The following is a 249,582-nucleotide window of genomic DNA, read 5'->3' on the forward strand; positions in this document are numbered from 1 at the left end:
AACTTCCACCTGGACAAGAAAAACGACAGCAACACCACCACCCTTCTCGACAACCTGGCCAATCTCGACCTCAAACAACTAGTTGACACCCCCACCCATGTAGCCGGACATATGCTCGACCCAATCTTTACCTCCAGCAAACACATCTCCTTCGATCGCACCACAGCTCTCCACTGGATGGACCACAGTTGTGTTCACTTCAGCTACAAAACCACCTCGACCCACAACCCCCCACAACCTATCCCCCGAAGAAAATGGAACAAAATCACCACCGACCAGCTCCTCACCTCGCTCAACCAAAACCCACCCGCCCTCTCATCGGACCCAAACCAAGCTGCCATCAAATTTAAACAATGGATCACTCACAGCTCTGACGAATTAGCACCCTTGAAAAACCATCACACCAAACAAGACAACAAAAAGGCCCCCTGGTTCAACGACGACCTTAAGAAATCCAAAAAGTTATGCCGCACTCTCGAGAAAACATGGAGAAAAAACCCGACAACCGACAACATGTCCACCTTCAAGGCAGCCACCCGTAAACACCACCAGCTGATCCGAGCCACCAAGAAATCAGCACTCAAGAATCGACTCGACAACAACGCCCATAACAGCAAGGAACTAATTAACATCGTCAAAGAATTCACCAACCCCACCGCTGCCTCAAATGACATCACTCCCTCCCAAATCCTCTGCGATTCGTTATCCTCCTTCTTCTACAACAAAATTGCCGACACACATAACAGCTTCGAAAACAGTTCCAACAAACAATCCTCTCCACTCCCCTCAGAACCTAAACTGCCCTCTAGCAACCTCAGCGCATGGAACACAATCACCACTGAAGACACCATCCGCCTCATGAATTCCATCCACTCTGGCTCGCCAACCGACCCTTGTCCCCACCACATCTTCAACAAAGCAGACTCCATCATCGCACCCCATCTCCGTGATGTCATCAATTGCTCCTTCATCTCTGCTACCTTCCCCGAAAGCTGGAAACATGCCGAAGTCAGCGCCCTTCTGAAGAAACCCACAGCAGACCCCTCCGAACTTAAAAACTACCGCCCCATATCCCTCCTCCCATTCCCGGCCAAAGTCATTGAGAAAGTCGTCAATAGCCAACTTGCCGCCTTCCTCGAATCCAACAACTCCCTTGATCCCTCACAGTCCGGCTTTCGAGCCAAACACAGCACTGAAACCGCCCTCATCGCAGCAACAGACGACATCCGAACACTACTGGACAACGGAGAAACAGTGGCCCTCATTCTACTCGACCTCTCCGCCGCCTTCGACACTGTTTGTCACAGCACACTCATACAACGCCTCAGCAACGTCGGCATAAAAGGAAGAGCCTTGGACTGGATCATCTCGTTCCTAGCCGGGAGAACTCAGAGAGTCCGACTCCCCCCCTTCAAATCAGAAGCCACCGAAGTCATCTGCGGTGTACCACAAGGATCATCACTCAGTCCCACCCTCTTCAACGTTTACATGAGCCCACTCGCCTCCATCGTGCGTCAACACAACCTAAACATTATCTCCTACACTGACTACACCCAACTGATCCTTTCTCTCACCAAAGACCCCAACACCGCCAAAACCAATCTTCACGAAGGCATGAAAGAAGTAGCCGTATGGATGAAAGACAGCCGCCTTAAACTTAACTCAGACAAAACGGAAGTGCTCATCCTAGGATCATCCCCCACTGCCTGGGACGACTCATGGTGGCCTTCGGATCTGGGGCAAGCACCCATACCTACGGACTATGCACGTAACCTCGGCTTCATCCTAGACACTTCACTCTCGATGACTAATCAAGTAAATGCCGTCTCGTCCTCCTGCTTCAACGTACTTCGTATGCTCAAAAAAATCTTCCACTGGATCCTCGCCGAGACAAGAAAGACTGTCACCCATGCACTGGTTAGGAGTCGACTAGACTACGGAAACACCCTCTACGCCGGAATTACAGCCAAATTACAGAAAAAACTTCAACGCATCCAAAACGCATCAGCAAGACTCATTTTGGACATCCCTCGCCAAGATCACATCACCGGCCACCTGAAAGACCTCCACTGGCTTCCCGCCAACAAGAGAATAATGTTCCGTCTTCGCACCCACGCACACAAGGCCCTCAACAAACTAGGACCCGAATGCCACTCGACTATCCTTCTGCACACCCACTCGCCAACTAAGATCATCCAATCAAGGCCTCGCCGCAGTTCCACGTATCCAAAGATCCACCATGGGAGGTAGATCCTTCTCCTACTTAGCGGCCAAGACCTGGAACTCACTCCCCACTCACCTCTGCCTTACACAGAACCACATCTCCTTCAGAAAAGAACGATAAATAATGAACCCCCTCCCCAAGCGCCTTGAGACCCTCTGGGTGAGTAGTGTGTTATATAAATTCCTTGAACTTGAACTTGAACTTGAGTGGAGGAGAAAGGGCACATGACCACTGAAAACCTCTCAGCAAACCCACGGTGTGGGACTTGCTGAAGGTAACAGGAGGGGTATTTGGCCCCCAAGAACCCCCAGTAGACAAGAGGAATTCATGCCCCTACTAGTGGTGCACCAGGAGGCGCCTTTGCAGAGTGGTGAAGAAAGGGGAAATGGCCTGCTATCAGGTCTCAGCAATCCTGCTGTATGGGTTTTACTGGATGTAATAGGAGGGGTAGTCAGCCCCCAAGGAAGTCCTTGGGGGCCAACTACCCCTCTTGTTATCTCCAATAAGTCCCACACAGCGGGATTGTTCGGAGGTCTTCGGAGGCTCCGCCCCCTTACTCCACCACTCTGCATATGTGGCTTGTGGTACACTACTGGTTGGGGGATGAAGTCCACTTTACTTTATGAGGGACCTTGAGGCAAGGAGCACCCCTGGTACCTCCTACACAGTGGGATTCCTGAGAGCTGGTCGGAGGCCCAGTCACCTTTCCTCACCACTCTGAAAACAAGTCTACTGGTTAAACAAGCATTTACAATGCAATAGGTCTCACATTTGCAAGTTAGAGCTATTGGCACTGTAAATGTAATTGATTAATATTTATGTGTTTTGGAGTGGAGTGAATATATTTGATTTGTAATGGAATTATGTGTTATGTTGTGAAGTTGAATTATGTTGATAGAAATGTGGTGGCATTTATTGTATATGAATTATGTGGAGTCTGATTGTGTGTTAAGGAGAGTAATTATGTGGTATGGTATTTTGTGTTGTGTAGTGTTATGTATTGGAGTTTTATTAGGTGGTGTTATATTGAATTTTGTGGTGTGGAATGTATATCTGTGGTGTTTTATGTAATTGTGTTGTTGATTTGTGTTATGTGGTTTCTTGTTGAATTATGTTGTGTGTAACGGAAATATGTTTAGTTTATTTGTGTGGTGTGGAACTGTTCAATTGTGTATGTAAAAATAGATAATGTTTGTAAAGTTTATAAATGCACTAATGACCTCCCACACACAAATTGTAGCATACATTTTAAATGTTGTTTTTCTGTGCCCTGTGCCCTGTTTATTTAAACCTTTAAAATGTTTTCCAAATACCATAATATCATAAGTTTAGAAAAACTAACAGAGAAGGCCTACAAAGTGACCCTTAAACAGGATTTAGTGCATGATTTGTAATTGATATAGACACCCTAAGGCAAACGCATGTGCTTTAGAAAATAAAGTAAACTGAGAGTTAGAGCTGTTAGTGTTGTAATGTGTTTTACCTATATGGAATGGAGTGTAGTGGACGTACGTGGTGTGTAGTGGGAGAATGTTGATTGGTTTGAAATGGTTAGGTGTGGCATTGTGTGGCATGGTTTTGTGTAGTATGGAGTGGATTTGTGTTGTGGAATTATGTGGTGTGGTGTTCTGTAGAATTATGTGGTATTGATTGTATTGCAATTATGTGGAATAGGATTGTGTATCATGGAGTGTAAATATGTGGAAAGATATTTTGTGTTGTGTTGTGTATTGTTATGTAGTGGAGCTTATTTATGCGGTGTGCTGTTGAATTTTGTGGTATGATGTTTACATTTACACACCCACAGAGAGACTACACACTCAGAAGAATGGCATGACATGAGTCGGTCTTTCATTTTGGCTTAGGCCTGGCATTGTGAGCTCAGCTTCTCTAATCAAAATGGTAGAAAAAAGTGAGGTTTAAAACATGTTGCCAGATGTATTAACCTCGATCAGAGTCCATATAGGACTCTGCAAAGGTACACTGCAAGAAGACCATAGATAGTGAGCTGTGTGCTGGTGTGCGTATAGACGATTTTATTGTAACTGATCCTGTTATACTTTCAATTAAAAAATCAACCTTCACTGATCCTACAACTGTTTGTCACGTTTAGTTTTTTCAATTAAATGGCTCGCTTGTTACATACTCCTATACCCCTGGCTTTTGAAAGACACCATCTTGTACAATAAAGGGTTGCGTCAAGGGTGATACTGCCCAGAATGTCTGGTTTTCTAGTGCTCGTAATGACAAAGCCAGAATTGCTGAAAGGGATTCTGGTACGGCCGCTACTTATTGGAGACATTGAACTATACTCTGAATCTGCCTGACCTCGACCAAAATGGCGCCAGTATGGGAGCGACTTGCAACTCCTTATGACGTTCTAGTTACTTAGCCTTGACGTTATGGGGGATGTATGCGGTCTTTGTGCACATGGCGGGCGGGGAAGGGTACTGACTGGGAATACGGACAACACTAGTGATAACGCAAAAAAAAAACCAATATATATATATTTTTTTGCCCCGCGGGGCCCTTTTAAAGCCTCCACATCAAACCTAGGGGGTCAGGGAGGATCTACTATGCCCCCTTATGGTAATTTCCCCCTTCGTTTTGGCCTCCTCTTGTCTCTCGATCCTACCGAGAGACAAGATGGCGGCCGCTCCGGACTGTTTAGAATGTTGACAGACACCGAAGAGCAATCAGCTTCGCTTCGCAAAGTTCCGTTACGCGAAAAGTACGCGAACCGGAGCGCTACCCGGGACGCTGTTACAGATATATATATTTTTTTGAACGTTAATTTAGCAAAATCCACTGGAGCACATATATTGAGACCTAGAAAAGGCACATCGGGCTAACAGTCCCTACAATTTTGCCAAGTTTCGTGCAAATCCATTCAGCCGTTCGAGCTAAAAGTGAAGCCAACCGCCCTATGGAAATTAACATGGGAAAAATGCGTTTTGGGACCCCCCTTTTTTCTCGGCCCCCCCTTTACGAACACCCCCCAAATTTTCAGAAGCTGCTCAGAAACAAAATGTGCCATTTTCCTGAAAATTTCAGCCAATTCCGTCCACAAACGCCAAAGTTATTAGACATAGAATTTTCAAAAATCCCATAGAGAAAAAATCCTAACTATATATGTAAATGTATAGGCATTTATATAGCGCACTACTTACCCGGAGGGTCCCAAGGCACTTCGACCGCTGCGAAACCCTTCCTGGCTTCCCTGAGAGATGGTCCCTTAATGGGTATCTCCAGGGTGAGACCAGGCATCCTCGCCGGTCTGGTGGGGCCATTAGTGAAGATGAGGCAAGCTAATGCCCAGAGTTGCCGGGTGTGATCGCTGATCAGAGTGGGCACCGAGGCGAGAGAATTATCGAGTCCGCTGACCCTGGTCCAGAAACCTGCCGCACGGGGAATCGAACCCTGGTCCCGGGCCGTCCTCTGCTCTCGGGTCTGCCGCCTCTAACCAGTGAGCCACACTACTTCATATATACCTACTGGCGACCGCCAGTAGGTAATATATATATATATATATACACACACAAACACACACACACACACACAACCACAAACACACACACACACACACACACTCACACACATATATATATATTTACATATATCTCCCAGAGGCAGATGCCACTGGGTAATTATTCTGTTCTATATTGGAGTCTTTCCACAACAGATTTGGTACCCCCCTGATATAGAGTTTCCATAATCTAGTGATACTAGACCTTGCACAACCACTCTACTTGAGGTTTCTGGCAGCCATTGCAACAGTTTTCTCAGTACCCTAAATAGGAAGAAACAGTTTGATGCTAATTTATTGGCCTGAACCTCTACAGAAAGCTTCGTGCTAATCCAAAAGCCCATTCTCTTGACCTCTGATTAAGGTTGGTCTAAGTGCCGAGGTAATCCGGTCAGCTCAATTCAATCCAACGAGCAAGATGGTTTCCAACCACTGGCATTTCTGTTTTTTCTCCATTTCATTTTAGACTGATTGTAGACATCCAGTCTGCTACCATGATTTAAGCGATCTTTAAGTTGGTTGGACTTCACAATTTCTGCCAGCGTGAGAACATACATGTTAAACAGAATGGTGCTTTGTGATTAACCCTGAGGCACTCCACATTTTAGGAGGCGGGATTTGTTATGTTATGTTATGTTATGTTATGTTATTTATTTATTTCTATAGCGCACAGCTACTCAAAAAGAGTGTCCCGGCGCTTTAATGGAGAAAGAGACAATACTGCAACATAAAAACATAACACCAGATAAAAAGCTAACAGAAGAGTGGGCCAGAGATTCAGGGAAGACCGGCTACTGAGTGAACAGCCAAGTTTTAAGGCCTTTCCTAAAAGCCAGTAGACTGGTGGCTCCCCGCAGGGCCAGTGGTAAAGAATTCCACAGCTGAGATACCAGCAGTCCAAAAGAGCGGCCTCCGAGGCGCGCTTTCTTTACCCGGGGGACAACAGCAAGGTGCAGGGCTTCCGACCTCAGAGACCTGGTCGGATGGTAGAAGACCAGTCTCTTTTGGAGGTACTTGGCTCCCTCCTTGTGAAGAGCTTTGTAGGCCAAGGTCAGTGCCTTAAAGGCGATCCTCTTGCGGATAGGAAGCCAGTGTAAAGTTGCCAGCAAGCCTGAGGCCCTGGAGCGCCTACTAAGGCCAAAGATTGCCCTGGCAGCGGCGTTCTGTACCACTTGAAGCCGCTGCAACAAGTACTCTGGGAGGCCCAGGTAAAGAACGTTGGAATAATCCAACCTGGACCCAATCAGAGCCTGGACAGTCAGCGTCCTATGTTCCACGGATAACAGAGGAAGAAACCTCCGCAGCATCCTGAGGATGCCAAAGCAAATGCCCGACACCCCCAGGATCTGGGATTTCAAGGTGAGCCTATTATCCATCTTCACCCCCAGATTCTTAGCAACCTGAGAGGAGCAGGACGGAGGGAACATATCCCGTGGCCACCAGGTCTGCCAATCTGGTTCTGTGTCGCACCCAAAGAAGAGTACTTCGGACTTGTCGGAATTGCACTTAAGGCTGTTTAGATGGAACCAGTGAAAAACAGCCCCAAGGCAATCCCGAATACTCTCCCCATCAAAGTCGCCTCCTCTCTTACAAGAGAAGAGGAGCTGGGTGTCGTCCGCATAGGATACGATCTGGGCACCATGCGACTCCACCAACGCCGCCAATGGGGTCATAATGATGTTAAAGAGGGTCGGGCTCAGAATAGAGCCCTGAGGGACCCCAACTCCCAGAGGCGGCATCACGGGGAATCCGGCGGGGCCCAGATCGACTGCCGGCGGCCGGCTAGGAAAGAGGAAAACCAGTCGAACACCGTCCCCCGTAGGCCTATCTCGAAAAGTCTAGCGAGAAGACCATCATGGGGAACGGTGTTGAACGCCGCCGACAGATCTAGCATCACCAGCATGACTTTGCCCCCAGAGTCCAGAACCCCTTTAATGGTTTCCGAGACCTCCAGGAGCGCTGTCTCAGTACTGAGATGGGGACGAAAGCCCGATTGGGTGGCGTGCAGGATCTCATTAGATTCAAGAAAGTTGGAGAGCACGCCTTGGACGTGCTTTTCCAGAATCTTCGTGAGGGCCGGCAGCAGAGAGATGGGCCTATAATTAACCGGGGCCTTCGGATCTAGACCAGGTTTTTTGAGTAATGGAATCACCATCGCCTGCTTCCAGGCCTGCGGGACCACACCGAGCCTCAGCGAAAGATTTAAGAGCGGATTAGCCAACGGGTTGATCACCTCCGCAACTTTCGCCAGAAATTTAGCAGGGCATGGGTCAAGGGGAGAACCCGATTTTAAGTTGCCCATAAGAGCCAGGGAGTCCGGAGCAGAGATAGAAGGAAACACACTCAACGTCGCCCCTGGCCCGGCCTGTGGCAGTGTGGTGATATCGGGTTCAGTCTGGCCCGCAGACCCTGGTGCCAGGAATGACTCCTGGATGCGTTGGATCTTGCTCGTGAAGAAGTCAGCAAGGTCCGTGGCCCAGGTACCAGATGGGTTTTGGTCCGAGGTGTTAGACCAAGGTGAGGTGAATTCTCTCACAATGGAGAAAATCTCCTTGCAAGAGTTGGAGGCAGCATCAATTCTCCTGGCTAGATACGCTTTTTTTTCCAAACGGATGTCCCGGTGATAAGCCTTAACCACCGTTCTGTATGTCAACTTGGCAACAGTGTCATATTGTGCCCGCCAGGCTCTTTCGGCTACCTTGCACTGCTGCCGCGTAGCCGACAGTGCAGCGGTAAACCAAGGCGCAGAGACCCGTTTCGGTGTCGGGCGAGATGTTACTTCCGGGGCAAGATCGTTTAGCCTATCCAGTAACCAGTCTTGCATGGTCTGCAGATCACTGTCTAAGTCACCCGAGAGAAGGCAGGGATGGGCCTCAGCTGCCTGGGCCAGCATCTCCGGGGTTACGCGATGGAAAGCCCTGTGGACACGACCCTGTTGATGTGCCGGGAGAGGCACAGATTTGACTATGCCCTTGATCACAAATTTTGCAAGAAAGTGGTCAGACCATAAGACAGGAGTGATCTCTATACCCTCGAGAGGAACAGATGAGAAGACCTGGTCAAGGGTATGCCCCTTCTCATGCGTAGGCTCCTGAAAGTAGGGGATGAGCCCCAGCGGGGTCAGCGCCTCCGAAAGTTTGGCGGCCGCCGGGTCGGATGAATCATCCATCCGGAAGTTGAAATCGCCAGCCACGGACAACATAGTTTCTTCGCACACTTGAAATTTTCTATTTAAAAAAAAAGAAAAAGATGGAAAGCCATTTTAGCCCCATGCCAGAGATGCCAGCCTCTTCCAACCTGTGAATCAGGTCAGGATGAGGGACGGTATCAAAGGCTGCACTCAGATCTAGTAGAATTAAACCACTGAACCACCTTGATTTAGAATTGATCTAGGATTGCTCTTAGTTCTTCCTTAGCTGAAAGCAATGTGGTTTCTAGACTATTATAGTTAGGTGAGCTTTTCCACAGGAAAGGCGTTTTTTGGTTTCTAATAACTTTGGCATCATCTGACAAACGTTTCCCAAAAAAAAGTAAATTCACCTCTGCTCCCTTTTGGTAAGTTTCAGGTTGAACTCAAAACTTTCCATGCATAAAATCAGTCAAAAAGTAGCATTTTTATCAAGGATACCTGGAGGTGTGTCAAAAGGTGCCAAAGTTAATGGAAACAAAAAAAAGCCATTCCCAGTTTGATGCTAATTTCTTGGCCTGAACTTCTACAGGAAGCTTCCGCTCAATCCAAAGCTGTATTATGCACAGAGCACACCGGCCCTGTTTGCGCCACGGCACACCATTCAAAAGGTGCATCAGGTGCAAACAGAGAAAGTGTACCCTAATATGCTACCCTTAGGGCAGCTGTGAACATGCGCTACCCTGGGTGCAGTGCATTCAACTGCAATACGGAGCAGCTGTTTAAAAATTGCTCCGTGTTTCACAGTGCAGGCGGCAACTTGTCTGTGTATTCAAGACCGGAGCGAGCTCCCCTTCCAGGTGGATGCAGCGGATGCAGTGAGTGATGACGTTCCCTCAAGTGGATGTCTGGGATACATGGGACCTCCTTTCTCTCCTTCGGAGGGTTGCTATCATTTTTTGCAGCGCACTTTCAGTGCTCCTCCTGACAGCTTCTTCCTCTTCATTGCCACACTCCAAGCAAAGAGAACAAAGCCTCAACGGATAGTTCTTGCGCTGGAAAGTCTCCCTTCCTGCACAAAGACAATAGTACCTCCAACAAAGGCACCCTTGCACCATGGTGCATGGTTGCCTACACTGGTGCTAGGCTAGTGCTAGGCACTGAATTGAGAGAGCAGTAATGTGCCATGTGTTGATATATATGGTGCCTTCCGTCCTCTCCCTTTAGCACAGCGCAGAAAGGTGTATTGCTGTTTTGCGTGAAAAAATGATAAATATGGCCCTTCGTTGCGCTACGTGTGTCACAGGGACAGATAGTAGGGTCCGTAAGGCAATGAAATCGGGACAAGTATTTAAAGGGCTCAGTGCTTTGACCTTTGTTTACAAGCAATTAATATTTTAATTTGCCAGTCAGTGTCCACTGAGAAATTGCTGTAAGCCTGCAGATCTGCATTGAATCTTTGCGAGTTACTTGTGAGTAACATAGATCTAATTTCCTCAGGTTCCATTTGTTTTCATGTGCTAAGAAGGAATCAAACCATTCCATTAATTATTAGCATTATAAGCATGGACATTTCCTGCTCAGTGTTGTCATTGCATAAACTTTTCGTAATCTGTGTGGGCAGTTTGGCCATACACGGCTGGTTTGTCTTTCTACTAGCAAACTTTGCACTACATTATATTAATAGCTGCTTCTCCTTAATGTGCCTCTGAAAGACTGATAGGGCTGGGGAGCAGTCAGTCAGTGTTCAGTGGCACCATGTCAGGTACTGTACCTTCAACTGGGCCTGGTATATTGAGAAACTGCATTTCACATCTATAAAGCAAAAAAACACATCTTTACCGATGCTAGAAAGAAGGCATTGTGCTGCTGGCAAAAACGACCTTTCTGACGGACGTTGCATCACATGACCCAGCGTTACCATTTCACATGATGAAGATCAAAGAACCATAAAACGCATACAGGAGTGTTTATAAAGCGCAGCATGGTGCTAAGATGTCTCTGGGAGCTGTTATTGTTTGTTGTTACCGCAACTCAATTGTAAACATTCTGTCCATCTTGGAGGGATGAAAGGCTGAGCAGACCTGTCAGGATCTGAACCAAAACACGAGGTGATATCCCAGAGATCCGCGGTGGTTACATTAGGAAACGGAGACACCAAGGGGCGTATTTACAAGGAGTTAACACCACCAGAACTTCACTTTTTGCGACCTTCTGGTGTCGTTATGTCTTTCGCCTTATCTACAAGGTACACGTTAAGTGGTTTAATGCCACCTTGTAATTAATGCCTCTGTTCACGCGCTCTTGGAGTGAAAGGGGCGAGCGATGGGTGCTGCAGTGGGCGTTCCACCACAACACCCATTGCTGTTTGATGCTTCCCCATATTTACAAACTATGCGGCAGCGCCAAAAATAAGACCAGGAAATACCTGCCTCAAACAGGCGAAACGAGGAGAAATGTTGTATTTCTCCTTGTATACTGCTCTTTGAATTCTGCAGCATACATGGATAGAGCAAATTACAAGTTAAGACTGTTCATGTGCAGGAAGGCACCTCCTCATGCACCCAAACAATCACCTTGTAGCACAGGCACCCTGGCAAAATAACGCTAGGCAGCGCTGGTGCTAGGTACCTTATTTAGCACCAGCGCTAGGGGTAATGCAGGAGTGCGCCGAATATTTGTAAATAGGGCTTATCCCTGCATTTTGAAACTGATGGAGCGCGGCATGACCAATTTTGGCGCCACACCCCGCTCTGACAGTTTCTTGTACTTATCCCTAAACTATTGTTAAGGTAATAATTTTGAAAAATTAAAAAACCTACACCTAAATATACAACACTGCTTTTTTTACCAAACAGGGTCGCATTGAAACTTGTCGTACAGTAATTTAACTTTAGTAAGACACATTATAACTTTATTTAGACAATTGACTAGTCTAGTAGCAATTGATTTTCAGGCGATGATATAGATTTTGAAGTGAAAATAATAATTGATCCAGACTAGAATCAATGACTTACTGAAGGCAGAGGTGAATTGTGAGGGTAGAGGGATAGAGGTAACACCCCCGGTGAAAAATAAAATCTTAACTCTGTAGGAGCACCACCATTCACTGCCTTTGATGTAACTTCAAAGAGACTGGTTATAGTTCTTTCACAGTCTCATCATTTTAGATCTGAAGCATTTTCAGTATTATTTACAACGAAGCCATAGCTGTTGCTTTTTATCTTGTGCAACGAACAGCCATTGACAAACCAAAGAGTCCCGGCTTGTTGTAGGTGTAATGTTACTTGTTGTAGTAGATATCTGGATGCACTGATAGAAGCAGCAAAATACCAGTCAGGCGTCACACTATACTAAACACAGACTTTTAGCTTAGTGTTTTCAAGCCACGTCCTAAATTGCATCGGCCACGCCCTTTTGAGGGACCCCTCCCAGTTTTTTCATCCAACTTAAAGCCCTGAGGCCTCCCGAGTTTGAAGTCATTCCTGCCATCGCGGTTACTTCTTTTTCTGAGGTATTTGCACGTTTTCCAGCTCCCACGCACTCACCCCATGGAGAAATTAACCATCCTCGTTGACTGTCGTGCTATACTCACTGTGATGGTGTGGGGTGGCTAAAGCGTCTCGAAGTCCTCTCAGTTTGAGTATTCCAAGGCTATGTGTTGTGGAGCAGCCTCGTCTCTCTGCAGTCCTCTGCTCACTGCTTGGAGTTATAAAGCCAGCCGAGCTTTCAGACTCTTGAAGAGATTATATTAAAAAGAACAATTTCCATATATTTACTAAAGGTCAATCCTCACTTTCCATCTAATGCTTACCCTCAGATTCCCGCGAGACTTAGTGCATCGCGTCCAATCAGAGGCGGTCGCTGTGCAGGGTGTGGCTTCTCCTAGCCCATGGGTACTCACAAACTGTCTCTCGGGGGCCACATTTACAGTGTGGTTTGTGGCTGAGGGCTGCACCGTTGGGGCGAGGTCAAAAGGGGAGGGGGCGGGGCTGAAGCACAAAAGAAATGTGACCATGAAGTTGAACACAGGTCCCTGCAGCAGACGCCTTCGTCCACTGAGCCACCAGACCCGGCATACACACCTCTCTCTCTCTCTCCCTCTCTTTCTTTCTCTCTCTCTCTCCCTTCCCCTCTCTCTCTCCCTCTGTTTCACTCCATCTGTCTCCCTACGTCTGTCTCCCTCTGTCTGTCTCACTCATCTGTCTCCCTCCGTCTGTCTCCCTCTGTCTGTCTCCCTCTGTCTGTCTCCCTCTGTCTGTCACCCTCCGTCTGTCACCCTCTGTCTGTCTCCCTCTGTCTGTCTCCCTCCATCTGTCTACCTCCGTCTGTCTCCCTCTGTCTGTCTCCCTCCATCTGTCCCCCTCTACCCCCTCCCTCTGGTGCCCTCCCTCTGTCGCCCTCCTCTCTCTGTCTCCGTCCGTCTCCCTCTCTCTCTATGTCTCCCTCTCTCTGTCTCACTCCCTGTCTCCCTCTCCTTCCTCCCTCCCTCCCCCTCCCTCCCTATGTCTCCCTCCCTCTCTGCCTCCCTCTCTCTGTCTCTCTTTGTCTCCCTTCCTTTCCATCCCTCTGTCACCCTCTATCTCCCTCCCTCCCTCCCTCCCTCTGTCACCCTGTCTCCCTCCCTGTGTCTCCCCTGACAGTCTCTATGTCTCCCTCTCTGTCTTCCTCTCTTTGTCACCCTCTGTCTCCCTCCCTCTCCCTCCCTCCCCCTGTCTCTCTCCCTGTCTCCCTGTCTCTCTCCCTCGGTCTCCCGCCCTGTCTAACTCTCTCTCCCTCTCTCTCCTTCCCTCTCTCTCCCTCCCTCTCTGCCTCCCTCCCTCTCTGTCTCTCCCTCTCCCTCCCTCTGTCACCCTCTATATCCCTCCCTCCCTCTTTCTCCCTCCCTCCCTCTGTCTCCCTCCCTCCCCCTCACTCTGTCTCCCTCCCGCTGTCTCCCCCTGGCTGCCTCTCCCTGTCTCCCTCTCTTTCTCCCTCCCTCTGTCACCCTCAGTCATCCTCCCTTCTTCTGTCACCCTCTCTCCCTCCCTCCCTCTGTCACCCTCTGTCTCCCTCCCTCCCTCTCCCACCCTCTGTCTCCCTCTCTCCCTCCCTCTGTCTCCCTCCCTGTCTCCCTCTCTCTCTCCCTCTCTCTCCTTTCCTCTGTCTCCCTTCCTCTCTGCCTCCCTCCCTCTCTGTCCCCCTTCCTCTCCCTCCCTCTGTCACCCTCTATGTCCCTCCCTTTGTCACCCTTCCTCCCTCTGTCGCCCTCTGTCTCCCTCCCACCCTCTGTCACCCTCTGTCTCTCTCCCTCCCTCCCTCTGTCACCCTCTGTCTCCCTCCCTCCCTCTGTCACCCTCTGTCTCCCTCTCTCCCTCAGTCTCCCTCCCTCCCTCTGTCACCCTCTGTCTCGCTCCCTCCCTCTGTCACCCTCTGTATATCTCCCTCTCCCTCTCTCTGTCTCCCTCCCACTGTCTCGCCTGACTGCCTCTCTCTCGCTCCCTCTTAGTCTCTCTCCCTCTGTCACCCTCTGTCTTCTTCCCTCCCTCAGTCATCCTCTGTATCCCTCCCTCCCTCTGTAACCCTCTGTCTCCCTCCCTCTCCCTCTCCCTCCCTCTGTCTCTCCCTGATGGCCTCTCTCTGTCTCCCTCTGTCTCTCTCCCTCCCTCTCCCTCCCTCTCTCTCCTTCCCTCCCTCTCTGCCTCCCTCCCTCTCTGTCTCTCTCTGTCTCCCTTCCTCTCACTCCCTCTTTCACCCTCTATATCCCTCCCTCCCACCCTCTTTCTCCCTCCCTCCCTCTTTCTCCCTCCCTCCCTCTGTCACCCTCTGTCTCCCTCCCTCCCCCACCCTCTGTCTCCCTCCCTCTGTCGCCCCCTGACTGCCTCTCTCTGTCTCCCTCTCTTTCTCCCTCCCTATTTCACCCTCAGTCTTCCTCCCACCCTCTGTCACCCTCTCTCCCTCCCTCCCTCTGTAACCCTCTGTCTCCCTCCCTCCCTCTGCCACCCTCTGTCTCTCTCTCTCCCTCCCTCTGTCTCCCTCCCTGTCTCCCTCTCTCTCTCCCTCTCTCTTCTTCCCTCTGTCTCCCTCCTTCCCTCTCTGACTCCCTTCCTCTCCCTCCCCCTGTCACCCTCTTTGTCCCTCCCTCCCTCTGTCACCCTCCCTCCCTCTGTCACCCTCTGTCTCCCTCCCACCCTCTGTCACCCTCTGTCTCCCTCCCTCCCTCCTCTGTCACCCTCTGTCTCCCTCCCTCCCTCTGTCACCCTCTGTCTCCCTCTCTCCCTCAGTCTTCCTCCCTCCCCCTGTCACCCTCTGTCTCGCTCCCTCCCTCTGTCACCCTCTGTATATCTCCCTCTCCCTCTCTCTGTCTCCCTCCCACTGTCTCCCCTGACTGCCTCTCTCTCGCTCCCTCTTAGTCTCTCTCCCTCTGTCACCCTCTGTCTTCTTCCCTCCCTCAGTCATCCTCTGTATCCCTCCCTCCCTCTGTCACCCCCTGTCTCCCTTCCTCTCCCTCTCCCTCCCTCTGTCTCTCCCTGATGGCCTCTCTCTTCTTCCCTCTGTCTCCCTCCTTCCCTCTCTGTCTCCCTTCCTCTCCCTCCCCCTGTCACCCTCTATGTCCCTCCCTCCCTCTGTCACCCTCCCTCCCTCTGTCACCCTCTGTCTCCCTCCCACCCTCTGTCACCCTCTGTCTCCCTCCCTCCCTCCTCTGTCACCCTCTGTCTCCCTCCCTCCCTCTGTCACCCTCTGTCTCCCTCTCTCCCTCAGTCTTCCTCCCTCCCCCTGTCACCCTCTGTCTCGCTCCCTCCCTCTGTCACCCTCTGTATATCTCCCTCTCCCTCTCTCTGTCTCCCTCCCACTGTCTCCCCTGACTGCCTCTCTCTCGCTCCCTCTTAGTCTCTCTCCCTCTGTCACCCTCTGTCTTCTTCCCTCCCTCAGTCATCCTCTGTATCCCTCCCTCCCTCTGTCACCCTCTGTCTCCCTCCCTCTCCCTCTCCCTCCCTCTGTCTCTCCCTGATGGCCTCTCTCTGTCTCCCTCTGTCTCTCTCCCTCCCTCTCTCTCCTTCCCTCCCTCTCTGCCTCCCTCCCTCTCTGTCTCTCTCTGTCTCCCTTCCTCTCCCTCCCTCTTTCACCCTCTATATCCCTCCCTCCCACCCTCTTTCTCCCTCCCTCCCTCTGTCACCCTCTGTCTCCCTCGCTCCCCCTCCCTCTGTCTCCCTCCCTCTGTCGCCCCCTGACTGCCTCTCTCTGTCTCCCTCTCTTTCTCCCTCCCTATTTCACCCTCAGTCTTCCTCCCACCCTCTGTCACCCTCTCTCCCTCCCTCCCTCTGTAACCCTCTGTCTCCCTCCCTCCCTCTGCCACCCTCTGTCTCTCTCTCTCCCTCCCTCTGTCTCCCTCCCTGTCTCCCTCTCTCTCTCCCTCTCTCTTCTTCCCTCTGTCTCCCTCCTTCCCTCTCTGTCTCCCTTCCTCTCCCTCCCCCTGTCACCCTCTATGTCCCTCCCTCCCTCTGTCACCCTCCCTCCCTCTGTCACCCTCTGTCTCCCTCCCACCCTCTGTCATCCTCTGTCTCCCTCCCTCCTCTGTCACCCTCTGTCTCCCTCCCTCCCTCTGTCACCCTCTGTCTCCCTCTCTCCCTCAGTCTTCCTCCCTCCCCCTGTCACCCTCTGTCTCGCTCCCTCCCTCTGTCACCCTCTGTATATCTCCCTCTCCCTCTCTCTGTCTCCCTCCCACTGTCTCCCCTGACTGCCTCTCTCTCTCTCCCTCTTAGTCTCCCTCCCTCTGTCACCCTCTGTCTTCCTCCGTCCCTCAGTCACCCTCTGTATCCCTCCCTCCCTCTGTCACCCTCTGTCTCCCTCCCTCTCCCTCCCTCTGTCTCTCCCTGATGGCCTCTCTCTGTCTCCCTCTCTGTTTCCCTCCCTCTGTCAACCTCTGTCTCTCTCCCTCCCTCTCCCTCTCTCTCCTTCCCTCCCTCTCCCTCCCTCTGTCATCTCACCCCGTGTGTGTGTCAGCCCTCAGCCCGGGCTGACACAGCTTCCCCAGCTTGGGACCATTTAAAAGACCATTTACATGTTAATTAAGCTTTGTTTTTAGTTCACCTCTTAGCGTCCCTGCATCTCCACTCTGACAATCACTGGAGTCCCCGGACCCCCACAGAGCAGAGTCTCTCCGAGTCCAGGGGTTTGCTGACACAATTAATTTTTTTTTTTCCTCAGGTACGATGTCTGAAAGGTCCATGGGCCACTAAGGAATGCTTGCCGGGCCTAGTGGCCCGCGGGCCGTACTATGAGTACCGGTGTCCTAGCCTCTCTGCACAGTGAACGTGAAGTGAACAGTGTCTCTTTTGTCTTACTTTGATTTTCTTTCAGTGCACTTCCTTGTTAATTATTTTGATTCACGCTACCCCAAGATAGTATCCGGCCACGTCAAGGAATATAGCATTTTACTGTCGTGTAGCCCCTTGTTTTCAGATCATCTTATTCAGGGGCTTGTCCTTAAATGTGTGAGCTACATAACAGTAAAATGCTACTATCTTGGGGTAGCGTGAAGCAAAATAATTAACAAGGAAGTACACTTAAAGGAAAAACAAAGGAAGAAGAAAGAGACAAGAAGAGATGTGTAAGAAAAAACAAAAAAGGTCAGAAAGAGAAACAAATGAAAAAGGAGGGGCTGAAGTGAAGAAAGGAGATCGCAATCATATATTCAGGGGGACAAGATGGTGAAAATGTAAGAAGAGAGAGGAACAACATTTAGAAAGAACTGGAGTAGGTATAAGGGTGGGCAAAGAAAACATATGAGAAGAAAGAAAAGAAAAGAAATAGGAAGAGAGATTATAATGAATTAGCATTTCTAGTGCGCATAGCTACCCAGAAGCATCCCAGCGCCAGATAAGAGGCAAAGTCATTTAATTACTTTGTGACTGTCAATTGTAGATTATTAAATGGGGTGAGAGGAATGTTGAACTTCCATGAAGTCAGACGCCCAGGGTCTTGTAAAGCAAATACAGTTTCAATGAGAAATCCTGGGCTTACACCTTGTAGCAATGTCACAAAAGCAAAGGTACGGTATTTGATTAGCATTAAAATAGCATTACGTTCAAGAAGTCATTTAGTACAATTTCCAATAAAATTTAGGAAAAAGAAGCAAAAAGTAATGAATAGCTCAATAACAAAATGCCAACAACTGGACAATGGAAATGGGGATAAGGTACTTTGAAGGTAATGTTTAAAAGCCCATAGGATGCAATGGAGACATTGAAGGTATTGTATTTGCATTTATATATCTCTTACTAATGCTTTTTCAGCGAGTAGCATGCTACTCTGGAACCCATGAAGGATTATTAGACCATTGGAATGTTGGGAGCTCCATTGAAGACAATGAAGTGCTCTGGGCTTCTAATATAGCAATATAGCCCGCCGTAGTGGGTTATAACAGCTAATAAAGGCCTCCTGCAGCCCGAGCCGAAGGCGAGGGACTTTAACAAGGCAGCGGAACTTTAGTCGCCAGTATAGCCCTGCTACGAGGGGCTATAAGAACATTCTGCCACTAGAGGGCAGAATATTCCAACAAATTAAACAAAGGCTTCAGGGAGCGCGAAGGGATTGAAATCCCCTCAGGCTCCCTGAAGCCTTTGTTCACAGCCACAAAGAAGCATTAGAATGTTGGAGCTCCAGGCTTATACCAGCCATTATAAGCCCAGAGCTACTCCATTGTTTTTAATGGAGCTTCAAATGTGCTAATGGCTGGTAAAAGCTCTTAGCACCAACAATCCAAAATTTGTCATTCACAGGTGTTGCTGTGAACAAAGGCCTCATGGACCCCGCGTGGATTTAAATCCCCTCAGGCTCATTGAGACCTTTGGTTTATTTGTTAGAACATTCAATCAATCAATCAGTCAATCAATCATGAACATTTGTAGAGCGCGCTACTCACCCGTTAGGGTCTCAAGGCGCTGGGGGGGGGGGAGGGGCTGCTACTGCTCGAACAGCCAGGTTTTGAGTTGCTTCCTGAAGGAAAGGTGGTCTTTGGTGAGGCATAGGTGGGTGGGGAGGGTGTTCCAGGTCTTGGCGGCCAAGTAGGTGAAGGATCTTCCTCCAGTGGTGGTTCTGCGGATCCGTGGAACGATGGCGAGGGCAAGGCTAGCTGAGCAGACTGACGAGTTGGGGTGTTGAACGTGAGGCGGTTGTTGAGGTATTCGAGGCCCAAGTCAAGGAGAACCTTGTGTGCGTGGGTGAGGAGTCTGAACATGATCCTCTTGCTGACGGGGAGCCAGTGCAGGTCCCTCAGGTGGGCAGAGATGTGGCTGTGTCGGGGATGTCCAGGACGAGTCGTGCTGAGGCGTTCTGGATGCGCTGGAGTCTTTTCTGTAGTTTGGCTGTGGTCCCAGTGTAGAAGGTGTTCCCGTTGTCCAGGCGGCTGGTGACGAGGGCCTGGGTGACCGTTTTCCTGGTATCCGTTGGGATCCAGCAGAAGATGTTACGGAGCATGCGGAGGGTGTTGAAGCAGGAGGAAGTGACGGCGTTAACTTGCCTGGCCATCGTGAGGGAGGAGTCGAGGATGAAGCCCAGGTTGCGTGCCTGGTCCATGGGCTTGGGTGGGGGGCCCAGAGCAGGGGGCCACCAGGAGTCGTCCCAGGCGGAGGTGGATGGGCCGAGGATGAGGACTTCTGTCTTGTCTGAGTTCAGTTTCAGGCGGCTGAGCTTCAAACAGTCTGTGATGTCTTTCATTCCATCCTGGAAGCTGGCTGTGGTGATGGGTCGAGGGAGCCATTCGTCTCAAGGAAGGCTGTCAGCTGTTTGTTGACGGTTTTCTCGATGACTTTTGTGGGGAAGGGGAGGAGCGAGATGGGGCGGAAGGTCTTGAGGTCTGAGGCGTCTGCGGTGGGTTTCTTCAGGAGGGTGCTGATCTCTGCATGCTTCCAACTCTCCAGGAAGGTGGTGGATGCGAAGGAGTTGTTGATGATGTCCCGAAGTTTGGGTGCGAAGATGGAGTCGGCTTTGTTGAAGATGTGGTGTGGGCAGGGATCGGTTGGGGAGCCCTAGTGGATGGTGTTCATCGTGTGGGGGGTGTCTTCTGTGCTGACCGGGGTCCAGGCACACAGGGTGGTGGTGGAGGGTGACGGTTCGGTGGCAGGGTCCAAGTTCTGAGCGCCGAAGCTGTCGTGTATGTCGGCGATCTTGCGGTGAAAGAAGGCGGCGAGAGGGTTGCAGAGATCTTGAGAGGGCGTGATGTCATTGTTGCTGGCGTTGGGGTTGGAGAGCTCTTTCACGATGTTGAAGAGTTCCTTGCTGTTATGGGTGTTGTTGTCCAGTCGTTCTTTGAATAATGACCTATTGGTGGTGCAAATCAGCTGGTGGTGTTTACGAATGGCGTTCTTAAGGGCTGTCCTGTTCTCCATTGACTGGTTGTGGTGCCAGGCTTTCTCGAGGTCATGGCAGGATTTCTTGGAGTCTTTGAGTTCGTTGGTGAACCATGCGGCTTTCTTGCTGTTGGGGTTGCTGGGAGGGTTTTTCAGTGGAGCAAGGGCATCGGCGTAGTCGGTGATCCATTGTGTGAAGTTGCGGGCTCCTTCGCTGGGGTCGGTGGTGTTGGTGGGAGGGTTTTTGCCTCAGGGAAGTGGTGAGTCGGACGGTGGTGATCTTGCTCCAGCATCTTCGGGGGGTAAGGCGCGGGCGGTGGTGGTCGGTTGTTTTCCTGAAGTTGAAGTGTACGCACGCTGTGGTCTGTCCAATGGATCTCGGTGGTGTGGTTGAAGGAGATGTGGTTTCTGCAGGAGAAGACGGGGTCGAGCGCATGGCCGGCGTAGTGGGTGGGGGTGTTGACCAGTTGCTTGAAACCGAGATTGGCGAGGTTGTCTAGTAGGGTGGTGGTGTTGTTGTCCTTGTTGTTCTCCAGGTGGAAGTTGAGGTCTCCTTGGAGGATGTAGTCGGGGGAGGGGAGGGTGAGTGGGCTGATGAAGTCTGCGATGGCTTCGCTGAATTGTGTGCGCGGTCCCGGGGGTCTGTAGATGAGGGTCCCTCTGAGGGTGGTCATGGGGTCGGTGTGGATCTGGAAGTGAAGGTGCTCTGTGGCGGCGAGGGTGTCGTCGGTGTTGGTTGTGACGTGGATGGTGCTTCTATGGGGGATGGCGATGCCTCCTCCGGTCTGGTTGACGCAGTCCCTCCGGATGATCTTGTAGCCGTCCGGGATGGCTATGGCGATGTCGGGGGCTGAGGTGGCGTTCATCCAGGTTTCCGTGAGGAAGGTGACGTCTAGTGCGGTTTTGTCCAGGAGGTCCCAGAGTTCGATGGCGTGCCTGTGGACGGAGCGGGTGTTCAGCAGGATGCATTTGAGGTGGTTGTTGTTGGCAGCTGTTTTGGCTGGCACGGTGCAGGAGCGGGTGGAGGTGAAGTGGCAGGAGAAGGGTCAGTGGGTGCGTTTCGGGGTAGCTTGGTAGCAGGCTGGCTGTCGGCCGGTGTTGAGTGCGTGGAGGGCGGCGTCGTCATAGCTCAGACGGGTTGGCTGGCTCCGGCGAGGACCAGGGGTTCTGGCGCTGGGCGTGGTCCAGGCGTGGCTGGGCGCAGATGGGCTTGCCTTTGGCGTGCCTTTGGCACGCAATCGGCGCGCCTGCTGCGCGTGGCCGCTGCGCGTACGCGCGGCCCCCGCCATTTATGGCCAAGTGGGAGGGAGGAGCAGCTGGGAGGCGGGGGCGAATGCGGAGCGGCATATAAGGAGGAGGGGGCGGGCCGCAGGGGAGCAGCGGCAGGGAGCGGAGGGGGTGGAAAAAGAGCGGGAAAGAGCGAGGAGAGCGAGGGCGAGCCTGGGGGGCAGGGGCCCAGGGGAAGGCGGCATGGGGAGAGGCCAAGCAGGCCAAGGAGGAGGCAGCAGGACGAGTGGCCAAGCAGGCCCAGTAGGAGGCAGCAGGAAGAGAGGCAGATGCGGCAGCAGCGGCGGATCAGGGCACACGGGGGCCATGCAGTGAGTAAAGTGACCGGGAAGGCGGAATGTTCTAATAGCCTTATAGCTATCTGTAGCGGACTATACCGGACATTAAAGTCCTGTTGCCTTGTTAAAGCCCTCGATTAGGGTCTTTAATGCTGGAGTAGACCTTTAATGCACGGGTGTAGCCTGCTACAGTGAGCAATAAGGCTTTAGCCAGACCAGTAAAGAGTCAATGACACAGACTGCATGAGTAATGTAGTGGAGGGTACCAGGGAATGAGTAAGTAGAGTTGATTATTAGGGTAGGTGGAACAAGCAGGAAATGTGGTAGAGATATTATAACTAGTGGAAGTGAGGTGTCTAATGGTAGATAAAGAAGGCAGCAAGCATGATTTTTAATATTTTTTTAATCTATTAAAATTCCAGAGAGAATATATATATTGACTATGATTACTCTGACTAAAGATGCACACATCATTTAGAAGCCTTTGGTGAATCGAAAAGGTAAATTTCTGAACACAGCAGACATTTCATTTACAGTTGCTTGCATATTACAATAACAGATGTATTTCGAAGAGAATCTTGAGTGACTGTTACTTCTTTTTTTGATGTGGCCCATGGACATATCAGTAGTACCCTCCATTTCCGCATAGGCTATAACAAAAAAGAACAGAGAAAGATGGTTGAATAATGTAGAAAGACGAACATGGGACCATATTTTTCAAGGTGTGGTAAAAATAAGACCTGTTACCCTCAACTAACATGACTCAGTTTAAAATGTACCTCATTTAAATAACTAATATTATTAAGATTATTATATATTCTTACCTTTTTGCAAAATGATTTAAATGCATCGTGTCCCAAAGGTCAATATGAACAATAGACTACGTTCAGTAAATCATCTGAACCCTGTGAGATCCTTCTGTACGAACATCTGCAGAAGCAACAATTTAGAAGCTAGGGAACAGCAACCAAAAGGAAATGTATTGCTCAACCTTCAGTCTGTTGCTTCCAATAAAAAGCCAAAACCCTGCATTGTACAATATGGCTGATAGGGTATACAACGTTTAGCACGCATTTTTTACCACGCACTACCATTACAACGCAGGCATTACCACGCATACCATTACAACGCATTATCTGGGGGGCGCTCTAGGATAGGGAATACGTTTAATTTTCTATCCAACACCTTCCCTAGTGTCGACGGGGACTGGAGTTGAAATATAAAATTATACTTACCACTATCCAGCACCTCAAAGCGCTATGCGTTGTGACGGTATTCGTTGTAAATACCGCGTTGTAAAGGTATGCGTGGTAATAGTATGCGTGCTAACGTCATACATCCGGCTGATAGGGATGAAATAAGGAGATAACGTTTATGAGATGCCCCCTGTATCTTTTTGAAGTGAATAACATTTCTGGCAAACTGGCTTTAGTGAATAGAGAATCCTCATCTATTTGCATATTTAAACTGTGATTATGAACTAGTGAGAGTTATTATACTTTGAGAAATTGGCTTCATGATTGTGTAAAACTCTACCATGCTTATATATGAAAAGTGAGCAAATTAGTCATCTCTTCAACTGTTATCTATAGTCAGAATGGGGTCTCGCCCCTCCCTGCTTTGTCAGATATAAAAAAAGCTGCAAAGAAGTTGTGATACTCCACTCAAGTGATAGAGGCATCTTCTGAATTAATTTTCTTCTACGTTTAAATCTTGCTATTTGAACATCCCCAAAGTATATTATAAAGTGGAACAAACCTCTAATCCAAACGAGCACAGAATTAGAGAGAAAAGATGAAATATGCAGACATGTGTTACATGCATTGTAATTAACCTTAGCGCAGGGTGGTTCATTTACTTGCAATGTTGAAATACTCACCATAGGCAGATGATTAGGGGCCAAACTAATAATAAGTCCATATGGACTGTTAAATATATTGAGGCTACTCTCAAAGTTAGTTTAGATTTTTTATTTTAATATTTCTTTAATCCTGCAAGAAATTTCATAGGTGGCTCTGGAGGTGGAACCTTAAGAAATGAAATTATACAGGTGAGGCGTAACGAGGAGAAACATGGAGGTCTCTTTTGTAGCTGCTGACGGAGCTTACCTTGCCTCGCCAGACCAGTCCTTGGGGACTGCTACTGTGCCCTTGCTGCCACGCACCTCCCGCAACCAAGCCAGTGCAGACATGGGTGCCAGGGACTACAATTCCCAGCGTCCCACTGTCAGTCCTGTCAGAGGCCGGAAGAGGCTGGGCTGGGCCACCCCTCCAACATCGACATATGAACTTTACGTAAGCTTGTGTTACTGGACTTGGGTAGAAGGGGGTGCTTATGTCTGTTCAAGGGATTGTGTTTGATTACTAAATTGATCACTTCCATTCCTAATTGTTTAGAATCTATTCCTCCTGGGCATTAGTAAGGTCACGCATAAAGGGAGGGGGCGGGAGTGGTAGGGACCTTTGATGCCTTTCTTACTCGGGCTGAATCCGTGTTAATACACGAGATACAGCTAACCGAACGGAGTCTTTCATTGGACCCTTTATGTTTATCAGCAGGGCAAATCCCTGTACTAGAGCCAACTGCTACCCCAATCCCATGTCCCCAACCATCATCAGTGACAGTAGGTAGCCCACAGCTAGGCTCCCCTAATTTACCCCTTGTGGATAGCTTATCCTCTTAACCTTCAGTTACACCTACCAATATGCTTACTAGGCAGCAAAAATCAACACTTGCCCCACGAAGAAATGCTCAAGTAAAGAAAAGGAATAGCGTGCAGTGTCTCCAAAACCAGCCTTCAGGTCTCAAAGCAGGCTAAGAACAAGAGCATGGAATTAAGGAGGGAAGGGATCCTAGCTCCAGCCGCCGAGGCTGACAACATCAAGGCGGGTGCAGCTAGTGTAGATCCTACCACCCCTCCCCCCCGGGGTTCCAACAATTAAACTCCACTGAGGCTCAATCTTTCTTAAAAGGATGGAAGCTAAGTTGTTAGCCCTGATTTATCCCCTTCTGTCCAGATTAGCTGCAATACACCAGAGATTAACCAAAATAGAGCAGCATATAACTAAAGCTCCACCCCCTCACTCTGGGAGCAGCCAGCCCGAAGTTATAGGTGCCAGTCAGGCAGACACTACAACACGTCGCGGCTTGACCCCTCCCTTCCATACCGAGCCCCCCGAAACCCCCTGCATTACTTATACGACCGCATAACGGTCCATTGACATGAAAGGAAGGGCCAAAGGACTACAGGGTCAAGGTGGATATATGTTGACAAATGTTTTTCTCCATCTTCCACCCTATACTATAGTACCGGCCAACATCCCGAGACTTCAAGCCCGAGAAGAGGAATATTGGTCCTCACTTAAGAATAAGGCCCCTCACTTCTTGAATTCCAGGACTGGTCTTGGGAACCATCTTTTCTTAGAGTTCAAGATGGTTAGAAGGGTCGCTTGGGTTGGTCAATCTGAAAAAGGCCTGGTCGGGGACTGTGTAGTCTTGAGCTTCGGTTCTGACCATGGTCCGGTGTATCTTAGAACAGGCAGCCTCTTTTAAGGTATGTAAAGAGGCTATTAATGTCCTTCCACTGGGTCACTTCTACCAATTGAGCACAAACTTCAGAGGGGTAACACAGAGGATACCTGCGCATTCTCTAGGCCCCTATAATTGTGCAGTCCCGACCTCCAACAGATATGAGGCACTTAGTTTGCTGGAGGAAAACGATTGACTGGGTCCCAAATTTGACTCCCCTACTCCTGTGGATCCGGCCACCAGGGACACGGAAGACCATGTGTTTAAATTGCATATTTGGAGCCAAGGGGGTCCTCCTTCAGCAATAAACAATGTCTCAGAGGGTCTAAATACTCGGGAAGACAGATTTGGGGAAGATGATAGCTCTACTGAGACACACCCAAATTAAGTGAGCCTACTGGCGGGTGTAACTGATCCCTGTGTAGTGTCCTGTGACAATTGGTTACACCCATGCATTAAATCCAGCACTAGGTTTTAAAAATTTGCTGTGGTTTCCTCGAATATTGCTGGGCTAAAGAATAAATTACTATCACTAGACTGGCTATCCTTTATTGAAACCAATGAAGTTCTGGTATTTCAAGAAACATGGTCAGTGGAACCCGAGTTTAGACAATGCTTCTTACATTTTTTTTAATGCTGCTAGTGCTGGTCAAAGGGGGAGACCGATGGGGGGACTAACTATTTGGGTGAGACAGAATGATAGGTACAAAGTCCAGCAGCTGAATACCATTAGTAACAATATTTTATTAATCAAAAATAAAATTCCTGATGTTGAGGACCTCTTACTTTTAATGTCTATGCCAGAGGGATTCCTGGAGGGAAAGCCTCTGGCATTGTTTCCCTTCTTGATTCCAATCTCAATCAGTATAAAGGAGGGGGAAACATCCTAGTTGCTGGGGATTTCAAGTGTTCTTTTGAACCACTAACACCAACAATGTAGACCTTGGCCTTGAGCAGGACCTTCAATGGGATATTCCACAACTAACATTAACCTCCATTAAAAAATGGACAGAAGCTGCTTTTCAGCTAAAAGTATTATGTCTGGAGCATGGGTTACGGGCTGTAAATGGATGGGCAAAATCTGATAAGCAGGGCTCTCCTACTTACAGCAACAGGTTGCGAAGTAGTCATCTAGACTACATACTCAATAAGGAACATTGGTCCTTCCTCTCCTTCCCCCTCTGCAACTCTGGGCAATAGCTTGCTTAATCTCCACAACGGCACCAACAGCGCTAGGATGCCTGGCTTCACCTTGGGGGTGCCCAGGAGTGGGCACTTTACAGGGAACGGCCAGGAAGGGTTCAACAGCAGTATGTATACAGCGCCTTGAGAGCCCTTCAAGGGTGATTCGTGCGCTATATAAGCACTAAATTTACTTTTTTTTTACATGGTTGTTGTGGAAAGGATGGAATCTTTTCTTCATAATGAGTGGCTTGAGCTTGTTTAATTGCAGCTTTATATTTTCCAATGGCTATCCTATATTCCTGCTTCTTAGCTACAGAGAAATCTTTCCTCCATATCCTCTATAGACGTTTGCATTTTTGTTTTAGCGCCCGCAGCTCAGGAGAGGAGATTACTTTTTATTTAATATTCTTTATTTAATAATGTAAATTGTGCATTTAATGTTTTTTATGTCAATTTTATGGGCAGGTTGTGGGATTATAGGGGTAAAGGGTGATAAGTAATTTAATTTTAATTAACTAATAATTTGTTGTTAATTGTAATTTTATATTCATAAATTATTTGATAATTAATGATGTTAATTTTGAAATTAATTTTGTAGGTGTGGGTTGTGGGGCTTAGAGGGGTAAAGGGTAGGTGGAAGTAAATAAAGTTTAATTTTTTATTAATTAGAGGCCAATTCATAGGTGTAAGGCCTCCAGATGGTGGCCGAGGGAGCACTTATGTTGCACCCCTGTTGAGCCATGTACCCGGTGGCAAGCAACATGAGGTGCCTGCCAAAGAGTGCGGGGATGAAGTACACCTCAGTTCTTTCCAATGACAGCATGCATTCCGATCAGAATGCATGCCCCCATTGTAAAGAATAGGTGTGGTTGCATCCTAATTTCAGGTTTGGTACCTCCAACAGGAAGTTGGTCGGTTCAAGTTCCAGATCGATGTACGGATAGACGTAGGTCCGTCCGACATTGAAATCGGCCCCTAAGTCATCCTGGGCTCCTCACCCTCCGCCTGGGACGACTCCTGGTGGCCTCCCGCCCTGGGCACCGCACCCAAACCGACAGACCATGCACGAAACCTGGGCGTCATCCTGGACTCCTCCCTCTCCATGACCAGGCAGGTCAACAACGTCTCCTCGGCGTGCTTCAACATCCTACGCATGCTAAGGAAGATCTTCTGGTGGATCCCCACCGAGACCAGAAAGACCGTCACCCAGGCCCTCGTCACCAGCCAACTGGACTACGGCAACGCCCTCTACGCCGGTACCACCGCCAAGCTCCAGAAGAGACTCCAGCGGATCCAGAACGCCTCAGCCAGACTCATCCTCGACATCCCACGAACCAGTCACATCTCCGAACATCTGAGAGACCTTCACTGGCTCCCCGTCAACAAAAGAATCACCTTCCGCCTCCTCACCCACGCACACAAAGCCCTACACGACCAAGGCCCGAGCTACCTCAACAGCCGAGTCAACTTCTACGCTCCCAAACGCCACCTCCGATCAGCCAACCACGCCCTCGCCGCCGTCCCCCGCATCCGAAGAGCGACTACAGGAGGAAGGTCCTTCTCCTACCTGGCCGCCAAGACCTGGAACTCCCTCCCGACTGACCTGCGCCTGACCCAAGACCACCTCTCCTTCAGGAAGAAGCTGAAGACCTGGCTGTTCGAGCAGTAGCGCCCCCCCCCCAGCGCCTTGAGACCCTACGGGTATGTAGCGCGCTTTATAAGTGTCAATGATTGATTGATTGATTGATTGATTGATTGAAATACTTTTCATTATTTAATTGGCAATTAATAAATGTAATAGTGTCATTTAAAAAAAAAGATTTTAGCTGTGGGTTGTGGGTTTTGTAGGGTTATGGGGTGGAAGTAACTACATTTTAAGTAATCAATAATTATTTTTTTAAATTAATAATAAATATTGATTCGATAATTATGTTAATTAAAAGAATTATCTGTTAAATTGTATGAGTGTGTTGTGTGTGTTGTGGGGGTGTATTGTTTAATGTACATCAATTACTGAAAGCACATGAATTATAATTAATTCATAATTATTATTTAATTAATGATAATTAGTCTGTTGATACATATTTATATTAATAGTGTAAAAACGCTTTTTTAAAGTTACGTTTTAGGTGCAGGTTGTGAGTGATTGGGGGTTATAAGGTGGGAAGTAACTAAATGTATATAATAAATATTTGTGGAGTAACAAATAATTTCAAAATGAAAATAATTATTGGTATGAAAATTATTTATGTATTTTATTAATTATAATATTTGAAGGTATTTATGATATGTATTTAACATTGTAATATGTTTTTATTTTAAAAAATTGTATTAATAAATATATTTGTATTTTTAGCAACATATTTATATTTTTTTCATTTACTTTGTTTTTAAAATAATATTACTTGTTCAAGATATTTTGCTTGATAGTTGTTGGATTTTATACTTGTTTGCCTACTGTTGTACTGACTGGAATGGGAATAGTAAATGTTTCCCCTGACTGGCTGAAATGAGTATATTAATATTACCTATTCACAATCAAACACTTTCACTACTGTTGTAATTACTGGAGAGGGAGTGTTCAATAATAACATGGCAGCAGCAAGAAATGTAAGCAGACAAATGACAGCTTTGACAAGCACATGCCAAAATGTTGCCTGGTTCCTATTCCGAATAGCATATAGGAAATCCCCCTATATTGAAGATGTCTTGGCATCAAGACATCTAAATTGTTTACATTTCCGCCCTTTGCTGGCTGCTGCTTCACAGCCTCAAGTGCGCATGAGTCAACAAACGCACAGGCTGAGTGCACGCAAGTCCCCAGGAATCTTGTCAAGGACTGGGGCCGTGTCAGCTTTGAGCTCCTGAATAACTTGCCATATCAACTTGGCGAGGGTGAATGACACTGTGACATTAGTCAGCTCTTGTGGTAGCCCGGGAGAGTCATCTGCTTGGATATTTAAATCAGAAGACAACATAACTCGGTTGGCCACATCCAGGTCGACATATTTAGTATTGTCTGTACTATAGAGGGATTGAAAATGGGTAACCCAGTGCTTAGGTAAGGTTTTAGTTTCAGGTCTAATCATAGTGGTTTTCTGTCACGACTAAGCACATGCCAAAATGTTGCCTGGTTCTTATTCCGAATAGCATATAGGATATCCCCCTATATTGAAGATGTCTTGGCATCTTTAAGGGGCCCTTTATATCTACCCTTTCTGCCTGGATTTGGATTGAGGGCCACTTTTAATACTTTCGAACTGAAGGGTTTATGCTTCTCTACACTCTTTATTAAACCAATAATGCTTGTGGGATTATGTCTCAATGTTGTTTTGGTAAAGCAGGTGTTCCTCAGTATCTCAAGTCAATCATAATGGAATTTCAAAACATCAAGAATCTGGTCCCCTTTTGATCTAACCAGGTGGGGCCTCAGCACAAGAGCCAAAGTGTTATAGAAATACGAAAGTGGCAGAAGATGGGTTGATTTTGGTTGGGGTAGGACCCTGTTAGCCTAGGATAGCAACCTACCCACTTGTTGGGGACTCCAGAAATTCTCTGCAACACAGTCCCCCTTAAACATTTTTGTGTGGCCCCACCCGCCCATTCCCTCGAACAGTTAAGATAAAATTAACAGGTCAATCAGGGCGTACTGGAAAAATTAAGCTTGTTATTCAGACAATGAGCAATCTTATTTCTCATTTCAGTGGTTGTCTCACCAGTCCTCAAAGGTAACACAGGAACATTAGCAAAAACGACCACATAGGGACATGAAGCAGGCGGGAGATGTAATGTAGAGGGCCTGTCGCTAAAAGGTATTCCACCAGGCACCGACCCCCAATTGCTGTTCACTGCCAAAGTGTATCGTCCCTTCTCTTGCCATCCTTGGTGACCTAAAGTCGATCACTGGGACTAGGCCTTCTGATTGGGGAAGGGTGGTCACCCAGACCAGAGGTAGAAAGAGTGCTAATACTACTGGAAACTGCGTTAGTGGAATGGAGCGTAGCATTTTCAGACTTTCGCTGCTCTGAAGTGGCACCCACTCCTATCCCTTTGATGTAAAAATCTTTTGAGTCCACAAGGCGCCTCAAGTTTAGCCCAATAGAAGGCAGTTGGGAGATAACCAGTTCCAGTTTACCTTTCAAAATAGCCTAAAATGTAATCTTCAGTGAGGTACTTAAATCCCCCACATCATTCAAACCATGTTTGGATGGAATCCAAGCACTAAGTCATAGTCTGTCTGGCTTGGTTTCCCTGTAGCGTCAGCGGACCTCCTCCTATCTTTTATCGCTGGACTGGAGCTTGGAAATCCACCAGGTGCCCGTATTAGCAGGATTGTGTTTGAGGGGAGTTCGGAGGACAAGCAGGGCCTCACAGGGCTAGACTGGTCAGCTGACTCTGACAACTCGCTCCTGGTCAGTAGCTTAAGATTCTTTCTGCACAGTAGGGGACCATCCCCCGACAGAGAAAATATGAGCTCATACAGCTTTATCTTTTTTAGAGACTACCACTACCGCCCAGGCCAGAAAATCATTGATTGTAGAGACTTGGGTAAGCACCAGGGAAGGTAACAGTTTGGCTGGGGCAGCCTTTCTTATCCCCTTGAATCAAGCAATAACTTGTGGAGTAGCAAAATGTTCCCAAATGTTAGCTTAGTGAATCTAGAACAGCAAATTACCTGCCTTTCCCCGGAGCTCGGAAACAAACCAAGGGGTTGGCCTAGCCCGCCTCTTCAAGTCGATAACTGGCAGAAGATGAGCTTGCCATTGGTCTGGGTGAGGCCCACGCTGCAGGAAGTAATCTGGGCTTTTGAAGCAGTACTGACTCCTTTTCCTGCCACACACTAGTGCCTTCTGGTGCGCCGGAATCTGCGGCGGGTAGCCTCCTTAGTGCTGCATAGGCATTGCGTGCCCTGCGGTTAATCGTCAATGCTTATCAAGTGCTGCAGGTTACTCCCCCTCTCAAACACAAGCACCTTCTGGTGGGCTGGTATCTGGATCAGAGAGTCCCTTTAGTGCTGCATAGGTGCCCTCTAATTCAAAGACCTATATCTGACTCTTGGGAGCTCTTCTACAGCCTAAGGTACTGCAGTCGGCATTATTAAAACTCTAACTGCAGCCTTTCAAAAAAGAGAGGACATGTGAATGCCACATTTGGAGGAGGATCTTTGTGCACTTTCTGTTTATTTAGATTGCATGACTTTGGTGGGTGCAGAATATGAAAACAGTAATTATTAGGGCTAAGTGTGCAACATGAAAAAAATATTCCAAAGCCCATATGTCTAGCTTGTATTTTCAGTTACAAGCCAAACCTACTGACCTTGTCAAGTCTTGTCAGTGCTTGTTTTTAAGTAAGACATATTGCCATTGCCAATGGGTGTTTTTTTTAAAAATATTTTTAAGCACTAATCCTTATTGCATCACTTTATGTCTTGGATGTACTGCAAAGTGTATTTTTCCAAAAAGTTCATTGTTGTTGATATCTAATCAAAAAAATAAAATAGGACAAACAAAAAGGGTAAAACTGAGACCTATGGCAAGACAAAAACTTGGAGTTTGGTGGATGGAATACTCTGTCACAAATATGACAGATATCCTGTCTTCAGTAATAGAGGTGCATTATATCCTAAGGCACTGTAATACGGCTGATAGGACATCCACTATGATTGTAATGGAGTATCTAAGCCACACAACTCTAAATCAGGCATTATCATTTGAAGATGAAGTATAAGAACATCTGCGGCAGGCTCACTCAAACTGTTGGTGGTGTAGAAATGGCTTCCTCCTACACCATCAGTTGATGGATCTGCACTATTTACATCACCACAAACTGATGTAACAAGCTTATCAGCGGTGCTCCTAATGATTACAGAATCTAAACCTCTCTGGCAAAGGGTATACTCTAACCTATTTAAACCTCACATGATATCAAATAATAATCCCTAAAGGAAACATTAATCACAATAGATGATTTGTGTAATTTGAACTGTGCCATAAAAACACGATAAATAAAGAGATTACTATTGAAATGTAAAATGTTTCAATGTAATGAAAATCCTAATCATTATAAGATTGTGCATTTTTTTCCAGAAAATTTTAGAAATTAGGAAAGCCTTACCGATTGCCCAGATAATATTTGCAGACAAAAGGATATACATAAGGAGTCAGAGGGTAATCATTCCAGGTCACATGTCCTATTGGAAAGGAAAAATATATGTTATTGAAATTGCAACCAAAAGCATTAAAAGGTCTGCATGGATACTTGCATTCGTTTGCAGAATTATTCTGAACATGCTATATATTTTTGTGTAAACAAATGTACTATTTTTTTAATGGCTCACCAAAGACCCCTCCAACTTCTGCAACGCCGTAACCAATGTAGCCAGCTGGATAAGAGACACTGCCTTAAACTCCACTTCGTCAAGACAGAAGTACTGATATTCAGAAACAACACCTCCATCTGGGACTACAGCTGATGGCCAGCAGAACTCGGACCAACACACACCAACCAACCAGGCTCACAATCTAGGCATCATCCTTGATGGCAAATTGACCATGAAATGACGAGTCAACGCAGTCGCCTACTCATGCTTCCACATATTTCCCATGCTCTACAGAATCTTCAGATGGATCTCAGTCAACACACGAGAGAACATCACTCAAGCCCTTATCACCTTGAGTACTGCAATGCTCTCTATGCCGACATCTCCATCCAGCTCCTCACAAGACCCCAGACAATACAAAATGCCACAGACAGACTTAAACTGGACCTCTCCAAATGGATGCACATCACCCCCCACCTCAGAAGCCACCACTGGCTCCCCTTTCAGAAGAGATGCCAGTTCAAGATCCTCACAGGCACTTGCCTACAAGGTTTTAAATGATCCAGGACAGTCTTATATCAACTATCGACTGAACTTTTATATACCTGGAAGGCACCTGAAATCCCCCTCACTTGCCCGTGCATACACATCCCACATCGCCAGAGCTAAAGCAGAGACCTCTCCTTCTCCTACATTGCTGCCCAGACCTGGAACAACCTGCCCTCTGAACAGCAGAAAGAAACTCAAGACCTGGCTTTTTTACTGAGACATCAGACCCGCAGTGCCCAAATACACCAACAGTTCTGCGCTATACAAATGCTAATTGATTGATTGATGATTTCATGTAGTTAGTTGAGTGGACCGAAAAGCCAGCCTTTATTAGTGCCTTAAGACAAATGAAATGTGCGTGAGTGAAGAGCTATGCAGAGATCAGGGGCACTTTTGCCAAATTGTACTAAGAGAATTCGAGGAGAAGGTCATGCAGGGGGCGGCATCAAGACTGTTGCACTAGGCGCCACCAACACTAAAGCTCGCCCTAGGTGTGGCGATGAATTTAACCTAGTGTTAGTTGATGGAGCGAGCTGAAGAAACAACATTTTGTATACCCCTTGGGAAGACATTTCCTCATAACTGTAACCTTTATTAATTGTGTGGTTTGGTATACTAATCAATGTAGTATAGAATGCACACATAGATACACGTGGGAATATTAATCTGCTTGCATGGAAAACTATAACTGACTAATTTAGTAATGCTGTCATGGTGTTTACTATTGCAAATCTTTAATTTAATCAAAAGCTGCATAAATGTGTTTCTGTTTATGTATGTCGTGGCAAAAATATGGAGATAGGTGAGTATATCCTGGATATGTGTTGCTTATTTGCTAGGTAACAACTAACAGGGAAAAACTTAGTATGGGAGAGGTAAACAGAAGGGTTATATTTCAATAATTAACATTTATTTGTGTTTGTTTTCAATTACTGTGACAGTGAAAGATACTGCGCATGTGTGGCTAGAGCCGAGTCTGAATGTGAGCTGCCTGTGCCTGAGCGAGAGCGGCTCAAGGACAGCTTGCCCTGAAAGTCCAGATGACTGCCAACAAAATGGGAACATCTGAATTTCAAAACGTGGGAAAGGAATCTCATATAACAAGTTGAGGATGTGACTAGGCTGGACATTCTTTAAACAATTAACTCTTTAATTTCAGCTGATGCTACAGAAAATTAATATTAGAATGATAAGGTGATGCTCATCCACCCTCAAATTGTCCAATCAGGACTTGAGTTTGTACTGACAGTTACTTTTGTTGATAGATCAAGTTAGTGAAATAGGGTATAAAAAGCTGTGATTTTTCTTAAGAAAAAACTCTCTTTTCGATTTCCTCCTGAGATGCTGTCGGAATGCTGATTTTCCTGAGATGTAAGACTTTGAATACATTTTCTATTTTCTTTGAATGAGAAATTAGTTTTAGATGAGGTTGTTAGTTGGGGAGCTAGGAAAAAATGAACTTTGGGAACGATTTGTCTTTTGCTAATACTTATGTCCTGAAACCTAAATACTAATGACTATTTCTGAATCCTTGAAATAAATGAATATAACTGTTTGAGATAAAACCTTTACCCTTTTAAGGTTATTTTTTTAATAAAGAAATAAATAAAGTGAATAAACTGTTAGACGTGCTAAACTTTGCTTTCAATAAAAATTAGATAAATGGAGAATTAAGCATGGACCATAATGGTGGTGTGTCTGAATAAAATGTCTCATTAATAAAAACCATGGTAAAGTTCCTTTAAACTACAGGTGTATATTGTATAAATCTTTAGTTTTCATTTAGACACTCCGGTATGATCTCGCAGCTCTCCTTTGAATCACACCGATCCATGAAGTAGGATGAAAAGTGTTTGTGACCAACTGGCAGTGTTATGGGCCCCACTGATGAGTAATGTATGATTTGGTACTTCAGGAAAAGGTGATATGGTTTTAGAAAACATTTCGGGAGTAGCGCTGCATCAGATGAACAGGCCTTGCAGCAGTGAAAAACATGTCCTCCTTTATAAATTCAATGCACCTTGCCTTATGAGCCTTCAGCATCTACCTTAGGGGTGCCTTATAAGTATTAAAAAGAGAAGGTTTAGGCCTAGCAAAAGGTTTATTTTGCTAGGTTGATATGCCAGTTTCATAACTTCACAACAGGCTGCAGTATTAGGGTGCTTTGTTAATGGCTGGCACAATACGTACTGCGGTCCACTAGTAGTATTTAGTTTACAGGCCCTGGTACATGTAGTACCATATACAAGTAAATTAAATGTACCAATTAGGTATCTGCCAATTGGACTAAGTTTTAAGTGGCACTGGTTAGGAGTGTTAAAGTGTACGGAGTTCTGAAAACCCTAAAAAAGGGGCTCAGCAAAGGAAGGCAGTGAAGGCAAAACCTTTGGAGTGAGCCTTGAAAGACGGCCAGGTCCAAGATAGCTAAATAAATACTTGATGTGATTATTTGTAGGCTGGTGTAAATGTTCTGATTTGAAGTTGACCACTATACTGATTAGGTATTTTGATGTCATGCAAGCAATATTGCAAATTAAATCAGATCAGCATGCTATCATGAATCATTTGTTGTCTCTATTAATATTTCACTTAAAAAAACTTCTTGGATCATAAAACTTGATTTTTGAGAAGGCTATGGCAATAGATGAACTCAATTTACAGTTTTAAATTTCTTCATAAAAATCAGCCTGATGTCCCTTTATCTAACCCAAATTGTATTTAAACTTATAACACTAAATGGTTAGTTGATTTAATTATCTTTTAGAGCATTCAAATCTTAAATCCAGGCCTTGTCTACTTCTGAATTTGAAAATATAATAGGAACCTTCTTACCATCCTCTGTGTACCAGGAGCCGATGAAGTCTTCGTTGCCAAGATTGTCAGGTTGGCCTTTGCCAAATGGCAGCATTGTAATTTTAGATCCATCGGAATTCATATACTGTCCCTCCTTCATGGAACAAAAAAACTCACAGTGGTAAATCAAATTATTGTAGCTAAAGACGTATAATAGTGAACTGCACAAGTTAACACTAGCTTGTTTGTAAGGTATTCAAGTAAACTCAACAAGTTGAGTAAGTACCTTAGACAGTGAAGTTTCAAATATACATATAAGCCTGTTTATGCCATAAATAAGTTTAATATGTTTAATTGCATTGTGTTTCATGATAAGCCTAGTTCTTAAGTTCACTATCTGCGTTAACAAAGCCTCTGGGCAAAGACCAAGGGCCTCATTTATTAGAAGTGATGCATCGCTGCGTGAAAGCACATGACTTACCTGTTTCTTCACTGGGAGGTGGATTGTCAGGCTAAGTCCACCATGGCGTTAATGCTTAAATATCGCTGGATTTCCAGAGGTATTCACACATTTAGCTGCTATCGCTGGATATTTTATGGCATTAGAGATAAACGTTGCTAATAGCATGGTATCTCCGCGATAATATCTGGCGATAAAAAAAAAACACACTAAGCGTGTTTTGCGATAATTATCGCAAGTTGTTGCTAATATCACCCTACGTGCCAGAGAGATGGTGCTTGGTATGGAAAGGAGTCCTGCTGAGTTGAGCTCTGACAGAAATCTACCAGAATATTGAGATGTAAAAATGTGCATGCCAAACTGTCCACTCCAGAATATCGTAAAGGTCAGTAGAGGATAACTATACTTAACAATATATATATGTACCTTGACAACATATACTTACTTTACCTTCACAATAATCTGTTAGTCAACACTTTGGCATGTCTGTCCTCAGTATGCTGACATGCCAGCTTAGAACCTAGGTCGGGTTCCTGAAAACTACTCCTCGATTTTGGAGAGGTTCATGTTGAGGTTCATGATGAGGTTCATGATGAGGTTCATGATGCCTGAACCAGTTGCAGAGAAGAGCGGTTCTGCCCCACAGAATAAAGGCTGGGACAGTGGAAAGTTTGTGGCTGACTTATACCAATTTAACTTATGCAATTCCAGAGGCTCTCTGTTAGGAATTATGAATACAACTATGAAAACTTTGTCGAGTTTAATATAAAGGAAGGATAGTGTATGTTTGAATTATTATGTGAGAGACCAGCACTTCTACAAGCTTTTTTTATGTTAAAGCCGATTGGTCTGGCTGCGGGTTTTTCAAACTGAGAGAACAAGAAATAAAAAATCCTCACGAAGAGCACGGATTATGGAACACTCTTTTCCATGTAGGTTCCCTGTGGACAATAACCTGCTGATATTGGTGTGATTACAAAGATTTCTCCATGGTATTTCTGAGCCAAGGCCTTTTTGAGGGCCTGATTGCACATTGCTTGACCTGCTGGATTTGTCCACAACGTTACCCACAGTAATTTTTCGGCATAATGTAAAACCGAGTATCTCACTATACAGCTTTTTGGGCAGAAACTCCTGTTACCTGCCAAATAGGTATTAAGAAGGCACTCATATTAGGAACAACAGGGAAATGGGCTACTGTCCTGATTTCTGGGCTACTCACTAAACGGAATGTCATTAAGAGTCTGCTGCCTGGATAGCCAGAGCATTCAGCCACGCAATGTCACACGTCTCAGGTGGACTTGATTCCACATCACAGTCAGAGAACTACAGGTGAATCATTTGGAATCGCTAATCTCTGCACTCCCTGACATTTTCGCAGTACATAAGATTACATCAGAAAGACATGCATCTTTCTCACATAATGATTCTGCTGCATTCGGGAATGATGAAATAAGCAGACACAGAAGGCACAGAAAGAGGCAGGTTGCACAGAAACGCTACTGATATAGTATGTTTGCATACGTGTGTGTGTGTGTGTGTCTGTGTGGGTGAGGTAGTAGGCTTGCAGAGCTTGTTTTCTAAATATTTGTTTTGTGTGTACTTTATTTAGATAATCAAGTCCATTAAAGTGCCGACAAAATTATTTTAAAAGATGTACAGAATTGACACATTAAAATGGAGCGGAATTCCGACCGCAGGCAAGGGGTTAACTGCATTCAGCAGCATCTCCAGAATAAAAGGATCGGTGCTAGTGGACCCGAGACTTTACTTTGGTGCAATATTATATTAGGGGCTAGATGTACGAGTCGCAAAATTCAATGAACAATAGTGTCTCAGACACTGTTTGCGATTCCCAATGGGAATATTAATGAGACTGACGCAATTTGCCACCACATTGGGAATGGCGAGCACTTCTAGGGATGCTGTCCTGCTGGGCTCAGCAGGCGACCATGACTGGGACTGCATTTTCAATAAAGCAGTTTCTTTTGGAATGCAGCCTGTTTTCCTTAAAGTAAAACAGGATGCATTTAAAAAAGAAAAGTTAAACTTTTCAGTTTCATTTTTTGAGGGCAGGCAGTGGTCCCCGGGACCCCTGCCTTATCTTAAAAAATATTTGCACACCCATTCACAAAGGGAAGCGGTCCCCTGGGGACTCCTTTATGTTTGTGAATGGTTTCCCACCTACTTGTAGTAGGTGGTAAACTGCGAGTTTTTTGCGACCGCTAGTGCGGTCACAAAACACTAATACATGGCATTTGCACTCGTAAAAGGAAGGGACGCACTTGGCATGCCCCTTCCTAATAGCTATCCGCTAACCATATTTGGCGACTCGCTAATGGGTTAGCTACTTGCAAAATAGGGTTAGTGCATTGGCCAGACCTTTTTTGTGGTTGCAAATGGGCAGAATACCCCTTTGCGACTGCAATAAACAGTTTTACATCCGACCCAAAGTGCTGTGCTCTAAAAATGTAAAATGCTTATTCTAATACAGGCCTAACAATAAAGAGTATGTGTTTCGCCATTTATTAAGTAATTTGATGTTAAAAATATTCTGCGATCACAACAATCCTACGGGACTATGAAATTTCAAAACTATCACCGGGACCAAAGACCTCTACTGGCCGCTGTGTTCAGGTTATTCAATATATTTTGACCTTTAAAAATTCTACCAGCATGATTAAACTTTGAGAACTGATGATATAAACCAGCAAGAACAGGCCACAGAACAATGTCACTCTAAACCTTGCCTACTCTGGGAACAGAAATTAAGCGCATTGATTGGAGTGAACAGTTGCTGGACATTGTGGGGCATATTATCAAGAAAGGGCGTTACATTATCGCCGCTTTTATCTTCACGAAACTGCCGATAAAGCGACGATAATGGGCTTGATAATATGCTCTATAAATTCCAATCGAAGCCCATGTTAGATGTCAAGACATTTAACATGGTCTTCGATAGGAATTCAATAGAGCATATTATCAAGCCCATTATCGCCGCTTTATCGGCAGTTTCCTGCCGATAAAAGCGGCGATAAATTAACACTGTGTTTCTGCTGGCGGCGCCGCAGGACAAGTTGTCACTTTAAAATAATTATTCAGTGATATTTTGGAACAAGTCATGATGAAGATGACAACCTTCCACTAAAGGCCTGACCGCTTTGTTCACACATGGTCCTTGTTCTACAAGTAGCAACATCACTAAGGAGGACAGATAACTGGAGAAGTGATTAGTGCGGAAAAGTTCCTTCATGCTTTGTCCTCTCTACTCAAGTTTTTAAATGGTTGGCTATTACTTCCAGATGGGCTTCATACAGGAGAAATTCATCAACTGTCACAATCAATAGTAGCCCTTCATTGATCAGAGGATGTCAAATAAACCTTCTTCATTCATTGGTTAAATAAGGGCGGATGCAAAGAAGGTGTGACAGGTTCTCCTAGGTCGTGCCGCATAAACAATCAAGAGATGGTTGGAGTGGACAGGGTTGCAGAAAATCTAATGATTAAAACCATCCCATGTATAGCTGGCAAAACCTGGTTTTGGAAGAGGCAGAGAATGGTTGAGTGATGTACATTTGAATCCCACTTTGGTCATAGTGGTTGATTACCAGGTGAGAATTCTTTCTTCTCATGAAACTCTGATGATCCCTCATGAAGGAATCCATGTGAACATTCTCATTTAGAACTGCCCCAAACTGCTGGTGTGACAGGTGTAGATTCCACAGAGTGGCAGCGCCTTTCAGTTCCAGGGCTTTGGTGAGGCAATTGACCAAAGATTAAGGGTCTGAGGCCAATTTAAGGACATTACTTCCAGCCAGATTAAATTCTTTGGAGTTCCAGTTTTGGCTGCTCGTGTTCAGTGCATGTACTTCAGGAGGCTAGCTTTCTGGAAAAAGTGTTGATCATTCGGTTTTAATTCCATCCTGATTTGAGCTGGTTAGGTGTTGTGGAGCTGATTAACAAGGATATAAAGATAATGCTCTGTGCTTTGTTCAAGTAGGCACCTAATCCTCCTCGAAATGCTTCTGAGCCGCATGACAATGTAGAAATAAGTTTGACGTTAATTATCTTCATCATGGGTTCCAGAGTGGGCTGTTTTGTGGTTTTAAATATTATTTGGAAAGCAAATTGCAAAGATGCAGTTCATGGCCTCAGTGAGTTGAGATATTTAGGTGACCTCTTTTATCATTCAGCCAGCACCCAAGATATGTAAATCTGTTTGATTTGGCCAAGTGATGATTATTCAGAAACCAGGCACCTAGGGCCCGATTCACAGAATGAATTTAAGACTCAATCCTAAACTTACTACTATTTTGGTATTCACAGAATGCACTTACTACTTTTGGCATTCACAGAATGAACTTACTACTTTTGGTATTCACAGAAGTTAGGACTTTGTCCTAAGTCTGTCTTAAGTCCATCTTAAGTCTGTCTTAAGACAAAATCCTAACTTCTGTGAATACCAAAAGTAGTAAGTTCATTCTGTGAATGCCAAAATTAGTAAGTGCATTCTGTGAATAACAAAATAGTAGCAAGTTTAGGATTGAGTCTTAAGTTCATTCTGTGAATCGGGCCCCTACCTTTTTCCTTTTTCTGCCAAATATTATGATGTTTGTTTTTTAGAAGTTTGTCATCACATTTAAAGTACTGTTCTTGTGTAGTGTGTTGATCGATCTTTGTAGCCACATCGCCATTTCACGTAAAAGGACTACATGTTCTGCATAGAGGAGTGTAGTTATTGGCTTATTCGCTAGTTTTGGTGCATGACTGACAATGGAGTCCAGTGCTGGTACCAGGTCACACACATGCAGATTCAAGAGTGCGAAGGCTGGTATGCACCCTTGTTTGATGCTGGGTTCATTTTTTATTGTAATTGAGATTGAAGTAGTATTCCCTAGTTTTACTCTGGCCCACATATCAGAGTACAAAAATTGAGCGTCACTTAAAAGTGGTGCTGGTATTGGCCAGGCTCTGAATTTGGGCCAAAGCAACTGGCAGTTTCTGTGATCAAGGGCCATGCTTTAATCTATAAAATAGTATTAAAGAAGCTTGCCTTTCCTTATTTGTTTTACAACAAGCATCATGATGGCTACTAGGTTATCAGATGCGCCAAGTAAGCTCCAATGCCGGTTTGGTTGAAGGGTATCCGATTCCTAGAATTTGCCCACGCGTCATGATCTTTCAAGAGGAGCGAGGCAAAATATTTGGCATCGACATCCAGAAGGATAGGCCTTTTTTTAGGTTGAACTTAGCGGAGCGAGCATGCGCTGCTCTAAGAGATGAACTTTAGAAATTGGTCACCGCTTTTCCACACACTCGTGCATGTGGCGAGATCCACCTTGAGGGACCGAGCAGCGGCGAGTGCAGGGTCCATCTGTATGTAATCTGGGACACGTGTGTGTTTGTTTACATTAGCCTGCTCGCGGTCGCATTTTCGGCTTGACATCCTGGCGATTTCACTTTTGTTTGCGGCTGCGCGGCCCCGCGGCCACGCTTGCTTTATTAGTTGGTATCCACTGCTCCTCGCAACACAATTCACATGGGCATTCTATAGGACATGCAAACTGTCCCTAATGTAAGCCAGATAGCCGCTTCAAAAAAGCTACTTTTCATCATGCTACATTCTGTATCATTAGCCTTTGTTTCCCATCCACACGAGACGCAGCTTTTAGGGAGTGCAGAATTGCGCATAGAAGGACATTATGCCACTCGAATGCGGTGACATGCTTTCCTTTGCCACCTTCTACTACCGTCTCTAAACCTTTCCATGTGTCCGAGTGTACGCAGGTGGCATGTTGCTGGTGTACAGACTTTATGCTTTGGAATAAGCACACTGCACCCCAAATGAGGCCTCCTTTGACCACAGGCCATCAGGCATCCTTCAAAGGACTGTTGCTTCGTGTGTGCTCCTTTGCGTCATTCCTCTGAGATATCAATGTCCTTCCTTCCGGTTTCCTGGGTAACTCTGATAAAGCATACATTCCGAAGCAGAGCCTTTATCAGTGGGGCATAAAATAATGAGAAAATGATGGATTGTGAGGATAGTAAGCGGGCAGCATCTCATAATTGTGTCCTGCATTAGGTTTTCATTTGTCAGCGTTTTGGTTGATCTGAGCAGTTCATAGCAACATCGCAAACTGAACGTGTTATTTGTGCTCCTCCCATCTGTCATTTTGAAAGGACAGCATTCCTTCATCCCTCGTCATACATATTTAATTTTCCTCTATCATTCTTGTCAGACGTATCCCTGCTGTCTCGCGCGGGATCTCAGCTCCAGTTGAGTTTTCATCATGCCCCAGCCGCTTCCTGCTGGTTTATACACCCCTGTAGCACTTTTATTCCTGCCACGTCTCTCCACCCTCGCGAGAAATGACTGTGGCCTCTGGCTCCTGAAGTGCACTCAGTACATACTGTTATCATGCCGTTGGGTTTCTGTGCAGTCACAATGGCGGGCTTGTTTCATGGATGGTACCTGCTCCGTAAAGATGGCTTTGTTGGACCAGAAGCAAGTCCCAAAGATAGAAGCAGCCATAGGTGGAGTGGGCCTTCCCATGGCTGCTTTATATGGTCAGATCTGCTTGTACAGTCATAATAAAAGACATCGTGCTGACGGGATCAATGCGCAGCATTGTTATTAATGTGGTTCTTCACTCAATTGAGAATGAATAAACTCATGCAAATCTGACTTCTAACCTGGTGTTTTTCTCTTGCTCACCTGTTCAATGATTGCTAACAGTTCCTTAACAGTAGATGTGTATCCCTCCATACCAAAAGAATATGCCGCTCACATTCTGCTTAATAACAGTAGTATATTTCACCTGCCTCTCATCAAATATAGTGACAATCGTTGCAGTGCCCAATGACATAGTTGTAATCAGTAACAATAACTCAAACTTTAGGCAAGTTCTGCAACTCCTGGTTTTAGATCTACCATATATACCCTCCACACCGTGCTTAATTTGTCTTTGTTTTCACTTACAAGACTATGATATTCTTCATCTCCCGGTGACCCACAGGTTTATCCTCGTGGTTCTCTAAATTGCCTCTACATCTCATTTGACTATGAACTCTCAACCCTCCTACGCACTCGAGGTCCTTTGAAGCAAGTCCCCCAACATAGCTTACACACATGGGCAAAGCTAATAGCTCTGGTTAAACACTTAGATGATCCCAAAGGCGAGATCTATTGGCTATGCCAATGCTTGTTTATAGATGGGATGCAAAACGGGGATGGATTTGATAACCATACATGTTATAAAGAGATTTTCCTGTGATGTGGAACAAAACTCTGCATCCTATTTCTAGACTGACGCTGGAATACCGTTGGGGGCCAGGAGCTTCGTCCGCTCTGCTTTTATGGATCAGTTTACATAAGAAATGTCTGATCCTGTACGCAGGCGGTGGATGATGATCCAAAACTCTTTTGGGCTTTTGGTATGACAGGCCAGGAAAAGTTCATTCAGAAGCGAATATTAATAGTTTTCTTTTGCTTGCCAAATTGTTTTGTTGATGTGTGCGTGGGTATGCATGTGTGTGTGTGTGTGTGTGTGCCTGTGTGTGTATGTGGTGTGTATGTGGTGTGTGTGTGGTGAGTGTGTGTTGTGTATGTGTGTGGTGTGTGTGGGGTTGTGCGTGGTGTGTAAGGGGTTGTGTGTGTTTGTGGTGTGTGTGGGGTTGGGTGTGAAGTTGTGTGTGGTGTGAGTGTGGCGTGTGTGGGTGTGGTTGTGTGTGTGGGTGTGGTTGTGTGTGTGGGTGTGGTGTGTGTTTATGTGTGGGGTTGTGTGTGGGGGGTGGTGTGTGTGGCATTGTGTGTGTGTGGATGTGTGTGGGATTGGGTGGTTGTGTGTGTGGGGTTGTGTGGTTGTGTGTGTGGGGTTGTGTGTGTGTGGGGTTGTATGTGTGGAGTTGTGTGAGTGTGTGGTTGTGTGTGTGGGGGGGTTGTGTGTGTGGTGTTGTGTGTGGGTGTGTGTGGCTGTGTGGGGTTGTGTGTGTGTGTGGGGGGGGGTTGTGTGTGTTGGGGCAGTTGTGTGTGTGGGGTTGTGTGTGTGTAGTTGTGTGGCTGGTTGTGTGTATTGGGTTGTGTGTGTATGGGGGGTTGTGTGTTTGGGGGGGTTGTGTGTTTGGGGGGGTTGTGTGTGGGGGGTTGTGTGTAGGGGGATTGTGTCTGTGTTGTTTTGTGTGTTTATGTGGTTGGGTGTGAGGTTTCAGTGTGTGGGTGTGTGGGGTTGGGTGTGTGGGGTTGTGTGTGTGTGGGTGGTTGTGTGTGGTGTGTGTTGGGTTGTATGTGTGTGCTTTGTGTGTTTTATGTGGTTGTGTGTGGGGTTGGGTGTGTGTATGGGGTTGTGTGTGTGAGGGTTGTGTATGTGTGGGGTTGTGTGTGTGGGTGTGGGTGTTTGCGGTTGTGTGTGTGAGTGTGGGTTGATGTGTGTGTGGGGGGTGTGTGTGGGGTTGTGTGTGTGTGTGGCGTTGTGTGTGGAGTTGGTGGTTGTGTGTGTGGGGGGGTTGTGTGTGTGGGTGGTTGTGTGTGGTGTGTGTTGGCTTGTGTGTGTTTGTAGTGTGGGTGTTGGGTTGTGTGTGGTGTGTGGGTGTGTGTGTGTGGGTGTGGGTGTGTGTGTGTGTGTGCATGTGTGGGTGCGTGTATGTGTGTGTGTGCATATGCATGTGTGTGTGTGCATGTGTGTGTGCATGTGTGTGTGGGTGTGTGTGAAAATAAAACATAGATAGAGAGAGAGAGACTGAGAGACATGTCAATAATTTGTGTACATGTTTATGAGAGAGAAAGAAAGAGAATAAAAGTAAAACCATGAAAGGGGGATTGGGAAAACAATGCAGGGCAAGCAATTGAGAGAGTCATAGGGGCGGATTCATAGAACTAATCTGAGATAATATCCTAAACTTACTACTGAAAGTCTTAAAGTTGGGATTTTGTCTCAGTTAAGTAGTAGTAAAGTTAGGAGTCCTAACTTTACTATGCCTTCCGTGAATACCAAAAGTAGTAAGTTTAGGATTTTATCTCAGATAACTGGATGTACTTTAGTATCATATATCGCCAATAAATTAGTATACTGCTGAAAGTCGTTCATTTTTGATGGACCTGTGTTCAGTATACTATACATGAATTTCCTACAGTAAAATGTATGGTAAACTTTGTGTCCTTTCAGAGCATTATTTAACCTCTCTGGAAAAACTCACACTTTCAATCTAAAGTGATGACATACAATAAAGGTAAGGTACGGGAGAAGATGGTTGGCTCATGTTGCTTTATTTTGCTACAACCCATCCTCGGTCTTCACCCACCCCGTGTAGCCATCTTCACATCCCCTTTGCCACCACACATCCCCAGTGTTTCACATCACTCACTCGAGGTCTGGCGACTCCAAACGAATGGCTAAGCTTGGAGCTCCATCTAGGAGCCACAATTAGTTATGAAGGCTACTTTCTTTTGTTTCAAACCGGATTTTCTACAGGACCTTGGATCTACATGACCGGTTGCTTATTGTCAAGCTTGGAGCTCCATCTTGTGGACACAATTTGAATCTGAAAGGTATCTTGTAAATCTGACTTCTGATGCAGGAACGTTGATCTACATTACATGTGTGTCTATGATTTTCTTTTAGGTACGCTTCTCCAACATCCTATTTACGCCTTGAGTAACTATAGGCTATCTTGTAAGACTGACTTTTGCTGCAGGTACTTGAAACTACATTATATGAGTGTCTTTAGTTGTTATGCACTTTCTACAACATCGTACTTCCTTCTTGTGAAAGTGACTTACTGCCTGAGTTTAATTTACACTACCCACCTCACTAGGGCCCCTCACACTTTGTTACGCTGCTCACCTCGCCAGTCTCTGACTGTGGTAGCACTCCTGTGTCTTGTACCCTCAACTGGAAACCAACCACGATCATGCTGATTACAATGCTCCACCATAAACCTCTCGACACAGCACAGGTCAGATATGGGCCCAACTTCTGGACTAACGATTATCCTATAAATGTCTCAAAAAATGTGAAGAAGAATCTCAAACACAAACTTCTAATACAATACCCTGAAACTCTAATCGCGGATACCTACAACAATTTGGCCAATGGCTCCATGAAATCAAATTTTGGATTCTATTCTAAAAGGCCATCAAAATGGAGAAACAGCTCCGTCTCCTCCTGCAAGTAACCAAGATCATCAAGATACCTTACGGAACTGAACTTACGACACCCCCCTCCTCTTCTTTTAAAGGTGAAATGGATATATCCATTTTCAATACAGGTAACATCCTTATAAAAGCAACCAACCCTCACCTCTCCTTATTTGACCATCACTTTCCGTCACTTTTCAAACCGCTAGCTCCGCAGGGAGATCTGATTCAGTTGCCTTCTCTCCACGGCCTCCTTCTTCCGCAACCAACGGGACCATGCTAAAAACAGACCTGGGGACCTCTTTAACATTGTTAAACAACAAACTCCTATAGCGACCAACCCTCACCTCTCCTTATTTGACCATCACTTTCCGTCACTTTTCAAACTGCTAGCTCCGCAGGGAGATCTGATTCAGTTGCCTTCTCCCCACGGCCTCCTTCTTCCGCAACCAACTGGACCATGCTAAAAACAGACCTAGGGAGCTCTTTAACATTGTTAAACAACAAACTACATCAGCACCCCCTCCTGCTATAATCGACACAAAAGAACGTTGTGAAGAAATCGCTAGCTTTTTCGCTGACAAAGTCGCAAAAATTAAGCAAACCTTCTTGCAAGTCTCCTCTACTCACTCCATCTTTCCCACCTTCGCTATCTCACCTCCCCAAACAGCTGATCTAGCTCCAGAGCCTGTTTTGGACCAAACAACCACGATAATAGCCAACGCTACATGAATCTCGCCAAATTGATAAACAGCGCCAACTGGTCGGACTTCAAACCCTTGACTGAAAAGGAAGTCTTCAATATAATCATGAAGCTAAAGCCAACGACCCATGCCAATAATCCCCTCCCATCCATGATGGTGAAAAGTCTCAACCTCTTCATCGCTCCGTTCTGCACTCTCATCATTAACACATCTCTCACCATGGGTTGTGTGATAATTTTGCTCCAACTAGGACAAATCACACCTATCCCCAAAAATACCAGGGCTGATCTCTACGATCTCAACAACCTTAGACCTATCTCCAACTTCCGGTTCCTTGCACAGACTTTGGAAAAATGTGTCTTATAGCAACTTAATCATCATATACAAAAATTCTCCTTCCTTGACAAAGGCTGTAGTAATGAAACCGCCATGCTGAACCTATCGGATGACATCCACAGAGACTTAGATGAGAGTGACATCTGCCTACTTATTCTACTTGACCTATCAGCAGCATTCGATACGGTCAATCACTCAGCCCTACGTGGCGTTTCAGTTTGAATGACACTGTACTAAAATGGTTCTCTTACTTCCTTCTACACCGCTCGCAACAAATCAAAATCAACTCTTGCCTGTCTAAACCCACTCAGATCAATGTTTGCATGCCTCCAGGCTCAATTCTATCCCCATCCCTTTTAAATCTCTTTATGGAACCACCCAACTTTACTACAAAATAAAATCACGCAGTGACATTCAACATCTTAATGACACATTGAACAAATTACAATCCTGATTTCACACAAATCACTTAAAGCTGAACCCCATCAAGAAAGAAGGTATTCTTTTCTTCCCTTAAAGTAACCACCTTTCAATACACGAATAGCTCATCAACCTAAATGCTTTAAAGTGCTATCTTACTTTATCAAACCCTGCAAAATCCCTTGGCTTCGTCCTGGACAACAAAATGTCAATGAAAGAGGACATCAAGAATACAGCAAAAGGAGCACTGTACACACTCAAAAACCTCAAGAAACTTAAACCATTTATTCCTGCAGATGATTAAAAAAATGTGGTGCAATCTCTGGTCCTCTCCAAACTAGACTATGGTAATCCCACTCTCATTGGGATGCCTAAAACTCACCTTGCCCCCTGAGATCTGTTCTTAACATGGCAGCCCGACTCATCTCAGACGTTAAACGGTTTGAGCAAATCACTCCTGTATTCAAGAGCCTCAACTAGCTTCCTACACCTAACTACTTCAAAAACAAGCTGACGAAAGCAGGGACCACAAGATCATTGAGAAGCTCCAATACTCTTCTGCCCCTACCTCCCATTCTAAAAAAAGACAGCAACCAAGTTGCGCTCTTTTTCTGGAAATGCTCCAAGAATATGGAACTCCCATCCATGTGACCTTCGATGCAAGCCTTCCCTTGCTTCAAGAGAAACCTGAAACTCCTACTCCTTTAGCTCCTAGTCTACGAATCTCAGTAAAATATTGCTTTATCAGACCTAGACCCTCTGTCTGATGCTCGGTTCCCTCTTTCTATATTGTGCTTCTCTGACTTTTAGTTCCTCTCGAATTGTGTCTCTACTGTTGGTCACTCAACTTGCACCTTTGATGGGAACCATGTGTCTGTTGAACTACTGTCTCATATGTTCATTGCATGCCTGCATTTACTGTTTCTTATCATGACCTTGTAAAGCATTCTGACACCTACAGGGCTAGCTAGCGCTATATAAAACTTATATAAATAAAATAAATAGGGAAACATCTGTCTTAAGTAAAATACACTTTAGGCCAGATGTACACCATTCTGGTTGCAAATAAAGACCCAATTTGCAACCATTGTTGCGACCAGAAACTTAATTTGCAAACTGACCTATCTACTATTAAGCAGGATCACAAAATAAGGAACTGGAGTAAGTTGCAGATGGATATACCTCTTTAATATTTGTAAGGTGGGTTTCAAATGTCAGCTCCCTGCCATTGGTGATCTGTAAGGGTCAGCAGACCACCAAGCAGCCCAATTGCCATAATGGAAATATGGATGCTTTAATATGAGAGTCAGTAACATTTCACTGGTTTGTGACCAGAAATGCAGTTGCACACCATTGATACATATGGTATGTGATGTGATGTGATGTGAAAGGCATTTATAAAGCGCAGCATACACTATACAGTTTCTTGGCGGTGTGGCAGAGAAGGACGGTGGGCATGGATTCATAATTTGGAAGGGACATGCACAGTTGCCTCTTTCAAATCCATGCACAACCCATTAAAGGAGGTGATAAGACTTAGTCCTAAAATCGATCAAGTATTTAAGAAATACCATTTTGTTGTCCAATTAAATGGATTCAACTGTTTGAGACTGCAACATAGCTTAGTACATCTAGCCTTTGTTTCATAACTGCCACTGCAAGAGTGGTCAGGCCTTTCTGCATGAGAAATAAGCCTGGGCGGTTAGCTATGCTCCGCCAGCATAGTTTATGTAGTTTTGCCTACTCTGTGTTCTGTTGAGAACACGGAGTTTAGGCAAATCTACAACTCCATGGCGGTGTGTAGTTATTCGCCCCCTCCACCCTCCTACAGTAATTATAAAGTAATTTAAAAGGCACTTAACCTGCCGCAGCTGCTTCCTTCTTGCCATGGACGCTCCCCTTCCTCCTCCTCGCCGCCCTTTTTCACGGATAACCCCTACGTTGTATGTCCTGTGAGTGTGCATGTGAAGAAGGACTGTGGGGACGAGGAAGGAGAGCAGCCATGGCAGGTAAGTGCCTTTTTTATTACTTTATAATTACTTTGGGAGGGGTAAGGCACGTAGTGGAGCAGAGAGAAGTTCCACTGAGTTGTTTTCCAACTCTGTGGATCTTCGTGTAGAGGCGCTACGCCTGCTCCGCCCAAGGTTAATGAGAACCTTGATCAAAGAGGTCATTGAACATCGCTGGTAATATTTGCATTCTAATGGATGGATACCATACAGTCTGGCTAAGGCGAGAGTGAGCTTATAGACAAAGAGGCTACATTACCAATAGGGATGAAGTATCAAGCATAACATAGAAAACTGTATTTGCTAGACATTTGAAATGTGCATAAAGATTGGCACACACCAAACTAATATTCATATCAAGGAGAATGAAAGACACTCACCTTGAAGCTGTCATGTATTCCTATCCAGTAGGCGCCTTTGTTGAAAGGATCGGCTGGTTTTCCCATCAGAACAAATACAAAATCATTTTCTTCTTGGCTGTGAATGGAGGCCAAGTGAGAATTGTAGGAGAGACAGGTTGACTTGAAAAGATAAACAAAATGTACATCAGATTAAACACAGGGAATGGCGCCTCATTCTATAATGTAGTGTTATTGTTATAATACAATGATAATTCTTGACTTTAATATTAAGCCAGAAAGACAGATGTGCTGCGTTGCGTGGGAGAGTGAGAGGAGAAGCAGCATCATAATAATGAAGACTTGGTGCTCTCTTCCAAAAGCTCTGATGAACGTGTAGGCAGCCAAGCACCTCATATACACTTTTGCATTATAATGCAAAGCTCTGTGTGAGATGTCTAACATAGATTTTGTACTGCAAGGGTACTCTCACAGTACAAAATGCTACACTTTGACATACTTTGCATAAGTGCTATATAGTACAGCACAAACAGACATTTTGAAAAGTGTGGAGGTAAAAATTGTTTCTTCTACTTTGTATCAAAAACCATGATTGGTTGTGTGGGAATGCTCATGCGGCAGCCATTGGATGCCTTCTTGATGCAAAGTAACGCAAAGTATTACAAAGCTTTGCTTCATGTTTCTTTTAGGCAAATTTCCAGGACAAAATAAGTTTTGCACTGAAAAGTAAATACCTCAACCCTTTGCCCTCATGTGCTTCACTGTTGGATACTTTGCACTGGTACACAATTACGCATTAAAAGCCATCACAACACCTTTCAGGACAAAGTCTTTGCAGTAAAGATATGGAAGCGGATAACCACATGTAGACATATCATAATGATACAAGAGGCCTGGAGTTTCTTCCTAAACATAGCGAGATGGTATGTGAATACTCAACACTGATTGTATATGGCTTCTTTGATTTTCGATATCTTACAAATCACAAACAGTGGACCTTGCAGAGTACACAATGCACTACCACTGTGTAGCAATACTGATAGCTACTGGATTTTATTGGTAAGAGATTACAAAATGCAAGATACCTATTCCATCTTAAGTCATGTTACTAAACATCTAGTTCAAGAGGACTGGAATATGCTTTGCAAACCTTACCATGAAGAAAGTGGCAGGGCTTTTTATTAACATTATGTCTGCCACCCGGCTGACACCTGCATGAGGCTGGGTTGCGCAGATAACTAATTTCTTGCCCACAATGAAGTTGGTGGTAGAAAGAATAAACAATCAACAAATAAAGGACAACTGAAATGTAGGCTATGAATCCTTGTTTCTCCTCAAATGTTCCTCTTTGGAAGAGTGTGTTCTGCACCAGCTTCCAAGATCTAAGCAGTGGGTGTTGTTATCAAACGTGCAGCAGGTGTCTTGCACCGGGGCCCAGCGGTGGCTGTATTTGACTACCCGACTGAGGCAAAGTTTCCATTTATCTTCCTTTAAGTAGGGTTTATGACTCTCTTGCTATGCCTCTGGTCTCTATAGAGACAATCGTTCCTATCCCTGATGCTGACCCTGGCCATGCACATTTTAGGCTGGAGCACAGTCTTAGCCTCAATGTGCTGAGCAGCGAAGCATGTGAGGCATCGCGTCTTGGTAGGTATCATGCCTGAATACATGGCACCTCAACAAGGAATGCAGTCAGCTGCAGTGCAAAGCGCACATCTTGGCCGAGATGGAGAGCTCTTCGGTAGGCCTTCATCACATGTGAGCACAGAACAGCAGCAGGAAGCCACCTATTGCTATTGGCACATAGATACATTTGTTGTGCTGAGGTGCGTGCGTCTTTGTGGCAGGAAACCCCTAAGATTGCCTGGCTGTGTGACTCTTGCATCCATGAACAAAGTCCAGGCAATGAGATCCATGGACACTGTGAGTTGGTTCCACGAAAGGGGGAATTACACCGGAACATACTAGTCGGAGTGACATGAGCATTGGTCCCCACTGTATTCAGTGTGTGTGGGTTATTACAGCTTTTAAAACAAACTCCCGCAAGGTACATACTTTGAATGTCCTTATGTATTGTACTTATGTAGGGACATTGCATGAATGACTATAGGCTGGGCAGGAGTGCTTCTGTGAGCCGTGAGTGCAGAGACATCCCCAGCACAGACAATATGAATTGAGCGATATGAGATATGTGATTGGAGAAGCCTTGTTCTTCCACATGCCTACAGGAACAGTGCCAGCAGGTCAGATGATAGGCCTGTTTATTGAGGCTACTGAGGTACAAGTACTGCTGTAGGTCTGCACGTTTCTAGATGAATGTGTTACTAGTCCCCCAGTGTTTTGGGATTAGGATGTGACATGGAAGAGTACACTAATCCAGTGCTCATGGGTTGTGGGAAGGGTCTCTCATTCTCTTGTGCATTAATGATGAATCTGTTGTGTAATTTGTAATTTGTAGATATTTAGAAAAATGTTTAGATAGGAGGCTGGATAGGGTCCCTGAAAGTGGATACTAGCAGTCAACCGAGAGTGCAATGCTGGGTGCCCCTTTTGGGGGGGGAGGGATACAGGCAGTGGGACAAAGCACTGGGGAGGCAGAATAGTATGGGAGATAGAGGTTCATTTGTAGATATTGTGAGCATCATGTGTATCTACTCAGCTGCTCAACAGGAGAGTGCTGCATAGTCAGTGTGGAGGAAGTTCAAAGCTCTGCACTTCTTATTATCCATGTGGGGGGAGGGAGGGCTGTAATTGTTTCCTTTTATTTCTTCATTTATTCAGGCTTTGCCCACAGAAATGTGTGTTGCAAAGTGATAATTTGCCTTGTGTGAGTAGGTCCTTTTGTTTTGTAGGAAGCTACGTTTTATTAGACCACTATCTGGGAACCACCTTTCCAGAAGTATGGGGTTAGGCAGTGAATGTTACTAGTATCCCCCATGTTTCTGTGACATGGCAACCTATTTAGTGGGTTCATTGACTAGAATTGCGCAAGGCATAGGTAATTTAAAAAAAAACAAAAATCCTTATCTTTATTAAAAATGTTACTTCACCATTGAATTGGATTTTTAATACCTATAACTACAGTTGTATAATCATTTTTGTGGCTGGTCCCATTCCTAAAATATAGTATTACGATTGTATTTTGAACTCAGGTTTACTAAATAGGACAGCTAGTCCTGCCATGGTGAAAAAAGTGAAACATTGTGTTTGGGTGATAGTCACTGTAATTACATATTAGCCTTACATTTCTACATGTTCTACTTTTAAATACCACAAACCCCACCTTGTGAGCACCAAAGTCTACCCATGACCTATTCATATTTAAAAGAGGAGATTTTACCTGTCAAGAGTTTATGTTGACAGGTTAAAATGCAGTTTTTACAGTTTCTACAGTCAGGCTACACTCGTAGCCCTAAAGCCATGTTTGCACTGCCACTGTAGTGGGCGGCACAATAGGTGCTGCAGCCCACTAGTGGTATTTAACTTCCAGACCCTGGGTACACTGTGTACCATATATTCTGAACATATAGTCAAGTTAACTATGCCTAGTGACCACGCATAAAATGTGGATTTCCTACAAATGTTTATATCATAACATCCTATGTGTGTTAATAAAACACTCATTCACCCGGAAGCGTATCTTGGTGCTGAACACCAGATGATTATTGTTCCCCAGCTCAATTGTACTAATTTTATCAACCTAAAAAAAAGGAAAGGTTAGCTTAACCTGCCAAGATTTGTACTTATAGCCATGAGGTCAACTATAGATCTCTGGAGTGGATGCGTTAGCCCATGGAGCCACTATGACCTATTCTATGTGCTGAGTAAATGTTTCATTTTGGACAACCCTTAACATGCTTATCATGGTCAGTGCTCTACATTCCAGCAGTAGATCAACATATATATTGACAGGGAGACCTTTCAGTAATAAAACTCCTAATTTTTTTATTTACCAATCCAAGTGGCATCGTCCATCTTGGATCTGTCAGTAAAAAAGGAAGGCAAATGTCCCACTCATCATTCCACTATTGCTTGCATATGGTATTACACATAAGCGTGCAGTAGAAGTGATGCTATCATCAGCGACGGTTGCATCATTGTATCTTTTATTGTTGCTACTGTACAGCATCAGTATTTTGCTCACTGCCGACACTGTACGGCATCATGAAAAGGCATTAGCAAAGCCACTAGGCCACAAACTTTAGACCCATTGGCTTTGCCATAGCTTGTTTCTTGTATATGTCTATTTATTCCTTTCCGGCTCCTCTTTTTTTATTTTTGTAGCCCCCCTGATATCCTGTAGGGCTATCTGATTTCCACTCTTTACAACTGCGGTGTGTTGAATCCTCTGTGGCCGCTATTTCTAAGCTGTACAGCCTTCATGTAATGATATTGTTCACAGTATACCATTATTTTACCATTTCAAGATTGCCACCATATACAGAAGCATTTAGTTAGCCACCTTGGATTAGTAAAGCAGGGATTCACAACCTTCTTTAGCATTCGAAGATGTAAAGACAGTGTGATGTTTAGCGATTTACTGTTAAGCCTGTCAGCCTTTAGGTGATCTTCCCCAAAAGTTTTTGACTTCACCCCTCCCATTTTTGCTGAATGTATTTTTGTTAGCCTTAGGAACTAGAGCACTTTACCACTGCTAATCAGTGCTAACGTGCTTGTTCTCCCTCCCCTCAACATGGTAAAATTAGTTTATAACCAATTGGCACTTTAAATTTACTTATACATCCTTAGTAAAGTGGCCTGTGAATTAAAGGCTACTAGTGAGCCTGCAGTGCTTATTGTGCCACCGACTTAAGTAATTCCTTAAAGCATGTCTCAAGTCTGCTTCTGCAACCTGTGTGGGCAGTATTTTCCTGACAATTCAACATGGTAAATTAGACATTTTGCCAGGCCTAAATCTTCCTATTTAATGCATATAAGTCACCTCTAGGGAAGGCCCTAAACTGTTTTTTCAATACTGCAAGGCCTGCTTCTCCCATAGGATAACGTTTGTTTAATTTATTACATTTAATAAGTGATAAGGTTGAATTGCAATCAGGTAGCGTAGTTGAGTCTGTTATCTTAAGAATTGTAATCCAAAACACTTTTTTATGGTACAGTTGGATTTCAAGCCACAACTCCGAAAATGCTACTTTTAGAAAGTTCTTCAAATAGAAAGGAGTTAGGTCCCTGGGATGTGGGGAAGGCTGGACCTTATTAGATACTATGACACAAAAAATTGCCGCCCCACTTATTTCATTAGCCCTTGGTTATAGGCAACACATCAACTTGGATTAGATATGTTAGGTTTTTTATTTACCTTTGTTTTCAATTCTTTTTTTAGAAAAAATCAGAACATCTCATGACAGAGAAATAACACTGCACGTGTAACATATAAATACATCAACTGAAATTCAACATAAACCAAAATGAGAAGAAAATCACAAAGTGAAACATACAAAACAACTGTACCAATTCCAGACTGTTCATAAACAGGCAAGTTAAACTTTACAAGCCTCAAGGACCAATAATGGACAAATTCTTAAGAACAGTATCAGACAAAGTCACATTAGCAGGAGATATCACAGTGCACAAAATGACATGAGTATAAAACTTTCAATGGTCATGAATTGCATCTCCTTTCATGCCGACGCGTTTCGAACTCCAAACAGTAGTTATGGGTTCTCTTCAGGGCTTTGTCATTTTCTGTCTGTGTATGTATAAAAGAAAGGTAACAGTGTGTAAGTGAGATTGACTAAAGCCTCCTTATATTATACTGCCAGTGGTGTACCACATATGAATCCCATAGTACCTTGTTTGTAGCTGTGGTTATCCTATGAGAGTTTGTGCGTCTTTGAAGCTGTCATCTACAAAGTAATTAAAATCAAGTTGTAATTTACAATTGGCGTTCAGGGCTCGCTCAGCGGTAACTTCCTACCAAATCACTGCAGGACGTACCTTTCACTATTTGTTAGTCCGTGTCTGGGCCGTCCCTATGGTGCGGTGAAGTTTTTCAAACCTGGGGGAAAAGGCGGAGGTCGGGTTACTATTGTGTCTGTATCGCAATCTGTCTGGGTGAGCACGATTGTAAAAACAATCCTACCTTGTTCGCGTTCACCGCGAGCTTCGGGAGCCGCCGGCTCCGTTCTCAACCGTTTGCCCTCGAGTTCTATTTTGTTTGGACGGGTCCCGTAACAAGTCCCCTGTTGTCCTCTCGGGTAGCGCACTGTTGGCAAGGTAGGGAATTAGGTTTGTGTCCCTGAGACGGGAAGCATATGTGTCTACAACCCTCTGTCCCGCTCACCTTGTTATCTGCGACTTGCTCTCACACTCACTCCGTTTGCTATGGAAGGCGGCAGTCTGGTTGCCTAGTAACTAAAAGCAAAACCAGGACAGTTGGTGTTCTGGGATATGTAGTTCCCTGGGGGTGCACCAATCCACAACAGATTGCGAAAACATTCTTATGACGTCCCCGATTATCTAACCTTCAGTCAAAAAGGGTTACTACACCCCTCGTGGAGCCCCACACAATTATGGCATTATAGCCTAGACACTTCAGAGAGAGAGTTTAATCCATTTTGGGTACTATTAAATTTTAGAATGAGGTATGCCTCTTTCCTGAGAAGTGTTTCTTCAATATCAATAGGGCCTTTGTTGCCACTTGGCGCTATTGTCCAGAGTACAGTCCATTTAAAATCCATTTCGCTGTGATTTAAATCCAGGAAATGTTGGACCATGGGAGCGTTGACAACTTTTTTCTTGATTCTTGATCTGTGTTGGGTGACCCGGCTGTTGACCTGTTGAGTAGTTTTGCCTATATAGATCTTCTGGCAATCGCAAATAATCGCGTATACCACATTTCGGGTTTTACAGTTCGAGAAACTGGCATGTTTCCATTTGACTCCCCTGTGGTCAAACTCGGACCCTTCAATTGTGGAGTCACATGATATGCAGTTTCCACACTTGTGGTGTCCCTCAATTGGCTTAAGCCCCCATATCGATAGTAAATCGCTTTTGGGCTTTGGGGTGGATACGTCTGCTCTAATGACGTCCTGGCCAATACTTTTGTTCTTCTTATATGCGAACAAGGGTCGCGGAAAGGGGCATTCAAGTCCTTCCAGTAGATGCCAGTTCTTCAAGACCACTTGCCTTACTTTGTGTGTGTCTGGTCCGAACGTAGTCACACAGACCAGTCGATCCGTGTCTTTCTTAGCCGCTGTCTCAAGTAAACACTCCCGGGGAGTATATTTAGCCCTTTTCTTCGAGTTATTCAACAGCTTCTTAGGGTAACCCCGATTCTGCATCTCATTGCAGAAGCGAGTGGCATGTTTTTCATAATCTGTTACCTCCGAGCAGTTTCTCCGTATTCGGAGCAACTGCCCGTAAGGCAGATTGTCTCTCAAGCTTCTCGGATGTGCACTCCGGTGGTGGAGAGTAGTATTTTTGTCCGTCTTTTTGCGAAAAAGAGAGGACTTCAGAATTCCATCCTTGCAACTTATCTCTAGGTCTAAAAATGTCATTTTCTCATTGTTGGACTCGAGTGAAAACTTAATGTCGCGATGTCTCCCATTAATCCAAAGGTGGAAGTCCACCAACTCCGCGCGGCTCCCCTGCCACAGGAGCCACACGTCGTCGATGTACCTCAACCATTGTTTAATGTGTTTACTGAAGGGATTGTTGGAGTACACAAATTTGTTCTCATACTCCGCCATGTAAAGTATGGCCATCTCCGGCGCATACGGACAGCCCATGGCCGTACCTTTGATCTGCATAAAGTATTGGTCGTTAAACCTGAAATAGTTCTTTTTGAGTGTTAGTTCAGCCAATTTCAGGATGAACGAAGTAGGGACCTGGTGGGGCCTGTCTCTTTTCTCAAGGTATAGTTCCAGCACTTCTAGTGCTTCGTCCTGGGGAATTTGGGTGTACAAGGACGTTACGTCCATTGTCACCATAAATTCCGTCGTTGGGTCAAATTGTGTTCCCTCAACTTTTAGTAAAAAAAAAAAAAAAAAAAAAAAAAAATCGGTGGTATCCTTCAGATACGACTTAACTTCACCGATAAAGGGCTTCAAAAAGAAATCGATGTATTTTGAGAGGGGTTCCAAACCCCTCTCAAAATACATCGATTTCTTTTTGAAGCCCTTTATCGGTGAAGTTAAGTCGTATCTGAAGGATACCACCGATTTTTTACTAAAAGTTGAGGGAACACAATTTGACCCAACGACGGAATTTATGGTGACAATGGACGTAACGGCCATGGGCTGTCCGTATGCGCCGGAGATGGCCATACTTTACATGGCGGAGTATGAGAACAAATTTGTGTACTCCAACAATCCCTTCAGTAAACACATTAAACAATGGTTGAGGTACATCGACGACGTGTGGCTCCTGTGGCAGGGGAGCCGCGCGGAGTTGGTGGACTTCCACCTTTGGATTAATGGGAGACATCGCGACATTAAGTTTTCACTCGAGTCCAACAATGAGAAAATGACATTTTTAGACCTAGAGATAAGTTGCAAGGATGGAATTCTGAAGTCCTCTCTTTTTCGCAAAAAGACGGACAAAAATACTATTCTCCACCACCGGAGTGCACATCCGAGAAGCTTGAGAGACAATCTGCCTTACGGGCAGTTGCTCCGAATACGGAGAAACTGCTCGGAGGTAACAGATTATGAAAAACATGCCACTCGCTTCTGCAATGAGATGCAGAATCGGGGTTACCCTAAGAAGCTGTTGAATAACTCGAAGAAAAGGGCTAAATATACTCCCCAGGAGTGTTTACTTGAGACAGCGGCTAAGAAAGACACGGATCGACTGGTCTGTGTGACTACGTTCGGACCAGACACACACAAAGTAAGGCAAGTGGTCTTGAAGAACTGGCATCTACTGGAAGGACTTGAATGCCCCTTTCCGCGACCCTTGTTCGCATATAAGAAGAACAAAAGTATTGGCCAGGACGTCATTAGAGCAGACGTATCCACCCCAAAGCCCAAAAGCGATTTACTATCGATATGGGGGCTTAAGCCAATTGAGGGACACCACAAGTGTGGAAACTGCATATCATGTGACTCCACAATTGAAGGGTCCGAGTTTGACCACAGGGGAGTCAAATGGAAACATGCCAGTTTCTCGAACTGTAAAACCCGAAATGTGGTATACGCGATTATTTGCGATTGCCAGAAGATCTATATAGGCAAAACTACTCAACAGGTCAACAGCCGGGTCACCCAACACAGATCAAGAATCAAGAAAAAAGTTGTCAACGCTCCCATGGTCCAACATTTCCTGGATTTAAATCACAGCGAAATGGATTTTAAATGGACTGTACTCTGGACAATAGCGCCAAGTGGCAACAAAGGCCCTATTGATATTGAAGAAACACTTCTCAGGAAAGAGGCATACCTCATTCTAAAATTTAATAGTACCCAAAATGGATTAAACTCTCTCTCTGAAGTGTCTAGGCTATAATGCCATAATTGTGTGGGGCTCCACGAGGGGTGTAGTAACCCTTTTTGACTGAAGGTTAGATAATCGGGGACGTCATAAGAATGTTTTCGCAATCTGTTGTGGATTGGTGCACCCCCAGGGAACTACATATCCCAGAACACCAACTGTCCTGGTTTTGCTTTTAGTTACTAGGCAACCAGACTGCCGCCTTCCATAGCAAACGGAGTGAGTGTGAGAGCAAGTCGCAGATAACAAGGTGAGCGGGACAGAGGGTTGTAGACACATATGCTTCCCGTCTCAGGGACACAAACCTAATTCCCTACCTTGCCAACAGTGCGCTACCCGAGAGGACAACAGGGGACTTGTTACGGGACCCGTCCAAACAAAATAGAACTCGAGGGCAAACGGTTGAGAACGGAGCCGGCGGCTCCCGAAGCTCGCGGTGAACGCGAACAAGGTAGGATTGTTTTTACAATCGTGCTCACCCAGACAGATTGCGATACAGACACAATAGTAACCCGACCTCCGCCTTTTCCCCCAGGTTTGAAAAACTTCACCGCACCATAGGGACGGCCCAGACACGGACTAACAAATAGTGAAAGGTACGTCCTGCAGTGATTTGGTAGGGAGTTACCGCTGAGCGAGCCCTGAACGCCAATTGTAAATTACAACTTGATTTTAATTACTTTGTAGATGACAGCTTCAAAGACGCACAAACTCTCATAGGATAACCACAGCTACAAACAAGGTACTATGGGATTCATATGTGGTACACCACTGGCAGTATAATATAAGGAGGCTTTAGTCAATCTCACTTACACACTGTTACCTTTCTTTTATACATACACAGACAGAAAATGACAAAGCCCTGAAGAGAACCCATAACTACTGTTTGGAGTTCGAAACGCGTCGGCATGAAAGGAGATGCAATTCATGACCATTGAAAGTTTTATACTCATGTCATTTTGTGCACTGTGATATCTCCTGCTAATGTGACTTTGTCTGATACTGTTCTTAAGAATTTGTCCATTATTGGTCCTTGAGGCTTGTAAAGTTTAACTTGCCTGTTTATGAACAGTCTGGAATTGGTACAGTTGTTTTGTATGTTTCACTTTGTGATTTTCTTCTCATTTTGGTTTATGTTGAATTTCAGTTGATGTATTTATATGTTACACGTGCAGTGTTATTTCTCTGTCATGAGATGTTCTGATTTTTTCTAAAAAAAGAATTGAAAACAAAGGTAAATAAAAAACCTAACATATCTAATCCAAGTTGATGTGTTGCCTATAACCAAGGGCTAATGAAATAAGTGGGGCGGCAATTTTTTGTGTCATAGTAACTTTTAGAAAGTTGGCAGTTTCTTGTCCTAAACATTTGGTCCCTGCAGCCTGTATCCTGTGTCACATGACTACGTGTAGTCTTTGTTTATTGCTGCCAAACAGTGATAGAAAGGAGGAATAGGTGTTAGCAGGATTGGTCATTACTGTAGGGAAGAGGAGAGGAGCAGTCAACTTACACACTTGCACATCACAAAGGTTCGGCCCAGCGCACTCAGAAACGGTTTAAAACTCATATTTTGTGTCCCGAAACAAGCTGGGGCCATGGCAGGGAGGAAGGAAACTTTAAACACCTTAGTGGGTGGGAACCTCAAGAAACTTCTCATACTTCAAATCTTACACCAAATATAAATACCCTCAGATTCAACTCTTCAATCAATCAATCAGAGTAGTTGTAAAGCGTGCTACTTACCCGTGAGGGTCTCAAGGCGCTATGGGGAGGGGGGTGTGCTGCTACTGCTCGAAGAGCCAGATCTTGAGGCGTCTTCTGAAGGCGAGCAGGTCTTAGGTCTGCCTTATGTGGGTAGGGTGGGTTTTCCAGGTCTTGGCGGCGAAGTAGGAGAAGGATCTGCCGCCGGAGGTTGTTCGTTGGATGCGGGGCACAGTGGCGAGGGCGAGGCTGACGGAGCGGAGCTGGCGGGTGGGAGTGTAGAAGCTGAGTCTGCTGTTCAGGTAGGCTGGTCCGGCGTTGTGGAGTCCTTTTCTATGCGTGGGCGAGGATCTTGAAGGTGATCCTCTTGTTGGGGGGTGATGGGCTGCGGCGGGGGATGTTCGTTGACGATCAGTCGGGCGGAGGCATTTTGGATGCGATGTAGTCGTTGTAGGTGTTTGGCTGGCATTCCTGCGTAGTCGAGGTGTTCGGCGGTGTTCAGGGTGTCGTCTGCGTGGGTGGCGACCTTGAGGGTGGACTTGTGAATAATGGCTATTCCTCCTCCAATTCCATTGGTGCGATCCCCGCGGGTGATCTTGTAGCCGTCCGGGATGGCTATGGCGATGTCGGGGGCCGAGGAGTCGTTCCACTAGGTCTCAGTCAGGAAGGCCACGTCTGGGGCGGAGGTGTTGAGCAGATCCAAGGGCTCGACGGGGTGTTTGCGTCCGGAGCGGGTGTTAAGGAGTATGCAGCGGAGGTGGTTGGGTCCAGTCCTTGGAGGTTTGGTGGATATGTCGTAGGTGAAGCTGCAGGTGCGCAGGAGAAGGGTCCGTGGGTCCATTTCGGGGCGGCCTGGAAGCAGGTGTGGTTTCGGCCGGCTTTGAGTGCGTGGAGGGTGCTGGAGTCGTAGTGGAGTCTGGTGTCGTGGCTTTTGCGGGGTTCAGGGGTTCTGACGCTGGGCACGGTCCAGGCGCGGATGGGCGCAGACGGGTGGAACAGAGGGCAGAAAGGCACAAAAAACAAAGGAAAATGGATGGAACAGACATCAGAAAGGCACAAAAAAACGAAGGAAATCGGATGGAACAGAGGGCAGAAAGGCACAAAAAACGAAGGAAAAACAGATGGAACAGAGGGCAGAAAACGAGGCACAATAGGGGGAGGCAGTGGCACAGAAGCAAAAAGGACGGAGGACACTTACCAGCGGCAGTGGCAGCGGCAGCAGGAGCACACAGTCGGAGGTGCATCACTCTTCAGTAAACACATGGACCTGTAGACTCAAAAGAGGAACTGCTGTGCTACTCTGCTGCAAGAAAGACTGCTACTCTGATGCCCAGTTACTCTGCTGCCCTGCTGCTTGAGTGAGAAGGACTGGAACTGCATCTTGACTACCAAGACCATCAGAGTCACTCCAATGGATAGTTGGCTGGCATCCTGATCAGAGCCTCAAGGACGGAAAAGGCTCCAACCACCTTGAACCCTGCACCTGGAGTCTGCCTGCTGTAAGTCATGCCCTTCGAGTGGTGCCACCCCAGTCCTGGACCCTCTGCCAGCCCAACAGACAAACGCAGCATGAAGCATTTCCTCGGAGACTCACATTGGATACTGCTGTGGGACGTATCCCTAAAGCAGGACCTCAGCCGCTTCTCGGAAACGCTGCTGCATGACGCATCTTTGGCTTCGCATTTTATCCCTACAGCACCTCAAAAATGTTGCTGCAAGACGCCTCCTGAACACAGGACTGTGCATCGCAGCCCCCAGCTCCTTGGAGCTGGTGCTTCACGACATATGCTCAATGCTGTATCTTGCACCAGCTCGAAGCCAGGATTTAAAGTACTTTGTTAACAGGCCTAGCTTGGTCAAGCATGTGGCCCGCACTTCATCGAGGTCAACCTGAACTTGTGACTTCGTCCCGGTCTGGCGTGACCAGAAGACCACTGTTGGCGCTTGGTCCTTTTTGGCACTGTGTTCACTTAAATCCTTCAAACTGCATATCTCTGAGACTACCGATTTAATTTTTGCCATAAATTAATTATACATTTTTTCTCAATTTTTCTAAATTGGTGTGGGATTTTTCTTCCCTTGATTATTGTTTGAAGTCCTGCATACATGCTTTTTACACATTTCCTCTTAGTTAAGCCTGACTGGTTTTCTACTTAGCTAATAGACAATTAAGCACCAGATAATTTGGTTTTGCTTGTGGCTTCACCCTTACAAGAATGTTGGTTACTCCTTGAGTAGGTTTTCACCCCACTGAACCAGTAACCCAATTTCCTACAGCGGTTATCTTGCAATTGTATAGTGCATAGAGTATAATTTTGTATTGCTCCGAGTAGGCCAACACATGCTTCTAAAGGTGGTAGCTATGTTAGAACTTTCAAATAATAATGCATTTTGTGTTATGTTATACAGATTTTGAGAGCGCAGTGTCACTGTCAGCAAGACTGATTCTGGTTTCTGAGTTCTGAATGGTCTCCAATCTTTAAGTGAATTTTCGGTTGATCCCTGCATACAGATTCTTCCCGTAAACCATCTTGCTTGTGACAAGGGCATGTTTGAAAGTTTTCAGGTGCTGATTGGTAGCCATTTGAAAATTATCCTTAGTATCTTCAGGGCATGAAAGCATTATGCGGTGATGGCATTGACCTAAGTTATCATGTTGAGATTGCTGTTGATGATGATCCTAAAGTTCATGATGTGAGTGGTGGTCTTGGGGGTTGGGTATCGGTCCTAGTTCTTTTGGCCAACAGGCAAATTCCCACGGTGGAGTGCTTTTCCCAATGATCATGATTTAGGTCTTGTCAGTGTTCCGCTTCAGACTGTTGCTTTCCATCCAGTGGGTGATTTAAGTCTGTGTACTGGGCATGTTGTCCATGAGGGAGAGAATGAGTTGAGTGTCATTGGCATAGGAGAGGACTTTGATGTTGTGAGAGAAAATTATACCAACTAGAGGGATCATGTGTGTGGTGAAGGGCTCAGTGAGGATCTTTCCGGAACAACGCAGATGAGATCACAGGCATCCAAGGTTTATGGTGCCAGGCTAACTGACAATTTCCTTTCAGTTAGGAAGTAGCAGATCCATCAGATTGCATTTCCTTTGATTCAGATGTCAGTTCCACATTGCATAAGAATCGGGTGGGAGACTAGGCCAAATGCTGTGGAGAGGTCCTGCAGGATGAGTGCTGCCATGTCACCTCGATCCAGAGTCATGTGGATGCCATCTATGGTGGCGATGAGGGTTGTTTCAATGCTGTGGTTGGGTCTGAAAGCAGACTGAGTGGTGTTGAGGAGTTGTTGGTTGTTGAGGTATTTAGTTAAGCGTCTATTAAAGATTTTCTGTAAGTCCTTGTCCATTGAGAGATGGTCGCTGACTACTTTGTTTTCTTTTTTTTTACTATTTAATTTTAATTTGTCTTCTATGTGCTTTGGGAGTTTGTGTGTATGTTTTACTGTGCATGAGTACATTTATGAATGAAGCATGAGTCAGTCTATGGATGAATGAATGTATCTGTGCACGAATGAGTTACAGCGTGCATGTGATCTTATCCACTGGTTGCTGGCAATTTAAGCGGGAGGGAGGCATACATCCATCGATCTGCATGCACACTCACACCCACATGCATTCTCAAGTGTGCACACATACACACACCATTCACAAGCACACATGCACACACATATCACCGCACACACTCACAAATCCACATACTTTCATACATGCACATATGCAGGCACACATCAAACATTAAAATAAAATTAACTAACCAGATGCAGTAGAGATCTTGGCCTCGAGCCTCCTGCAGGAGTGGTAGTGCAGTTGTCAGTTATTGGATGGAGAAATCGGCAATGGCAATCCCTATCTGTCACAGAGTGGCATAGGGTCAGTGAAGCTTGCTAGCCCCACACCATTTGGTGACAATGTGATAATTAAAGGTGCTTTGCCTTGGGTACTTCAGGGATTAAAACCCTGAGGAGTGAGGCTATCAATAATGCTTCCCCTGATCATGAGAGGAGGTCCTCCCAGTGCTTTGCCAGGCTGAAAAGGTCACACCCACAGAGCTGTGTCATCTTCAGCACTGCAAAAATCAGCTCAGTCAGCCAGGTGCCTGCACATTTAAAGCAGCATTATAGGCTCTCTGCTCTTAAGAATGGACCACTCCTAATCTTATCATTGACTCAGGATACACTTTCTGTGATAATTGAAAGGGATCACTGAAATAATATCGAGGGACAAAATATCGACTTGCCAAAATATCGTGGACAAAATATCGACAGTCAAAATATCGAGTTTGTATCTACAAACAGGTAAGTACAAAAATATCGAGTACAAAATATCGTTAACAAAAATATAGATGTAAAAAATATCGACTTTATTAAAAACAGTGTTAAATTAAATTAATATTAAATTTTAATTACTAAAATATACTTAAAACGACTTAAATTAAATTATAATAATTAAATAATAAATGAAAATAATAAAAATAATTTTTTAAAATCTTATTTGTTGACCCTGAACCCTAAAAATACCCCTTTACCCAAAAACCCAAAACTGACCCTGAACCCTAAAAATACCCCTTTACCCAAAAACCCCAAACTGACCCTGAACCCTAAAAATTCCCCTTTACCCAAAAACTGAAAACTGACCCTGAACCCTAAAAATACCCCTTTACCCAAAAACTGAAAACTGACCCTGAACCCTAAAAATACCCCTTTACCCATGAAGTGAAAACTGACCCTGAACCCTAAAAATACCCCTTTACCCATGAACTGAAAACTGACCCTGAACCCTAAAAATACCCCTTTACCCATGAACTGAAAACTGACCCTGAACCCTAAAAATACCCCTTTACCCATGAACTGAAAACTGACCCTGAACCCTAAAAATACCCCTTTACCCATGAACTGAAAACTGACCCTGAACCCTAAAAATACCCCTTTACCCATGAACAGAAAACTGACCCTGAACCCTAAAAATGCTCCTTTACCCAAAATTTATCAATATTATTTAATTACCAATTAATTATTAATTAACAATAACAATAACGTAAATATATTAGAACATTAGCTGTAATTATTTTAATAATTAATATTATTTTTTCAAAATTAATTACTTAAAAATAACACGAAATTATATATATTAAAAATGTACTCTAATTAATGTAATTAACTAATTACAATTAATTAATTAACAATTATTTACTAATACAAAATATGTTCAAAATTATATTAATTAATTAACTAATTAATATTAATTAATTATCAATTAATTATTAATTAAAAATATTAACAAACATATATTAATTAATTAATTATTATTAAATTACTTCCCACCCTATTCCCCTATAAACCCACAACCCGCTACAGAATTACATTACGCAATTATTATAAAAACAAAATTCATGTAATAAAATATTTTATAACATTAATACACACTATTCACACACATTATTACATAAAAATACACTATAAAATATTATATATTATTAAAAAATCGATATTTTTGCTATCTATATTTTATACAGTCGATATTACTTCACTTACCTGAAAAACGATATTTTTGTAGTCGATATTATGTCCAGTCGATATTTTGTCCAGTCTATATTTAAAACTCGATATTATGTCCAGTCGATATTTTGGAGTCGATATTTTGTCTCTATACCAATTGAAAGCTATTGTCATTGCTAGTGCTTGTTTACAGAAGGTTCTACCGGAGCAGCAGCATTTTGGCACCACACTTTCATGTTCTAACAATGCCATATATATGTACACATGGTCCATGTAATTGTGTGTTTTTTATCATTAACATAAAGTTGTGCGCTTGACCGACATACTTGCTGTATAACCTAGACACTGACTGTGTATACTAATGTTTTCTTCATATTAATACCTATTTGCAGTTCTTGTTTATATCTGCATTTGTGTAGATTAAGTGACTCTTTGGCTCAAATACATTCACATATTCAGTACAATAGTACCCTGTATTTGTTTTATGACTATATATCGCGCATTCAGTTGTGCATTGAAGTATTTTGCAATGTTAGCTTGACCAAAGGCCTGAAGCGTTTGGATTTAACGTTTAACCTTCAAAGCGAAAGTTGTTTGCTTTGCATGTTCTCTCCTCTGCAGGTGCAGTCTCAAGGCATTCATTACTTAGTGAAAGGCAGATTGTGTATGCAAGATTGTGAGGCTCAAAGAAGAGCAGTGGCAAGGACGAGAGGCACTAACAAACAAAGGGAGTAGCACCATTCACATGATATCTGGAGACTGGAATAATCCAACAGCATTTCTGATGCAGAGACCAGGAGATTGGAGTAGGAATAGAGGGTGCAAAGTTTCACAGTGAAAAGGGTAAAAGTAGAGGGACTCATGATTTTAGACTCTCCAATGTTCTGTGGAGTTTAACAGATGGTCACATTTTCAGTTTAGGCAGATTCCTCTTAGACTTGGAGAGGTACAGACCTCCCTGCAATATCTCCGTTGTGTGGCTTTCTGCTATATAAAATTATTTATTTTGGAGAATTTCTCCAGGAGTTCTACAATGCTCATACATGCCTACCTTACTTGATCTGATTATGGTATTCCCAATTATTGTTGTCTAGGTTAGATTTAGTTTAGAATATCTAGATGTCTGCATGCATGATTGGCAAGATGACCTCATATTGTATCATATGGTATCCTGACCATCAAATTATGTTCCTTATCTTATAAAATACTATTACTGCATTTCTTGTATTCTTCATGCTATTGAGACTGAACTTTGCTATACAATTTGGTCTGCTGGTAGTGATTTTGTAGATTTACAATATATGTCTGAGGTTTTTGTGTATGTTAGTTTGGCTTTGGATTTGTAATAAACCCACATTTAACCTCATCTATCAACTTAGATTTTCAGTGTGTACCCAAATGGGTTACCCTGTAAATTGAACTTGCGGATGTTGTCAATTCTTTTTTATTCCCCAGGCGCCTAAAAAGTTTAATTGCGCATGGAGATGTGATCAGCATTGATCATCATCCTCAACACATTGTGGCCCATTTTTAGGTCGAGCAGACCTAAAAAGCATGCGAAGCATGCTTTGTGTCTGCGAAGACATCTTTTGCTGGCGTGTCTGGGGGAATATGAGACAGCGATCGCCCACGTGCTTCGCTGTCTCAGATTCCTCCTCGAGGGCGAGCACGTCGCCGTGCACATCCCCTGCCTCGCATTCTCTCTCAATCACACACACAGTCACGCATGCGCACACACATTCCCTCGCGCACACACGCACACGCGCACACACTCCCCCCCCCCTCCCCCCCCGGCATACACGCAGGCACGGAGTCCCCTACGGGGGACTTTAACTTCACATCATCCTCTCGCCCCACTCACCGGCTGCTCTCTTCCGGCGGGGCTCCTCTCACGCTCTGCTCCTCATGGAGCGTCTCCTCTTCTGGATCGGGGCTCCCTCAGGTCAGAGGAGCCCCGCAACAGGCGCCACACTCCTCCTACTCCCCGGGCTCCCTTCTGGGGACCCAGCTACCCAGGACCAGCAGGGCGCTCCATGCGCCGGCAGGCCGCCTTCTCCCGGACCGCAGGAGGCGGGACTTCCGGTCGGCCGCGAGCGGATTGGCCGGCCGGCCAAGAGCTTCCGGGTCGCCGCGGGCAGCGCGGCGGCACCCTCCCGATCACTACTAGGACAGGAGATGTGCACGCGAGTGGCCGCTGGCGTCTCGCGTCTCTTCAGCCTTGTTATAGCGCGCACAAGGCGCTCTTTCATTTTCCCTCCCGCCCCCTGTCGGGTCCAGATCATCTCGCTCGGAGAACCAGAGGCAGGGAGCTGGCAGGCAGCATCTGGAGCGGAGTTAGGCTGGGTGCCCCTAGGTGGAAGGCTGGGGTAGTCATTAATACAGCACTGGTTTATTTTATTTATTTATTAAATTTACAAGTGTGTGACACGCATACACTATCAGCACAGCGCCCTTTCACAAGCGCCGCGCTGTTAATGGTTTGATTGTTGGCTCTTTCCATGCTCCTTCAGCCCCCCCAACCCACTGCCCCCCCTTCCTCTGCTCTCAATTCCTTCTCCTCACCCTCCTTGTTAGGGCAGTGTAACGGAATGCAGCCCGTACGGTCATTTGATCTTTCAAGCAGCATGGGACCTATGCTGTAAATTTTACAAACTCCGTGCCTGCTTTCACTTTTACATCAAAAGCACAACACTCGCCTTAACTTTTAATTACTAATAGCCACACCCACTTTCACTTTTAAATACTCTGTGTGGGCACGCTTTCACTTTCAAATACGAAGTGCAGCGTCAGCTGCCTTACGTGGTTATGTGAAGGTAAAGTCTGATGATAAGGAGACATATCTCTCTGTTATCGCTGTGTGCTGTTACTTCCTCTGTCTGCACCAAGAGAAGCTCTGCCGCAACAAAGACAGCAGAACAATTCATACCATTCACAGCACTCTTCCAGGTCACCCAAAATCATTCAGCATGGCACGCAGGATGTTCAGTTTCTCAGCACTCTGAAAAAAACAGCAGCATTTTTTCCATTTCCTTGGCAAGGTTACTCAACCTTTTTTCAACACGCTTTATTAAAAACAACTCGATGAAAAGTTGCTGGACCCATTAGGTGAGCCACCTGAGAGGAACCCATTGTTTCTTCTTAAGATCTGTACAATATTATTCTACGCCGGTTCAGTTTTGCTGAAAAACGAGAGAAAAGGAACTTTATATCAATTAAAATACACTAAGCAGGGCTACAACTATCTTCTCTAAATGCATTTTTCAACTTTGATTTCCTGCTCTTAAAAACGTTTTTGGTTACTAGTCTAAATTGTTCTTTTAAAAACCCTATGTGATGTCACCAGTAAAGCAGCCAGCAGATATTTTGTCTGAAATTGTGGCACTCAGTTTAACTGTAGTGCAGCTGCATTTTGACTATTTTTTGTCTTTAGAGTTTCTCATTGAGTTAGGTGTTTATTTTGCCCTTTTCTGCTACAATATTTTTTTTTTTTAAGATAATCGCCAGGTTCACATTGACCGTGACTGAGAGTTTACTGCATCCTTCACATTCTTGTAAAGGGCATGTTCTTAACAATAATGCACTGACCGGTAATTGGTTTTGTTTTCACAAGAACATATACATTTTAAAAACGATATAAACTTCAAGCTTTATTTTGAACTAAAACCGTCGCAGTACAGTTCTCCCTGGTTTCCCAGTTCCAGCTGCAGTAGCTTATACAATCCAGGGTTTTGCTCTGCATCTGTATCTTCTACTCCTGCTTTTATAATTGGGTACAGTACAGAAGACTACATGCCCCACAATGCAAAGCATATGCCTGGCCTACATGCGCTGCACGTACATTGATGTGGAAAACATTAACGCTGTATGCAGCTGTTCTTGTGGTACAATTGAAAGCTATTATTTTGCAGACATTTGTATTTTTTTTACCAATGTCTAGCATTATTTCTTCAATGCTTACCTCATATGCCGAAGCGCCTACAACAATCTGTCTCCTCTCTCCTTCCAAGTCTATTCCCTTTCACCAAACACAGTGACAAATGAAGGGATAGCATACATGTATAACTCGACAAAAGGCATACATCTAACCTTTATGCCTGTGAAGGCATAATTACCAAGTTTTGGAATTACTTATGTCTAACATTTTCATGGGTTCTATGTGCTTCGATGGGACATTCCAAATGCCTTGTGTGTTGTTTTCTCTAAAAAAGAGGACACCCGTATTTCACAAATTAATTCCTGCAGTGTTAATAGTATAAAAATTGCCTCCAAATAGTGCAACACTCCTGGGGTGCGTATGTAGGGGCAGTGGAGTGCCATAATAACAAATATACAGGAGGTGTCAGGCCAGTTCTATAGTTTCTGGAGTCTGTATGTTATACCAGATCTATATTTTGGCTGCACCACCAGAGTCAAGTGGGAAAATCTGTGTCACTTTTTCAAGTTGCTGACATCAGAGACTAGTTGCACTGGGGAACTGTGCCACACACAGTAAAAAAAAAAAAAAAACTTATATTTGTGCAAAGTATGTAAGGTGAAAATGTGGCATGTATGAGAACCCTGGCCAGGCTACATTCTTACATTCTGAACTGCTGCCAGAAACAAATAAATCATAGTATAAGTTTTACTTTAGTTGTTCGGCGAATAGCTCTCTACATTGTTCAGGTTGCAAAGGGTACTCTATTTTCACCCAGCAAGCAATACCCCACGAATTGGAGTTTGAATATCTCGGATTGAAAAAAAGAAAAAACAATTTACATGTAGTGTCTACTTTTTTAGGTCTCGCTGAGCCAACGCACACACACAACCAAACACACAGACAACCCCCCCACACACACACAACCCCACACACAACACCCCCACACACACACAACCCTCCACTGACACAATCCCACACACATACAACCCCAAACACACACACCCCCACACACACAACCACACATACACACACACAACCACACACACACCCACAACCACACACACACAACCACTCTCAACCCCACACACAACCCCACAACCACACACACAACCCCAAACACAACACACACAACCCTAAACACAGCACACACAACCCCACAAACACACACCACACACACACAACCCCACAACGACACACACAACCCCAAACACAACACACACAATCGCACACACACAACCCCACACACACAACCACAACCACACACACAACCACACACACACACAAACAACCACACACACACACAACCCCACAAACACAACCCCACACACACACAACCACACACACAACCACAACTGCACACAGAACCACAACCACACACAACCATCTATCTATCTATCTATCTCACTCTATCTAGCTATCACCGTCACTCTATCTACCTATCGCCCTCACTCTATCTATCTGTCTATCACTCTTACTCTATCTATCGCCCCTCACTCTAACAATGTATCTATCTATCGCACTCACTCTATCGCCCTCACACAATCTATCTATCTGTCATCTGTCTGTCTGTCTATCTATCTATCTATCTATCTATCTATCTATCTATCACCCTCATTCTATCTATCTTTGCCCTTTATCTGTCTATCTATCTGTCTATCTATCTCCCTCACTTTATCTATCGCCCTCACTCTATCTCTCTATCTATCGCCCTCACTCTATCTATCTATCTATCGCCCTCACTCTATCTATCTATCTATCTATCTATCACCCTCCCTCTATCTATCTATCACCTTCACTCTATCTATCTATCCCATCACCACAGCATCACTCAGCACCACCACAGAATCACTCAGGGGCACCACAACATCACTATGCGCTACCACAGCATTACTGAACGCCACAGCATCACTCGTCGCCACCACAACATCAGTCAGCGCCACCACAGCACAGCATCAATCTGTGCAACCATTCAACAAGAACTGGTTCAAATATGTTCTCTCAATGTTTCAAGCTTTATTACAAATGTCACAAAAAGATGTTAATATTTCACTTCTGTTCTTGGATTTTCGTCACAATAAAATACACTGAACACAATCTACACAAAAGTTAAAGCTATTGCCATTATAAGTGATGTTCGTGCCCAACAGTATTATTTCATTCTGAGGTCTTGATGAGAGGACTACTGATTCCTTTTAAAACCTATTGTATATTCATGTGCTTTTATGATTTCCATGCTAAAATCGAATAGATACTTATCTATCTATATATATATATATATATATATATATATATATATATATATATATATATATATATATATATATATATATACACACGCACAACCACAAACACACACACACACACACACACTCATACACATATATATATATTTACATATATCTCCCAGAGGCAGGTGCCACTGGGTAATTATTCTGTTCTATATTGGAGTCTTTCCACAACAGATTTGGTACCCCCCCTGATATAGAGTTTCCATAATCTAGTGATACTAGACCTTGCACAACCACTCTACTTGAGGTTTCTGGCAGCCATTGCAACAGTTTTCTCAGTACCCTGAGTAGGAAGAAACAGTTTGATGCTAATGTCATGGCCTGGACCTCTACAGAAAGCTTCCTATTAATCCAAAAGGCCATTCTCTTGACCTCTGATTGAGGTTGGTCTAAGTGCCGAGGTAATCCGGTCAGCTCAATTCAATACAACGAGCAGGATGGTTTCCAACCACTGGCATTTCCGTTTTTTCTCCATTTCATTTTAGACTGATTGTAGATATCCAGTCTGCTACATGATTTAAGCGATCTTTAAGTTTGTTGGACTTCACAATTTCTGCCAGCGTGAGAACATACATGTTAAACAGAATGGTGCTTAGTGATGAACCCTGAGGCACTCCACATTTTAGGAGGCAGGATTTGGACAACATAGTTTCTTCGCACACTTGAAATTTTCTATTTAAAAAAAGAAAAAGATGGAAAGCCATTTTAGCCCCATGCCAGAGATGCCAGCCTCTTCCAACCTGTGAATCAGGTCAGGATGAGGGACGGTATCAAAGGCTGCACTCAGATCTAGTAGAAATAAAGCCACTGAACCACCTTGATCTAGAATTGATCTAGGATTGCTCTTAGTTCTTCCTTAGCTGAAAGCAATGTGGTTTCTAGACTATTATAGTTAGGTGAGCTTTTCCATAGGAAAGGCGTTTTTTGGTTTCTAATAACTTTGGCATCATCTGACAAGCCTTTCCCAAAAAAAAGCAAATTCACCTCTGCTCCCTTTTGGTAAGTTTCAGGTTGAACTCAAAACTTTCCATGCACAAATCAGTCAAAAAGTAGCATTTTTATCAAGGATACCTGGAGATGTGTCAAAAGGTGCCAAAGTTAATGGAAACAAAAAAAAGCCATTTCCAGTTTGATGCTAATTTCTTGGCCTGAACTTCTACAGGGAGCCTCCGGTCAATCCAAAGCTGTATTATTCACAGAGCACACCGGCCCTGTTTGCGCCACGGCACACCATTCAAAAGGTGCATCAGGTGCAAACAGAAAAAGTGTACCCTAATATGCTACCCTTAGGGCAGCTGTGAACATGCGCTACCCTGGGTGCAGTGCATTCAACTGAAATACGGAGCAGCTGTTTAAAAATTGCTCCGTGTTTCACAGTGCAGGCGGCAACCTGTCTGTGTATTCAAGACAGGAGCGAGCTCCCCTTCCAGGCGGATGCAGCGGATGCAGTGAGTGATGACGTTCCCTCAAGTGGATGTCTGGGGTACATGGGACCTCCTTTCTCTCCTTCGGAGGGTTGCTATCATTTTTTGTCGCGCACTTTCAGTGCTCCTCCTGACAGCTTCTTTGTCCTCATGCATGCAAAGAGGACACAGCCTCAACGAATAGTTTTTGCGCTGGAAAGTCACCCTTCTTTCACAAAAACAATAGTACCTCCAACAAAGGCACCCTTGCACCATGGTGCATGGTTGCCTACACTGGTGCTAGGCTAGTGCTAGGCACTGCATTGAGAGAGCAGTAATGGGCCATGTGATGATATATATGGTGCCTTCCGTCCTCTCCCTTTAGCACAGCGCAGAAAGGTGTATTGCTGGTTTGCGTGAAAAAATGATAAATATGGCCCTTCGTTGTGCTACGTGTGTCACAGGGACAGATAGTAGGGTCCGTAAGGCAATGAATTCGGGACAAGTATTTAAAGGGTTCAGTGCTTTGACCTTTGTTTACAAGCAATTTATATTTTAATTTGCCAGTCAGTGTCCCTGAGAAATTGCTCTAAGCCTGCAGATCTGCGTTGAATCTTTGCGAGTTACTTGTGAGTAACATAGCTCTGATTTCCTCAGTTTCTGTTTGTTTTCATGTGCTAAGAAGGAATCAAACCATTCCATTAATTATAAGCATTATAAGCATGGACATTTCCTGCTCAGTGTTGTCATTGTATAAACTTTTCGTAATCTGTGTGGGCAGTTAGGCCATACACGGCTGGTTTGTCTTTCTACTAGCAAACTGTGCACTATATTATATTAACCCCTTCGCTGCGGCCGCGATTTTACCGCTGTGTGGTAAACAAAAGAACAGGGCGGGGCCGTGACAAACCCCAGCCGTCATCAGCACACGCCCACCGCGGGGCGTGACGGCTGGGGTTCGTCACCAGCATGGGATGGGTTAATAACTGCTTCTCCTTAATGAGCCTCTGAAAGACTGATAGGGCTGGGGAGCAGTCAGTCAGTGTTCAGTGGCACCATGTCAGGTACTGTACCTTCAACTGGGCCTGGTATATTGAGAAACTACATTTCACATCGCAAAAAAAACACATCTTTACCGATGCTAGAAAGAAGGCATTGTGCTGCTGGCAAAAACGACCTTTCTGACGGACGTTGCATCACATGACCCAGCGTTACCATTTCACATGATGAAGATCAAAGAACCATAAAAACGCATACAGGAGTGTTTATAAAGCGCAGCATGGTGCTAAGATGTCTCTGGGAGCTTTTATTGTTTGTTGTTACCGCAACTCAATTGTAAACATTCTGTCCATCTTGGAGGGATGAAAGGCTGAGCAGACCTGTCAGGATCGGAACCAAAACATGAGGTGATATCCCAGAGATATGTGGTGGTTACATTAGGAAAAGGAGACACCAAGGGACATATTTACAAGGAGTTAACACCACCAGAACTTCACTTTTTGCGACCTTCTGGTGTCGTTACGTCTTTCGCATTATCTACAAGGTACACGTTAAGTGGTTTAATGCCACCTTGTAATTAATGCCTCTGTTCGGGCGCTCTTGGAGGGAAAGGGGCGAGCGATGGGTGTCGCAGTGGGCGTTCCACCGCAACACCCATTGATGTTTGATGCTTCCCCATATTTACAAACTATGCGGCAGCGCCAAAAATAAGACCAGGAAATACCTGCCTCAAACAGGCGAAACGAGGAGAAATGTTGTATTTCTGCTTGTATATTGCTCTTTGCATTCTGCAGCATACATGGCTAGAGCAAATTACAAGTTAAGACTGTTCATGTGCAGGAAGGCGCCTCTTCATGCACCTAAACAATCACCTTGTGGCGCAGGCACCCTGGCAAAATAACGCTAGGCAGCGCTGGTGCTAGGTACCTTATTTAGCACCAGCGCTAGGGGTAATGCAGGAGTGCGCCGAATATTTTTAAATAGGGCTCATCCCTGCATTTTGAAACTGATGGAGCGCGGCATGACTAATTTTGGCGTAACACTGCGCTCTGCCAGTTTCTTGTACATATCCCTAAACTATTGTTAAGGTAATAATTTTGACAAATTAAAAAACCTACACCTAAATATACAACACTGCTTTTTTTACCAAACAGGGTCGAATTGAAACTTGGCGTACAGTAATTTAACTTTAGTAACTTTAGTAACACACATTATAACTTTATTTAGACAATTGACTAGTCTAGTAGCAATTGGTTTCCAGGCGATGCTATAGATTTTGAAGTGAAAATACTAATTGATCCAGACTAGAATCAATGACTTACTGAAGGCAGAGGTGAATTGTGAGGGTAGAGGGATAGAGGTAACACCCCCGGTGAAAAATAAAATCTTAACGCTGAAGGAGCACCACCATTCACTGTCTTTGATGTAACTTCAAAGAGACTGGTTATAGTTCTTTCACAGTCTCATCATTTTAGATCTGAAGCATTTTCAGTATTACATACAACGAAGCCATAGCTGTTGCTTTTTTATCTTGTGCAACTAACAGCCATTGGCAAACCAAAGAGTCCCGGCTTGTTGTAGGTGTAATGTTACTTGTTGTAGTAGATATCTGGATGCACTGATAGAAGCAGCAAAATACCAGTCAGGCGTCACACTATACTAAACACAGACTTTTAGCTTAGTGTTTTCAAGCCACGCCCTAAATTGCACCAGCCACGCCCTTTTGAGGGACCCCTCCCAGTTTTTTCATCCAACTTAAAGCCCTGAGGCCTCCCGAGTTTGAAGTCATTCCTGCCATCGCGGTTACTTCTTTTTCTGAGGTATTTGCACATTTTCCAGCTCCTACACACTCACCCCATGGAGAAATCAACCATCCTCATTGCTCGTCATGCTATACTCACTGTGATAGTGTGGGGTTGCTAAAGCGTCTCGAAGTCCTCTCAGTTCGAGTATTCCAAGGATATGTGTTGTGGAGCAGCCTCGTCCCTCTGCAGTCCTCTGCTCACTGCTTGCAGTGATAAAGCCAGCCAAGCTTTCAGACTCTTGAAGAGATTATATTAAAAAGAACAATTTCCATATATTTACTAAAGGTCAATCTTCACTTTCCATCTAATGCTTACCCTCAGATTCCCATGAGACTTCTTAGTGCATCACGTCCAATCAGAGGCGGTCGCTGTGCAGGGTGCGGCTTCTCCTAGCCCATGGGTACTCACAAACTGTCTCTCGGGGGCCACATTTACAGTGTGGTTTGTGGCTGAGGGCTGCACCGTTGGGGCGGGGTCAGAAGGGGAGGGGGCGGGGCTGAAGCACAAAAAAAATGTGACCATGAGGTTGAACACAGGTCCCTGCAGCAGACGCCTTCGTCCACTGAGCCACCAGACCCGGCATTCACACCTCTCTCTCTCTCTCTCCCTTCCCCCCTCTCTCTCCCTCTGTTTCACTCCATCTATCTCCCTCCATCTGTCTCCCTCTGTCTGTCTCACTCCATATGTCTCCCTCTGTCTGTCTCCCTCTGTCTGTCTCCCTCTGTCTGTCACCCTCCATCTGTCACCCTCTGTCTGTCTCCCTCAGTCTGTCTACCTCCGTCTGTCTCCCTCTGTCTGTCTCCCTCTGTCTGTCTCCCTCCATCTGTCCCCCTCTATCCCCCTCCCTCTGTCCCCCTCCCTCTGTGGCCCTCCCTCTGTCGCCCTCCTCTCTCTGTCTCCCTCCGTGTCCATCTCCCTCTCTCTCTTTGTCTCCCTCCCTCTGTCTCACTCCCTGTCTCCCTCTCCTTCCCTCTCCCTCCCTCTGTCTCCCTCCCTCTCTGCCTCCCTCTCTCTGTCTCTCTTTGTCTCCCTTCCTTTCCCTCCCTCTGTCACCCTCTATCTCCCTCCCTCCCTCTGTCACCCTGTCTCCCTCCCTGTGTCTACCCTGACTGTCTCTCTCTGTCTCCCTCTCTGTCTTCCTCTCTCTGTCACCCTCTGTCTCCCTCCCTCTCCCTCCCTCCCTCTGTCTCCCTCCCTGTCTCCCTGTCTCTCTCCCTCTGTCTCCCTCCCTGTCTCCCTCTCTCTCCCTCTCTCTCCTTCCCTCTGTCTCCCTCCCTCTCTGTCTCCCTCCCTCTCTGTCTCTCTCTGTCTTCCTTCCTCTCCCTCCCTCTGTCACCCTCTATATCCATCCCTCCCTCTTTCTCCCTCCCTCTTTCTCCCTCCCTCCCTCTGTCACCCTCTGTCTCCCTCCCTCCCCCTCCCTCTCTATCCCTCCCTCTGTCTCCCCCTGACTGCCTCTCTCTGTCTCCCTCTCTGTCTCCCTCCTTCTGTCACCCTCAGTCTTCCTCCCTCCCTCTGTCACCCTCTCTCCCTCCCACCCTCTGTCTCCCTCCCGCCCTCTGTCTCCCTCTCTCCCTCCCTCTGTCTCCCTCCCTGTCTCCCTCTCTCTCCTTCCCTCTGTCTCCCTCCCTCTCTGCCTCCCTCCCTCTCTGTCTCCCTTCCTCTCCCTCCCTCTGTCACCCTCTATGTCCCTCCCTCCCTCAGTCACCCTCCCTCCCTCTGTCACCCTCTGTCTCCCTCCCACCCTCTGTCACCCTCTGTCTCCCTCCCTCCCTCCCGCTGTCACCCTCAGTCTCCCTCCCTCCCTCTGTCACCCTCTGTCTCTCTCCCTCTCCCTCTCTCTGTCTCCCTCCCACTGTCTCCCCTGACTGCCTCTCTCTCTCTCCCTCTTAGTCTCCCTCCCTCTGTCACCCTCTGTCTTCCTCCCTCCCTCAGTTACCCTCTGTATCCCTCCCTCCCTCTGTCACCCTCTGTCCCCCTCCCTCTCCCTCTCCCTCCCTCTGTCTCTCCCTGATGGCCTCTCTCTGTCTCCCTCTCTGTTTCACTCCCTCTGTCAACCTCTGTCTCCCTCCCTCTCCCTCCCTCTCTCTCCTTCCCTCCCTCTCCCTCCCTCTGTCATCTCACCCCGTGTGTGTGTCAGCTCTCAGCCCGGGCTGACACAGCTTCCCCGGCTCACACACACAGGTGTGTGAGCTTGGGACCATTTAAAAGACCATTTACATGTTAATTAAGCTATGTTTTTATTTCACCTCTTAGCGCCCCTGCATCTCCACTCTGACAATCACTGGAATTCCCGGACCCCCACAGAGCAGAGTCTCTCCGAGTCCAGGGGTTTGCTGACACAATTAAATTTTTTTTAACTCAGGTACGATGTCTGAAAGGTCCATGGGCCACTAAGGAATGCTTGTCGGGCCGCTGGTGGCCCGCGGGCCGTACTATGAGTACCGGTGTCCTAGCCTCTCTGCACAGTGAACGTGAAGTGAACAGTGTCTCTTTTTTCTTCCTTTGATTTTCTTTCAGTGCACTACCTTGTTAATTATTTTGATTCACGCTACCCCAAGATAGTATCCGGCCACGTCAAGGGATATAGCATTTTACTGTCGTGTAGCCCCTTGTTTTCGGATCATCTTATTCAGGGGCTTGTTCTTAAATGTGTGAGCTACACAACAGTAAAATGCTACTATCTTGGGGTAGCGTGAAGCAAAATAATTAACAAGGAAGTACACTGAAAGAAAAACAAAGGAAGAAGAAAGAGACAAGAAGAGAAGTGTGAGAAAAAACAAAAAAGGTCAGAAAGAGAAACAAATGAAAAAGGAGGGTCTGAAGAGAAGAAAGGAGACCGCAGCCATATATTCAGGGTGACAAGATGGTGAAAATGTAAGAAGAGAGAGGAACAACATTTAGAAAGAACTGGAGTAGGGATAAGGGTGGGCAAAGAAATCATATGAGAAGAAAGAAATTAAAATAAATAGTGTTAGAACCGGCTGTCTCTAGTTGGCAGAGGTATACACTTCTGACAAATAGGGACACACCTTTTCTAGTCAGGGCAAGGGGATCACACCCTTCGATAACCCCTGCTCATCCCCTTGGTAGCTTGGCAAAGCAGACAGGCTTTTCTCAGAGGCTGTGTGTTAAGCATTTATGACCACATACAGTAATAAAGTGAATACACTACAAATGGACACGACACAGTAGTATTATAAAACTAAGTATTTTTACATAAGGCTTAGCACAAGACCAAATAACGACAAAACTGTACACAATCTTAATAAATACTCTGGGAAGGAAAAAGGGATAGTTCAAAGGTAGTTTCTTCTTTAGCACAAAAGTCTTTAGTATCAAAGCAAATCTTCTTCTTGGCAATACGGTTCTTAGCAACAGGGTAACCCACACAGGGACTACACGACGTCGAGGCAAAGTTAATCCAAAGGTTCGGCGTCGACCGCGAGGAGCGCTACGTCGAGCCCGGAGTCACACGGACCCCCAACAACACAGTACCTTGAGGAAAATGAAGCACACGATGATCAGCGGCGTCGTCGATGATGCGGTTGCACAGAGTGAGCAGCGCTCACGGCGTCAAGAGGGCACGAGGGCGATGCGATCAGCAGCGGTGCAGACACGAGGTCCCTTGGAGCTAGAGCCGTACTCCCACTCACTGGCGTTGCTGCTGGCGTCGGTCGGGCCCGGCGGCCGGTCGTCGAGGAAGCGGGACACTGGGGCCGTTACCCACTACGTCGAGCTGGATTCTGCGACGTCCGTCGAGGTTGCTGGCTCTTTCAGAGGTGCTGGATTCACAGGTTCCAGCAAATAGCACTTTAAGCAGATGAAGTCCTTTAGCCCTGTGACTTCAGCAGGAGACTGGCACTCTTCCAGTCCTTGGAGTTTTTCTTAGCAAGCGTGAGAGTACACACACAGTTCCTCTCTCCTGGTTCCTTGGCAAAAATAAAGAAGCACTGCAGGATTCCCCCCAGCAAACAGCACACTGGCAGAAGGGGTAGGCAAGTCCTCAGATCAGCAGGCCTCTTGTCCTTGGTTACAGGGTTCCTTGTCAGAAGTGATCTAAATTCTTGGTTCAGGGGTCCTTCTCTTATACCCCTTTCTGGCTTTGATCCCTTTGTCCATGCAGGGGAATTTCCCAACATCCTGGGTCTGGTGAGGGTGGAGCCAGGCAGAGGCACCTGGCCTATTCACTGAGCAGGGCTGGGTCCTCAGACGCCCGGCAGGAGGTGGAGCCAGCATTGTCACTGGCAGGAGCAGAGCTATCGGCCTCCTGGCAGGAGGTGGGGCTAGGATCGTCCATGGCAGGCACAGAGCCATCAGCCTCTTGGCAGGAGGTGGAGCCGGCATTGTATCAGGCAGGGCAGGCTATCAGCAACTACTCTCCCCTACTCTCAACGCAAATGTCCCACTCATCCCACACTGACTCATCCAGACCTGTGGAGCCACCCAGCTCCTGTCACACACACGCAAGACCAGCAGAAACCAGATATGGTTAGACAAGAAAATAGACACTTTCTAAAAGTGCTATTTCAAACCCAGAGTCCAAAAACCATCCACACCAACGGATGCGTAATTAAACCCCGAGTTCAGGGATACCAAACTCGACATTGCACCATGCTCCCCGAGCCAGCTAGGATCATAGCATTAATAATCCCGGCGGCCCATTCTAACTAATGGAGAGCAGGCTACCTTGCAATAGTGAAGAACGAAGATGGCTGTGCTTCACTAATAGGACATGCCAACTTGGTCAGGCGTGTCCTACCTTATACTTCCAATGCACCCTGCCCACGGGCCTACTGTAGGGGTGACTAACATGAAGTCAAGGGATGGTTTGAGGGGCTGGCAAGTAGGTATACTTGCGCAGCCTGCGTGACAGCACTAGGCTGCACGTGGGTCTCGCAATGACCGACCCGTAGACATTCTTTTACGAGGCCGCTCCTGTGGGTGGCACAACACGTGCTGCAAGCCCACGAGCAGCATTTGTATTTACAAGCCCCGGCACTCCTGGTGCACTAGACTAGGGACTGACAGTAAACCAAATAAGCCAAACATGGATACAATCGATACATCAATTTAACATAGGGAGCACTTGCGCTGTGGCACTGATCAGCAGTGGCACGGCGCCCAAAGCATATACCAGCAAAACATCGTAAAACAGTGGAGGCAAAACAGAAAAAATGGAGGAGAGACTCAAGCCAATGATGTCAGGTCTAACACGTGTCCCCTCCAGCTGAAATGTGGGGAGAACTACCCTTGACCTAGGGAGTCCTCATCACTAAGTCGGAAAAATCTGGACAGACCATCAGCATTGGCGTGATCTGTACCAGGGCGGTGTTCCACCGTAAAGTCCATCCCCTGTAGGGAAATGGACCACCTCAACAGTTTCGGATTCTCACCCCTCATCTGCATCAACCATCTGAGGGGCCTGTGGTCTGTCTGAACCCGGAAGTGAGTCACAAACAGGTAGGGTCTTAGCTTCTTCAGCGCCCAGACCACAGCAAATGCTTCTCTCTCTATCGCACTCCACCTCGTTTCCCTGGGAAGTAACCTCCTACTGATGAAGGCTACAGGCAAGTCTCGGCCCTCTTCATTCACCTGAGCTAGAACAGCCCCCACGCCATGCTCTGAAGCGTCCGTCTGGACAATAAATTCTTTCGAGAAGTCGGGTGCCTGGAGTATCGGTGCTGTGCACATTGCAGTTTTCAGGGTGTCGAAGGCCGTTTGACAGGCATCAGTCCAGATCACGTTTCGTGGCTGCTTCCTGGAAGTCAGCTAAGTCAAGGGGTGCACAATGTTACCATAATCCTTGACAAACCTCCTGTAATAACCTGTGAGTCCTAAGAAGGTTCTCACCTGCGTTTGGGTTTTGGGCGGCGCCCAAGCCAGGATGGTACCCATCTTGGGTTGCAGGGGGGCAACCTTGCCGCTCCCTACTTGGTGCCCCAAGTACACCACCGAACCCTGCCCAATCTGGCACATACTGGCTTTGATTTTGAGGCCTGCTCCGCGCAGGGCCAACAACACTTCCTGGAGGTGGCGCAAGTGTTCCTCCCAGCTGGCGCTGAACACTGCGATGTCGTCCAGGTAGGCGGCACTGAAATCCTCCAGTCCAGCCAAGACCTGGTTGACCAACCTCTGGAAGGTGGCAGGGGCATTCTTCATCCCAAAGGGCATCACCCGTAACTGGTATAGCCCATCTGGTGTGGAGAATGCGGACCTCTCCTTTGCCCCATCAGTCAAGGCGATCTGCCAGTACCCAGACGTTAGATCAAACGTACTGAGGTACCGGGCAGCCCCCAACCGATCGATGAGCTCATCAGCTCTGGGGATGGGGTGCGCGTCAGTCTTCGTGACCGAATTGAGTCCTCGGTAATCCACGCAGAACCGGAGTTCTGGTGAAGCACCAGGTGCTGCAGCCTTCGGGACCAAGACCACTGGGCTGGCCCAAGGACTGCTAGAGGACTCAATCACCCCTAACGCATACATTTTGGAGACCTCCTCCTTAATGTATGCTCGGACCTTGTCAGTCACCCTGTAAGCCTTGTGCTTCACAAAGAGGGCTGTCTCCGGTGTCAACGTCATGGCCACACCAATGAGTGACACCCGGAACCAAGGAAAACAGATCCGGGAATTGTCCCAACAGTTGGCGACAATCCTGTTTCTATTCAAGGGTCAGTGTGTCAGAGAGGACCACACCATCCACGGACCCGTCTTGCTCTTTAGCACTCAGGAGGTCAGGAAGAGGCTCACTCTCCTCCTCCATTCCAGCATCTGTAGCTAGGAGCATGCCCACTTCGGGTCTTTCTAAGTGGGGCTTCAAACGGTTGACATGCAGGACCCGCAAGGGGTTCCTGGGAGATTTCAAGTCCACCAAGTAGGTGACATCGCTCTTCTTCTCCACAACCTTAAACGGTCGAGTCCACCTGTCCTTGAGCGCACAAGGTTCCACAGGGGACATGACCCACACTTCCTGACCAGGCTGAATCTCTACCAGAGTGGCATTCCGGTCATACCAACGCTTCATCTCCTCCTGGCTGGCCTCCAGATTTGCCTGAGCAAGTTCTCTGAAGCGCCGAGTCTGGTTCCGAAAGGCCAGCATGTAACTGTATACATCCTGGGGAGGTTTCCTGGGAGATTGCTCCCAGCCTTCCTTGACCAGACTCAAAGGCCCTCTTACCGGGTGACCGTATAAGAGCTCAAAGGGGCTGAACCCTAGAGACTTCTGCGGCACCTCTCGGTAAGCAAACAACAGGCATGGCAAGAGGACGTCCCATTTCCGCCTCATTGGTTCTTCGAGACCCATGATCATGCCTTTCAGGGTCCGGTTGAATCTCTCAACCAGCCCATTTCCTTGAGGGTGGTAAGGAGTGGTGAACTTGTAGGTTACCCCACACTCCTTCCACAGAGACTTCATATAGTTTGAAATGAAGTTGGTGCCCCGGTCTGACACCACCTCTCTGGGGAACCCCATCTGGGAGAAAACACCCATCAGTGCCCGTCCCACCACGGGGGCGGTCACTGTTCGGAGAGGGATGGCTTCCGGGTACCGTGTGGCATGGTCCACCAAGACCAGGATGAACCTGTTGCCCAGGGCTGTCTTGGGGTCCAGGGGCCCAACAATGTCAATACCCACCCGGTCAAAGGGGGTACTGACCACTGGAAAAGGTTGGAGGGGAGCCTTCTGCTTCCTTCCGCTTTTCCCACTTGCCTGGCAAGTGTGACAAGTCTTGCAATGGATGTCTACATCCCTTCGCATCTGAGGCCAATAAAAATGGGTGACAAGCCTGTCATAGGTCTTGTCCTGCCCCAGATGTCCAGCTAACGGAACGTCATGAGCCAAACCCAGTAGGAAGGCTCTGAAGCGCTGGGGTACCACCAGCACACGGGCTGACCCAGGCTCAGCAGCCTTAGGCTCGCTATACAGGAGGTCGTTCTCCCAGTAAACAAAATGTGACCCTGACTGATCACCTGAGGATTGGGCTGAGGCCTGCTGCCTCATGCCAACAAGAGAAGGGCACACCTTCTGTTCGGCACAGAATTCCTCCCTGGAGGGACCACCATCCTGCTGCCAATGGGTCAGCTCGGGCAGGTCTCCCAGTTCGGCAATTTGTTCCCCTGTGGGCTCCAGGGTATCCCCCTCAGGGTCTACCTCCTCCTGGACCACGGGAACTACGGGGGACGGTTATCCGCGCCCCCTGCCTCTTCTCTTCACAGCTGGGTCCTGGGCCGTACTTTCAGGCTCCGGGACCCCATCAACACCCTTACTCGCTGTCATCGATCGAGTGGTTGCACACACCCACTCTGGCACACCCAACATTTTTAAGTGCGCCTCTCTCTCCACCTTAGCCCAAGGGGAGTCTTCTAAATCATTGCCCAGGAGACAATCGACAGGCATGGCGGGCCTCACAGCAACCTGAAGAGTACCTGAAACTCCCCCCCATTCAAAGGAAACCTGAGCCACCTCACACTCTTTCTGGGAGTTGGCAGCTATCACGGGGTAGAATGCGTGGGGAACCACCTGCTCTCTGGACACTAAGTGACACTTGACAGCTGTCACACACGCTCCGGAGTCTCTGAGAGCTTCCACTCTATGGCCATTAATGGTCACCCACTGCTTATATTTACTAGTGTTACTAGGCAGAGGGGGTGGAGGGACCATTTGCATGTCTCCTAGCAAGACCAGGGACATCTCTGCGGACCCCTCCCACCATGGACAACCATCTCCTCCCCTCCCAGGGCTACGCTCGCCAACTGACGGGGGGGTGCACGCGGCGGTGCATTCGAATCCTTTTTGGGACACTGGGGGTCATAAAACCGGTGTCCCACCTGTCCACAACCGTAGCAGGTTAGGGGGCCCCTATGAACAGGTTTACCCGTCGGGCCCCTGGCTTCTTCTCAGGGGGAGGCTGGGAACCTTTCCCTTGGTTCCCTTGGGGATTACTTTGGGGCCCTTTCTGAGACTCCTTCTGTTTACCCTTGTCCCCCCACTCTTCTGCTGGGGACCCTGCCCACCTTTGGCTGAGTCTCCCACTGGACCCTTGTGGACCCTGGTACTGACCCAGCGGTCCGCCTCCTCAGCAAGTTTTCTAGGGTTAGATATCTTGCTATCAATCAGGTGCTGGCGCAGCTCTGGAAAACAGTTATTAGACAAATGCTCCCAAGCAAACAAATCATAAAGAGCTTCATAACTTTCCACTTTGCTGCCCTTTACCCAACCATCCATGGCTCTGCAAAAATAAGACACATATTCAACCCACCTCATACCAGGCAACTTCTTACATTCTCTTAAAGCTTGTCTGTACTTCTCGGGGGTTAGGCCATACCGCAACATTAAAGCATCTTTCATATGAGTATACAACATCCTATCCTCAACAGGCATGTCTAACAGGGTATCTCTTCCCTCATTCACAAAGCGACCCCACAACCCCGCTCCCCAATTCTTCTCAGGGACCTGGTGGGCCAACAATGCTAACTCATATGATTTAAACCACTGACCAATATCTTCGTTCCTATGATAATCTTTTATCACATCTTTGGAAAAGTAAAACCTACTTTCTGCAGGCCCTGATGGGATGCTGCCACCAGAGGGATTCAATTCTAAATTTTTAGCTTGGATATCCAGCTCCCTCAACCTGGTTTCACGCTCCAAAGCTAACTTCTCTCTTTCAAAATCTAACCTTTTGGTCTCCAAATCAGCTTCTCTTCTACCTCTTGCATTTTCTAACTCCAACTGCCCATTTATCTTTAGCCTTGCCATTTCCATGTTGTAGGCACGCTCCTTCGCCCTTTCTTCTCGTTCTTCAGGGGAAAGACCTTTGGAGGAAACACTGCTTCCGGGAGAGGACTCAGGCCCATTCGCTGGCGCCTCCTCATCCCCTTCCACTGGCGGTACCACCACCGGATCAGTGGGATCTCTGGCTTCCAACCAGGCCTGCAATGCTTTGAGATAGGTTTCCTTAGCCTTGAGACCTTTGGTAGGAACTTTAAACTTCTTGCAAAAGGATTTCAACTCCTCCAATCTGTAGTCGTTTAACTTCGCTCTGTCGAATTCCTCCTCAACAACAACAACAGGGGTAGTGACTCCGGTGTCACTCATGGTCAAAACTGGCAGTGTTCAAAAAATCAAGTTTCAGAAAAGCGGAGAACCAAAAATAGGATCCTTCCCAATTAGATTGTGACTGCGCTATGGTCTGCTTTCACTATGTAGCGCACACTAATCACTGTACATGGGTCATAAATGCAAGGTCCCTTGGAGCTACAGCCGTACTCCCACTCACTGGCGTTGCTGCTGGCGTCGGTCGGGCCCGGCGGCCGGTCGTCGAGGAAGCGGGACACTGGGGCTGTTACCCACAACGTCGAGCTGGATTCGGCGACGTCCGTCGGCGTCGAGGTTGCTGGCTCTTTCAGAGGTGCTGGATTCACAGATTCCAGCAAATAGCACTTTAAGCAGATGAAGTCCTTTAGCCCTGTGAAGAAGCACTGCAGGATTCCCCCCAGCAAACAGCACACTGGCAGAAGGGGTAGGCAATTCCTCAGATCAGCAGGCCTCTTGTCCTTGGTTACAGGGTTCCTTATCAGAAGTGATCTAAATTCTTGGTTCAGGGGTCCTTCTCTTATACCCCTTTCTGGCTTTGATCCCTTTGTCCATGCAGGGGAATTTCCCAACATCCTGGGTCTGGTGAGGGTGGAGCCAGGCAGAGGCACCTGGACTATTCACTGAGCAGGGCTGGGTCCTCAGACGCCCGGCAGGAGGTGGAGCCAGCATTGTCACTGGCAGGAGCAGAGCTATCGGCCTCCTGGCAGGAGGTGGGGCTAGGATCGTCCATGGCAGGCAGAGAGCCATCTGCCTCTTGGCAGGAGGTGGAGCCGGCATTGTATCAGGCAGGGCAGGCTATCAGCAACTACTCTCCCCCTACTCTCAACGCAAATGTCCCACTCATCCCACACTGACTCATCCAGACCTGTGGAGCCACCCAGCTCCTGTCACATACACGCAAGACCAGCAGAAACCAGATATGGTTAGACAAGAAAATAGACACTTTCTAAAAGTGCTATTTTCAAACCCAGAGTCCAAAAACCATCCACACCAACGGATGCGTAATTAAACCCCGAGTTCAGGGATACCAAACTCGACATTGCACCATGCTCCCCGAGCCAGCTAGGATCATAGCATTAATAATCCCGGTGGCCCATTCTAACTAATGGAGAGCAGGCTACCTTGCAATAGTGAAGAACGAAGATGGCTTTGCTTCACTATTAGGACATGCCAACTTGGTCAGGCGTGTCCTACCTTATACTTCCAATGCACCCTGCCCGCGGGCCTACTGTAGGGGTGACTAACATGAAGTCAAGGGAGGGTTTGAGGGGCTGGCAAGTAGGTATACTTGCGCAGCCTGCGTGACAGCACTAGGCTGCACGTGGGTCTCGCAATGACCGACCCGTAGACATTCTTTTACGAGGCCGCTCCTGTGGGTGGCACAACACGTGCTGCAAGCCCACGAGCAGCATTTGTATTTACAAGCCCCGGCACTCCTGGTGCACTAGACTAGGGACTGACAGTAAACCAAATAAGCCAAACATGGATACAATCGATACATCAATTTAACATAGGGAGCACTTGCGCTGTGGCACTGATCAGCAGTGGCACGGCGCCCAAAGCATATACCAGCAAAACATCGTAAAACAGTGGAGGCAAAACAGAAAAAATGGAGGAGAGACTCAAGCCAATGATGTCAGGTCTAACAAATAGGAAGAGAGAATATTATGAATTAGCATTTCTAGTGCGCATAGCTAGCCAGAATCATCCCAGCGCCAGACAAGAGGCGAAGTCATTTAATTTCTTTGTGACTGTCAATTGTAGATTATTAAATGGGGTGAGAGGAATGTTGAACTTCCATGAAGTCAGACCCCCAGGGCCTTGTAAAGCAAATACAGTTTCAATGAGAAATCAATCCTGGGCTTACACCTGGTAGCTATGTCACAAAAGCAAAGGTACGGTATTTGATTAGCATTAAAATAGCATTACGTTCAAGAAGTCATTTAGTACAATTTCCAATACAATTTAGTAAAAAGAAGCAAAAAGTAATGAATAGCTCAATAACAAAATACCAACAACTGAACAATGGAAATGGGGATAAGGTATTTTGAAGGTAATGTTTAAAAGCCTATAGGATGCAATGGAGATATTGAAGGTATCGTATTTGCATTTATATATCTCTTACTACACCTGACGAGGTGTCAAAATGCTTTTTCAGCAAGTAGCACGCTACTCTGGAACCCATGAAGGATTATTAGAACATTGGAATGTTGGGAGCTCCATTGAAGACAATGAAGTGCTCTGGGCTTCTAATATAGCCTTATAGCACTCCGTAGTGGGTTATACCAGCTAACAAAGGCCTCCTGCAGCCTGAGCTGAAGGCAAGGGACTTTAGCAAGGCAGCGGAACTTTAGTCGCCAGTATAGCCCTGCTACGAAGGGCTATACTGCCACTAGAGGGAAGAATGTTCTAACAAATTAAACAAAGGCTTCAGGGAGCGCAAAGGGATTGAAATCCCCTCAGGCTCCCTGAAGCCTTTGTTCACAGCCACAAAGAAGCATTGGGATGTTGGAGCTCCAGTCTTATACCATCCATTATAAGCCCAGAGCTACTCCATTGTTTTTAATGGAGCTTCAAATGTGCTAATGGCTGGTAAAAGCTCTTAGCGCCAACTTTCCAATATTTGTCATTCACAGGTGTTGCTGTGAACAAAGACCTCATGGACCCCGCATAGATTTAAATCCCCTCAGGCTCATTGAGACCTTTGGTTTATTTGTTAGAACATTCAATCAATCAATCAATCAATCAATCATGAACATTTGTGGAGGGCGCTACTCACCCGTTAGGGTCTCAAGGCGCTGGGGGGAAGTGGGGGCTGCTACTGCTCGAACAGCCAGGTCTTGAGTTGCTTCCTGAAGGAAAGGTGGTCTTTGGTGAGGCGTAGGTGGGTGGGGAGGGTGTTCCAGGTCTTGGCGGCCAAGTAGGTGAAGGATCTTCCTCATGCATGGGCGGAGTTCGCGGATCCACGATCCGCGAATTTGCGGATTTGCGGATCTGCAAAATCCGCAAATTTGCGGATTCGCGAATTTTGCAGATTTTTTAAATATGGGGGGGGGGGGGGTCTTCTGTGCGAGTTCCATGTGTGTGTAACTTTGCCATCACACCAAAGAGCTCCGGGGTCCCTCGAGTGAGCTATCCATCAAGTGGGTAAAGGGCGCAAAGACGGTGCACACCACTAGTGTGTGGGGAGGGGCCAAATGGACGGGGCATATATGCGATTGCACATGCCTCTTGTGTGTATAAAAGGACAGGCACGGATCAGAGAAGCTCGTGGTCACAGGAACTGCACAGGGATTGAGCTCGTAAAACTCAATTATGCAAAGGCCTCCATCAAGCATCATAGCTAATTTTCGACGATAGATATGGGGTGAACGCACACCTGCCCAGCCTCGACAAAACACACATTTTTGGGGGGGCTGATTAACTTTGCCATCACACCAAAGAGCACCGTGGTCCCTCGAGTGAGCTGTCCATCAAGTGGGTAAAGGGCGCGAAGACGGTGCACACCACTAGTGTGTGGGGAGGGGCCAAACGGACGGGGCTTATATGCAAGTTCACATGCCTCTTGTCTGTATAAAAGGACAGGCACGGATCAGAGAAGCTTGTGGTCACAGGAACTGCACAGGAATTGAGCTTGTGAAAGTCAATTATGCAAAGGCCTCCATCAAGCATCATAGCTAATTTTCGACGATAGATATGGGGTGAACGCACACCTGCCCAGCCTCGGCAAAACACTCATTTTTTGGGGGGCTTTTTTTTTTTGCCATCACACCGAAGAGCGCAGGGGTCCCTTAAGTAAGCTGCCCAGTGCCCATCATCCTGTAACTATTTTAGGATGGCGCCGGCAAGCTGCCAGCGCCATCCTAAAATAGTTACTAAATTAGCTTCATCAGGAAGCACTAATAGATAAAATAAAGCAGGTGCTCGAGCACCTGCTTTATTTTATCTATTAGTGCTTCCTGTTGAAGCTAACTTAGTAACTATTTTAGGATGGCGCGGGTAGCTTGCCGGCGCCATCCTAAAATAGTTACAACTTCAAGCTTGAAAGCTTGAACTTTTGCCCCTCAAATCCGCCGCTCGCGGATTTTCGGTAAATTTGCGGGAGTTCGCGGATTGAGGATTTACCGAAAATCCGCGAAATCCGCGAGTGGAACGGATTTTGCGCTCACGCTTAATCTTCCTCCTGTGGTGGTTCTGCAGATCCGTGGGACGGTGGCGAGGGCAAGGCTAGCGGAGCCGACTGGCGGGTTGGCGTTTAGAACGTGAGGCGGTTGTTGAGGTATTCGGGCCCAAGTCGTGGAGAGCCTTATGTGCGTGGGTGAAGAGTCTGAACGTGATCCTCTTGCTGACGGGGAGCCAGTGCAGGTCCCTCAGGTGGGCGGAGATGTGGCTGTGTCAGGGGATGTCCAGGACGAGTCATGCTGAGGCGTTCTGGATGCGCTGGAGTCTTTTCTGTAGTTTGGCTGTGGTCCCAGCGTAGAAGGCGTTCCCGTAGTCCAGGCGGCTGGTGACGAGGGCCTGGGTGAACGTTTTCCTGGTATCCGTGGGGATCCAGCAGAAGATCTTACGGAGCATGCGGAGGGTGTTGAAGCAGAAGGAAGTGACGGCGTTAACTTGCCTGGCCATTGTGAGGGAGGAGTCAAGGATGAAGCCCAGGTTGCGTGCGTGGTCCGTGGGCTTGGGTGGGGGGCCCAGAGCAGGGGGCCACCAGGAGTCATCCCAGGCGGAGGTGGATGGGCCGAGGATGAGGACTTCCGTCTTGTCTGAGTTCAGTTTCAGGCGGCTGAGCTTCATCCAGTCTGTGATGTCTTTCATTCCGTCCTGGAAGCTGGCTCTGACAGAGGTGGGGTCGTTGGTGAGGAAGAGGATCAGTTGGGTATCGTCGGTGTAGGAGATGATGTTGAGATTGTGCTTGCGTGCGATGGCTGCGAGGGGGCTCATGTAGACATTGAAGAGGGTGGGGCGGAGCGAGGAGCCTTGGGGTACGCCGCAGATGATCTTGGTGGCTTCTTTGAGGAAGGGCGGGAGACGGACTCTTTGGGTTCTGTCGGAGAGGAAGGAGGTGATCCATTCCAGGGCCTTTCCTTGGATCCCGGCATGGTAGAGGCGGGTTTTCAGGGTGAGGTGGCAGACCGTGTCGAATGCGGCCGAGAGGTCGAGCAGCATGAGGGCGGCGGTTTCTCCGTTGTCAAGCAGGGTCCGGATGTCATCGGTGGCTGCGATGAGGGCGGTCTCGGTGCTGTGGTTCGCTCGGAATCCGGACTGCGATGGGTCGAGGGAGCCGTTCATCTCGAGGAAGGCTGCCAGCAGTTTGTTGACGGTTTTCTCGATGACTTTTGCGGGGAAGGGTGTTAAACCTTAGGCTGCAGCATCAACATTATCGGCGCCATCTTGCCCCCTTTTCGAGCCCATTCACGCGCGTAAGCGGCAGCCATTTTGAGCACCATGGCGTCTCTGCCCATCGTTGATAGCCAGCGCGTCTCTCTCTCTCTCTCCTGACCTCGCAAAGCATCCCCTGCACGCCAACAGCCCCCACTCTCACATGCCTTGGGTCATAAACCCCTCTTCCACGCAGCTCTGCCTCGGAACCCCATCCTGTTCCCAGCGCGACACCTCCCTCCGTCCCTTTCATGGTCCCGGATCCCTTGATAACACCCCTCTTTCCTTTATGCCCGTTTGTCTCACTCGTTCCCAAGCCGCCACCTGGCCCTGCGGATACTGTCATTACCCCCTTCCCCCTGTACAGTAGGCAACCCCCCCCATCAAAGGATCCTTGAGCTGATCAAAGCCCCCCACCCCATGAGATCCGATCAACCTCACACATTCCGTGAATCGGCAGAATGTCCAGCTGCGCGATAATCATCATCTGTTGTGACCGGGGTGGGGACTTCAACTGTAAATGTGTGTGGGAACGGGCCTGAAGCGGGGATTCCGAGGATGTCTTTCCGTACATCAAAGAGTTGACAGAGATGTGTTTTATGCAATAAAGTAATAAACCCATGTATAAGAGGCCAGGCCTCAGAGATGCAGTTAGAGCACCTCGAGAAGATACCCTGTTGTCTGATTTGATGTGTTCTGCTCCGTCGGAATAAAACTTTTGTTTCCTGCCTTCCAGTCTCCAGCGCCTGCCTCTTTGTTTGGATGAACTTGAGTGGGTATAGAGGCGACTAACGCCGGGCAACTTCGGAAAAGGTCTTCTGCCTGTACCTTTTTCAACAATTGGCGTCCCAAACGTGGGGCCCATCAGCGACCAGTGGATCCAGTGGGAGAGGTCCTGACGACAGAGTGAACGACTGCAACGATCGGGAGTGCACCTGTCCGATAGACCCTCGTCTGACAGCCGATCATCCGAACTTCACTGGTTCCGAACAGACCTCTCTCGAGTGATCTACGGTCCTGACTGGGAACCATCAGGAGTGCAGCGAGGAATACGAAGAATAGAGGACGATCGGGCGCTGGAGTCGGAAGACAAGAAACTGTCCATGCAGTCCGGGTAAGGTCGTGTAAACACGACGAATTGCGAAATGATTGATTGTTTGGAAAATACTAGTATTACTCTTTGTTGATTCGTTTTTGGAGATTCGCTGTCTGCAAACGGAGAAATAACAGGCTCTCCCTTTGCAAGCAGAAAAGGATAGGTAACGCAGACTTTTTCCCCATTGTCATCCATCGCGCCTATCCTTCTCCCCCACTGATTAATTGATTGAACCCGAACTACCGTTCGCGGATAATTTTCTGGAGATTCTCTATCTACAAACAGGAAAGAACAGGTTCCCTCTTTGCAGATGGTGAAAGGGTAGGTAACGCAGACTTTTGCGGACCTACTTATTCTCCCCACTGAATTGTTTTTTGTTTGATATTGGTTCATGAGGTACTCACTGCCTGCAAACAACGTAGAATAAGAAATATTCTGTCTAGTCTTTGCACACAGTGATAAGATAGGTAGTGCTGACTCTTGTCCCCATTTCCGTCATGCCTGTCTTCTCCCCACTGATTGGTAGCCTGTTTAGCCCGGACCGCTTATTAGAGATGAACCATCCGGCTTCACTGGAAGGCACCCCTAATAAGGACATGTTCATGAAGCATGGACTGATCGCTATAGCTTATAGCAAGCTGTGGCATAAATATACGAAAAAGGATCAAAAAAGTCAGTGGCCACTGATAGGATCCTTCGATGATGAAACAGCCCTTGGTAAAAACAAGACAACGCCCACTATGCTTGATAGTTTCGGCATGTGGCGCAAAGAAACTGAACAACGTAAAAAGAAAACTGAGAGTAGGTTGGGAAAAGAGCTGCGAAAAGCAGCCCACCTAGCTGCTCAGAAACTAGAAGAAGAGATAAAGGAAAGAGAGGAAGCCAAACAGAAATTAGAAATAGAAACATCAAACCAGTGCCCGGTTAGAATGCCCCCTACGCTCTATCCTGAATTACCCTCGAAACAACGAGCCAACGATGATCTGCTGTTAGGTCCTCCGATCATCTACATGCCCCCTCCATATGCCCCTTCCCAACTCTTAGCACAGCACCCACCACCCCCAGGTACAAACGAGAGTAGCGCCATAGCCTCGGCCCCCATGGCCTCCGTACCGGCCGAACCCCTTGTACCAGATCCTGCACAAACGACAACGCTAGGGGACCCTGAGACCCGAAGGGCTGGTTCTGGAAGAACAAACAGATTAAGCAAAGATGAGCGAGCAGGGATTGACAAGATAGCAAGGACACTGGTAGGAAGAAAGGAAGATGAAGAGTATATCACAGATATGTTCAAATCGTATACAGGAAGTCACAGATGACACTTTACCGTTCGACTGTGTTACTATGTCTTGAACGCATACGAGGACCGATATCGAGACAAAGGTCCCGAGAGCCTAACGACTCTGTACCGGAAGGTCGATATCGGAGATGAGGGTGAGTGTGATGTGACGGACCTCCTTACGCGCACGCTTGAGGTTTTCCGCCACCTCACTGAACAGAAGTCGGGAACTAAAACCACGACATCCGTAGTGACCGAACCACAAACTGAGCAACCTAACGCCATGATGCCGATACGAGAAGCTGCCCCTTACTGGGTTCCTCCACGAGGTGAAGGGACTCACGATGATGCAAACAACAAAGATGCAAAGGGAAGGGTAGTGTACAACTGGGTCTACCAGCCGTGGGACCGGCAAGAGATTCTGACGTTTCGGAAATCTCTGCCTGATCTACGTAAAAACTCCACTGCCTTCTATACTCAGTTAGCTACAGCCCTAGGTTCAACGATTATGACCCTGGCTGACATCGACTTGTTCTTCGGGTTATGTCTACCAGCTGATGTGTGGAAGCAAATCCGGAAAGTCGACCACCTTGAGCTGTTTGGACATACCTGGTCACAACTCGATGGCATTGATAAACAACGAGAACCTGGGCAAAAGCCTTTGAAATCCATTTTAGACCTCCCAGACAAAATCGTACAGAGATTAAAAACCCTGATTCCAGAAAAGAAAGTGGACTGGTCGATAGTAACGGCCTGTCGCCAGAAACCCCAAGAGGATGTATCGGATTACTTCTCCCGGTTTGAAACGGTGTTCTCCGATTACAGCGGCCAGGACATGACCTCTGCAACCGGACACCATCTGTTCGTCCAGAATTATGTTAAGGGTCTGTCACCAGAGGTCTCCCAGAAACTGCAGGCCAGCGAGAGTAGTTGGGCAGCCTCCAAACCTACGGCTATCCTCCAGATGGCCCAATATTATGAACATCAGAAAAATGAAAACGATAGAGCAACAGAGAAAAAGAAGAAAGACTTGAAAGAGAGGGTGATGATTGCGCAACTGCAAGGGGTGACTATAGGACGAGACCAATACAGGGGAAATTATCAGACGAACGTCCCTAAGACTGCACCTCCCAAGGACCGCGCTTCGACTCCCCACATTGGACGTACAGACATTAGAGAGGACCAGTGTGCTTTCTGCAAAGGAACTGGCCATTGGAAATCCCAATGCCCGATCCTTTTGGAAATAATCAGGAGCAAAGACCCCAGGGACATAGCAAGTGGACCGAGAAATAGGAGACAGCCGCGAGGGCCCCCAAATGACACGACTAACGATAGATCAGGCAGACCAAACACATTTGATCGACCCAGACAGAACCAATGCCAATAATCTGACTACGATGACGCCCACGACTTTGCATAGGACTGCCAAGGGCAAGGGAGGGATCCAGTCGAGCTCTATGTTGACCAGCAAGGCCCTTACGTCACTGCTAAGGTCTTGGGTACAAAGTCTCCATTTCTGGTAGACACTGGCGCAACACGTAGTGCGTTATCTAAACGACTGATTCCAAGGGCACCCTTGTCTGTCTCACTTATAACATCGACAGGTTTCGATGGAACGCCCTCCACTAACCCTTTGTCCGCCCCAATCCTCTTCGACTTAGAAAACAACACCACTGACACCACGTTTTTGCTTTCTGCCAATAGCCCTGACGCCATTATGGGACTTGACTTATTGAAACACTTCCGAGCGACAATCAGATGTTCTCAAGACGGAGTTCGAGTTTTCCTTTACGACAACCCCGTTCTACTTAGACATTGCCCTCCCCGACGCATGTTTTCCATCACCGACGCTGACACCTCCCTGCTTGACACTCTGCCCCCGCATCTGTGGGCCAAGACGGATTCGGACGTAGGGCGCATGATGATTGACCCAGTGCACATTACTGTCCGACCAGACGCAACACTCCCAAAACTTCCACAATATCGGATATCGCCCGAGGGCGAGAAGGCATTGGTAAAGATTATTCAATCACTGATAGACGCAGGAGTGGTAGAGGAAGTGGTCAGCAACGTTTGTAACAGCCCTATCTTGCCCATCATCAAGAAACAGGGAGAAGGAGATGAGAAAGCATACCGCTTTATCATTGACCTTCGAGAGATCAACAAAGTGGTGGTACCCCAGTACCCCGTGGTCTCAGACATTACCACCATCCTGACTCTGATCCCTTCTACGGCCACCACCTTCACTGTCATTGACCTCAAAAATGCATTCTTTTCCATCCCCATCCACCCAGACAGCCGATATCTCTTCGGCTTCACCCTAAAAGCCCGCTCATATAGGTTCCACCGAGCACCCCAGGGCTACACAGAAAGCCCTAGCATCTACAGCCAGGCCCTCAAGAGACAACTAGATCAAGTCCAGTTACCCGATGGAGTGGTGTTAGAGCAATATGTCGATGATATCCTTTTAGCAGCCGACAACACTCCATTAACAGTTGCAGCCACCATCCAACTCCTGCACTTCCTTGCGGTAAACGGCCACAAGGTCTCCAAGAAGAAGTTGCAATTCTGCCAACCCCAGGTCACTTACCTAGGCCACCTTTTGTCCAAAGACGGAAGGAAACTCACTCCCGACCGGATCCAAACCATTCTCGAAACACCTATCCCTAAGACTCAGAAACAGGTTCGCTCCCTACTAGGCCTCACCTCCTTCTGCCGACAGTGGTTACCAAACTTCAGCCTCATTGTGAAACCGCTGCTTTCTCTGCTAGCCAAAGACGTCCCCTTCCCACTCCCTTGGTCCCCTGAATGCCAAACCTCCTTCATGGAACTACGAGATGCCCTTTGTTCGGCCCCTGTCCTAGGTACCCCCGATTACACAAAGCCCTTCTCCCTTTACACTCACGAAAGGGAGGGGTGCGCTTTGTCTGTCCTGACTGAGTCCATTGGCCCAAAGCAACGACCATGCGCTTACTTCTCTGCCACTCTTGACCCTGTAGCCAGAGCCTTGCCTGCCTGCCTTCGAGCTGTGGCTGCCGCTGCTATCTCTATCCGACAGAGTGAGGGGATCGTACTCTCGGATCCCCTCACAGTACTGGTACCCCATGCAGTTGACACCCTCCTGAACCAAACCAAGACGCAACACCTGACGAGTGCACGACTGACTGGATACGAGCTGACTTTGCTTGCACCCCATATCACCCTGAAAAGATGCACCACACTGAACCCGGCAACTCTGTTACCTTTACCAGAGAACGATCCCAATGTGCCCCCTGTACATGACTGCGTGACTCTTACGGACAAACAGACTAGATGTAGGGTTGACCTCAGAGACACGACTTTTCCTGACGGAGAGCTGTGGGTGGACGGTTCTTGCATCAAACTCCCCGATGGCACCACTTCAGCTGCCTATGCGGTCACCACGGCTCGAACTGTAGTCGAGACAGCCCGCATCACGCAACGATCTGCCCAGGCAGCGTAACTGATTGCCCTGACACGAGCCTGCATTCTAGCAGCAGGAACAACAGCGAACATTTACACTGACAGCCAGTACGCCTTCGGGGTGATTCACCATTTTGGGCTCCTTTGGAGAGAAAGGGGATTCTTGACCTCACACGGCACCCCCATCTTGCATGGAGATCTAGTCTCCGCCTTGATCGACGCTGTCCTTCTCCCCAAGAGGCTTGCGGTCATCAAATGCCAGGCACACAAGAAGGTGACGGACATTATTGGACAGGGAAATGCACTAGCCGACATCACTGCCCGGACAACAGCCGAAAATAGGACAACAACACGTATGTTCGTGACCAGGTCACAAGCAGAAAAATGGACTGACGCTAGGAACACTATTAGAGACATTCAAATGGCTAGCACACAACACGAACTGACTGAATGGACACGGGTGGGATTAAAGGATGACAAAGGCTGCTGGCGGACAAAAGACACAAACAAATGGTTGCTACCTGACTCGTACCTGATTCCCATACTGACTATGGCACACTCCCCTGCCCACATAGGATCAGCCCCCATGATTGAACTTGTCTCCAGAGTTTGGCACAATGATAAAATCACAGACTCTGCCAAACGTCTGGTCCAACAATGCTTGATATGCCTGCAACACAACCCCGGGAAGGGAACTGTAGTACCCCGGGGAGGGTTTGGGGTCCCAAATCACCCGTTTGAAGTCCTGCAGATGGACTACATCCTGCTAGACAGATGCCAAGGCCTGAAATATGTACTCGTAGTAGTATGCGCATTTAGCAAGTGGGTGGAAGCATACCCAACCCGTGACAACACTGCTATGGCCACTGCAAAAGTACTATTAAAGGAATTTTTCCCTCGCTACGGCCTTTGTTGAATTTTATGGAGCGACAATGGCCCCCACTTCATAGCCGAAGTCATCCAGCTCATCATAAAGGGGCTGGGCATCAAGCAGAAGTTCCACGCAGTTTTTCACCCCCAGTCTGCGGGTCTCGTTGAGCGACACAATGCCACCCTAAAGCTCAAATTGGCCAAGATAGTGGCTACCACGGGTCTGAAATGGCCAGACGCCCTCCCACTGGCATTGCTATCGATGCGTTCCACCCCCACCAAACACCACTTGACACCTTACGAAGTTGTTTTTGGTCGACCCATGAGTGTCTGGTCTGCACCGAAACCAACTTCCATTCATGACGTCCCGGACGTCCTAATGTCTGATTATCTGTATAAATTGACTGAAACTCTGTCTGTCATTCATCAGCAGGTGCAGCAGGCCATCCCCGATGCTTCCAGGGATCCGGGTCACGCCATCCAACCTGGAGATTTCGTGCTGATCCGGAATTTTCAGCGAACGAATAGTCTGGAACCCAGGTGGACGGGCCCCTGGCAAGTGCTGCTCACCACCCGGCCGGCTCTTCGTGTGGAGGGGAAGCGGCACTGGCTGCACGCGCACCACTGCAAGAAGGTCTCTTCGACCCTGACCGCAACAGAAAACATCGACAACCAAGAAGAGCTCCTGAACAAGGACCGACCATCTTTAGCCTGCTATCCTGATTCCGAAGCCCTTGAACTTGCAAATTTCTCTGATCCTACTGTGCCATCCAGAGAAGGGTATTTCCTGCGACGAAAGGAGGGAGCTTCGGCTAAGCAGACCACGGACTAAGTTAAATCTCGGAACGGTGACCTAGACATCACCAAGGGTCACCCGGAGAGACGCTAAACGAAGTCTGTGGTTCTGCCTGCTACCGAGCACCTTGAAGATGATGGAAGCGCCAAATAAGAAGATGATGGAAGCGCCAAATAAGAAGATGATGGAAGCAACAGGAAATACCCACTACAGAAACCCGAAAGCAGACAGACTCCACAGCTCAAAGACAATTGCACTTTTTATCACGATCCTTTTCTGCTTTCTCCTCATGACCACGCTCTGGATTGTGGAAGAAAATGCACCTGCTCACAAAACATTCCTGACCACTGCCCAGCCTACCACCATGAAGGAACATTACCTGATTTCGCTCTCTCCTCAACTTAGAGAGAGGCAAAAGGAATTTTGGAATAACTCCTTTGTACAGTTGCTGCACTAGCACAATCTTGCCACCAACGCCACCAACTGTTGGATCTGTGGGTTGCTACCCCACGCCACTGGACACTCGATACCTTTCATCCCTTCACCCTTTTCAGTTCACGGCTCCTGCCTTGCTTGGCTGATCCTCCTACAAGAAAGCTATAAAGACAATGCTACCACCGGCAAAACCATGACACACTTCTATCATGGGGTCTGGCGAAACCGGACAAAGACACACTTCTGCCCGCAGACCTCCAACGACTCAATCCACATGGACATCCCTGCTAAAGAACGAATTGAAATGCAGGTGTTCAACAATCCAACCAGGCCCACCTTCTCCTACCTGCAGAAACGAACGGCTGCCACTCTGACTGTGGCCCTGTCAGTCATCAACGTCACAGGCCACATGTGCATAGAAGGGCTTGGGACACAGCTGGTAGGCCGCAGCGCCTGCCGTTTCACCAGAACATTGGACTCCACCGATCCACCTTCCTTTGTGTCGTCCCCTAACATGTACTTCGTCTGCGGCACAAAAGCTTACACCTGGCTCCCCAAAGGCTGGGGGGGCACTTGTTTCATCTCCTTCATCCTTCCTCCGACCTATGTGGCTCCAGCGAACCATCATAGACAAAAACGAGCCACGGACATTGAACAAGCCGACTCAACAGGAGCACAGTTCCTCGATGCTATGAAGGGACTTGTTCCACTCTGGGGCCCGATGGCAAACAGCCGTGCCATCCGACATCTGACTCAGGCAGTTGAGACCACAATGAACATCACAGCTGGCATCCTTGCTAACAACACCGCCGAACTTCAAGCGGTCCGCCTGGTGGCACTCCAGAACCGCCTTGTCCTAGATGTGGTTCTTGCGGACCGTGGTGGAGCATGCCGAAATATTGGGTCCAGCTGCTGTACCTTCATACCGGACAATTCACCCTCAGTGTACAAGCCCATCGAACATCTCCACAGACTCTCTTCAGAAGTCCACCAAGAACAGGAAGAATGGTCGCTGGGTGGCTGGTTCTGGAGTACTGTTAAGAACTGGGGCTGGAGACTGTTTACCATTATCCTGATTCCTGTAGCGGTCTATGCCTAGGAATTCAATGCCTGTCACCCCTGTGTTCATTATGTACAAATTGTATTTGCCCTAAAACTATGGACTTCAGAAATGAACGCATGGGAGCATTGTATGATGCCGAGGTCAGAGATCTAATGAAAATTGATATCGAATAGGCAAGCTGGCTAGATATGTTGAAAAGGGAGGACTGTTAAACCTTAGGCTGCAGCATCAACATTATCGGCGCCATCTTGCCCCCTTTTCGAGCCCATTCACGCGCGTAAGCGGCAGCCATTTTGAGCACCATGGCCTCTCTACCCATCGTTGATAGCCAGCGCGTCTCTCTCTCTCTCTCCTGACCTCGCAAAGCATCCCCCGCACGCCGACAGCCCCCACTCTCACATGCCTTGGGTCATAAACCCCTCTTCCACGCAGCTCTGCCTCGGAACCCCATCCTGTTCCCAGCGCGACACCTCCCTCCGTCCCTTTCATGGTCCCGGATCCCTTGATAACACCCCTCTTTCCTTTATGCCCGTTTGTCTCACTCATTCCCAAGCCGCCACCTGGCCCTGCGGATACTGTCATTACCCCCTTCCCCCTGTACAGTAGGAAACCCCCCCATCAAAGGATCCTTGAGCTGATCAAAGCCCCCCACCCCATGAGATCCGATCAACCTCCCACATTCCGTGAATCGGCGGAATGTCCAGCTGCGCGATAATCATCATCTGTTGTGACCGGGGTGGGGACTTCAACTGTAAATGTGTGTGGGAACGGGCCTGAAGCGGGGATTCCGAGGATGTCTTTCCGTACATCAAAGAGTTGACAGAGATGTGTTTTATGCAATAAAGTAATAAACCCATGTATAAGAGGCCAGGCCTCAGAGATGCAGTTAGAGCACCTCGAGAAGATACCCTGTTGTCTGATTTGATGTGTTCTGCTCCGTCGGAATAAAACTTTTGTTTCCTGCCTTCCAGTCTCCAGCGCCTGCCTCTTTGTTTGGATAAACTTGAGTGGGTATAGAGGCGACTAACGCCGGGCAACTTCGGAAAAGGTCTTCTGCCTGTACCTTTTTCAACAAGGGGAGGAGCGAGATGGGGCGGAAGTTCTTGAGGTCTGAGGCGTCTGCGGTGGGTTTCTTCAGGAGGGCGCTGATCTCTGCGTGCTTCCAACTCTCCAGGAAGTTGGCGGATGCAAAGGAGTTGTTGATGATGTCCCGAAGTTTGGGTGCGAAGATGGAGTCGGCTTTGTTGAAGATGTGGTGTGGGCAGGGATCAGTTGGAGACCCCGAGTGGATGGTGTTCATCGTGTGGGTGGTGTCTTCTGTGCTGACCGGGGTCCAGGCGCACAGGGTGGTGGGGGGGGGCGATGGTTCAGTGGCAGTGTCCGAGTTCTGAGCGCCGAAGCTATCGTGTATGTCGGCGATCTTGTGGTGAAAGGAGGTGGTGAGAGAGTTGCAGAGGTCTTCAGAGGGTGTGATGTCGTTGTTGCTGGCGTTGGGGTTGGAGAGCTCTTTCACGATGTTGAAGAGTTCCTTGCTGTTATGGGTGTTGTTGTCCAGTCGTTCTTTGAAGGATGACCTATTGGTGGTGCGAATCAGCTGGTGGTGTTTACGAATGGCGTTCTTGAGGGCTTTCCTGCTCTCCATTGACTGGTTGTGGCACCAGGATTTCTCGAGGTCACGGCAGGATTTCTTGGAGTCTTTGAGATCGGTGGTGAACCATGCAGCTTTCTTGCTGTTGGGGTTGCTGGGAGGGTTTTTCAGTGGAGCAAGGGCATCGGCGCAGTCGGTGATCCATTGTGTGAAGTTGCGGGCTCCTTCGCTGGGGTCCGTGGTGTTGGTGGGAGGGTTTTGGCTCAGGGAGGTGGTGAGTCGGACAGTGGTGATCTTTCTCCAGCATCTTCGGGGGGTTAGGTGCGGGCGGTGGTGGTCCGTTGTTTTCCTGAAGTTGAAGTGTACGCAGCTGCGGTCTGTCCAGTGGAGCTCGGTGGTGTGGCTGAAGGAGATGTGGTTGCTGAAGGAGAAGACGGGGTCGAGCGCGTGGCCAGCGTAGTGGGTGGGGGTGTTGACCAGCTGCTTGAAACCGAGGTTGGCGAGGTTGTCTAGTAGGATGGTGGTGTTGTTGTCCTTGTTGTTCTCCCGGTGGAAGTTGAGGTCTCCTAGGAGGATGTAGTCGGGGGAGGGGAGGGCGAACGGGCTGATGAAGTCTGCGATGGCTTCGCTGAATTGTGTGCGCGGTCCCGGGGGTCTGTAGATGAGGGTCCCTCTGAGGGTGGTCTTGGGGTCGGTGTGGATCTGGAAGTGAAGGTGCTCTGCGGCGGCGAGGGTGTCGTCGGTGTTGGTTGTGACGCGGATGGTGTTTCTATGGGCGATGGCGATGCCTCCTCCGGTCTGGTTGACGCGGTCCCTCCGGATGATCTTGTAGCCGTCCGGGATGGCTATGGCGATGTCGGGGGCTGAGGTGGCGTTCATCCAGGTTTCCGTGAGGAAGGCGACGTCTAGTGCGGTTTTGTCCAGGAGGTCCCAGAGTTCGATGGGGTGCCTGTGGACGGAGCGGGTGTTGAGCAGGATGCATTTGAGGTGGGTATTGTTGGCGGCTGTTTTGGCTGGCGCGGTGCAGGAGCGGGTGGAGGTGAAGTTGCAGGCGAAGGCTCCGTGGGTGCATTACGGGGTGGCTTGGTAGCAGGCTGGCTGTCGGCCAGTGTTGAGTGCGTTGAGGGTGGCGGCGTCGTAGCTCAGATGGGTTGGCTGGCTCCGGCGAGGACCAGGGGTTCTGGCACTGGGCGCGGTCCAGGCGTGGCTTGGCGCAGACGGGCTTGCCTTTGGCGCGCCTTTGGCACGCAATCAGCACGCCCGCTGCGCGTGGCCGCTGCGCGTACGCGCGCTCCCCGCCATTTATGGCCAAGTGGGAGGGAGGAGCAGCTGGGAGGCGGGAGCGGGGGGCGTATGGGGAGCGGGAGATAAGGAGGAGGGGGCGGGCCGCAGGGGAGCAGCAGCGGGGAGCGGAGGGGGGTGGAAAAAGGGCGGGAAAGAGCGAGGAGACCGAGGGCGAGCCTGGGGGGCAGGGGCCCAGGGGGAGGCAGCATGGGGAGGGGCCAAGCAGGCCCAGGAGGAGGCAGCAGGATGAGGGGCCAAGCAGGCCCAGGAGGAGGCAGCAGGACAAGGGGCCAAGCAGGCCCAGGAGGAGGCAGCAGGAAGAGAGGCAGATGCGGCAGCAGCGGCGGATCTGGGCACACGGGGGCCATGCGGTGAGTGAAGTGACCGGGAAGGCGGAATGTTCTAATAGCCTTATAGCTATCTGTAGCGGACTATACCGGCCATTAAAGTCCTGTTCCCTTGTTAAAGCCCTCGATTAGGGTCTTTAATGCTGGAGTAGGCCTTTAATGCACAGGTGTAGCCTGCTACAGTGAGCAATAAGGCTATAGCCAGACCAGTAAAGAGTCAATGACACAGACTGCGTGAGTAATGTAGTGGAGGGTAGAAGGGAATGAGTAAGTAGAGTTGAATATTAGGGTAGGTGGAACAAGCAGGGAATGTGGTAGAGAAATTATAACTAGTGGAAATGAGGTGTCTAATGGTAGATAAAGAAGGCAGCAAGCAGGATTTGTAATATTTTATTAATCTATTAAAATTCCAGAGAGAATATATATATTGACTATGATTACTCTGACTAAAGAAGCACAGATCATTTAGAAGCCTTTGATTTATTCATGGTTAAAGACAGAATAATAGACTAGAGAAACAACATTTGCTGAACAAGGTTTTCTTTGTGCTAAAGGTGAATCGAAAAGGTAACATGAAATTTCTGAACACAGCAGACATTTCATTTACAGTTGCATGCATTACAATAGCAGATGTATTTCGAAGAGAATCTTGAGTGACTGTTACTTCTTTTTTTGATGTGGTCCATGGATATATCACTAGTACCCTTCATTTCCGCATAGGCTATAACAGAAAAGTACATAGAAAGATGGTTGAATAATGTAGAAAGACAAACATGGGACCATATTTTTCAAGGTGTGGTAAAAATAAGACCTGTTACCCTCAACTAACATGACTCAGTTTAAAATGTACCTCATTTAAATAACTAATATTATTAAGATTATTATATATTCTTACCTTTTTGCAAAATGTTTTAAATGCATTGTGTCCCAAAGGTCAATATGAACAATGGACTACGTTCAGTAAATTATCTGAACCCTGTGAGATCCTTATGTAAACATCTGCAGAAGCAACAAGTTAGAAGCTAGGGAACAGCAACCAAATGGAAATGTATTGCTCAACTTTCAGTCTGTTGCTTCCAATAAAAAGCCAAAACCCTGCATTGTAAAATATGGGTGATAAGGATGAAATAAGGAGATAACGATTATGAGATCCCCCCTGTATGTTTTTCAAGTGAATAACATATCTGGCAAGCTGGCTTTAGCGAATCGAGAATCCTCATCAATTTGCATATTTAAACTGTGATTATGAACTAGTCAGAGTTATTAGACTTTGAGAAATTCTACCATGCGTATATATGAAAAGTGAGCAAATTAGTCATCTCTTCAACTGTTATCTCTAGTCAGAATGGGGTCTCGCCCCTCCCTACCTGCTTTGTCAGATATAAAAAAAAGCTACAAAGAAGGTGTGATACTCCACTCAAGTGATAGAGGCATCTTCTGAATTAATTTTCTTCTACGTTTAAATCTTGCTATTTGAACCATCCCCAAAGCATATTATAAAGTGGAACAAACCTCTCATCCAAACGAGCACAGAATTAGAGAGAAAAGATGAAATATGCAGACATGTGTTACATGCATTGTAATTAACCTTAGCGCAGGGTGGTCTATTTACTTGCAATGTTGAAATACTCACCATAGGCAGATGATTAGGGGCCAAACTAATAATACGTCCATATGGACTGTTAAATATATTGAGGCTACTCTCAAAGTTAGTTTAGCTTTTTATTTTAATATTTCTTCAATTCTGCAAGAAATTTCATAGGTGGCTCTAGAGGTGGAACCTTAAGAAATGAAATTATAGAGGAACTTTAGTTGTTAGGTTTGTAAATATATATAATTTTTTACTGCTGCTATTACACACCAAGGGCCTTATTTATCATAGTATTGCATCATTTTTGCACTGTGAAACTGGGTGCAAAAGCAATGCAACCTGTAAGAAGCAATTTATCAAGCCATGAGAGACCACCTTGCATGTCCCTGAGTGATTCGATAAATCTAGAGTAAGGCAATGCAGTACAAAACACTGCGATGCATTATTCTGCCCCACGGAGGTGTTCCATGGGTGGTGTGTGGAAGTTCCCACACACAATCCATGGATTTTGACGCAATCCCAGATTTAAAATAAGTGGTAGACCTGGGATTTTGTCAAAACTGCTACCCCTCAACAGGTGAGGCGTAATGAGGAGAAATATGGAGGTCTCTTGCTAAATCTTTTTGTAGCTGCTGCCTGAACTTACCTTGCGTCGCCAGAACCAGTGCTTGGGGACTGCAACTTTGCCCTTGCTGCCACGCACCTCCCGCAACCAAGCTAGTGCAGACGCGGGTGCCGGGGACTACAATTCCCAGCGTCCCACTGTCCGCGCCTGTCAGAGGCCGGAAGAGGCTGGGCTGGGCCACCCCTCCAACATCGACATCTGAACTCTACGTAAGCTTGTGTTACTGGACTTGGGTAGAAGGGGGTGCTTATGTCTGTTCAAGGGATTGTGTTTGATTACTAAATTGATCACTTCCATTCCTACTTGTTTAGAATCTATTCCTCCTGGGCATTAGTAAGGTCACGCGTAAAGGGAGGGGGGGCGGGAGTGGTAGGGACCTTCGATGCCTTTCTTACTCGGGCTGAATCTGTGTTAATACACGAGATACAGCTAACCGAACGGAGGCTTTCATTGGACCCTTTATCAACAGGGCAATTCCCTGTACTAGAGCCAACTGCTACCCCAATCCCATGTCCCCAACCATCATCAGTGACAGTAGGAAGCTCACAGCTAGGCTCTCCTAATTTACCCCTTGTGGATAGCTTATCCTCTTCACCTTCAGCTACACCTACCACTATGCTTACTAGGCAGCAAAAATCAACACTTGCCCCACGAGAAAATGCTCAAGTAAAGAAAAGGAATAGTGTGCAGTGCCTCCAAAACCAGCCTTCAGGTCTCAAAGCATGCTAAGAACAAGAGCATGGAATTAAGGAGGGAAGGGATCCCAGCTCCAGCCGCCGAGGCTGACAACATCAAGGCAGGTGCAGCTAGTGTAGATCCTACCCCACTGGGGCTCCAACAATTAAACTCCGTTGAGGCTCAATCTTTCTTAAAAGGATGGAAGCTAAGTTGCTAGCCCTGATTTTACCCCTTCTGTCCAGATTAGCTGCAATAGACCAGAGATTAACCAAAATAGAGCAGCATATAACTAAAGTTCCACCCCCTCACTCTGGGAGCAGCCAGCCCGAAGTTATAGGTGCCAGTCAGGCAGAAAACACATCTTGGTCACTACAACAAGTCGCGGCTTGACCCCTCCCTTCCATAGGGATCCCCCCGAAACCCCCTGCATTACTTATACGACCGCATAATGGTCCATTGACATGAAAGGAAGGGCCAAAGGGCTCAGTGGGGAGACTACAGGGTCAGAGTGGATATATGTTGTCAAATGTTTTTCTCCATCTTCCACCCTATACTATAGTACTGGCCAACATCCCGAGACTTCAAGCCCAAGAAGAGGAACATTGGTCCTCACTTAAGAATAAGGCCCCTCACTTCTTGAATTCCAGGACTGGGCTTGGGAACCATATTTTCTTAGAGTTCAAGATGGTTAGAAGAGTCACTTGGGTTTGTCAATCTGAAAAAGGCCTGGTCGGGGACTGTGTAGTCTTGAGCTTCGGTCTCTGAGCATGGTCCGGTGTATCTTAGAACAGGCAGCCTCTTTTAAGGTATGTAAAGAGGCTATTAATGTCCTTCCGCTGGGTCACTTCTACCAATTGAGCACAAACTTCAGAGGGGTAACACAGAGGATACCTGCGCATTCGCTAGGCCCCTATAATTGTGCAGTCCTGACCTCCAACAGATATGAGGCACTTAGTTCGCTTGAGGAAAACGATTGACTGGGTCCCAAATTTGACTCCCCTACTCCTGTGGATATCGCCACCAGGGACACGGAAGACCATGTGTTTAAATTGAATATTTAGAGCCTAGGGGGTCCTCCTTCAGCAATAAACAATGTCTCAGAGGGTCTAAATACTCGGGAAGACAGATTTGGGGAAGATGATAGCTCCACTGAGACACACCCAAATTAAGTGAGCCTACTGGTGGGTGTAACTGATCCCTGTGTAGTGTCCTGTGACAATTGGTTACACCCATGCATTAAATCCAGCACTAGGTTTTAAAAATTTGCTGTGGTTTCCTCGAATATTGCCGGGCTAAAGAATAAATTACTATCACTAGACTGGCTATCCTTTATCGAAACCAATGAAGTTCTGGTATTTCAAGAAACATGGTCAGTGGAACCCGAGTTTAGACAATGCTTCTTACATTTTTTTAAAGCTGCTAGTGCTGGTCAAAGGGGGAGACCAATGGGGGGACTAACTATTTGGGTGAGACAGAATGATAGGTACAAAGTCCAGCAGCTGGACACCATTAGTAACAATATTTTATTAATCAAAATTAAAATTGCTGATGTTGAGGACCTCTTACTTTTAATGTCTATGCCAGAGGGATTCCTGGAGGGAAAGCCTCTGGCATTGTTTCCCTTCTTGATTCCTATCTCAATCAGTATAAAGGAGGGGAAAACATCCTATTTGCTGGGGATTTCAAGTGTTCTTTTGAACCACTAGATACGAACAATGTAGACCTTGACCTTGAGCAGGACCTTCAATGGGATATTCCACAACTAACATTACCCTCCATTAAAAAATGGACAGAAGCTGTTTTTCAGCTAAAAGTATTATGTCTGGAGCATGGGTTACGGGCTGTAAATGGATGGGCAAAATCTGATAAGCCGGGCTCTCCTACTTACAGCAACAGGTTGCGAAGTAGTCATATAGACTACATACTCAATAAGGAACATTGGTCCTTCCTCTCCTTCCCACTATGCAACTCTGGGCAATAGCTTGCTTAATCTCCACAACGGCATCAACAGCGCTAGGATGCCTTGGGGGTACCCAGGAGTGGGCACTTCACAGAGAACGGCCAGGAAAGGTTCCACAGCGTAATGTATACAGCGCCTTGTGATCCCTTCAAGGGTGATTCGTGAGCTATATAAGCACTACATCTACTTTTTTTTTTACATGGTTGTTGTGGAAAGGGTGGAATCTTTTCTTCATAATGAGTGGCTTGAGCTTGTTTAATTGCAGCCTTATATTTTCCAATGGCTATCCTATATTCCTGCTTCTTAGCTACAGAGAAATCTTTCCTCCATATCCTCTCTAGACGTTTGCATTTTTGTTTTAGCGCCCGCAGCTCAGGAGAGGAGATTACTTTTTATTTAATATTCTTTATTTAATTATGTAAATTGTGCATTTAATGTTTTTTATGTAAATTTTATGGGCAGGTTGTGGGATTATAGGGGTAAAGGGTGATAAGTATTTTAATTTTAATTAACTAATAATTTGTTGTTAATTGTAATTTTATATTCATAAATTATTTGATAATTAATGATGTTAATTTTGAAATTAATTTTTTAGGTGTGGGGCTTAGAGGGGTAAAGGGTAGGTGGAAGAAAATATAGTTTAATTTTTTAATAATTAGAGGCCAATTCATAGGTTTAAGGCCTCCAGATGGTGGCCGAGGGAGCACCTATGTTGCACCCCTGTTGAGCCATGTACCCGGTGGCAAGCAACATGAGGTGCCTGCCAAAGAGTGCAGGGATGAAGTACACCTCAGTTCTTTCCAATGACAGCATGCATTCCGATCAGAATGCATGCCCCCATTGTGAAGAATAGGTGTGGTTGCATCCTAATTTCAGGTTTGGTACCTCCAACAGGAAGTTGGTCGGTTCAAGTTCCAGATCGATGTACGGATGGACGTAGGTCCGTCCGACATTGAAATCGGCCCCTAAGTTGTTAAATACTTTTCATTATTTAATTGACAATTAATAAATGTAATAGTGTCATTTAAAAAAAAAGTTTTTAGCTGTGGATTGTGGGTTTTGTAGGGTTATGGGGTGGAAGTAAATACATTTTAAGTAATCAATAATTATTTTTTTTAATTAATAATAAATATTGATTCGATAATTATGTTAATTAAAAGAATTATCTGTTAAATTGTATGAGTGTGTTGTGTGTGTTGTGGGGGTGTATTGTTCAATGTACATCAATTACTGAAAGCACATGAATTATAATTAATTCATTATTATTATTTAAATAATGATAATTAGTCTGTTGATACATATTTATATTAATAGTGTAAAAACGCTTTTTTAAAGTTACGTTTTAGGTGCAGGTTGTGAGTGTTTGGGGGTTATAAGGTGGGAAGTAACTACATGTATATAATAAATATTTGTGGAGTAACAATTAATTTCAAAATGAAAATAATTATTGGTATGAAAATTATTTATGTATTTTATTAATTATAATATTTGAAGTTATTTATGATATGTATTTAACATTGTAATATGTTTTTATTTTAAAACATTGTATTAATAAATATATTTGTATTTTTAGCAACATATTTATATTTTTCTTAATTTACTTTGTTTTTAAAATAATATTACTTGTTCAAGATATTTTGCTTGATAGTTGTTGGATTTTATACTTGTTTGCCTACTGTTGTACTGACTGGAATGGGAATAGTAAATGTTTCCCCTGACTGGCTGAAATGAGTATATTAATATTACCTATTCACAATCAAACACTTTCACTACTGTTGTAATTACTGGAGAGGGAGTGTTCAATAATAACAGGGCAGCAGCAAGAAATGTAAGCAGACAAATTGACAGCTTTGACAAGCACATGCCAAAATGTTGCCTGGTTCTTATTCCGAATAGCATATAGGAAATCCCCCTATATTGAAGATGTCTTGGCATCAAGACATCTAAATTGTTTACATTTCCGCCCTTTGCTGGCTGCTGCTTCACAGCCTCAAGTGCGCATGAGTCAACAAACGCACAGGCTGAGTGCACGCAAGTCCCCAGGAATCTTGTCAAGGACTGGGGCCTTGCCAGCTTTGAGCTCCTGAATAACTTGCCATATCTTGGCGAGGGTGAATGACACTGTGACATTAGTCAGCTCTTGTGGTAGCCCGGGAGAGTCATCTGCTTGGATATTGAAATCAGAAGACAACATAACTCGGTCAGCCACATCCAGGTCGACATATTTAGTATTGTCTGTACTATAGAGGGATTGAAAATGGGTAACCCAGTGCTTAGGTAAGGTTTTAGTTTCAGGTCTAATCCTAGTGGTTTTCTGTCACGACTAAGCACATGCCAAAATGTTGCCTGGTTCTTATTCCGAATAGCATATAGGACATCCCCCTATATTGAAGATGTCTTGGCATCTTTAAGGGGGCCTTTATATCTACCCTTTCTGCCTGAATTTGGATTGAGGGCCACTTTTAATACTTTCGAACTGAAGGGTTTATTTTTCTCTACACTCTTTATTAAACCAATAATGCTTGTGGGATAATGTCTCAATGTTGATTTGGTAAAGCATGTGTTCCTCAGTATCTCAAATCAATTATAATGGAATTTCAAAACATCAAGAATCTGGTCCCCTTTTGATCTAACCAGGTGGGGCCTCAGCACAAGAGCCAAAGTGTTATAGAAATACGAAAGTGGCAGAAGATCGGTTGATTTTGGTTGGGGTAGGGTCCTGTTAGCCTAGGACAGCAACCCACCCACTTGTTGGGGACTCCAGAAATTCACTGCAACACAGTCCTCCTTAAACATTTTTGTGTGGCCCCACCCACCCATTCCCTCGAACAGTTAAGATAAAATTAACAGGTCAATCAGGGCGTACTGGAAAAAATTAAGCTTGTTATTCAGACAATGAGCAATCTTATTTCTCATTTCAGTGGTTGTCTCACCAGTCCTCAAAGGTAACACAGGAACATTAGCCAAAACGACGACATAGGGACATGAAGCAGGCGGGAGATGTAATGTAGAGGGCCTGTCGCTAAAAGGTATTCCACCAGGCACCGACCCCCAATTGCTGTTCACTGCCGAAGTGTATCGTCCCTTCTCTTGCCATCCTTGGTGACCTAAAGTCGATCACTGGGACTAGGCTTCTGATTGGGGAAGGATGGTCACCCAGACCAGAGGTAGAAAGAGTGCTAATGCTACTGGAAACTGCGTTAGTGGAATGGAGCGTAGCATTTTCAGACTTTCGCTGCTCCGAAGTGGCACCCACTCCTATCCCTTTGATGTAAAAATCTTTTGAGTCCACAGGCGCCTCAAGTTTAGCCCAATAGAAGGCAGTTGGGAGATAACCAGTTCCAGTTTACCTTTCAAAATAGCCTAAAATGTAATCTTCAGTGAGGTACTTAAATCCCACACATCATTCAAACCATGTTTGGATGGAATCCAAGCACTAAGTCATAGTCTGTCTGGCTCGGTTTCCCTGTAGCGTCAGCGGACCTCCCCCTATCTTTTATCGCTGGGCTGGAGCTTGGAAATCCACCAGGCGCCTGTATTAGCAGGATTGTATTTGAGGGGAGTTCGGAGGACAACTAGGGCCTCACAGGGCTAGACTGGTCAGCTGACTCTGACAACTCGCTCCTAGTCAGTAGCTTAAGATTCTCTCTGCACAGTAGGGGACCATCCCCCGACAGAGAAAATATGAGCTCATACAGCTCTATCTTTTTTAGCGACTACCACTACCGCCCAGGCCAGAAAATCATTGATAGTAGAGACTTGGGTAAGCACCAGGGAAGGTAACAGTTTGGCTGGGGCAGCCTTTCTTATCCCCTTGAATCAAGCAATAACTTGTGGAGTAGCAAAATGTTCCCAAATGTTAGTTTAGTGAATCTAGAACAGCAAATTACCTGCATTTGCCCGGAGACCGGAAACAAACCAAGGGGTTGGCCTTGCCCGCCTCTTCAAGTCGATAACTGGCAGAAGATGAGCTTGCCATTGGTCTGGGTGAGGCTCACGCTGCAGGAAGTAATCTGGGCTTTTGAAGCAGTACTGACTCCTTTTCCTGCCACACACTAGTGCCTTCTGGTGCGCCGGAATCTGCGGCGGGTAGCCTCCTTAGTGCTGCATAGGCATTGCGTGCCCTGCAGATAATCGTCAATGCTTATCAAGTGCTGCAGGTTACTCCCCCTCTCAAAAACAAGCACCTTCTTGTGGGTTGGTATCTGGATCAGAGAGTCCCTTTAGTGCTGCATAGGTGCCCTCTAATTCAAAGACCTATATCTGACTCTTGGGAGCTCTTCTACAGCCTAAGGTACTGCAGTCGGCATTATTAAAACTCTAACTGCAGCCTTTAAAAAAAGAGAGGACATTTGAATGCCACATTTGGAGGAGGATCTTTGTGCACTTTCTGTTTATTTACATTGCATGTCTTTGGTGGGTGCAGAATATGAAAACAGTAATTAGTAGGGCTAAGTGTGCAACATGAAAAAAATATTCCAAAGCCCATATGTCTAGCTTGTATTTTCAGTTACAAGCCAAACCTACTGGCCTTGTCAAGTCTTGTCAGTGCTTGTTTTTAAGTAAGACATATTGCCATTGCCAATGGGTGTTTTATTTAAAGTTATTTTTAAGCACTAATCCTTAATGCATCACTTTATGTCTTGGATGTACTGCAACGTGTATTTATCCAAAAAGTTCATTGTTGTTGATATCTAATAAAAAAAATATTAGGACAAACAAAAGGGGTAAAACTGAGGCCTATGGCAAGACGAAAACCTGCAGTTTGGTGGATGGAATACTCTGTCTCAAATATGACAGATATCCTGTCTTCAGTAATAGAAGTGCATTATATCCTAAGGCACTGTAATACGGCTGATAGGACATCCACTGTGATTGCAATGGAGTATCTAAGCCACACAACTCTAAATCAGGCATTATCATTTGAAGATGAAGTATAAGAACATCTGCGGCAGGCTCACTCAAACTGTTGGTGGTTTAGAAATGGCTTCCTCCTACACCATCAGTTGATGGATCTGCACTATTTACATCACCACAAACTGATGTAACAAGCTTATCAGCGGTGCTCCTAATGATTACAGAATCTAAACCTCTCTGTCAAAGGGTATACTCTAACCCATTTAAACCTCACATGATATCAAATAATAATCCCTAAAGGAAACATTAATCACAATAGATGATTTGTGAAATTTGAACTGTGCCATAAAAACACGATAAATAACGAGATTACTATTGAAATGTAAAATGTTTCAATGTAATGAAAATCCTAATCATTATAAGATTGTGCATTTTTTTCCAGAACATTTTAGAAATTAGGAAAGCCTTACCGATTGCCCAGATAATATTTGCAGACAAAAGGAAATACATAAGGAGTTAGAGGGTAATCATTCCAGGTCACATGTCCTATTGGAAAGGAAAAATGTATGTTATTGAAATTGCAACCAAAAGCATTAAAAGGTCTGCATGGATACTTGCATTCATTTGCAGAATTATTCTGAACATGCTATATATTTTTGTGTAAACAAATGTACTATTTTTTTAATGGCTTCACCTTTGTTTTGTGCTGGTATAGAAATTTGTGTTGTTCAATGTAGACAAGAACAAGAGGTTGTTACTTTCATGTCTGCTTTTGTATAATGCTTGTGAGGATGTCTTACCATCATCGGGTTTGGGTAGGCATCTTTTAAAACATGGGTTGTGTATGTATGTCGGAGATGGGTAAGGGGAGTTTGGGGGCAGCCGAGCCCCGTGAGGTCTGCTCCCTGGCAGTATGGAAGGGGGAGGGGTGGCCGGCAGCAGCCATTTTTGTAAGGTTATTCGGCTAAGTTGGGAATAGCCCAAACGCACCCCAACTCATTTTGATAGCCCAAAGGCTATAAGGGGTTATCCCTCCATCTCCCAGCCACCATTTTATGTTTTGGTGACCTGGGGCCAGATGTAGGTCACCAAATACCGGTCGGTAACGGCTGATTTCGGCCGTTACTGACCGGTATTTGGTGATTGAGATGTAGGGGGCCAAAATTTTACAGAATCTGTAAATTTACCGAGTCTGTAAATTTACAGATTCTGTAAAATACCGATTCAGTAAATTTACTGCATCGGTAAATCAATATGTAGGTGGCACTGCAAACAGTGCCACAGGCCCCTAAGAATTTGTTATTTACCATGTAATACTATTGCATGGTAAATAACAAATTCCTGTGTACATGCACATCTGTGCATGTACACCTGCGCCATGTTGACACACAGAAATGCCCTAAGGGCATGTATGTGTGTCACATGGCACACAAGCCTGAATCAGGGGTGCAACAGGGTGTCAAAGTGACACCCTGTCCCCCTCGTCAATTCGGTAATTTTACCGAATCGGTATTTACCGATTCGGTAATTGTCATTGATTCCTATGGGCCTTTAGGCCCATAGGAAACAATGGCATTTACCGAATCGGTAACTACCGATTCGGTAATTACCGAATTCTACAGATTCTGTAAATTAATTGGTAAAAATACCTACATAGCATTTACCGATTTGGAAATACCAAATCGGTAAAATTCGGTATTTACGAATCGGTAAATGCCAATTACCTACATCTGGCCTCTGGTGGCTAGTAGTGTAGCAGGGATTTGATTTTTGTCCCTCCCGCCCCCCCTCCCCTTTATTTAGGCGTGGTTCGGAGAAGTATGTTTTAGGGTCTGCCCATTTTGTTGGGGAAAGGTGCATAGGGTTCTGGTGAAATTTGTATATGCTGTCGCTTGAAACAGGTGCTGTGGGGTTGTTCAAAAGTTGGTTAAATGATGGAAGTTTTGTGGGCAGGGCCAGGGAAAGGTTAGGCAGGTAGGATACGTTTAGAATAGAGGTTAGGTAGTTACAGTTGCAGAAGGACAGATAGGGTTGTAGGTTTTTATTAGATGGCAGGAGTTTGGAACTGCAATACTGAGGGATGGGATTGTTATGGAATGTTATGTAATGTTATGTTATCGGCAGGGTGGGGATTTTATGTGGGGATCGTAGGGGTGGAGGTGGGGGAAATGGAGGATCAGTTATTTTATGAATAGTGAGGTTTTAGTTTGTAAGGCAATGGCTTGGGTTGGACATTGTGATATGCACGAGTTTTCATTAAAGCGTGCTTTTTGTCGAGAGGGCATTCCTCAGGAGTTAGCAACAGATAACGGACTCAATTTTTGAGTGGACAAATGGAGAGTTATTTGAATATGTGTGGTGTTGTTCACAAAAGGAAAGCTGTGTTCCATCCTGAAGCAAATGGGCGGATTAAGAGATTTAACTGAGTGGTAAGGAAGCTATTCAGTTTCCTGTCGAAGGGGGTTTGGATGCATTGCAGTCCATGCTTTTAGCCTATAGTTCTTCTCCTAATCCCATTACGTTGGTGAGCCCATTTGAGTTAATGAGATGTCAAAACCTGGCACCAAGCTTGTCACGTGGTGGGGAAAGGACAACATTCTGACACAAGGCAATGTTGCTGAACTAGATTTCAAGGACATTCAAACCAAATTGTAAGCTTATAAGGACAAGATAAAAGAAAATTTGCAAAAAAAGGAAGAGTTGGAGGAATGCATGAGGTGCAAGTGGGTGACATGGTGCATCTTAAGGAGCGTACTATTTTTATTTATTTATTTAAAAGGTTTTATATATCACGAACATGACCAGACAGGGTATCATAGAGCTTCACAATTCAGCAATCACTAAAGGGTACGAAAAAGTAAAAGTAAATCAGCAAAACAACATACAATCTTAACAGTCTCAGAACTGGCGAGTCTTTGAGAGCATTGGAAGCTATGGTTCTATGGCAAAACTTTCTTCATCAATATCATTTTAACTTCCTTTTGAAAATGCAAATAGAGGGATTCAGTCTATATCACGGGCATGACCAAGGGGGATGTAAGGGGCTTGCTAACTGGTCTGACCTGGTGCGGATCATTGAGGTATTCTAGAACGCTGTGCGTGTGGATGGTGGTGGGGTATGGAATCGTAGCAGAGTGTCATTATGAAAGGGTAGGCTGTTACCAGCTGACAATCATACCACAAATGTATTTTTAGATGTTCAGAGAGATGATCTCTCTAAAGTCCCTTACGTAGATGAATCTTCGGCTTGCAAAAGTAGGGTTCTGTTTAGTGATCGCACCACAAGTGTGAGAGAGCGTAGATTTCCCACGAGGTTCAAAGGTTTTGATTTGATGTAAAGGAAAAAAAATGAAGGGGGTGTGTTGCATATGACAGCGGAGTTTGTAATGTTGCTTGTGTGTGTGCTCACATGCGAGCGCTGCGCTTCTTCTGAAGTCGTGTAGGGAGTGTTGCTGTTCAATGTAGACATAAGTGAGAGATTGTTACACTTGTTTCTGCTTTGGTGTAATGTTTGTGCTGGTGACTTATGATCCGCAAATTGGGGTAGAGATCTTTTGAAACACGGGCTGTGTATATATGTCGGAGATGGGTAACAGTCAGGCATTCGTGACTTGCAGGTTGTACTGCCTACTTATGGAATTAACCATAGGTACTTTAACCTTACTGCGTGCCCCCGTTTTCACTTGACTGGATTTAGTAAGAGCTGAATCTTTGGCCACAAAAACGACTCTGATTCACAAATTAGAGTTAATAAAACACATGACCTAAAGTAAATTGCACTCTTGCCATGCAGTGTTGTTATCAATTATGTCATTTCAGATGTTAATGTTATAAATGATGTGATATAACCTGTCATTAGTGATGTAATAAGTGAGATGATAAGCACTGCATGGTGAGTGTGTGAGGTATAGATACTAAATCACCCAGGACACTGGCAGGGAGCCAAAATCCACCTCCTTGTGTGCACTCTCGCTGGCTGGGAAAACAGGTTTACTCCCTCCTGGTGGGAGGCAAAAGAAAAACAAATATTAGACCACTCTCACTGCACACTGGATGGGTGCCGGCAGGGGAGCCGGCTGGGCAACGGAGACCCGTGCAAACCCATGGCCTCTAATTCTGTGGGTTGGGATGGAGCACCCACAGGAAATTTAATCAGTTTAGACTACAGGGGATGGGGTCACCTAGGCCTCTTAATAGCTTGGGGAGGGGGGCACAGGCCATGCTATGATGAGGCTCATGGGTGCCTAGGGTCTTGTAATATTCGGGAAAGGGGGTTGCATGCCCCCTTCTCTTTAATATTATGACACAGCCCCAAAGGATTTGGGGTTCCTGGGTCCTCATAACAGCTCAGGGAGAGTGTCCAAACTAGATAGATAGATTTATTTTTGGAAAGCCAAAGTCTTGAGTAAGTCATATTGCCCCCTCCCTCAATAATTGTAATAAATTACATATTACACTTGTAAAACCATAATAAAGAGATCCTGTGACTAAAGTGAAGTTGTTTCCAAGGGTAAAGTTATTGTACCTGCAATCTGTATGTAGTAATTAGTGATCTTTTTGTTTCAGTTTGCTGAACTGTGGAAGATAAGTCAAATTTGTTTTTTGCAGTGCAAAAAAAACAACTGACTGCACATTTATTAGTGCAGCTTCTCCAAATACCATGTTGCAAATGCTATATTGATTTATACCACCATCACATAAATATATACGCCTTGGTGCTTTAACTGCATAAAATGCACTGATATACAACTAATATTTAGCAGATAACTGTGAAACATTTCACAGTTGCCTGTAGCTCTCCTTTGAAACACACCGATCCATGAAGTAGGATGAAAGTGTTTGTGAGTAACTCGCAGTGTTATTGGTCCCACTGATGAGTAATGTATGATTTGGTACTTCAGGTTTTTAGAAAACATTTCCGGAGTAGCGCTGCATCAGTAATTAACTTGGTAGCAGAGCATTGGTTGCTATAGAATTAGCTAGGATTATGTATAAAATGATATATAAGCGTTTTGATGTACAGAATTCTGTTGAGTTTGTATTACATTATATGTAGTCCTGAAAATGCTTCTGAGGATTGTGTGAAACTAGTCACTCTGTCTGCAGGCAGAGGACGTGTGGCAAGTGAAGTCGCACATCACATAGTCTGTTTCAAAAGTGGTATTGTCGTATACTACAGTGGTATTTGCGCATGTCACAAGTGTAGTGACTTTTTCGTGTGAAAGGATAAATGCATAACGAGGACACTCTATAAAATCTTAGCCTTCAAGTACAGGGATCATTGTATCCTGATTTATAACTTACTGCTGGGAGAGTAATAGAGCTTAACCCGAGCTTGAGAGGAGGGTAAAGTAGAGGAAGTGGTGCTACTTTATCGGCGAGTCTAAAATTCTGTGGTAGAGAGAAATAAGATCTGTCTACTGGAGATACAGAATACTTCTACGATTGAAAATTCTATCACTTTATTTAGCGAAACAGACGAATGGAGCTGTTTTGTGTAAGTTACTAATGGATTCAGTTGTATAGCTTGTAAATACAGCTTCTCGATAAACCTTGTAATGGAGGGATCAGTTGAAGCTGCAAATGCCGGAGCAGGAGCTGACGTCCGAAGTGTCGTGCAGGGATGGGTCCTTGTGACCAAGACAGAGTAAGGGCTGATTGGTGCATCACAAAAAGCAGCGAAACTATTGGTTAAGCACTAAGGAGACGTATCTAGTTCTAATTGATATGCTAGTGTAAACCGCGCTGTGATAGGTTGGTATTACGGAACAGCAACAGAGGAGTACGTGATCTTTTGAAAGACAGGAAAAATTATCAAGAAAATTGATTATTATTATGAAGAAGAAAAGGAGAAACCTTCATTGTTTAAGAAATTGAAAAATGTGTTTAAAAAGGGCAAGGCAATAGTAACAAGAGAGGGAAAATTACTTCCTCCGCCGAAAACGTCTGCTTCCTATATGTTGTTAAAATATGGTTACCATACATGTGTTTGGCTTGAAAATTAGGCTAGTTATACCAGGAATGATGGTGCGTTAGCTTTTCCAGAAGTCGGATATTTTAATGTGGCAGTTTTGCGAAATTTGAGAGATAGGATGATGAAACTTGAACCAAGACCTAGACCGACTCAATTTGAAGCTCTAGTTGAATGGGAGGATGAGATGCATGAAATGGAGCGAGAGAGGTCGGAAAGACATCTCAGACCAAGAGGTAGATTGCACGGATTATGGGGAGAGACACATGAGAGTGGAATGTGCAGCTGGAGAAATGCTGACATGTGTGATGGAATGTATCCAAAACACACAAGATGATGTATGGAATGTTGCACAATGGCAAAACATTCACCCCCAGTCACAGATCTGGGTTTAATCCATTGTTATTTTGCTCACCAAGCCACTCCAGTTCAGATATGGCCATATGCATATCAGTCTTGACCCTGAGCCTCATGGGAACAGACCAGATCGAACTGCCAAGCCATATCTTCCCTGGACCAGAAGCAAGCATCCTAGGACCGGTTTCTGGCTATCAGCCGTCTACAGCCAGGATAGCTTGACTCCAGTGGCGTAGAGAGCACGGGACCCACGTCTGGGCATACCCTTCCCACATAGGGTGAACAGAAAAATACACAAGATGATGGATGGAATGTTGCACAATGGCAAAACATTCACCCCCAGTCATAGATCTGGATTTAATCCATCGTTATTTTGCTCACCAAGCCACCCCAGTTCAGACATGGCCATATGCAAATCAGTCTTGACCCTGTGCCTCATGGGAACAGTCCAGACTGAACTGTCAAGCCATGTCTTCCCTGGACCAGAATCAAGCATCCTAGGACCGGTTTCCGGCTATCAGCCGTCTTCAGCCAGGATAGCTTAACTCCAGTGGCGTAGTGAGCACAGGACCCACGTACCCTTCCCACATAGGTGGAACAGCAAATGGAATGTATTCAGTCAGATTAGTGGATGAATATGAAGGGCGGAAATGTACAGAGAAGAGGAAAAATGTGGAAACAGGGAAAGAAGGTTATGGTGATAGTGAATCAGAGGATACGTGCTGGAAGAAATATTAAATAAGAGACCGCCACCATATCAACCACGTTCTTTATGGACCACACCTAATGCTCCACCAGTAGAAGATAAAATTAATGAAACTCCAAGACAATTTTCAAATTTTAGAGATATACCAGAAAGAGTAGAAATGAGATATAATCCAAATGCCCCAATGACAGAAACAAGACTTACCAGTACTCCTAACCAAAATAGCGAAAGAAGAAGTGTAAATAGAGTAGAAAAACGAGTTGGAGAACAACCAAATACTTCTGAATATATACGATCTACAAATGAATTGACTGAAAAGATACAAGAGCTTACCAAAAACCTAGAAGCAGTAACAGTTCCAGTAACGATAGGACCTGTAACCACAGCATTTGAAAACCAAAGAATAAAAGGGCCAAGTTTGACAAAGGTAAAAGAAAATATTTATCCAGATTTGTCAGAATTTAGGTGAACAAGTAATGTAAATCTGCCAACTTTTAATCAGAGTTTGCCCTATAAGTATACAACTGGAGCAGAACCTGATTCTGCTACACCTGAAAAGAGTATAGAGAAAATAGATTTAACACAAACTCCTGTAGGACCATCGGAACAAGAATTATGTGATTGGCTTAAAACTCTGAAATTGAAAGAACATGAACCTAAAGTACTAGATGTGGCAAGATTAAAAGTCTATATGGAAGAATGAATTATTGGAACAATTGGAATGGACAGATTTAAAACGTACCAAGACGATGAATTTATGTTCATGTGTAAAAGTATAACATGGAAGGCAAAGTCTATACATGATCAATTAGAAGGATTAGCGAGTGAATTTGAAATAGAATTCGCAAAGAATAAAACATTGCAGAAATCCTACGGAGTAGACTTTTCAGAAAAGGACATTGAAAATATGAATACTGCAGGAAGGTTGACTCAAATAAAAGAATTAATTGTACTACTAAGGATATGGGGAGATGTGAATAAAAGGAGAATAAAATGGGCAAAGAAGAAAGAAAAGGCCAGTGATAAATCTACATTAGCGTTCCCTGTGAGAGGAAAAGAGACGGTAGCAAATTAAATCCATATGATAGAAATACCTGGAGGAGGATGTGTACATGTTCCTTGGAGTAGACAGGATATATTATCATTTACAAGTGATTTCCCCAGATTGAGAGAAAAACCAGTAGAATGGTATCGACAGGTATGTTATGGTATGTTATGTTATAAATGTTTTTATATCGGGCTCTGCTACTACAAAGTATTCTGGCGCGGTGAGTGAGGTTATCCAGAAAAGAATGCGCATAGAAAAAATGATTATATGGTAATGTTAAACAAATGTGTTTTGAGCCCCTTCTTGAACATAGAGATTGTCGGAGACGCTCTTAGATGCAGCCGGAGAGCATTCCAGGCCCTGGCAGTCTGGACAGAAATGGATTGACCGCCCAGTCTTGAATACTTAAATTTGGGCACGGTCCTTTGGTACAAATTTACAGAGCGAAGAGCCCGACGGGGAACATACATGACAAACCTTTTTTGCAGATACAACGGACCTAATTGGTGGGTGGCCCGAAACGTGAGAACCAAAGATTTAAACAGGATTCGATGGGCGACTGGGAGCCAGTGAAGACTGCGAAGGTGAGATCGCACACTGGCTCTCCTAGAAAGGAATAAAAGCTGCACAGCCGCATTTTGGATGACCTGGAGCCGCTGGATAAGATAGGCAGGTAGGCCACTGAACAGTGCGTTGGCATAATCGAGTCTAGAAAGAATGAGGGCACGCAAAACCGTTTCTTTAGCCTCTCTCGGGGGGAGTGGGAAGAACCTTTTTAACGCTTTAAGAGTGGCAAAGCAGATACTAGTCAGTTTTTTTAGATGGTCTTCAAACTTGAGATCCTGCCCGAACCAGACCCTAGATTTTTCGCCGGGCCTCCTATTTATTTAGGGCAGGGCAGATTGACTGGCCAAATGAGGTCTCTGAAATCGTCCGGGAGGGTACCATAAAGAAGAACCTCTGACTTTTCCTCATTACACTTAAGCTGTGCCAGGGCAAGCCAGCGGAAGACAGAGGCAAGACACGAGTGCACCACCGAGGCATCCAGATTGTCCTTCGGCCAGGTGGACAACAACTGGGTGTCGTCGGCGTAGGCCATTATTTTGGCCCCCAGCTGCTCTGCCAGATGAATTAAGGGGGTCATATATATATTAAACAACAGGGGACTCAATGTGGACCCCTGGAGCACACCTGTAGTAAGATTCTTTGGCCGTGAGGCATAAGGCGGCATCCACACTTGTTGCGTCCTATTGGTCAGGAAAGAAGTAAACCAGGAGAGGACACGTCCAGAGATGCCCACTTCCGCCAACCTGGCCAAGAGCAGAGCATGGGGCACCGTGTCGAAGGCGGCAGAGAGGTCCAACAAAATCAGGACTGCTCTGCCGCCCCCATCAAGACACTCCCGGGCAGCCTCAGACACCTCCACCAGCGCCGTTTCTGTGCTAAAAGCCGCCCTAAACCCAGATTGAGCTGGGTGAAGGACCTGAGAGGATTCGATGAAATTATCCAGTTGTCTGAATACAATCTTGTCGCAGACTTTCGCGAGCGCAGGAAGCAGCAAGATGAGACGATAGCTAGAGGTGGCCGATGGATCCAGCCCTGCCTTCTTCAAAAGTGGAAGAAGTTTGGCTTGCTTCCAGCAAGAAGGGACAGTGGCAGAGGAGAGGGAGAGGTTCACAGTCTGAGTTGCCTCCTGGCAAACAATGTTCGCCACCCCCTCTAGAACACTCACCGAAGGACTGCCAGCACATCCGATTGCGTGGCTGGATTGAAGTTCGTAAATTGGGCTCTAGTTTGAGACAACTTTGGAGATGGAGGGATCGGTAGAGACTGAACATTGCCTCAGACCCTCTGTAAGTCAGCTTGGATTTTAGCGATTTTATCATCAAAAAAAGGTGAGAGTTCTTCACACCAGAGATCAGAAGATGGTAACACGGGAAGCGCAGCACATGGAGATAGAAAGCTTTAAACTATGGCAAAGATTTCTTTGCTGTTATTATCCGCTTTCTCAATCCTCCCAGCAAAGTAACTGCTCTTGGCGGCCCCTAATCGCCGCATAGTATTCCTTCTGTGCTGTACGCAACCTGCTCTTAGTCTCAGGTAGGTAGGCTTGTCGCCATACCCTCTCCAGTTTTTTACAGCCAGATTTAAGTTCCTGCAAGGAGTGGGTGAACCAGGGTTTGGAGGGGTGGACCGAGTCCTCCTGATCTGACCCCTGTTTGTAGGCATAGCCGACCCTTGTTCCACCCAAGAGTTAAAGACACTGACCGCGGAATCGATCTCCAACGGCAGAGCTGGACGGTTTCGGGCAAGGGAGTCTGAGAAAGTAGCCAAATTGATCCGCTGAGAATGAGCCTGAGGGGGGGGATTCCCCCTGCCCTCGTCTCTATTCAGGGACCAAGCAAACTGAATCAGAGCGTGGTCTGACCAGGTAACCCTTTCCGGGGGTGTTATGGTGATCTCAAAATCGGAACACACCAGATCTAGAAGATGACCAGCCTCATGAGTTGGGGCTTCAACCCATTGAGTGAGGTGAGCCATAGATAGAGCTTAACCTAAACGGATGGCCTCGATAGAGTCGCACGAGTCGACGTGTATATTAAAATCACCCAAAAGGAGATACCTTGTAAATTTCACATCGAGGTAGATCGAATTGTGAAAGTTTCAAAAGTACTATGGGTTGATCTGGATGGATTATTTGACATAGTTGTACCAGCAGATCTGTGGACTGAGTACAAGATAACTGAAAAATTGGCCGAAGGGGGAATATCCTCGAGGCAAAGTAACAGGTGCTCCGTCGCCTGAAGTGATGCGTAAATATGAACAAGTAATAGTGTTTTTGAAGAATAAAATTCCACCAAAAGAAACAGATTGGGTTAAAATAGACAGAACTATACAGGAATCGAAAGAATCTGTGCATGCATTTTATGAAAGACTGTTATTGGTGTTTAAACAATACAGTGGATATGAAGAACTGAGTGAAAAAGACATGAGTCATTTTGTGTATCGATTTGTATATGGTTTAAGACCAGAAATTGGAGACATGATTAGACATAGTTTAATAGGATGGCAATCGAGTACAGTAGATGATGTGTTGAGACAGGCTAAATATTGTAGTGATGAAATTGAAGATAAATAAAAGAAACTAAAGGAAAAAGCCATGTGGGCACAAGTGAAGGTAGCAGAACACCAATTAGCACAATTGGAGAATACAAATATTGATGCAAGTCAAGATAAATTAAAAGGGAATTTCAACAAAACAAAATTGGTAGGAAATATAGAAGAGCTCAAGAAAAAGTTCCCTTGTCAAAATTGTGGCAGAATAGGGCATTGGAGAAAAGAATGTAAGTATCCACCAAGAGTTAATCCAGACAATACATCATTGAATCCATAAGTGCAGCATGAGGTAATTCAACAACCACCGCAACAGCAGCAGATAGTTACTCAGCAAAGTCAGGTGCCACCACCGCCACTTCCACACAGTGTAAATCTGCAGAGATACAGTGCAGAGACAGGATTCAGCAGAGACGAGCAGGTAAACTGATCGCCCAGAGTGAATTTGAGTCCCCAGTATTGGTTACAAGAGGAAGGCGGGAGTGAGTCGGATGAAAGCTTCTGACGGTGCCTAAGAGAGGGAGAAGAGTGCATGCTTGGAGCCACTCTTGAGGTAGATCAGTCTGGTCCATTTGTGAATGGAAAGGTGAATGATGTAGAAATAACTTTCCTAGAGGACACTGGTGCTACCCATTCTACTGTTAGATCAGTGGAAGTCCAAAATCTTCCTCTCTCTGGAGAGCATATCCAAGTTGTAGGTGTAGCTAATAGACAGATTAAAACCTACTTAACACAACCAGTTGAAGTAGAAATTGGAAATTTCAAAGACAGGCATCGATTTGTGGTGTGTGATAGTACCTCCATAAATTTGTTAGGCCGAGATATCTTGTGTAAAATGAACTGCGCAATATATTGTTATACAGATGGCATAGAACTGTAAAAATGCGTATCAAGAGAGAGAGAGAGGACCAAGTAGCTAGTCTGTATCCCCGAGGTTTATATATGATTAATCAAAAGGAGACTAGCTCATCTATTACAAGATTGCCGAAAGTCAAGGACTCGGGTATGTTTCGTCAGGGGGTGGGAACACCTGGTAGGTGTGTTCATGAAGCCCTCACCCACCAACCTAGTTGGTGGCATGCTTCATCATCTGGCCCACCCAGTGACACCTAGCGTGTCCCGGGTGTGCTTCGACGCCTGATTACAGTGGAGCAGGTATGTTGCTGAGTGTGCAGTGAGGAGTGTCAAGGTGGTGATGTTAAAACGGCTTGGCGGGGGTCCCAGTACCCAAGGGTAAATTAAAATTTAATACCTGGGCCTCCGTCAACCCCTTGCCACTTCTCCACCTTGAAGCCAAAAACTGCTAAAACAAGGTGGAGAAGTGGTAAGGGGTTGACCAGCTTTTCTGGGCAGAGCCTGCTCTGGACCTGTAGTGCCTCATTCGCATACCGGTATGCGAAGGAGGCACTACAGGTCCAGAGCAGGCTCTGCCCAGAAAAGCTGGTCAACCCCTTGCCACTTCTCCACCTTGAAGCCAAAAACTGCTAAAACAAGCATGTCTTTGAGAAGGGAATCCCCCCTCTCACACATAGATAAACACTTTAGGGCGTGTATACACATAGTCTGAATTACACACCCACTAGTTTTAGTCACACCCACACCGTTTTATTTAGGTTCTGAAGAAAGCCAGCATATTCATAAGGCACTGGCTGAAACATGTCGACTCACCAATGGATGTGAGAGGTCGTAACTCGCCTCCAACATCCAATAGCCTTATTTTTTAACCGCTGACGGCGGCCCAGGCATTAAAGTTTAATTTACCCTTGGGTACTGGGACCCCCGCCAAGCCATTTTAACATCACCACATTGACACTCCTCACTGCACACTCAGCAACATCCCTGCTCCGCTGTAATCAGATGTCGATGCACACCCGGGACACGCTAGGTGTCACTGGGTGGGACCGATGATGAAGCATGCCACCAACTAGGTTGGTGGGTGAGGGCTTCATGAACACACCTTGACGAAACATACCCGAGTCCTTTACTTTCGGTAATTTTGTAATAGATGAGCTAGTCTCCTTTTGAGTAATCATAGAACTGTAAACCCCATATGAAGATAGTTTGTATAAAATGAGAAAAATAAGTTGTTTCCTGTGTTTGATCGAGAAAAGATACCTGATGAATTGAAAAAGGTAGTGAAAGAGAAGGTGTGGGATTTCACAGGAGAGGATATTGGATTAATGAAAGAAGTGGATCTTGTAAAAGTCTCTATAAAAGAAGGTGGGAGTTACCCAAACATTCCTCAATATAAAATGGCAGCGGAAATAATTGAAAGAATAACTCCAGTAATAAACAAAATGATTGATCAAGGCATTCTGAAAGAGATAGAAAGTAGTCCTTGTAATTCTCCGATGATGGGATTGAAAAAGCCAAATGGAACCTTTTGAATGGTACAGGATTTGAGAAAAATCAATAAGATCGTTGTGCCATGTTGCCCAATTGTACCAAATCCAGCAGTGATTTTATATCAAATTCCCCATGATGCAAAATGGAACACTGTGATTGATCTGTGTAATGCATTCTTTACTGTTCCATTGCACCCAGAAAGACAGACAATATTTGCGTTCCAGTTCGGAGATCGTATTTTGGCATGGTGCAGAATTCCTCAGGGGTATACTGAGAGTCCATCTATCTTTAATCAGTTGCTAAAGAAATCACTAGAAAGTTTAAGCATACCTGGAGAGTCTGTATTGATTCCGTACATTGATGATCTCCTAGTGGCATCAAGGACAAAAGATGCATGTATAACAGATACTATTGCATTATTGAATCATTTGGAAGAGGAGGGACATAAAGTGTCTCCATCAAAATTACAATTTTGTCAGAAAGAAGTGCAATACTTAGGTCATAAGATTGCCAAAGGAATCAGACACGTCACTGCAGAAAGAATCAAAATGGTACAAGGAATGCAGCCACCAAAAACTCAAAGACAAGTAAGAATGTTTCTGGGAATGGTAGGTTACTGTAGAAAATGGATTAGTGGATTTTCACTGATAGCAAAACCATTACAGAGATTAACCAGAGCAGATATCAGAGACCCTTTAGTATTGACCAAGACTGAGATGGAAGCATTTGAACAGCTAAAAACTAGCTTATGCGAAGCACCAGCTTTAGGGATGCCTGACTAAGAAAAAGAATTTGAACTGTATTGCAGTGAACGAGAAGGATGTGCATTGTCAGCGCTAATTCAAAGACATGGAAAACTAAGAAAGCCAATTGCATATTTCTCAGCTGTTTTGGACCCAGTTGCAAAGGCGTTGCCAGGTTGTCTGAAAGCAGTAGCAGCTACAAGCGTAAGTCTACAACAAAGTGAAGGAATAGTGAGGGGATTTCCTGTGAGGGTATATGTACCACATTCTGTGGAGATTCTCCTCACTAGGACAAAGACCCAGTATCTCACCAACAATAGGATGACCAAATACGAGAAGGTAATTCTGGGAGCAGAAAATGTGACAATTTCTAGATGTGTCAACATAAATCCTTCTACGTTGTTGCCTGATACCAAGGAAACGGAAGTAAGAAATGAGGTTGATTATAAATGCTTAGATGTTCTTGAATACTGTACCAAACCAAGACCAGACATCAGAGATGAGCCATTGCCTGAATCAGATTATGTAATGTTTGTTGATGGTTCATGTCTGAGAACAAATGATTGTGTTTTGAGTCCTGCTTATGCAGTTTGCACAGTGGCAGATGTACTGGAAGCATCTTGTCTGAAAGGAATTCGTTCTTCTCAAATAGCAGAATTGATTGCTCTGATTTGAGCATGCGAACTGGGAAAGGAAATCAAGGTTACCATAGTGACTGACAGTCAGTATGGATTTGGGGTTGTCCATGACTATGGACAACTGTGCTCCTATAGAGGTTATTTAACTTCTGCAGGATCCCCCCATCCATAATGCCGAATTTGTGAAAATGTTACTTAATGCCATACATTTGACTGATAAAATAGCATTTGTTAAATGCGCTGCCCACAAGAAGGGGGATGATTATATCACCGAGGTAACAGGTATGTAGAATCAATTGCAAAATATTGTGCCAAAAATCTTGCATCCATAAATCAGGACAGAAAAGAAGAACATGTTTCAAATCCTTTAATGCTAACAACAGTAATTGAGACATGGCAGGAAGTAAGACAAATGCAGGAAAAAGCTGATGAGGAAGAGAGAAACATCTGGTTAAAAGCAGGATGTAAGCAAAGAGAAGATGAAATGTGGGTTTACAAACATGAAAGACCAGTAATGCCTGATAGCATGATCTCAAATATGGCCCGAATGTATCATGGTCAAGCTCATGTTGGAAGGGATGCCATGCTTCGTCTATTTAAACAGACATGGTACAACCCTAAGTTCAGGATGATTGCTGAAGGTCTATGTCAAAGATGCCTCATGGGTCAGCAGTTTAATCCAAACAGAAAAGCAATTGTGAGTCTGGGAACCATAGGGCGGGAGGGAGGTCCATTCACACGAATGCAGTTGGATTTCATAGAGCTTCCACCTTGTCATTACCTCAGATATGTTTTGGTGATCATTTGTCTGTTCTCTCGGTGGGTAGAGACTTTCCCCACTAGGAGAAATGATGGACTAACTGTTGCAAAATTGCTTTTGCGTGAAATTATACCAAGTTACGGATTTCCAGTGACGATCAAAACTGATCGAGGAACACACTTTCAAAACAAAGTACTGCAGATGATATGTAAAGCACTGGACATTCGTCAGAAATTGCATTGTGCTTACAGACCTGAGGCTTCAGGGGTAGTTGAACAAGTGAATGGGACAATAAAAAACAGAATTGCAAAAATGTGTTTGGCAACAGGACTAAAGAGGCCAGACGCCTTACCAATTGTTTTGATTACCCTAAGGAGTATCCCTGACAGAAAGACTGGAGTCCACATGAGATTTTAATGGGCAGAGTGATGAGACAAGCATTTGTGCCAGTTGATAAACTGTTAACTATTAATGATGACATCATACTGGATTACTGCAAAAACCTGTCTGACATGTTGAATTCTGTATTCCATCAGGTGGGAACTGAATCAAACACGAAAGAGAAACATCCAGCTCATGATCTAGTTCCTGGAGATTGGATTTGGATAAAGGTACACCGCAAAAGAAACTGTTTAGTGCCTCGCTGGCAGAGACCAAGACAAGTTATACTGGTCAGCACCACTGCAGTTAAATGTGCTGGACTAAAGAGATGGGTGCATGTAAGTCACACCATCCGTGTGCCTGAACCTGAGAATCCAAAGGAGGAAGGTGAAAGCACAACTGATTCTGACTCTGAAGGTGAACCAGAGAAAAATCCCGATACTGAAGCTCGACAAGAACATCGACATCTGGAAGTATCAGATGCTATCTCTACTTCTGAAGGAGAAGGAGAAATTTTTGAAATACCAAATTCTGAAGATCAATCTGAAAATCGATATTTAGTAGAGACCGACACCAATAAGGACACTGAGCAATGTGGAGATAATACTGGTGATCAAGAGAATACTGAAGAACATTCTGAAAGCTCTGAATGCAGGAACCGAAATCCTGAAACTGGAAAAGAGGAAAAAAACTCACGACAAGGATGAGATTCCAAGTAACAGCTATGGAGATGTTCCTAACAGAGTGAAAAATCTGTCAAAGGAGAAAGACATTATAAAGTTTGTCATAAATGAAACTGTCGAAGAGACTGAAAGTGAAACTGACAGCAGTGCAGATGAAACTCCATTGAGAAAGAGTTCCAGAAAAAGGCCTTGGAGAGTGGAACCAAACTCCACGGAGCCTAAAACAAAAAGAGTTTGTAATGGAGATAATTGGCCTAAAAGAAGTGATGGACTGAACTTCAAACTGGTTAACAAAGCAAGAAAACCAGATGATCAAGTAAATGAAATAACCAGTCAAAAGGAGTTGTTGGGAAAAAGAATAGAAGTTGTTCTAAGGCTAAAAAGAGTAAGAAGACCAAACCAAAAATACAAATCACCTGAATGGCCGTACATTGTTTTACCTCCTATTGAAAAAGTAAACACTAGCTAAGAGAACTTGTACTGCCCAAAGTCAACTGGGAAAAGTGAGTAAAGAACTGAATCACAGAGAAAAAAGTGATAATTGATCAAAGGTACAAGGTAAAGACAAAACCTGAAATCCTGACATAAAGAGAACATTGTAAGTGAAAGGTGAAAGCCCACAGATGACAAAGGTCTAAGAGAATCCTAAGGCAGATAGCTGTGTAAATTATTTTGTTTTAAATGGCTAATAATGGGCATAAAACGAAATGTTCTATTTTTAGAAAATGCTTTAGAATGTGTTTAATATGTACTGGATTATTAATTTTGATGTGGATAAGTTTAGCTATTGTCATTACTTATCCTGACAATATAGCAAAGTTGAAACCAAATGTAAGTTTGAATGAACAGAATGTTGTCTCAAAAGCTGATAAGTCACCTGTATATAAACCAGAAATTCACCAAGATAGATCCATAAGTGAATACACCAGGGGATCCTCACTGAGCGGTTCCTGGAACACAAACCTGTCCGGACACTTGAACCCTTCCTTGATTTCATCCAAACTTCTAGGGACAGGGTGCTCTATATGAAGTTGAGAATTAGAACCCTCTGTTAAATGAAACGACAGCAGCCTGGAATCGATGCAATCCATCATCTACTTCTTGCCCAGGCTGAGTAGCTCTCAATGAGTCTATCGCACATTTCCTCTTTGCATGCCAAGCATACAGGATGGCTAAAACTAAATGGCTTAAACACATTTGTAAAAAGCTTGGTTCCAAGAACTATCGGGTGGCACTACATATTTTAAAAACCGACACCTCCTCCCTCACCTTGGTCTGTGGCATAGCAAAATATTTGGGCTGCGCATGGCTAATAAGATCAAAGCTTTTAGTGAAAAGTAGCAGCTAGGTTGTGCCTATGCTTGTCTTTTGATGTATTGTTTTTATGGCCAACTAATAGACTTTTCATGATCATCTCCTACGTTTTTAATATAGCTGTATAATGTTCAGCTGGACTCATTTATCATGTTGTACTGTATAATGATTCTTTTAAAAATATGAATTTAGGATGTACATGTTTTTTTATCGAATAAAGTACATACTACTAAAAAAAAGATTACACCAGAAACACATTTTCAAGACTGTTATCTGAGTATGTTAGGACCATGGATGCCAGTGATTGCTATGTGTGTGTGAAGTTGCCAGCGTCAGTCTCAGAAGGGGAGACCTATCATCACCTTCCACTTACATATGGTGTTACATGTAGTGTGATTGCAAGCTTGTTTTATCAAACAGGGAAATTAGAATATTACTATTCAAATTCTGATTATATATTTGGAAAATTGAAAGTCAGTAATGAAATGAACAAAGTAAAGCCTGCTAAAGTAATGGGAGAATTTTTCTTAGAATTCTTAGAAGTGGATGAATTGAGTCATGAATATTCATTCAGAAATAATTTGACTTGTAAAATGAGAAATGAGGAAAAAGCATTTTTAGATATGGTTGAAGAGAGAAGAAATGCTTATAAAAGCTGTGAAAAAATGAACCATGCTAAATCCAAATATTGGACATTTGAAGATGAAAATCTTGATGATAGAAATGTGAATGTGGCCATAAGTATAGACACTCAATTATTAGGGAAATTTTGTATAAGAAGAGACAATATTGTGTATGACAATTATTTTGTGGGAGCTAGTCAATGTAAAGAGACTTATCGAATAATAGGGGGTTGGGGATTTAAAGGAGGTAAAGATTCAGTTTTCCCTGGCATATACTACATATGTGGGAACAAAGCTTATTATAAATTACGGGACCATTGGTATGGAACATGTTATGTAGGTCTGGTCTTTCCTAAAATCTTTCATGTAGATAGAGGTACTAATGGAATACATGAGATAGGTAAACTTTTAAGTCATAGAAAAAGAGAGAGTGTGATTGAAATAATAGATGATATTTTTGGAGCACTGATACCAGCAGTGGGAATATCTTTCAATGCAAACCGAATTCGAAAATTATCAACGATAGTAGATCGTTTGTCAACAGACACAGCAGGTGGATTTTTAATAGTAAATACTGAAATGGTTGCTATGAGAGCTATGGTGATGCAAAATCGTCTTGCTCTTGATATAATTTTGGAAAAAGAAGGAGGAGTTTGTGGAATTTTGAAGGTACAGCACTGTTGTACCTACATTCCAGATAAAAGTCAAAACATTGAAAAGTACATTACAAACATTACAGAATTGCATAAGGAAATTGAACCACTGGAGGTTCTTGAACGACTAGGTAAAAGTTTTTCAGCAGTTAAACATTGGTCTCTTTAAAAAGGTAGTTCAATTAAAGGTAAGATACTAATCCCAGTAACAATATTAGTATTAATGATTTTGATGTTAAGATGATGTTGTATATATAGAAAAATAAGTTATGTTAGAAAATCAATAAAGAAAGCAATTCAATAAAATTGAGAAAGGGAAAGAGAAAACTGTGATATAGAAATGGAGGAATTTCAAGAAAAGTTCTTTAAAGAAACCGGAGAAGAAGATACTAGAGTATAAACCATACTAATCTGAAGAACTTGAAACATGTTTGGATAAAAATGTTCAACATTTTGGGAGTTATTTGGTGATAAGATCATCGAAGGAGGGAGTTGCTGGTGCGAGGTGAAGAACCAAAATTTTGTATACCACTTGGGAAGTAATTTCCTCATAACTGTAACCTTTATTAATTGTGTGGTTTGGTATATTAATCAACGTAGTGTAGAATGCACACATAACTACACTTGGGAATATTAATCTGCTTGCATGGAAAACTATAACTGACTAATTTAGTAATGCTGTCATGGTGTTTACTATTGCAAATCTTTAATTTAATCAAAAGCGGCATAAATGTGTTTCTGTTTAGGTATGTTGTGGCAAAAATATGGAGATAGGTGAGTATATCCTGCATATGTGTTGCTTATTAGCTAGGTAACAACTAACAGGGAAAACCTTAGTATGGGGGAGGTAAACAGAAGGGTTATATTTCAATAATTAATATTTATTTGTGTTTGTTTTCAATTACTGTGACAGTGAAAGATACTGCGCATGTGTGGCTTGAGCCGAGTCTGAATGTGAGCTGCCTGTGCCTGAGCGAGAGCGGCTCAAGGACAGCTTGCCCTGAAAGTCCAGATGACTGCCAACAAAATGTGAACATCTGAATTTCAAAATGTGGGAAAGGAATCTCATATAACAAGTTGAGGATGTGTCAGGGCTAGGGTGGCCTGTGGTCTAGGGCCCGCCCCACTCAGCATTCGGGGGTACCCATGTGGCAAAATGCATCAGTCATCTTTGGGAGGGCGTTGGTGGTTGTTGTGTTCTAAGCCTGCTTGTCCATCTGTCTTGCATCCTTGTTAGAGTAGCTGTGCAGGTTGCCTGTCCTTTAACTGCTGTCTAATGCCGTTCCGCCTAATGCGTGAGGTTTGGCATGTGGAAAGCGTCCGCCTTCCGCCTAATGCGTGAGGTTTGGCATGTGGAAAGCGTCCGCCTAATGCGTGAGCTTTGGTAGCCTGCGTCCGCCTAATGCGTGAGCTTTGGTAGCCTGGTCGCATATGTGAGCGTCGTAGGCACGTTAACTTACGCGACCGCGCCCTGTCTCCTGTGCTCACTATTCTGGTCGTTTCTGGGGAGTGGCTGTGGTCTCTTCTTGCTCCCTCTCCTGATTTATGCAGATCCAGCTGTTTGGAGTAGGAATTCACCGGAGGCCTTTGGAGATCGTTCTCAGGGGGCGTGGCAGTTTCCAGCTTGCTCCGTGTTCAAGATTCCTGAATAGAAGAGTCGTTTTGAGGATCCAGAGGGGACGTCTTGTCCTTCAGAGAAGTAGAGTAGGTCGTACTCTACAGGTAGGAAATAACAAATCACAGCTCTTGGCGCAAAAACGTTGAAGTTTACTTTCTTGGTTTAAAGGTGTCAAATCAGGCTGCTAATTTAAAAAGGAATATTTAAAAGCACAGAAAGTCTGAATCTTTAACATATTTTTTCTTTTGAACTGTGAAAAGCATCTCATTGCTGGCAAGGGATGTTTAATGTTTTCTGAGAAGCGCAAAGCTAATGAAAGTGTGTGAATTCATTTCTATCACAGATTATCTAGGCGCAATTCGTTCTTGTGATTGTTTTTTGGTGAAAAGGCCAAAAGGTGTTTTTAGCTGTAGCTCATGTGAAAATACAACAGTGTGATATTTTATTGGGTTGCTCTTCAAACTTTGGTAAAGAAGTCTATTTACTAAAGTGTGGTGTTTTTCTTTAAAAGGAGAATCTGTCGCAATTCACAAGAGAAAAGAGAATAACTACATTGTGAAAAGAATGTGTTTAATGACTTTGTATTTAATTACAAGAAGTTGATTGAATTCTTAGAGAGTTTGATTAAGGGCTTGAGTTCTAGAGAATTCTCAGTCTTGGTTCTAAGGTCTATAGTCAACTTTGGATTACGGAATATTTGGTTACTAACTTTTCCTTTTCAGATCTCCTTCCCTGCTGTCCCCTTCCTAATTCCCTTTTCCCCCCCGCTTGATCACTCCCAGATTCTGTGTAATAATTACATTCGGAATTGGAGGTATCGAGAGGTGGGTCCTTATTACTTCACGACAGACCCTGAGGAAGACGTCGCCTTGACAGAATAGTGAGCCCACGAATTATTTTCCTCCTGGTCTGTGCGTGAAGTCATAATGACCACCATCAATGATATAATGTCAGCAATCATGCGTATGCAAGCAGACTTAAAGGAAACCATGAGTGCAACTGCTTTGTTAGCAGCTAAGGTAGACAATATTCAATTACAGAGTACTCCTCTTCCTGAAGAGGTTCAAGAAACTGGTGCTAGCAGGGGAAATACGAATATAGCTGTTACAGTGCCCCCCCAGATTCCTTTAGCAGCTCCTGAACGTTTTTCTGGGGACCCTTCTAAGGTACAAATCTTTTTGACCCAGATTGAATTGCATTTTGCTTGTAGACCAGCTGCGTTTCCAACCCCACAGTCTAAAATTTCATTTTTAATTTCCTATTTGACCGGAGATGCCGCAAACTGGGCAGTTCCTTTGGTCAGACAAGATGACACCTTGTTATACAACTGGAAACGATTTATTTGTGGAAGAATTTGAAAAGGTTTTCGATCGCCGAACTGTAACTTTATCTGCAGATCGAGAACTACTTCAGTTGAAACAAGGTAATAGGGACCTAGTTTCTTATTTGTCTCACTTCAACAGATTGATCGCTGAAACTTCTTGGCCAGAGGAAAAAAGAGCCGCCCTCTTTTATCAAGGTTTAAAAGATGATCTAAAAGATGTTTTGGCACAAATTGATCCTCAACCAGTAATTTGTTCTGAATTGATTAATCTAACGCTGCGTTTAGATCACAGACTCTCTGAACGAAGATCAGATAAAAAAAGAACAGACAAACCTAATTGGAGATCTGAAGCTAAATCCAGGCCTCAATTCACAAACCCTGAAACTGGTTCGGAGCCAATGGAAATAGGAACTTTAAGACAACCATTGTCAAAAGAGGAAAAAGACAATCGTCGAAAGAATGGACAATGCCTTTATTGTGGTCGAAAAGGTCACTTCGTGAAGGACTGTTTAACTAAGCCTAAAGGAAGATTTCCTAACTCTAGTAAGTCAGCAGCTCTGGAAAAAACAGATCAAAAATCGGAAAACTACTTGGCCCAAGATGTTTGAAGGGAGATCTCTTGGGAACCATTGCCTTCCCTTCTGTGAACTCATGTGTCTCTAACTACAAAGCACATTTTAGATTAGCCGTACAAATCAGGTTAATTCGTGAAACATGCCAAATGGAAGTTTTAGTTGATTCTGGAGCTACAGGAAATTTTGTAGATTTAGAAACTGCCCAACGCCTAGGAATCATCTGCGAGCAAAAGGAGACTCCAGAAATTGTCCAAGCAGTGGATGGAAAAATTCTAGCTGGAGGGCCAGTAACTATGCAAACTTCTAAGGTCGTTATGTTCTGTGAAGATGCTAAGCAACAAATACATAAGGAGGAGCTTCAATTTGATGTTATCCAAGCACCTCAGTATAGTTTTATTCTTGGAATGCCTTGGCTTTGTTTACACAATCCAACCATAGATTGGCGGAAGAGAGAACTGGTTTTTCTGTCTGACTTTTGCCATTCTTCTTGTCTAAACGCCTCAAAACCAACTCTAAGTCAATTGGCCACAGCAGAAGAAAAAGAAACATTTTTGCCTAAAATTTACAAGGAATTCGCAGAGGTCTTCAGTGAAGCTAAGGCAGCCCTCCTTCCTCCTCATTGTAGCTATGACTGCCAAATTGATCTTGTACCAGGTTCTAGTGTTCCAAATTGTCGCATCTATGCTCTGTCTGAAAAAGAGAATCAACATTTAAGACAGTATCTTGACCAATATTTAGAGAATGGGTTCATCCGCCCCTCCAAGTCTCCGGCAGTGTCTCCTTTGTTCTTCATTCCGAAAGCAAATGGGGAATTGAGGACTTGCATCGATTACAGGGCGTTGAATAAAATCACTGTCAAAAATAAATACCCATTACCTCTCATCCCTGTTCTGTTGGACCAAGTTAAAAGGGCAGAAATTTACACTAAATTGGACCTCAGAGGGGCCTACCATTTGGTTCGTATCAGGCAAGGTGATGAATGGAAGACTGCTTTCAAAACTCGATATGGATTGTTTGAGTACTTGGTAATGCCATTCGGGCTGTGCAATGCACCTGCGGCTTTCCAGTTTTTTTTAATGATGCCTTGAAAGAATTTTTGGATCTTTTTGTTATCGTCTATATAGACGATATTTTGATCTATTCCGATTCTGAAGCTGAACATGAAGGTCACGTCAAGAAGGTTTTGAGCACTCTTCAATCTCATAACTTGTACTGTAAACTATCTAAATGTGATTTTCATGTTCGTGAAGTTGAATTTTTGGGAGTTCTCCTCACTCCAACTGGGATGAAAATGACTGACAGAAAGATTAAAGCCGTTGCTGATTGGCCCACTCCGACATCAGTTCGAGACATACAATGCTTCTTGGGATTTGCGAATTTTTACCGTCGCTTCATTGATCACTTTTCTGCTGTGGTAGCTCCCATCACACGTTTGTTGAGGAAGAAGGTGAAATTTGAATGGTCCTCAGAAGCTGAACATGCATTCCAGAAGCTAAAAAGGGCCTTTACTGAAGCTCCCGTTCTCATGCATCCCAACGTAGAGGAACCTTTTATCATTGAAGCTGACGCCTCTGATGTAGCCATAGCAGCCATTCTTTCTCAAAGACATCACACTACTGGTCAAATGCATCCGGTTGCTTACATGTCTCGAAAATTAAATCCCGTTGAGCAAAACTATGTTATAGCTGAAAAAGAACTACTAGCTATACTAGAAGCCTTCAAAGAATGGAGACATTACATAATGGGAGCAAAATTTACTGTGACTGTGTATACTGATCATAGAAATCTACAGTTCATGAGCTCAGCTAGAATGTTAACCCCGAGACAACTCAGGTGGATGATGTTCTTTGCCGAATATGACTTCATAATAACTTTTCGTCCAGGTCAAGACAATAAGAAAGCTGATGCCCTGTCCAGAAAAGACTCTTCTTTGCATCGCTTTGAAGGAACTCCTCAACCTATAATCGATCCTGGCAAAGTAATCAGTGTGCTCTCGGAAGATCAATTTTTGGAGAATATTCATGAAAGTTTTCCTTCTTCTCAGTGGAAATCATGGTTGAACTCCAATGTTAATCAAACCATCAAAGAAGGGATACCTTTCCATGGAAAACAAGTATATCTGCCCTCTTTGCAACTACAGGAAACTGTGTTCAACTGGTTACATTCACATCCTATGGCAGGACATCCAGGCCCCCGAAAAACTGTGGAGAAAATACAAAAGATGTTTTGGTGGCCAACGCTGCAAAAAGATGTAATGAAAATGGCTAATGATTGTGAAGTCTGCGCAAGATTTAAATCCGATCACACTAAACCAAAAGGTTTTCTGCAGGTTCTACCTACACCAACTGAACCATGGAAACATATTTCGTTGGATTTCATTACTGATTTACCACCAATCCATCAGCATACTGTGATTCTAGTAGTTGTGGACAGTTTAACCAAATATGCACATTTCATCCCTTGTAAGCAACTACCTTCTGCTGGACAATTAGCACAACTATTCTTGCAACATGTGGTGCGCTTACATGGCCTGCCTTCAGTTTTGCTTTCAGATCGTGGTTCTCAGTTCTCTTCCAAGTTCTGGCAACAATGGTGTAAAAATCTACAAATCACTTCCAATATGTCCACCAGTTATCACCCTCAAACTGATGGGCAAACTGAAAGATTGAACCAAACTTTGAAACAATACTTGAGGTGTTATGTTACGGACTCTAAGAAATCTTGGTTAGATTTACTTTGGATTGCTGAATTTGCATACAACACTTCGCCTCATTCATCAACCGGATCTTCTCCGTTTGAGGCACTCTATGGCTATGAACCTAACACCATTCCGTTGACTTTGCCCAATGATGGGAGTGGTGTGCCGGCAGTTAGAGACTCTGTACAACTTATGCAAAATATCCATCGTCAGGTTCAAGATCGCTTGTTACAGAGCAAGAGGAAATATAAAGAGCAGTATGATAAAAGGCATCGTTCAGGTCCTAAGTATGCCCCTGGAGACAAAGTTTGGCTGTCAACAAAGAACTTGAACTTTAAACACAAGAGTATGTTTCAACCTAAATTCATTGGTCCTTATCCAGTTCTGCGTCAAGTGAACCCTGTGACATTCAAGTTGTTGCAGCCCAGGTCTCTACGCATACATCCAGTGTTTCATACTTCCCTTCTTAAACCTGCTAATCAAAATCTGGCTCCCCGTCCAGCACCGATTTTAGTTCATGGTAATTGGGAATATGAGGTGCAGAACATTTTAGATTCTAAACGTCGGGGCTCCAAGTTGTGGTATCTTGTCTCCTGGAAGGGATACGGTGCTGAAAATGATTCCTGGGAGCCGGCTGACAATGTTCATGCCCCTCGCTTGGTACGCCGTTTCCACCTCCTCCACCCTCTAAAGCCGGGCCCTAGACCACTCTTGGGAGGGGGGAGTACTGTCAGGGCTAGGGTGGCCTGTGGTCTAGGGCCCGCCCCACTCAGCATTCGGGGGTACCCATGTGGCAAAATGCATCAGTCATCTTTGGGAGGGCGTTGGTGGTTGTTGTGTTCTAAGCCTGCTTGTCCATCTGTCTTGCATCCTTGTTAGAGTAGCTGTGCAGGTTGCCTGTCCTTTAACTGCTGTCTAATGCCGTTCCGCCTAATGCGTGAGGTTTGGCATGTGGAAAGCGTCCGCCTTCTGCCTAATGCGTGAGGTTTGGCATGTGGAAAGCGTCCGCCTAATGCGTGAGCTTTGGTAGCCTGCGTCCGCCTAATGCGTGAGCTTTGGTAGCCTGGTCGCATACGTGAGCGCCGTAGGCACGTTAACTTACGCGACCGCGCCCTGTCTCCTGTGCTCACTATTCTGGTCGTTTCTGGGGAGTGGCTGTGGTCTCTTCTTGCTCCCTCTCCTGATTTATGCAGATCCAGCTGTTTGGAGTAGGAATTCACCGGAGGCCTTTGGAGATCGTTCTCAGGGGGCGTGGCAGTTTCCAGCTTGCTCCGTGTTCAAGATTCCTGAATAGAAGAGTCGTTTTGAGGATCCAGAGGGGACGTCTTGTCCTTCAGAGAAGTAGAGTAGGTCGTACTCTACAGGTAGGAAATAACAAATCACAGCTCTTGGCGCAAAAACGTTGAAGTTTACTTTCTTGGTTTAAAGGTGTCAAATCAGGCTGCTAATTTAAAAAGGAATATTTAAAAGCACAGAAAGTCTGAATCTTTAACGTATTTTTTCTTTTGAACTGTGAAAAGCATCTCATTGCTGGCAAGGGATGTTTATTGTTTTCTGAGAAGCGCAAAGCTAATGAAAGTGTGTGAATTCATTTCTATCACAGATTATCTAGGCGCAATTCGTTCTTATGATTGTTTTTTGGTGAAAAGGCCAAAAGGTGTTTTTAGCTGTAGCTCATGTGAAAATACAACAGTGTGATATTTTATTGGGTTGCTCTTCAAACTTTGGTAAAGAAGTCTATTTACTAAAGTGTGGTGTTTTTCTTTAAAAGGAGAATCTGTCGCAATTCACAAGAGAAAAGAGAATAACTACATTGTGAAAAGAATGTGTTTAATGACTTTGTATTTAATTACAAGAAGTTGATTGAATTCTTAGAGAGTTTGATTAAGGGCTTGAGTTCTAGAGAATTCTCAGTCTTGGTTCTAAGGTCTATAGTCAACTTTGGATTACGGAATATTTGGTTACTAACTTTTCCTTTTCAGATCTCCTTCCCTGCTGTCCCCTTCCTAATTCCCTTTTCCCCCCCGCTTGATCACTCCAAGATTCTGTGTAATAATTACATTCGGAATTGGAGGTATCGAGAGGTGGGTCCTTATTACTTCACGACAGACCCTGAGGAAGACGTCGCCTTGACAGGATGTGACTAGGCTGGACATTCTTTAAACAATTAACTCTTTAATTTCAGCTGATCCTACAGAAAATGAATATTAGAATGATGAGGTGATGCTCATCCACCCTCAAATTGTCCAATCAGGACTTGAGTTTGTACTGACAGTTACTTTTGTTGATAGATAAAGTTAGTGAAATAGGGTATAAAAAGATGTGATTTTTCTTAAGAAAAAACTCTCTTTTCGATTTTCTCCTGAGATGCTGTCGGAATGCTGATTTTCCCGAGATGTAAGACTTTGAATACATTTTCTATTTTCTTTGAATGAGAAATTAGTTTTAGATGAGGTTGTTAGTTAGGGAGCTAGGAAGAAATGAACTTTGGGAACGATTTGTCTTTTGCTAATACTCATGTCCTGAAACCTAAATACTAATGTCTATTTCTAAATCCTTGAAATATATGAATATAACTGTTTGAGATAAAACCTTTACTCTTTTAAGGTTATTTTTTTAATAAAGAAATAAATAAAGTGAATAAACTGTTATACATGCTAAACTTTGCTTTCAATAAAAATTAGATAAATGGAGAATTAAGCATTGACCATAATGGTGGTGTGTCTGAATAAAATGTCTCATTAATAAAAACCATGGTAAAGTTCCTTTAAACTGCAGGTGTATATTGTATAAATATTTAGTTTTGATTTATACACTCCGGTATGATCCAGCAGCTCTCCTTTGAATCACACTGATCCATGAAGTCGGATGAAAAGTGTTTGTGAGCAACTCGCAGTGTTATGGGCCCCACTGATGAGTAATGTCTGATTTGGTACTTCAGGAAAAAGTGATATGGTTTTAGAAAACATTTCCAGAGTAGCACTGCATCGGATAAACAGGCCTTGCAGCAGTGAAAAACATGTCCTCCTTTATAAATTCATTGCCCCTTGCCTTATGAGCCTTCATCACCTACCTTAGGTGTGCCTTATAAGTATTAAAAAGAGAAGGTTTTAGATCTAGCAAAAGGTTTATTTTGCTAGGTCGATATGACAGTTTCATAACTTCACAACAGGCTGCAGTATTAAGGTGCTTTGTTAATGGCTGGCACAACACGAACTGCGGCCCACTAGTAGTATTTAGTTTACAGGCCCTGGTACATGTAGTACCCTATACAAGTAAATTAAATGTACCAATTAGGTATCTGCCAATTGGACTAAGTTTTATGTGGCACTGGTTAGGAGTGTTAAAATGTACAGAGTTCTGAAAGCCCTAAAAAAGGGGCTCAGCAAAGGAAGGCAGTGAAGGCAAAAACTTTGGAGTGAGCCTTGAGAGAGGGCCAGGTCCAAGATAGCTAAATAAATACTTGATGTGATTATTTGTAGGCTGGTGTAAATGTTTGATTTGAAGTTGACCACTATGCCGATTAGGTATTTTGATGTCATGCAAGCAATATTGCAAATTAAATCAGATCAGCATGTTATCATGAATCATTTGTTGCCTCTATTAATATTTCACTTAAAAAAACATCTTGGATCATAAAACTTGATTTTTGAGAAGGCTTAGGCAAAAGATGAACTCAATTTACAGTTTTAAATTTCTTCATAAAAATCAGCCTGATGTCCCTTTATCTAACCCAAATTGTATTTAAACTTATAACACTAAATGGTTAGTTGATTTAATTATCTTTTAGAGCATTCAAATCTTAAATCCAGGCCTTGTCTACTTATGAATTTGAAAATATAATAGGAATCTTCTTACCATCCTCTATGTACCAGGAGCCGATGAGAAGGCTTAGGCAAAAGATGAACTCAATTTACAGTTTTAAATTTCTTCATAAAAATCAGCCTGATGTCCCTTTATCTAACCCAAATTGTATTTAAACTTATAACACTAAATGGTTAGTTGATTTAATTATCTTTTAGAGCATTCAAATCTTAAATCCAGGCCTTGTCTACTTATGAATTTGAAAATATAATAGGAATCTTCTTACCATCCTCTATGTACCAGGAGCCGATGAAGTTTTCAATGCCAAGATTGTCAGGTTGGCCTTTGCCAAATGGCAGTATTGTAATTTTAGATCCATCGGAATTCATATACTGTCCCTCCTTCATGGAACAAAAAAAACTCACAGTGGTAAATCAAATTATTGTAGCAAAAGACGTAAAATAGTCAACTGCACAAGTTAACACTAGCTTGTTTGTAAGGTATTCAAGTAAACTCAACAGGTTGAGTAAGTACCTTAGACAGAGAAGTTTCAAATATACATATAAGCCTGTTTATGCCATAAATAAGTTTAATATGTTTAATTGCATTGTGTTTCATGATAAGCCTGGTTCTTAAGTTCACTATCTGCGTTAACAAAGCCTCTGGGCAAAGACAAAGGGCCTCATTTATTAGAAGTGATGCATCGCTGCGTGAAAGCAGCGATGCGTCACTTCTCAGTGCACCCTCCTTGCGACATGATAGATGCGTCATTTTTACTGTATGACGCATCTTGTTGCAAGGAGTTACAGATTCGTCAGTATTTCTGACGTATCTGCAGGCGCAAAAGTGACGCCTTGCTGTAGTGTGTCACAAAAGTGACGCAACTCCAGCAATGTGTCCTTTCACATGGGGCAAGCCCCATGTGAAAGGGCCTGCGTCAGTCTTACGCCTGCTGTGAAGCAGACGTCATTTTTTGATGCATTTGCACCATAGAATTAACGCAGTGAAATCTCATAGATTTTACTGCGTCACTTCTTCGGGGCTTACTTATGTGGGAACCCCCCCCTCCATACATTATACCTGATGCAGGTATAATGAGCGCAGGGAATTACAAAGTGACGCATCTGCTTAGATGCCTCACTTTGTAAATAGGGCGCACCAGGAGGCATGTTTTATGTCGCTTATGCGTCACAAAAAGGGACGCAACGGAAGCTCAAAACTGTCTCAAGGCCTCATAAATAAGGCCCCCTGATTTTAACATTTCATCCTTACAGAGAGGTTAGAAGATTAAGAGGCTAAGGGTCCACTCTGTCATACATCCCTGTGGGGAAACATCCTTTACAACGCAACGTTTACCACGCAGTGCCTTTACGATACAACTATTACAACGCAAACCATTACAACCCATTGTGCTGGGGGGCGCTCTATGATAGGGAATAGATTGAATTTACTATCCAACACTTTCCCTACTTTCCACCGGGACTGGAGTTGGAATAGTAAATTAAACTATTCACTATCCAGCACCCCTCAACTCTATGCGTTGTAATGGCTTGCTTTGTAAAAGTTGCGATGTAAAGGCATGCGTGGTAAAAGCATGCGTTGTAATGTCATACATCCACTCTGTGTGTTAACGGTCTGAAGACAGAGGAATTATTACCAAGGGCCTTATCGCCGCTTCAGCGGCACTTTTTGCTGCTAAAGGGATGATTTTTTTATTGCCCTACCAGCAAGCTGTAGCTAACAGGCGTTAGCGACAGCTTTCTTGCGATAGAGGCGGTTTTCCTGTTGCCTTGCATGTCAGCGATAATTATTGCTAATGACATGCAAGATAGGCGTTCCCAACTAAAAGCGACTGAAAACAGTCGCTAACACAACTTCCCCCTATTAGCAACGCAGGCGAAGCAATGAAAAAAGTTGCGCTAAGCGCGATTATTGCTAGAATTTAACACCTGCGGAAAACATGACTTACCTGTTTATTCACTGGGAGGTGGATTGTCAGGCTAAGTCCACCATGGCGTTAATGCGTAAAAATTGCTGGATTTCCAGAGATATTTAGACATTTAGCTGTTAGTCAACACTTTGGCATGTCTGTCCTCAGTATGCTGACATGCCAGCTTAGAACCTAGGTCGGGTTCCTGAAAACTACTCCTCGATTTTGGAGAGGTTTATGATGAGGTTCATGATGCCTGAACCTGTTGCAGAGAAGAGCGGTGCTGCCCAGCATAATAAAGGCTGGGACAGTGGAAAGTTTGTGGCTGATTTAACTATTTATCCTATGCAGTTCCAGAGGCTCTCTGTTAGGGATTATGAATACAACTATGAAAACTTTGTCGAGTTTAATATTAAGGAATGATAGTGTATGTTTGAATTATTATGTGAGAGACCAGCACTTCTACAAGCTTTTTTTTATTTTAAAGCCGATTGGTCTGGCTAAAGGTTTTTCAAACTGAGAGAACAAGAAATAAAAAATCCTCACGAAGAGCACAGATTATGGAACACTCTTTTCCATGTAGGTTCCCTGTGGACAATAACCTGCTGATATTGGTGTGATCACAAAGATTTCTCCATGGTATTTCTGAACCAAGGCCTTTTTGAGGGCCTGATTGCACATTGCTTGACCTGCTGGATTTATCCACAACGTTACCCACAGTAATTTTTCGGCATAATGTAAAACCGAGTATCGCACTGTACAGCTTTTTGGGCAGAAACTCCTGTTACCTGCCAAATAGGTATTAAGAAGGCACTCATATTAGGAACAACAAGGAAATGGGCTACTGTCCTAATTTCTGGGCTACTCACTAGAGGAGTCTGCTGCCTGGATAGCCAGAGCATTCAGCCACGCAATGTCACCTGTCTCAGGTGGACTTGATTCCACATCACAGTCAGAGAACTACAGGTGAATCAATTGGAATCACTAATCTCTGCACCCCCTGACATTTTCGCAGTACATAAGATAACATAAGAAAAACATGCATCTGTCTCACATAAAGATTCTGCTGCATTCGGGAATGATGAAATAAGCAGACACAGAGGGCACAGAAAGAGGCAGGTTGCACAGAAACGCTACTGATATACTATGTTTGCATACGTGTGTGTGTGTGTCTGTGTGGGTTGGGGTAGTAGGCTAACAGAGCTTGTTTTCTAAATATTTGTTTTGTGTGTACTTTATTTAGATAATAAAGTCCAAAATTATTTTAAAAGATGTAGAGAATTGACACATTAAAATGGGCAAACAGATAAACAATCTCTCTGTGTACATTCCTGGGCTTTTTATTTTTAAAACGGGAGCTAGCAAAAGAAAACAATCTAAGATTCAGTGTGCGTACCAGTTTGTGCAGATGGCTTTCAGCATGATCATATATGTCGTTGAACGATAGTCGTCAAAAGATTTTTTACCAGTTTGTCCATTTCGGTCCTAGGTTTCTGGGGCTCAATAAAAACGTTCAACCCCTTGCATGCTGGTGACGGCTCCTGTCCGTCATGGCACACAGTGCTTGTGTGCTGATGACGGCCGGGAGCCGTCACGACCACGCACGCGATCGGAATGTGCCGCACAGGAGCAGAATTCCGAGCGCAGGCAAGGGGTTAACTGCATTCAGCAGCATTTCCAGAATAAAAGGATCGGTGCTAGTGGACCCGAGACTTTACTTTGGTGCAATATTATATTAGGGGCTAGATGTACGACCATTGAATTTTGCGACTCGCAAATTGCGACTCACAATTTGCGAGTCGCAAAATTCAATGTACAACAGTGTCTCGGACACTGTTTGCGATTCCCAATGGGGTCACACATTGCAAGCCTCATGAATATTAATGAGACTGACGCAATTTGCCACCACAGCAGACCACCATGACTGGGACTGCATTTTCAATAAAGCAGTTCCTTTTGGAATGCAGCTTGTTTTCCTTAAAGTAAAACAGGCTGCATTTAAAAGGTGACTCGCTAATGGGTTAGCTACTTGCAAAATAGGGTTAGTGCATTGGCCAGACCTTTTTTGTGGTTGCAAATGGGCAGAATACCCCTTTGCCACTGCAATAAACGATTGTACATCCGACCCAAAGTGCTGTGCTTTAAAACTGTAAAATGCTTATTCTAATACAGGCCTAACAATAAAGAGTATGCGTTTTGCCATTTATTAAGTAATTTGCTGTTAAAAATATTCTGCGATCACAACAATCCTAAAGGACTATGAAATGTCAAAACTATCACCGGAACCGAAGACCTCTACTGGCCGCTGTGTTCAGGTTATTCAAATATATTTTGACCTTTAAAAATTCTACCAGCATGATTAAACTTTGAGAACTGATGATATAAACCAGCAAGAACAGGCCACAGAACAATGACACTCTAAACCTTGCCCACTCTGGGAACAGAAACTAAGCACATTGATTGTAGTGAACAGTTGCTGGACATTGTGGGGCATATTATCAAAAAAGGGAGTTACATTATCGCTGCTTTTATCGTCAGGAAACTGCTGATAAAGCGGCGATAATGGGCTTGATAATATGCTCTATGAATTCCAATCGAAGCCCATGTTAGATGCCAAGACATTTAACATGGGCTTCGATACAAATTCTATAGAGCATATTATCAAGCCCATTATCGCCGCTTTATCGGCAGTTTCCTGCCGATAAAAGCGGCAATAATGTAACGCTGTGTTTCTGTTGGCGGCGCAGCAGGACAAGTTGTCACTTTAAAATAATCATCTTAGGCAACAAATCTCTACACAGCTCATCTCCGTATGGCCTTCAGCCATGGGCCCTCCCCCTGTGTCCAAACCAGAAATTAAGAGCCTGGGCATTTGGTTAGACGAAGAGCTCAACTTCTCAGCCCAAGCGCGGAAAACCGCTGGAACCTGTCACGGCCTGCTTAGATCAGCAAGGAAAATCCTACCCTTGCTTCCGGCACAATCCCGCAAACTCCTTATCCACGGCCTTCTACTATCCCGTTTGGACTATGGCAACGCCCTGTATCTGGGGGCCCCAAAAAAGTTCTGACAAAACTTCAAACGGCTCAAAATGCGGCAGCCCGCATCCTCACAGGAACCCACCGTCGCTGCTCAGCCAAACCCTCCTTGAAGGCCCTACAATGGCTCCCCATTCAAGAGAAAATTCAATTTAAGGCTCTCTGCACGACCCACAAGATTCTGCATGGCAAGGCCCCTCCTATACTCCAAAACCTCATCTCACCTCACTCCACCCTAAGAACGCTCCATTCTTCTAACTGCAGCTTAGCCTCGGTACCTAGGATCAGAAAAGCCCGCTCTGGCGGCCGACTGTTTTCATATAACGCGGCTAAACTTTGGAACTCGCTGCCCTCAAACCTCAGAGCCCAACCTAACCTTCTCTCATTCCGCAGAGCACTCAAAACATGGCTTTTCCCATAAGGCACGTCACACCAGGTTCCTGTTTATCAGCGCTGGGACGCCCATGGGCAGCCATGCGCTCTACAAATCTGCAAAATGAAAAAAATGAAAAAATCCAGTGATGTTTTAGAACAAGTCATGATGAAGATGACAGCCTTCCACTAGAGGCCTGACCGCTTTGTTCACACATGGTCCTTGTTCTGCAAGTAGCTACCACACTAAGGAGGGCCAGATAACTTGAGAAGTGATTAGTGCGGAAATGTTCCTTCATGCTTTGTCCTCTCTACTCAAGTTTTTAAATGGTTGGCTATTACTTCCAGATGGGCTTCATACAGGAGAAATTCATCAACTGTCACAATCAACAGTAGCCCTTCATTGATCAGGGGGTGTCAAATAAACCTTCTTCGTTCATTGGTTAAATAAGGGCGGATGCAAAGATGGTGTGACAGGTTCTCCTAGGTCGTGCCGCATAAACAACACTTATCAAGAGATGGTTGGAGTGCCCAGTGTTGCAGGAAATCTAATGATTAAAATCATCCCATTTGTAGCTGGCAAAACCTGGTTTTGGAAGAGGCAGAGAATGGTTGAGTGATGTACATTTGAATACCACTTTGGTCATAGTGGTTGATTACCAGGTGAGGATACTTTCTTCTCATGAAACTCTGATGATCCCTCATGAAGGAATCCATGTGAACCTCCTCATTTAGAACTGCTCCAAACTGCTGGTGTGACAGGTGTAGATTCCACAGAGTGGCAGCGCCTTTCAGTTCCAGGGCTTTGGTGAGGCAATTGACCAAAGATTAAGGGTCTGCTGCCAATTTAAGGACATTACTTCCAGCCAGATTAAATTATTTGGAGTGCCAGTTTTGGCTGCTCGTGTTCAGTGCATGTACTTCAGGAGGCTAGCTTTCTGGAAAAAGTGTTGGACATTCGGTTTTAATTCCATCCTGATTTGAGCTGGTTAGGTGTTGTGTAGCTGTTTAACAAGTATCTAAAGAAAGTGCTCTGTGCTTTGTTCAAGAAGGCACCTAATCCTCCTCGAAATGCTTCTGAGCCGCATGACAATGTAGGAATAAGTTTGACATTAATTATCTTCATCATGGGTTCCAGAGTGGGCTGTTTTGTGGTTTTAAACATTATTTGGAAAGCAAATTGCAAAGATGCAGCTCATGGCCTCAGTGAGTTGAGATATTTAGGTGACCTCCTTTATCATTCAGCCAGCACCCAAGATATGTAAATCTGTTTGATTTGGCCAAGTGATGATTATTCAGAAACCAGGCACCTAGCTTTTTCCTTTTTCTGCCAAATATTATGATGCTTGTTTTTACGGAGTTTGTCATCACATTTAAAGTACTGTGCTTGTGTAGTGTGATGATCGATCTTTGTAGCCCCATCGCCATTTCACGTAAAAGGACTACATGTTCTGCATAGAGGAGTGTAGTTATTGGCTTATTCGCTAGCTTTGGTGCATGACTGACAATGGAGTCCAGTGCTGGTACCAGGTCACACACATGCAGATTCAAGAGTGCGAAGGCTGGTATGCACCCTTGTTTGATGCTGGGTTCAGTTTTTATTGTAAATGAGATTGAAGTAGTATTCCCTATTTTTACTCTGGCCCACATATCAGAGTACAACAATTGAGCGTCACTTAAAAGTGGTGCTGGTAATGGCCAGGCTCTGAATTTGGGCCAAAGCAACTGGCAGTTTCTGTGATCAAAGGCCATGCTATAATCTATAAAATAGTATTAAAGAAGCTTGCCTTTCCTTATTTGTTTTACAACCAGCATCATGATGGCTTCTAGGTTATCAGATGCGCCAAGTAAGCTCTAAAGCCGGTTTGGTTGAAGGGTATCCGATTCCTAGAATTTGCCCACGGGTCATGATCTTTCAAGAGGAGCGAGTCAAAATATTTGGCATCGACATCCAGAAGGATAGGCCTTTTTTTAGGTTGAACTTAGCGGGGCGAGCATGCGCTGCTCTAAGAGATGACCTTTAGAAATTGGTCACCGCTTTTCCACACACTCGTGCATGTGGCGAGATCCACCTTGAGGGAGCGAGCAGGGGTGAGTGCAGGGTCCATCTGTATGTAATCTGGGACATGTGTGTGTTTGTTTACATTAGCCTGCTCGCGGTCGCTTTGTCGGCTTGATATCCTGACGATTTCACTTTTGTTTGCGGCTGCGCGGCCCCGCGGCCACGCTTGCTTTATTAGTTGGTATCCACTGCTCCTCTCAACACAATTCACATGGGCATTCTGTAGGACATGCAAACTGTCCCTAATGTGAGCCAGATAGCCGCTTCAAAAAAGCTACTTTTCATCATGCAAAATTCTGTATCATTAGCCTTTGTTTCCCATCCACACGAGACGCAGCTTTTAGGGAGTGCAGAATTGCGCATAGAAGGTAATTGTGCCACTCGAATGCGGTGACATGCTTTCCTTTGTCATCTTCTACTACCGTCTCTAAACCTTTCCATGTGTCCGAGTGTACGCAGGTGGCATGTTGCTGGTGTACAGACTTTATGCTTTGGAATAAGCACACTGCACCTCAAATGAGGCCTCCTTTGACCACAGGCAATCAGGCATCCTTCAAAGGACTGTTCCTTCGTGTGTGTTCCTCTGCGTCATTCCTCTGAGATATCAATGTCCTTCCTTCCGGTTTCCTGATTAACTCTGATAAAGCATACATTCCGAAGCAAAGCCTTTAGCATTGGGGCATAAAATAATGAGAAAATGATGGATTGTGAGGATAGTAAGCGGGCAGCATCTCATAATTGTGTCCTGCATTAGGTTTTCATTTGTCAGCGTTTTTGTTGATCTGAGCAGTTCATAGCAACATCGCAAACTGAACGTGTTATTTGTGCTCCTCCCATCTGTCATTTTGAAAGGACAGCATTCCTTCATCCCTCGTCATACATATTTAATTTTCCTCTATCATTCTTGTCAGACGTATCCCTGCTGTCTCGCGCGGGATCTCAGCTCCAGTTTGTGAGAAGTTGGCCTGGTATATAATGCTCACTAATTCTAGTGATCACTTTGTACCATGCCAAGCAACCCTTATGATGATCGGTTGTAAGTCAACCTTATAGACCAGTTATCCTAGTGGTAACGTGGACAAAGCAGTCTTAGGCTAAACTCTGAAAGGCATGTGAAGCCAGCTGTATTACCATACACAACCCCCTTGAATACCAAATGAAAGGACACCACACAGATATATATTGAAAATATATATAGATTTATTAACTAAAAGTATCCCCTGGACTCTTTATGAGCACAGAAGCACAAGCGTTAAACACAAGACAGTTTAAAATACACAAAAGTTGCACAATATGGATGAGCCCTAGGGGCCACCTAAACCATATACTAAGAAAGAGGTATAAGAGATACCAATCTGAAAGGAAATCGCTGGAGCTGATTGGGACTAGCAGTGACTAAGTCGGGAAAGGCCCGCGGGACTTGGGTGCAGTGTTTAAAGTGCACGCACTCACCAATGCAAAGTCTATGGTGTGTACAAAGTACAAAGTTAGTTAGTTCAGAACCTTCCGAGTAACCTAGAAAGCTATAACTTGAGACACAGGCCCTAGAGATGTCTACCAGTGTAGGAACACTGGGGGAGCTGAGTTACCTCACCCACAGGAAGCGGGTGCATAGGGTCGAAGTAGTGTCGGGTTTTGTCACGCTGGTCGATGGTGCTTGGAGCTGAAGATGCTGCAGGCGGCTCGATGTGAAGAGTTCCGGTGGATCCAAGGGTGGATCTGAAGTTGTGAAGACCTGAAAGCAGAGGGGACAATGTTCAAAGTCACTAGCCAGTGACTACCATGGAACCAGATTGGAACCAGGCGATGTCGGGTGCAAACAGGCGTTGAGGTGTAGCTTCTCCCTGCAGCCACATGGACACCGGGGGTTGAGGACATCCAGGAGTCAATCACGAGATGTCCCACGTAGGCTTCTCGCTGTTGGCGGTGTTGGCAACTTCATCGGAGCAAACATGCCTTGGCTAATGCAAGCCACGCAGAAGTCAAAAAAGGCTTATCACTCGTACCAGCAAGGTAAGAGCGGGTGCTCCTTTTCACAGGAGCTAGGGCAAGTCTGGAGCAACCAGACCCGCAGAGTAGTTCTTCGGTTTCGTCGCCAAGATGGCCGCTGACCACGTGGCTAGTGGCCGGGATGGCCCGTCGAGTGGCACAATGCAAAAGGGCCCCACGCAGATCGTGGAGATGCTGGGGGGCTGATCTTCGGTGCAAGGGCTGCTCGGTGGTGGGGGTTCTCAGTCCCCAAAGCACAACGTTGAGGATGCCTCTGATGCTGCGCAGTCAGCTCTTCGGGTGTCTTCCAAGATGTCCGGTCCCACGTCTCTCGGTGCCTCCACGGGTCCCTTCTTTGCAGGGACTGTGGATTGGGCTGTGAGAAGTCTGGGAGTCAGGGTCTTGTCAGGCTCTGGGCTCGGGCTCCAGGGGGAGGCGGCGGCAAAGCAATGGAACTGCTCCCACTTTCATTCCCAATCTGAGGGGCGGATCACCTACTAGGTCCCTCCTCTGGGTGGAACTAGGAAGGGGGGCGGTTACACCCCCTTTCCTTTGTCCAGCTCCTCGCCAGGCCTGGGTCTGGAAAGTCCCAGGACCGGTTTGGACTGGCTTATGCACAGGGACACCTTGTGTGCCCCGGGCATGTCTCAATCTATTCAGCCCTGTCCTACCCAATACACAAAAACCTGTCTGGGGTGGTGCTCGCACCTCCCAAGGCAGGAAACCCTTTGTCCAAGCCTCCCTCGCTGGAAGGACTCCCAGCAGCAGGAGGTCAGACTTGTGTCTGTGGTGGCAGCATCCATTTTGTGATGCTGAGGCTCTGGTTAACTTTAACCGGGGTTAAGGCTACACACATGTCATGTCCCTCTAGAAGGGTGGAATGCTGTCCCCGTCGACAGAACTGTCGAGGGGATAGTATTCCAATTCGTATGACACCTTACTCAACATGTTTTGATAAAGCCAAACCAAAGATAGCAAATAACTGCGAGAATTATAATGCACTTATTTATTTATTTATTTATGAAGCTTATAAAGCGCACAGCTACCTCCGACGGAGGTGTCCCGGCGCTAAGATTACATGATTGTCCCCATGAAGAGAAACCAGAATCATATCTCACAGAGGGACTGAGAAAAGCGATAATCTGATCGTGCCCGGTCCTACCGCTTAGTGAACAACCAGGTTTTGAGTTTGCGACGAAAGATTGGCTCGGATTCGCAAAACCTGAGGTCCAGGGGGAGACCGTTCCAAAGCTTGGTGGCAGTGACGGTGAAAGATCTGCCGCCAGTCCGAGAAAGCTTGAATCTAGGAACCATCAGCAGACGAAGGTTGTTGGATCTGAGATGTCTAACTGAAGCAGAAATTTGCTTTGAATATGCCATACCATATATTTAGGAGTATATGGTATGGCAATATCCCGGAACAGCTAAGGGAGTGGTTCCCGACAGCTGCAGACAGGATCAGCTCATGCTAGAGCACCATCTCACATATTTCCAAGCACTCTGCCTCCAGGATTGATGAGGCCTTCCATAGGAGTGGCTGATAGGAACATATGTGTCCAGTTTAAGGTTAGATATAGGGATACTATATCTAAGTAAGAGGTGATTACACCAACTTACCCCAGCTGAGTGATCAGCCAGTTGTGGCAAATATGGAGGCCAGGCCAGGGGTGGCACAATACATGCTGCAGCCCCTGGTAGGCCTTGGAAACACCTATGCCCTGGGTACCTAGGGTACACTGTTACAGGGGCCTATAAGGTGAACTAGTTCCAATTATATTATGCACCTAGGGTACATGGAGTCCATTTTAAGGAGAGAGCAATCAGCCTGGGGCCCTGAATAGCAGGATCCCAGGCCAACTATGTCAAAAACCAGCTAAACACCAGGCAAAAAGTGTTGGGGTAACCATAGTCAGATATCCACCTTCCTACATAACCCCCCCCCAAACGAAAGGAGATAAGGCTGTCCTTGACCAGGTAAGCCTATATTGCCTAAGTGGACATATAAGGAAGTACCTGCTCTGGCTTGGTAACCCCCTGTCTCATGGTCCACTAAGCAATCCCTCACCCTAAGGGTATCTGAGGGTCTCCACCATAGGGAATCTCTACCTGTGGTGTGTCTTTGCAAAGTCAAAGGCTGGTGTTGAGATGGAGTACTGAAGTGAGTTTCCTCTGTAGGGCTCAGCTTCCTCCAATCACTCTCCACCATGTGTGCCTTTCTTTCTTTGACTGAGTTGCACTGTGCTCTCAGGGTCAACCTCTGGCTACCTAAAGCTGGAGACTGAGTCCCTTTGTTTGGCTTACTGGAGGGACAGGTCAGGTTTGGGCCCTTGGGGTCCCAGGTTTGGCTGTGCCCAACAATATCCATCTGGGGCAGGTCCCTAACTACTTTTAAGGGGGATCCCTCAGGAGTTTTTAAAGCTTTCACCTCACTAGGGATACTAGTTTCGGTGCCCCTAATCTGTTGATGGGGGTGCTTTATTTGACAGGGGGCCCTTTGGGGCTCACTGTCCTTCTTGACCTCTGCAGCCCTGGGCTTACTAAGGCAAGGTAGAGAGGGGCAGGTTACCTGCTCCAGACTGGGTCCCACCTGAGAAGGGTCCACTGCCATCAGAGGCTCTGTCAGGCCTAACAACCTCTGGGACAGTTCCTTCATCAGCGGTAAGATCAGTTCCCTGAGGAGGCTGATCCTTTCCTAAAGTCTGGTGGGAGGGAGATTTCTCTTCCTCCTCAATGCTCTCAGTTTGGGTGGAGTGATCCATCCTTTCAGGCTTCACTACCCATGTATCAGTTTGAGTTTGGGCTGTGGCCATCACAGCCCCACCAACCTTTTCAGGAGGAGACTCAGTTTGGGTATGGGCTGTTACCATCACAGCCCTGCTACTCTTTTCAGGAGGGAAGTTAGCTAAAGATGGGGCTGAGGTTTGCTCAGCCTTCCCAACCTTTTCAGGAAGGACATCTTGGATTGGGGCTGTAGCCATCACAGCCCCACTAACCTTTCCATGGAGATTTTTCATTCTGGAATGGGTTTGCTGTTCAACCTCAGCCCAGGCTGAGATTTCCAAATCATTACCCAGTAGGCAATCTACAGGCAAGTTTGCTGACACTGCCACTCTCTTTGGGCCAGTGACAACTCCCCAGCTAAGATTGACTACTGCCATGGGATGATTGGTTTCTATGCCATCAATGTTTGTCACCTGATATTTGGCATCAGGTAAAAGTTGCCTTGAGGGGACTAGACATTCAGCCACCATGGTGATGCTAGCCCCTGTGTCTCTGAAGGCCTCAACTTTCAAACCATTGATGAGGGGCTCCTGTCTATACTTGCTCAAAGTGTTTGGGCAAGCAGTGAAATTGGCAAACCCCATGCCAGTCTCATAGACAAGAGAATCTGAGTTAGGGGACCTGGATAGGCCAGAGTCCACCTGTCCTCCAAAAGTAAACCCACCCAAATTCTTGGGGGTACTTCCACCACCTGGGGGACCACTGCTAACAGTGACAGGAGGTGTTGGAGCCTTACCTGGAGGTATATTCTCTTTATTGCCATTCTTGGGACAACAGCTGTCTGTTTTGTAATGCCCAACCTGTTTACAGGTATGACAATAAGGCTTTTTCTGGGTTGTAGAAGTGTCTTGGGACCCACCCCCATTCTTGGAGTTTTGGGGCCCTGGGGAAGTCTTTTCCTTACTTTTATCCCCACCCTTCTCTTGAGGCTTGGTAGTCTCTTTCTTTTGGTCACCACCCTAGTTCCTAGGCCTGATCCTGGTTCTGACCCATTTGTCTGCCCTCCTACCCAATTCTTGTGGGGAGGTCAGATCAGAGTCAACCAGGTGCTGATGTAGAAGCTGATTTTGACAATTACTTAAGATTTGCTCTCTCATAATTAAATTATACAATCCTGCATAGTCAGTAACCTTACTTCCCAGTAACCAGCCCTCCAGAGCCTTAGTGGCACATTCAACAAATTCAGACCAGTCCTGAGTCTGTGTCTTCTGGGTATCTCTGAACATTAACCTGTACTGTTCAGTGGTTAAGCCTAACCCATCAATCAGAGCACTCTTCAGGACCATGTAGTTTCTAGAATCCCCATCACTAACTGTGAGGAGTCTGTCTCTGCCTCTACCTTCAAAGGAGAGCCACAAGATTGCTGCCCACTGCTCCTGAGGGATCTGCTGTCCTTGCAGGCTCTCTCAAGTGCAGTCATCCATTTGTGGATATCATCCCCAGCTTTGTAGGGGGGCACAATCTTACTCAGGTTTCTTGTATCAAAAGACCTAGGGCCTTGGGAATCACTGGAGCTGATCGGGACTGTCACTAGCAGTGACTAAGTCGGGAAAGGCCCGCGGGACTCGGGTGCAGTGTTTAAAGTGCATGCACTCACCAATGCAAAGTCTATGGTGCGTAAAAAGTACAAAATTAGTTAGTTCGGAACCTTCCGAGTGACCTACAAAGCTGAAACTTGAGACACAGGCCCTAGAGATGTGTACCAGTGTAGGAACACCGGCGGAGCTGAGTTACCTCACCCACAGGAAGCGGGTGCATAGAGTCAAAGTAGTGTCGGGTTTCGTCACGCTGGTCGATCGTGCTTGGAGCTGAAGATGCTGCAGGCGGCTCGATGTGAAGAGTTCCGGTGGATCCAAGGGTGGATCTGAAGTTGCGAAGACCTGAAAGCAGAGGGGACAATGTTCAAAGTCAATAGCCAGTGACTATCGTGGAACCAGATTGGATCCAGGCGATGTCGGGTGCAAACAGGCATTGAGGTGTAGCTTCTCTCGGCAGCCACGTGAACACCGGGAGTCGAGGACGTCCAGGAGTCGGTCAGGAGCTGTCCTACGTAAGCTTCTTGCTGTTGGCGGTGTCGGCAACTTGATCGGAGCAAACAGGCCTTGGCTAATGCAAGCCACGCAGGAGTCGAAAAAGGCTTATCACTAGGACCAGCAAGGTCAGAGCGGGTGCTCCTTTTCACAGGAGCTAGGGCAAGTCTGGAGCAACCAGACCCGCAGTGCAGTTCTTTGGTTTCGTCGCCAAGATGGCCGCTGACCATGTGGCTAGTGGCCGGGATGGCGCGTCGAGTGGCACAATGCAAAAGGACCCCACGCAGATCGTGGAGATGCTGGGGGGCTGATCTTCAGTGCAAGGGCTGCTCGGTGGTGGGGGTTCTTAGTCCCCAAAGCACAACGTTGAGGAGGCATCTGATGCTGCGCAGTCAGCCCTTGGGTGTCTTCCAAGATGTCCGGTCCCATGTCTCTCAGTGCCTCCACGGGTCCCTTCTTTGCAGGGACTGTGGATTGGGCTGTGAGAAGTCTGGGTCTTGTCAGGCTCTAGGCTTGGGCTCCGGCGGGAGGCGGCGGCAAAGCAGAAGTCGATTCACTGGTTGGTACCTGTGCTCACAGGGTGGCCACTACTAGGCCACAAGGGAGATTCTCTTCAGTCTTCTGTGCAGCAGAATGTCGAAGTCCAGTCTTCTTCTTTGTTTAAAGTTGATTTCAGGATGATCCGCTGTGCAATGGCACTGCTCCCACTCTTATTCCCAATCTGAGGGGCGGATCACCTACTAGGTCCCTCCTCTGGATGGAACCAGGAAGGGGGGCAGTTACACCCCCTTTCCTTTGTCCAGCTCCTCGCCAGGCCTGGGTCTGGAAAGTCCCAGGACCGGTTTGGACTGGGTTATGCACGGGGACACCTTGTGTGCCCCGGGCATGTCTCAATCTATTCAGCCCTGTCCTACCCAATACACAAAACCCTGTCTGGGGTGGTGCTTGCACCTCCCAAGGCAGGAAACCCTTTGTCCAAGCCTCCCTCGCTGGAAGGACTCCCAGCAGCAGGAGGTCAGACTTGTGTCTGTGGTGGCAGCATGCATTTTGTGATGCTGAGGCTCTGGTTAACTTTAACCGGGGTTAAGGCTTACACACATGTCGTGTCCCTCTAGAAGGGTGGAATGCTATCCCCGTCAACAGAACTGTCAAGGGGATAGTATTCCAATTTGTATCACACCTTACTCGACATGTTTTGATAAAGCCAAACCAAAGATAGCAAATAACCGCGAGGATTATAATTAAGCCTGGGCGTAGTTCGCGTAGCCGCCCTCCGCGAGCTACGCGAAGATGCACTTGCACTCCGCGAACTACGCATAGCTCCACGAGCATGCGTAGTAGCTTGCTTGACCCGTTCGCAAGCCATTTTTCGTCTTCGGGAGCGCCGTGGAACTCTGGAACCTGCTCGACACCACATCTCCAGACGTCGCCTTCCTCACGGAAACATGGATGAACGCCTCCTCAGCGCCCGACATCGCCGTCGCCATCCCGGACGGATACAAGATCACCCGGAGAGACCGCGTCAACGAGACAGGAGGAGGCATCGCCATCGTCCACAAGAACACCATCCGCATCACGACCAACTCAGACGACACCCTCACAGCCGCTTAACATCTTCACTTCCAGATACACACCGACCCCAAGACCTTACTCAGAGGCACCCTCATCTACAGACCCCCAGGACCTCGCACACAATTCAGCAAAGACATCGCAGACTTCATCAGCCCGCACGCCCTCGCCTCCGCTGACTACATCCTCCTAGGGGACCTCAACTTCCACCTGGAGAACAACAACAACAACACCACCACCACCCTGCAGGACAACCTCGCTAACCTCGGACTCATGCAACTGGTGAACACCCCCACCCACTACGCCGGACACACGCTTGACACAGTCTTCTCCTCCAGCAAGTACATCTCCTTCAGCCACTCCACCGGGCTCCACTGGACAGACCACAGCTGCGTCCACTTCAGCTTCAGAAAGACCACGACTCACCACCACCCGCAACAGTTTCCCCGCAGGAACTGAAACAAGATCACCACCGACCAGCTCACCACTTCACTGAGCCAGAACCCGCACGCCAGCTCAACGGACCCCAACCAATCAGCCAACAACCTCACACAGTGGATCACCAATTGCGCTCGCCCAACCAGCCTTGACCACTCGCAGTCCGGCTTCCGCACCAACCACAGTGAGGTTCCGTGACGGTTCTGTGACGACTTGAACCCGTGTTTTTAAGTTTGTCGGAAATACCTAATATTGGTATCAGTGAACCGCAAATGATCCATTTAGTATATCCTAGTGTTTTCGCTACGCTACGAGCAAGAGCACTCCTTCCATTGACATATTTCTGATATACCCACGGCATCCATCTTAGACCATGGCCGCCATTTTGTGTTTCCTTGCCCTCACATATGCAATAGCCTCGGATCACTTCATTCACTCCACTTTGATTAAGGACACATAGCCTTAGCCGGAGATTCACCTCTTACATGACACGTGCACCTTAAACCAGATCACGCTGTAGCTGCATGACTCGACAAAGGCTGCCTCCTCTGCCCGAGGCCAGCCCTGCCAAACTGGTCTTCGTGTCCATTGTATCTGATCATGATTAGGCGGCCGAAGCCGGTAGCCTTGCCCATTTACAACCCACAAACATCCCTTATCCCGCTTTTCTATCTTCCACACCTGGCTCTGTTTCTTTCTTTCTGAATCTTTATTAGGGGGAGGTAACGAACTTTACGATGAGGCGGTCCGGGTCCTGAATGCAATATTGACAGGGAATTGTGACAAACTAGTGGGAACCCCTCTCTTCGCAATGTTTGGCCTCAGATATTATCGACGGTTCCTGTGTAACACCAAATATTTATTGTTTTAGACACAAAGGTTTTGGGAATGTATTACATGTAAAGAATTCGCCCCCAGCTTAAAATTTCGTATATAAGGAGCAACCCACTTTGTACAAATCGAACAGGCTCCTAGTTTCTGCCCGTGTGTAGATTCTGTGACTTCTGTGTCCCTGCAGTAATAAACCTTTGGTCTTTGACGCCACCATCGAGAAGCCCGTGTTTCTGTTCATTTGTGCACCAAGGCAGGTGGAACTCCGGGGTCTTTGGGTGTTGTACCCTGACACCTCTGGACGGAACCAAAAAGTCCAGAACTCCAATTGGCGCCCAACGTGGGGCGACGTCATTCGGTACCGGTCCAAAAGCCTGAAGAGTTCGAGAAGCTTCGTGTGAAGATTCCTGAGGGAGGCGCCCCACTTCATCGATCCCGGCATATCGCAAAAGTGGCCCGAAGTTCTCTTCCACGAGGGTTTCCCGTTCAGGACGGCTGCAGTGGGCCGTTGCCTTGACCGTCGCCCTGTCTTGGACCCGAAGTGGTGCAGTCCTTAGTACGGCGAAACGTGACGGGTTTCTCCTTGGTGACGTCTTCAGTGACTCAGTTAAGTATTTAGTGATAGCTAGCTGGTTACTTTTTGTGAGGATTGTTAAAAATCCTTGATCGGTTCTTGGTTTGGTTTGATTTTGTCAGATTATCACTGGTTGTTCTAGTTACGATAATCTATTTGGTTTAGTTTTGGGTATCGATACATCAGTTCGTTTTGGTAGGCCTAAGTTCTTGGTTCGAGTGCACATATTTGTTCCGTGTTTTGTTTGTTTTGTGTTCCGGACTGAAAATGGTAAGTCGGAAAATGTTGTCTTGTTTTAGTTGCAACAGTGACTCACGATTGGAGGACTCTTGTCTGGTTCCTCCGATTGGGACTCCCCTATATGATTTATATTGTAAGTATGGCGTGGGTCCTATAACTTATAATGAGATATGGGTTCGCTATTGTAAGAAGGATGGTGTCCTTAGTTGGCCACTGCATGGTAGTTTTGAGCAAGAGATTCTCGACAATTTGGAAGCGAAATTGTTTAAAAAGAAAGCCCGGCCGGCAATGTTTGATTCCTTCCGTTATTGGCGGAAAGAATCCAAACAGAGAGAAATGAGAAGGTTGAAGAAAGAGCAGAAAGAACAAGAAGAGTTAACTCTAGAGCAAGCGACTAAACAGTTGCAAGCTAACGAGTGTGAGAAGGTCATAGATGTAGCCATTAGAGAACATAACTTAGCGATTGACAAGTGCTATCCTGTCTTGCCATCGAAAATGGCTAAGATACTGGAGGACTCCGAAAACGATCCTCTGCTATCTTATCTGTTGCGGTCACCTCCACCGTATGCACAAGGTGCTACGACTCCACTCGTCCCGAATGTTCAATTGCCGGTTGCTGGACAACCTGGTGCTCCTGCTCCTATTCCTCAGAATCAAGTTCCTGTACTTCCTGTGATGAATGTGAATGTTCCTACAGCTCCTCCTCTTCCTACACTGCCAGCCACTATACCTACCTCTGTACCTACTGCTCCAGAAACTATTTTCCTCGATACTCCTACTGCTTCCTCATCTATTCCTACCTCTACTGCATTCTCTATGTCTGCAAGTGTACTAACTCCACTTTCTGTTCGTCGAAGAATCACTGATTCAGTTACTAATATGCTGTCTCCTATATATAAAACTTTGATTAAGACTCCTACTCCTGACTCTGTACAGAGACGGAGTCAGCTTCCGAGTACTGAAGAACGGGGAGTTTTAGACTCCACGGCTCTCAGATGGATTTCGAAGGGTAGAAGATATAGTACGAGAGATGTGCTAGACACATTTATGCAGTGGGGAGAACCAACGCAGCGATACGTCTTTGATGAGATGTGCTCGTTGTTACGTGAAGAGATAGAAGAAGACGATGTCGAATCAGATTTGGAAGATTTAATTAGGGTTCAAAAGGAGTTTGCTGCTGGAATGATAGTGGGTGAGAAAATAAAACAAGCGATGGAACTCATTTTAAGTTTTAGGAATGAACCATCTCTTCGTTCACCAAGAGATTTAGAGAAAGGTAAAATGAAGCTAAGTCGCCAATATCCTATGAGGGAAGTTCCTCCGATCTGGCGCGAAGCAGTGGCACGTGATGATAATGCTGGTATTGCAGGTGCTCCAGCGCAGTTCCAACGAGTGTGGATACACATTCCATGGAAGCGAGCAGAAGTGTTAGCAGTGAAACAGGCCTTGCCAGATCCGCGTAAGAATCCAGCCGGATATTACAAAGAATTAACACAGACAGTTGAGGCTTGTATAATGAACTTAGCCGACATTGATATGTTGTTTGGTAATGTAGTTCCGCAACCAGTGTGGGCTAAAATTCGTAGAGAAGATCATCAGGCTGCTTTAGGTGGTGATTGGGCAGCTATCACTGCAGCAGATGGTCAACAAATAGGTGGTGCGAAACCTGAACCTTTGATCGCTAATCTGCCAGGTAGAATAATTGATCTAATGAAAACTCTGATGCCAGCATTGCGTGTTAATTGGGACAAGTTGTCAGCATGTAAGCAAAAGAAAGACGAAAGTGTCTCGGACTTCTTCACGAGGTTCGAAGAGACTTTTGTGGATCATAGTGGTCAGGACATGAGTACAGAAGGAGGACAAAGATTGTTTGTCGATAAATTTGTGCATAATTTGTTACCTGAATTATGCAATAAATTAAAAGACTCAGAAAGTGCGTGGGCTGTATCTACGACAGCGCAAATTCTTGCGACTGCGCAGTACTACGAAAATAGGGATAAAGAGGAAAAGGAAAAATCAGAAAAGAAAACGAAAGATTTAAAAACTAAAGTTCTTTTGCAGCAGGCGTATCCGCCTCGCACGAATCAGACTAATACGCAGCAAAACTCATACCAAAGGACAGATTATAATACATCAAGACCTCAATATCAGTGGAATCAATGCGCGTACTGCAAGAAAGAGGGTCACTATAAAAATGAATGTCCGATCTTAGCGCAGAATAATGCAGCAGCAGCTCAAAGAGGTCGTGGTGGTTTTGTGCAGAATTCTAGAGGTCGAGGACGAGGTGCTATGCCTCCACAAACGAATGATCGTCCCTCCAATCACTTTGATCAGCGAAATGGACAATCTGTTCAGCAAAATAGATCTCAGCAATATCTTGTTGAAGATTATTGTGAAGTAGAAGAGGGTTTTCAACAAAATGGGTACTAGGACAGCCATGGACAGAGAGAGGGAGTAGTATCAGTTCCAGTGGATCAGAGTGGGCCTTATGTCGCAGTAGCAACATCAGGTGTGGTCGAACCGTTTCTGTTGGATACTGGTGCCGCAAAAAGTTCTATCATGCATGCGAAACTCCCTGGCGCACCTTTGTCTGGCTCAACAAATGTTTCCGTAGGTTTTTCAGGCGCCCCTGTGTACAACCCGATATCTGGTCCTTTGTCTATTTCTGTTGGACCGTGCCAATTGAAAGCACCCCTGATTTTGACGACAGGTTGTAATGAAAATCTGCTTGGTTTAGATTTGTTAAAACGACTATATGCGACATTGTACTGTTCTCCGGAAGGGGTACAGCTTACACTGGGTAAAAATATCACCTCTCCGATGTACCTGTCAATGGACGCACTCCCGCCGGAGCTACGTTCACTCCCTGATTCTCTTTGGGCGACTGGTCCTAATGATGTAGGTCTCCTAGAAATTCCACCATATGTGGTAACTTTGAAAGCAAACGTGAAATTTCCAAGAATTCCCCAGTATAAAATATTGAGTGAAGGTGAGCGTGCACTTTTATTGATTGTGCAAGACTTGATTAAGAAGGGTGTGGTTGAAGAAACTAGAGGAAATGTCTGTAACAGTCCTGTATTACCGATTCTGAAGCGAACTGACCCTACAAAACCTCCAGTTTATAGGTTTGTCATAGACCTTAGAGAAGTTAATAAGATTGTAATTCCGCAGTTTCCTGTAGTGCCAGACATTACTGCCTTGTTAACATTGATACCTGCTACAGCTACATGGTTCTCAGTTATAGACCTAAAGAATGCTTTCTTTAGCATTCCGATAGCCGAAGAAAGTAGGGATATTTTCGGCTTCTGTCTAGGAGGTCGCAGTTTCAGATTCAAACGCGCTCCACAAGGCTATTGTGAGAGCCCATCTCTTTACAGTCAAGCATTAAAAAGCCAGTTAGATTCCTTTGTCCTTCCTCCAGGTTCGGCCCTAGTGCAGTATGTAGACGATCTTTTAGTGGCTGCAGATGACAAGGAAACTTGCAAAGCAGCTACAATTTCCCTATTGCATCATTTGTCTAATTTGAATCATAAGGTGTCACCTTCAAAAATGCAATACTGCTGCCAAGAAGTGACCTACCTAGGTCATCTCTTGTCAAAGGAGGGAAGAAAGTTGACCCCAGAAAGAATAAAAGCAATTACGCAGATGAGTGTTCCACGCACACAGAGAGAAGTACGTGCCTTCCTAGGTATTACCTCTTACTGTAGGCAGTGGATCCCAAATTTTTCTCTGTTAGCAAAACCGTTGGTAGCTTTGACTGGGAAAAATGTTCCGAGTCCGGTGCCATGGTCTGATGAATGTCAAGAGAGTTTTACTGAATTGCGAAAAGCATTGTGTTCAGCTCCTGTATTGGGTACACCTGATTACAGCAAGCCATTCACGCTCTACGTTCACGAAAGAGAAGGTTGCGCGTTGAGTGTTCTGACACAGAAATTTGGTGATAAACAACGCCCTTGTGCGTATTTTTCATCAACATTAGATCCGGTAGCCAGAGCGTTACCTAGTTGTTTGAGGGCTACAGCGGCAGCTGCAGCTTCCATTCGACAATCTGCTGGTTTGGTGATGAACAATATGTTAGTGGTCATGGTTCCTCATGCAGTGGATACACTCATGAACCGAACGAAGACACAACACCTTACTAGTGCGAGATTATCTGGTTACGAGCTGACATTATTAGCGAGTCATATTCAGATCAAAAGATGCAATGTATTGAATCCAGCAACATTGTTGCCGACTGATCAAGAGTCGAGTGATTCTGAGCCACATGACTGTTATTTCAAAACGGAGGAAGAGACAAAAGGACGTATCGATTTAAAAGATACTCCTCTATCCAACCCAGATGGTACGCTGTATGTGGACGGGTCATGTTTTAAATTGGAGAATGGTGATGTGACTGCTGCTTATGCGGTAACGACTTTGAAGACGATTGTGGAGACTGCGAGAGTGAGTCAGAATTCTGCCCAAGCTGCAGAATTAATAGCTCTAACGAGAGCGTGTGTTTTAGCTAAGGGAAAGAGAGTGAATGTGTTTACAGATAGTCAGTACGCATTTGGCGTGGCCCATAGTTTTGGCCATTTGTGGAGAGAAAGAGGTTTCATTACGTCCCATGGGACTAAGATCCAACATGGTCAGCTAGTTAACGACTTGTTGGAATCTCTAACCTTGCCGACTGAAGTTGCGATTGTGAAGTGCAGTGCTCATAAAGCAATCACGGATGATGTTGGTCGTGGGAATGCCTTTGCTGATGAAACTGCTAAGCAGACAGCTAGAGACACGATGAGTAGAATGTACGTTGCTACGTCTGCAAGATGGATTGCTGAGTCTGGAATGTGTGAGGACACTATGGAAAGTGTGAAAGAGATTCAGAAAGAAGCGACTGAGGAAGAGAAACGTGTATGGAGAGAAAGTACGGGCAAATTGGACTCAAATGGATGTTGGATTGATTTGACAGAACAGCAGCGTTGGATGTTGCCTGATGCATATGTACTTGCAGTAGTGACGATGGCACATGGAGTTGCGCACATAAGTTCTAAAGGGATATGTAAGATGTTAGCTCCGGTCTGGAAGAATGAGGGAATCAGTAAGTGTGCAGAGAGAGTGGTGAAAAACTGCATGGTGTGCTTGATGCATAATCCTGGCAAGGGAACTCCAACTCCAGCTGGCCATTTCGCTCCTCCTTCCTGCCCCTTCGAAGTGATTCAGTTAGACTTCATTCACATGGAACGCTGCAACAATTTAAAGTACGTCCTGGTGGTAGTTTGTGCTTTTTCCAGGTGGATAGAAGCATACCCACTAAAAGACAACACTGCCCTATCAACTGCCAAAATTCTTCTCAAGGAATTTTTCCCTAGGTTTGGAATGCCACGGATTGTATGGTCAGATAACGGAAGTGAGTTCATAGGGAAAGTTATGCAGAGTGTGTGTGCTGGTCTAGGAGTGAAACAAAAATTCCACAGTGCAAACCATCCCCAGTCTGCTGGTTTAGTCGAGGGTTATAATGGCACTCTGAAGCTTAAGATAGCCAAAATACAAGCATCCACAGGTTTAGCCTGGCCAGATGCACTTCCTTTGGCCTTGTTATCAACGAGAGCAACAGTGCATTCTAGAATAGGGCTTTCTCCATATGAGATTGTGTTTGGCCGCCCGGCAAATATCTGGGGTGTGCCAAGGCCTAAACAATTGTGCTCCATTGAATATCCTATGTTGATAGACTACCTTTACGACTTGACTGCTAAATTGAGTCTTATTCATCAACAGGTCTTCGATGCTTTGCCAAAACCTCCGGAGAGTCCAGGGCATCAGCTGAAACCCGGCGACCACGTGGTGGTCAGAAATTTTGCGAGGACAAAGAATCTTCAACCTCGCTACATCGGCCCCTTCCAGGTCCTACTGGCAACGAGGACAGCCGTACGTGTCGCTGGCCGTAAGCATTGGATTCACGCCTCTCACGTAAAGCGTGTTCCTTTGCCGCTGCCCTACGACAACTGGGTGAAGAAGGGAATTGGTGCCTCCGAATCTGAAATAACTCCAAAATTTATCCCTTTCAGCGATGCCGATTTGATTACTGACACTTTGAAACCTGACTCTCCTCCTGAAAAGACTCCTTTGAACACTGAACATTTGACTCCGGCATCAGAAGAAACTTTGCTATCTGCGAACTTAAACACTGCAACAACTGCTAGTAATACACTATTTTCCGATCAGACAGTACCAGCGAAGAAGAGATACAACCTTAGAAGCCATAAAAAGGACAAATAAAGCAGGCAACTGCATATTGTGATTTTTGATATATTGAACTTTTGCCTTCAGCCAGGAAGTTTGCTATTGTTTATTGTTTTTAAAATTGCCTTGCCGTCTGGGTAGCCGTAGGGTCGTGGCTGTGTGCCTAGTTTGAATTTGCAGGGGTCTGACACAAGGTCGATCTTTCTGTTAGTTCTGGGAACTCCCAGGGCTGATAGAGGCATTTTCATCTACGTACACATCATCAGTGGTCGCGAGCGGATTGTAGAAGATGGAGCTTCCTGCGCTGCAACGAGAAAATGTGATTTATGTTCGCAGAAACAGACTTTACAGAATTCTTCATAGCAAATGCTTTTTGATGCAATGTGCCATTACATTCTTGATTATTTTGATAACGTTGGTGGGTGGAATCGTCTTTAGCATAAATTTGATTTTTGTTCCAGTTTCTACAGTACCTCCCCTTGACCCTGCTATTTCTACTGTTTCCTCTATACACTCTTTTCACTCGTTTCCGGAACATGAGCAAGCCAGACGCTCAGAATTCACCAACAACACTTTTGTACAGCTCTTGCACCAACACCAACTGGTAGTTAACACTACAGACTGCTGGGTGTGTGGCTTGATACCTCACACTATGGATAAAGGTATTCCATATCTGGTTTTGCCTTACAGCTATAATGGATCATTTCAGGCCTTCCAAACCATCTTTGCTTATGCCCTTGAAACCTATCCTCCACGTCCACCACGTTCCACTAAATATAACTCTGCTAACAAAGCTTTAGTCCAGGGAATTATTGACATGGTCAAGGACGTCAATAATACTCCATCATACCCTAGAGACGAATTGCGAGTATATTTAAGTTGGAATACTTCAGAGTATCGCCTTAGTTTAGGAGAAAGCAAGCGTAAAAGCTCAACTCCAATCTGGGTCGTACCTCACCGAGGTCAGGTCTGTTTGCAAGGTAATGGGAGAAATCCGAGAGCTCAGCTAGGGAGGAGTGAGTGCGTAGAGACTTATGTGTTTCCGGCTAACTCTTCCCCTGCCTTTCTTACTGCTAGGGGTACCTATTTCATTTGTCGAGACAGAGCTTATACATGGTTGCCTGCCGACTTCTCAGGATCATGTTATATTGCTCGATTATTGCCTCCGACATACACTGCTTCACCTGATTACCACAGAACAAGAGTAGCGAGAGGTGTCTTCAGCAAGGAAGATACCGCTGGTCAGGAAGCCGGAGACTTCTTCAAAGGCTTCCTTCCGTTCTGGGGACCTATGGCCAATAGTAGAAACATACGTCAGCTAACACGGGTAGTTGAATCTACTATTACTGAAACTGCTGGTGCCCTTAGCAATCTGACAGCTGAGCTTCAGGCGGATAGGCTCATGACGTTGCAGAACCGTATGGTTCTAGACGTTATACTTGCAGATCGAGGTGGGGTATGCAGAATGATCCAATCGAGCTGCTGTGTCTTTATTCCTAATAATGCTCCAACAGTCTATGAGGCGATCTCTAAGTTGCACAAGATTTCAGACTCCATACATGTAGACAAGGGAAACTGGTCCTTCATGGAGTGGTTTTGGACTCTGATCTCAGCGTGGGGATGGAAGGTTCTAATGGTCATTGGTGTCATCCTAGTATTCCTATTCTCATGTTGTCTGATTATCCAGTGTGGTCCTGCTCTGTGTAGTCTTTGTGCTGCGACTTGTCTCAGAAAACCACCTGCGTTTGGAGAAAAGACACGAGAAAGGATGATGATACAACAACATGTCACTGACCTGATGAGCATAGAACTAGATTCTGACATAGACTGAGTAATTGCCTATGTAAGGGCAAAAGGAGGGTCTGAGGTTCCGTGACGGTTCTGTGACGACTTGAACCCGTGTTTTTAAGTTTGTCGGAAATACCTAATATTGGTATCAGTGAACCGCAAATGATCCATTTAGTATATCCTAGTGTTTTCGCTACGCTACGAGCAAGAGCACTCCTTCCATTGACATATTTCTGATATACCCACGGCATCCATCTTAGACCATGGCCGCCATTTTGTGTTTCCTTGCCCTCACATATGCAATAGCCTCGGATCACTTCATTCACTCCACTTTGATTAAGGACACGTAGCCTTAGCCGGAGATTCACCTCTTACATGACACGTGCACCTTAAACCAGATCACGCTGTAGCTGCATGACTCGACAAAGGCTGCCTCCTCTGCCCGAGGCCAGCCCTGCCAAACTGGTCTTCGTGTCCATTGTATCTGATCATGATTAGGCGGCCGAAGCCGGTAGCCTTGCCCATTTACAACCCACAAACATCCCTTATCCCGCTTTTCTATCTTCCACACCTGGCTCTGTTTCTTTCTTTCTGAATCTTTATTAGGGGGAGGTAACGAACTTTACGATGAGGCGGTCCGGGTCCTGAATGCAATATTGACAGGGAATTGTGACAAACTAGTGGGAACCCCTCTCTTCGCAATGTTTGGCCTCAGATATTATCAACGGTTCCTGTGTAACACCAAATATTTATTGTTTTAGACACAAAGGTTTTGGGAATGTATTACATGTAAAGAATTCGCCCCCAGCTTAAAATTTCGTATATAAGGAGCAACCCACTTTGTACAAATCGAACAGGCTCCTAGTTTCTGCCCGTGTGTAGATTCTGTGACTTCTGTGTCCCTGCAGTAATAAACCTTTGGTCTTTGACGCCACCATCGAGAAGCCCGTGTTTCTGTTCATTTGTGCACCAAGGCAGGTGGAACTCCGGGGTCTTTGGGTGTTGTACCCTGACACCTCTGGACGGAACCAAAAAGTCCAGAACTCCAACAGCACCAAGACTGCCCTCATCGCAGCCACTGACGACATCCGAGCCCTGCTCGACAACTGGGAAACAGCGGCCCTCATCCTCCTGGACCTCTCCGCAGCATTCGATACGGTCTGCCACCGCACCCTAGTGCAGCTCCTCAGCAACATCGGAATCCAAGAGAAGGCACTGGAGTGGAGCATCTCGTTCCTCACGGGTAGAACCCAGAGAGTCCGCCTCCCCCGTACAGATCCAAGGCCACCGAAGTCATATGCGGCGTACCACAAGGATCATCACACAGCCCCACCCTCTTCAACGTCTACATGAGCCCCCTCGCAGCCATCGTACGCCAACACAACCTCAACATCATCTCCTACGCCAACGACACCCAGCTGATCCTCTCCCTCACCAACGACCCAGGAACGGCCAGAACCAACCTACACGAAGGGATGAAAGACGTAGTCGAGTGGATGAGGAACAGCCGCCTGAAACTGAACTCAGACAAGACGGAAGTCCTCATCCTTGGATCATCACCCTCCGCCTGGGACGACTCCTGGTGGCCCCCTGCCCTGGGCAGCGCACCCAAACCAACGGACCACGCACGCAACCTGGGCTTCACCCTGGACTCCTCCCTCTCGATGACCAGACAAGTCAACGCCCCGTCTCATCATCATGCTTCAACATCCTACGCATGCTCCGAAAGATCTTCCCATGGCTCGCCACCGAAACCAGGAAGACGGTCACACAGGCACTCTTCACCAGCCAACTGGACTACGGAAACACCCTCTATACCGGAACCACAGCCAAACTCCAGAAAAGACTCTAACACATCCAGAACGCCTCCGCACGACTCATCTTGGACATCCCCCGACACAGCCACATCTCCGGACACCTGAGAGACCTTCACTGGCTCCCCGTCAGCAAGAGAATCACGTTCCAACTCCTCACCCACGCACACAAGGCCCTCCACGACCTGGGCCCCAGGTACCTCAACAACTGCCTGACCTTCTACACTCCCACCCGCCAGCTACGATCGACCAGCCACGCCCTCGCCGCCGTGCCACGCATCCGAAGATCCACCATGGGAGGAAGATCCTTCTCCTACCTGGCAGCCAAGACTTGGAACTCCCTCCCCATCCACCTCCGCCTGACCCAAGACCACCTCTGCTTCTGGAAGCAACTCAAGACATGGCTGTTCGAGCAGTAGCGGACGCCCCTCCCCCAAGTGCCTTGAGACCCTCTGGGTGAGTAGCGCGCTATACAAATATCCTGATTGATTGATTGATTGATTGCCTGCATGCTCGGGATGTGTAGCGCGCGAAGTTACCCATGAGGTTTGTCCCGCCCGCTTGCGTCCCCTTATTTCCGGTCACTACTAACGTGTTCGCGAGTTATTCTGTGCCAGATTGCAGTTTCTGCGTGTTCGGCAACTCGATCTTACCGACAAGCATCCTCGCGCACGCGAAAATGCTATTGAGCGCGCGAGAACTACGCTACGCAGCAGTTTGCGGAGTATTCAACAACTTCGCGTTCTCCGCGGAGCGCGGAGTTGCCGAAACTCCGCAAACTCCGCGAACGGAGCGTAGTTCTTCGCCCAGGGTTAATTATAATGCACTTAAGAGTATATGGTATGGCAATATCCCGGAACAGCTAAGGGAGTGGTTCCCGACAGCTGCAGACAGGCTCAGCTCATGCTAGAGCACCATCTCACATATTTCCAAGCACTCTGCCTCCAGGATTGATGAGGCCTTCCATAGGAGTGGCTGATAGGAACATATGTGTCCAGTTTAAGGTTAGATATAGGGATACTATATCTAAGTAAGAGGTGATTACACCAACTTACCCCACCTGAGTGATCAGCCAGTTGTGTCAAATATGGAGGCCAGGCCAGGGGTGGCACAATGCATGCTGCAGCCCCTGGTAGGCCTTGGAAACACCTATGCCCTGGGTACCTAGGGTACACTGTTACAGGGGCCTATAAGGTGAACCAGTTCCAATTATGTTATGCACCTAGGGTACATGGAGTCCATTTTAAGGAGAGAGCAATCAGCCTGGGGCCCTGAATAGCAGGATCCCAGGCCAACCATGTCAAAAACCAGCTAAACACCAGGCAAAAAGTTTGGGGTAACCATAGTCAGATATCCACCTTCCTACACAGTTGAGTTTTCATCATGCCCCAGCCGCTTCCTTCTGATTTATACACCCCTGTGGCACTTTTATTCCTGCCACGTCTCTCCACCCTCGCGAGGCATGGCTGTGGCCTCTGGCTCCTGAAGTGCACTCAGTACATACTGTTAACATGCCGTTGGGTTTCTGTGCAGTCACAATGGCGGGCTTGTTTCATGGATGGGGACCTGCTCCGTAAAGATGGTTTTGTTGGACCAAAAGCACGTCCCAAAGATAGAAGCAGCCATAGGTGGAGTGGGCCTTCCCATGGCTGCTTTATATGATCAGATCTGCTTGTACAGTGATAAAAAAAGACATCGGACTGATGGGATCAATGCGCAGCATTGTTATTAATGTGGTTCTTCACTCAATTGAGAATGAATAAAGTCATGCAAATCTGACTTCTAACCTGGTGTTTTTCTCTTGCTCACCTGTTCACTGATTGCTAACAGTTCCTTAACAGTAGATGTGTATCCATCCATACCAAAAGAATATGCTGCTCACATTCTGCTTAATAACAGTAGTATATTTTACCTGCCTCTCATCAAATATGGTGACAATCATTGCAGTGCCCAATGAGATAGTTGTAATCAGTAACAATAACTCAAACTTTAGTCACGTTCTGCAACTCCTGGTTTTAGATCTACAATATATACCCTCCACACCATGCTTAATTTGTCTTTGTTTTCACTTACAAGACTATGATATTCTTCATCTCCCGGTGACCCACAGGTTTATCCTTGTGGTTCTCTAAATTGCCTCTACATCTCATTTGACTATGAACTTGATTGCCTCTCCACCATCCTACGCACTCGAGGTCCTTTGAAGCAAGTCCCCCAACTTAACTTACACACATGGGCAAAGCTAATAGCTCTGGTTAAACACTTAGATGATCCCAAAGGCGAGATCTATTGGCTATGCCAATGCTTGTTTATAGATGGGATGCAAAACCGGGATGGATTTGGTAACCATACATGTTATAAAGAGATTTTCCTGTGATGTGGAACAAAGCTCTGCATCCTGTTTCTAGACTGACGCTGGAATACCGTTGGGGTCAGGGGCTCCGTCAGCTCTGCTTTTATGGATCAGTTTACACAAGAAATGTCTGATCCTGTGCGCAGGCGGTGGATGATGATCCAAAACTCTTTTGGGCTTTTGGTATGACAGGCCAGGAAAATTTCAATCAAAAGCGAATATTAATAGTTTTCTTTTGCTTGCCAAATTTTTTTGTTGATGTGTGCGTGCGTATGCGTGTGTGTGTGTGTGCATGTGTGTGTATGTGGTGTGTGTGTGTGGTGAGTGTGTGTTGTGTATGTGTGTAGTGTGTGTGGGGTTGTGTGTGGTGTGTAAGGGGTTGTGTGTGTTTGTGGTGTGTGTGGGGTTGGGTGTGAGGTTGTGTGTGGTGTGAGTGTGGTGTGTGTGGGTGTGGGTGTGGTTGTGTGTGTGGGTGTGGTTGTCTGTGTGGTGTGTGTGTGTGTATGTGTGGGGTTGTGTGTGGGGGGTTGTGTGTGTGGCATTGTGTGTGTGTGGATGTGTGTGGGATTCTGTAGTTGTGTGTGGGGGGTTGTGTGGTTGTGTGTGTGGGGTTGTGTGTGTGTGTGGGGTTGTATGTATGGAGTTGTGTGTGTGTGGTTGTGTGTGTGGGGTGGTTGTGTGTGTCGAGTTGTGTGTGTGGTGTTGTGTGTGGCTGTGTGTGGCTGTGTGGGGTTGTGTGTGTGTGGGGGGTTGTGTGTGTTGGGGGAGTTGTGTGTGTGGGGTTGTGTGTGTGTAGTTGTGTGGCTGGTTGTGTGTTTTGGGTTGTGTGTGGGTGTGTATGGGGGGTTGTGTGTTTGGGGGGTTGTTTGTGGGAGGGTTGTGTGTAGGGGGATTGTGTGTGTGTTGTTTTGTGTGTTTATGTGGTTGGGTGTCGGGTTTCGGTGTGTTTATGGGGTTGTGCGTGGGTGTGTGGGGTTGGGTGTGTGGGGTTGTGTGTGTGTGTGTGTGGTTGTGTCTGGTGTGTGCTGGGTTGTATATGTTTGTAGTGGGTTGTGTGTGTGTGTTTTGTGTGTTTTATGTGGTTGTGTGTGGGGTTGGGTGTGTGTATGGGGTTGTGTGTGTGAGGGTTTTGTATGTGTGGGGTTGTGTGTGTGGGTTGTGTGTGTGTTTGCGGTTGTGTGGGTGAGTGTGGGGTGATGTGTGTGTGGGGGGGTGGTGTGTGGGGGGTTGTGAGTGTGTGTGGGGTTGTGTGTGGAGTTGGTGGTTGTGTGTGTGTGTGGGGGGTTGTGTGTGTGGGTGGTTGTGTGTGGTGTGTGTTGGGTTGTGTGTGTTTGTAGTGTGGGTATGGGGTTGTGTGTGGTGTGTGGGTGTGGGTGTGTGGGTGTGTGTGTGTGTGTGTGTGTGTGTGCATGTGTGGGTGCATGTATGTGTGTGTGTGCATGTGCATGTGTGTGTGTGCATATGTGTGTGCATGCGTGTGTGGATGTGGGTGAAAATAAAACATAGATAGAGATAGAGAGACTGACAGACATGTAAATATTTTGTGTACATGTTTATGAGAGAGAAAGAAAGAGAATAAGAGTAAAACCATAAAAGGGGAATTGGGAAAACAATGCAGGGCAAGCAATTGAGAGAGTCATAGGGGCTGATTCATAGAACTAATCTGAGATAAGATCCTAAACTTACTACTGAAAGTCTTAAAGTTGGGATTTTGTCTCAGTTTAGTAGTAGTAAAGTTAGGAGTCCTAACTTTACTATGCCTTCCGTGAATACCAAAAGTAGTAAGTTTAGGATTTTATCTCAGATAACTGGACGTACTTTAGTATCATATATCGCCAATAAATTATTATACTGCTGAAAGTCGTTCATTTTTGGTGGACCTGTGTTCAGTATACTATACATGCATTTCCTACAGTAAAATGTATGGTAAACTTTGTGTCCTTTCAGAGCATTATTTAACCTCTCTTGAAAAACTCATACTTTCAATCTAAAGTGATGACATACGATAAAGGTAAGGTACGGGAGAAGATGGTTGGCTCATGTTGCTTTATTTTGCTGCAACCCATCCTCGGTGTCTTCACCCACCCCGTGTAGCCATTTTCACATCCCCTTTGCCACCACACATCCCCAGTGTTTTATATCACTCACTCGAGGTCTGGCGACTCCAAACGAATGGCTAAGCTTGGAGCTCCATCTAGGAGCCACAATTAGTTATGAAGGCTACTTTCTTTTGTTTCAAACCGGATTTTCTACAGGACCTTGGATCTACATGACCGGTTGCTTATTGTCAAGCTTGGAGCTCCATCTTGTGGACACAATTTGAATCTGAAAGGTATCTTGTAAATCTGACTTCTGATGCAGGAACGTTGATCTACATTACATGTGTGTCTATGATTTTCTTTTAGGTACGCTTCTCCAACATCCTATTTACGCCTTGAGTATCTATAGGCTATCTTGTAAGACTGACTTTTGCTGCAGGTACTTGAAACTACATTATATGAGTGTTTTTAGTTGTTATGCACTTTCTACAACATCGTACTTCCTCCTTGTGAAAGTGACTTACTGCCTGGGTTTAATTTACACTACCCACCTCACTAGGGCCCCTCACGCTTTGTTACGCTGCTCACCTCGCCAGCCTCTGACTGTGGTAGCACTCCTGTGTCTTGTACCCTCAACTGGAAACCAACCACGATCATGCTGATTACAATGCCCCCACATAAACCTCTCGACACAGCACAGGTCAGATATGGGCCCAACTTCTGGACTACTGATTATCCTATAAATGTCTCAAAAAATGTGAAGAAGAATCTCAAACACAAACTTCTAATACAATACCCTGAAACTCTAATTGTGAATACCTACAACAATTTGGCCAATGGGTCTGTCGTAAATATTTAATTTACCGTCTTAATTTCTATGCAGGTAAGTACTTAATCAATAATAACTCAATCGGAAAGAAAAAAACAGAGTCCGTGGTGTTAGAGTTCTTAGGGGTTTTATTCCTTAAAAAGGAATCGTTCCGGAACTGGATATCATGTTCCTGCAACCACAAGGGGTTCAGGAAGGGATAGAGCAGTATTTTATTGACAATCCATAGCTTATATACTTAAGTTACATTATAGAAACCAATACAGTAGGCGTAACAGCTGAGAGAAACAAGATAACAGCATTCACGTGGTAGTGATACGTAATTAGAAGGCGTGAACTAGGCGTGAACATAGAGGTGTGTGCTAGAAACGTCACAGATAGGTATCATAAGTGGGTGGCAACAAAGCAGAATCTTGTAATGTCAGCAGAAATCTGAGGCCTAGATGCGCGCGCAGCTGCATGACGTGTGATTGACGTGGAAACTGGAGGGTGCAGGGGACTTGACATTTACACTGGCGGAAAGAGACAGAAGTCTGGCATGTCAGATCAACTCGTACTTCTATCATATCTGATATCTGATGTTTGGGAACCATATTATCTGAACGGAAAAGGTCTCTGGGGCAGAAGCTATTCTATACTGACTGTGAGTGCGTGTATAAGCGCCTAAGTGTCTGCATGAGAAGCGTGGGGGCATGGGCCTTCCATGGGAGCATGGTAACAGAGGCTATGAATTACTTGCACGGAGACAGTGAGGCCGGCCCTTCTGCTCTGCAGCTGGGGGGGAATGTTTACTTAAACTAGTAGGCAGGAATGCATTTTCGAGGAGCGGAACAGATAATTCGAAGGTTGTAGTCAGTCTTGGCAGGCAGCAGGCTGAGCTAAGCGCGGTGGGCCGCGCTGGAAGTAAGTCAGAGTTCACGGGTACAGAGACAGCCTGGGCTGAGGCTTTCAGAGTCAGAAGCCAGAAAAAGGCTCGATGGCAGGATTCAGGGCCTACTTTGCCAGAGCTGAAAAACGTGTAAAGTACACTACAAAAAGACGTTGGCATAGCATACTTAGGAACGGACTATTCAACCCATTCAGGGTGGGTCTGAAAGAGGACATGTTAACGTTGGACGCAAATGTATTTGCGTCTTCATAGCTGGCACAGGAGGGAAGTTACATGCACTTTAAGCTGGTACATGGAGACGGTGGGGTACACGATAGGGAACACAACTTGACCATAAAATTTATATTTCCTCATTCCCTCCTTGTTCCCTACGGACCCTTCATGATATATCGATCCTCATGAATCGATCAGTTTGTTCTTGTAACATCATTTGCTCTTCTTTCTTTCTTTCACGTCTTGAGAGAAAACTGGAATGTTCAATGCATGATGTGGCACACAGTCCACAAATCGCTGGCCCACACTGTAGGCACAGGCAGCAACTGAATACTAGGACTAGGCCAATGCCTAGGAAGGATAGGATCTTCCATCCCCAAGCGGTTAGCGTTGTCCAGAACCAACCGGACCAAGTCCAGGTGCCTGGATTCTGATGTATCAGATTTGCAATTTTATGAAGACGTGTAATAGCTTTGTATACGGATGGCGCGTTTTCTGGAATGAAAACACAGCAACTTGACCCGATGACCTTACAGGCTCCACCTCTATCTGCCAAGATGACGTCAATAACAAGACGATTCTGAAGGACAACAACCCGCATGGCGGACTGCTCTTCGGTTAAGTTACCTAAAGCGGAGGCAGTTTCATTTACTACTGCTTCAAGTGTTCTAGTTAATCTGCGTATTAGTTTACTATTTTGGACGGGGCCTAAGAAGAAAAGGAATCCTTTATTAAAATCTGTATATTGTTCCCATGCCGTTTCTGTGTAGTCGACAATTGGGAGATCTCTTCGGAGTCTATTCTTTACTAGATTTGTATTTCTGTGATAATCAGGGGGGGCTAGAAAAACAGGTGGCAGAAGGAATGCAATGTAACAGGTACCATCCCAATCTGGAGGTAAGCGTATGTATGCGGTATGACCACAAACAAAATAGGAATGACGGGTAGCTCTAAAGGACGATTTACCTTGATCACTGAATTCGACCACAGTAGTACATTTACTATGACCCAAGTGTACTGAACCTTTCTTACTGACACATAATTCACCAGTGACTGGTAATACTGACATAGCAGGGAGAACTGGTGCAGCTTCGGCTTCAACAGTAAGAATCATAAGGTTAATTGTATAATTACCTAATCCATATACTTCATTTTCTAGATCAGTTCCTATTCTAGTGGGGAGTCCCTTCTTATCAGGGTAACAGACATTGAGCAGAACTAAGTTCAAGTTTCCCCAAACCCAGCTCCCTTTGAAAACAGCAATATCAGGATCTAAGGAATTAATTATTTTAAACCATGCACCACAGGAGCCATTGTGAGTGAACGGGTACGGAAAGAGGGGCAGAGCTCCCTTGTATTTCTGGTAGGGAGGGAGTCGGCCACATATCCAGCAGTTTGTAGCATTGTTAGTCTGATGGGAATGATGTAACATACTAATGAATGTGTTGTTGCGCAGCGCGAGTCTGTAAGAAAGTTCGTGTGGAGGTAATTCACTAAAAGAATGTTCAGCAGAAACATTGTAAGCAGATTGTTCACGCTTGAAAATAGGGTAATAGATAGGAAGCAGCACACTGGCAACAATAATCAGAAGACTTAGAAAAAACATAATTAATAATGTCACTATACAGTGACTACGGAGTGATTTGCAATATGTACGTTTCTTGAGTTGTCTCTCTCTCTCTCTATCTCGATCTAGGGGATACATGTCAGAAACTATTTAACCGATTCACCTAGGGGAGGACTTAAACAATTAAACTGTCTGACTTGCTAGATCGGAGTTTTAGTTTATACTCCTCTTGGGGAGTTTTCTCTCGTTCGGGAACTTTAAAGTCACTAGGCTCAATACAGTCTTTGGAGGGGGTGGACGAGTCTGGGTCTGGTTTCAGTTCGTTGCATTGTTTAATATGACTCGTGTGTATCCACCCCTTTCTGCCTTCCACCTTTACTGCTGTCCTCGTAGTAAGAAGGACGGTCTTCGGCTCTTTCCAGCGGGGCTCCAGCTGACTTTTCCTGTCAAAGTTCCTAATCAAGACCAGATCCCCAGGACGGACGTCATGCGGCTTTACATCAGTGTTGTCAGGGAAGGCTGCGGCAACCTGTGAACGACATGATTGGAGTGCAGACATCAAGGAGGCAAGGTAATCTGTCAACATGTTACAATCAACATCAGTAATTTTCTTAGGAATGGGCGTCCCCCACATATTCGGTGGTCTGCCAAAGACCACTTCGTACGGGGATAGTCCTGATCTCGAGTGGGCAACCATTCTCATGTAGAACAGTGCAACTGGCAGGGCGACTATCCAGTCGACCCCTTTCTCTTGACATATTTTAGCAAGGCGGTTCTTTAGTGTCTGGTTATGCCTCTCTACAAGGCCTGCGGCTTCGGGATGTCGGACACAATGGAATTTCCACTGATATCCTAGCAGCAAGGAAACTTGTTTCATTAATTCGGATTAGAATGGCTGTCCGTTATCTGAGTACACGACACGAGGCAAGCCGTACCGTGGGAAGAATTCTCGAACCAGCTGCTTGGCAGTGGTCGGAGCAGTGTAATCTGGGACTGGATATGCTTCGGTCCAACGGGAAAGTGCACAAACAATTACGAGGACATATTTGAATCCTCGACAACGGTCCATCTGGATATAATCCATCTGGAGGACTTCAAAAGGGTGATCGGGAGGATGAAATCCACCTTGTTCTACAGGGACGCTTTTACCTGGATTGAACTGACAACAGATCATGCAAGTACGCACTTTCTGTTTTTCTGCTGCTCGTAAGTGTTTATTGTGCCAGAGATTCTGTAAACTGTCTAACATCGCTTTCTCTCCTAGATGTGCAGGACTATGTGCTGTATTGATTATGACTTGAACCATAGAGTCAGGGAGAAACCATGTAGATTTTCCCTTCGTCATCCAACCTTGATCTGTCTGGATCCCTCCTAGTTCAGTCCATTTCTTTATTTCATCTGGGGTAGCATGTGTCTGAATATCGATTACATCTAGTGTGGGATCCCTGACTGTCATACAATTTGTCGGTACTATTGTCTTTGTCACGTCAGTTGTCTGGTTGTGAGTCAATGCTGTATGTTTTGCTGTCTGGTCTGCCAGGTCGTTACCCTGGGAAACAGAATCTGTAACTTTAGTATGTGCTTTACACTTCATGACGGATATGCCTGAAGGCAGATGTATTGCTTCTAACAGTGCTTGAATGAGGGAACCGTGTTGGATCTTGGCACCATGAGAGGTCAAAAAACCTCGTTCTTGCCATAACATTCCGAAGTCGTGTACAACTCCGAAGGCATAACGGGAATCAGTGTATATGTTGACATTTCTGTTCTTGGCTAGTATACAGGCTCGGGTCAGAGCAATAAGCTCTGCCGCTTGAGCGGACAGTGTGTCAATACGATGTGTTTCTTTAACTTCGGTTTCAGTGGTCACTGCATACGCGGCCACTAATTCTCCTGTACTTGTTCTCATACATGAACCATCCACATAAAGTGTCAGGTCTGGATTTGTCAGTGGGACATCTGTTAAGTCTCGTCGAGGTTTTGTTACTGCATTAATGATCTCTATACAATCATGCGGGGCTGGATCTGTCATAATTGAAGGTAACAATGTTGCGGGGTTCAGAATGCTGCAGCGTCTGATTTCTATGTGTGGCTGAAATAGTGTTAATTCGTAACCTGTCAGTCGTGCTATAGTCAAGTGCTGAGTCTGGGTTCTGTTTAAAAGAACCTCTACAGAATGTGGAACTTGTACTGTTAATTGATGGCCTAAAACAATTGAATCGCTCTGTCTGATTGCTAATGCTGTTGCTGCTACTGACTTTAAGCACGCAGGGAGTGCCTGGGCTACTGAATCCAATGTACTTGAAAAATAAGCGCAAGGCTTATGTGAACCTGCTTGGTCTTGAGTGAGGACAGACAATGCTGTACCATCACGTTCTGTAACAAAAAGTGTAAAAGGTTTGCTGTAACATGGTGTCGCTAAAACTGGTGCTTGGCATAAGGCTTTCTTTAATTCCTCAAAGGCTTGTGTGTGTTCCTGAGTCCAAGGGAGGACAGTCGAAGTCGCTGCCTCCTGTGTTGTTAACTGAATGAGTGGTTTAGCTAGAAATGCATATTGACGAATCCATTGTCTGCAGTACGAGGTGAGGCCTATAAAGGCCCGCACTTCCTTTTGTGTCTGGGGTTGTGACATATTTACAATTAACTGAATGCGATCGGGAGTGAGCTGTCTCCCCACTTTGGACAGCAAGTGACCCAGGTACACAACTTGCTGAACACAGAATTGTAGCTTCGAAGGAGACACCTTGTGTCCCTTGTCGGCCAGAAAATGTAGTACTGTCAGTGATGCTTGTTCACATTCGGGCTCACTTCGTGCAGTGATCAGCAGATCATCGACGTATTGCAGTAAAGCGGTGTTAACTGGCATTTGAATACAATCTAGTTGTCTTTTGACTATAGATGCTGGGGCTGTCTGTGAATCCTTGAGGTGCGCAGGAAAATTTGAAACTTCGTCCATTTAAACTGAATCCGAAGAGGTATTGGCTCTCTGGATCAATGGGTACACTAAAGAAAGCGTTCTTGAGGTCAATTACAGTAAAGAACGTTGCTTCAGAATCAATAGCGGTCAATAGGGAAGAGATATCGGGGACTACAGGGTACTGTGGAACAATGCATTTATTCAGTTCTCTTAAATCAATCACCAGCCGATATACTGGCGGTGCATTGGGATCAGTACGTTTAAGAATTGGAATGATGGGTGAATTACAGATATTGGAGTCGGTCTCTACGACCACTCCTTGGGCAATGAGCTCTTCAATGATTTCCAGTAAAGCCACTACAGCATCGGGTGGTAACTTGTATTGTCTGATTCGGGGTAAAACAACTCCTGACTTGAGTGTAACACGGTATGGTGTGATATGCATACAACCTACATCAGTTGGGCCTTTTGCCCACAAGTAATCTGGTACATTTTTCAATCTGACATCAAACTCTCGTAATACATAATGACCCTTGAAATCCCGCAGAAAGAGTCTAACTCCCTCAGGGGAACAACATATTATGGCTCCTAGAGCCTTCAATGTCTTTATTCCTAACAGATTTTCTGGACATGATTTCGTCAATAACAGGTCTGTAACTCGTGATAATGGACCCACAGCCAGGGGGACTGGTTCTGATACCTCATTTACAATAGGCTGTCCTGAAAAACCAAGGGAAACATTCTGTGAGCCTGAGAGGGGTGCCCCTGGGACTTCGTCATGGCTTATTGTGGTGCGGCTTGCCCCTGTGTCAATTAAAAACTTTCTGTCTTTTCCCAATACTTGACTATGTACATAAGGACCTTCTTGATCTACAGGAATTTCAATAAGAGGCAAGCCCAACTCCCTCTCTAGGCTGTTTCATGCGTATCGTTGGTAATCGGGGTAAGCAGATTGGGCATACTGGTACATTTGTTGTGAAACTTGCTGAGTCGCGGCAATGGGCTGTGGCTGTGATACCGCTACTGTCTGTGCTGTATGAGATGAAGCATGCATAGGCTGCGTATTCTGCATGGGCTGTACATTCTGTGAAGTCTGTTGCTGGGCCTGGTCTTGTCTCGGTGGATGCGGTCTCTCTTTGGTTTTACCTGTTGCTATGTTATGTTTCAGAACTGGACATTCATGTACGTAGTGACCTGGCTGCTTGCAATAATTGCATGTCCCTTTAACGGGAGCTGCGGTGTGACCTGTCTGGGTCGTACCCTTTCTCTGGCTGTCGGCTGGAACTGATTGGGCCACTAACATTTTCATTTTCGTGTCTTTCATACGTTTCTGTTCATGATCTTGTTCTTCTCTAATTCTGTTCTGATGGTATTGTAACATTTGTAACATCTGTGATGGCGTATTTGCTTGCCATGTACTCTCGACCTTGTATACACGGTTTTTAACTGCTAACAGGGAATTCTCGACTAACTTTGATACAAAAAGATGCGGGTACGACTCGCTACTTGGTTTAAGACCACTATTAATAATGAAACATTTCTCGAATCTTGAATAGAAGTCACTAGTATCTTCATCGGGTTTCTGTTTACATGCTGAGATTGCGTCCCAATCTTCCTTTCTAGTTGTCAGTAATCTTGGCAGAACCTGTACTATCAAACCTGGTAATGCTTTAGTTTTCTCCCCAAGGCCTACCCCTGGGGTACGTTTGTTCTCTTTGTCTTCTATTTCTGCCCATACAATCTTTTTCTCTCCCACCTCCCATTCTTTTTCCTTGAGTTTCTCGTAGATGCCCGTGGGCAGCAGTACCTTTAACATTTTCATGATATCTTCATATGTGTAATCCCCCATCAGTAACATGTCTTTAAGTTCTCTATGAAAACCTGCAGGGTCTTTATCATGGCATGGTACTAGTTTCTTCATTTCTAACAGTTCTAACTTGGTCAGAGGCGTGTGTACATACACACGTTTCAAGGTGTGATCGTCACCCATAACTGGATGCACTTCTCGTAAGGGGTTCTGACTTTCAATGCCATGCAGACGCTCCATATGATACATTTTCCTTTCTGGGGGCGGAGCGGGAACATATTCGGAGCTTACGAAAGTGTTATATCTATGTCGTTGTTCTAGAATTATTTGTATTAACTTGGTACTTAGACCTCTCCATCTATCCATGAGTAGTGCTTCTAATGTATCGTGTAAGGGACCTGGATCAGAATGTTGGTTTCTGTATAACGTGAGGAGGTGCTGAATCATGTATACACCTGCTAATTTCTGCTCGTCTGGGGAAAGGTTCAGAAATGTCTGCGCTACTGTGTCATCATTGTATATGTTCGAATTGTCAGCCCATAATACTGCTGACCGGGCTAGTTCTTGTTCATCCATAGAATTGAGTACATGGTACCCTATTCGGTCTCGAAGCCTTTTATCAGTCTCTTGGAACTGATGTTCAGGAGAATTCGGTTTGGTTAAGCCAGAGAGAAAAACTCTCTTGCTTTCTGGACGAATGCCTTTCCTAAGGTAAGTTCCCTTACCTACATACGCTATCGTATCTGTAGTCTTTTCTGGTTCTTCAAGTTCTTCTTCCTCCTCGGAGGAAGCCTTTTCTTTCTCTTTTTCGTGTATTTCTATCACTGTTTTTCTTATTCTCTTGTACATACTGGCTATGCAACTCCCCTTATCATGTTTTCCTTCAGATATATTTTGGCCCCACTTGTTGAGTGCATCTAATTCATCCTGTTCTGTTTCAGGCCTGTCTCGTTCTCTTATTAGGCAATTTATAAAAAAACGTAGTATATATGCTTGAGTGTCAACTTTCTGATGCTCCATGGCATCCTTAATACTTTCAGGGTCTTTCCCAGTCTGAACAAAGTGATATATTCTATCTAGGTGCTCTTTCATTCCTGAAAATAACAGTAGGTAATCTGCAGCATATCGTAACCGTAGTGATGCCATCATCATTCTATCGTCTTTGCCGGGTACTGGATCATATCTGCAAAATGCAAGTGGTTCTTTGAGTATGTCGAGACGGGGTGATTTGAACGTGAAAGGACTCTGCATATCCCTAAGGTGTAATCTGTGTGTTAATGGCGGGGTCCGAAGACCCCCTATCGCACCTCCAGAGGCGGAAGCTTGGACATTATCTCTCTGTGGAGTCTGTATCTGTACTTGAATTTGTCTTTTAGTAGGGTCAGGTAGAAGCGGTTTCGGTAGATCAACTTTAGGTGCGGGAAGTGGTGGAGGTGGAGGAATGGTGGGCTGTCGAACGGGGAAACCTGGTTGCAGTTGTGGCGGGTTGCCACCTCCGTCACCGTCAGTAGGCGGGACGCGGACAGGCAGATTGGTGTAAGCGGGTGCTACATCCTCTAGATAGGAATTCAGGAATATGTCTTTAGTGGTCCTGTGAGTTACTTTAGTTGGAACCAATGGTGGCGGCAGATTTTTTGGTATTTCTGAAGTGGCCTCAGGCGAACCCTCGGTCACGAGATACATACCGTTTACGAGATTGTTTCGTGCGCGGTTTATTTGCTCTGATTTTACTCGGATCCCTTCAGTAACTAATTCATTTTCTTGGGCTTTATCTGATTCTTTAAGTCTGTCTTCTCTATGTAGTGCTTTTTCAGCACGCTTATGTGATTCCTTACGCCAAAACTCTATGGCGTCCTTCTGAGATTGTCTGGCTTTCTTTTTCCATAGTGCTTCCTCTACCTTCATGATGCACTCGGCATCCCATGTTCCGGTAACAGGCCATCTGTGTCTCTCGTCTAGATGCTTAGTATAATCGGCCCATAAATCTAGATACAATATGGCATCTAAGCCATGCTTGTGGTACATAAAATTTCCAGGAGTGTCCCTAGGGGGGATAGGAATTTCTTCCTCTAGTATCCCTTTCCTAGTTCCTATCTGCTTTAACTTGTTGAAAAACGGCATTTTGTTTACTTAGTACTGAATGCTCAATCCTTGCTACTTAATACTGAATACAGCTAGTTATACTAGAACACAATAATACACATTAAAACAGTCACACTCATACCACAACATTAATCACATGAAAAGACATTTGAGACATATATGACTACCCCCTATACCGGATGTACTGCTAAACAGCACAGATACACTGTCAGAGACAATGCAAAAACTTGAATAACTGATGTACTGCTAAACAGTACAGATACACTGTCTAAAACAGTGCAGACCGGACTTGTGTACCCAAACCCGTCTAGATACGTCCCAGCAATGGTACTCACCGGGAAGCATGGAAACAGAAGGCCTCGGAAAACTCGACTGGACTGGACCGGACTCGACTTGACTTAACACGTGGATACCTCGGAAACTGGTGGGCCTCTTGACACCTCGTACCTTGCTTCTATCGGCTAGGCTCTGGTCGGGATCCTCTGCACTCCTCACCGCCTCGTCTGGGTGCTGATTGCAGTCTTCGTCACCTCCGTGGGCCAGAGGGAAATACAGGAAATCCTGCCGGTACGCGTAGTTTCCGTCTAACTGATGGCAGGGGACAGAGTTTGCAACGCACCAACCGGCGCGTGGGGTGGGGGAGGGGTCCCTATTCGGGCGCCAAAATGTCGTAAATATTTAATTTACCGTCTTAATTTCTATGCAGGTAAGTACTTAATCAATAATAACTCAATCGGAAAGAAAAAAACAGAGTCCGTGGTGTTAGAGTTCTTAGGGGTTTTATTCCTTAAAAAGGAATCGTTCCGGAACTGGATATCATGTTCCTGCAACCACAAGGGGTTCAGGAAGGGATAGAGCAGTATTTTATTGACAATCCATAGCTTATATACTTAAGTTACATTATAGAAACCAATACAGTAGGCGTAACAGCTGAGAGAAACAAGATAACAGCATTCACGTGGTAGTGATACGTAATTAGAAGGCGTGAACTAGGCGTGAACATAGAGGTGTGTGCTAGAAACGTCACAGATAGGTATCATAAGTGGGTGGCAACAAAGCAGAATCTTGTAATGTCAGCAGAAATCTGAGGCCTAGATGCGCGCGCAGCTGCATGACGTGTGATTGACGTGGAAACTGGAGGGTGCAGGGGACTTGACATTTACACTGGCGGAAAGAGACAGAAGTCTGGCATGTCAGATCAACTCGTACTTCTATCATATCTGATATCTGATGTTTGGGAACCATATTATCTGAACGGAAAAGGTCTCTGGGGCAGAAGCTATTCTATACTGACTGTGAGTGCGTGTATAAGCGCCTAAGTGTCTGCATGAGAAGCGTGGGGGCATGGGCCTTCCATGGGAGCATGGTAACAGAGGCTATGAATTACTTGCACGGAGACAGTGAGGCCGGCCCTTCTGCTCTGCAGCTGGGGGGGAATGTTTACTTAAACTAGTAGGCAGGAATGCATTTTCGAGGAGCGGAACAGATAATTCGAAGGTTGTAGTCAGTCTTGGCAGGCAGCAGGCTGAGCTAAGCGCGGTGGGCCGCGCTGGAAGTAAGTCAGAGTTCACGGGTACAGAGACAGCCTGGGCTGAGGCTTTCAGAGTCAGAAGCCAGAAAAAGGCTCGATGGCAGGATTCAGGGCCTACTTTGCCAGAGCTGAAAAACGTGTAAAGTACACTACAAAAAGACGTTGGCATAGCATACTTAGGAACGGACTATTCAAAATGTTGTAAATATTTAATTTACCGTCTTAATTTCTATGCAGGTGAGTACTTAATCAATATTAACTCAATCGGAAAGAAAAAAACAGAGTCCGTGGTGTTAGAGTTCTTAGGGGTTTTATTCCTTAAAAAGGAATCGTTCCGGAACTGGATATCATGTTCCTGCAACCACAAGGGGTTCAGGAAGGGATAGAGCCGTATTTTATTGACAATCCATAGCTTATATACTTAAGTTACATTATAGAAACCAATACAGTAGGCGTAACAGCTGAGAGAAACAAGATAACAGCATTCACGTGGTAGTGATACGTAATTAGAAGGCGTGAACTAGGCGTGAACATAGAGGTGTGTGCTAGAAACGTCACAGATAGGTATCATAAGTGGGTGGCAACAAAGCAGAATCTTGTAATGTCAGCAGAAATCTGAGGCCTAGATACGCGCGCAGCTGCATGACGTGTGATTGACATGGAAACTGGAGGGTGCAGGGGACTTGACATTTACACTGGCAGAAAGAGACAGAAGTCTGGCATGTCAGATCAACTCGTACTTCTATCATATCTGATATCTGATGTTTGGGAACCATATTATCTGAACGGAAAAGGTCTCTGGGGCAGAAGCTATTCTATACTGACTGTGAGTGCGTGTATAAGCGCCTAAGTGTCTGCATGAGAAGCGTGGGGGCATGGGCCTTCCATGGGAGCATGGTAACAGAGGCTATGAATTACTTGCACGGAGACAGTGAGGCCGGCCCTTCTGCTCTGCAGCTGGGGGGGAATGTTTACTTAAACTAGTAGGCAGGAATGCATTTTCGAGGAGCGGAACAGATAATTCGAAGGTTGTAGTCAGTCTTGGCAGGCAGCAGGCTGAGCTAAGCGCGGTGGGCCGCGCTGGAAGTAAGTCAGAGTTCACGGGTACAGAGACAGCCTGGGCTGAGGCTTTCAGAGTCAGAAGCCAGAAAAAGGCTCGATGGCAGGATTCAGGGCCTACTTTGCCAGAGCTGAAAAACGTGTAAAGTACACTACAAAAAGACGTTGGCATAGCATACTTAGGAACGGACTATTCAACCCATTCAGGGTGGGTCTGAAAGAGGACATGTTAACGTTGGACGCAAATGTATTTGCGTCTTCATAGCTGGCACAGGAGGGAAGTTACATGCACTTTAAGCTGGTACATGGAGACGGTGGGGTACACGATAGGGAACACAACTTGACCATAAAATTTATATTTCCTCAGGTCCATGAAATCAAATTTCGGATTCTATTCTAAACGGCCATCAAAATGGAGAAACAGCTCCGTCTCCTCCTGCAAGTAACCAAGATCATCAAGATACCTTACGCAACTGAACTTACGACATCCCCCTCCTCTTCTTTTAAAGGTGAAATGGATATATCCATTTTCAATACAGGTAACATCCTTATAAAAGCGACCAACCCTCACCTCTCCTTATTTGACCATCACTTTCCGTCACTTTTCAAACCGCTAGCTCCGCAGGGAGATCTGATTCAGTTGCCTTCTTCCTCACGACCTCCTTCTTCCGCAACCAACGGGACCATGCTAAAAACAGACCTAGGGACCTCTTTAACATTGTTAAACAACAAACTCCATCAGCGACCAACCCGCAACCTCTCCTTATTTGACCATCACTTTCTGTCACTTTTCAAACCCTAGCTCCGCAGGGAGATCTGATTCAGTTGCCTTCTCCCCACGGCCTCCTTCTTCCGCAACCAACTGGACCATGCTAAAAACAGACCTAGGGAGCTCTTTAACATTGTTAAACAACAAACTACATCAGCACCCCCTCCTGCTATAATCAACACAAAAGAACGTTGTGAAGAAATCGCCAGCTTTTTCGCTGATAAAGTCGCAAAAATTGAGCAAACCTTCTTGCAAGTCTCCTCTACTCCCTCCATCTTTCCCACCTTCGCCATCCCACCTCCCCAAACAGCTGATCTAGCTCCAGAGCCTGTTTTGGACCAAACAACCACGATAATAGGCAACGACTACATGAATCTCGCCAAATTGATAAACAACGGCAACTGGTCGGAATTCAAACCTTTGACTCAAAAGGAAGTCTTCAATATAATCATGAAGCTAAAGCCAACGACACATGCCAATAATCCCCTCCCATCCACGATGGTGAAAAGTCTCAACCACATCATCGCCCCGTTATGCACTTTCATCATGAACACATCTCTCACCATGGGTTGCGTGACAATTTTGCTCCAATTAGGACAAATCACACCCATCCCCAAAAATACCAGGGCTGGTCTCAACAATCTCAACAACCTCAGACCTATCTCCAACGTCCGGTTCCTTGCCCAGACTTTGTAAAAATGTGTCTTATAGTAACTTAATCATCATATACAAAAATTCTCCTTCCTTGACAAAGGCTGTAGTACTGAAACCGCCATGCTGAACCTATCGGATGACATCCATGGAGCCTTAGATAAGAGTGACATCTGCCTACTTATTCAACTTGACCTATCAGCAGCAGTCGATACAGTCAATCACCCAGCCCTACATGGTGTTTCAGTTTGAATGACACTGTACTAAATTGGTTCTCTTCCTTCCTTCAACACCGCTCGCAACAAATCAAAATCAACTCTTGCCTGTCTAAACCCACTCGGATCAATGTTTGCATGCCTACAGGCTCAATTCTATCCCCTACCTTTTCAATCTCTTTATGGAACCACCCAACTACAAAATAAAATCACGCAGTGACATTCAACATCTTAACGACACATTGATCAAATTACAATCCTGATTTCACACAAATCACTTAAAGCTGAGCACATCAAGACAGAAGGTATTATTTTCTTCCCTTAAAGTAACCACCATTGGCTCATCGACCTAAACGCTTCAAAGTGCTGTCTTACTTTATCAAACTCCTGGACAACAAAATGTCAATGAAAGAGCACATCAAGAATACAGCAAAAGAAGCACTGTACACACTCAAAAACCTCAAGAAACCTAAACCATTTATTCCTGCAGATGATTTAAAAAATGTGGCGCAATCTCTGGTTCTCTCCAAACTAGACTATGGTAATCCCATTCTCATTGGGATGCCTAAAACTCACCTCGCCCCTGAGATCTGTTCTTAACATGGCAGCCCAACTCATCTCTCTTAAACGGTTTGAGCAATCACTCCTGTATTCAAGAGCATCAACTAGCTTCCTATTGAATGAAGGTGTACTTACAAGACTGCATGCATCATCCACAAAGCCCTTCACTCTCACACACCTAACTACTTCAAAAACAAGCTGACGAAAGCAGGAACCACAAGATCATTGAGAAGCTCCAATGCTCTTCTGCTCCTACCTCCCATTCTAAAAAAGACAGCAACCAATTTGCGCTCTTTTTCTGGAAATGCTCCAAGAATATGGAACTCCCTACCTTGTAACCTTCGATGCAAGCCTTCCCTTGCTTCAAGAGAAACCTGAAACTCCTACTGCTTTAACTCCTATTCTACGAATCTCAGTAAAATATCGATTTATCAGACCTAGACTTTCTGTCTGATGCTCGGTTCGCTCTTTCTTTATTGTGCTTCTCTGACTTTTAGTACCTCTCGAATTGTGTCTCTATTGTTGGTCACTAAACTTGCACCTTTGATGGGAACCATTTGTCTGTTGAACTACTGTCTCATATGTTCATTGCATGCCTGCATTTACTGTTTACTGTTTCTTATCATGACCTTGTAAAGCATTCTGACACCTACGGGGCTAGCTAGCACTATATAAAACGTATATAAATAAAACAAATAAATATGGAAACATCTGTCTTAAGTAAAATACACTTCAGGTCAGATGTACACCATTCTGTTTGCAAAAAAAGACCCAATTTGCAACCATTGTTGCGACCAGAAACTTAATTTACACACTGACATATCTACTATTAAGTAGGATCACAAAATAAGGAACTGGAGTAAGTTGCAAATGGATCTACCTCTTTAATATTTGTAAGGTGGGTTTCAAATGTCAGCTCCCTGCCATTGGTGATCTGTAAGGGTCAGCAGATCATCAAGTAGCCCAATTGCCATAAAGGAAATATGGATGCCTTAATATGAGAGTCAGTAACTTTTCACTGGCTTGTAGCCAGAAATGCAGTTGCAAACCATTGATACATATGGTATGAATTCATAATTTGGAAGGGATGTGCACAGTATGCCTCTTTCAAATGGTGAACAGGTATCCATGCACAACCCATTAAAAATGTTGATAAGTCTGAGTCCTAAAATCGATCAAGTATTTAAGAAATACCCTTTTGTTGTCCAATTAAATGGATTCAACTGTTTGAGACGGCAACATAGCTTCGTACTTCTGGCCTTTGTTTCATAACTGCCACTGCAAGAGCGGTCATGCCTTTCTGCATGAGAAATAAGCCCGGGCGGTTAACTATGCTCCGCCAGCATAGTTTAGGCAAATCTACAACTCCATGGCGGTGTGTAGTTATTCTTCCCTCCACCCTCCCAAAGTAATTATAAAGTAATTAAAAATGCACTTAACCTGCCACAGCTGCTTCCTCCTTGCCATGGACGCTCTCCTTCCTCCTCCTCGCCGTCCTTTTTCACTGATAACCCCTACGTTGTACGTCCTGTGAGTGTGCATGTGCACGTGCAAGACGTACAACTTAGCATTTATCTAAGAAGAAGGACGGTGGGAACGAGGAAGGAGAGCAGCCATGGCGAGGAGGAGGCAGCCATGGCAGGTAAGTGCCTTTTTTATTACTTTATAATTACTTTGGGAGGAGTAAGGCACGTAGTGGAACAGAGAGAAGTTCTACTGAGTTGTTTTACAACTCCGTAGATCTTCCCATAGAGGCGCTCCGCCTGCTCCGCCCAAGGTTAATGAGAACCTTGATCAAAGAGGTCATTGAACATCACTTGTATATTTGCATTCTAATGGATGGATACCATGCACTCTGGCTAAGGCGAGAGTGAGCTCATAGACAATGAGACTACATTACCAATAGGGATGAAGTATCAAGCATAACATAGAAAACTATATTTGTTAGACATTTGAAATGTGCATAAAGATTGGCACACACCAAACTAATATTCATATCAAGGAGAATGAAAGACACTCACCTGGAAGCTGTCATGAACTCCTATCCAGTAGGAGCCTTTGTTGTAAGGATCGACTGGTTTTCCCATCAGAACAAATACAAAATCATTTTCTTCTTGGCTGTGAATGGAGGCCAGGTGAGAATTGTAGGAGAGACAGGTTGACTTGAAAAGACAAACAAAATGTACATCAGATTAGACACAGGGAATGGCGCCTGATTCTATAATGTAGTGTTATTGTTATAATACAATGATAATTCTTGACTTTCATATTCAGCCAGAAAGACAGATGTGCTGCGTTGAGAGGAGAAGCAGCACCATATTGATGAAGACTTGGTGCTCTCTTCCAAAAGCTCTGATGAACTTGTAGGCAGCCAAGCACCTCATATACGTTTTTGCATCATAATGCAAAGCTCTGTGTGAGATGTCTAACATAGATTTTGTACTGCAAGGGTACTCTCACAGTACAAAATGCTACACTTTGACATACTTTGCATAAGTGCTATATAGTACAACACAAACAGACATTTTGAAAAGTGTGGAGGTAATAATTGTTTCTACTACTTTGTATCAAAAACCATGAAGGGTTGTGTGGGAATGCTCATGCGGCAGCCATTGGATGCCTTCTTGATGCAAAGTAACGCAAAGTAGTGCAAAGCTTTGCTTCATGATTCTTTTAGGCAAATTTCCAGGACAAAATACGTTTTGCACTGAAAAGTAAATACCTCAACACTTTGCCCTCATGTGCTTCACTGTTGGATACTTTGCACTGGTACACAATTACGTATTAAAAGCCATCACAACACCTTTCAGGACAAAGTCTTTGCAGTAAAGATATGGAAGCGGTTAACCACATGTAGACATATCATAATAATACAAGAGGCCTGGGGTTTCTTCTTAAACATAGGGAGATGGTATGTGAATTAGCAGACAGTCTGGTAAAATACTTCCAATACTTAACACTGATTGTATATGGCTTCCTTGATTTTCAATATCTTACAAATCACAAACAGTGGAGCTTGCAGAGTACAAAATGCACTACCACTGTGTAGCAATACTGATAACTACTGGATTTTGTTGGTAAGAGATTACAAAATGCAAGATTCCTATTCATCTTAAGTCATGTCACTAAAATGCTAGTTCAAGAGGACTGGAATATGCTTTGCAAACCTTACCATGAAGAAAGTGGCAGGGCTTTTTATTAACATTATGTCTCCCAAAAGGCTGACACCAGCATGAGGCTAGGTTGCGCAGATATGTCCTGCCCACACTGAAGTTGGTGCTGGAAAGAATAAACAATCAACAAATAAAGAAAGACTGAAATGTAGGCTATGAATCCTTCTTTCTCCTCAAATGTTCTTCTTTGGAAGAGTGTGTTCAGCACCCGCTTTCAAGATCTAAGCAGTGGGTGTTGTTATCAAACGTGCAGCAGGTGTCTTGCACCGGGGCCCAGCGGTGGCTGTATTTGACTACCCAACTAAGGCACAGTTTCCATTTTCCTTCCTTTAAGTAGGGTTTATGACTCTCTTGCTATGCCTCTGTTCATGGATAGAGACAATCGCTCTATCCATGATGCTGACCCTGGCAATGCACATTTTAGGCTGGAGCACAGTCTTAGCTTAGCAGCGAAGCATGTGAGGCATCGCGTCTTGGTAGGTATCATGCCTGAATACATGGCATCTCAACAAGGAATGCATTCAGCTGCAGTGCAAAGCGCACATCTTGGCCGAGATTAAGAGCTCTTCAGTAGGTCTTCATCAGATGTGAGCACAGAACAGCAGCAGGAAGCCACCTATTGCTATTGGCACACAAATATATTTGTTGTGCTGAGGAGTGTGCGTGTTTGTGGCAGGAAACCCCTAAGATTGCCTGGCTGTGTGACTCTTGCATCCATGAGCAAAGTCAGTCCAGGCAATGAGATACCTGGACACTGTGAGTTGGTTCCACGAAAGGGGGAATTACACCGGAACATACTAGTCGGAGTGACATGAGCATTGGTCCCCACTGTATTCAGTGTGTGTGGGTTCTTACAGTTTTTAAAACAAAACTCCCGCAAGGTATATACTTTGAATGTTCTTATGTATTGTACTTATGTAGGGACATTGCATGAGTGACTATAGGGGTGCTTCTGTGAGCGGTGAGTGCAGAGACATCCCCAGCACAGTCTATATGAATTGAGCAATATGAGATATGTGATTGGAGAAGCCTTGTTCTTCCACATGCCTACAGGAACAGTGTCAGCAGGTCAGATGATAGGCCTGTTTATTGAGGATACTGAGGTACAAGTACTGCTGTAGGTCTGCACGTTTCTAGATGAATGTGTTACTAGTCCCCCAGTGTTTTGGGATTAGGATGTGACATGGAAGAGTACACTAATCCAGCTCATTGGTTGTGGGAAGGGTCTCTCATTCTCTTGTGCATTAATGATGAATCTGTTGTGTAATTTGTAATTTGTAGATATTTAGAAAAATGTTTAGATAGGAGGCTGGATAGGGTCCCTGAAAGTGGATACTAGCAGTCAACCGAGAGTGCAATGCTGGGTGCCCCTTTTGGGGGGGGGGGATACAGGCAGTGTGAAAAAGCACTGGGGAGGCAGAATAGTATGGGAGATAGAGGTTCATTTGTAGATATTGTGAGCATCATATGTATCTACTCAGCTGCTACAACAGGAGAGTGCTGCATAGTCAGTGTGGAGGAAGTTCAAAGCTCTGCACTTCTTATTATCCATGTGGGGGGAGGGAGGGCTGTAATTCTTTCCATTTATTCCTTCATTTATTCAGGCTTTGTCCCACAGAAATGTGTGTTGCAAACTGATAATTTGCCTTGTGTGAGTAGGTTCTTTTGTTTTGTAGAGAGCCAAGTTTTGTTAGATCACTATCTGGGAGCCACATTTCCAGAAGTATGGGGTAAGGCAGTGAATGTTACTAGTATCCCCCATGTTTCTGTGACATGAAAACCTATTTAATGGGTTCATTGACTCATTACGCAAGGCATAGGTAATTTTCAAAAAATTATTTTTTCCTTATCTTTATTAAAAAATTTACTTCACCATTGAATTGGGTTTTTAATAACTATAACTATGATTGTATAATTATTTTTGTGGCTGGTCCCTTTCCTAAAATATAGTATTAAGATTTTATTTTGAACTCAGGTTTTCTAAATAGGACAGCTATTCCTGGCATGGTAAAAAAGGGAAAAATTGTGTTTGGGTGATAGTGACTGTAATTACATATTAGCCTTACATTTCTACATGTTCTACTTTTAAATACCACAAACCCCACCTTGTGCGCACCAAAGCCTACCTATAACCCATTCATATTTAAAAGAGGATTTTTTACCTGTCAAGAGTTTATGTTGACAGGTTGAAAAGCAGTTTTTACAGTTTCTACAGTCAGGTTACACTGAAGCCATGTTTACACTGCCACTGTAGTGGGCAACACAATTAGTGCTGCAGTCCGGTAGTGGCATTTAACTTCCAGACCCTGGGTACACTGTGTACCATATATTGTGGACTTATATAGTCAAGTTAAATATGCCTAGTGACCACGCAGTAAATGTGGATTTCCTACAAATATTTATAACATAACATTCCATGTGTATTAATAAAACATTCATTCACCGGGAAGCGTATCTTGGTGCTGAACACCAGATGATTATTATTCCCCAGTTCAATTGTACTAATTTTATCAACCTCAGAAAAGGAAAGGTTAACTTGACCTGCCAAGATTTGTACTTATAGCCCTGAGGTCAACTATAAATCTCTGGTGTGGATGCATTAGTCCATGGTGTCACTATGACCTCTTCTATGTGCTGAGTAAATGTTTCATTTTGGACAACCCTTAACGTGTTTATCATGCCCAGTACTCTACATTCCAGCAGGAGATCAACATATATATTGACAGGGAGATCTTTTAATAATAAAATTCCTAATTCTTTTATTTACTAATTCAAGTGGCATCTACCATCTTGGATCTGTAAGTAAAAAAGGAAAGCAAATGTCTCCCTCGTCATTCCACTAGTGCTTGCGGATGGGATTACACGTAAGCGTGCAGTAGAAGCGATGCTATCATCAGTAGCGGTTGCATCATTGTATCTTTTATTGTTGCTACTGTACAGCATCAGTATTTTGCTCGCTCCCGGTGCTGTGCGGCATCATAAAAAGGCATTAGCAAAGCCACTAGGCAAGCCCGCCAAACGCAAGCACGTCTGCGCCCGACCGCGCCCGGCCGGGACCAGGGGCCAGAACCCCTACTTCTCCACTGACCTATGCAACAGAAACACTACGGTCCCTTAATCTGGGTAACTATTTGCTGGAGGAGAGTGTGCAGGCAAGACTGTTGGTCGAAAACCTACTGAGGGCTAACAGTATAGAGGCTGATGGGTCTTTGAGGACTCAGGGTCAGACTTATGCCCTTACTGCATTTGGTCTGAAGGTAGCAGTGCTTGATACGTGCTCCTTGCAGTAGCACCATCTTGAAGTTTTCTCCCTGCTTCAAGATGGAGAAGTTTTCTCCCTGCTTCAAGATGGAGATATAGACATTTTGGCACTTACGGAAACATGGTTGGGGGATTCATCAGCCCCTGATATTGTTGCAGCCCTTTCAATGGAATGTGATGCTCTGTTGCATAATAGATCAGGGGACTCCGGGGTGTGGTTGCTTTCCTTTTTAACAATAGCCTTATGGTTACTAAAATAATGGCAGAAAGCTGTGACAAGGTGGAGGTTTGGGGGATAAACATTTCCTTGAAGTCCTCCTGCATTGTACTTATGGTAGTTTATCGGCCCCCTAGGACTACCCTGGTTTCAATGAGTGTTTCTTGGAGCTCACTTCTGACTTATGTTCCAGATATAAACGTCTCCTAGTATTTATCACTGGGACAAGGTGCAGAGAGAGCCTGTACTGGGACTATTCGAGACCACTATGCTCTCGATGGACTTGCAGCAACTGGTTAATAGTCCTACTCACGTAAATGGCCAAACCTTAGATCTAATATGGTCTTCACAGCCTTAGGCACTGATAACTGATATCAGCTGCTGTGCCTGGTCGGATCATTCATTGTTGAGATGTTGGGTCCCAAGTGATAGTCAACTACCACAGCCCCTGCCTTTGTGGAGGAAGGTCAGAATCTGGAAAAATATTGAGGCAGATCACCTAATAGCCACGCTACACTCAATCCCTTCCTCTGATGTGGGAGAGGATAATCTAGACCATAAAAGTGAAGCTTTATTTACTCACTTACAGCAGGCCATTGATATAGTGGAACCAGAACAAAATGAAAGGGTCAGAGATAAAGGAAAGGGGGCCCCATGGTTTGATGATGCACTAAGGAAAAATGAACAACTTCTTTGACAAGCTGAGAGGCGGTGGAGACACAGTTATGAGCCAGCAGACTTAAAAACCTATAAAGTCCTTTTTGCTACTAGAAATCGGCTATCCTAGTCAGGAAAGCAGAACACTATGAAGGAAGGATTGCTCAGGCAGGAAACAAACAAAAAGAGATCTTTGCCATCTTGAAGGAGTTGAGTCAAAAGTTGAGAAGAAGTCCACAATCGCATCCCCAGATTGTGATACCTTTCAGGAGTTCTCCCTTCAGAAAGTCACGGACATCATCTTGGAAATCACGAGAACTCCTATTGACTCCAGTTCTCTTGATCAGACTAGCCCCCCCTGTCCTAGCAGTCAGTTATATAAATTTCCTAGTCGTGATTCAGCTACTCTGGTAGCACTAGTAAAGCATATTAAATCAGGCTCCCGAGCGGACCCTTGTCCTCCGAGGGTTTTTCAAATGACTCTGCCAGGGTTGGAAAAGCAGGTGTTGGGATTACTCAATGATTGTTTAGATTTGGGTTATTTACCAATTAATCTAACTAATCTAAAGGAAGCCAGGGTCACCCACCTGTTAAAAAAGCCTGGTGCGGATACCCTGACCTTAAAAAACTATAGGCCTATCTCGCAGCTCCCCTTTCTAGCAAAAATCCTGGAGCAGTATGTATTGAAAATACTTGCAAGGTATTTGGAAGATCCTCAACTGCTCCATCCTAGACAAGCAGGCTTTAGAGCTCATCACAGCACAGAGCTAGTGATGGTGTCCATCCTGGACGAGCTCAGAGTTAGGTCCAATAGTAAACAGCTGAGTGCCCTGATTTTATTAGACCTGTCAGCGGCATTCGATACGGTCAGCCACAACATACTGCTGAACCGTCTTATGAACCTGGGTATAAATGGCCAAGTACATAATTGGCTTAGGTCTTTTCTGTCAGACCGCACTCAGGGAGTTCAGTTGGGTGAGCAGCTGTTGTATCTGGGCTCCCTATCCTGTGGAGTACCTCAGGGCTCTGCATTATCTCTTCTTTTCAACATCTATCTGCAACCCTTGATGGAGGCCTTGACCTATATGGATTGTCAGGTCGTTAATTATGCCGATGACACTCAACTTCTTGTCCGGCTTAGTAACTCCTGTCAGGCTCAGGAGTCAGAAATCTGCACAGGTTCACTGTAAATTGGATGGCAGCCAATTATTTGAAAATAAATCCGGATAAAACCAAAGTGCTCATTATCCCAACAAATAATAGCCCATGGTGTGATCTTTTTTGGCCCCTCAGAATTGGGAGTGGTCCCAGTACCAGTCCCGACGGTAAAAAGCTTGGGGCTCAAAATTGATTTGGAATTGTCTATGTCTTGTCAGGTCTCCTCTGTTGTGGGAATCGGTATGGGTGTACTTAGGCAGTTACGGAAACGTGTTCCCCTCCTATCCATATCCGCACTGCAGTCAATTGTCTACGCCACTGGCATCTCTCGGCTAGACTATGGTAATGCTCTTTATCTTGGCCTTCCCCTGAAGCTCCTTAGGAGACTGTACGTTGTACAAAATGATGCGGCTAGGCTCATTTTTTGACTCCCTAGGAGGACACAAGCCACCCCTCTGTTAGATAAATTGCACTGGTTGCCTATCAAACAGCAAGTGCAGTTTAAGGGTCTCTGTATTGCCCACGTAGCAATGTATGGTGAGGCACCAAAATATATAAAAGATCGCATGATGAAGTATGTTCCTAGTCGGGTTCTACGGTTATCTGAGGCTTTTAGGCTAGTTCCACCCAGGTATAGCTCTAAATCCAAAGGGGGTAGAGCATTTTCTGTCCTCCTCCCGCAGGCCTGGAATGATCTGCTGGAGTACTTGCGAAAGGAACCGGTTTTGCTCATCTTTAGGAAGCTCTTAAAGACCTTCCTTTTCAGAGAGGCACTAACAACTGCGTAATCTCTGCATCCGCTGCGGCCAGTTCTTTCAGCTCTGGTGACTTGCTCACTTTCTCTAGAAGTGCTTAGAGACCGGTTGGTGATTAGTGCTATATAAAAATCATATAACATAACATAACATAACATAACTAGGCCACAAACTTTAGACCCATTGGCTTTGCCATAGCTTGTTTCTTGTATATGTCTATTTATTGCTTTCCTGCTGCTCTTTTTTTAAATTTTAGTAGCCCCTCTGATAGTCCTGCAGGGCCGTCTGATTTCCACTCTTTACATGTGCGGTGTGTTGAATCCACTGTGGCCGCTATTTCTAAGCTGTACAGCCTTCATGTAATGACATTGAGCCCGATTCACAGAATGAACTTAAGACTCAATCCTAAATGTACTACTATTTTGGTATTCACAGAATGCACTTACTACTTTTGGCATTCACAGAATGAACTTACTACTTTTGGTATTCAAAGAAGTTAGGATTTTTGTCTTAAGTTTGTCTTAAGACAAACTTAAGACAGACTTAAGACAGACTTAAGACAAAATCCTAACTTCTGTGAATACCAAAAGTAGTAAGTTCATTCTGTGAATGCCAAAAGTAGTAAGTGCATTCTGTGAATACCAAAATAGTAGTACGTTTAGGATTGAGTCTTAAGATCATTCTGTGAATCAGGCCCAGTGTGATGTTTAGGGAGCTACTGTTAAGCCTGTCAGCCTTTAGGTGGTCTTCCCCCAAAGTTTTTGGCATCACACCTCCCATTTTTGCTGAATTTGTTTTTGTTGGCCTTAGGAACTAGAGCACTTTTCCACTGCCAACCAGTTCTAACGTGCTTGTCCTCCGTCCCCTCAACATGATAAAATTAGTTTATAACCAATAGGCACTTTAAATTTACTAATACATCCTTTGTAACGTGGCCTGTGAATTAAAGGCTACTAGTGAGAGTGCCGTGCGTATTGTGCCACCCACTTAAGTAGTTCCTTAAAGCATGTCTCAAGTCTGCTACTGCAACCTGTGTGGACAGTTTTTACCTGCCAATTCAACCTGGCAAATTAGACATTTGGCCAGGCCTAAATCGTCCTATTTAACGCATATACGTCACCTCTAGGGAAGGCCCTAAACTGTTTTTTCAATACTGCAAGACCTGCTTCTCGCATAGGATAACGTTTGCTTAATTTATTACATTTAATAAGTGATAAGTTTCAATTGCGATCAGGTAGCGTGGTTGAGTTTGTTATCTTAAGAATTGTAATCCAAAACACTTTTTAATGGTAAAGTCAGACTTCAAGTCTCAAATCCGAAAATGCCACTTTTAGAAAGTTGGCAGTTTCTTGTTCTTAACATTTGGTCCCTGCAGCCTGTATCCTGGATCACATGACTATGTGTTGCTGGCCGCTAGTCTTTGTTTTTTGCTCCCAAGCAGTGAGAGAAAGGAGGAATAGATGTTAGCAGGATTGGTCATTACTGTCAGGATGAGGGGAGGAGCAGTCAACTACCACACTTGCACATCACAAAGGTTCTGCCCAGATTCAACTCTTCAGTAAACATCTGGACCTATAGAAGACTCAGAAGAGGAACTGCTGTGCTACTCTGCTGCAAGCAGGACTGCTACTCTGATGCCGAGTTATTCTGCTGCCCTGCTGCCTGAGTGAGAAGGACTCGAACTGCATCTTGAATACCAAGACCATCACAGTCACTCCAATGGCTAGTTGGCTGGCATCCTGATCAGAGCCTCAAGGACGGAAAAGGCTCCAACCACCTTGAACCCTGCACCTGGAGTCTGCCTGCTGTAAGTCATGCCCTTCAAGTGGTGCCATCCCAGTCCTGGACCCTCTGCCAGCCCAACAGAACAAACACAGCATGATGCATTTCCTCGGAGACCCACATTGGATACAGCTGTGGGACGTATCCCCAAAGCAGGATCTCAGCCGCTTCTCGGAACCGCTGCTTCATGACGTATTCTTGGCTTCACATTTTATCCCTGCAGCACCTCAACAATGTCACTGCAAGTCGCCTCCTAAACGCAGGACTGTGCATCCCAGCCCACAGCTCCTTGGAGCTGGTGCTTCACAACATATGCTCAATGCCATATCTTGCACCAGCTCGCAGCCAGGATTTAAAGTACTTTGTTAACAGGCCTAGCTTGGTCAAGTATGTGGCCCGCACTTCACCGTGGTTGACCTGAACTTGTGACTTCGTCCTGGTCTGGCGTGACCAGAAGACCACGGTTGGTGCTTTGTGCTTTTTGGCACTGTGTTCACTTAAATCATTCAAACTGCATATCTCTGAGACTACTGATTTAATTTTTGTCATAAATTATTTATACATTTTTTCTCAATTTTTCTAAATTGGTGTGGGATTTTTGTTCACTTGATTATTGTTTGAAGTCCTGCATAAACACTTTTTACACATTGCCTCTAAGTTAAGCCTGCCTGGTTGTCTACTTAGCTAACAGACGATTAAGCACCAGATAATTTGGTTTTGAGTGTGGCTTCACCCTGACAAGGATGTTGGTTGCTGTATGAGTAGGTTTTCACCCCACTGAACCAGTAACCCAATTTCCTACAGCGGTTATCTTGCAATTGTATAGTGCATAGTGTATATTTTTGTATTGCTCCAAGTAGGCCAATGCATGCTTCGAAAGGTGGTAGCTATGTTAGAACTTTAAAATAATAATGCATTTTGTGTTATGTTATACAGATTTTTAGAGCGCACTGTCACTGTCAGCGAGACAGATTCTGGTTTCTGAGTTCTGAATGGTCGGCAATCTTTAAGTGAATTTTCGGTTCATCCCTGCACACAGATTGTTCCCGTTTGCTTGTGAGAAGGGCATGTTTGAAAGTTTTCCAGGTGCTGATTGGAAGCCATTTAAAAAATATCCTTAGCATCTTCAGGGCATGGAAGCATTATGCGGTGATGGCATTGACTTAGGTGATCATGTTGAGATTGCTGTTGATGATGATCCTAAGGTTCTTGGTGTGAGTGGTAGGCTTAGGGGTTGGGTGCAGGTCCTAGTTCTGTTGGTTAACAGGCGGATTCCCAAAGTGTAGTGCTTTTCCCAATGATCATGATTTAGGTCTTGTCAGTGTTCCACTTCAGACTGTTGCTTTCCATCCAGGGGGCGAATTCAGTCTGGTACGGGGCATCTTGTCCATAAGGGAGAGAATGAGTTGAGTGTCATTGGCATAGGAGAGGACATTGATGTTGTGAGAGAAGATGATACCGGCTAGAGGGATCATGTGTGGTGAAGGGCTCAGTGAGGATCTTTCCGGAACAATACAGATGATGTCACAGGCATCCAAGGTATATGGTGCCAGGCTAACTGACAAGTTCCTTTCAGTTGGGAAGGAGCAGATCCATCAGATTGCATTTCCTTTGATTCCGATGTCAGTTCCACATTGCATAAGAATGGGGTGGGAGACTAGGCCAAATGCTGTGGTGAGGTCCTGGAGGACGAGTGCTGCAATGTCACCTCCATCCAGAGTAATGTGGATGCCGTCTATGGTGGCGATGAGGGTTGTTTCAATGCTGTGGCTGGGTCTGAAAGCAGACTGAGTGGTGTTGAGGAGTTGTTGGTTGTTGAGGTATTTAGTTAAGCGTCTATTAATGATTTTCTGTAAGTCCTTGTCCATTGAGAGATGGCCGCTGACTACTTTTTTTTTTTCAACTATATAATTTAAATTTGTCTTCTATGTGCTTTTGGGAGTTTGTGAGTATGTTTTACTGTGCATGAGTAAATTGGTGAATGAAGCATGAGTCAATCAGTGGATGAATGAATGTATCTTGGCAAGGGAGAGTGACAGGGTGCATGTGATCTTATCCACTGGTTGCTGGTAATTAAAGGTAGAGGAGGGCATGCATCCATCGATCTACATGCACACTCACACCCACATGCATTCACAAGTGTTTACACATACACACACCATTTACAAGCACACATGCACACACATATCACCGCACACACTCACAAATCCACATACTTTCGTACATGCACATATGCAGGCACAAATCAAACATTAAAATAAAATGAACTTACCAGATGCAGCATAGATCTTGGCCTCGAGCCTTCTGCAGGAGTGGTACTGCAGTTGTCACTTATTGGATGGAGAAATCGGCAGTCCCTATCTGTCATAGAGTGGCATAGGGTCAGTGAAGCTTGCTAGCCCCGACCTATTTTGTGACAATGTGACAATGAAAGGTGCTCTGCCTTCGGCACTTCAGGGCTTAAAACCCTAAGGTTCCAGGCTATCAGTAATGCTACCCCTGATCATGAGTCCTCCCAGTGCTTTGCCAGGCTGAAAAGGTCACACCCACAGAGCTGTGACATCTTCAGCATGCAAAAATCAGCTCAGGCAACTAGGGGCCTGCGCATTTAGAGCGGCATTAAAGGCTCTCTGCTCTTAAGAACGGACCACTCCTGATCTTATCATTGACTCAGGATGCAATTCCTGTGCTAATTGAAAGCTATTGTTGTTGCCAATGCTTGTTTACCGAAAGTTGTACTGGAGCAGCATCTTTTGGAACCACCCGTTCATGTTCTAACCATGCCATATATATACACACATGGTCTATGTAATTGTGTGTTTTTTATCATTAACGTAAAGTCGTACACGTGACCGAGATACTTGCTGTATAACCTAGACACTTCCATGAGTGTGTATACTAATGTTTTCTTCATATTAATACCTATTTGCTGTTCTTGTTTATATCTGCATTTGTATAGATTAAGTGACTCTTTAGTTCAAATACATTCACATATTCAGTTAAATAGTACCCTGCATTTGTTTTATGACTATATATCGCGCATTCAGTTGTGCATTGAAGTATTTTGCAATGTTAGCTTGACCAAAGGCCTGAAGCATTTGGATTTAACGTTTAACCTTCAAAGCGAAAGTTGTTTGCTTTGCATGTTCTCCCCCTTGCAGGTGCAGTCTCAAGGCATTCATTACTTAGTGAAAGGAAGATTGTGTATGGAAGATTGTGAGGCTCAGAGAAGAACACTGGCAAGGACGAGAGGCACTAACAAACAAAGGGAGTAGCACCATTCACATGATATCTGGAGACTGGAATAATCCAACAGCATTTCTGATGCAGAGACCAGGAGATTGGAGTAGTAATAGAGGGTGCAAAGTTTCACAGTGAGAAGGGTAAAAGTAGAGGGGCTCATGAATTAAGACTCTCAAATGTTCTGTGGAGTTTAACAGATGGTCATATTTTCAGTTTAGGCAGATTCCCCTTAGACTTGGAGAGGTACAGACCTCCCTGCGATATCTCCGTTGTGTGGCTTTATGCTATATAAAATTATTTATTTTGGAGAACTTCTCCAGAAGTTCTACAATGCTCATACTGTGGTATTCCATGACTTGATGTCATTTGGAACTAGTTAATGTCACTTAGAATGTTTATCCTTGATTACCGAGTCAGTTGCTCAGAGGTCTTTTTCCTACTTTACTTGATCTGATTATGGTATTCCCATTTATTGTTGTCTAGGTTGGATTTACTTTAAACTATCTAGATGTCTGCATGCATAATTGGCAAGGTGACCTCATATCGTATCCTGACCATCAAATTATTTTCCTTACCTTCTGAAATGCTAATGCTATTACTGAATTTCTTGTATTCTTCATGCTATTGAGACTGAACTTTGTTATACAAGTTGGTCTGCTGGTGTGTTTTTGTAGCTTTACAATATATTTCTGAGGTTTGTGTATGTTAGTGTGGCTTTGGATTTGTAATAAACCCACATTTAATCTCATCTATCAATTTAGGTTTTCAGTGTGTAGCCAAATGGGTTACCCTGTAAATTGAACTTGCGGATGTTGTCAATTCCTCTTGATTCCTCGGGCGCCTAAAAAGTTTAATTGCAGGGAATTTAGAGATAAGCCCAAAGGTGCTGAAACACTATTGTCTTCATGACAGTAGCTTGGGAAACTGTATAAAAATTACGCCTACACACACCACATATTGAACTAGTCTCATAAATCTTACCATACTAATGGCAGTAGTGGGCATCACTAATATGCAAACTTGGAATGCAGATAGAACATTCATAAACGGTCATCATTATTAATAAAACATATTTATAGCATTGTAATAGGTTACAAGGCATTATATAAAGGACTAGGGGCCCGATTCACAGAATGAGCTTAAGACTCAATCCTAAACTTACTACTATTTTGGTATTCACAGAATGCACTTACTACTTTTGGTATTCACAGAAGTTAGGATTTTGTCAAGACAGACTTAAGACAAAATCCTAACTTTTGGGAATACCAAAAGTAGTAAGTGCATTCTGTGAATGCCAAAAGTAGTAAGTGCATTCTGTGAATACCAAATTAGTAGTAAGTTTAGGATTGAGTCTTAAGTTCATTATGTGAATTGGGCCCATGGAGATGTGATTAGCATCGATCATTATCCTCAATAGATTGTGGCCCATTTTTACTAAAGGTTGCACCTTTAGGTAGTTTAGCACTGCATCTGCGTGCCTTTAAATTGGTAAGTAAATTCATTTAGCAAGAATCCATGTAAAACCTTAGTAAATAAGAGCCTTTGTATTTATTAGAGCATGCATGGAACTCTTACCTCTGCCTCCGGCCAAGACACTATGTCATTGAATCGCTTGTAGCAAGCATTCTTATACTGCACCCATCCGTGATCACAGGAGCCTTGAACACAGAGACACCTTTCATTGGCATTTATTTTTGAAGTTGGTGTCTGCGTTGTCGTGTTCTGACAGTTACCTAGTAATATTCAAAATACAAAGCAGAGAGGGAGGGTCTTACGTTATAGAACAACACTCTTCAACAGTAAACATTTTAAATCAGTAATGGGAAAATATAAAATACCAACCGAAGTCTCTTCCTTAAATCCACATTATTGTTGCATCATATCCATTTAAAAACAAATTATTCAGCACTCATCCACACGTCATAATACAAAAAGAAGTTACATGTAATTAAATCTGTTAAAATCCGATGGAACGTTCGCTATCTCCCAAGCATTTCTCCTGGCATTACAGAATTAGACATTTGTTCAACAAAGATTTGATGTATTTTTTTAATAATGACTTCTCTGTCCACAAACAGCAAACATTGACAAGAACCCTTCATAATTGAACAAGTTTATCATTGAAGGAATTGCTAGACAGGATGTAATCTCTATTCTTTCCTTGCTTTAATGCTTGGGTTGAGTTGCATTGTGTTAGCAGCAACATTATTTCATGTGGTGGAAACGCATCCAACCCAAGCAATAATCCACTTTCTTTCTGACAGGCAAATGGTACATTGATGGTGTGAGATTTAGCAACATTTATCTGCTGTCCCAGTTTGCTCATGTAGGAGACAAATTTGTTTAACAAGACTTGTAAGCTCAACCTTGTACTGAACATCAGGGGCAGTATTATACAGAGTGCCTCGGGGGCCCAATGGGCATTTGTGCCCACTTTGTGTGCCCACGGGGCACTCTGGTATTACAAAAGGGGCCACAGATGCTTGTGCATCCCCTTCTGTACCACAGCATATAAATTGCCAGCGCTATCTGAAGGGGCATTCCCTCATTTGCTTAGGGGCATGCCTTGCCTCCGTGTCTATGCCGTAATACCGACGTGGGCTCTGAGGCAAAAAAGCCTTCAGGACGCACACTGACAGTGCGCCACCTTAAAGGTGAAGCACTGTCACTCTGCCCCCTGATGGCACCCCTCTGGTGGGTGAAGAGGGGTCTCATAGACCCCCCAGACATCCCCTTGCAGGAGGGTGAAATCACTGACTGCACCCACCTGCAAAAGGATCTCTAATCCCCTTGGAAGGTGCAGGCGGGTGCCACCTGCACAGTGAAAACATGGTGCCGCTGTAAAGCAGCCGCTCCGTGTTTCGCGTGAAACTGCTTCCCCAGGGCAGCACGAGTTAACACCTGCCCTGGGGGCAGCACATTCACCAAAATGCAGCGCACTTCCCTTCATTGCGCTGGGTGCACCTTTAAAAAGTTGCATCCGGTGCAATGAACGAAAATGTGTTGTTTGCATAATATGGGCCCAGGACACAATCATCATATACCAGAGCAGGGAGTCTACTCGAGCCCACCCTGAGAGTGTCTGTCTCACCTAGATCCAGCGAGGTCTCCAGATTATTTAGCTATAAACAAAAAGGAAAAGGGCCTGCACCCACCCTTTAACCTCGCTTCATTTTGACGGGGTTGGAACATCCCCATAAGTGCCATACCTAATACAGCCCGCCACATCCTCGTGCATTTGTGCTACAAGTGAACCACGGCCTACTTCATTCCCTTGCCAAGCATTTTGTGCAGGCCGATGGATGCCAAAAGAAAATCTATATGGCTCAGTGTTGCTCGGCTATATTACTCTGCTGTGGTCCATAGGTCTGGGGTGTGGGGTTATTGTGACACAGCCACTCTTCATGTGAATGAAAACATGTTCAGTGCTTTGTGGGACAAGAATATGCCACACTATGGAGGAAGCTGAAATGCTTTTGGGTGGCACCCTACACCTCATTGGGCAAGGGTGCCCCCTGCTTGTAGCTCCAGATCATTGAATAAATATGTGAGAGCTGCATAGTCACTTGGCTTTGCTGCCTGAATCTACAAGGAGAAGAAGGACTGCCCTGCTGGAACCCTGGTCTGCACCCCAAAGGATTGCAGCCTGAAGGACTGCTCCTGCTGATTAAGGAGTTGACTCCCTGAAAGCAACAGATTATCTGTGCTTCCCTGCACCATCTCCATCAAGAAGTCCCCAGCCTGGGGTGAGTCCAGTTGATTTAAGGATTTGGCCAGATGCATTGTGGGAACTGTAGCAGCAAACTTCCAAGACCATCTCAGAGTTTCTAGACCTTTGGATTTGTGTTTTGAACCCTTTGAACCCTCAAGAGGAACTACAGGCAGATGTTCCAGAAGTTTGGACCAACTTTTGTAAAAAGCTCTATAAGTGGACCGACCCGACGTGGGGTCAAGCCATGGTACGAATCCAGCTTGATGAAGTGCCTTGCTCACCGTCGAGAGAAAATCATTCTGAAAAGTTTCTAAGTGTGAAGGTAAAATTTTGACCAGGGCCTCCTGCTTAGTATATCCAACCAGGGTTCCATTGCAGTTACCGGTTAATAGCCCTTCTAGACAATGAGGCAAAGTACTACGCAGGCCTCCTACTTCAGGAACTAATTCTATGGGCAGAAGAAACCTCAACAATCCCGTTTAACCAAACCGGCTTCAGGAAAAACATGGGGACATCTACCAACATCCTAGCCTTGTCACTACTGATCGACTCAGCCCAAGAGGAAAACTATCCCTTGTACCTCTGCTTCATAGACTATAGTGCTGCATTCGACCGGGTAGATAGAAATCTGTTGTGGAAAAAACTGAAAAGAATGAACATCCCAGATGATCTACTGAACCAACTAATTCTCCTACACAGCGACACGTGGGTCCAGGTCAAACTAGGCCCTGGAGAGTACCTAACTAAGAAAATTCAAACCCACACAGGAGTAAAACAAGGCTGTGTGTTAGCGCCAACCCTATTTAACCTCTTTATGGCCGACCTTTGTACAAAACTTAATGCTAACAATTCGCACGCTCCAAAATTAGGGGGCAAACAGCTTTCCTGCCTATTCCACGCCGACGACCTGGTGCTGATCAGTCGGACCCAGATTGGGCTACAGCGGCTCCTCAACATCACTGTGGAATACTCTAAAGCTAATAAACTCTGCATCAACTACAGTAAAACAAAAATCATGCCCCTTAATTATCGCAAGCAAAAACTACCATTCAGATGGTACTTGGACTTGAACAAATTGGAAATCACAAATAAATATTGCTACCTGGGAGTGACAATAGACGAAAGGGGTAGCTTCAAACCACAACTGGAGGAGATCAAGAGGAGAGGCCTAATGATAGCAGTATCACTTAGGAACCTCAAAAACAAAATCATTGGCCCAAACCTTGCTCCGCTCCTACAAGTGATTCAAGCCAAGCTGATTCCATCAATCACATATGGAAGTGAAGCAATGAGAGGGAGGGATACGGGAACCCTGAACAGAGTAGTCTCAAAAGCAATGCGGATCATGTTCAGTCTTCCGAAATACACTTCACCGGCGCAGATCCGCCTAGAATTTGGGGTGGCCAAAGAAGAACTTGCACGAAAGGGAACTTACCTTAAGACCTGGCACAAGATAAGCAGAGGAGAAGAAAATACCCTTAACGCACTCCTCTGGAAAGATCTACAAAGCAAAAATGACTGTCCTGCAAGACATTTCCTGGAGGATGCCATCAATCATCTTGGGGCAAGGCAGCTATGGGACCTTCAAGGGAGCCCGTCAGGTTTCAAAAAAACTATTAATAAAATAGTCAAGGAAGAATCCCTCTTGCAAGACAAAGCCTCATTAGCCAAGAGAGCACATGGCTGGCTGACTGTGCAAACATACAACAAACTTACTCCTCAGGCGTACCTAGTGAACAGTTTCTCCAAAACAACAAAAGAATCCTTTTTAAAACTACGACTAGGAGTGTTATCAGCAGCGGGCCACATGGCCCCATGGCTGCGACCATCAAAACCAGCAAAATGCTGCCTGTGCGGAATGCATGAGGAAAATATCACACATCTCATAACCATCTGCAAAGAGCTGCAGCAAGACCGGAAGAACCTATTGAGACCCTTGTTTGTAAACAAAGGAATCAGGTCTTGCAGAGAAGCAGTCTTGAGCTGTTTTAGAGGAGACGACGTGCAAATGGCCTGCCGACTGGTAAAATACCTACGATTGGCAGACACCAGGCTTAAAATGACGAGAGCACAAGCGGACATTGACATCACCTATATAACATCATCCGCCTCCAGTCCTCAGACCGGGTAAGAGACCCATATTGACCAAGAACATTAAAGTACCTTCCCCATGAAGCACAAACACTCTGGGAGAAGCCGGTCAGAAGGGGAGCGGAGGATATAGAAAAACCCACTTGTCGAAAGCATGCGCTCGGACATACACACAATTTTTTATCTAAAACAGAAATCTACCTGTATTTATTGCTGGATGATCATTGTCCCACTTTTAATGGTATTAGACCGAGCTTTTTAACTGTTTTCCTTTAACTGATCATTTTCTTTTATTACTAATAGCTATTTGTAATGGTTTTTATTAACTGTACAATAAAGCATTTACTTACCTTACATTGCAGTTGGATTCATACTTTGACTTTGTCCCGGTTAAGTGCGACCAGATGTCCCAGGTTGACGCTGTATGTTTTTAAGACTTAGAATGTGTTTAATCTTTAAAAATGTATATATCCGGTTCCCTATATTGGATTATTGTTGTTTGGTTTTATTTTGAAGATAAAAACATTTCCTATATTTATAAATTGGTGTGGGATTTTAATTGCGATGTGGCATACTTATTTACTTTATCTGTGTTTTAAAATTGATTACATACCTGTCTCCTGGATTAAGTCTACCTGCTTGCAGCCAGCTACCAAGGGTTGAGCCAGAGGCTAATGTATTAAAATCTTTACTGGACCTTATACTGTATTGGCAGCCTTATTGCTAGTGATACATGCATACTCACCCTTACTTAAATACAACTCCCACCACACTTCATTTCTTTTTCTTTCACAAGTTATATGTTATTCCTAGGAAAAGGTTTTCACTCCCACTCTTGAGGATCCAAAATGTTAGGGTATGTCAGCCCGCTGTGCACCAACTACTGCTGACCATCCCAATACACCTCTTTAATGGTGTATAAATTCATCTCTGCGGCTGGTAGACTGAGAAAAATGGTGGGGAAATAACTGCATATCATACTCTGGTGATAGAAGTGTGTGGGGGCAACCTTGATGAATTACCAGAGAAACGTAATTAAATTGTACCTTTTTGCATATTGTAGTATTTCCAACATTTTTATAAGCATGTTTTAGTGGAAATTTCTTTTAAGCGGTATATTGACACATCTTTGATATTTTAAACATGATACATGGCTTTGTTATGTCTTTTATGCATATATGAATTTCTATCAACTGAATAATTATGACTGACTGATGCACCGATGAAATGGAACGTTGAAAGGGTCTATGGTAAAAAGATGAATGAGTACAATGACTGACACTACAGAGGATTGAAGGGTGAAAGAAACTCCTCTAGGGTGTGTCGAGCAGCACTCACATAAGCTCATGGGAGATATGATTCAAAGTGGGGACAAGGGGTTTTCATTCTTTCAGAATGAGTCTCATGGAGCAGCTGATTTGTAAAATAGAGAAAACATTTCTACAGAGCACCTAAGGCTTCCGGAGCACAAGAGGGGCCGAGGGTGGGGAGGATCTGCGTGAGGTGTTCAGGACAGGATCATGAGTGACAGGTCTCATGACTGGTTTGGTTTAGGAGTGGGCAAAGTTGTGGAATGTTTTCCCTTTTTTTGAACTATTGAAGCTTTAGAGGGTAGGAGCGATCCGGTTCCGAGTGCTTAGAGAGGCTCCCAGGTCTCTTCACTTCCAGCTCAGACCCTGGAAGGGAAAAAGGCAGCAGTAGGCACTACACAAATCTGTCAGGATTGACAACATTATATTATCTGGTCTTGGTGCCTGCCTCCTCTGTTCATGACTGAGGCTGGTAGTTCGATTCGGGCAGTGCTTAATTTGAGCCGGTGGTTGCCGGTGTGAGAAGCCAGCATTCATTTTTGAGTACTGGCACTTATTATCCCACATCACATAACTGCCTGAGAGCAAGGAAGATAAAAATACCCAAATCGGAAAGGCAAAAGGAAGAGCAAGACAAACAAAAGTTATTAAGGGAGAAAACAGGAACCTGCAATGGTGGAATGAAGGGGTAGGGAGTGTCTGGTAGTGCATTAAAAAGGGATGAGGTGGATTGAAGACCATGCAGCCTTGATATTAAGTGCACCAATGCTTAATTGCACTGGCTGCGGGCTTCTGGGCAGAGATTTTTTTTTACTAATTAAACAATCAGGCATTAAGCAGTTGAGGGAGTACTTGGCTGTGCAAGCGTAAGAGCAGAACTCCGTACTTTTCATGGGTAATGCCGCCATCTTTCTCCATTACATTCACACTGCATGCGGAAGGACAGTGATTGCCAGCCTCCCTCCAACGACATGACATGTGCATGCCTGTGATTGGCCAAGATGAGAGCCTAATTTCCAGCCGGACTGCATGAGCAAACATTGCGTCACTAACCGTCTTCCCCTTGAACAGCGTCTGCATGTAGACACAAAATCCTGCGCACTCAAATTTAATATAACAAGTAGAATACTACTAAATGTAATTTGAAATAGACAAATGTCCAACGTTGATTCCTGGAGTGTGATGTATAGCTCCTTTATTAGATCATCACATCAATGGTAATTTGACCCGTGTCCGTGGACACGGAAGTGTCACTTCCGGGTCCGGGACGCCAGTGCAGGGAGGGTGTTTAGACCCCATGAAACAAAATACCACACGTATCCATGTGGTCACTTTCGGAGTAACGCTTACGCTTTATGGCATTGAACTTTTGAAGGCGCGTGGAAATTACTGGCGTCTACCACATTGTGAATAGAAAATATCGGATAGACTTTACCCTATCACCTTCTCATTATATGGTTACCCTGCCGGGTTGGAATCATCACCGGACGTGGGCCCTAATAAATAGGATCCAGCTATCGAGCCCTGAAGAGTTATAGCATCTGTGATTGTACAGACCTATAACGAAACACGTGTCGGCTGGCTGCAAAATTACCATTGATGTGATGATCTAATAAAGGAGATATACACCACACTCCAGGAATCAACGTTGGACATTTGTCTATTTCAAATTACATTTAGTAGTATTCTACTTGTTATATTAAATTTGAGTGCGCAGGATTTTGTTTTTAAGTCTTAGGTGTGAATCTTTTCACATTTAAATTGAGGGGTTTGTTGGGTCCCCCCTCCCTGCCAGCACCAGTAACTTTGACAACTGTAATATTTACGCTAATACTGTCTGAGCGCCCATACTTCCTGTATACTTAATACCCTCTCTCTGTTGTAAGCGTCTGCATGTAGCTCCGCCAATCAAAAGTTAGAAGGGATGAAGAGGTGAGTTAATAAAAATGGGCAGATAAATCCTGGGGCCTGTAAAAAGAGATTAAAGATGTCCCGCATAGATGACTTTCCAGACCCTTTGTTGTAAGATGAATATGTTTGACCACCAACAATCCCACTCTGGAGTTCTTTTTCAGTGGTGAGCCAGAACTTGGAATCACTGGTTTGGCAGACGCAGGACTAGCCCTTAATACCTAAACCTAAGCTCCAAGCGCAGTATACTCCTGCAACAGATAAGACTGGTCAGTTGTATAATGCGAAATGAAAGGGCCCCCTCGAGAACGTGATGTGTGGCCCCTCAGGTTTTCATACCTCACAGATATAGGTTTTAGGCTGCATGGGGCCCCTCTGAAGGCAGATATGCTCCATCATTGACACCCCACCCCCTCCCACTCCCAATGACACAGTAGAAACACCCCTTCCGGGCACTAGCAACATCAGACTTCATAGATCACTAGAAGAGACACTCAACCCAAGGGTGGAGAGACACCTTCCCTTTCATCAGCGCCCCACAGTCTAACAGATATTAACTGCTTAAATATTGCTGTACCTGAATGATGCAAATAGTTCATTTAACAAATCACTTGATAGAAAATAAGCTACATTAAAAAAATTGTAACAAACCTCCCACTGCCAACAAACTAAGTAGCAGGATAAATGTCATCATGGTTTCTGAAAAGGAAAAATAAAGGAAAGAAATTAGTTATTTGTTATGGTTTTGCTGTACAGCGCAATAAAAACCTAGGGGCTTATTTACAGGACTCTTGCACCACTTTTGCATTATTTTTGACATAGGAAAAGTGACGTTCTGGTGGTTCAAGGGTCTTGTAAAGAAGCCCCTAGCACTTAAAAGGTAATGTCATGTTCTGAGCTATTAGAAAGGCGCCCAGTTCAAAATTGTTTTGCATTGTAGGGTAGTTTTGGAAAGGACAAGGACAGGAAACTAGAGTGAGGCCTTTTAGAACCCTGTTCACTATCTTTTTGTGCCTCTGATTTTTAATGACCGTAAGAACAGGGGTAGCTGATACAGTGTCATGGATAGCTAAGGGCAAGGCAGGTGTAGTTTGTGCTACCCTTGGCTCCAAATGACAACCATGTTTCTGTGGTGTAAACCTGGGTGCTTAGAGAACAAAAAATATCTTTTAAATGTTGGCACTGCCTCAGCATACGTCTGTGCATGGTCATTTATTACCTCATCAGCAGAATCAGCCCTTAGGGAAGAAAAGGCCTATACGTGTGAGCTATTATATTTGGAGCAGGAAAGGTTCAGTTGGTCTTTTTTGGGCTGAAGAAAATTCTGAGGGGAAAACTCATTTTAGCCAGCTTCCAGCAAACCGTTCATAAAAGAAACAGCCCCTTTGAGGCTGGGATCAGTGTGAAGAAAACTATAACACATGAGAGGTGTGGAGAGTGACTGCAGGCTAAGCGCTGACCGAAAATATGGATCGAAAGAACAATTGTCAGAGGTGGTTGAAGAGGGGGTATGGTAGCTTGAATGGTAGTAGAAGAGATGTGGTAACTTCAAGTGGTGGTAGAAAAGGTGTGGTAACTTGACGTCGTGATAGAAGAGGAGGTCACTTTGTAGGAGAGTACGATCTGCTTCTTATAGTTACCCCCACTTTTTGCTGATGTTTTACTGTTTTCAACTTAGACTGACTGCGATCCTGCTATCCAGGAGGACCCCAGTCAAGCTGCTTTTACTCTAAATTGATTGCATGTACTTTAGATACACTCCAGTTTGGATACTGGGGTACCCTTATCAGTCCCTAGTATATGGTACACTTTGTACCTAGGGCATAGGTACCCCAGAGGCCTCCCTGGGACTGTAGCATGTATTGTGCCACCCCTGAGAGACCATTCAAACTGCCACCATAGGTTTGCTACTGCAGTCTGCGTAAGGTGGTGCATGCACCCCTTACTTATATTTAGGTTCACTGTATCTATCCTATATTACTGCACATATAAACCTCTATGGCAGGCCTTATCAATCCTGAAGGCAGGGTGCTGGGTTTTATGTAAGAGGGTGGTCCTGCACGAGCAGGGCTCCTTTGCAGCCTTCGGAACCTATTTTCCGGGGTTGTTTGTGATGCTGCCAACCATATATATTTAAGTGCATTATAACCTTGCGGTAAATGCTAACGTTAAAACGGCTGCTTGGAAACATGTTATGTGTCAAACACCTTGGAATCATACCTCCTTGCCAGTAACCGGCAGGGGAGGTATGATTCCACCCTCCTAAAGGGAAATATGCGACACACAGGTACACCTGGCAGCAGCATTCTCAATCTCGGCATCACAAAATGCATGCTGCCAGCCACAGACACGAGTCTGCCCTCCTGCTGCTGAGCCAAGCTCGAGTAGGAGAAGGCTTGACAATAGGTTTCCTGTCACAGGGAGGTGTGACCACCTCCCAGACAGGATTTAGTGTAATGGGGCTGGGTGGGTGCACTCTGAGACTGTTTGAAGTCTGCACTAGGGGCATATTTGGTGTCCCTGTGCATAAACCGTGGGAAAATGACATACTCATGTTCTCCCATTTTGTTTTTGTTTTTCTCTGTGGATCCTATGCTGTGATGCGGTGCGATAACAGTACTTGGTTGAGCACACAACCTGGCCTTTGCAGGTGATATCTTTTAATAATTACTTTTCACTAAAAGCAGTAGTCTTGAAATGTCTGGTCCTGAGGAATGCATGAAAAATCTTTTTCACCTAATGCAGAAACATGTCGACCACTACTGAGTGCGGATATTATTTCTAAAACCGCATTTGCACTTGTCTTTTAACCTTAGGGACTGGGAGACACTAATAAATCCTTCGTTTTCTACCCAGTTCACCTAATTTTACAATCACTCACTTTTCACCCTTTCCACTTTCCACTGCTTTTTTCAGTCGCCACTAAATCATGTGATACTCTCCTCTCACATATCCATCTCGGCAACGGTACCATCTGACCGGCCGTTTTGTTTTGTCTCCTGGGCAAGGAGATCCCAAATGATGCAAAAGAGGGCAGTACAGTATGGCTTCTGATGGGAATTTTTCCAAATGTCCTTGAGCCCTAACGTGGCCAATTCTATATTTGAAAAACGTGCATGGTGTGCTCCTTTGGGTGTTATTTGTACTGCACTTACATTGTGATTCCAGACGATTAACTCACTCCCTTGACTACTAGGTACCACTGGGTGTTTAGTCCCTGTGCATAGCCCAGTTCAAACCCTTTGCAGGAGCCATTTGCTCCTGCTCTGGTGCGTAACTGGACAAAGGACATGGCTGTAAACACTCCTTTGACCTGACCCTCCCATAGGTGGGTCCCCAGAGTTTGTCCTTTCCTTGGGTATAAAGAAGGAACCCTGACTACAGGACTTTAGATTTTACCTGGACTAAACCCTGCAAGCAGAAACCAAGTACTTTGACGATTAGCACTGTGCTGGATGACTGTAGAATCTCCCTTGGAGTAAAGGAGTTACTCCCCTGCGCTACAGGCACCTTAATGCATCTGAGCGATTTGCATCTAACAGAGCTCCTGAGGACTCCAAAGATTCCTGCAACACAGGAGTTAGGATCCTGAGTATCCCTGAGGTTGATCTGCCCTCTCAGCAATTCTGAGACCAGTATCCCTCGTGGGGACCGTGCAACCCAAACCCCTGTGCACAGTGTACTTTTGCTGCAGTATATGCTTTTTGGCAATCCCTGAGGCTGGTCTTTGAGCTACGTTAAGCCCTTACCCTGAGCAGTAATTGCACTGAAGATTTCTGGCCTACACTCCACGAGTGTTCCGTGGGCTGGTATTTTGTGATTCAGCCCGGTGAACCTTTGCGATCCCTGGTCCGTTGGCCTGTGGGTCTCTGTGAAGGTAACTTTGACTTCTCCTGGGCTTTCCTGGTTGCTCCAGATGTGCCCTGACTCCCCAGAGCTTGAAGAGTCCCCTGGACCTTGCTGGTCCACACCAGGCCAGCTTTCATCTGCCTGCATTGGTTGCATTTGCCAAGGTTTGTTGGTGTTCAATCTGGACAGTAACCCCTCAGCACTCAACATCCTTCATGGGACAGCTCACCTATGGACTTTGGTTGTCTTCGACGTCTCCTGGTCCCCGTGGCTGCAGAGTCACGCTCCCAGTCATCTCACCTGAAGCACCCGATACTCACAAGGGTGTGGGCCTTAGAACCTTCTATATTTCAAAGGGTTTGCTTGAAGTCCTCTCCGAAGTATCCTTAATCTTTAATTTTCCAACCACGACTTTCCCATAGAGTTGTACAGAGCTCGCGCCTGTGTTCTCACACTGCACCGGCCCGTGGGTTCCCTGTGTCACTACTTTGGGTGGTTCCTTGGGGTCCCAGCAATTCAACATGCTCTAGGCACTCTGTCTAGTTAAGTCATGGTTTTTATTCCACTTTCTTAGTATATGGTTTGGTCTCCCCCTGGAGCACACTTGTATTGTGCTATTTACTGTTGTGCTAGTGATTTCATATTGTGTGATTTGTGCTCTAATCTCATAAAGATGTTAGTAGAGAGTGCTTAGTAATAAATACATATACCTTATATATCTCTTGTGTGGTTCTCCTTTAATTTGGTTATTCAGGAGGTTCTAATCTGGTAAAACAAGCTGCTTTACATTCCTTTGAGACTTAGCCTGAAAGCTGCACTCCACAGCTACCACTAGGATAGCTTTCTTTAAAGGTTGTCTTTGACCTAATCATCAATAAGGGTCGTTTGGACTCGTGCAAGGGTCCCACTTTAATTAGTGGGCAGCATATACCAGGTCAACTTCTCACAAGGTAGCTTTGTGATTCCAGTTACACCAGACTTGTAGGTCGAATCTCTTCCCAATCGGAAATCACACTTAAAAAATGGCGAAAAATGACTTTGGGGGGGTTTCACTACCAAGACATGTAAAACCTAAAAGTACATGCCCTGCCATTAAATACATTGCATCCTGCCATTTGTGGTTTCCAGGGCCGACCCCTGAGGTGACTTATATGTATAAAAAGGGATGGCTAGGTCCTGGCAAAAGGGTTGTTTTGCCAGGTCGACATATCAGTGTAAAATGCATATACAGGGTCTGCAATGGCAGGCCTAAGTCGTGGTGAAAGGGATACTTACGTGGGTGGCACCATCAGCTGTAGGCCCACTAATAGCATTCAATTTACTGGCCCTGTGTACAACAGGTACCAAATTACTAGAGCCTTATAGGTATATTAAATATGCCAATTGGGGAAGAACCAATATTACTACGTTTAGTGGAGCGAGCACAAGCACTTTAACATTGGTTAGCCGTGGTAAAGTGGTCGGAGTCCTAATACCAGCAAAAACAAGATCAGAAAAATGGACGGAGGCAGGGAAAATGTTGGTTGGGGACAAACCCTAAGGGGGTCTGGTCTAACAGAATCTATGCATGATGGGGCACTCAGTGAGTGAGTAATGCCAATGCTACATCTTCTTATAGGGGACCTTGGAGCATTTACATTCTGTGTACATATACAACGTAGACCGCCCTTCAAAAGGCTGCTAATCCATCCACCACGACTGCATAACCAATAAGGCTATCCAGAAGAATCCCTATATTAAACATAAATACAACATTTCTCTAGAAAATGCCTGTAATAGGCTCACACATCACACACATTAAAGATAAATTCAAGGGAAACAGTATTTGAAACAATCTGTTTAAGAGGTATTCAAGGTCACCAGGGCAAGACTCTCTGCATAACAGAGCTGGCTCTATCAGGGGACCCCATGAGAGGCTGGTACCCTGGGCCCTTCTTAACATGCCTCTGTCTGGTTTTATATTTTATAAGAAAGTGCATACATTAGCTAAATGCATCACATAGACTTTGCATGAGCTGGGCTGCCAGAACTTGCTTTGCCTAAGTGATGTCCATGAAGCATGAGGATTGCTAATTCTGTATCTGGGCTACTAGGAGAATGCTTCAGAAGGGAGTTTTAAACCTTAGAACTCAAGTGCAATGTCTTGCCATGTGACACAAACAGAGCTTAATTTGAGCTGGTGGGTGAGGGTGAGTGCACTTATGTTTGGGGATGAGCACTTATTTCATTGCATCAGATTTTTACTGATAGCAAGAAGGAAACACATATTGAAGAAAGGAGGAGATAGAAAAAGACGGACAAAGCATCACAAATGGAGAAAGCAGGAAATTACAAGAGTGGGATAAATGGGCAGGAAGTGTCCGGACCTGGATTTAAGAGGCCGGAGATGAGTTAAAGACTACGGGGCATATCAACAAGGCGGCTTAAAAAAATTATTGCTGCTTTTGCAGCTGTTTTTGACCGAAAAGCGGCGATAATTTTACCGCCCTATTAGCAAGGGCACGCTAACGCGTGAATCCATGCTTCTTCACACTTTTCCTCAACGCCCAGATTTGCATCTCTAATAGGATAACGGGAGAAATGTTGCTAAGCGTCATTTCTCCTATTATCAAGCATCACGCAAAGCAGCATAGTGACAGGAGAAGTAGCGATAACCTCTGTTATCGCTACTTTCCTTACGCCTGCTTTGACACTGACTTAGCCATGATATCCTGTAGAAGGTGGATATCATGGCTAAGTATGTGTGGCCGTATCAGCAAGCTATCTTCTAAAGTTGTGTGATTATTGCTGGATTTCCAGTGATAATCACGCAGTTAGGCAGCTTGCGCTCTGAATTTTATCGGTGTGGAGATAAGCGTTGCTGATAGCATGCTATCTCCGCGATAAAATTCAGAGTTGGGTGGCAATAATTATCCTAGCACTAAGTGCGCTTAGCGATAATTATCGCCCACTCTTGATGATATGCCCCTACACAGCTTTGAATTTCGGCGTGCTAACATCTAATTACATCAGCTGCGGTCTTCTGAGCTTAGCTTTGGGCACCGGCAAATGTCATTTACAAATTAAGCACTGGACAAAAAGCAAAGCAAAGTCATGGAAGGGTATTTACTTTCCAGTACAAAAGGTATTTTGCAATTGAAACGTGCCTTTTTCTCAGCACAAACAGCAATTTGCACCTCTTTTCAGCCTAATGGATTTTTTTGGGCAGAACTTGGGTGGATATGACAAGTCCCTGTACCTTTTTACAGAACCTTGTTCTGCAAAGTTAGGCAGCCCAGGTGTTTGTGCCATAAACTAATGCCTTCTTGAAGCAGGAGCTAACCAGGAGAAATGTTGTCATTTTGTGAAATATTCCACACATTGCAGTTGTGCTACACTGCACAGCACTCTCAAAATGTGTGGAATGTTTCAGAATTTGTCTCTGCATAGGATGTTGTACTGGAAGGGTAAGCTGCCTCTACAGATCCTATGCAGGAGATCAAATATACACCTCTGCACCATGATTGAAAGGGTGTGCATGGCACAAGGCCGCCTTTAAAGTCGCCACCACTGGATATAATAGCAGCAGGTAATGTTCTTAATAAAGATGGCTCTGCGCTGCTCCACCCTCGTGCACCACGCATAGCACCAACGTTGGTTACCGTGCTGCATTGTAATAAACAATAACGATTCTTGCCCTGGGTGTTGGTTAGGGCTTAGCTGGTTGGATCTATGGAGATGGTGGGTAGGTTGGGATTTTAATGTTAGGAGCATGAAAACTGGTCCCCGAAGACTGAGTACTTCTGTGTACTGTGTATGCACTTGCTGGGATATATGCATCTAGCACACCATATGATGGATGCTCTGAGTGGAAGGAGGGCTCACATCTAGGAAACAGGGCTTCAGCGTAGAAATCAAATCTCTGCATGTTCTTTGACAAAAATCTGAAAAAGACTCCTCTAGGCTTGAGCTTGTCTTCGAGTACATTATGATTTTTTAGAATTCAAATAGAAATTCAAGAATAATCCTATAAAGCTATGAGTGTTGCTGATTTCCATCCTAAATTCTAATCTACCACCTTGGAAAAGAAGTTGAAATGTATAACTGTTAGAAGTGTAAAACGAGCAGGACTACTTTACTAAGGTATATTTAGGCTCTAAAACCTTTATCTTTCTTATTTGGTGGTATCCTTGTTCTTGTTGTATCATCATCCAGATACCTAATGTTGTCCTTCGAATAATGGATAATGGTAACTCGTGTCTTCTTATTCTGCTTAATCTCTCATCGGCTTTTGATACCGTCAACTGAACCTCTCACCCTGAAAGATCTAATGGGATTCATAGGAACTGTAATTCATTGGTTTGTAACCCACCTGGTAAACCAAAAGCTAGTGAAGGTGGACCACGTGCTGCAGCTGTCCCTCAAAGGACTTAGGTTATGGCGGGCAGGTTTTTCGTTGCATTTGCAACAGAGTTGTTTTACATTATTACAGCTATTCAGGGCTGGCATCTATGTTGATGTGGCTTGCTAAACCAATCCTGAGTTGATTCAATGGTGATGAGCTTGGAGAGAGTGGTGTACAATGCGCTGTCATAGAGTCTGACACGCGCCCATTTTAAATCATCCACATCATCACCAGTCACTCCTCTTTCGTCACCCCCATTCCTAACTGCTTATCCAGCATTTCTCATCCCTGACTCCTGAAGCATCATTCCTCGTGCCACATTCCCCAGCCCTGATCCCTCACTCATCATTCCTAATGCCTCATCCCCCAGCACGGATCTCTCATTCATCATTGCTAAGTCCTTATACCACCTGAGCCCTCGCTCATCTCTCCTCTTCCATCTCTCCTCGTCCCTTCAGTTCACATCTATTTATTTCCAAATAATCCTTTTTGCAATAAATCATTACAGTCTTTTTTGTCTTCCAAAGGAGGCCATTCCTGAAACACTGGTGAACATTTGCTAAGGTTTGCGTAGATACATGATAATTTCAACGTCCCGTTCTTTTCAATGAAGGAGCCTCCTTAATGAAGCACAGTGGAAGGCCTGGACAAAAACACATCCCAAAATGCACCTCGACAAGACACAACAAGCAGTTTTTTGGGACCCTGAGTAGTAAAAGAATGGGTTTTGTGAAATGGTTGTTAGCGCTGAGTCTGTTTACAAGTCATACATGCAGACACACAGCCTAATGCCCCCACTCCCACAAAGATGACAGACTTACCTCACAGAGCTGCCTGTGTAGGGCTGACTTCAGAAGAGCTCAGCAACGTTTTGGCCTTAGAGCTCTCACTGCCCTCTTATATTTGCAGTCCTGGGCACTAACTAGAACGACTTCCTCCTTCTTGACTGTTGTTTTGCATTTCCTGGATTATATAATGCCTTCCATTCTATAGAACGTAAACTGTAACCGTTCAAATTCCCCTTCTCGTCCTTACTTCCTCTTCTGAAAACTGTAAGCTGTCTCCATGTTGAAGAGAATTTTCAATTAAGGTTTTCCCAAATTGACATTTCCTTGATGTATCTCACGATAAAACTGTTATGTAGGCATTTGCGTATGTAAAAAAAAAAAACATTGGCTTGTGTGAGAATGGAAGTTAGAGCCACTCTAAGTTAGAGCAAGGTTTTTATAGACAGCCATCATTAAATGTCTTTTCTTTTAGAAGTGAAATTTCCTGGCATTTGACTACTGGTAGGTATCCTGTGCCACTACCCACTCTTTAAAAAGGTCACACTCTTGCCCAAGCCCTGGCACCTGCTTCAGCTAAACACCTTCAAGGTCACTAGTTTCATTTCCTTATGTCAAACAAAACACTTGGCCTGCTGCGGCTAATGCGAAGAAATCTCCCAGCTGTGTTTAACCTCAGAGCCTGGTTTTCCTGTAGTGGGTAAAAACCAATCTATTTATTTTATTTGAAACGTTTTATAATGTGCCAACATGACCGGTACGGGTATCAGAGTGCTGTACGAAGGAAAGGAAACGAGGGGATGTAAAAAACATGAGTACAACACCAGGGAACTTAAAAAAACAAGCAACAACCTACAAAGGTAACAACCCATCTTGTGGGACACGTAAAGAACCAGGGGCCTCATTTATGAAAATTGACGCATCGCTACGTGAAAACAGCGATGCGTCACTTTTCACTGCGCACTCCTTACGACATTCCTGATGCGTCATATTTAATGTATGACGCATCATGTCGCAAGGACTTACAGATACGTCAGTATTTCTGACGTATCTGTAAGCGCAAAAGTTACGCAACTCCAGCAACGCGTCCTTTCACATGGGGAAAGCCCCATGTGAAAGGGCTTGCGTCAGTCTTATGCCTGCAGTGAGGCAGGCGCAAGACTTTGACGCAACAGCGTCCTAAAAGTGACGCAGTGAAATCTCATAGATTTCACTGCGTCACTATTACGAGGCTTTTTGCGGGGGAACGCCCCCTCTGCATACATTATACCTGACGCAGGTATAATGTGGCGCAGGGGTTTAAAAAGTGACGCATCTACCTAGATGCGTCACTTTTTAAATATGGCGCAACGAGGCGCATATTTTACACCGCTGGTGCGTCACAAAAAGTGACGCACCGGCGGTGCAAAACTGGCGCAAGGCCTTCATAAATAAGGCCCGAGGAGAGCAGCAAGTCTAAAAGGCACATGGAAACACAAAAATTAAAACTTATTTGCAGAGGTATAAAATAATGTCAGCGGGAAATAAAAGTTTGTGATGCTGGCTTCAGGCTATTGCTGTAGATGGTCATTCGTGATTAACCCTTTGACTTGTTTCTTAAATGAGGAGGTAGAGGGGTTAGATCTGATCTCTGGAGGATGAGCATCCAAATTCTTGAAACAAAACCAAAAAATGTACGATTGTAGGTTCTTTTCTTTTTGAATTTTGGGGTTTCAGCAGTAGGGAGTAAGAGCTCTTAGGCTCCGATTCGAACCTGATAGTTTAATTTTTTTTGCCAGGTGGACGGGGGTATTGTAGTGAATAGCTTTGTGCATCAAGCTTACAATCTTGAAACTGATCCTTGCTTTGAAAAACAATCAGTTTAGTTGAATTAGGTCAGGTGTCATATGGTCATGTTTCCTGGAACCAGTGATGAGTCTGGCCACAAAGTTCAGAGTGGCTATTAGAGGTGCCAAACTAGCTTTAGTAACCCAGCCATGGTCACCATTCCATTCTCCATGCGTGATATAACTAGCAATTGGACTGCAGACTGAATGTCATCAGAGGGCAAGAATGGCTTGACTTTCCCTAATATGCTGAGCAGATGATTGGCTCCCCTTGTAGTTGCATTGAAGTGATCTTGCATATTCAGGTATTTGTCCAGAGTTATGCCTAAGAATGTTGCAGGGTCAACAACATGAGGGATGCAGTCGAAGGCTGTAGGTTTTTAGCAAAAGATGATTATGAGTCCACCATTGTTGAATTATTTGTAGCGCACAGTTTAGAGTTTTTATTTCATCTGGCGAGGAAATTTTCTAATACAGTTGAGTGTAATCGGCATGCAAATGGTGTTGAATGTTAGAGTGGTTCAGAATTTCAGATAGTGGTTCCATGGAAAAGTTGAAAAGCGTGGGGGAGAGTGTGGAGCCTTGAGGCACTCCAATAGATACCGGGGTGCTGGTTGCAAGGGAGTGGTTACGTTTGATTCTTTGCATTCTGTTTCGAAGGAAAGAGGCAAACTAATTTAAGACAGGGCCAGATAGCCCCATTCTTTTTAGAAGCAGATCAACCAGGTTTTCATGGTTCATTGTGTCAAACGCTGAAGACAGATCAAGAAGGATCAGTAGACAGGGAACATTCTGGTCAAGAGATCTCAAGGCATCATCAACAATGTGTGTTAAGACAGTTTCAGTACTGTGACCTGCTCTGAAACCTGACTGGTAAAGATCAGGGCGCTGAAACCTTTCAATGTGGTATCAGAGCTGCGTGTGAACACATTTCTCAAGCAATTTGGCCAATGTCATGATACTGGTAATTGAACGGATATTGTTAGGGTCCGCTAAGTCTGCATGTGGCTTTTTAGGGATGGGAGTAACTTGACCCATCTTGAGGCAATCAGGAATCCTACCTTGCTCAAGAGATTCATGGATGATCCTGGACTAGAGTGGAGGAATAGCCGATTTGAGTTTTTTGAAAAACGTGGCCAGTAGCGGGTCGTTGAAGTGATTGAAAGGTTTTAAAGAAGCCATAGATTGGAGGAGCTCTGCATCATCTGGTATTAGAAAGGAAGTGCAGGATTCATTGTTTTATGGGAGGTAAACTTTGGGGTAGGAAGTAGGTGCTCTCACTACCATTGGCCAAGATGATGGTGAGATGGGGGTCAGAGGCAGCAGATTAGGTGAAGCAAGTTCAAGTTCAATTCTTCTAGCCCTATCGGTGAAGTGTGCTGAGAAATCCCCCCGATTGGGGAAAGAGATCTTGGGTGCAGAGAGTTGGTTGTTTTTTCATTATTCCAAATAGTGTTTTTGGTCTGTTTTTGATGCTGTCAAGCTGTGCCCTGAGGTGATCAGTTTTGGCAATATAGATATTCTTGTTATATGTACTTCTAGACATCAACTGTTTGAGGTTTGTGATGGAGGGTGAGTTTCTCCAAAGTCTCTCCTTAAACCTTAGTTTGTGACGTTCCTCATTAAGTGAACCATTAAACCAGGGTTTGGACTGTTTGATCAGCGTCCTTCTGAGTTGCTTCAGTGCTATTGAGTCGAAGATATTTGTCTTGGTGGGAATGTAATGATCCGTAAGACAATCTAGGTTTGTCATGTCAAGGGGTGGTGGATGTAGAATATTTCTAATGGACATTTGTTCTTTGGTGTTACTGTCTCTCAGATTTAGAGTCAGCTGTTTAGTTTTGAGCAGGTAACCATGTCTGACCATAACCTTTACTAGGATGTGAAAAGAGATTTGGTAGTGCTCCGACCAGTCGCAGGGTGAAATGCCATACAGTTGTATGATGTTATCTTTAGCTATGATTAGCTCAAGGGTGAAGACCTTGTTGCGGATGATGAAGAAAGTGGCCCGTTTAGTGTCACACAGGTCACTAATGACCACCTCTCAGCCTTCTGTACCAAAGAAAGAGTTGGTCAGACAGTCGAAAATACAAACCAAAACCAAAGGGGATGATGGACAGTGTTGAAAATTGCAAGCACTAACCCCCTGTCAACTGATCTTGGTTTAATCCATCATCATTCTTTAGCTCAATCCGCCACCCCAGTTCAGACATTGCCATATGCAAATCAGTGTAACCCTGTGCCTCATGGGAACAGTCCAGCCCGAACTGCCAAGCCATGTCTTCCCTGGACCGGAAACAAGCATCCTGGGACTGGTTTCTGGCTAATCAGCCATCATCAGGCAGTCGAAAATACAAATCAATAACTGTTTATTGATCTACACTCAAAGCGTGGCCCGGTCTGCCCAGCTCTAGGAGTGCTGCAGAGAGGACTGAAGATACATTATGTACGTTTCAGAACTGGGCAAGAACACGCCCAGAATGATATTTTCCGGGCAGGTGCAGCTAAACAGTGAATTGCACAAAAAAGGTTTTGCACAGACAGTCTACAATCCAAGGTCGTTCCATCTGGGCATGCCACTAGACAAGTGGGATGGGGCCTCTATCCAGTGAGAAAGGTATGCGCTAGTAGGAACAGTGTATTCATTACTGAAACACAACAGAAATGAAGAAAACAAAACTCTAAGGGGAGCATTTCTTGGAATTTAAACAAGATCAGTTTCAAGTAGCTTAAAATGGCGCCAAGAAAATGGCGCAGCAAATGCTAACTTACATAGGGAATGTGCAAACATGAACATTTCTATTCTAACAGTGGGTCCCTTGCAAACCTGGGTGAAGTTGAGGTCAGAAAGGAAAGCTTTGAAGGAGCAAAATAAGGGATCATTTGTGTTGTTGCAATGTAGGTTAAAGTCCCCAATGAAGTGGGGTGTTCATCAAAGTATGAGGCAATTGTCTCCATGATTTGCTCGATGAAGAGCAAATAGTCACCTAGTGAATGATAAATTATGTGGAGCAAACAGATTATTTTGCCATTGCATCTGATTTCAATGTCTACGTGTTCACTGGAGGAAATAATAAGGGTTTGAACCAGTCTCAAAGTGAAGATGGATCGATAGATGCAAGCAATGCCATGCCCACCCCAACTTTAACAGGTCTATCGAGTCTGAAAATGTCATATTCGGGAGGGACTAAGATGTCCTGAATTGGAGAGTTGGTGTTTTTAGGCCAGGTTTCAGTTAGGATGAAGAGATCCAATTCTTGTGTGAGGATGAGGTCAGAAATATCCGCTGCATGCTTCACTGCTGACCTGCAATTGTGCAACATAGATTTGATGTGAGAGTTAGTTGCTAACACTCGTAGGTGAGAGGTAGCCACCAGTGGTATGTTATTCTTGTTCATAGACCTCTGATTAAAACTTGTCTTTCTAAACGGGTCGAATGATATAGTTTGGATGTTGACTGGAGAGTGTGAGGGGACATTGCAAGAGCTGTTGTAAGATAAAAGTAGAGAGAAACTGTCCTCATCAGACAAATGGTGAGTAGGCTTATGGGGTCTGGAGTGGTGGTTCAGAAGAGGCTGTGTTTTCCAACCTAGGCTGAAAGGGTTATTGGAGGAGGTGATTCAACCCCTGCAGTGTTAATCCGTTACTGGAGGTCTGGGTTGATTAGTCTCAAGGGTAGGATATGGTTTCCAACCCGTTTTCATCCTCAAAGAGAAATATATGAGGGTCTGCAGTCTTTCCTTAACAGTTTGAAGATTCTGCTTGAGGTCAGCCAACTTATCCTCATATAGGGCAGGCTATTACTGTCACTTGTCATTCTGGGCTAAGATGGCAGATGGGACCCCTCATGGAGAGGGGTGTTGGAAGGCAGGATAGACTCCTCTAAGGTGGGAGTGAAAGCATTGAAGGAGGGGATGGAATCCAGGTTGAGTCTGCCATAATAGCCTCAATGGGGGAGGGATGGCACTGTGGAAGGCAGGTTTAGGGGTGACTAGTTGAAGAGACAGCCCTTGCAGAGGAGTAGTGGGGGGAAAAATATCTAGTTTGAGGAAGAGGTACTAGAGTGTGAGGCTGAGAGTGGTGTAGGCAGGCCTCTCATTTCAAAATTCAGGCACACTTGATATCTCCGGGTTAGGTTTGTTGTTATTGCGTTCACCATCGGTGTCAGATGATTTGTCAGACTGACTCATGTGGCATGATGGGGAAGCAGAGTGGGTGGAGACGGAGGAGGACAAAACAGAAGATTGAAACAGAAGACAAAACAATGGCTACCAAATTTCATGGTTTAAACTCATTACCGTTTGAACCACAGCTGCCCTATTGCCCGACACCCAATTCGGATTCCGCCCTCGCCACTCTACAGAGTCCGCACTGCTTACTGCAGTTGAGACCCTACGTCAGGGGATGGATGAGGGACACACCATGGCCCTCATCCTATTGGACCTGAGTGCAGCTTTCGACCCTGTGGCGCACGACAACTTGCTACAGTGTCTGAACAACGGAGGAATATCCGAAGCTGCACTCCAATGGTTACAATCCTTCCTGACAGGGAGAAGCTTCCAGGTTCGACAGGGCGACCACTACTCGAGAGACATAGGTTTGGGACAGGGCGTTCCCCATTGTTCGTCCCTGAGCCCAACCTTGTTTAATCTCTATGTCTCTCCAGTGGCTTCAATTGCCGTGAGTCACGGATTGAACATCGTGTCATACGCCGATGACACGCAGCTGGTTATCTCCCTATCGCGCGCACCCGGTCTTGCGATGGACAGTTTCAGGGATTGCATGCAAGAACTTGCAACCTGGATGTCCACCAACTGCCTTAAATTAAACGGCAACAAGACCGAGGTGCTCGTTGTGGGGAGGAACCCTTCTGCTTGGTCATCGGCGTGGTGGCCTCCATGCCTGGGTGAAGCTCCCATACCCCGCCAGGGAGTAAAAAACCTTGGCGTATGGCTCGACGCTGACCTATCTTTTGGACCCCAAATAGACCGAGTTGCAGGTGTCGGTTTTAGCGTCCTAAAAACCATAAGGAAGGTCCTTGACCTCCTTCCTATGTCAGCACGGAAAACACTGGTACACGCTCTTGTGACATCACGCCTAGACTACGGCAACCTACTCTACCTGGGTGCCACCAGCAAAGCTATGAACCGCCTTCAGGTAATACAGAACGCGGCAGCCCGTCTCATCCTAAAAATCCCTAAACGATCAGACACCAAATCCGCTCTCAAAACCCTCCACTGGTTGCCAGTAAAAAGCAGAGTGGAATTCAAAGCCCTCTGTACATGCCACCGCATCCTGGCTAAGAAATCACCTATCCCACTCCAGAACTTAGTGACATGGTATACACCTGCACGCGATCTGCGCTCCTCATATGGGGGCCTACTTCAGGTTCCTAGGGTCAAAAGGGCCCGTATGGGCGGACGCTCCTTCCGTCATCTGGCAGCGAAAAGCTGGAATTCCCTCCCTCTCCATCTCCGTCTGGATCCATCCGAATCCAGCTTCCGCAAGAACTTAAAAACATACCTGTTCTCCAGATAACTGATCACTGGTCTTCAACCTCGCACAGAGTTCTTCAGTTGTTGCGCGGGGACACGCTTCAGCGTAACCAAGCGCTTTATAAGCTACCCTTATTATTTATTATTATTTATATATTTGGATAAGGATCACAGTATACAGATCATAGTATTAATAGGTGTACAGCTGAATCTGAGACCACTGCCTTCATACAGTGACATAGAGGTTTAGCACTGACACTAACCACCATATTGGGGACCACCATCTCTCTTATTCCCCTAATCCTCCCACAACAACTCTTGCAAACATGTGCCCATCCATCATTCTGACGCTCAGCATTTCAGTCTTGTGTCACAAGGATGCAACATAAAGTACACTGGAGTCTACTAGAGCAGTGTGACCAGCTAACAGAGTGATGAAGAGGATTGACAGACTATAAATATAGTTTATTTGATTCAGTTCTCTTGCGATAACAACACATTTTTAGCATTAAAAATTACAATTTTGGTTTTAAGATTATCAGTCTAATACAATTTTAAAAATGATTTAAAAAAGGTATACACGTTAATACACACAAATTCATTGGGTGGAGCATTGCAAAGGGTAATCAAATTCTGAACAGAATTTATATCACATTTAATTTTGTTATGTATCTGTTCCTGGCAGCAACAATGGACGGATTTGAACAGGTAAAGAGGACGTGTTCCAGATCTTGCACCCCACCTTTACATAAGTCACAGAGGGTAGACCCTCCTCCTTTTGGTAACCATTTAATTGTGTATGATTCCAGGGGTAGTATCCCAAGTCGTAGTATAATAAAATATATATTGTTACATTTTCTTAAAAACGGTTGTATCCGCGTACTGTTTGTACATTGAGAGATCAGAGCAATGTTGCTTGTTGAGGGTCATGCTTAACCTGGGGGTAAGATGCTTTAGGCATAGTTTCAGTGGGGCTTGTGACCAAGATTTTAACATATCCAAAGTCACAGATGATAATTTGAAAGCTCTGCATAAGTTTTTAAAAAACACATACTTTGGAGAGTCTGGGTCAAGTGTTTCGATTTTTAACAGAGCTCGTAAAGTTCCTTGATCAGCATGGACCAGGTTCTATGCCCATCTAATTATATTTGTGATCCCTCTGGCAAAAGAGCTGTCTAACGATAGTTCTAGCCGGAGAGCTTGAACCGGCACAGCTTGCGGCATCCTGGCTAGTTTCCGTAGGATTTTCCCTTCTTTGATATTAATTTTTTTCCATTCGTTGATTGGAATATGTTCTATTGCACATGATAGGACGGCAGGGATTTTAGAGCTATAGACCTGTAACAAAGAAGAGAGTTGTCTTTGACGGGTGGAGAAATATAATCTTTGGAGGGCCCCTAGGTGGTCGTCTGCTTTTTGACCCATTTTTTGCAAGTGAGGCAGGTTGTGCAGGGACTGAGTGAAAATTCTCCCGAGATATATATGTTCTTTTACAATTTCCAATGGTTTTCCCCCTAGTGTCCAGTTATATTTGACATGATTCTTTCCAGTAAATGGTCCTATTTTTGGTTTGGTGACATTTGGGATTAAATGATTTTCTCCAGTATATTTAGTAAGTGCCAGCAGATTTCTTTGGAGCCCAAATGGGGTCAGGTCTAGAATTACTACATCATCTGCGTACATCAAACAATGGATTTTAAAATTTGCAATCTTAGGTGGAAAAATATTTACCTGATTGAGGTTTTCCGGTAGATCGCTCAGATATAAAGAAAACAACAAGGGAGCTAAAAGGCATCCTTGACGCAGACCGTTTAGAGTTGGTATTGGACAAGTAAGGCCCTTCTCTCTCCCCATTTGGACTTGGCACCATGTCCCAGAGTACAGTGAAGTTATTAGGTGAAGAAGATTTTGAGGGATTCCCAATTGCTGCAGTTTTTTCAAAAGTTTGTCTCGGTCAACCCTATCAAAAGCAGTCGTAAAATCTACGAAGACTGCGTACACTGCCTGCGACTTTCTGATCACATATTTTTCTAGTAGTGTTTGGAGTACTGCGATGTTATCTATCACCGAGTGTTTGGATCTAAACCCGGCTTGGTTAAGTGGAATGGAGCCGGAATAGAAAGCCCACTCTTTTAGATGGTCTAGAATAGCAGCAGCAAAAATCTTCCCGGTTGCGTCCAGAAGAGCAATCTGGCGGTAATTACTTGGGAGCAGCCTGGAGCCTTTCTTGTGTATTGGAATTACAATGTTTCCTTTCCAGGACTTTGGGGTTTTTCCTGTTCTGTATATGTGTTTTTTAAAAGGCATGCTAAAAGCTGACTCCATTCCTTTGGATTGTTTTTTAGGACCATAATTGGAATTTGGTCTGGTCTGGTCCAATTGCAGCCGATGGTCTTGCCTTTTTTATGTAGTATTCTATTAGAGATGGTAATGGAGCCACGATGTGTAAACTTTTTTCCTGTCCTCTATTAGTTTGCAATGGTAAATTGCAATTGGAGATTAGATTTGTTTTGTATAGGTTGGTTAAGTATATTTCCCATTCTGAGGGTGGTACAGGGTTTGCTTTTAGCTGTTTTTTTGTTCCCGTTTCTAGCGCTATTATGGTCCAATAGGAACGTTTGTCCTTTTGTGTAGCTGCTATCTGTAAATCTATCCATTTTTTGTCTTGGATCTTTTGTTTTTCTTTTGTTTTTTTTTCTTCTACGAAAGTTTTTTAGCTTGTTAATTTTCAGTTTTCTTGCCTCAGAGAAATGAAGGAATTGTTCCCTGATTAATGTATTTAGTTCCTTTGTCCTGGGTTCAGTATTCCATCTTTTATTACTTTGTTTTTTTGTTGATCGTTGTTTTACGCTTTCCTGTAGCATATGGACCTTGGAGTTTCTTAAGCACTGCTTCAAAGTTTATTATTGGGTCTGTGGAGTGGATTGTTGTTAGTAGATTTAGCTTCTCGGTTAGTTGAATGGTTTTATCAAAGGATCTAGAGTTCCACGTTACCCGACCTTGAGCAGGATTTACCAGTGCTGTACTCTGCAATTCCATTATGTGCACTGGAGAAGTTTGTTTCAATAATAAACTGGTCGTTAGTTGTAGAATTGCATGATCGCTTCCTTTCTCGAACTTTATGTTAAGTTGGTGGGCAGATCCAAAGAGGCCTAAGCTACAGATCATGTAGTCAAGAATTGATGCTTTCAGGCCGCCTTTTCTTGTGTAGGAAGCCGGGATATCTCCTTCGATGTTACCGTTTAGCATTACTCCAGTCAATTTTGCGAGTATTGATAGAATGATTTTCCCTATCCTATTTGATTTATTTCCTGAGGGAAATTGTGGTATAGGTATTGCCAGTGCTTGTTCCTTTTCTCCCGATTCCTGTTTTTCCAAAAGATCGTTAGAGATTTGCCCGTTTAAGTCGCCTGTTAGGAATATTAACGGCTAATCCTGTTCTTCTACCACCTTTTCTATGGCCTCTAGAATGTTTAACCCTAGTATGTCCATTTTGGCTCCCAGGGGTATATAGACGTTAAAAATGAGCATTTTTCTTGAGCTTTTGGTCTTATCTGCCCCAATTTTGATCTTTAAACATTGGAAGTTCTTAGAGAATGTGGGTATGATTTCCTGGGCCCAATAGTATTCTTCGGATAGAAGAATTGCTAACTCTCCTTTTGCATGCCCGTGGGTAACTGGGTCAGCTGGAATATCATAAACAAAATAATCAGGATGATCGAAATTTATAGTAGCCCAAGTTTCTTGTAATGCCACTATCCCTGTACGTTCTTGCATGATTGTTGCTAATTTCTCTAGGGTTTTCCCTGCGATGTTCCAGGAATAGATGGATAGACCATTGCTAAAAGGGGCGCTTAATTACATGACCCTGTTTTTTGCAGTTGAGATTCTCTGCAATCCATGCCCATGTGTTATCGTTGAGTAATTTATCCTGCTCTGGAAGAATCTTGGTCCAGCTTTGCCTAATTCCGTTGGTTATTGATACTGAGATGGCTTCTTTATGCAGATTTGTCAAGTTGTTATTGCCTTGTTGGATTGCTACTACTTGGTGGTATCTATTTGATAGACTTTCCGTTGTTTCCCGTTTGTTTCCTTTTTCTGGGGTCATATCGAATCCGCATTTGTGGAGACTCTCTATTTCTTTGAGTATGATTGCAGGGATGATTGATGACCAGAATTCGACTATCGCTGTTGTTGTTTTGGTCTTATCTGGAAAACGTACTAGTTTGATGTCATTGCTTACTATTGCTTGTAATGGTTGTATTCTTTGCAGCAGGTTTATTATTCTGACTCGGTTTAGGGGGTCTTCGCCTGAAAGGAAATAGATCAGAGAATTCCAGTCTGCGTGTGGATTTTTTCTGCTCCTGAATAGACATCTTCCTAATCGGTATAGCTTGTTGTTGGGTTTTCTTTTGTATGCATGAGTCACTTTCTGAGGATCTAGGAACACATTTTGGGGTGGTAGGACTTAGGGTTGATAGATTTACCAATTGGGGCTTTGAGGTTGAAGGCTGATCACTTTCTTTCATAGTATTATTAGTTACTTTTCTTTCCTTATTTTCTGAGGCCATTTGAATAGGTGGAGGTGTTCCTGGAAATCTTGTTTTTCGGGCCTTCTTCTTTGTAATCCTTCTGTTTTCTCTTTTCTTTGTCCGCTTCCGGCTATTAATATTTGTTCTTTTCTCAACTGTTGTTTGACGAGGAGAAAAGCCCAGTGACATGTTTATTGAGGTTTCTTGTTTTTTGTTTGGTCATGTTTAACATCTTTGATGGGCTTTTTGACTTTAATTTATTGAAGATTGGATAGTATGATATGGTCTGTATTTTTGTATTGGACTCTTTTGGGTCCTTGAAAAGTTTCCTTAATGAGTAGATTTGATTACTTGTATTCTTTTCGTTTTTCACTTTTTGTTTGCAGCGACCAATTTGAGTGGCCATGTCGACCTTTGTCGGTAGATCTACTGTTGGTGGTGGTAGTTGCGTTGCGGCATATTTGCCCTCAAATGGTCTTTCTTCGGGTTCTCCGGGTTGCGGAAATTTTAAATGCTGTTTTCTCCTTTTTTTCTCGACCATATGTTTTAACATCCTATTTGTGTGTCCAGCATCTGGTCAGAGTTTTCCAAGATGTTCTCTAATTGAGAAAGAACAGATTCCAAAATTCTTTCCAATGTTACTAGGGCTTTGGACACCAGCGTTTTTTCATGGGAAGGATCAATGGATGTTAAGAATAGGAAATCTGGGGTTTGTGAGAAAGAATCTTTTGGGTCAAATTATTTTAGTAGAGTGCTGTTCTGGATTTTGTATGGCTCCTTTTGTTGAGGTATATTAAAAACCAGATCTTTCAGGTTTATGTCGGGGCAAGTGATATCGTATTCCGAGTTTTCCTTCCTCTGTTGTTCTTCTTCTTTTTCAGATGCTGTTGTTACGATTTTGATATTTGGATACTCTGAGCTTTTGTTGTTTAATAATTCTTCTTGCCCTCTGCTGTTGGTGACCTCTGGTATTTCTTTGTTTTTTTCTTCTTTTGTTTGATTTCGTGGAGATTGCTCCGGGCCTTGCTTTTTTGTTTTAAAAAATATTTTGTTATTCCAGTCGGTGATTCAGAATTTTGAGGGCGAATCATCCTTCCGGCACTCCTTCTTATCGCTTGCTCGGTCCCTAGTCTTTTCATATATATTAAAGCTCCGCAAGTTGCCCCTGCTTGAACAGCACACTGCACAGATTTTAGGTTCATGCCTTTATTCGCGGTATGGAAAGCGTCCTGTCTGCCTTCTAATGTTGTGTGACAGCTGCTCCATCCCTTTATACCGACGCGTTTCGAAGGCAGTTCCTTCTTCTTCAAAGGTAAGGTGATGGCAGTTTCGGTCTCTGTTCCACATTGATTGATGCTGATTCCCCACCCCCAAATGGGCTCCTCCTATGAGCATAGGGCGTTCTGGGAACAGAGGTTTCCGAAAATTTCTGGCTCATAATAGCGGCATATCTTTCGCTTCGATACGAAAGGCTCTCAGATGAGCCTCGGCAAGCAGGGCTCCTCCTAAATCCTTTCTCTGTGCTCCACCGTGACCGGCTCGGTTGGATACCTGCCAGGTGACCCCCTATCTTCTTGGGGTGGTGCGCGTTCGACGGTAAGGCTCCCGTCATAATATCAATGCTCCGTAAGTTGCCCCTGCTTGAACAGCACACTGCACAGATTTTAGGTTCATGCCTTTATTCGAAGTATGGAAAGCATCCTGTCTGCCTTCTAATGTTGTGTGACAGCTGCTCCATCCCTTTATACCGACGCGTTTCGAAGGCAGTTCCTTTTTCTTCAAAGGTAAGGTGACAGCAGTTTCGGTCTCTGTTCCACATTGATTGATGCTGATTCCCCGCCCCCTGATGGGCTCCTCCAATGAGCATGGGGCATTCTGGGAACAGAGGTTTCTAAAAATGTCTGGCTCATAAGAGCGCATATCTTTTTGTCCGATACGAAAGGCTCTCAGATGAGCCTCGGCAAGCAGGGCTCCTCCTAAATCCTTTCTCTGTGCTCCACTGTGAGCGGCTCGGTTGGATACCTGCCTATCTGCTCAGGGTGGTGCGCGTTCGACTGTAAGGCTCCCGTCATAATATCAAAGCTTCGCAAGTTGCCCCTGCTTAAACAGCACACTGCACAGATTTTAGGTTCATGCCTTTATTCGAGGTATGGAAAGCGTCATGTCTGCCTTCTAATGTCGTGTGACAGCTGCTCCATCCCTTTATACCGACGCGTTTCGAAGGCAGTTCCTTCTTCTTCAAAGGTAAGGTGACGGCAGTTTCGGTCTCTGTTCCACATTGATTGATGCTGATTCCCCGCCCCCTGATGGGCTCCTCCTATGAGCATGGGGCATTCTGGGAACATAGGTTTCCGAAATTTCTGGCTCATAATAGCGGAATATCTTTCTGTCCGATACGAAAGGCTCTCAGATGAGCCTCAGCAAGCAGGGCTCCTCCTAAATCCTTTCTCTGTGCTCCACCGTGAGCAGCTCGGTTGGATACCTGCCAGATGCCCCCTATCTTCTTGGGGTGGTGCGTGTTCGACGGAAAGGCTCCAGTCATAATATCAAAGCTCCGCAAGTTGCCCCTGCTTGAACAGCACACTGCGCAGATTTATATATTGTGCGTGTTCTCAATTTTTTGTATACCATACTGCGAGAGATGGACTTATTATGACTCTCTTGCACAATGCTGGAGATAGGGTACACAGACAAAATATCGAGTTCTATTTATCGATATACCAAAATATCGAAGTTTAAATATCGATATACCAAAATATCGAAGGTAAGTAATATCGACAGTCTAAATATCGATATTGGTATGATATCAGTAATATCGAAGTTGTAAATATCGATGTTAACAATATCGAAATTAATAACTTTGATGTTACTAATATCTATTTTTAAATAAATTTAGTGTATATTATATTGTTTTTATTATGTTTTATTATTTATTTTTAATGTAATTTAATTAAATATTGTCTTTTACTACTGTAGCGGGTTGTGGGTTTATAGGGGAATAGGGTGGGAAGTAATTTAATTATGTTAAATTAATTATTAATTAGTAGGAATTATTAATTAATTAATAGAGAATTAATTTTTAATTATTTTTAATTAATTGATTAATTGATCAATATGTTCTGTAGCGGGTTATGGGTTTATAGGGGAATAGGGTGGGAAGTAATTTAATAATAATTAATTAATTGATATATGTTTGTACATATTTTAATTAATAATTAATTGGTAATTAATTTCTATTAATTAGTTAATTAATTATTATAATTTTTTTACATATTTATAATTATTAATTAGTTGGTAATTAATTATTTTATTACATTAATTATAGTAATTTTTTTATATATAATTTATTGTTATTCTTAATTAATTAATTGGGCAAAATAATATTAATTATTACATTAAATTAATTACAGCAAATGTGCTAATATATTTACTTTACTGTTATTGTTAATTAATAATTAATTGGTAATTAAATATTATGAATTAATTTTGGGTACAGGGGTATTTTTAGGGTTCAGGGTCAGTTTTCAGTTCATGGGTACAGGGGTATTTTTAGGGTTCAGGGTCAGTTTTCAGTTCATGGGTAAAGGGGTATTTTTCAATCAATCAATCAATCAATCAGTGACACTTATAAAGCGCGCTACATACCCGTAGGGTCTCAAGGCGCTGGGGGGGGGGGGTGCCGCTACTGCTCGAACAGCCAGGTCTTCAGCTTCTTTCTGAAGGAGAGGTGGTCTTGGGTCAGGCGCAGGTCGGACGGGAGGGAGTTCCAGGTCTTGGCGGCCAGGTAGGAGAAGGACCTTCCTCCTGTAGTCGCTCTTCGGATGCGGGGGACGGCGGCGAGGGCGTGGTTGGCTGATCGGAGGTGGCGTCTGGGAGCGTAGAAGTTGACTCAGCTGTTGAGGTAGCTCGGGCCTTGGTCGTGCAGGGCTTTGTGTGCGTGGGTGAGGAGGCGGAAGGTGATTCTCTTGTTGACGGGGAGCCAGTGAAGGTCTCTCAGATGTCCGGAGATGTGGCTGGATCGTGGGATGTAGAGGATGAGTCTGGCTGAGGCGTTTTGGATCCGCTGGAGTCTCTTCTGGAGCTTGGCGGTGGTACCGGCGTAGAGGGCGTTACCGTAGTCCAGTCGGCTGGTGACGAGGGCCTGGGTGACGGTCTTCCTGGTCTCTGTGGGGATCCACCAGAAGATCTTCCGTAGCATGCGTAGGATGTTGAAGCACGCCGAGGAGACGGTGTTGACTTGCCTGGTCATGGAGAGGGAGGAGTCCAGGATGAAGCCCAGGTTTCGTGCATGGTCTGTCGGTTTGGGTGCGGTGCCCAGGGCGGGAGGCCACCAGGAGTCGTCCCAGGCGGAGGGTGAGGAGCCCAGGATGAGGACCTCCGTCTTGTCCGAGTTCAGTTTCAGGCGGCTGGTCGTCATCCACTCAGCTACCTCTTTCATCCCTTCGTGCAGGTTGGCTCTGGCGGCGGTGGGGTCGTTGGTCAGGGAGAGGATCAGCTGGGTGTCGTCGGCGTAGGAGATTATGCTGAGGTGGTGTTTGCGTACGATGGCCGCGAGGGGGCTCATGTAGACTTTAGATGTAGTTTTTAGGGTTCAGGGTCAGTTTTCAGTTTTTGGGTAAAGGGGTATTTTTAGGGTTCAGGGTCAGTTTTCAGTTCATGGGTAAAGGGGTATTTTTAGGGTTCAGGGTCAGTTTTCAGTTCATGGGTAAAGGGGTATTTTTAGGGTTCAGGGTCAGTTTTCAGTTTTTGGGTAAAGGGGTATTTTTAGGGTTTAGGGTCAGTTTTCAGTTTTTGGGTAAAGGGGTATTTTTAGGGTTCAGGGTCAGTTTTCAGTTTTTGGGTAAAGGGGTATTTTTAGGGTTTAGGGTCAGTTTTGGGTTTTTGGGGTACAGGGATATTTTTAGGGTTCAGGGTCAGTTTTGGGTTTTTGGGTAAAGGGGTATTTTGTAGGGTTCAGGGTCAGTTTTGGGTTTTTGGGGTACAGTCGTACAGGGTAAAAATAAAATAAATTTAAATTAAATCAATTAAATGAAATTAAAAAATATAAAATTACATTAAATTATTAAGTTTTTAGTTTATTTTAAATGTATATGTATTAGTTTTAATTTTTTAATTATGTTTTAATATTTTTATTTAATATTTGTAACATTATATGTATTTTATAATTATTTTTACATTATTATTAATACATTTAAAAAAACAATATTTTTAATTTCGATATTTTTGTACTACGATATTATTTTTTCGATATTTTTGTACTTACCTTGTTAGGGATAGGATTCCTATATTTTTGACTTCGATATTTTTGTTCCGATATTTTTGTATTTCGATATTTTTGATTTCGATATTTTGTCAGACATTCGGAGATAGATGGCATTTAGTGTGGGAGCGGATCTTGGTCTGCTTTCAAAGCTCTCACTCCTTTACTTGACCTCTCACAGTTTTAGGCTAACGATCTCTGGATTTACAATATTTCGATCTGTTGGAAAAGAATCGCACTGTGCAAGAATAGAAGGCTGTAGTGACCAGCATGTACCTTGAGTTAGGGCAAGTTGGCTGTTTGTACTGTTATACAGCTTTGAAAAGCGGTCCTGGCTGCTCCAGCCGCAGCGTGCTACTGTGCGTTACCAGCCTCACCAGGCGGAGAGATAGAAGACGACTCCGGCCTCACAATAGGCTCCCCGAAAGACTCCAGTCGCAGGAGGGTGCTCCGTGGCACCAGCCCCGCCGGGTGGAAAGGGAGAGGGCGGCTCTGGTTGAAGCAGAGGCTCCCCAACGGCACTAGCCAAGGGAGTCTGTTCCACAGTACCCGCACTGCCGGGCGGAGAGGCAGAGACGGTTCTGTCCGCACCGGAGGCTACTCAGCGGCTCTAGCTGGACAGGGTGCTCCGCTACACCAGCCCTACCCGGTGTCAAGGTAAAGGCGGCTCTGGCTGTTCCAGCTTCACCACTGAGTGGAAAGGAGGGGGCGGCTCCGGCCACAGCGAAGGCTCTTCAATGGTTCTAGCCGCGGCAGGCTGTTCCACGGTAGCCACCCAACCGGGCGGTAAAGAAGAGTCGGCTGCGGCCGCACCGCAGGCTCCCCAGCGGCTCCAGCCGCCGCAAGGTGCTCAGCAGAGCGAGAGGGTAGAGGCGGTTTTGGTAGCACCTCCGGGTGTAGAGGTAGAGGCGGCCGCGGACGCGGCCGCACCGCAAGCTCCCCGGCACCTCCAGCTGCACCAAGGTGCTCCACCGGGCGAAAGGGGAGAGGCGGCTCTGGCTGCACCCCCGGGCGGAAAGGTAGGGGGTGGCTCCGGCAGCAGGGAAGGCTCCCTGGCGGCTCCAGCTGCTGCAGGCTGCTCCACGGAAAGATAACACTGGCCGCGCCAAAGGCTCCTGAGGCTCCAGAGGCTCCAGCCGCAACGGACAGCTCGGCAGCTCCGGCCTCGGTGGCGTGTGCGGCGGAGAGCGGCACACAGAGAGCAGCGGAATGCACAATCTCTGTGTTCTCTCGGCGTTCTCAACCTGCTCGCATCTTTGTGTATAGGTCTCTGTGCATCAAATGTGTCACTCTTGGTGGTTCGGAGCAGGGAGCCTGTAAACCATAGCACGATTGGCCAAAGACCAGATTACGCAACAGAGATTGACTGGAAAGAACACGTTTCTAGACTACTGACCCACAGTACTAAACATCACAGATAAGCATTGAACATGTTGGGGGTCCAAGAAAAATTGTTTGAAGAATTTAGCACTTCACCAAAGATCTACCTCTGTGCGTTAATAAAGGTCACGAGTTTGAATCGCAACAAGTTACTACAATTTTAAATTTTTTATAAATTTGGTAAAAGGAGTATCACTGAAGAGATAAAAATCTACTTTTTACTTTGTTGCAAAACAAGCCTGATACCTGCTTTAGACAAGTATCTAAGGCCCTTAAACATAAATAGTTACAAATCATGTTCATGAAAATCCAAAAGAATTTTCCTGAATATTTCCTAGAACGCCCCAAAGCCAATCTATCTTTAAAAACTGTACTTCTTTTTTTCTGCCTCGGTACCTCAGGACAGAAATAGCCATTTCCCCTCTGCAGGCTCCCTCTAAAGTCATGCAGAACAAGGACACTATGCAGTCCTTAACACCTTGGCTGCTAGGTGTTTTCCCCTCCTGTGCTGACTTTTGATTATTTCCATTCTTTCATGACGAGCTCAGCTCGTCACCAGCACAGCTCAACCGTGCATCATGACGAGCTGAGCTCGTCATGAGCATGGAAAGGGTTAAACGCACGCTCAACTCAGCTTTTGGGCCCTATCACCAGTGAACCATGATTTCCACCACTTCAATAGACCAACGGTACCCAGATCCTCATCAAGGCCCCATTGATGAAATTTACATTTTTGAGTGAACAGGTTTTATGGCTGTTCTTTGCGTCCCTGTCACAGCATTAAAATGTGTTTTTTTTGTCTGACCTTCATGAGTAACCATCAAGTCCATACACGTGAACATATACCTCTACAGCTAACTCATAGTCTCTAACCTGTGCCTTGCATGCATGATGGAATTTATCAAAGAACCAGTAGTTGCCCACATTTTGTACTTCCCAACATATTCCTGTTGGGAAAAGGCATTAGCATTCCTGCTGGTATTCTTTGGTCCTCATTATGAATAGACCGATTTTATGTGCTATAATTCTGGCACACAATAAAGACCAACACTGTGATACACATAATTTATTGTGTGTGATAGTTATTCCTTATTCCGAGGGCTGTCCTTGAAATGGGGCACAATATGCCTATTGCAGAGCTTACCATACACACATCTGAATTGGCTGGCATTTAACACCCCAAATAAAAGTTGGCAAGTTTGAACTGCCAAAATGTATCTTGGAATGTGTTTTTTCATACTCATTATTTATTGGGTGCAATAAATACCTCACAATTGATGAGTCTATTATGTACAGTTATTGAATTTAATATAATATCAGAATTTATCATGCCATTTATAAAGAGGGCCATAGTTCCAGTTTGTGAGGAGTCAACATTCTCTCCTTAAGGGGACAATTTATAGGGTGAAGATTAAATATCCCTCAAAGAGCTCCCTGTCTTCATCTGCTCCAGAGGGCATACAACTGTTACAACAAAGTTTTTACAATGCACTACCATTACAACGCAGGCATTACCACGCATACTATTACAACGCATTGCGCTGGGGGGCGCTCTAGGATAGGGAATAAGTATAATTTAATATCCAACACCTTCCCTAGTGTCCACTTACCACTATCCAGCACCTCTAAGCGCTATGCGTTGTAACGGTATTCGTTGTAAATACCGCGTTGTAATGGTATGCGTGGTAAAAGTATGCGTTGTAACGTCATACATCCGGTCCAGAGCACAGTTTCATCATCAATTGCAGATAAATGCCCATTTACACACTTGAGAAACCTACCTCACTATTGCTTACACAGCTCAACTTCATCATATTTAGTAAAACACAAGACTACATCACATTGTAGCCATTTTGTTTGAATTTAGAGCCCATCCAACTCTAACACTACAAGGAAAAAAATAATTGCATCACCCAGCAAAACATTGTTAGTTACAGAGAATAATGCATTCATCTATGCATCTATTACTACCTGAAATCCCATAATTTGTTAAAGACTAGATTCACAACATGGATTGCAGAGTCCACATAAACTCATGCTCCATGCCTATCGTCAGGAATCAGCAAGGTATTCACAAATTGAAGACTGCTACAAGAAGACCTTTGAGGAGTTCCTTTAAGACTTGGGTGCACTGACGTTTGGTGGCTGGGTTGCTGTGAGAATAAATCCAGTGGGACGTCCAACTCATGACAGGTAGAGGCACTATTTACACAACCTGTAAGCTTAAGGAAGCTACCAGGCAACTATCAGTATTGCATTGGTATTCTGCTTGCTGTATTGTTCATTCACAGTTTCACCTCCACCCCATGGTAATGTTCCCTCTGCTGTGGTTACAGCTTATAGCTACCATAGAGCCTCAGTTCATAACCATGCTGTACCGAGAAATGTAACACCTGAGAGAATAGTCCTACAGAATACCAGAGCATTCAGTATGCCACTCTCTCAATCCCATTCCCCTTGCTCTCTGGTATTTGGTTGTGTCTGGTACGTCTTCCTCTGTATGTGAAGGAGCGAGGTGGTAAACGCAAAATGTTGTGTACCCCTCGTGAAGTTAATGTTCCATAACGTTAACATTTACTAATGATGTGACATGTTTAAATAACCAACCTTAGAGTAATATGCATTCATAAACACGTGGGAAGTACTAATCTTGCTTGCATGGAGTGAAATAAATAATTAATATATGTTGTCATAGTGATGTGAATTAATGCGCAGCTTAATTATAAACAAAATGCAAGTTAAATGTGCTTATTGTAAACGTTTTTCGCTAAAAGGTCGATGGTTAAGTAAGTATAAACCGCATTTATGTGGCTTATTGCTAGGTAACAACTAATAGGGAAATATTAGAATGGTGGGAGTTAAACAGAAGGGTTTCATTACTATAATTACCATGAATTTGTGTTTGTTTCTATGATAGTTCCAAATGTGGCCCGTGAGGCCTAGTAAGAAAATGGCCGTTCTGAGCCACTGCGAGCGAGTACTGGTCTACGCATGCGCCTCAAAGATGCCTGCCATCGCGAGTGAGCTGACTGTGCTTGATGGGGAGTTCAAGGCCACCTTGCCCCAGAACCTAGGATGGGTGCCAAGCATGAACGATGTAATGCCCAAAGCCTGGGAAAGCTGATGTATGTTACGAATGCAGAATGCGCCTAGGCCACAAACAAAGAACCTTTATTTTTCTGCTGATTCATTGGGAAAAACAATACTGTAATGATGAGGAAGCGCTCATCTACCCCAAATTTGACCAATCAGGTCTCGAATCGGTGATGTTAGTTACTTTTTAGATAGATTAAGTTAGGAATTTAGTGTATAAAAACCCCTGGTTTTGCTTAGAAGGGGTGGCTTTTTCGATTTCCTCTGGAGATGCTGCCGGACTGAAGATCGATTACTTGGAATGTTAGGACTTTAACTTCTGACTGATTATTTTCTTTGCAGGTCTGTTAGGATAAGATGATGGTGTTAGCTAGGGATGTTAGGAGAGAATGAACTTGGAACTATCTGTTCTTTGATAAACTTTTGCTAAACTTCTAAATAAATGTCTATTTCTGAGCTTTTAAAATAAATGATCATTTTTGAAAATAAAGTTAAAGATTCTTATTGAATAAAGAAATAAATAAATGCCTAAATGTCGGACATACTAAAGTTTGCTTTGAATAAAAATTAGATAAATGAAGAATATAAAAGTGGGTCTTTGATTCTTCCTACGCCTAATTTTCGTTCTAGCAGATCCATTGCCATTATGCTGGTGTGTCTGAATAAAATGGTGTTTAAATTAAAACCATGGTAAACTGTGTTATATTGCAGGTGTAAAATAAAATATTTAAATAGGTTTAGACACTCCGCCAAATGTTATAGTGAGACTCCTGAGTTGATGGTCAAATCTCTGAGCTAAATTAAATGAACAGAGTAAGTATGCAGTGCAATGGGCAAATGGCCATTGGTGATTTAGAATTTATTTCCGGAGTCCCGCTGTAACAGTTATTACTTAGTAGCAGAGTAGTGGTTGCTAAGGAAATTAGCTAGGATTATGTATAAAGCATTATATAGAGTTTAAAATGTAAAGATTTATGAACTAACATCTGTTGAGTTTGTATTACGTTATATGTAGTTTAGAAAAGCTTCCAAGTGTTTCGGGAAGCTAGTGCCTCTGTCTGCAGGCAGAGGAAGTGTGCAAATAAAGTCGCACAGTGCATTAGTCTGTTTCAAAGAAGTAGTATTGTCACATACTGCAGTGGTATCGTCATATATCACTGTTTAAGGACATTAGGTATGAAAGGATAAATGTATAATGAGTACAGTCTATGAAATCTTGGCTTTCAAGTATAGGGATCATTGCGTATCATGACTAAAACTTATCGCTGAAGAAAGTAGTAGCACTCAATCCGAGCTTGTTAGAAGGGTAAAGGAGTGGCGTCTACTTTATTAACGATAGAGGAATTCTGTGGTGGGTTAGTTGGAAGCGCTGCTTACTGGCGATACAGAGTTGATGTATATATGAATAGGGTTTTCTGTATGAACGTGTTTAAAAGTAATTGCAATACGCGTTCAAGTGAAACTCTGGGATTGTCTCTAAGGAGGTGAAAAAGATCCCTTTATGTGCTTTCCTAAAGAAACAAGCTCGGTATTGCCTGATAGAAGGGTAAGGCCAGTAGTGTTGCTTTATCGTCAGGTCTAATTCTGAGGAGATAAGCGTCATCTACTCCAGTTACAGAATACTTGTGTGATTGAAAATTCTATCACTTTATTAGCGAAACAGGCAAATGGTATTGTTTTCTGTAAGTTACTAACTGATTTTGTAAAATATCTTGTAAATACGGCTTCTTGAAAAAACCCTGTAAAGGAGGGGTCAGTCGGTACTGCAGAAGCCGGAGCGCTGGTGACGTCAAAAGTGCCGCGCTGGGATTGGTTCACGTGACCAAGTCAGAGTAAGAGCTGATAGTTTCATCACGAAAAAGCAGCAAAACGATTGGTTAAGCACTTAGAAAAACGTATTGTGTTCTAATTGGTGCGTTAGTGTAAACCGCGCTGTGATGGGTTGGTGTACGGAACAGCAAACAGGGAAGTGCACGATCTTTTGTAAGACAGAGAATTATCGGAGAAATGTTTTATTATTATGAAGAAGAAAAGAAGAAACCTTCATGGTTTAAGAAATTAAAGAATGCTTTTTCAAAAGACAAAGAGATTGTGACTAGAGAGGGAAAATTACTTCCTCCACCGAAAACGCCAGCTTCTTATATGTTATCAAAATATGGTTACCATGCATGTGTTTGGTTAGAGAACTGGGCAAGGTATACTCAGGATGATGGTGTGTTAGCTTTTCCTGAAGAAGGATCGGCAGTTTTGAGAAATTTGAGAGACAAAATGATGACGCTTGGGCCGAGACCTAGACCGACACAATTTGAGGCTTTAGTTGAATGGGAGCATGAGATGCATGAGCAAGAGAGTGAGAGACTATGCAGACATATTAGACCAAAAGGTAGAGGTCGAAATTTATGGGGTGAAACTCATGAAAGCAGTATGTGCAGATGGAGAGACAGAGATATGTTTGATGGTATGTATCCAGTTAGAGTGGTGGATGAATATGAGGGTCGGAAATGTACAGAAAAGAAAAGGAATACAGAGACTGCAAATCAAATCCCTGGTGACAGTGAATCAGAAGAAGTTGTTTTAAAAGAAATATTAAATAGGAGACCGCCACCATATCAGCCAAGTTCTTTATGGACTACTCCGAATGCTCCAGCAATGAATGAAAGTAATGATGAAACCCCAAGACCATATTCGAGTCTAAAAGATGTGCCAGACAGAGTAGAGGTTAGATATGTTCCAAATACACCTGTTGTGGAAGCCAGAATTACAGGTACTCCTGTATCAAGGAACGATTCACACAGAAGTGTGCAAAGTAGTGAAAATAGAAATGATGTGCAACCACATATCTCTGATTATGAACGTTCTACACATGAATTAATTCAGAATCTTACTAAAAACATGGAAGCAGTAACTGTACCTGTAATAACAGGACCAGTAATACCAGTATTTGAAAATCAGAAACTAAAAGAACCAAGTTTGACAATTCCGTTGCAACAAAGTTTGCAAAAAGCAAGAGAGAATATTTATCCTGATTTGTCATAAATAAAGCGAATTGTTAATGTGAATCCACCCGAATTGACTTTTAACCAGCGTTCATTGTACAGATACCCAATGGGTGCAGAATCTGACTCTGCAACCCCAGAGAAAGGTCTAGATAAAATATATTTAATACAAACTCCTGTAGGACTGTCAGATAGGGAGTTGAGTGACTGGATTAAAACTTTGAAATCAAAAGAGAGTGAGCCGAAAATATTGGATGTGGCAAAACTAAAAGTCGATATGGAAGAATGAATAATTGGAACAACCGGTACAGAGAGACTGAAAACGTATCAGGATGATGAACTTATGTTTATGTGTAAAAGCATTACATGGAGAGCTAAATCAGTGAATGATCAATTGGAGGAATTAGCGAATGAATTGAGAGTGGAATTTTCAAAATTCAAATCATTACAGAAATCATACAGAGTGGATTTTGCAGAAAGAGACATTGAAAACATGAATACTGCAGGGAGGTTGTTGCAGATAAAAGAGCTAATTGTATTATTGCGAAGATGGGGAGATGTAAGTAAATGGAGACATAAGTGGGCAAAGAAGAAGGAAGAAAATAGTGACAAATCTACATTAGCTTTTCCAGCCAGGGAAAAAGAGGCAGTAGCAGCTGAGTTTCCTATGAGAGAGATACCTGGAGGAGGATATGTACATGTTCCTTGGAGCAGACAGGATATATTGTCATTTACTAATGATTTCCCAAGATTGAGAGAGAAACCAGTAGAATGGTATCGTCAAGTAGACAGATTTGTAAAAGAAGTGTCAAAAGTTTTGTGGATTGATCTAGATGGATTGTTTGACATAGTGGTGCCAGCAGATTTATGGTCGGAATGCAAAATAGCTATAGACTGGCCAAGGTAAGAATTTGCCAGAGACAAAGTAACGGGAGCTCCATCACTCGACGTGATGCAAAAATATGAGCAGGTAATAGTATGGCTGAAAAATAAAATACCTCCAAAAGAAACTGATTGGGTAAAAATAGACAGGACCATACAGGAACCAAATAATTAGTACATTCATTTTATTAAAGATTGTTGTCAGTCTTTAAACAGTATAGTGGTTATGAGGAATTAAATGAAAAAGATATGAGCCATTTCATATACAGATTTGTGTATGGAC

The 249,582-nt window shown here is 44.9% G+C and overlaps 2 protein-coding genes across 2 annotated transcripts; both read right to left on the reverse strand.

Annotated features, from left to right (window-relative positions):
- Positions 1-22,220: 22,220 nt before the first annotated feature.
- LOC147734877 (alpha-N-acetylgalactosamine-specific lectin-like) lies at positions 22,221-50,724 on the reverse strand. Its single transcript, XM_086953088.1, has 4 exons — positions 50,588-50,724; positions 36,186-36,300; positions 32,600-32,675; positions 22,221-22,422 (listed from the first exon to the last, which is right to left on the reverse strand). The coding sequence occupies exons 1-4, from the start codon at positions 50,651-50,653 to the stop codon at positions 22,395-22,397; spliced, it is 285 nt and encodes a 94-aa protein (XP_086809214.1). The 5' UTR covers positions 50,654-50,724; the 3' UTR covers positions 22,221-22,394.
- A 54,951-nt stretch (positions 50,725-105,675) lies between these two features.
- On the reverse strand, positions 105,676-223,998 carry LOC147734878 (alpha-N-acetylgalactosamine-specific lectin-like). Its single transcript, XM_086953090.1, has 7 exons — positions 223,872-223,998; positions 215,469-215,516; positions 207,369-207,526; positions 193,569-193,709; positions 144,655-144,769; positions 115,483-115,558; positions 105,676-106,022 (listed from the first exon to the last, which is right to left on the reverse strand). The coding sequence occupies exons 2-7, from the start codon at positions 215,509-215,511 to the stop codon at positions 105,998-106,000; spliced, it is 558 nt and encodes a 185-aa protein (XP_086809216.1). The 5' UTR covers positions 215,512-215,516; positions 223,872-223,998; the 3' UTR covers positions 105,676-105,997.
- Between the last annotated feature and the right edge of the window lie 25,584 nt (positions 223,999-249,582).

This window comes from Lissotriton vulgaris, chromosome 1_2 (assembly GCF_964263255.1).
Source record: "Lissotriton vulgaris chromosome 1_2, aLisVul1.2, whole genome shotgun sequence".
In the NCBI taxonomy this organism is placed as follows: Eukaryota; Metazoa; Chordata; class Amphibia; order Caudata; family Salamandridae; genus Lissotriton; species Lissotriton vulgaris.

What these genes read in the sequence shown, in the direction of transcription:
- LOC147734877 (XM_086953088.1), bottom strand. Translation starts at nt 50,653, where the DNA reads ATGGGAAAACCAGCCGATCCTTTCAACAAAGGCGCCTACTGGATAGGA. An exon ending in GAATACATGACAGCTTCAAG is followed by an intron (nt 36,301 to 50,587) that starts GTGAGTGTCTTT and finishes TGTTCCATGAAG; the next exon opens with GAGGGACAGTATATGAATTC. An exon ending in CTCCTGGTACACAGAGGATG is followed by an intron (nt 32,676 to 36,185) that starts GTAAGAAGGTTC and finishes CCTTTCCAATAG; the next exon opens with GACATGTGACCTGGAATGAT.
- LOC147734878 (XM_086953090.1), bottom strand. Translation starts at nt 215,511, where the DNA reads ATGATGACATTTATCCTGCTACTTAGTTTGTTGGCAGTGGGAG. An exon ending in TAGTTTGTTGGCAGTGGGAG is followed by an intron (nt 207,527 to 215,468) that starts GTTTGTTACAAT and finishes GAATATTACTAG; the next exon opens with GTAACTGTCAGAACACGACA. An exon ending in GAGTTCATGACAGCTTCCAG is followed by an intron (nt 144,770 to 193,568) that starts GTGAGTGTCTTT and finishes TGTTCCATGAAG; the next exon opens with GAGGGACAGTATATGAATTC.